The 288,358-nt window shown below is 47.0% G+C and overlaps 2 protein-coding genes and 1 long non-coding RNA gene across 7 annotated transcripts; 1 reads left to right on the top strand and 2 right to left on the bottom strand.

Moving 5' to 3' along the window:
* Positions 1-101,854: 101,854 nt before the first annotated feature.
* On the bottom strand, positions 101,855-133,481 carry atf3 (activating transcription factor 3). 3 transcript variants are annotated; one of them, XM_038811101.1, is made up of 5 exons: positions 133,293-133,481; positions 130,036-130,205; positions 109,935-110,173; positions 109,639-109,746; positions 101,855-102,668 (listed from the first exon to the last, which is right to left on the bottom strand). In XM_038811101.1, the coding sequence occupies exons 2-5, from the start codon at positions 130,121-130,123 to the stop codon at positions 102,471-102,473; spliced, it is 633 nt and encodes a 210-aa protein (XP_038667029.1). In that variant the 5' UTR covers positions 130,124-130,205; positions 133,293-133,481; the 3' UTR covers positions 101,855-102,470. The 3 variants fall into 3 exon arrangements, with proteins under 3 accessions (XP_038667029.1, XP_038667048.1, XP_038667038.1); XM_038811120.1 differs by lacking the exon at positions 109,639-109,746; XM_038811110.1 differs by lacking the exon at positions 130,036-130,205.
* A 1,343-nt stretch (positions 133,482-134,824) lies between these two features.
* LOC119973293 lies at positions 134,825-279,000 on the top strand. The gene is made up of 4 exons (XR_005462271.1): positions 134,825-134,897; positions 259,280-259,348; positions 259,614-259,684; positions 278,664-279,000. It is a non-coding gene; the product is annotated as an uncharacterized LOC119973293 (long non-coding RNA).
* Positions 258,041-280,661, bottom strand: nenf (neudesin neurotrophic factor). 3 transcript variants are annotated; one of them, XM_038811079.1, is made up of 4 exons: positions 280,481-280,661; positions 273,142-273,202; positions 265,221-265,324; positions 258,041-258,512 (listed from the first exon to the last, which is right to left on the bottom strand). In XM_038811079.1, exons 1-4 carry the CDS (start codon positions 280,538-280,540, stop codon positions 258,336-258,338), a joined length of 402 nt encoding a protein of 133 aa, XP_038667007.1. In that variant the 5' UTR covers positions 280,541-280,661; the 3' UTR covers positions 258,041-258,335. The 3 variants fall into 3 exon arrangements, with proteins under 3 accessions (XP_038667007.1, XP_038666991.1, XP_038666998.1); XM_038811063.1 differs by having other exon boundaries at positions 280,286-280,512; XM_038811070.1 differs by lacking the exons at positions 273,142-273,202; positions 280,481-280,661 and adding an exon at positions 280,286-280,475.
* Between the last annotated feature and the right edge of the window lie 7,697 nt (positions 280,662-288,358).

Genomic DNA, 288,358 nt, shown 5'->3' with positions numbered 1-288,358 from the left:
CTAAGGTGTTGGTGCAGCTCCGAGAAGGAATTCTTCCCATGATCATCCAGGGCAATCATAACTGGATTCATAAAGGGCTGAAATTCAATGTCAGGAGATTCTTAAATGTCATTCAGGCCTTTCAAAAGGGGTGTTAGATGGGTTTGTGATCTCCTTGGATGCAAAAAGCTTTTGATCGGGTGGAATGGAATTATTTATTTTAGAGGCTGCAGAAGTTCAGGTTGGGAGGGGCGTTTTTCAAGTGGATACTAGTGCTTTATAAAAGCCCACTGGCGGCAGTTCTTACCAGCGATTATGGGTCTGATCCTTTTTGCCTCCAGCAAGGGACTAGGCAGGGCTGTCCATTATCCCTGTTCACAATAGCAATTGAACCCCAATTGGAGGCACTTAGACAGGATCCCTCAGATTTTGGGATGCACGGTGGAAGGAAGCAACATAAGATTATTGACGTGTTTGACGTGTTGCTATTTGTGTTGATGCTGTACATTTCTGTCCTCACTATAATTGACGTGGTGGTTAGATTTAGCCTTTTCTCAGGCTATAAGTTAATCTTACCAAGTCTGAGGCTATGCCATTGGGAAGACTTAGCGGGAGACCTCCCCCCTTTGCCAATTTCCAATTTAGGTGGTCCCCCTCAGGGTTTACTTATTTGGGTGTTGTGGCTACCCTTCCTTTAGACATTTGTATGGGGCAAACCTCCCCACTTTACTCGTGTCTATTAAGTGGGATCTGCACCATTAGTCCCCCTTGTCAGTATAGTGTTTGGGCAGGATCGCGCTGATTAAGATGAGTGTGTTGCCTAGGTTATTGCATCCTTTATAGATACTGCTAATCTTATTGGCTGCTAAAGGCCTATTAGAAATCAATGGGATGCTCAGTTTGTTTCTCTGGAACAAAAAGAATCCTCACTTGTAATTGGCCAAACTACATTTACCTCAAAGGCGGGGGGGGGGGGGGGGGGGGGGGGGGGGTTGTTAAGGGTGCCGAGTATTAAAGTATATCAGTTAGCTGCTCATCTCGGATTCATACGGGAATGGGTCAGAGAGGGCCCCTCCATTTGGCTCGACATTGAAGCAGGCCAGTCTGTATACTCCTTACAGGCCCTATTGTTTTACAGGGATTTCAAGTCTGGGCCTGTCAAGTGCGCTAATCCTATAATTATCAATCCTCGAAGAGCATGGAGGATGGTCCGTAGGCTGGAAGGGAGATCAATATTAGTTCCCACTTTCTTCCCCCATTCAGGGTAACCTGGATTTCCCAGCCAGTCTTATGGACCATGGCTTTGGTATCTGGAGGGGTAGAGGTATTTGTAGGTCAGGTGACATGTTTAGACTTCCTTGTCATGTTTTGAGCAGCTATGTCAACAATTTGATATCCCAAGATACTCCTTTTTCAAATATCTGCAACTCAATGAATTTACCCTTAACAAAGTAACTATGCATCTCAATGCTTCTGTCTCCCCTGTGGAAAGAATCCTCATATCCACAGAACCTAGCAATTGATCAGCAAATTTTATGACACTTTGGGTGCGATTCTCCAGAACCGCGACTAAGTGCCCTCGCCAGCGATAAACCAAAGTGATTCCCGCTGGCGCTAGGAGCGACCCCCACGTGCTATGTCCCTTAAAAAATATTTTCAGCTGAATCGGCTTTTCCATGCCATTCCATGGCACACTGGGGTCTGTGCTGCAACTGAGAGGGGCAGGACCTAATCTCTCTGACATGTTCCGCACCTCTGAGATTGGAGTGCCCTTCACCTGAGGAAGGAGCTGCGCTCCGAAAGCTCGTGTTTGAATCAAACCTGTTGGACTTTAACCTGGTGTTGTAAGACTTCTTACTTTAAAAAGGGTGCTTTGATCTCAAAAGGTTGCTGCAGCCCCCCTCTGTCGGATCGCCGGCAGGGCACCCCCTCCACCCTAAACACTGGCAAGGTCGCCCCCCCTTCAGAAGCCTCCTTCAGTGCTCCTCCAGGCCCCACCTTCAGAAATCTCCACAGTACTCCTATTCAGGCCACCACCCCCCTTCCCTCAGTAGCTTCAGTCAGCCTCCAACCCCATTCCAGTATCCCTCTTCCGCTCCCACGTACCTCCCTTTCAGGCCTCATCTCGACAGTGCCAACCTGGCACCTTGCAGTCTGAGGAGTGCCAAAGTTGTAAGTAGCCTCCCAACAATTGCCGCCAAAGTACCGAGGGGGGTCCTATATGGGACGTTTGGCTACTCCCCCCATCAGCAGTCTTTAAACCCTTTAAACAGTCAGTCAGTATGTAAAAATTAACATTTCCTCATAATAAGGTGAAAGTGATCCCATCTGTGCCCTAAACCCTTTACAAAGTCTGTCAATCTGCCAAGTTTAAAGGTGTTTGAGATAAAGGTAAAAGTAATCCCTTTGAAGTGGTGAAAACCTTTGAAGTGGTTTCCAGATATTCAGTTTCATTGTCCTTTAAAGTATAGAGATTGGTGTGTATGCCTAGGAGGCTGAAAACTTTGATCTGCATTATTTACATTCAATTTCATGCCCCATTGCTGGCTAAAACATTCTGATTGACACGTTGAAGAAGTTTCAAAGGGGATATTCAGATTGTTAATGTATACAGATCTACAGCAATCTATTAACTTAGGGTAAGCAGGTGTTTTCCTAACCACAATTATTTTTTATGAGTCTCCCTCTTTGTTCCCATCTGCTTCCTTGAAAGTTCAGGGGTCCTATTTCAAAATTAAACCATACTGGTCTGGTGTACTTAAAACACTTGAGGAGATATTCGGTACAACCTTAGAATTTGATTCTTTGTTCCTAACTCTGGGGATCCCAGATAGGCGAATCATTGACACTAATACAAAAGTCTGCATAATATCCTCATTTTTGGGGCATGGAAGAACATCCTTTGCTCCTGGATTAGCGATAACTATCCTTCAATTCAGAATGTGCATAAAATTATCATGGAATGTATCCCAATGGAGTTCCTAACTTGCACACTCCGTTCAAAATCGGACGCATTCCAAAAAGTGTGGGACCACTATGTTAACTGACCAGGTCCTGCAATGTCTGACCTGCTCCTACAAGGTTTTCCATAGATTATGTAGCACTATCTTGAACTTGCTACGCATGAAGGTGTGCACCATATTATTCTGGTTTCATGGCTTTATCCTCTTCTCCCCGATCCTCTAGCTTACCCATTCATTGTTTTTCTGTGTATAAAAGGGGGTACTGGGTTTAATGATGAACCTTAACCAACTGGGGTGTTCTCCTGTCTTTTTCTATATTCACATATGGAGAAGCATTTATGCCGTACTGTACCAGGTTTAAGGGTTTGGTGCGTTTCGTGTAAAAATGGGAAAATCCAATCAAAATATATTTTTTAAAAAGCAGGAAATATTTTGCCATATCTGGCCGGGCATCGATCACACCACAGCTCAAGGACTGCATACAGTGTTTGGTCTCTTTATTTAAGGAGGTATATATTTGCATTGGAGGCAGTTCGGAGAAGGCCCAATAGGTTGATTCATGGGATGAAAGGGTTGTCTTATGAAGAAAGGCTTGACAGAATAGAGGTTGTGGGGAATCTAGAACTAGGGGACAAAGTTCCAAAGTAAGTGTCTCCCACCTAAGAAAGAGATTAGGAGGAACCTCTTGCCTCAGAGGGCAGTTAACCTTTGGAATGACTACCCCAGTGAACCATGGAGGCTGGGTCATGGAATATATTCAAGTGTGAGTTCGATTTTTGATCAACAAAGGAGTCAAGTGTTCTGCGGGCAGGAAAACTGAATTAAGTCCTCAGTCAGATCTACCATGACCATATTGAATTGTGGCATAGGCTCAAGGGGCCGAATGGCCTACTCCTGCTCCTATTTTATAAAAATCCAACAGGTTTATTTGGAATCACAAGCTTTCGGAGCGTAGCTCCTTCATTACTCACCTGATGAAGGAGTTATGCTCCAAAAGCTCGTGAATCCAAACAAACCTGTTGGACTTTAACCTGGTGTTGTAAGACTTCTTACTGGGCCCACCCTAGTCCAACACCGGCATTTCCACATCATATTTTTTTTTAGGTTTCATAATTTTTAACATATTTTGAATATTTCTCTGGCTTTTTAAATTATTAAGTTTATTTGACTTTTTAAATTTTACATTGGGACCTCCGGTGGTGGTATGTAGAGGGGAAGTCGCAATGCTGGTGGCTCCTGCTTGAGGCCTACTTTTAGGAGTTTTAAAGTCTGGTCCTGGGGGCAATTTGCTAATGATTGAATGAAGGAATATACAAGGAAGGCAAAGAATATCAAAAAGATTAAGAAACACAGCTGTGAAGAAGGGAGGGAGTAAGTGTTCACCATCGAGCGAGAGGGCCAGCCAGGGAGCTAGCAAGATGGCGAAGGCTGGGCTGCTGGGTGGGGCCGCACTGTTCACAGCTGAAAGGGTGGCTGAGGTGATGTCTTTGGAGCTGTAGAAACAGTTTGCGAAGCACATGGAGGTGTTGAGAAAGGAGATGGCGGTGGCTTTGAAGACTTTGGTGGAGGAGGCAGTCACCCTGGTGAGAGTAGCTGTGGCGAAGATATCAGCTGAGGTGAGGGAGCAGAGCGAAAGGATAAAGAGAGTGGAAGAGGCTATGTCGCAGCACAACAATCAGCTCGCCTCAATGGGGGATGAACTACAGGGTGGTCGTGGCCAATAAGGGGCTTTAAGCAAAGCTGGAGGACCTGGAGAACCACTCGAAGAGGCAAACATTTGAGGATTGTGGGCTTGCCCAAAGGGGTAGAGGGTTCGAGGCCAACAGAGTACTTCACCAAGATGGTGGTGTAATTGATGGGGGAAGGCGAGGAGTCCTCCTGGTATGAACTGAATCAAGCCCATCGGTCGCTGAGGCCGAAGCCAAAGTTGAATGAGCTGCCAAGGGCAGTGATCATCTGCTTTAACAATTACCACATGAAGGAGAAGGTGTTGAACTGGGCGAAGCAGAAGTGGAAGGTGCAGTGGGCTGGTGCTGGAGTTCGCATATACCAGGACTTGACGGTGGAGCTGGCAAAGAGGCGATCGGCTTTCGGCCGAGTTAAGACGGCATTATACAACAATGGGGTGCGATTTGGTGTGGTGTGCCCATCGAATCTGAGGGTGACCTACAACGCCAGATTTCTACTTCGAGACGGTGGAGGTGGCGGAGGCGTTTGTGAGGGCAGAAGGCCTGGGACAGAAGTGAAGACTGGAACTGAAAAGGGGTTGTGGACTGCGCATGGGGAGTTGGGAGAGTGTGTGAATGTGTTATTGTTTGACCTACATTGTTCTATTTACTTCATACTGTTATAGAGTTTAAGTTTCTTTTTTTTTTGATTGTCATTCTTTGTTGCGACGGTTTTATATTATTTTATTGAGATGTTTGGATTTGATTGTTTTACTGGGACTGGGCGGTGTCGTGTTGGTACACTGGTCTACACTGGCTGCCACTGGATGCAGCTTAGATCAAAATGATACTACAGACCTTGAAGTTAGTGCAATCAGGTTTATTGAACTAATAGCACAGTTAGCACAGTTCTCTGTGAGTTCAACTCTCTGCTAACTTAAGTGTAGTTACTCTGTCTGACTGAACCAGACTAGCTCTTAGCCACATGGTGGGGGTGTGAGATTGTAACAACACCCTTGACTGATTCTCTAGATGTTCATCAGTGGAAAGAGGCAGAGTGTGAGTGCCTCGTGTCTTTTATAGTCAGATCCCACCCCTGAGTGTTCTGCCTGCTTATTGGTCATGTCCTGTTCTCTGTGTCCATTAGCTGCTTGTCTGTGCCTACCTGTATATCATTATGTGTGTGGCTGCATATCATGACAGCTCCCCTTTTTTTATGTTTAGATGACATATGTGAGTGTATTTAGAAGAATAGGCCAATATTAACATATATACATGCAGTGGATGTGAACATGTGTACATGTGAAAACAGCTGTCTAATGCGAGAACACAGAACATAGCAAACAGAACAAATGCTCATAAGTCCAGTCTCTGTGGCTTGCATCTGATCCTGGTCGACCGCCGGAGAGGTGGTGGTGGGGACGACAGCGCATTGATGGGCGGGACTGAAGCCTGACTGGTGGCCTCATGAGTCAAGGTATCAGGAGGTGGCAAAACAACAGAAGGAAACGGAGAAGAATGTGGTTGCGGCCAGGCAACTTTGCGCAGTGCCCGTCTGTTTCGTCGCACAACAGAACCATCAGCCAGACGCACAACATACGAGCGGGGGTCAGCCTGTCGAACAACAACAGCTGGAGCTGACCAACCTCCATCAGGGATCTTGATCCGAACAGTGTCTGACGAGGATAACACAGGCAAATCGGTGGCATGAGCATCATAGCTCTCTTTTTGCTGGTTTCGGAGTTGCTGCACCTTCTGCAGCACCGGGAGGTGATCCAGGTTGGGCACGTGTATGGCTGGAAGTGTCGTTCGCAGGTCCGTGTTCATCAGGAGTTGAGCCGGCGACATGCCAGTGGACAGTGGGGTCGCCCTGTACGCAAGCAGCGCAAGGTAGATGTCAGACGCAGAATCCGCAGCCTTGCAGATGAGCTGCTTCACTATGTGCACCCCGTTCTCAACTTTTCTGTTTGACTGCGGATAGTGTGGGCTGGAAGTGATATGTTTAAACTGATACCATGGGCAAACAGAGACCATTCATGGCTGCTGAAGCACGGGCCATTGTCACTCATGACAGTGAGTGGGATACCATGCCTGGAGAAAGTCTCCTTACAGGCCTTGATGACGGTCCGACATGTGAGGTCTGAGAGCTTCACTACTTCAGGGTAATTGGAAAAATAATCAATGATTAACACGTAAACACGCCCATTTACATGAAAGAGATCGATGCCAACCTTGGACCACGGAGAGGTTTCTATTTCCTGCTGCTGAAGTGTCTCCTTACTCTGCGCTGGCTGGAAGCGTTGACAAGTCGCGCAGTTAAGGATCATGTTCACGATGTCTTGGCTGATCCCTGGCCAGTAGACAGCCTGCCTGGCTTTGCATCTGCACTTTTCCGCACCCAGGTGGCCCTCATGGATTTGACTGAGCAACAAGCTCTGGAGACTGTGTGGAATTACAATCCGGTCCAGTTTGAGGAGGATACCATCAATCACCGTCAGGTCGTCCTTTACATTGAAAAATTGAGGGCACTGCCCTTTTTGCCAGCCATTGGTTCGGTGTTACATAACACGCTGCAAGAGGGGGTCTTTAGCTGTCTCCTCACGGATACGAATCACCTTCTCATCAGATGCCGGAAGGATGCTAGCACACAGCTGCACCTGTGACGCAACCTGTGACTCAACATGCCGGATGACCTTCAGTGATTCACGAGGCACGGTGATGGAGCGGCACAGTGTATCGGCAATGATGAGCTCCTTGCCAGGCGTGTAGACCAGGTCAAAGTCGTACCTTCAGACTTTGAGGAGGATGCACTGCAACCGAGGCGTCATGTCATTCAGGTCCTTGTGGATAATGTGGACCAGGGGCCTGTGATCCGTCTCGACTGAATGTCGGCAGGCCGTGGACATAGTTGTGAAACTTGAGAATGCCAGTCAGGAGGCCGAGGCATTCCTTCTCTATTTGTGCATACGTTTGTTTGGTGGGCGTCATTGCCCTTGATGCGTAGGCAACCGGTGCCCGGGATGAAGTGTCATCGCGTTGCAGCAGGACCACACCGATACCATCCTGGTTCGCAACTGTTGAGATTTTCATTTCCCTGTCAGGGTCGAAAAATGCCAATACTGGTGCAGTGGCGGGCTTGGCTTTCAGCTCCAACTTTCTGGCTTTACTGGCTTTTCTGCCTGATGGGCCGCCTTCCACTCAAAGGCAGTGGACTTCTTCACTAGGTTTCGTAGGTCCGTGGTGTGTGAGGCCATGTTTGGGGTGAACTTGCCCTGAAAACTGACCATGCCCAGGAAGCATATAGAAATATATATATATAGTGAGATCCCACCCCTGAGTGTCCTGCCTGCTTATTGGTCATGTCCTGTTCTCTGTGTCCATTAGCTGCTTGTCTGTGCTTGCCTGCATATCATTATGTGTGTGTCTGCAGATCATGACAGGCAGGAGAGGAGGGAGGGAAAGCCTTGTTTGGCGGCCCCCGTGCTAACTAACTTAAGTTGGGTAGTGAATGGAGGTGAGGTGGGGGGAAGGGCTGTGGCCATTGGAGCCTGGCGAGCAGGTTATGTTGGGCCTGAGGTGTGGAAGTGGGGGGGGGGGGATCGATACTGGGTGAGGGTTTGTCAAGAGAAAATGCAGGGGGAGATCCTGGGAGAGGGTTCGTGTTAACAATGGATAGGGGCGGGACAGGCTCATGGGGCAGGGCCCGGTATTACGATGGTGATGGATAAGAAGAGGGGGGGGGGGGGGGGGTGAGAGACTCCCGGTTAGGATAGGTATGTGGAACGAGAGGGGGTTGGGTGGCCCAGTCAAGAGATCAAGGGTGCTGGCACATCTGAAAGGTTTGAAGGCCGATGTGGCAATGCTGCAGGAGACTCTCTTGAGGGTGAAGGACCAGGTGAGGCTTAGGAAGGGTTGGGTCAGCCAGGTGTTTCATTAGGGCTCGAAGGGTAGCGATCCTGGTTAGCAAAAGAGTACGGTTCCAGATGGAGAAAGTGGTTGCAGACCAGGGAGGCAGGTATGTGATAGTGACAGGGGCATTGGAGGTGAGGCTGGTGGCAGTGGTAAGCGTGTATGGTCCCAACTGGGATGATGTCGGATTTGTGAAGAAAGTGTGTGGGGCCATCTCCGACTTGGATTCACACAAATTGATGGTGGAGACTGGAACTTGGTACAGGAGCCGAGATTGCACAGATCACGGCCGCACTCGTTGTCCAGTCAGGGGGCCAAGGCGTTAGCTGGGCTAAAGGGAGGGGTGGACCCTTGGCGGTTTCTGCACCCGGGGTAGCAGGAGTACTCTTTTTTATCCTCGGTCCACAAGGTTTTTTCACGAATTGACTTTTTTGTGGTGGGTAAGGCGCTGTTGGCTGGGGTTAAGGGGTCAGAATACTCGGCAATTGCGATTTCGGTTCATGCGCCGCATTGGGTGGATATAGTGTTGGAGTGCGAGGCAGTGCAGAGGCCAGGGTGGAGATTAGATGTGGGGCTGTTGAGGGACCAAGGGTTCTGTGATAAGACTGGGAAAGTAATCGAGGAATATGTGGGGTTCAATTGTACGGGAAAGGTTTCGCAGGCGGTGGTTTGCGAAGCTCTAAAGGCAGTGGTGAGGGGTGAGGTGATCTCGTTTAAGGCTAGGGTGGACAAAGAGGAGAAGTTGGAGCGTCAGAGGGTAATAGATGAGATGTTGGAGATAGATAGGAGTTATGCAGAAGACGGGGATCCAGCGAAGTTGGAAAAAAAGAAGGAACTACAGCTGACTATCTACCAGAAAGGCGGTGCGCCAATTGAGGCGAGCAAGGGGTGTAGTTTACGAGCATGGAGAGAAGGTGGGGCATCTGTTAGCGGGTCAGTTTCGGAGGGAGGCGACGGCAAGGGAAATTGTTCAGGTGCGGGACAGGGCAGGGAAGTTGGTGGTGGCTCCGGATCAGATTAATAGGGTGTTTGGGGAATTTTCCAAGAGATTGTATAGGTCAGAGCCACCGGGGAGGATCGGGAGATCAGGAATTCCTGGCTGGTTTGGAATACACGAGGTTGGAGGAGGGAGATAGGGACATATTGGATGAGGCAGAGCAGGAGTTTGACATTGTATTTGTTATTGTTGATGGTTGGTGGGTTCAAATTTGGATGTAAATATGAAAAAGGAGAATAAAAATGTTTTTAAAAAAAACATTTTTTACACTGAACTTTGTCTGCTTTTTCTTGGGGCCCTCTGAATCACTGTGCTGATAAGTAATTCAATCCACAGGCGTTGATGATGTGCACTTAGTGGGCCCTTATCTTAAAACTTAGAGCGTAACAATATGGGCAGGCACCAACAGTGAGTTCCACACTAGGACTTCGGTGATGTTTCAGCATCCGGGCCCAATGTCAGACCGTGCCTGATAATACTTACTTGTCATCAATTAGTGGAAAGGGTGGATTACAGACCTTCATAATACTCATTGAATACTGGAGAGTGGGATGTCCATTCTCTGAGGCTGCAGGCTGTGACCCAGAACAATATATGTGCAATTTTCAGTCTGGCCAGGTTGTTGAATTTAAATTCTAGCTAATCTCTGACAACAATGTCAAAAGTTATAGGTGGCAAAAAAAATTTTTAATCAGCAAATCTCCCACCTTTTGGCATTGAGGCGTTGTGCATTTATTATGTATTCCCATGCGTAGATGTTTGCTCGATCGGAGCAAGGGGAGGGGCGTTCCCCATCCTCCTCACGTCTGCATGGGATTCCTCCGGGTTCTCTGGTTTCCTCTCACAGTCCAAAGATGTGCAGGTTAGGTGGGATTGTGAGTTTACAGGGGTAGGGAGGAGGAATGGACCTAGGTAAGATGCTCTTTCGGAGGGTTGGTGTTGAGGCGATATTTCAAGAGGACCATAATACACTAACCTTGTCTAGGCAATTTTATCCCCTGAATCTTTGCGATAAGATGAAAATGATGTTCCTTTACCTTTACTGGAGATGTCAATCAGTCTCCGGGTGCTTTTAGAAGTACCTTGTCTGGAAACAAAGAGGGGTTACATTGCACCTTTAGAGAAACACCCTGCAGCCATTTCTGTCAATGGCGAACTGTACATTCCCAGCCGTCTTTGGGGTTTGTGTCAATTTTAAAATATAGAACTCAAGTCTTTTTAAAGACCAACACTTTGTGCATGTAATTTTCTTGTCGGATGGCCTGATTTATATTACAAGAACACTTGTAGCTAAAGCTATAAACGATTTATTAACATTAATTGCGACCATGCACAAACAACCTCTCGCTTCCAGCTCTTCAGGCAGTCTGAGGTCACCTGACACTAACATTCACGTATTTACTAATAAGACTCCTGGTGGTCAGTTGGTGAATTACAGCACAACCATGATATCACGATAGTGCACAATTTCATGGTTTTTTTTCTCCAGCATCATAACACCTGGCACACATCCTCATGATTCACCGATTATGGTTCCACAAAAGTTGGAATTGATCGAGTGGAAGACCTTCCTGTTTATGAAGGTGAATGGCTGCCCAGCAGGAGCCTGCTACGTGTGTGCAGTCAATGACTCCCAGCACCCTGGGACAACCTGCAATCACTGCAAATCCTCAGACTCCATCCAGTTGACTTTGGACATCGTGCATGAATGAGGTGAAATTCCCAATCCTTCAAACCATTGTATCTGTGAACACCGGATATAATGATGTGCAGCAGTCTGTGTCATCTCAGCAAGGACATCACAGGCTGCCTGGAATGAGTCTGTTGCAAAATGGTTCAGCTTGACAATTACCTTCAATGAGACATATATAAGGTGGCCCCCCAATGCAATCTCCCCTGCAAGCATCTCACAAAGTGATGTTCCCGTCGCTCTTGAAACTCAGGCCGGGATTCTCCGACCCCCCCCCCCCCCCCCGCCAGGTCGGAGAATCCCTGGGGGGAGGCGCAAATCCCACCCCGCCGCCCTGGCGCTGGCTGCTCTATTCTACGGCGCTGTTTTTCGGATGGTGGCGGGATTCCCACCACGCCGGTCGGGTGCCGTTGACAACGGCCTCCCCCCCCGCCGATTCTCCAGGCCCCGATGGGCCGAGCAGCCGTCTATTTTTGGCCAGTAACACCGGCGTGAATTACCCACCTCACGCACAGCGGGACCTGGCAGGTGAGTATGCGGGGGCAGTCCTTGGGGGGGGGGGGCGTGGAGGGATCCGACCCCGGGGGGGGGGCCCCCACGGTAGCCTGGTCCGTGATCAGGGCCCACCGATTTGCGGGTGGGCTTGTTCCGTGGGGGCACTTCTTTCTTCCGCGCCGGGCCCCTGTAGGTCTCTGCCATATTGCCCGGGGGCCGGCACGGAGAAGAGAACCCCCCGCACATGCGTGGAAATACGCCGACCGTTCCGCGCATGCGCGAACTCACGCCGGCCCTTCAGCGCCGGCTGGAGAGACGCCAACCCCTCCGGCGTCCACCTAGCCCCCTATAAAGGTGAGAATTCCTCACTTTGGGGGTCCGTTGACGCCGGAGTCGTTGGCGCCGGTTTTCCAGCCGGCATGGGGACTTAGTCCCCAGAAGGGAGAATCCCGGCCTTGAATCTTCCCCTGCATTGAGTCTCGGTCAGTTGCAGGTTGCTAAATCTCTGCCTGTGTACTCTAGGGTCAGCATAAGCTCGTCTGTGCCTCTGCTGAGGGTCTCTGAGATCCTCCTGACCCTCAGGGTCTGGTGCTGCCCTATCCCTTGCCTGAAAATTCACGGCATCCTGAGCCGCCCTGTGCTCCCTTCTTCCTCTCGCCCGTCTCCTCCTCCTTCTAACCCTTCTCTCCTCCTCACTGGAGTGTCTCTATCTGTCTCAGAAGCTTTTCACCCCTGGGAAATAGGCAGGGAGCAAAGCAATCTAAACAGCCCTCCGAATCAGAGGAAAGTTGTCCTGATGAAACAATCTCCAGTTGTCTGCTCAGTCACATGAGCACTCCCTGCAGTCACTGAAGTGTGAATTGCAAAGATGAGACTCTGGTCTCAGCTGCAGTTTTAAATCCCGCCAAAAAGCTTGGCCAGTAATAAGATGGATCCCCAGCCTGTCAGGATTTTCACCCTGAAGGTGTATTATTGCCTTCTGAATGTATTATAGCTGAAAGTTAGGTGATTAATGACCTTAATTGCCTTCTCAATTTCAAGCTAAATAACATGGATGGGTTTCCAACTTTCTGACCTGTCTGCGTCCCATATTATTGTAAATGGCGCCTAATGTCATCAACCACATATTACACTTCATAAACTGACCAACACTCCTGATTTGGAGCATATTTTCAGCCCTTAGTTAATTGTTCCTTTTCAGTTCAATAAAGCATTGGCTTTATTATTTGAGAAGAATTGTTGTTATTGTAGAACCGCAGATTTAAATACAGGGGAATTGTAACTGCCAGGCAGAGATGAGCTCGGCTGTGAGCATAGGGATTAAATCCCTGGAGAGTGATCCCATCCACTACTGGGTTTGGCCCGGACGGGGGTGCAGGCAAGTGAGGAACTCCCAAGCAGCCATCAAGAGAGTCATTTGAATCTGCAAATCGGTAAGTAACTTTGAAGTTAGTCCTGAATCTTTACCAGCCAGCACACGGATTCCCCGAGATCTCTGCATCTGCACCTGAGTTAAAAAGACACAGCAACCCTTGCCCCCAACCTCCTCCTCTTCCCCCCCCCCCCCCCCCATCCCCCACTCTGGCCTGCCTAAATGGGTTCCCGATCCACTGCTGCACACCCCACCCTCCTGCCCTGCCAGTCCATGGTCCTTACCCACGTTCAATTTAGAACATGAGAAAAAAAAGAGGACTTTGGGTGGGAACTTTCCTGAGGAAGATGTGGTATTTGGTTTCAACCAACTGAAAGTTTTGTTTGATTAAGAAAGCTATTTTTTCCCTTTGTAAAGTACATTTTTTGCAGATTAAGCAAGCAGTACGGGAACTCGCAGGAACAAAAAATTCCCCAGCTTTAACGGCCCACAATGAGCTTCAGGGTGTAGAAAAGTAGACAACGCCAAAACTGAAGATATGATTGCAAGTTACTTTAGCTGTGAATGTAGTGGGGGGAAATGGAGCTGAGACCAGAGAAAACCAGTTCCATATGTCAAGAACAGGCTAAAATAATGGGTCTAGATGCTGGCTGGAAAACTAGACAAAATGTAATTTCAGCGTGAAAATTGATGCAATTCCCACTGACCCCGGCGGCATGGTGCAGACCACAATTTTCAGACACTTTTTTTTCTCCCCAGGTGATAAACGGCGTGCCTCAGGCTTGGAGCATCTGACTTGCCCACCCCAGAGCTCACCTGAACACTTTAACGAAGGGGGCGCTGCATTTAAACGGCTTCACAGCACTTGCTGTCATTCGAGCCAGGAGGGTAGCAGCCAGGAAACCACCTCCACGATTCACGGAGGCAGACCCTCACCCGTGCGCAGGATGCCGTGGAGGAGAGGAGGGCAATAATGCACCTTTGGGCTGCAGGGGGCCCTCCAACAAGGTGCAAATCCCACCTGGGAGACGGTCGCAGCACTTGTTAGTGCCAGCAGACTAACCAAGCGGATGTATGTGCAAAGCCGAGAAAAGATGAATGACCGAATCCATTCTGCCAGGATAAGTGCTCCCTGTCTCCTCTCTGCACTCCATCTCTTGCCACCCCTCAGATTGTTCACAAAGATTACAGAATAGCTTTAACTTAAACAAAGCTATGATTTCCTTTGCACTACTAAACTGGGATTTGACACTTCGTCCTTAAGAATACACAACTGATCAATAACATCTAACTACACTCATCTACTGTTAATCTCACTACTGGCATAAACTATAATCTAACCTTGCTCACACTATCTGCTCTTATGACCTTCACTAGTTATATCCTGCATACACTCCTCACCTAAGGTCTAGCATCACTGCCTTGTATAGTTGTATCTATAGCTCCCTCTAGTGGCTACTCTCAACATTACATTAACCCTTGCAATGTGATAGTTATGATAATATCCCATCCCCCTTTCTTTGTAAAAGAAAATTATTATAACATTGGTTGCAAAATTTTCTTTAACCCTGAGCTTACAGGTGTAATTCTGACTAATTCTGGCGGGCAGCATGGTAGCATAGTGATTAGCAGGGAGGAACAACCAGAGAAGGGAGGAAGCAGATGTGGTGGGGGTGGGAAGGAGGGAACACCCACTCCACAATGACGAGAAGGTGAAATCTACACAACACACCGAGGAGCACGGGTGCCCACATATTGCAATACTGCAATGCTGCCATAGAAAGGTTGTAACTGCCATGCCAGAGCTCAATTCTTCTTTCGCTTCCTTCTGGGGTGCAGTACTTGTTGGGTAACCATCACCTCAGGCTAGAAAGTGGAAGATCGGACTACATCTATACAATGTTGGGAGGGCGTCGTGGTGGTGCAGTGGTTAGCACTACTGCCTCACGGCGCCGAGGTCCCAGGTTCGAATCCCGTCCCTGGGTCACTGCATGTGTGGAGTTTGCACATTCTCCCCGTGTCTGTGTGGGTTTCACCCCACCCCCCCAACCCAAAGATGTGTAGGATAGGCGGATTGGCCACGCTAAATTGCCCCTTAATTGGAAAAAATTATTGGGTACACTAAATTTATTTTTAAAAATACGTCTATTCAGTACTACCCCAGTGGCTGCAAATGGTTGGCCAAAGGCTTCTGCCTTCCCATGGTGGAGACTACAGAAGGCCTTACCAGACAACATCGAGAAGCTCTGGGTATAAAATGTCCAGATTTGGACTGCACCACCTCGGCATACAGACAGATGAATTGGGGGCAGGAGTAGGCCACTCAGCCCCTCGAGCCTGCTCTGCTATTTAATAAAGTTGTGGCGGATGCGATTTCTCCACATTCCCACCTACCCTCTAGAACCTGTCATTCCCCTGCTTACCAAGAACCTATCTCCCTCTGCCTTAAAAATATTCAAAGATTCAGTTTCCACTGCCCCTTGAGGAAGAGAGTTCCATAGATTCACGGCCCTCAGAGAGAAATGTCTCCTCATTTCTGTCATATTTAAAGAGTGATCACTGTATCAGGCGAGGGAGATACTGGGAAAGCGGGTCCAGAAATATGACCCCAATGTAGCAGGCAATTTAGGGGTTAAACAGACTGAGGGGGAAAAAAACCTGTTAGCACTGAGTCAGAGGGATATGCCCACACCTGGCTGAGTTACGTTTTCCCAATCAGACTTGAACTCGTTAGTGGGAATTTACAGGATGTCCCAGATCTATTGCCCTTGGGGACATTCCTGTCTGACCAGCTATTAGCCCACTACAGAGGCTGATGGTCTCTTTGTCTGTCACTGGAATAGCATGGCTCTGTTCTTTTGTATAAACAGTAGTGGGCAATCAAGCAGCCAAGAAAACACTGATGGGTTCAAGCTTGGAAGCCCCAGCAGAGAACCTTTGTTTGAACAGCTGGGTGGAGTTTAGAGAGAGAGAGAGAAAGAATGTTGTTCTCAACAGGTCAGGGTAAGGCTTTAGAAATTGACCGAGAAGGTCAAGAAAGTCCATGAAAGTAAAGGGCGGCACAGTGGTTAGCACTGCTGCCCCACAGCACAAGGGACACAGGTTCAATTCTGGACTTGGGTGACTGTGTGAAGTTTGTACGTTCTCCTCATGTCTGTGTGGGTTTCCTCCAGGTGCTCCGGTTTCCTCCCACAGTCCAAAGATGTGTAGGTTAGGTGTCCAAGGATGTGTAAATTTGGTGGGGTTATGGGATATGGTGAGGGAGTGGATCTAGCTTGTGCGCTCTTTCAGAGGGCTGGTGCAGACTCAATGGGACGAATGGCCTCCTTCTGCACTGGAGGGATGCTATGAAAGTGCCACCAAGGCTGGCTTTGGAAAAAGGGTTCAGAAAGCATGTCCCTACCAGACGAAAAATTGCTTTGTAAATGCAAGTATTGCCTTTGTCTGCCTGTGAAAGTGATATGAGAGCTGCATGGTCTGTTACAGTGTTGTTTAATGTAAACTAGTGTGTTAAAGTTAAAAAACTGTTATTGTCAGCATTGAAATTTAACATTTTAAATATTGTTTTCTTTTCTTTTAATGTGTGTTTATAAAATAACCAAACCCTACTTCTTATATTATCACTCCTGGAATGAATTGATCTTACCGCTCCATCTTAAAACATAAAAAGTTATGTCTCTGGTCCAGCCTCTTAGTCACTGTAGAGAGCTGGCCAAGTTCATAATAGCTGGTTTTAAAATTTCCCACAAGAGGAAATATCTTTTCCATATCTACCCTGGTTGGAAATGGGTGGCAACTGCTTGCTCTGGCTGGTGGAGAAGCAATCAGGGCAGCGGTGGGAGCACGGATGTTGTCATCCTGAGGAAGGACAGTGGGTTCTTGCTCCATGGAGACACTGACACTCCCTCAGAGTGACGCCATGTCAATTCTAGTAATCTGTTGGCTGGTCAGATTGCTGGATTGCTGCAAGAGACTGAAAGCCCCTTTGAGTGCCGTTGGCAGTGTTCTGGGCCTATGTGGTAATACACTATAATTTCATGAGCTCAAGCCTGAGCTTCCACTGCAGCATGAAGATTTGGATGGTTCCTGTCCGTGCTGCATCTGAATCTGAGGCAGCCATTGGGTGTTGCATCATGGTTGGATTTGCAAGTGCTGCCGTCGAGTTGGCCACTGCTTCCACGCTGGGGAAGATGGCTCCAACCTTCACACAAAGCTCTGTGCTGAGTTAGAGCCAGACTCTTTAATATTCTTTGACAGTGAAAACAGTCTCTGGCAAGCCTGTCAATGCCCCAAGTATTTTTGTGCCCATCAGTATTTTTCTATTCGCTGCTCCACTGAGGTCCTCATCTGAATCCTCTGCAATAGAACTCATCTACCATCCTGCAATCCGGGAAGCCGGCACCCATATAGTCTTCCATCCTGGGCTGGCTGGAGCCCGGAGACTCACCCACATGCAGTTTCTGTCTCTAATATCCTCTAAGTTACTTGTAGTGCCAGCATCTGAGCTGGTGGCTGCAGGTTGAGATCATAAGGCAGTGCCCCTTCCAAACTGGTTGCTTCTTCATCTAGGCCTCCAGCCTCTTGCATCACTGCCTGGCCAGGCAGCAGTTCTTGGTAATCTGAAGGAATAAAAAGCACAAGAGCAAGGTTGGGTTGAGGGAAGTTGGAAAGCAAGAGGTATGTAGTTACCACCATCTGCAGATTGTAAATCATTGATGGATAGGGATGAAGTCAAATGTAAGAAGTTGGATTTGGCAGGAATGGTTTCAGCTCCACTAATGGTCACTGCCTCAGTGACAGCCACTCCAATGATAACCAGCATTGTTTCCTCCATCAGATGACTGCCCCATGCCAACTTGCTGCTGCTGCTGAATATGGGCCAATATATCCTGCAAGAGGAAAGGAAGTGCGGCAGTGAGCGGACAATGTGTTCTGATGATGTGGCTTCCACAGTTGAATAGACTGCAGTACGCACAAACTGGAGATGTGACTGTATTTTTCAGCAGGTCTAAGTGCGTGAGCGTGAGGTGTCTATGAATGGGAGGTATGAACTGATTTTGAGAGATATTTGCTGGACGAATGAAGGGGCTGTGGTGCATGGAAAATGGCATTTGAAGATACGTCACTGGCCTTGACCACTCCAGTAAAGTCATGAAACTGTTTTTGGCACTGCATTTATATCCTTAGGTTGAGACATCCGGCAATGGTTACCTGCTCCAAGTGCCTTTTTAGTATCTGCCTGTAGGACCTCCGAGTCTCCTGTGAGAAGAGGACCACATCTCCTGCACCAAAGGCAGGTAGGTTCTTCCTCAACTCAACCTTTATTCAAATCAGCCCCAATGGCACCCAGAATATACCACTTCTGGCTGATATTATTGTGGAGTGATAAGCTCAGAAGGAGCTCATGCAGGCTAGCTTGAACTGGCGTTTTCTTTGTGTGATCTTAGATCCCCCGCTGTGTACTTCCATTCATTGTCACATTCAATGCTGGGCTGTAAGCTACAATCAATACAAAGGGCAGGCTGCAGGATGTTGTGTGCTGGCTGCATCACTTTTACCAGCTGTCAATTGTCATGTGCTGGTGGATTTACAAGTTGATACTCAAGCTGTTTGGCCACATTATGAATGCGCTTTCCTTGACCATTAAGTTATGAGATGGGACTCGAAACCAGAGCTTTTGGCTTAGGGGCAGGGACACTAGGCACTGAGCCACAAGACCTCCGTTCAACTACCCTTTACCAGAGCAAACCAATTAAGATCTTCCCTGCTCCCTGACCAATTAGGGAGGTGGGTGGGTTGACATGGCCATTTTGCCAGAGGAAGGGTTTCTGTTAAAAAGGGACCGCTGCATATTTCAGAAAAGCTCTCAAGAGCACTTGGAGTTTTGAGACTGCAGCACCCATAGGAATGGAGAGGAAACCTGGGAAGGGTGGTCTCACCCCTCATGTCTGTCACTCCTTTATGGAGTCCAGCTAAGGGAGCTGAAGGACTGCACTGAAGTGAGTTCTAGCAGAGATGCATAGAGTTGGCTGAGGGAGTCAGCCACCATTCTGTTCCCTCCAACCTGTAGACTACACCAAAAGAATCCAGGATCTCAGAACAGCATGAGAGCTGAGAGACACGGCATTATCAGGTGCCTAGCCCCACTCTAATGTTCTTCTGCAGAGCACTCTTCCACACTTTGAGGATCTACTCATTACAAAGCTCCTGAGATGGAGATGTGAGGTACTTGCAGAGAGAGTAATAACCCTCATCCGACTACCCTCCCACATCCATGCCTCACAGTCCTCCACAAATGGTGTTCTTCCCTCCTCTGCACACAAGCTGTAATGAGTAGTCACATCTTGTTTCCTTGCAGAAGAGAGCAGATGCATTGGCGAGTGGCAGAGATGCGGGGTGGTGGGAGGCAGGGAGGTGGCACATCCAGCCTCAGACACCTTGATGCCTACTGGCTTTGTGTGTCTAATGGTGCAATCTTGTATGAGGATGCAGATGTCAACAGTGACATCTCTCTCACAAACCCAGTAAAATAGTATATCAATTACCTTGCCAAAGCAATGCTGGTTTACTGGTAGGAACATGAGGCTAGAAATGATTGGTGATGATACACATTTTAAAAAAATAGTGGACATGCTAATGCCATAAAAATCATAGCCTTTGGAATTCATTCTCAGAATAGGTTGTTTTTGTTCTGCTTTTATGACTTGGCTGTTGAAGAATTGCAAAATTATTCGAGTCATTGCGTGCCAATTATGATATCTCACAATGTGAGAATGGTTATTAATACTTTGTTAAATAAAAATGGACATTCTGATTGGCTGGACAAAAGTCATTAATTTTTGATGGTTGTCTTCAAATTAAAGAACCAACTTCAAGAAATCTTAAAGCAGCTGACATTTGAGGAAGAAGAAAATGTAACGTTCTGAAAATAACCTCAATGGGAACACTTTCTTCTGTATGTAACACGTAAAAATATTGTAAACCTTCATTTTTTTAAAAATGTACAGAGCTTTCCAAAAATATTTTAGCTATAAATACAATTTTTTTTTAAATGTTTCTGATGTAACCAACACACTGTCAAGTCCAAGGAAATGGAAGGACTATAGTTAATTGAAACATTTTTCACCTAATTTGCACTCTTTTAAGAAATTCATTCTCAGATTGTATCTGCTGACAATGCCAGTATTTCTTGCCCATGTCTAGTTGCCCTGGGTCAGTGGTAGAACAATTTGACACAATTGAGTGACTTGCCAGACCAAAGGATGAGTAAGAGTCAACCACATTGGTGCGGGTCTGGTGTCAAATTTAGGCCGGAGCAGTAGGTTTCTTAAAAAGAGACTTTCATTTATTTAGCAGTTTCACAACCAAAGCAGCATGACAGCCAATGAAATACAGTCGCTGTTGTAATGTAGGAAATATAGCACAAATAGGCATGCAGTAAACCCCCAAAACAGCAACGTGGTAATGTTTAGTTTTATTTGCTATTTTTATTGAGGGATAAATATTGGCCCAGATACCCAGCGTAACTCCTCTGTCCTTGTTATAATAGGCATTAATTAACCTGTTTGGAATGATTTTACAATGAGTGATGACTATGTGTTTGGGAAAAGCCTGCATTTTATTTTTGTGCAGTGTCCCCTTTAAAGCCAAAGTGAACCGAAGAGTATTCTTTTTTTTAATAAATTGAGAGTACCCAATTTTTTTTTCAATTAAGGGATCCACCTAACTTGTGCATCTTTTGGATTGTTGGGGTGAAACCCACTCAGCCACAGGGAGAATGTGCAAACTCCACACAGACAGTGACCTGGGGCTGGGATCGAACCTGGAACCTCAGTTCCATAGGCAGGAGTGCTAGCCATTGAGCCACTGTGCTGCTCGATCCAGAGAGTATTTAAAAAAAGAGTTAACTGGGTCTTGATTATGACATCATTCGGTTCCAAGACATGCCCATGTGATTTGAGGTTGCCATAGGCATGAAAACCTAAGAAGCAGGAAAGCTTTTTTTTTAAACAATGTCCAATTGAGGGGCAATTTAGCATTGCCAATTCACCTACCCTGCAACATCTTTCAGTTGTGGGTGTGAGACCCATGCAGATGCAGGGAGACTGTGCTATCTCCGCACGGACAGTGACCAGGGGCCGGGATCGAACCAGGTCCTCAGTGCCATGAGGCAGTTGTGCTAACTGATGTGTTGGGTACTCTGGATCTGTGGAGACTGCATTTACCTTAGCAGTAACATAGACAGGCTGCCAACACTTGTAATAGTACAACTCTATTTTATTTAACTAAGAGCTGTTGAACATACTTGCACTGTGGGTCGACACTATGTTAGATTGATTGAAGACCTATGCCTAACCTGACCAGCCTATACTGCTAGCACATGGTGGATGTTTGTGCTACTGACTGCGAGCTCTGTCTCTCTCAGAGGCTGCATCCCGAATGAGCGGGAATGCTGGTGTCCTCTGGTTTATAGTGACCAATCCCTAACTGGTGATTGGCTGCTGTGTTGTGTGTGTTGATTGGTCTTGCAGTGTGTCAGTCAGTGTGTGTCTCTGCACCATCATATACTGATGTGTATATTATGACATCCCCCCTTTTTAAAAAGAAATGTGTTTGTGGCAATAAATAGTGTATGATGTGAATGTTCCTAACTACGTGTGGCATATGTAAGTATATTTACAAGATTATGTACAGAAACTCTAAGATATTTACATTGCAAGGTGTCTAGTGCAGATGGACAATATGTAACAGAAAAACAACTAGAACAACAGTATGCACAAACCAGTGAGTTAATCAAACAGGGCAACAAAATAATCAGTTCATGACCTCAGAGAGTCCATGAATTCAGGCAGTTCATAAATATAGTCTCTGAGGTGGGCGACGAATTCGGGTTGACCGCCTCAAGGGTGGGTCAGGGGCCGCCTGTTCTGGAATGGGCGGGACTGTGTCAGACTCAGAGGGTGGCAGAGTGAAAGGGAGATCGGCAAAGTCCGTAACGGGTTCGTCGTGATGGCGTGGCAGGACATGATGATCTCGTGCCGAGCGAGGAAGGAGTCGTAGTGCCCGCCTATTTCGGCGCAGAAGAGAGCCGTCTGGTAGACGAACCAAAAATGACCTGGGGGTCACTTGTCTGAGCACCACAGCGGTGGCGGACCAGCCACCATATGAAAGTTGGACACGGACGTCATCATTGGCAGCCAGATCAGGGAGATCCGTGGCACGGGCGTCATTGGTCGATTTGTGTTGGGCGCAAGACAGCTGCATTCGGCATCGGACCAGAACGTTGTCCAAGTCCGGGACATGAATGGCCGGCACTGTCGTCGCAGCGTGCAATTCATCAATAATTGATCCGGTGACAGGCCGGTGGACAATGGAGCGGATCTGTAAGCAAGCAGGGCGAGGTAAAAATCGGATCCTGCATCGGCCGCCTTGCACAAGAGTCATTTTACGATGTGCACCCCCTTCTCAGCTTTGCCATTGGATTGGGGGTAATGGGGACTGGCCGTGACATGTGTGAAGTTGTATCGTTTGGCAAAATTGAACCACTCCTGACTGGCAAAACACGGCCATTGTTGGACATGACCGTGAGCGGGATGCCACGGCGAGCGAAGGTTTCCTTACACGCACGGATGACTGCAGTTGAGGTGAGGTTGTGCAGCCTAACTACTTCCGGGTAGTTTGAGAAATAGTCCACTATGAGGACGTAGTCCCGGCCAAGCACATGGAACAGGTCAATGCCCACTTTGGTCCAGGGGGACGTGACCAACTCATGGGGTTGCAAGGTCTCCCTTGGCTGAGCAGGTTGGAATCGCTGGCATGTTGGGTAGCTGAGAACGGCGTTAGCTATGTCCTCGTTGATTCCAGGCCAGTACACTGCTTCACGGGCCCGTCGGCGGCATTTCTCCACTCCCAGGTGGCCCTCATGGAGCTGCTCGAGGACGAGGTTACGCATGCTGTGCGGGATGACGATCCTGACCAACTTGAGTAGAATCCTATCTACCACTGCCAGGTCAGCTTTAACATTATAGTAAGAAGTCTTACAACACCAGGTTAAAGTCCAACAGGTTTGTTTCAAACACGAGCTTTCGGAGCACGGCTCCTTCTTCAGGTGACATTTCACCTGAAGAAGGAGCCGTGCTCCGAAAGCTCGTGTTTGAAACAAACCTGTTGGACTTTAACCTGGTGTTGTAAGACTTCTTACTGTGCTCACCCCAGTCCAACGCCGGCATCTCCACATCATGGTTAACATTATAGAATTGAGGGCATTGGCCCTTGAGCCACCCGTCTGTCAGGTGGCGCATGACACACTGGAGCAGGGGATCGCTGGCCGTCTCACGACGAATTTGGATGAGTCATTCATCCGTGGCGGGCAGATTGGATGCGGCGAATGCCACATGAGCATCAATCTGGCACACGAAGCCCACTGGGTCGCAGGGTGTGGTGACAGATCAGGAGAGTGTATCAGCGACGATGAGCTCCTTGCCCGGGGTGTAGACGAGTTCGAAGTCGTACCGCCTGAGTTTAAGGAGAATGCGCTGCAGGCGCGGCGTCATGTTGTTAAGGTCTTTTTGAATGATATTGACCAGTGACCTGTGGTCTGTCTCGACTGTGAACTTTGGGAGTCCATAGACATAGTCATGAAATTTGACGACCGCGGTAAGAAGGCCCAGGCACTCTTTTTCAATTTTTGCATAGCGCTGTTTGGTGGGTGTCATTGCACGTGACACGTATGCGACAGGAGCCCATGAGGAGGCTTCGTCATGTTGAAGGAGCACTGCCCCAATGCCGGACTGACTGGCATCCGTGGAAATCTTTGTTTCTTTGGCTGGATCAAAAAATGCCAACACCGGGGCCTTGGTCAACTTCGTCCTGAGTTCCCGCCATCCTTGTTCGTAGGCAGGGAGCCATTGGAACTCTGTCATCTTCTTGACCAGGTTCCTGAGGGCCGTGATGCGGGAGGCAAGGTTAGGGATGAACTTCCCCAGGAAATAGACCATGCCCAGGAAGCGGAGGATCGCCTTCTTGTCCTCCGGTGTCTTCATGGCTTTAATGGCAGATACCTTGTCAGCATCCGGCTGCACACTCAACTGGGAGATGTGGACTCCGAGGAATTTAATTTCTGTTTGACCAAAGGAGCATTTGGCCCTGTTACTGCGGAGGCCATGCTCATGGATTCGTCGGAAGATGCGTTGGAGGCGATCAATATGCTCCTGCGGGGTGGTCGTCCACATATATGCGAACCCCTTCGATACTGTCCATCATCTGTTCCATAATTCTGTGGAACACTTCCGATGCAGAGATGGTGCCAAACGGCAACCGTTTGTAACAATACCAGCCAAATGGGGTGTTAAAGGTGCAGATCTTCCGACTGGAAGCATCAAGTTGGATCTGCCAGAACCCCTTGGATGCGTCTAGCTTGGTGAAAAATTTGGTGTGAGCCATCTCGCAGGTGAGTTCTTCACGCTTTGGAATGGGATAGTGTTCTCTCATAATATTGTGGTTGAGGTCCTTGGGATCAATACATATCCATAATTCGCCAGATGGTTTTTTCACGTATACCATTGAGCTGACCCAGTCAGTCGGTTCTGTAACTTTTGAAATGACGCCCTGGTCCTGGAGGTCCTGCTGAATGAGAGACAGTGCCTGGGCACCTTTGCTTGTCAAGGGATGTGGTGATCACATCTGCCACATTCTCTGGGAGGGGTTGAAACCGCAGGGACTGGGTGGCCATCAATTGCCAGTAGCTCTCAAAGTGACGACTGCTCGCAACTTCACATGTGGCTTGTACCACGGCTCCACTGAGGACTTCCATAGGATTTCTAAAGCATCTGCTCACAAATGCATTTGGTTATTGCCGCCCTATTTGACAAGGTGCACAATTACGTTCAGTTGGGCAGCACGGTGGCCTAGTGGTTAGCACAACCGCCTCACGGCGCTGAGGTCCCAGGTTCGATCCCGGCTCTGGGTCACTGTCCGTGTGGAGTTTGCACATTCTCCCTGTGTCCGCGTGGGTTTCGCCCCCACAACCCAAAAATGTGCAGAGTAGGTGGATTGGCCATGCTAAATTGCCCCTTAATAGAAAAAAATAATTGGGTAATCTAAATTTATAAAAAAAAAAAATTACGTTCAGTTGTCCTGAGGTGCAGCCAGCCAGGCTGCCTAAGCAGTGGGATTTGCAGCAATCAATGAATTCCCACAGGTGCAGGGTGTCAGCAACTGCACACATGTGACATTACGAGCTCCCTGGAGCCTCTTCAATTAACCAAGAGGAAAACATTCCATTCTCTCAACATCCAGCTGGTCTATAACCACTAGAAGCAGAATTTGCAGGTTTGTGCAAAATACCCTGGGAACTCCCCCGACTCTTACATTTTGAATCACTCGCTGGCCCCACAGATCTTCGAGGGCTCTCAGTGCATCCATGGCTGCTCCTTGGTGACAGTGACTATTGACAAACGATGTGGTTGATGACACCTATTCACCAGTCTCTAAGTATTCAGAGGAGAGGTACAAAACTACTCATTCTGCAGCATGCTCATTGATTGAGCAGACTATTGGCATCTTGAAGATGTGATTTTGATGCCAGGACTGGACTGTCCAATACTCTCCTCAGGGGGTCTCCAACATCCTCCTGATTCTACACAACCTGGCAATCCAAAGTCGGGTATGGCTTGGCAGAATGAAAGGAGGAGCTGCAGGTCTTCTCCAATGATGAGGATGTTGAAAGGAATGGGGATGCTGAAGCTCCAGAGAAAGAGGCTATAGCACAGACCAGACAAGGTAGGCATACTTACAGCCACCTGATCCCAGGAAAATAATGACAACAAGCTTATTTAAGCCTCTTTCACTTGTGCCCTCCATGCTGGGTCTACCTTAACACAGTTGTTGCTATCCTCATCATTTTGATGAAGCACATTAAATCTTTTAATGAATAATTATTCTCTCATGTCAGAATGTCCTCATCCCTGGAAGGTAAGGTAGCCTCTGGAACATGTGGCCTTTCTGTTATGGGACAATAACTGCAACATGGTGTTTTCTGAGCAGAGTTGAGTTGGATTCTGGTGAATCTGTGGAACTCTTTGCCGCAGAAGGCTGTGGAGGCCAAATCACTGAGTGTCTTTAAGACAGAAATAGATAGGTTCTTGATTGATAAGGGTATCCGGGGTTATGGGGAGAAAGCAGGAGAATGGGGATGAGAACAATATCAGCCATGATTGAATGGCGGAGCAGACTTGATCGGCCGTGTGGCCTAATTCTGCTTCTATGTCTTATGGTCTTATGGCCCAACCTCTTCAAGCATCTACCAACATTCCACTGCCTACAACCGCCTTCAAGAGGTGGGAGCAGCACTGAAATCCTCAGTAAACTCAGGGCAGTATGCCTGCAGTCTCATAAGACGCTTCAAGGAAAACAGTCATCACTCAATGGTTCTTGCTGGATATCTGAGGTTCAATCTGAAGCCACACTGTGGCATCTCCTCACAGGCAATCAGTCGCCCGAGACAAGCGTTCAGACCTCACCATCATACTGAGTCCACAGCATGGCATTTATCTTAAGGGTGCAGTCATCTGTAACTCTCAGTAATGAATACGAGCCTACACTTCAGATCACCTTTCAGTGGACTGTGAAAGGTTCAGCAGCAGTGCAGTCTGATCACTGTCAAATACTCATGACTGTGGTTCCATCTGGAATCTCCGAAGTTCCCAAGTTCCCTTGCAGCCCAGCCTTGACATCTGTGGGCCTGCAAATGCTGACACTCTATCTAGACATTAAGTACTCTAATCTTTGATCATAAAGAGAACACGTCAGATGTACTGGAGCTTTGCTCTGAACCCATTTGAATTCTCCACAATCTGACATATCCAGACAGAAAGCAGGCACATTGATGCCATAAGCAATCTCCTGATCCGTAGTCAGGCACGTTATCCATTGCGCCACTGGCCCACCTGATGCCATAGTAATAAGCATAACCATGTCAGCTGACCATCTGAGAGCTGATACAGTGTTAATGTCAAGAACACTTGTGTTACGATACCTGGGCCAGCCCCACCTAACCCGGAGTGGCAACATAAATGAATTAGCCAATATTTTTCAGAAAAATTCCCAAAGTCTTTGGCCTTTGGCTGCCCAATAATTAGTCACCAGGTTTGTAAGTTTAAACACAATTGCTGTTTATTTACAAGAACTATAATATAAGGGCAGCTCAGCGGTGCAGTGGTTAGCACTGCTGCCTCATGGCGCTGAGGATCCGGGTTCAATCCCGGCCCTGGGTCACTGTCTATGTGGAGTTTGCACATTCTCCCCGTGTCTGCCCGGGTCTCACCCCCACAACCCAAAAAGATGTGCAGGATAGATGAATTGGCCATGCTAAATTGCCCCTTAATTAGAAAGAAAAGAATTGGGTACTCTAAATTAATTTTTTTGGAAAGAACTATAATATAAATATGCGACAAATAGAACTGGTTAATAATTGTCTAACTCCAATTTCTCTCTTGAACATGCACCCCACCTTCTGCTCACACACACACGAGACAAACAAACATAGAGGGAAGAAAGAGGTAAAAAAAGACATAAGTTAAAGGAAAAAAAGTATTTGTTTCAGATGGTGATTTTAATACCGCATTCCTCTTCAAATTTTGCTTTCAGTTTGAGGTTTGGCTGTCGATTCATTCAGGTCTCTATAGTTTCAGAAGTCCAGCACTCACAGCCATTCTAGAGAGGGAGAGAGAGCAGGTTCTTGTCTTTATTTGCAGCCTGCAATTGTTCCCCTGTAGATTCATTCAATGCAAGCTCTCTGCAGCTTCAGGAATACAACACTCACAGTCTTTCTGGAGAGGGAGAGAAAACAGCTCCTTGTCTTTCTGTACCTAGGACTCAGCTGCTCCTTCAGGTCTCTGAGAACCATCCCGCTGGGATAGGATCCAATCACCACCTGTTACCAGGCAGAATACAGCATTTTGGCCAATCCATTGTCTCCCAGCCAATCAATCAAACCAAGGCAAAGCACATCTATCTCTCTGGTGCCGAAAATTCTGAAGCTCCTGTCCAAATTAGCAGCTGCTAGTCCTGTAACTTCTGAGTTCCTCATTCTCTCTGTTGCTTAACATGAAGATACATGTCCATTCATCACCCATGGATCAAAAATGGTAATTCAAAATGAAAGAAAGGGGAAATAAGGGAATAAACAGGAAGGAGCCTTACACTCGTGTATGAGGGTGTCCCTTTGAGAAAGGTTTTTTTATTTTATCACATGGCTTCAGTGATGTCATTGCGTGGGTGGAGCTGGGCTATGGCTCTGTGAGGTTTTTTACTTTCATGTTCAGATTTGATTGCTGTGGACCACAGACAGAGAAAATAAGTGTTTTGGCCTGCTCTCTCTACTTTCATTTGAAAGAATTATTCCAGGAAAAAAAAACATTGATTATAGCTACCTGCTTTGGTAACTTGCTTTCCGGAAGGATTTAAACCTGCTGGCAAGACAGGCCAGAATCTCAGGGAAAGCCAGTCTTATTCAAGTGAGAAAATAGAGTGTTGGGCCACGCCCTTGAAAGGGGGGTTTTTGGTTTACGGGATTTTATTTTTGAGTTGGAACACTTAAGGGGGAATTCATTACGTGTTATACATAGATTACTATAGCTGTGGGATGTCCTTATGTTTGTAAAATTCTTGCTGTGTGCCTATATAAATGTTAACTAAGTTCTTAGGATAAAGCTTGTTTGCTTAAAGTATTTGGGAAGACTGATGAATCACACCTGGAGGCACGACTCTTGTGCTCATCCTAGCCAAATTCAACATAACGTTTGTAGGTCAGGTGGACTTGATAATATACTTTGGAGTTTCTAAACCCTGGCCCCTAACACCACCCAGACCTGCTGGCCCAGAGCAGCATCATTCAAAACATAAACCTTCTGCCTCACATAGATTTAGCCATCCAGCAGGAATAGCAAGGCTCAACATGTGTCAGTGAGGCCCATAATTCTGAAGCATGAAGGTGGGAAGATGGGGATTAATATTGGGGTGATGCTGAGATGTACACATGGGCAGGAGATATCACTGCAGGCCAACAGGAGCGTATAAGAGTCCTCAGTTTTGGTGCATAGTAAACCACGCTCAAAGCTGACATGGAGGCCATGAAAGATGCACTGACTGTGAATGAGTGCTATGTATCTGTAGAGATCTACCATGCAGATCTAGTGAAGTCTCACAACCCTAAAACTCAGTAGAAATTTGAGTTCAACGTCTCGGATGCAAATAAGAATCTTTTATTGCCTCTACTTGATTACAATTGAGAGAAATTTAAATCTATTCTCAATAAAGCCCTGCCAGCAAAGGACTTAAAGAGAAGTAATTTATAAAACAATTTAACTTTCAAAATAACACAGAAATGGTTTCTTGCGTACGGCAAAACAGCTTGCATGAACTTCAAGAGTTAGAGTGGAAAAGTGAAAATATGAAAATAAAGATAGCGAGTAGCTAGATCAAAGTATAGAGTGATGCCAGAATAAAGATGGCAGTGCGGACCCTCATGTTTAAAGAAACTTTTATCAGTCTGAAGCCATCTGTCTACACCTCTATGTCGTCCTAATTGGTTTGGGTGAGAATCAAATACATTTGATTCGATGGTTAACTGTCAATCCTCAATGTGCAACAAAAGTTCTGAATGTTTCATGTTTGAATATTTGTGTATGCTATGAAATGCGATTTTGTGCTATTATCAAGACTGGTTTTTACTGGTTTTCTGCTGACTTTGCTTTATCCATATTCTGGACAATGGTGCCTTCATATTGCTTTGGTGCTTATTTCAACCTTGATCTTGATTACTGGTACAGCTCATTTCTTAATATGAAACTAACTTTAAAATCTGTTCATTAGAACAATAGTTCATTTCATTTTGTCAGCAAAATGTTGTTTTTATCTCCAATTAGTTTATGGATGTGTCAGGCTTTTGTGCTTCTGTTGAAGTTATACTGAAATCCTTATTTTAAAATAGGTATTAAAACTGGGCTTTAATATTTACATTAAAATTGCCTTTTACCTGTCAGAAAATAGTTGATTCCCTTCAGTATATTACCATTTAGTTCTCGAAGATCTATATTGAGCATTCTTCAGTGCAGAAGCATTAGGAGACTAAAGCAGCCTCCAGCTTCTAAAATCATGAGGCAACATTATATGACCCTCTGAAGGAGGTCTCAGAGATGCACTGCCCAACCGCCAAGTTCTGAGAGCAAGAAGATTCACTCATATCGTTACTGCACAGAGTTCAGTCAGGCACTATAAAGAGATGGTGTGAGACACATAGACTGAGGCACACAATGGGACATCTGCAAGGAAGGGGGGGGGGGGGGGGGGAGACAACCATTACACTTGATTAACCATGGAGCATATAATCAAATAGAAGAGGCATAAACTAGGTGAGAAGTTGTCAATAACAAATTCTATTTATATATGTTCAAATTACATTGAAAACACCTTAGCAATGCTAAGAAGTTAGCATTTCTTAATTTTTCTAACCCTACCACTATGCCTTGGTTCATCCCCAGCATCCACAGCAGAGGTGGATGCAGCCTGTTGACTGCCATGCCCTGTTGTCTGTTGACCTTGGCAGGCATCCTCTGGAGGGCCAAGACGTAGAGGGTGCCGGCCTCATAAGGACCTCCTGCAAGGGCAGCATGGTGGCGCAGTGAGTAGCACTGCTGCCTCGCGGCGCTGAGGTTCCACGTTCGATCCCGACTCTGGGTCACGGTCCGTGTGGAGTTTGCACATTCTCCCCGTGTTTGCATGGGTTTCGCCCCCACAACCCAAACGATGTGCAGGGTAGATGGATTGGCCACGCTAAATTGCCCCTTTATTGGAAAAAAAATGAATTGGGTACCCTAAATTTATTTTTTAAAAAGATAAGGACCTCTTGCTCAGGGGCAGGTGCATTCTCCTTGGCATGTGGGGCTGGAGATGATGGGATCACAGGCAGAGCGGATTGGGAGCATCTCGACACACTCTAAATCACCTGGATGGATGGTCCCAGGCGCCCAGCTGATGCTCCTCCTCCCAATGGGTGCCTGAGGACTCCTGCCTGACTCATTGAGGAGACGAGGCACCTGCAGTGAGGTTGAGGTGCCTCGTCCACCCTCTCGCTTGGCCACCGATTGATCCCAATATGCCTAGAGCGATGGATTGCAGATCTTGGCACAGATCAGGTGCAAATTCTTAGACCCAAGGTCACCATGACAGTCACCATCATACCAATGGTGATCTTGATGCACTGGCATGTCAGCACAATGAGGTTATACTAAGCACGGACAGACTTCTCCATCCTCCATTCTAAACCCTGCCTAATTTGCCCATTTTTGTCTTTGCAGCTCCAACACCTCTGTAAGGGCCAAGTCCACAGGTTCATTATCTGGCTCAGACTTAGCAGAATCCTAACCTCCAGCAGTCCTCTTGAGTGTCAGCGACTATGTCTGTCACTGCCTCAGCCTGCTCTGGACCCGAACCTGTGCTGTGCTCAACAGCTGGTGGCCCTGAGCCTGACCTAGAACTTGGTCCCACCAGGATGTGTGTCTCTGCGCTGGTGAAGGATGAGGCTATATGCTGTGAGGGCTCCACATCGAGTGGGACATCAGGATCCTCATTTGAGGTAGGCTGAGGCTGATGAGCTGTGCTGGTGGTGACACTCTTCCTCTTCCTTCTGCTGCCTATTAAAGAGAGAAGAGGTCATGAGTCGTTGGCTTCAAAATTACCAACATAACAGAGCATTTGCAGTTTCCAAGGAGCTGGTAATGGGTCCTCACAGTTGCAGTCACCGTCCTCACTGGCCAGTTCTTCAAATGCTGTGAGTTCCTGAGCTCAGGTATGCCCCCCGCCCGGTCTGGGGTCTCCTCCTGTTGTTGTGGGCAAACGTATCCTGCACAAAGAGTTAAGGCCAGATTGTGAGCAGGGTGGATGCTACAGCAGATGATAAGCTTGGCTGCCTTCTGTGCTTGCTGAGTGGACCTCTGTAAAGGCTGATGATGCGAGTTATACAGGATGTGGCAGGGAATGAAGATGTTACAGTGTGTGTGAGAGAATCATTGATGATGTCCCCTTGTGCTGGTAGTGTGTGAAATCCCTGTGCACTGTAACCCTGCAAATTTCTGATGGGCTAGTGAGAGTATGACTTGAGAGGGCTTACCCCAGCAAATCGGATGAGATTTTTATCCTCTTCCTGCACTGGATGTCGGTTCTCCTCTGGAGCACATTAGCTCGGTCTGCACTGGCGACCTGCTCCCAAGCCATGCTGGTGAGTTTGATGGACTTCCAGCTCCCATCACGGTGGGGAGAAGGGGATAACTATATCCTGCCTGGAGGAGTGCCCGCAGTGTGGTATCGCTTAACTTCGGAGTAATGTGCTTGATTGTCTTAGGGATCATTCTATTGGTCAACATGACCAGTCCTGAGTTGCAAAGACTGCTGTGTCTGCGGGTGCGGTATAAACATGGAGCCGGGAAATAAGGACCGAAGGGATAATGGTGAGGCGGACGAAAGCCAGCCGTTCCACCACAAGATATGATGTGCTTCACATTTATGCATACACAATGAGATGGAAAGCAGACAACCTGGGGCGGAATTCATCACAGCGGCCGGTAGATTCCACACTGACTTCCCCACCCACCGTTTCTCTTGGTCTCCAGAGTGGAAAATTCTGTACATTTAATTTTTTCTTGAAGGAAGTGTTATGCTTCTTGAAAGAATGCTCGAAGTCGTCTTTAGGTTAAGGATGATTTATTGTGTCCCACAATAAATTACAGATTACACTTGATAAAAGGCTGCTCTTCAATGTTCTGCAACTAGGCCCCAAACAGACTAGCACCCTCCAGCTTCTTGCACCTCTTGCCACTCCAACCCCTCCGGTTCCAAGTGGCGGAGGCGGGCCTTCGGCGTTCCTTTTATGGGTGTCCCCGCGCTGCCCCCTGGTGACTCAGGCGAGGATCACCACATCCCCCTTCTTCACTTTTTTTTTTTTTTTTTTTTTTTTTTTCGTAGTTGCAGAGCTGTAGTAAAACACAAAGGTAAAGAGTTAGGTTTATATATGTATATACACAGAACAGGGCAGGGCGATGCATTTGTCAGTCCATGTTCACAGGTTCAGACGGTCAGGTGCACGTCTGATCCGTGTAGACCTCCTGAGTGGGCTTGGAGATCCAGGGTCGTTTGTGTCCGTGCGGACATCTGCTGCTGGGGTGTCAGGAAGATGTATGACCGTGTCCTGTGGATCCAGTGTGTCCTGCAGATCGAGTGTCGGAAGGACCCGTGGACGAGGTGTGACCTTCAGAAGGTCTCGCCGATTTCGTCGAACCATTGTTCCATCATCCGACTGCACGACGTAGGACCGTGGCGATGTTAGGCGGAGGACCACCGCCATTTTGGACCAACCCCCAGCTGGGTTTCGCAGCCTCACTGTGTCGCCGATGGCCAACGGTGGCAGTACCTTGGCCTGCTTGTCATAGTGCTGCTTTTGCGCTTGGCGCTGTTGACGCATTTGATCCAGGACAGGCGAGTGATCAGGATTGGTGAAGTGTAGCGCTGGTAAAGTTGTCCGCACATCCCTGTTGAAAAGCATCTGAGCTGGTGATAGTCCCGAGCTCAAAGGTGACGAACGGTACGATAGGAGGGCCAAGTGTACGTCAGATTTGGAGTCCGCAGCCTTGCTGATGAGTTGCTTGACTATGTGGACACCTTTCTCCACCCTGCCATTCGATTGCGGAAAGTGGGGACTCGACGTTATGTGCTGGAAATTGTAAATCTTGGCGAAGTCCGTCCACTCCCAGCTGGCAAAACAAGGACCATTGTCGGACATGACCGTCCGTGGGATGCCATGCCTGGAGAAAGTTTCTTTGCAGGCCTTGATGACGGCTGCTGCTGTGAGATCCGGGAGTTGCAGGACTTCCGGGAAGTTGGAGAAGTAGTCAATGATCAGGACATAGTTGCGGCCCATGGAGTGGAACAAATCAATGCCCACTTTGTCCCATGGTGACGTGGCCATCTCATGCTGCTGCAGTGGCTCCTTGCATTGTGCCGGTCGATGTCTTTGGCACGTGTCACAGGAGAGCACCATGTTGGTGATGTCCTCGTTAATCCCTGGCCAGTAAACAGATTGGCGCGCTCTCCTTTTGCATTTTTCGGCACCAAGGTGCCCTTCGTGAATCCTGTGGAGGATGTCCGCCCGGAGAGCCATTGGAATGACGATCCTGTCGTTCCGCAGTATAATGCCATCGACCACGGATAGTTCAGTCTTGACATTCTGGAACTGTGGGCACCGCCCCTTTGGCCAGCCATGCTGCAGGTTGTGTAGGACTTGAAGGAGGGTGGCGTCCTCCTGTGTCGCCTGACGAATTTGCTGCAGCTTCTCATCCGTTGCCGGGAGCGTCTCCTTGCACCACTGTGCATGAGCTTCCACATCATTGATGGACGCCAGTGGCGGGTTGTCAGCGTCCATGGCTCGTGATAACGTGTCAGCTATCACAAGGTCCTTGCCAGGGGTGTAGACCAGCGTGAAGTCGTACCTGCGCAACTTCATCATCATGCGCTGTAGGCGCGGCGTCATATCATTGAGGTCCTTGTCAATGATATTGACCAGCGGCCTATGATCCGTTTCCACGATGAAAGTGGGGAGACCGTACACATAGTGGTGGAATTTGGTCACTCCTGTTATTAGCCCTAGGCACTCCTTTTCTATCTGTGCATACCTGCACTCTGTGGCGGTCATCGCCCGTGAAGCGTAAGCCACTGGAACCCAGTCCAACTGGTCATCCTGTTGCAGTAGCACAGCACCAATCCCATGTTGACTGGCGTCAGTGGAGATCTTGGTAGGTTTCACCGGGTCAAAAAATGCAAGCGTTGGAGCTGCCATCAGCTGGTATCTTAGATCATCCCATTCAGCCTGGTGAGCCTGGGTCCAGGCAAACTCCGTGTCCTTCCGTGTCACGTTCCTCAACGCCTTTGTCCGTGCTGCCAGGTTGGGTATGAATTTACCAAGGAAGTTGACGAATCCCAGGAACCTTAGAACCGCTTTCTTGTCCTGTGGTCGCTGCATGCTCTGAATTGCAGCGATCTTCTCAGCGTCCGGCTTCACCCCGTGCTCTGAGATTGTGTCGCCCAGGAATGTCAGAGAGGACTGTGCGAAAGTGCACTTGGCCCGGTTGAGCTTGAGTCCAAAGTGGTGTATCCTCTGGAAGACTTGCTTCACCCTCGCAATATGGTCTTTCTCCGTCGCCGACCATATGATGATGTCATCCACATAGACACGTACGCCTTCGATGCCTTCTACCATCTGCTCCATGATTCTGTGGAAGATTTCGGATGCAGATATAATGCCGAAGGGCATCCGATTATAGCAGTACCTTCCAAACGGCGTGTTGAAGGTGCATAGCAGGCGGCTGGACTCATCGAGCTGCATTTGCCAGAAACCCTGTGAGGCATCAAGCTTGGTGAAGATGCGAGCGTTTGCCATTTCGCTCGTGATTTCCTCGCGCTTGGGGATCGGGTAGTGTTCCCTGCGAATGTTCTTATTCAGGTCTTTGGGATCTAGACAGATCCGAAGTTCACCAGACGGCTTCTTGACGCACACCAGCGAGCTGACCCAGTCGGTCGGCTGTGTGACTCTTGAGATGACGCCTTGAGTCTGGAGACGCTGAAGTTCGGCTTTTAGCTTGTCCCGCAATGGAGCCGGGACCCTCCGTGGGGCATGAACAACCGGTATGGCTGTCTCTTTGAGCAAGATTCTGTACGTGTAGGGCAGTGTACCCATGCCCGAGAAAACGTCGGGGTAGTCGGTGAGTAGCAGCTGTATGTCCTCGTAAATGCGTGATGATGCAGCCGTGTGCATGAAAATCCGCTGAATGAGCTGCAAATCCTTGCAGGCTTGAGCGCCGAGCAGCGAGGACCTGTTGTCTTCCACAATCTCAAAGCGTAGGCCTGTTACGACAGTTTTGTTGGCAACTTGTAGGTGGCAGGATCCCTTGGAGATGATCGGGTTGCCGTTGTAGTCAGTGAGCTTGCATGCTGCAGGTAACACCTCGTGCGTCCCTGGGACCGATGCGAGATCTTTGCTCGTTAGCAAGTTTGCTGAGGCTCCCGTGTCCAGTTTGAACGTGATGGGGAAGTCCTGTACGTGCACCGTGGCAGTCCATTCACTTGCAGAGTTGATGGCATGCACGTGTCGAGGTTGTGTCGTCAGCTCCTGTGGTCCCGCTGTGGCATTAATAATGCCAATGCTGTACGTGTGCTCCCAGGAGTTGAATTCTTCATGGTCGGAAAAATTGTCGCCGGGAGCCTGAGTGTTCGTGACATCAACCGTGCGGACTTTCAGGTTGCCATGCCGTTGAGTGGACGAGTGAAATTTAGCTGTGGATTGACATTGGGAGGCAAAGTGATTCATTTTTGAACACTTTCTGCACCTTTTTCCTTGGGCAGGACATTGCCCTTTTAAGTGGGAGGAGCCGCAGTAATGACACGTCATGACGTCATGCGTATGCTGCGTTCGCGCATGCGCATTGCGGTTTTCAGACCAGGGCCGGTATTGCGAGTAGTGCGCATGCGCGGACCGATCACTTCCGGGATCGCGTCTTTCAGGACGGTGCGCATGCGCAGACGGGCCAGAGAACGGAAGAGACGGCCTGGAAAACGGAAGAGACGACCTGTGAGGGGAATTCACCATCTTTATATCGTCCTCGTGGTGGATGTTTTGTAAGGAATGTTTTTCAAATAGCTCCTGTACCTGCTGCATTTTCTGCTCCTGTAACAAGCATTTTTCTATGGTAGTTTTTAGTGTTAAATCGTTTTGCAGTAATAGTGAGTCTCTTAGTTTTTTGTCAGCAAGACCATAGATTAGCTGATCTCTGATGAGTGAGTTTGTTAAATCACCAAAGTTGCAGCCTTGTGCCAGCAAGCGTAACTCTGTGACCAAGTGGGTGATAGTCTCCCCTTGTTTTTGGAGTCTGTGACGGAGGGTGAATCTTTCAATGATTTCATTGGATTGAGACTTATAGTGTTCATCCAATTTTGCCATTATCACTTGAAACTTAGTTTTGTCTTCAGTATCCGCATATGTGAACGAGTTATATGTGTCTACCAGTTGCTGGCCACACGATGTGATTAAAAGTGCAATTTTCTTTCCATCGGTGGCTGTATGTAAGTCCTGAGCTAACAAGTACATTTCAAATTGTTGTTTGAACATTTTCCAATTATAATTTAAATTACCTGTAGCTCTCATTGGCGCTGGAAGTACCGTGTGTTCCATTGTTGCAGAAAGTCGTCTGAAGTTGAGAGGCTGCAAAGTCTGGTGGCCTGCCTGTTGCTGGTGCTTCTTCTTTGTCTGCTGTCTTTGTCTTTCTTTGTCTTGCTGGTATCGCTGGTTCCCTCTGTTCAGAGAATCCACTCCTGTACCATGTTATGCTTCTTGAAAGAATGCTCGAAGTCGTCTTTAGGTTAAGGATGATTTATTGTGTCCCACAATAAATTACAGATTACACTTGATAAAAGGCTGCTCTTCAATGTTCTGCAACTAGGCCCCAAACAGACTAGCACCCTCCAGCTTCTTGCACCTCTTGCCACTCCAACCCCTCCGGTTCCAAGTGGCGGAGGCGGGCCTTCGGCGTTCCTTTTATGGGTGTCCCCGCGCTGCCCCCTGGTGACTCAGGCGAGGATCACCACAGGAAGAAACTAAGATTAGGAGTCTGTGAAGATTTCATTCAAGAGGAGGTTACTGAATAATTCGATGGAGGTACTTAAATTCCTAAAGGGATAAGGCAGAGGCAAACAAGTTAGCAAGAAAAAGCAATAGACCTGTGGATTGGGAACAGTTTAAAATTCAGCAGAGGTAGACCAAGGGATTGATTAAGAAGAGGAAAATACAATTTGAAAGTAAACTAGCGGGGAAGATAAAAACTGACTGTAAAAGTTTCTATAGGTACGGAAAGAAAATAAATTGAACGTCAGAAACAGGGGAATTCATAACAGGGAACAAAGAAATGGCTGAGGAACTAAATTCGTACTTTGTTTCTGTCTTCACAAAAGAAGATATGAATAATGTACCGGAAGATCTGAGAAACACAAGTTTCAGTGAGGAGCTGAAGGAAATTAGTATTATAGTAAAGAAATGGTTTTGGGGGAAATTAATGGGATTGAAGGTGGACAAATCTCCAGGGCCTGATAATCTTCATCCCAGAGTACTTAGGGAAGTGGTGCTAGAAATATTTTCTAGCATTTTCCAAAATTCCTTTGGCTCTGGAATGGTTCCTTCAAATTGAAGGGTAGCGAATGTAATTCCGCTAGTCGAAAAGGGAGGTAGAGAGAAAACAGGGAACCAGTGAGCCTAACGTCAGTACTCGGGAATTTGCTGGAGTCAATTATCAAGGATTTCATAGCACAGCATTTGGAAAGCAGTGTTGTAATCAGAAAAAGTCAGCATGGATTTACAAAAGGAAAATTATGCTTGACAAATCTACTGGAATTCTTTGAAGATGTAACTAGTAGAGTTGACCAGGGAGAACCATTGGATGTGATTTTATTTAGACTTTCAGATGACATTCGACAAGGTCTCACATAGCAGATTAATATGTAAAGTTAAAGTGCATGGGATTGCTGGTAGTGTCTTCAGATGGATAGAAAGCAGGTTAGCAGAGAGGAAGCAAAAAGTTGGAATAAATGGGTCTTTTTCTGATTGGGAGGCAGTAACTAGTGGGGTACCACAGGGACCCCAACTGTTCACATTATATATTGATGATTTAGACAAGGGAACTAAATGTATTACCTCCAAATTTGCAGATGATACAAAGTTGGGTGGGAGGGTGAGCTGTGAGGAGGATTCAGAGATGCTTCAGTGGGATTTGGACAGGCCGAGTGAGTGGACATATGCATGGCAGATGCAGTATAATGTGGATGAATGTGAGGTTATCTGCTTCCGTAGCAAAAACAGGAAGGCAGATTATTATTTGAATGGGTGTAAATTGAGAGAGGTGAATACTCAATGAGACCTTGGTGTCCTCGTGCTTTAGTCGCTGAAGGTAAGTGCACAGGTGCAGCAGTCCGTAAAGAAGGCAAATGGTACGTTGGCCTGCATAGCGAGACGATTTGACTATAGGAATAAAAATGTTTTACTGCAATTGTATAAGGCGTTGGGGAGACCACACCTGGAGTATTGTGTGCAGTTTTGGTATCCTTATCTGAGGAAGGATGTTCTTGCTATGGAGGAAATGCAGCAAAGTTTTACCAGACTGATTCCTGGGATGGCAGGACTGTCATATGAAGAGAGACTGAATCGGTTAGGATTATATTCATTGGAGTTTAGAAGAGCGAGAGGGGATCTCATAGAAACTTACAAAATTCTAACAGGATTAGACAGGGTAGATTCAGAAAGAATGTTCCCGTTGGTGGGGGGAGTCCAGAACTAGGGGTTACAGTTTGAGTATGAGGACTGTGGTGACGAGAAATTTCTTCACCCAAAGAGTGGTGAATCTGTGGAATTCGGTACTACAGAAAGTAGTTGAAGCCAAAATGTTGTGAACTTATAAGAAAAATTTAGATATAGCTCTTGCGACTAAAGTAATCAAAGGATTTGGAGGGAAAGCGGGATCAGGGTATTCAATTTGATGATCAGCCATGAGCATAATGAAAGGCAGAGCAGGCTTGAAGGGCTGAATGGCCTCCTTCTGCATCTAATTTCTATGAGTAGACAGGAAAAAAACTGGTTCTTCAGTTTCACTTCTGTGGTTTCATACATCTCTAATTCTAATTGAATTATTCAACACTGTGGGTGCAAATGTGTGGTGGAAAGTGTGGGAAAGATTCGGTATTCAAAGAGTTAAAGAAGGTGTTTCAACATCAGAGTTATTCATTATCAGAGTAAGAGCAGGCAGTCCTGAGGATCCATTGGTTCCTTTTTTGTTTTCTATTGTAGCATGCAGCTTCCAGTATTTGAGAGGCGTTGGGGTTTGCTTTGTGACTTAGACTTTTTTACATCAAGGGTATTTTTTTGTTCGTGAGTACTGATAAAATGCTGTGTACAGAATATATTTACCATCATTATTTCCATCTCTGTCCAAAAAATCATGATGAACAGAACTCAAAAAAGAATTCTTAATTCACAACATTGCCTTTGCAAAGCCAATAGCTCTATTGATTTTAGTAAAACATCGTAAATGGATCCAAAGTAATTTGATCACAATTAGTCGACCCAGAGAGCAATTCTTGCCCTCTCTCTATGACCAGGGAGTGTGGGGTGAGTTTCTCTGTTGTAAGCTGCACCACTTCTAAAGCAATCGTAAAAGATTTTCATGTGTTGGTGGTCTGGAAACGCATTTACAGGAGACTTTCTTGGATCAGCTCAGTTTTGTTGGAGTAATGTTTGATCCCATAAAGGATGTGTGTATTCTGCTAAATATATGAAAATCAGTGAGTAGCCTTTCAGAAGATAGCTCTGGCTGAACAGCAACCAATGGACAGGAAGTAAGAAAGGAGCTGTACTAGACTTGCTGGGGTGTCTCTCAACTCACTTCACTGAATGTCTCAGTCAGCTTTTTTGGATGCTTTTGTACGAATATGTATCAAAGGTGTAGCTGGCCAAACAAAGCAGAGAGACACAGGCACGGGAGAAAACTTGAATCATTTTACAGACTCAGACCGATTAAACCCTCCTCAAGGAAACTGGCATCAGGAGACATAGACTGCTGCAATCTTAAAACACACAAGGCTATGAAACTTATGGCGAGGTTGGGGCCATACCATCGACACCAGGTAGGGAAGAACACTCACACTGTTCCCTAAACTGTGAAGAACTGTGCAAACATAAGCTTCCACCCTTTCTCTTATCTCCTTAATTCCAAAGTTACAATGCACGCTCATTTTTGCTTTGTGGATGGGAAACAGGAACAATTTCCAGCTATGGACTTATCGCAGCCAAAGTAGCCTAATGGAGGGAATGCGGTGGGAAAACCGGACACTCGGGATGATTTGAGTATTGTGGGGCCTGACTATCTCCATTCCTAATCCCAGAGCCCAGAAAATCCTTGATTCTGAGGGATGTCATTCTGTCCTACTTCCAGTGGGGGACGTGGGGGTGGGGGACGCGGGGGTGGGGGCATGTGAATTGGAATAGAGGAAGTAAATCGGCCAAGTTACCACCCGACTCTGGACTGAGCGCAACATACTGAACCATGGATCGGATTGGATTGGATTTGTTTATTGTCACGTGTACCGAGGCACAGTGAAAAGTATTTTTCTGCAAGCAGCTCAACAGATCAATAAGTACACAGGAAGAAAAGGGAATGAAAGAAAATACATAATAGGGCCATGCGGAGCAGATCCCGTGTCTATTCATCCCAGTGATCTTGCCCTTTATCTGAATTTGTGATATATTCACATTAAAATAGATGAACTAGTGACACAGTTGGAGATAAATGGTTTACATCTAATTACCATTACAGACTCGGGGATCTGGATTTTCATCATGAACGTGGCAATAAGAGATCAGGAGTTTTCCTCACGTTGTGATTGTGCCTCTGTCCCAGCAGTGCTGGCAAGTGGGATTTTCACCTCCTGGAGCACGGAATGGCCTGGAGATACAAGGCTCGAGGTAGAGAGTGGGGTGGGCTGATACCAAAAGTCCAGGTTTAAAGATCCACCTCTCTTCCCACAGTCATGGTCCACTTTGTTCCCCTGTAATTAAGTAAAGTCGCAGTCCCAGATGACAAGGTGGCAGATGGAATATAATGTGGACAAGTGTGAGAACAGAAAAGCAGAATATTTTTTAAAAGGCATGAAACTTGTAAACGTTGATGTTCAGAGAGAGTTAGGTATAATTGTACAAGGAACACGGAAAGTTAGTATGCAGGTACAGCAAATAATCTGGAAGGCAAATGTTATGTTAAACTTTATTACAAGGGGCACTGGAGTACATGAATAAGGAAATTTTACTCAAATTATACAGGATTTTTGTGAGACTACACCTGGATTACTGTGTGTAGTTTTGGTCTCCGTATTTAAGGAAGGATACATTAGTGATACAATAAAGGTTCGTTAGATTAGGGATTCTGCTGAAAAGTCATCCAGAATTGAAATGTTGGCCTGGATTTTCGCAATTCATGGTGATCACATTGAAACTGATGCCAGGACCTCAGATCGGGAAGTCCCTGTGTTGTTCCTCGTGTCTTAATAAAGCTCGTAGTCTCAAATGTGGAGAAGATGCTTTATTGTGAATTTGTTCTCTCTTCAGAGCTTAACTTATGGCTACCTCAAATGCTGCCTGCCTGTCCTGTGTCCTGCTACGAGTTCTGCCTTCCGTGAAGTGTGTCGTCACTTCCTGTCCCTGTGTATATATAGCTCTCCCGTGCTCCCTCTAGTGCTTGCTTAGTTGTATTGCATCTACTCAGATCTACGATCACCACATCCCCCCTTTTTTCTTTACATATTTTCTGTACATCGTTAAAGAAAATTGTACAAAACAGTTACTTATGATATGTGTATCTATACAAGTGATGGTGCTATTGCATATTTTACAAAGCCTATTTATATTTATGAGTCATAGAACATAGAACGATACAGCGCAGTACAGGCCCTTCGGCCCTCGATGTTGCACCGACATGGAAAAAAAAAAAACTAAAGGCCATCTAACTACACTATGCCCTTATCATCCATATGCTTATCCAATAAATTTTTAAATGCCCTCAATGTTGGCGAGTTCACTACTGTTGCAGGTAGGGCATTCCACGGCCTCACCACTCTTTGCGTAAAAAACCCACCTCTGACCTCTGTCCTATATCTATTACCCCTCAATTTAAGGCTATGTCCCCTCGTGCTAGCCACCTCCATCCGCGGGAGAAGGCTCTCGCTGTCCACCCTATCTAACCCTCTGATCATTTTGTATGCCTCTATTAAGTCACCTCTTAACCTTCTTCGCTCTAACGAAAACAACCTCAAGTCCATCAGCCTTTCCTCATAAGATTTTCCCTCCATACCAGGCAACATCCTGGTAAATCTCCTCTGCACCCGTTCCAAAGCTTCCACGTCCTTCCTATAATGAGGCGACCAGAACTGTACGCAATACTCCAAATGCGGCCGTACCAGAGTTTGGTACAGCTGCATCATGACCTCATGGCTCCGGAACTCAATCCCTCTACCAATAAAGGCCAACACACCATAGGCCTTCTTCACAACCCTATCAACCTGGGTGGCAACTTTCAGGGATCTATGTACATGGACACCGAGATCCCTCTGCTCATCCACACTACCAAGAATTTTACCATTAGCCAATATTCCGCATTCCTGTTATTCTTTCCAAAGTGAATCACCTCACACTTCTCCACATTAAACTCCATTTGCCACCTCTCAGCCCAGCTCTGCAGCTTATCTATGTCCCTCTGTAACCTGCAACATCCTTCCGCACTGTCTACAACTCCACCGACTTTAGTGTCGTCTGCAAATTTACTCACCCATCCTTCTGCGCCCTCCTCTAGGTCATTTATAAAAATGACAAACAGCAACGGCCCCAGAACAGATCCTTGTGGTACGCCACTCGTAACTGAACTCCATTCTGAACATTTCCCATCAACTACCACTCTCTGTCTTCTTTCAACTAGCCAATTTCTGATCCACATCTCTAAATCACCCTCAATCCCCAGCCTCCGTATTTTCTGCAATAGCCGACCGTGGGGAACCTTATCAAACGCTTTACTGAAATCCATATACACCACATCAACTGCTCTACCCTCGTCTACCTGTTCAGTCACCTTCTCAAAGAACTCGATAAGGTTTGTGAGGCATGACCTACCCTTCACAAAACCATGCTGACTATCCCTAATCATATTATTCCTATCTAGATGATTATAAATCGTATCTTTTATAATCCTCTCCAAGACTTTACCCACCACAGACGTTAGGCTCACTGGCCTATAGTTACCGGGGTTATCTCTACTCCCCTTCTTGAACAAAGGGACCACATTTGCTATCCTCCAGTCCTCTGGCACTATTCCTGTAGCCAATGATGACCTAAAAATCAAAGCCAAAGGCTCAGCAATCTCTTCCCTGGCTTCCCAGAGAATCCTAGGATAAATCCCATCCGGCCCCGGGGACTTATCTATTTTCACCTTGTCCAGAATTGCCAACACTTCTTCCCTACGCACCTCAATGCCATCTATTCTAATAGCCTGGGTCTCAGCATTCTCCTCCACAATATTATCTTTTTCTTGAGTGAATACTGACGAAAAGTATTCATTTAATATCTCGCTTATCTCCTCAGCCTCCACACACAACTTCCCACCACTGTCCTTGACTGGCCCTACTCTTACCCTAGTCATTCTTTTATTCCTGACATACCTATAGAAAGCTTTTGGGTTTTCCTTGATCCTACCTGCCAAAGACTTCTCATGTCCCCTCCTTGCTCGTCTCAGCTCTCTCTTTAGATCCTTCCTCGCTTCCTTGTAACTATCAAGCGCCCCAACTGAAACTTCACGCCTCATCTTCACATAGGCCTCCTTCTTCCTCTTAACAAGAGATTCCACTTCTTTGGTAAACCACGGTTCCCTCGCTCGACCCCTTCCTCCCTGCCTGACTGGTATGTACTTATCAAGAACATGCAATAGCTGTTCCTTGAACAAGCTCCACATATCCAGTGTGCCCAACCCTTGCAGCCTACTTCTCCAACCAACACATCCTAAGTCATGTCTAATGGCATCATAATTGCCCTTCCCCCAGCTATAACTCTTGCTCTGCGGGGTATACTTATCCCTTTCCATCACTAACGTAAAGGTCACCGAATTGTGGTCACTGTCTCCAAAGTGTTCACCTACCTCCAGATCTAACACCTGGCCTGGTTCATTACCCAAAACCAAATCCAAAGTGGCCTCACCTCTTGTTGGCCTGTCAACATATTGTGTCAGAAAACCCTCCTGCACACATTGTACAAAGAACGACCCATCCAATGTACTCGAACTATATCTTTTCCAGTCAATATTAGGAAAGTTAAAGTCTCCCATAACAACTACCCTGTTACTTTCGCTCTTTTCCAGAATCATCTTCGCCATCCTTTCCTCTACATCTCTAGAACTATTAGGTGGCCTATAGAAAACTCCCAACAGGGTGACCTCTCCTTTCCTGTTTCTAACCTCAGCCCATACTACCTCGGAAGAAGAGTCCCCATCTTGCATCCTTTCTACCACCGTAATACTGTCCTTGACTAGCAGCGCCACACCTCCCCCTCTTTTGCCCCCTTCTCTGACCTTACTAAAGCACCTAAACCCCGGAACCTGCAACAACCATTCCTGTCCCTGCTCTATCCATGTCTCTGAAATGGCCACAACATCGAAGTCCCAGGTACCAACCCATGCTGCCAGTTCCCCTACCTTATTTCGTATACTCCTGGCATTGAAATAGACACACTTCAAACCACAGACCTGAACACTGCCGCCCTCCTGCGAAGTCAAAACTGTGCTCCTGACCTCTCTACTCTCAATCTCTCGCACCCCAAAACTACAATCCAGGTTCCCATGCCCCTGCTGAATTAGTTTAAACCCCCCCAAAGAGTACTAACAAATCTCCCCCCCAGGATATTGGTGCCCCTCAGGTTCAGATGTAGACCATCCTGTCTATAGAGGTCCCACCTTCCCCAGAAAGAGCCCCAGTTATCCAGAAATCTGAATCCCTCCCGCCTGCACCATCCCTGTAGCCACGTGTTTAATTGCTCTCTCTCCCTATTCCTCATCTCACTATCACGTGGCACGGGCAACAACCCAGAGATAACAACTCTGTTTGTTCTCGCTCTGAGCTTCCATCCTAGCTCCCTAAAGGCCTGCCTGACATCCTTGTCCCCTTTCCTACCTATGTCGTTAGTGCCAATGTGGACTACGACTTGGGGCTGCTCCCCCTCCCCCTTAAGGACCCGGAAAACACGATCCGAGACATCACGTACCCTTGCACCTGGGAGGCAACATACCAAACGTGAGTCTCTCTCGCTCCCACAAAATCTCCTATCTGTGCCCCTGACTATTGAGTCCCCAATTACTAATGTTCTACTCCTTTCCCCCCTTCCCTTCTGAGCAACAGGGACAGACTCCGTGCCAGAGGCCCGTACCACATGGCTTACCCCTGGTAAGTCGTCCCCCCCACAAGTATCCAAAACGGTATACTTGTTACTCAGGGGAACGACCGCAGGGGGTCCCTGCACTGACTGCTTCTTCCCAGTCCCTCTTACAGTTACCCATCTATCTCCAGTCTTTGGTGTAACTACTTCCCTGAAGCTCCTATCTATGACCCCCTCTGCCTCCCGAATGATCCGAAGTTCATCCAGCTCAAGCTCCAGGTCCCTAACACGGTTTTTGAGGAGCTGGAGTTGGGTGCACTTCCCACAGATGAAATCAGCAGGGACACTGACGGCGTCCCTCACCTCAAACATTCTGCAGGAGGAGCATTGTACTGCCTTCCCTGACATCCCCTCTAGATTAAAAAAAAAACAAGAAAAAGAAAAAGAAAGGAAGAGCTTACCTGATAATACCTCAAACCCTGATCCCACTGAAAGGTAAGCAAATTTAAAGGCACTCACTCACCTTCACAACAGGCCCCTGCTCCCGCTTCCCAACCACCGTGGGGTGGGGGGGTTGGTTAGAGGAGGAGGTAGGGTGGGAAACACTCACAAAGTGTTTCGGGTTTAACTGTCACTTGCCAACAGCCCCTCCACAAACCACCTTCAACTTAGGCTGACCGCACTGCACGTATGCAAATTTCCCCAGAACAGCTGATCAGTAGCTCTGCTCTGCTGCCCTCTGCTGGTTGCTTGCCTTTACTCAAACTCCTTGGGTCTTCTTCGCAGGTTCACCTTCAACTTAGGCTGACCGCACTGCACGTATGCAAATTTCCCCAGAACAGCTGATCAGTAGCTCTGCTCTGCTGCCCTCTGCTGGTTGCTTGCCTTTACTCAAACTCCTTGGGTCTTCTTCGCAGGTTCACCTTCAACTTAGGCTGACCGCACTGCACGTATGCAAATTTCCCCAGAACAGCTGATCAGTAGCTCTGCTCTGCTGCCCTCTGCTGGTTCAACTCAACTCCACTCAATAAAAACATTTATGAGTCCAAACTTGATGAATTTGTTCAGAGTTTTTTCTTTTGTTGTTGTTAACGTGGTGATATTGATATTGCAGCTCCTTTGTGAATGTTATTGGTGTTCCTTGTTATTTTAAGTAACCAATACGTCATCCCGAGGTGTTTGCATGGTCGAACCACTGATGTTGACTGACATGGACTTTTGTCTGTGCTTGTGGTATCGATTTATTATGTCATCTGCCTTGAAAGCTGGTGTGCTTGCTTGTTCTGGAGCAGATGTCAGTTTGTGCGATTCGTTGTCATCCCATGGCATGTTTGTAGTCTTGTCATTGTTTTGCAGTGTGCTGTGGCATTGTCCTTCATGTGCAGAGTTGTACCATTTTGTACAAGTCGTTGTTTCATTGCTGTTGTTTCTGTCGTTCCTGTCTTTGTTGTTTTCGTTGCCGTTCTTGTTGCTGTTTTTGTCGTTTCTGTCTTTGTTGTTGTCGCTATCTTTGTTATGCTTCTTGTTGGTTTTGTTGTTCTTCTTGTAGTTTTTGTTGTTGTGCTTGTAGTTTTTGTTGGTGCTGTTGTTGTTCGTGTTTCTGCAGTGCTTCCTGCGGATTTTTGTTCTTGTCGCGCTTCATGTTGCTTTTGTTCTTGCTGTTGTTGTTCTCGTTTCTGCTGTGCTTCTTTTGGCTTTTGTTTTTCTTGTTATGCTCAATGAGTGTCCCGTGTGGATAATTTGAGTCTTTGCTTTCTTGGTGCTCCTCTTCTGGAGTCAAATTCTTCACGATTTCATTTGACGCGGTCTCTCTGGACTCTTGGTGCTCCTCTTCCGGAGTCAAATTCTTCACGATTTCATTTGACGTGGTCTCTCTGGACTCTTGGCGCTCCTCTTCCGGAGTCAAAATCTGCATGGTTTCTGTTGACGTTGTCTCACTGGACTCTTGGTGCTCCTCTTCTGGAGTCAAAATCTGCATGGTTTCTATTGGCATGGTCTCTCTGGACTCTTGGTGCTCCTCCTCTGTAGTCAAAATCTGCATGGTTTCTATTGGCGTTGCCTCTCTGGACTCTTGGGTGGCCCGACTCTGTGCTTCTGTACAGACAAGCTGAGAACTGTCAGTCTCGCTGTGATCCTGTATGTCGAGTGTGATCACCTTGTCACTGTTTTTGCATGCAGTGGGTAGATGTACATTGTCTTCTTCTTGTTCATGTGAGCTTGGTAGACTTTCATCGTCTGCTTGCGGTTGCTCAGATACATAGGGTTGACCTTCATGGTCTTGTTCATGCATGGTGTTTGCCAGGGAGTGTTTGCTTGCTTCCCTTTCGGAGTCTTTCATCACTGTGGAGCCTGTCATCGCTCTCTCTGTGGAGTCTTTCTGTGCTCTCTGTGTGGCGTCGTCTTTGTCTTGGGTATTGCCGTCATCCAATGTATCGACGATCTGCCATGGCACCATGGTGTTGGATTCATCTACCACGAGTAGATTCGTATTGAGCTTTGCGACCGTGTCACTGATGCTGTGATCAGCATATCCGAATAACTCAGCCATGTCTGAGTAGTATTCTTCGAAAACCAAATCATCTTGGTTGGATTCATCTACCACGAGTAGATTCGTGTTGAGCTTTGCGACCGTGTCACTGATGCTGTGATCAGCATATCCGAATAACTCAGCCATGTCTGAGTAGTATTCTTCGAAAAACAAATCATCTTTTGTTGTTTCGGAATTCTTTTTGTTCTCTTCACTTTGGGTGGTGCAGACTGCTTTTTCCAGGGTGTTGTGAGAGTTATTTTCAACTGTTGGTTTAAGTTCAGGCGTTTTTCTGTGTTCTGAGGCAAGAAAATTTGGTTTTACAGCTTTAAGTATTTTGTTTTCAATTTTCGGGCATTTCCCTTTTAAGTAGGCGTGGTCCAGATGTTCAGACGTCATGACGCTCGTGACGTCATGCGTAGGAATCAATTGCGCATGCGCAATTCGGCCTTCCTTTACTGTGCGGTTTTGTGTCCAAGCCGCGCATGCGCATAACGATCCGCGACCAAAACATTTTGAAACTGCGCATGCGCATAACGATCAGCAACACAAACTTTTTTATACTGCGCATGCGCAGAATGCAAAACTGGTGATTGTAACTGCGCACGCGCGGCTTCCGTTTCCTGCGCATGCGCAGACGCAGATTTTAGTTCTTTGTGCCCCAGAGACTGTAAAATGTGGTCGGACGCCATTTTATCGCGGATTTCAGCGTTTTTTTCTTTCTGAAAGTTGTAAGTTACCTTTTCTTTTCGATCTGGACTGGATTTCAGCGTTTTGACTTTGTGAAAAATTCATTTTATTTCTTCTTTTTGATCTGTACTTTTCACTAGCGATTTCTTTTTTTGATAGTGATTGTCTGAGTTTTGCATCACTCTGTCTCTGTGCAGTTTGGCCTCTGAGCATACCGTGCTGTTCAAATTCCTTACAGTACTCTTCAAATTTGTTTAGTATTGTTTGTAAGCTGTTGCTGTCTTCACCTTTTGAGTATTTAAATCCATTATAAACTTTCCTAGCTTCATGTCCTGCGATGAGCATTGCTATTTTAATTTCGTCTGAGGCTGCTGCTGCATCATTAGCTATGATATATAAATCGAACAATTGTTTAAACATTTTCCAGACATTTCTTACATTGCCAGTCGTGTCCAGCTGAGGTGGGTATCCAAGCCACATCCTCGAATCAGCGATTTCTTCCCAAGTCGAATGTCCAGTAGGAGATTTCCATGCCATTTTGTTCTTTCTGTATCTGCAGCTGAGTTGTCCTGTAGTAAGCGTCTGAAGCCACTCGTGGTACCATGTGTTGTTCTTCATGTCTTAATAAAGCTCGTAGTCTCAAATGCGGAGAAGATGCTTTATTGTGAATTCGTTCTCTGTTCAGAGCTTAACTTACGGCTACCTCAAATGCTGCCTGCCTGCCTGTCCTGTGTCCTGCTTCGAGTTCTGCCTTCCGTGAAGTGTGTCATCACTTCCTGTCCCTGTGTATATATAGCTCTCCCGTGCTCCCTCTAGTGCTTGCTCAGTTGTATTGCATCTACTCAGATCTACGATCACCACAGTCCCAACCCCATTTCCTACAGATCATGGGATGGGTTCTCCGATCCTGCGGCTATGTCTGTAGGATCCATCTGGTCTTACGACCGAAATGTCAGCGCCGACCTCGCACCGATCCTCCGCCCTCTGGGGGGCTAGCAGCCATGCTGCTTAACCGGCTTTACCTGCGGATACGGCCACAGAAGGGGTGGGTCTGTGGCCGCACATGCACCCTGTGGTGGCCATGCTGTACAACATGGCGCTGACTGCGCGTAATCCGTCCTGCCAAAAATTGCCCCCTGTAACCCTCCACCTGGCCCACCATCCCTGCCAAAGCCCCCCCTGCCAGCAGAACAGCTTCCCCCCCACCCCCCCAACCCCGCAAACTGTGACGGCGGTGGACACAGTCTGCAGCCGCCACACAAGGTCTCAGAAAGTTGTGAGGACAGGCGCCTCACGTCGTCAGGGCCTCGGCTCATTGGGGGCGGAGCATCGGGGAGGGCCTCAGGTGATGTCAGGGGTGGGGCATCAGAAAATTGCCGCCGCCCCCAATTCCAGCGTAAAAACGCATTTTGCGGCCGATCGCCGAACACGATTTCGCCGTCACCGATCGGAGAATCCAGCCCCCTGTTTTTGCAGGGATGGAAAGAGGGTGGGATGTGGTTCACACATAGGGGAAACATGAACCCAGCAGGGCCACTTGACCTCAGTGTTGAGTTCAAACAGGCCCCATTTTTGATGAAGCATGGCCCATTTCCCACAATGTGTGACTCACCATTTTGAAAAGTAGATGTGAATTTGTGTAAAAATGGGGATATGTCTGTGGACGAGTCCGTCCCCTTCCAGGTGGAGAGCGACACATCAGAGGTCGCCCTCGCCGCCACCCTTAACCAGACAGGCAGGCCAGTAGAATTTTTTTCACGTACCCTCAACGCCTCCGAAATTCGACACTCCTCGGTCGAAAAAGAAGCCTAAGACATCGTGGAAGTTGTGCGGCACTGGAGGCGCTACCTTGCTGGTAGGAGGTTTACCCTCGTCACCGACCAAGGATCGGTAGCCTTCATGTTTGATAATACGCAGCGGGGCAAGATCAAGAATGATAAGATCTTGAGGTGGAGGATCAAACTCTCCACCTATAATTACGATATAGTATATCGTCCTGGGAAGCTCAACGAGCCCCCAGATGCCCTGTCCCATGGCACGTGCACCAGCGCGCAAGATAACCGACTCCGGGCTATCCACGATGACCTCTGCCACCCGGGGGTCACCCGGCTTCTCCACTACACCAAGGCCCACAACCTGCCCTACTCCACCGAGGAGGTCAGAGCCATGACCAGGGACTGCCATATCTGTGTGGACCGACTTCTATCGACCGGGTAAGACCCACCTGGTAAAGGCATCCCGGCCCTTTGAGCGCCTCAGTATTGACTTCAAAGGGCTCCTCCCCTCTACCAACGGCAACACGTATTTTCCTCAATGTCGTTGACGAGTTCTCCCGCTTCCCCTTTGCAATCCCCTGCCCCGACATGACCATGTCCACCGTCATTAAAGCCCTGTATAGTGTCTTCACACTGTTCGGTTTCAGAACGTACGTCCACAGTGACCGGGGCTTGTCGTTCATGAGCGACGAACTGCGTCAGTACCTACTCAGTAAGGGCATCGCCTCGAGCAGGACTACCAGTTATAACCCCCGGGAAAACGGGAAGGTGGAGAGCGAGAACTCGGTGGTCTGGAAGGCCATCCTCCTGGCCCTACAGTCTCGGAATCTCCCAGTTTCCCACTGGCAGGAGGTCCTCCCCGACGCGCTCCACTCTATTAGGTCCCTCCTTTGCACGGCCACAAACGAGACCCCTCATGACCGCCTGTTTGATTTCCCCAGGAAATCCACCTCCGGGGTCTCGCTTCCGTCCTGGCTGAAGACACCGGGGCCCGTCCTACTCCGCCAACACGTCAGGAGCCATAAGTCCGACCCCCTGGAGGAGAGGGTCCAGCTCCTTCACACCAACCCCCAGTACGCATACACCCCGACGGCCGACAGGATACGGTTTCCCTCCGGGACCCGGCACCCGCAGGTTCCACTACCACCGCCACCCCAAATTACCCCGCCCAACCTACACTGACCAGCGCCCCCGCCCCTTCATGGCACCCGCACCCCCTCCTGACTGCCACCCTCCTTCACCGACCCACAGGAACAAAGCTCCAGAAGGGACGTTCCCGGAGTTCATGTCTGTCCCCGCACCGGCGGCTTCACCACCCACGCCCGCACGAATGAATACGACACCCGGGCCAGCTGCGATACCAGAGCTTCGGCGATCACAGCGCACGATATGGGCGCCAGACAGACTGAACCTGTGAACCCTTCACCCCCGCCGGACTTCAATTTTTTAACAGGGGATGAATGTGGTGAATGTATTGTATTAACCATTCACCATGTGTGTCCCTGCATCACGCTGTTGCCCATGTGGGCTCCACCTATGCACCATTGTACGATAGTACATGGAATGTATCAGGTTGGTGCCCTTGTGGGCTCCGTCCCTGGCTCCGCCCCTTGAGGGGAGGTATAAAGAGCAGCAGCCCTGTAGGCCGCTCTCAGTAGCAGAGCAGTCACTGGCAGGCACTGTTCTAGTCGATTAAAGCCACAGTTTACATCTACTCTCTGTTTCACGTGAATTGATGGTCGCATCGCAAGGTTATTTGCAGACTTAATGTATGAACCAACGGGAATTGTACCACTTTAGGGAGCTGTGTTGAACAGGCTATTTTGGGGTTGCTTTACCATTTTAGTAAGCTATCTTGAACAGACCAATTTGAGGTTACACAAGAAAGTTGTCTTTCTTCCTTATATAAATATATATATATCTCCACTTCTTTGGCGATCCCTCGCTAACGGGTATAATTGTCCACCTAAGAAACTCTGTGCATGAGTCATAGATTTTGTGGATCCTTGCATGGTTGATGAGGCCAATCCTAGAGCCTCATCTCTGACCATACACTTGGCTGGTGTTTATGGGAGGTGGGATTGGACCTTGAATTCAAGATCACTGATATCCTTTCTCGGGCTTCTGAAAGTGTTCGTCTTTTCCTTCTTCTTTCCTTTCTTTTTAATAAAGCTATCTTTCTTTCCATTTTCTTTTAATCATTAGCAATTGTTAAAGAATTATTGAATAAAGATTATTGTTTTCACATCATTTGCTGTGGAGTCACTTGTTCCTGTTGACCCAGAAATAGCTGTGAACCAAAGAGAGACTGCAAGGGTTTCTCACGCCTTCACAACCTGCTGATTTCATCTATAATGTTCCTTTTCTCATTTCCATTATCTCTGAAGTTGAAAGCGTGGAGGATGCAGCAAGCCACAGAGATCCTAGATACCCTGCCAGAGTGTTCTGGAGCTTACCTCTGCATCCATAAAAAACACTTGTCAATGGTTTGACCGCAATTCTCTAGCACAATGAGTGTCATTCTACTGGTGCTACTGGGGAATTTTCCAGGTTTTGATTTGGAGGGACATAAGCAACTATTGTAGAGGTCATTCTTTGCCACATAGCAACTTTCCAGAACTCTCCATTGGATCTATGAAGAGCATTAGCATTCTTGACTTTCGTAAAATGAAGGAATGGCAACAAGGTGACACAGTGGTTAGCACTGCTGCCTTACAACACCGGGAACCCGGATTTAATTCCAGTCTTGGGTGACTGTGTGGAGTTCATACGTTCTCCCCCGTCTGTGTGGGTTTCCTCCGGGTGCTCCAGTTTCCTCCCATAGTCCAAAGATCTGCAGGTTAGGTGGACTGGCCATGCTAAATTACCCCTTAGTGTCCAATAGATGTACAGGTTAGGCAGGAGAGGGGGCTAGATGGGGTGCTCTTTTGGTGGGTCGGTGCAGATTCGATGGGCCAATGACCTCCTTCTGCACAGCAGGGATTCTATTATATGGAATTGTAAGAGCTCCTTGGCTCGTTGACATTTATATTCAATGGGATGTGCTTGACATCACAAATGCACACTAAATGATCAATATCCTTTCTCATCAACATTGTATTTGATTTCTCCCAAAACTGAACGAATGCAAAAGGGCGTTTTGTGGATAGGAATGTTGGCCAGGCTCAATAATGTAAGATTCCCACTCCTCTTTCAATGGCCAAAATCTTTTGTCCTTGTTTGTGACCAGGAATTTCCCAGGCTGACTCTGAAAATGAATGGGGTTTTGGTTGGAATGCTAAATTCTCCATTCTCGCTCACAACGGGTCCCGCCATGGACCAAACCGGAGAATCCCGTCCAATGTTTCATCCATTCTCAACCTGTAGAACTTCCACTTTCCTGGCAGGTCCAATGCATCATAACAGTGAGTACACTTCAGAAAATACTTCCTTGCTTATACGGTGCTTTAGGCCAACCTGAGGCCAGAAAAGAACAAAGAACAATGCAGCACAGGAACAGGCCCTTCGGTCCTCCAAGCCTGTACTGGTCACGATACCACCCTTGGCCAAAACCAGCACTTCCCAGTGCCATGTCCCTCTATACCTATCCTATCCATGTCAAAGGTGCTAGAAAATACAACAAGAAAGTGATTTCTTTTTCTTTTCTCGTCGTCATACCAATGTTACATTTTGCAGGGCTGGGCCAGAGGGTGCGGCGGGAAATAAAAGTGTTTTATGTTGCAATTTGATTACATTTGGATTTTCATACTGTGACAGGATTTTGACAGCACTGTGGAACACCAATATTAGGAGGAAGAGGAGAAAATAACTAAAACCTCTCAAACGCAAGAAAGAATTAGCACAAGTCCTCTACACGTTTCCCTTAATTAGCCTTGCAACCATAGAAAACAGTGGAAAATCTAGCCAATGTACATCCAGCAGGGCTTTTTTAATAGCGATGGTAAGGTTCATTGTACATTCCTATTATTTTCCTGAATGAGATCAGCTGTTAATAATAATAATCTTTATTAGTGTCACAGGTAGGCTTGCATTAACACTGCAATGAAGTTACTGTGAAAATCCCCTTGTCGCCACAATAAGGTGCCTGTTCGGGTGCACCGGGGGAGAATTCACAATCTCCAATTAACTTAACAAGCACATCTTTTGGGACTTGTGGGAGGAAACCGGAGCACCTAGAGGAAACCCACACAGACAGGGGGAGAACGTGCAGACTCCACACAGGCAGTGACCCAAAGTGGGAATCGAATCTGGGTCCCCGGCGCTGTGAAGCAACAGTTGCTTCAGATTGCTGTGAAGCAATCCAGCTGTGAAGCTGGATTAATGTTTGAATTGGATATCATGTATGATTCAACTAACTAATTCGATAAGTTCGAGCGATCAAGAGGAACCATTCTCAAGATGTTCTCAGCAAGTTTATATTTTAGTATTTCTTTTTCAGAGAAATGCTAAACAAGTTCCATGAGAGTTCTCTGTAATTGAGCCAACGTACGGTAAATTAGATCTTGAGCAATGCATTTCCAATGTTAACTTTACCAAACAGCTGACCAAGAATAAGGGGAACAGCAACAAGGTTGTGGCCTCGTGTAAGCACGTCTTGTTTTATTGAGCATGTCATGTTTGAACACTGAAACTTTACCTTCTACGTACTTCAGAAAATGAAGGAAATCTGATCAGAATCTGAACTCTGGATCTGAAAGATGAATTTGTGACTTTTAGTATTTTGAAGTATTTCCATTTATCTAGCAATTCTGTATTCTAAAATATTCCCTTTGTGGATACAGACAAGGAACTTCCAAGCTCACCTAATCCGTACAATTATTAGTTAGTGTTCTTGGAAATTGCAAAAATGGCCTCTGAAAGTTCAAGGGAAAACTTGTGCAAACAACATTTTTTATTGAGACTACTTACCATAACTTTGCAGCCGCCAATTTTGAAAAAGCCTTGGAGAAGATATTTCATAAGGCAGGTAAGAAATTCAAAGAAATTTTTGAAATGATAATTATTCAGGAGGATAAGCTATACAAAATAATGGAATTTCAGGCATGTTAAAATTAGATCATTTGAAAGACGAATGAGGCGTATAATTTAAATGGAATGAATTAATGGTATTATTCTTGAGCTGACTGAGTCTACTCTTTATTAGAAATTAGAAATTTATCTTTGAATGGCAGCTCAATTTATTACATTAATTGTTACAGTGCCTGCATAACAATCATGACTTAAAAATAAAATCCATTGGTTGTAAAGAATATTGAAATATTTGGAGGGCAGGACAAAGTTATTTAAAGCAATTTTCAATCCTTTTAGATTTAGTATATCCAAATCTTCTCCAGGCAAGGCTATATTCCTAGTTCAATTTTGTTAAAGTCTGCTTTGTTTGATCACTTTGGTGACCATGAATGGTCTTTCAATACACAGAGCGACTGATTAGAAAACTTCCAAACTAGCTACATTGTGGATTCTACAAATCTCCTCTGGATTTTCAAAATCAGGGTCAGTAACCCAATACCCAGATGAATTGCGTGTCCTAACCCCACACCTGAGCTGCTTCGCTCTTGGGGCACTATTTTTAAATGTAATATTTATACGGCCTAATCGGCGTAGAGGCAAACCGAGCGCCCAATTGGTGACAATGTGCACCTCTGAGAGGAGGGAGCTGCCTGCTTAGCCTGCGGCAACAGCAGACAATGCCCATGATGGAGGTTGCTGCAACCTTGCTAATTAGAGCAGGTCTATCATGCGATGGCCGGGAGCTTGTGCATGGGAGAAAATGGCCATGCAGGGCAAGGTTAGGAGCAGTGTTCGTGTTCGCACTAGTTGCCTCCTCACATTTGAATAAATATAAATTATAAATAAACTTACTTAGGTGCCACAGAGGATGAAAGTGCACAATACTGGTCAGACTTGCCCCCCAAAAATGAGAATTGCCAAATGGACAACAAGGTCCTGAAGAAACTTAAGGGGATGTTAATTGGTGGTGGCAGCATTCCCCACTATATTCCCTCCGCCATTCCTTTGAAAATTCAAAACAATCCCAGAGGCATAGGGATCCTGATACAACCTCAAGGCTGCCATTTAGAATTCCCACCTGCACTGGGCCCCAACCCCATGGTTCTTTGCAAATCCAGTTATTGTATTAAGACCTCCTGTCTCCTGAGCTAATTTTATAATGTAATATTTATATGGATGGCACGGTGGCACAATGGTTAGCACTGCTGCCTCACAGCGCCAGGGACCAGGTTCAATTCCAACCTGGAGTAACTGTCTGTCTGGAATTTGCACATTCTCCCCATGTCTCCGTGGGTTTCCTCCGGGTGTTCCGGTTTCCTCCCGCAGTCCAAAGGTTAGCTGGATTGGCCATTCTAAATTTGTCCATTAATGCCCAACAGTTAGTTGTGGGTTACAGAGATAGGGCGGGGGAGTGGACCCAGGTATGGTGCTCTTTCAGAGGGTCAGTGGAGCCTCGATGGGCCGAATTGCATCCTTCTGCAGGCCCACTAGGAAGTCTCTGATTCGATGATTCCAACATTGGCGGTCTTTGGGTGCAGTGGTAGCATCCCTACCTCTGGGCAAAAAGCTCTAGGTTCATGTCATGTACCAGGACTTGTTGTCAACAGGAACATTTATGATACAGTTCAATGGGCTGAAATTCAGCCTTGGAATCTTCCCGACTATTACCCAAAAGGGAAAAGTGTGTGAAAAAAGAATAACACCCGGGTTCGATCCCAGCCCTGGGTCACAGTCCGTGTGGAGTTTGTACATTCTCCTCGTGTCTGCGTGGGTCTCACCCCCACAACCCAAAGATGTGTAGGAAGTTGGATTAGCCATGCTAAATTGCCCCATAATCAGAAATTTAAAAAAAGAATGACGGGCAGGATTCTCCATTCGCTGATGCCGAAAGCGGGAAACGCGATTGGGCAGAGAATAGGTCCCATCAGCAAATTGCAAGTCTCCGTCACCTCGATGAGGATATATATGCATTTCAATAGCGGGCCTCACCCGGTATTCTCCAGGGCCTGAGTGATTCTCCGCCTCCAATGGGCCGAATTCCCGACAGTGAGGTTCACTTGTGCTTCTAAAAATTGTGAAACCCACTCCGTGGCTGCTGAGGGAGAGAGAGGGGGTACGGAAAGTGTCCAACATCACCATAGTTTGCTGACAGTTGTGCCGCTGGCCGGGAGGCTTCTGCCAGTGCCGGGGAGAATATCGAGGTGGCCAGGAGGTGGGCTGTGGGGTCAGCGTGGACGGGCATGGAACACCATTCCCACAGCCAGAAAGACAGCCATGCAGCTCCATAGGTTGCTAACAGCCCACTGTGAACATAGTGCCACGGGTCGTATAGGTGTCCTCCCAGTCCACCTCCCTGGGTGTCCTCTGGCGCCTGCCGACCCATCAGCTATATGGGCCTGCTCCAGCACGACAGGTGCCGTCCTGTTGGCTGGGATGGTGTATGTGGGGATTGTAATGTTGTGGTGAATGTTATATATATGTTAATTCACACTATCTTTGTAAGCGCAGTAGCGCTATCCTACCACTAGGGGGAGTAGTGCTGGGAGCACTCAGGAACTTGTACTGGGCTCCACCCTTGGCTCTGCCCACGATTCCTCCCCCTAGTGCAGCTGTATAAATACCCGTGTCCAGAGTCAGCCTGGGTCACTACGAGTTCATCGACAGGTAACAGGCTGGCTCTAAAATAAGTCGATTAAAGCCTAGATTCACATCGGAAACACGTGTCTGGTGAATAAATGGTTCCATCAATTTAATTGACTTAAGAACAGTAAAGATCGATTATGGAATCGGCCCTCAAGCCTGGACGCCTGGAACTCAACCCGCAGGATGCAGAGGCTAAAGAAATCTTCTCCCACTGTATCCGGTGCTTCAAGGCCTACCTGGCCGAAGCGAGCACAGCCGAAACTATAGAGGATCAGAAGCTAAGTCTACTGCACGCGAGGGTGAGCCACAGAATTTCTACGCAACTAAACTCGGCCAGTTCATATACTGCGGCTCTAGCAGTTCTCGAAAAAATGTATGTAAGGCCCATTAATGAAGTTTACGCTCGCCATGTGTTCAGGACTCGCCGTCAGCGGCCTACGGAATCACTTGCCGAATTCCTGAGAGAACTTAATAATTTGTCCAATGACTGTGATTACCAAGCGGTTACCGCGGCTGAACACAGGGAATTGGCGGTACGCGATGTTTTTGTAGCGGGCCTCAGGTCTAACTATGTGCGCCAACGACTGCTGGAAAAGAGGGGCTGGGACTTAGAAACGACTGTGGAAGCTGCGACCACGATGGAGGTCTCCTTCCGCAGCCTTAACTCGTTCCCCGCAGACCCCACGACCCAATCATGGGCCCCCGACCAGCGACTCCCCCAGGCCTGTGCTACGCAGCCGCCCAGCCACCATGCTGCCCCAGCCAGCCACTATGCTGCTCCAGCCAGCCACTATGCTGCTCCAGCCTGCCATTTCTGCGGCCAGAACCAGCATCCGCGGCAGCACTGCCCGGCCCACAACGCGACCTGCAGCAGCTGCGGGCGAAAAGGGCATTACGCAAGAGTGTGCCTCGCAAAAAGGGCCCCAGCTTCCAACTCCCCAGCGACTCGCAGTAATCGCTGCCCTCACTCGCAGCCCCGCGGGGCCCGAAACGCTGCGGCCTATGCCCCGACTCCGCCCCCTCCAGCCACGTGCGATCCATGGGGGCGGCCATCTTGGAAAACCTCCACCACGGGGCCGGCCACGTGCGACTCATGGGGGCCGCCATCTTGGACACCATCTGCCTCGCTGCCCGACACGTGCGACTCATGCGGGCCGCCATCTTGGACGCCATCTTCCTCGCCACCCGCCACGTACGATCCACGGGCCCGATCGGCATCTCCACGCTCGGACAACTCAGCGGAGGAATTCGAATTAGACTATGAACTCAAAGGGCAGTCATCACGGAGCCACTCCAGCACAGCTGATCGAGCCGCCGACTACCCGCAACACAGCGAGGTCACCCTGGACCAATCACGACCAAAGAATCTACGAAACTCGATGGCAGAGGTCCATATCAACGGGTACAAAACGCCATGCCTCTTCGACTCCGGGAGCACTGGAAGCTTCATACATCCAGACCTGGTAAGACGCTGTTCGCTCCCCGTTTTCCCTGCGCAGCAAACTATCTCGCTCGCTTCAGGCTCACACTCGGTCCAGATCCAGGGGCGCACCGCCGCGACACTCACAATCCGAGGCGCTAGTTACTCGAAATTCAAACTCTACGTTTTGCCCGAACTCTGCGCGCCACTCTTATTAGGCCTAGACTTCCAATGCAACCTCAAGAGCCTCACCCTCAGCTTCGGGGGGCCCCTGCCCCTACTCACTATCTGCAACCACGCTACGCTGCGAATTCCCCCCCTCCTCTCTTTGCCAATCTCACTAAGGACTGTAAACCCGTAGCCACTCGTGGCAGGCGGTATAGCCTGCAGGATAGGGTATTTGTCAGAGCAGAGGTCCGAAGGCTACTCAGCGAGGGGGTTATAGAGGCCAGCAATAGGCCCTGGAGAGCTCAGGTGGTGGTCGTTAAGACCGGGGGAAAATTCCGTATGGTGGTCGACTACAGTCAGACTATAAATAGATTTACGCTCCTCGACGCGTATCCCCTCCGCAGGATTGCAGACATGGTAAACCAGATCGCCCAGTACCAGCTCTTTTCCACGGTGGATCTGAAGTCTGCATACCACCAGCTCCCAATCTGCCCGGAGGACCGCCACTACACGGCATTCGAGGCCGATGGCCGCCTCTTCCATTTCCTTCGGGTTCCTTTCGGCGTCACTAATGGGGTCTCGGTGTTCCAACGAGCAATGGACCGAATGGTGGACCAATACGGGCTGCGGGACATGTTTCCGTACTTGGACAATGTCACCATCTGCGGCTATGACCAGCAGGACCACGACGCCAACCTCCGGCATTTTCTCCAGACGGAACAGAAACTGAACCTCACGTACAACAAGGAGAAATGCGTTTTCCGCACATCCAGACTAGCCATCCTTGGCTATGTCGTGGAAAACGGAGTCCTGGGCCTCTACCCGGACCGTATGCGCCCCCTCCTAGAACTCCCACCCCCTCATTGTCCCAAGGCCCTCAAACGGTGCTTGGGATTTTTTTCCTACTACACCCAGTGGGTCCCTCAATATGCGGACAAAGCCCGCCCACTCTTTAGGACCACGCGATTTCCCCTGTCAGCCGAGGCACGCAGGCCTTCGACGGCATCAAGGAGGACATCGCCAAAGCGGCCATGCAGGCGGTGGATGAATCCACCCCATTTCAGGTAGAGAGCGACGCCTCAGAGGTAGCTCTTGCAGCCACGTTAAATCAGGCAGGGAGACCCGTTGCATTTTTCTCCCGTACCCTCTCCGCTTCAGAACTCCGACACTCTTCAGTCGAGAAAGAAGCACAAGCCATTGTGGAGGCTATCCGTCACTGGAGGCACTACCTCGCAGGTAGGAGGTTCACCCTTATCACCGACCAAAGATCTGTTGCCTTCATGTTCGACAACTCGCAAAGGGGCAAAATAAAAAACAATAAAATTCTGAGGTGGAGGATCGAACTCTCCACCCACAATTACGATATCAAATATCGACCCGGGAAGCTCAACGAGCCTCCGGATGCCCTATCCTGCGGGACATGCGCCAGCGCGCAGATCGACCGATTAAAAGTCATCCACAATGACCTCTGCCACCCGGGGGTCACCCGGCTCGCCCACTACATTAGGGCCCGAAACCTGCCTTTCTCCAACGAGGAGGTAAAAGTGGTCACCAGGGACTGCCCGATCTGTGCGGAGTGCAAACCGCACTTCTATAGACCAGACAGGGCCCACCTGGTCAAGGCTTCCAGGCCCTTTGAACGCCTCGCGATTGATTTCAAAGGGCCACTCCCCTCAACTAACAAGAACGTTTACTTCTTAAACGTCGTAGACGAGTTCTCCCATTTTCCATTCGCTATCCCATGCCCCGACATGACCTCCCACACAGTCATTAGGGCCCTGCATAGCATCTTCACCCTGTTTGGTTTCCACAGCTACGTACACAGCGACCGGGGTTCGTCCTTCATGAGCGACGAGCTGCGTCAGTACCTGCTGGAAAAGGGCATTGCCTCGAGCAGGACTACCAGCTACAACCCCAGGGGGAACGGGCAGGTGGAAAGGAAGAACGCGACGGTCTGGAAGACCGTCCTACTGACCCTCCGGTCTAGAAAGCTCCAAGTCTTCCAGTGGCAGGAAGTCCTCCCAGACACGCTCCACGCTATTAGGTCCCTTTTGTGTACGGCGACCAACCAGACCCCTCACGAGAGGCTCTTCATATTTTCCAGGGGCACTAGCACGGGGTTCTCACTTCCGGCATGGCTGAGGACGCCGGGCCCCGTACTCCTGAGGAAACACGTCAGGGCGCACAAAACCAACCCCTTGTTGAAAAGGTGCGCCTGCTCCACTCCAACCCCCAGTACGCATTCGTCGAGTTCCCTGACGGCCGTCAGGACACTGTATCCCTCCGGGATCTGGCACCCGCCGGATCCAGCGCCCCCTCTAACCCCACAGAAGGATCTCTCACCCTACACCCCATGCTGCCGCCCCCTTGCGCTCCCGAGCCCACGAGCTCGCTTCACCAGTTCCGCGCCCCCGCGCCGGCCAGCCCCCAGCGCCCCCAGTCCCCATTCGAACCAGGAGAGTATGAAGCTCGGATATAACCCTCCCTGGAGTCCCCCATCGTACCCCAGCACACTATACCCACCAGCCACCGCAAGAGGCTGCAACCCCAGTGCTCCACAGATCTCAGCGGACGATTCGACCGCCGGACAGACTGACTTTATAGACTAGACCACCACCCCCTCCGGACGATTTTTTTGAAGGGGGCGAATGTGGTGAATGTAATATATATGTTAATTCACACTATCTTTGTAAGCGCAGTAGCGCTATCCTACCACTAGGGGGTGTAGCGCTGGGAGCACTCAGGAACTTGTACTGGGCTCCACCCTTGGCTCTGCCCATGACTCCTCCCCCTAGTGCAGCTGTATAAATACCCGTGTCCAGAGTCAGCCTGGGTCACTACGAGTTCATCGACAGGTAATAGGCTGGCTCTGAAGTAAGTCGATTGAAGCCTAGATTCACATCGGAAACACGTGTCTGGTGAATTGATGGTTCCATCAAATGTGTATATGTGGCTGCAGCTTGTCAGCCTCCTGAGTGGCAATCAGGGATCCGGCAAATCCTGCACAGTTTTTCATTGGAATCGATTGTGTTCCACCTGGCGCCAGTGCTAGCCCCTTAACAGTCGCTGAATGTGTCCAGGTTTGGGGCCAGTTTTGTTGTCATGAAAGTCCACGAATTCTATTCCAGTGTCAACATTTAGGGCGTAATTCTCCTGAAAAAGTTCTAAGTGTGGTAGTGAGCGGGAATTGCCACGCGCTTCCGGCGCTCAGTTGAGTCGAGGCCAGCAACATAATTCAACGTTAATTGGTCCCTTAACGAGGCCTCACAGGCTTCCCATCGCAAGTAAAGGCTAGCCTGCTGATTCGCCGGGATCGCGCTCGCCAGCACTCCGAGGGCAGCATGGTAGCACAGTGGTTAGCACTGTTGCTTCACAGCGCCAGAATCCCAGGTTCAATTCTCAGCTTGGGTCAGTGTCTGTGCGGAGTCTGCACATTCTCCCCGTGTCTGCGTGGGTTTCCTCCGGGTGCTCCGGTTTGCTCCCACAAGTCCCGAAAGACGTGCTGTTAGGTAATTTGGACATTCTGAATTCTCTCTCCGTGTACCCGAACAGGCGCCGGAATATGGGGACTAGAGGCTTTTCACAGTAACTTAATTGCAATGTTAATGTAAGCCTACTTGTGACAATAAAGATTATTTAAAAGAAACAACGTCGAGCAACACTTAAGCTGCACTTGCTCAGCCAATCCCAGCCAGCTCGCAATAATAGCACCCAGGAGAACGGTCCCAAGATTCGGGGATGCTGTCTGGGGTGAGGTGGTGGCAGCTGCAGGTCAGCGGGTGTGATCAGGTGGACTGGCCTTCAGTGCCGAAAGAAAGTCAACGACCTTCAATGGGCAACATGGGTGAGAGGACAACAACGCCTCCCCCCCCCAGGGAACATCCACCTCCCAACTACCCATGTGACCCCAGCCCTTCCGCCACCCCTCCCCCTTCGAGGCCCCCCCCCACCACCACCACCACCACTATGAACCACATGTGTGGCTAACAATGCCCTATCTGTGTCTCCTTGGGAAACACTCTCCCATAACCGTCGGGAGAGGGCCCAAACTGGCGGAGGGGAGCCGGACCTAAGAATCCCAACCTCCTTCGAGTAGCGGACCCTGGAGGTGACTGTGTGGCCGAGGATAGGTCGGTCACCCACGTGGAGGCTGGTGGAAGCCGCAGAATCACCGGACTCCAGCCGGGGGACCTTTCAAACAGGAGTAGTGATTGCCTTACTGACTGACCCATCCCTCCCACTGACCACATGACCATTCTCCTGCAGGTCCATCCCGGGCAGCACCCAGTCCTGACAACACGGGGGAAAACTCCAAGGATGCAACTGTTATAGCCCCGGCACAGTTGTCATCCCCACCCTCCACCAGCGCAGATACATACTCCTCAGTGGGACATGTTAGTGGACAGGCTTCTGGGGCACAGTCTGGTGGACATCACACCGCTAATGATGCACATTAGGTGGAGGCAGGAACCCCCAGGCGAAACAGAAGTTAGAGGGCTGCTGGCTCCCAGGACCCAGCTTGGTCCCAGACTGATTCTGAGCCTGTGGAGACGTTAGGGTGTGGTCAGGACATTCAGAGAGTAATATCAGTGTCACTCCAGCAGATCCAGAACCAATTGGAGGAGTCCCAGAGGGTAGGGGTGCAGGAGATGGTGCCGGCAATGAGCGGCACGGAGACCAACGCTGCTAGGGTGGTAACCACAGTGCAGAACCTGGTGCACAATGTCAGCACCATTAGTGAAGGTGTCCACGCGGCACCATTAGTGAAGGTGTCCACATCAGGCAGTCGGTGACAGCATGGCTAAGGATCTCGAAGAATGTCCGACTTGCTAGGGGCAGCACCATTGGGAGTGGGGTATCGTACAACACATTAAACACCTTTTTGCACAACCGTTAAGATGCCTCTGTCACTTCCTTTTGCAAAGCGGGCTGACCTCCGGACCCTTTGCCCATCTCTCCAGGCACCCCCCCCCCCCCCCCCCCCCCCCCTCCCCGTGGCATTCACCCACTATCTGGCCGTGGACATGTCTCCAGAGCTGTGTCCCATCCCCTGGTGTTCAGATGTTGTGTGTGTAGCGGTGCCTCCTGCAGTGTTCAAGCACAGTGTCGAGGCATAGGGTGTGAGTGGGACGCAAGACAATGACTCCCACATGCAACATGGCCCACCCACCCACGGGAATCCTCCTTTCATCTGCCACGATTGCCAATTCTCTATTGGTAAAATCATTTAGCAGCCAGAGGCCTCAGCAGTCGGCGGGGGTCACGGGTGGTCATTGGGGCAGACCGACAGGGACAATGGTTGCCCCCGGAATGGGTAAACTATCCAGGGGTTGGCATGGTGGTACCGCAAGCAGTTGCCTCTCCAGTTGCCCCTCCTAGTGCTTCTCTCCCCCCCCCCCCACCCTCCCATCTCGGCCCACCTCTGCAGAGGGAACCCCCCCCCCCCCCCCCCCCCCCCCGAGCGCTGGGGTGGCAATCCCAGTGCCTCAGGGCTCTTTGCCTGTGAGCAATGATGGCTAGTCACCACCTCAGCTCCCACAGAAGCCCTTCCGCCAGGTTCATGTTTTTTAAAAGGAGTACTAGTCAGTGCTAACGTGAACACTTGCTGGGGAGGCTGCTGAAAGACAGGAGACTGTTGGATATGAGGTGGCTCTCGTTAATTGTGCGGAAATAGGGCTTAAGTGGTGATATTTGGTTTCTTGCCACACTACGGCGAGATCCCAATTTCGCTTAGGGGAGCGGGCTGGTTGCACCCCAAACTATTTGGTGCCTGGCGTGAATCTCATTTTTGGCCTCTCCCGCTATTCACCGGCCTTGGTTCGCTTGAGCGAGAGCGTAACCAGGCCGGTGAAACGCGCCTAGTCTCAGAGAATCCCAGCCAACATGATTCAGAGTTTGTTGAACAAATAGTGTTGTGTGAACAATACATGCTGTTGTTAATGTGCAAATCACAAAGCAAATTGTGACAAGAAAGCAATGCCCTGTAAATTGTGGATCACCACAATGGGGCTGGATTCTCCGGTCGCTGACCCCGAAATTGGGGACGGGATTCTCTGATCCTGAGGCTAAGTGTTGACGCCGTCGGAAACACGGCCCCAGGATCAGCAATTCTGGCCCCGACACAGAGCTAGCACGGTGCTCGAGTGGATAACGCCGCTCCAGCTGCTGATCCGGCCATGGAATGGACGCCGGTGGATGCGCGCATGCGCAGTGGATCCGGCGCGAACCCACGAATGCGCAGTCCCACCGGCGCGATTTCTGCACATGCGCGCTGTCGCCCTTGTCCGCGCCGGCCCCAACCCAACATGGCGCAGGAGGACAGGAGCCGGTGCAGAAGAAAGGAGGCCGGGAGACAGAGAGGCCGGCCTGCCGATCGGTGGGTCCCGATCGTGGGCCAGGCCACATTGGAGGCCCCCCCACGGGTTCGGACCTCCCCGTCCCTCCCAACAGGCCGCCCCCGAACCCTTCAACACTGAGGTCCCGCCAGCTCAGAGCATGTTTGAACGGCGCAGGCAGGACTCCGTTTTTCTTTACAGCCGCTCGGCCCATCTAAACTGGAGAATCGCGGGGGGGGGCCACATAGAGCGACCCCCGACTGGCGCCGTGCCACCCACGCTGGCCCCAATGGCGCCGATTCTCCGCTCTGCAGAGGATTGCGTCCCGGTGTCGGGGCGGCGTGGCGTGGGGCCGGAGAAGTCCACCCCAGGTTCATTAATTGGCTGGAGAGTCAAAGTTCCCAACCGAATCGGGGGTAGCTCCTCTTTATCAATGCTCCGCCCGATCCAAAGCGACGTACTTGTGTGTAAGCCGCGCGATGTAGCAACGTGCTTCACGACATTACCTGAGGCCCATCCCCGATGCACCGCCCCCAACCGGCCGAGTTCCCGACGTCGGACGTATGTGGTCTCATCGGGAACTCAGCGTGGCGGCTGCGGACTCAGCCCAGCGCCACCACGGTTGGGGCAGGGTCGATCCGCGGCAGGGGAGGACTTTATCAGGGGCTGTGGGCACTATGGGGGGTGGGCCGGGGTGCACTAGCCAGCCAATGGGGGGGCACCATTTCGCGGGCTGGTTCCACGAGCGCCCTGCCTCCGCCATGTAGCACGACAAGGCCACTGCAAGCCGTTGCATGCGCGGCCAAGGACCCAGCTTGAGCTGGGTGCTCTGCGCTGCCGGCATGCTATCCCCCAGCCAAACGAAGGATCGGTGGCAATTTTACGCCATTTTGTCTGGCGTAAAACGCCACCGTTCCCACGCCGGCGTGGGAACATAGCCTCAGAGTTGGAGAATCCAGCCCAAGGACTTTCAACGGTGGTTTCTATTGTTCTGCCATTAGCTTCACGAAAATGGCTCATGGCCTTCACTCCTCGCTGAGATTTTCAGCAAGTTGCTGCATTTACACATTAATTGTCCATTATATTCAACTAATATTGAGAATGTGGTTCGAATGTGATTCGAAATCTAGAGACGGTCCAGTTTAATTATTTTCTAAAAATATCTTACTTTTCCTTTCTGTCCATCTCTCTCTGTTGGTACAATGTTTCTTTCCTTCTCTTTATTTCTCTTTCTATACCCGATTTGGCATTCAATTCACATACTGTAATATAGCCTCCTTCTCAGCTTTTATTTTGTTTCTCTCTCAAACCTTAAATGCCATCTGTTAGGGTGATACATTTTTGTCCCATCACTCACGAATGTCCCTGATACCCTGTTGTGCCATTATCTGATCACACTTCCAGCAACGTAGGGGGCAAAACATTTTTGAGTTGTCGAGTGCAAGAGCTATGTCTAACTGGACATGTTGTAAGACGCAATGTTTGAGCAAATTCCAGGTCAATGATTTTCTCATATCCATTATTTTCTAGAAAGCTTACATTAGGTTCTTCGCCTTTGGTCTCAAGTTTTAACATTTTGTTGTGCTGATTCAATTTTGTAACTGCTTCTTATCAATGGGCAGAATTAGACATAGAACAGTACAGCACAGAACAGGCCCTTCGGCCCTCGATGTTGTGCCGAGCCATGATCACCCTACTCAAACCCACGTATCCACCCTATACCCGTAACCCAACAACCCCCCCTTAACCTTACTTTTTAGGACACTACGGGCAATTTAGCATGGCCAATCCACCTAACCCGCACATCTTTGGACTGTGGGAGGAAACCGGAGCACCCGGAGGAAACCCACGCACACACGGGGAGGACGTGCAGACTCCGCACAGACAGTGACCCAGCCGGGAATCGAACCTGGGACCCTGGAGCTGTGAAGCATTTATGCTAACCACCATGCTACCGTGCTGCCCCTATTCAGCTATTCAGAATTATTCAGCTATTTCACCTCTGGGCAGTTTGACAACAACAACAGCGTTTTCATTAACATTTTTATCCAAAAACACACCCAATTATTCAAATAAAACTGAAATATTCATCCTTGTCCATTAACTTTGTCTCTACCTGGCAGGTTCCTTTGCCTGCCCTAGTCTTCCTATGCAGTGCAACCCCATTGGCTGCAGCATAGCGGATGAAAGCCTAATTGCTTTAACAGAGGGAGTGTGGTGGTATGACTAGAGGTACTACAGTACCTAGCAATGCCGAGACACCATTGGTGGAGAAGGCTCGCTACTCATTGGCCCGATGGTATGTAACACTAGTCACCCATTGATTAGAATTGTAAGGTAGCTCCGCCCAGTAAGGCGGGGTATAAGAGCCTGTGTATCCCCCACAGCTTCCTTTCAGTACCTGAGCTGCTGGGGGAAACATTTTGTCTATTAAAGCCTTCAGTTCGGACTACAACCTCGTTTCTGTGGTCATTGATAGTGCATCAGGGAGACAGCAAATGGCCTTGGAGGATCAGCTCAAGCAGATCTCGGCCTTGAGGGTTCAGTTTTAGATTGCAACATCCCAGTGTGAGCAGCAGCAGTCAGAGCTGGCTAGCAGAGAGGCAGCAGCAAGGGCAATCATTGATGGAGAGGCAGCGCTGGTCGTATGAATCCTGTCATCCTCAGAGAGAACAGCAAATTAGCACTCCATGGAGAAACTGCCAGCCCCCTGAGGATTGTGACCTCTGCAATCCTTGTAATCTGCTAGAGGACAGATTTCTGGGCTGCTGCGAGAGCCTGCATGTCCTTTTGAGTGAAATCTGACAGCACAGTGGTAACAGTCTACGGCTGCATGAGAGCGAGTAAGGATCTGATAATATCTGTCTGAGCTTTCACCGCAGCTCTCAGACTTTGGATATTTCTGCCTTTACTGCAACGGAATCTGAGTCAGCGGCCACCAGATGCTGTATCTCAGCTGGGCGCATTCATGTTGCTATGAAGTTGGCTACCACGTCCCCACTAGAAAGAATGTGCTGCAAGCATTGTATGATATTCCTTGTCACATTGGAGAGAGACTCGCCATGCTCCTAGGCCTGGACTCCTGGAGTATCTAGGGGCTATCTGGCAGGCTTGTCAATACACTTAGCTTCTTAGTGTGCATGCTCATCAGCATTCTCCTGCATGCCCTCCCATTGAAGTCCTCATCTAACTCCTGGAAGCAGAACTCATCTTCGATGTCCATTGAGCTGACGCACAAGACTCCTTTCTCCCCCGGCCTGGCTGCAGCCTGCTTGTGTCCATTGACTCACCCGGTGCTTATCCTGACACTATACTAGCCTCTAAAGTACACTTAGTGCCAGTCTCTGAACTGGTGGCTTTGAGAAGCAGTGACCAGTAGGGCTTTAACTTGAAAGGGGCAATTCTTGGAGGCCTGAAAGCATAAAATCAGAAAGGGAGGGGTGCGGTGAGGGAAGAAGGTGGGCTGTAATGCAAGGAGGTCCGTGAGGTCCATTGTCACATCATCAGCAACTTGCACATCATGCCATATATGAATCTGAGATGGGAATTGAGGAGTTGCATAAGTCAGTAACATACCATCATCCTGAATGCTTTGTTGTAACCGGCCATAAGACAATAAGTTAAAGGAGCAGAATTAGGCCATTAGGAACATCAGGTTGTCTCTGCCATTCAATCATGGCTGATATGTTTTTCATCCTCTTCTCCTGCCTTCTCCCCGGCCGGGATTCTCCGGTATCCGGCGGGCGGGCCGTGCCGGCGCCAAAGACTGACGTGAACCACTCCGGCATGGGCCGCCTGGAAGGTGCAGATTCCTCCTCACCTTCGGGGGCTAGGCTGGCGCTGGAGTGATTGGCTCCGTGCCAACCGGCACCGAAGGCCCTCCACCGGCCGGCGGGAGTTGGCGCATGTGCAGGAGCACCAGCGTGTTCCCAGAACAGCTGGCATGATCCCTGCGTATGAGCAGGGGGTTTCTTCTCTGCGCCGGCCATGGCGGAGCTTTACAGAGGCCGGGGCAGAGGGAAAGAGTGCCCCCACGGCACAGGCCCTCCCGCAGATCGTGGGCCCCGATCGCGGGCCAGGCCACCGTGGTGAACACCCCCTGCCCAAGGACTCCGCAGGCCGTCCTCAGAGCCAGGTCCCGTCGGTACAGACCTTGTGTAATTCACGTCGGCGGGACTGGCCAAAAACGGGCGGCCGCTCAATCCATCGGGGACCGGAGAATCGTCGGGGTGGCTACTGCCAACGGCCCCCGACCGGCACGGTGCGATCCCCGCCAAAAAGCCGGCGCTGGGGAATTCGGCAGCCGACGTCAGAGCAGCGGTGCAGGATTCACACTGCCCCCTCCCCCCCCCCCCCCCCCCCGGCGATTCACCGACCCGGCGTGGGGGGCGGTCGGAGAATCCCGCCCCCTGTAACTGTTGATCCCCTTATTAATCAAGAATCTATCCATTTCTATCTTTTTAAAAATAAATTTAGAGTACCCAATTATTTTTTTCCAATTAAGGGACAATTTAGCGTAGCCAATCCACCTAGCCTGCACATCTTTGGGTTGTGGGGGTGAAACCCACACAAATACAGGGTGAATGTACAAACTCCACACGGACAGTGACCCAGAGCCGGGATTCGAAACTGGGACCTCGGTGCCGTGAGGCAGCAGGGCTAACCCACTGCGCCACCGTGCTGCCCTTTCCATTTCTATCTTAAACATACTCTGTGATTTGGCCTTCACAACTTTCTGCAACAATGAATTCCGCAGATTCATCATTCTCTGGCTGAAGAAATTCCTCCTCATCTCAGTTTTAAAGAAAAGTCCCTTCAGCCTGAGACTGTGCCTTCGAGTTCTAGTCTCTCCTACAAGTGGAAACATCTTCACCACGTCCATTCTATCTAGGCCTCTCAGTATTTTGTAAGTTTCAATGAGATCCCCCCCTCATCCTTCTAAAGTCTATCGAGTACAGGGCCAGAGTCCTCAACTGCTCCTCCTATGACAAGCTCTTCATTCCAGGGACCATTCTTCTGAACCTCCTCTGGAGCCTTTCCAAGGCCAGCACATCCTTCCTTAAATCCAGGGCCAAAAACTAATCACAATATTCCAAATGTGGTCTGACCAGAGCCTTGGACAGCATCAGCAGTACATCCCTGCTCTTGTATTCTAGCCCTCTCAACATGAATGCTAACATTGCATTTTCCTTCCTAACTGCCGACTGAACCTGCACGTTAACCTTAAGAGAACCCTGAACTAGGCCTCCTATGTCCCTTTGGGCTTGAGATTTCTGAAGGCTTTCCCAATTTAGAAAATAGTGTATGCCTCTATCCTTCCTACCAAAGTGTACAATCAAACACTTTTCCACACTGTATTGCATCTGCCACTTCCGTGCCCACTCTCCTAACCTGTCTAAGTCCTTCTGCAGCCTCTCCATTGTCTCAACACTACCTGTTCCTCTACATTTCTTTGCATCATCTATAAACTTAGCAACAATGTCAGTTCCTTCTTCCTGATTGTTCATGTATATCATGGATAGTTGTGGTCACTGAATCCTGCAGAATACCACTAGTCACCGGCTGTCATCCTAATTATGGCAGCTGGTGACTTGTGGTACAAGACCCCATTATCTCCACTCTCTGCCTTCTGCCAATCAGCCAATCCTCTATCCATGTCAATACATCATCCCTAACACCATGGACTCTTATCTAATTTAGCAGCCTCCTGTACTGCACCTTGTCAAAGGCCTTCTGGAAATCTAAATACATCACATCCATTGCCTCTCCTTTGTCTAACTTCCTTGTTCCCTCCTCAAAGAATTCTAATTAATTTGTCAGACACAACCTCCCCTTGATGAAGCCATGTTGACTCAGATCTATTTGATCATGCACTTCCAAACACTCCACAGTCTCATCCTTGGTAATGGACTCTAAAATATTACCAATGACTGAAGTCAGGCTAACTAGTCTATAATTTCCCATCTTCTGCCTCCCTCCCTTCTTAAACATGGGTGTTACATTAGCCATTTTCCAATCCTCTGGGACGCACCCTGACTCTGGTGATTGCTGAAAGGATCACCACCAATGCCTCCACAATCTACTCAGCTATCTCCTTCAGACCCTGGGGTGTAGTCCATCTGGTCCAGGTGATTTATCCACCTTCAGACTTTTCAGCTTCCCCGCCACCTTCTCTTTAGTGATGGCCACTACACTCACCTCTGCCCTCTGACTCTCTTGATTTTCTGGTGTCCCACTGACATGAAGACTGATGCAAAGTACATATTCAGTTCTTCGGCCATCTCCTCACATATTCAGTTCCTCGGCCATCTCCTCACATATTCAGTTCTTCGGCCATCTCTTCACATATTCAGTTTGTCGGCCATCTCCTCACAGCACCATCTCCTCTGTTGGATGCAATGGATAAAAGGGCCTTTTACTCAGTTTGGCTCTACTGCCTTTATTGTGGGCAAACTCATCCTGCAAGAGAAAGCAGAATACCAGTGAATTTGTTGCACAGTGTTTGGGTGATGTGGCTAGTATCAGTGTCAGGGTGAGTTGGAGTATCTGGAAGGATGTGAGACATGAATATAGATGCTTGGCGTGCTGTTGGGTGAGTGATAGCGTTGTAGCTTACTGCCGAGTGTGACAGATTGATGGTGCGATGGTTAGGAGATGAATGAAAAAATGAATGAACATCGCTTATTGTCACAAGTAGGCTTCAAATGAAGTTACTGTGAAAAGCCCCTAGTTGCCACATTCCGGCGCCTGTTCGGGGAGGCTGATACGGGAATTGAACTGTGCTGCTGGCCTGCCTTGGTCTGCTTTCAAAGCCAGCGATTTAGCCCTGTTCTAAACCAGCCCCTTTTGAAGATGTCTTTTGAAGACGTATTTCACCGACCATGACCATCACGTGAGGCCATCAAACTTTTTCCGCCACTGCCAAGACCTTGCAGCCAGACTCCAGGGGAGGGATTTTCCAGCCCCTCCCGCTTGCAGAATGTTCCGGTCCCACCAGAGTCAACCCCTGCCGCGGATTCCCTGGCACCGAGCATTGTCATCGGTGAAACCAGAAGATCCCGACGGCAGCCAATGGCAAGCCGCCTTCACCGCGGGAAACGCATTGCTAGCCTGACCTATGACCTCGGTGCCCCTCCACATAACCCCAAGTCAAGAGTGCAATGAAAGAAAAGCCATCAGACGCACAGAAACCCTCATTTAAATGAAAGCCTGAGTACCTTGCAAAATGTTCGGCTTCCTGCCAGCAGGACCTCTGGTATCACAAGCTGGTCCTAATATACAGCAAGCCAACGGTGATCTACTGTGTCACAGTCATCACCCAACCTGCATCCATTTTGCAGCTTTTTCCTCCTCCCGGCCCGTCATTGCTATTTAAAAGCTGAGCAAAATGTCCGAAGTACACGTGAAACTCTTCTCTTCACCAACACCGGCGGCACGGTCTCAAAATCTTCCAATCTCCTAAAGGGACACGCCCACTTTAAATTATTTTAAGCATGCATCACAGTTCCATTACGCTAAATCCAACAGGACATTTGGCATCCTGGAAAAGCGATTTTTCACTTCACTTGACTGCATCAGGTATCATGAACAAAATCAGAGCAAAGCCAGATCAATGTTTTTTGTTCGTGTTGTTACCGATCTTGTGTTTCAGGTAGTCCTGAGGCAGGACATTGAGAGTCCGACACTAGTTTCAGGAAACTGTCCACAGCCCTTGATGGATATTTTAATCTTCAAGCTGAAGAATGTGTGGAGTTAAAACCCCAGCAAACAAAGAATAGGCAAAGGATAAACTCGAACAAACCACGTGAGGGTGCCAAAGAGACAGGCCGTTGACCAGAACACCAGCCAAGTTATCTTCATGGGGATCTTGAAGACCCAGGTGAATTCATTCTCAATGGCCTGGGCATGTTTCCTGACCTGTATCCACAGCTGGAAGTGGACAACTAGGAAAGATCCCTGTGCCAGGCAGACCAATTTTAAAGCACAGATACAAGGCAAAAATGTTTGCCTCAAGGCTGAGCTGGAAAATCTCATGGTGAAGTAAAGCCAGGTACGGTAGCAGACAGGAAAGGAGATAACTGCACTCGCTGCCTTGAAAGATTCTTTGACAAACTGATACGTGATCCCTTGAAAAACACAATGAGTTGGCAAACACCTTGAAGGCTAACCCAGAGAAAGCTGCATTGGAGTTTTCATCAATGACAAACATACTCACTGATACATAGCTCGAGGGGGCGAGAGCAGAACAAGAATATAAACATTTGAAAGAGCAGCTGCTTGTCCATAGAGAGGAGATTCAAACACAGTCCTTCAGCAACATGACAAAATACAGAACACCTTGCGCAACAAAATGGCAGAACAAGCTCAATGATAAGTTAAAAGAAAACTCAAGACAAAGTACTTGAACACTGCCATGAGAGGGAAAACCTGTTGAAGGACCTTTACACGCTAGAAGAATCGCTCATGCCCGAGTTTGTGCCTTCGGAACATTAAGGAGTGCGGTCAAATGGTTTTACATTACTCCAAAGACAGAAAAGAGAAAGCTCTCACCTGTGCTGGCAACGCTCAAGGACTTTTAGGATCTTGAGGATGAGGAACTTCCATGTTGTCTTCACTGATTCATAAATACTGGTTATTCATAGCTTGTAGGTTATGGACAATGGAGGACCCTAGTGTTAGAATTCAGATCTTTGAGTTTTTAATTAGAAGCGCTTTATACCATGAAACTCTAAAATCTTATACAACGGTCCACCACCAGGGTCACTAGCCCTTAGATCTTACCACTCTCCTTACCGGATGACAAATAAGACGTGGTAGACCTCCAGACTACCTTGAATTTTTGGAAACATCTTAAATCTGAACCTGCAATTTAAAAATTTTGGCCTTGCATCAGAAATCTTCCCGATCAATTTGGACTTATCAAAGGCTCAGATCAATCACAAAATTTGGGACTCTGGAGAAAAGAGATTCCTCAGATACTTGATTACTTCAGGTCTGGATAACAAGTTAACATGCTGCTTTATTCGGTAGCCAACGATATAATAGCTAGACATGGGATTGATAAGTCATCTGCAAAATTTGGTCATTTTTAAAATCATTTGATGCTCATTTTAACCTCAGACATTACAAAATCCTTGAAAGGGCTAAATTTAATAAACATGCCCAGCAGCCAGGAAAAGCTGTCAACTCCTTCATTTATAAGCTGTTGTGAACGACTAAAGTCTGTGAATATAATTACCTTAAATCTGAGCTAATCATAGATCGAATAGTTGTAGGAGTGGTGAACAACTCCTACAGCACGGTAGCATTTGGGCAGCACGGTAGCATTGTGGGCAGCACGGTAGCATTGTGGTTAGCACAATTGCTTCACAGCTCCAGGGTCCCAGGTTCGATTCCCGGCTTGGGTCACTGTCTGTGCGGAGTCTGCACGTTCTCCCCACATGTGCGTGGGTTTCCTCCGGGTGCTCTGGTTTCCTCCCACAGTCCAAAGATGTGCAGGTTAAGTGGATTGGCCATGCTAAATTGCCCTTAGTGTCCAAAATTGCCTTAGTGTTGGGTGGGGTTGCTAGGTTATGGGGATAGGGTGGGGTTGTGGGCTTGGTTAGGGTGCTCTTTCCAAGCGCCGGTGCAGACTCGATGGGCCGAATGGCCTCCTTCTGCACTGTAAATTCTATGAAACACACTCTCAGGCATGCTAGAAATGAAGGATGATCTAACCCTTGAGAAAGCCATCCAGAATGTTAGGCAATCTGAAATTCAGTTGCAACAACGATCAATATTAAGGGGTGAAAGCAAGCTGTGGCACAAAGTAACCCCATTGTCCAGTTAGTGAAACAGTGCAAAAATAGGGATACTCCAGGGCAAGGAAAGCAATACCTTAACTGACCAGTAGAGACACAATGCCATGCTGTTGTGCAAACACAGGCCACAGGCGTGATCAATGTCTGGCAATTTCAGACCAATGTTTTCAATGTAACTGAACAGAATACTTCAGAAATCTGTGCAAAGGTAAAACATCAAAATGCACAGAAGATCCCAAGAGGATTCATGAGGTCAAGACTGCCCACCAGACTTCCGGTTGCGGCTATGACCAGCTAAGTCGCACGTTTGGCTGCTCCTGCTACAAAGGTGTTTTCGGGCCGATTGGAGGGCCCCAACGGCGCTGTAAGGACAAATCCCGGTGGGGGAAGGCTCCCTGAAGAGAACCAGACCAACTTTATGGTCGGTACCCGGAGTGGGGTGGTAAAGAAAGCAACAGCAGCTCCCAAAAAAAAGCGGGGGAAGAAGACCAAAATGGCGGCCGGTGGCGCACCCGAGGAATGGAGGAAATGGGCGGAGGAGCAGCAGGCCGCTCTCCTGCGCTTCTTTACGGAGCTGAAAATGGAGCTCTTGGAGTCAATGAATGCGACGACCACCAGGCTGATGGGAGCCCAGGCGACCCAAGAGGCGTCGATTCGGGAGCTGCAACAGGAGATGACTGTGAGGGAGGAGGAGGCCACGGTCCTCGTGGGAAAGGTAGAGGTGCACGAGGCACTCCACCTGAAATGGCAGAGCCGTTTTGAGGAGCTGGATACCCGAATGAGGCGGAAGAATCTGAGGATCTTGGGCCTGGCAGAAGGCCTGGAGGGGTCAGACCTCCCGGGATATGTAGCAGAAATGCTGAGCTCCCTGATGGGGGCAGGGGCCGTCCCTTCGCCCCTGGAGCTGGAAGAGGCCTACAGGGTCATGGCTAGGAGGCCAAGAGCAAATGAGCCCCCGAGGGCGGTGCTGGTGCGGTTCCAGCGACTCAGCGACCGTGAGAGAGTGCTGGAGTGGGCCAAGAGGGAAAGGAGCAGCAAGTGGGAGAATTCGACGGTGAGGGTCTACCAGGACTGGAGTGCGGAGGTGGCAAAGCGGCGGGCCCGGTACAACCGGACGAAGGCGGTGCTACATGCAAAACGGATCAGGTTCGGAATGCTGCAGCCAGCGCGCTTGTGGGTCACCTACAGGAACCAACACCACTATTTTGAGTCCCCAGAGGAGGCGTGGGCCTTTGTACAGGAAGAGAAACTGGACTCGAATTAGACCCAGGGGATACTTGGCGGCCGTAGCCGCTCGGGTACTTTCAGCTGAATTCTTTGTTTGGATTTTGAACTCTTGCTGTGGTTTTTCTTCTGATGTTTTTTCCCCCTTTGCCAACTTCCCTTAGTTATTGTTATTGTGGTTATTCATGGTTATTTATGGTTATTTATGCTGTTTGGTAGAGGGCGACTGTTAAGTACATTGTTATTTGTTGTCTATCTGTTATTTATAATGTTAAGTTGGGGAGGTGGGACGGGGGGGGAGAGCAGATCGGGGATATGGGCCCCTAGGGGGGTTCTTTTACAGGCATGGACGGGGACGGGGGTGGAACTGAAGATGGCGGGGTGGGGTGTGGCAGGGCGAAAGCGCGGGCTTTCCTCTGTTTTCCCGCGCGCGGGGCAGAGGAGGGGGGAGGGGAGGAGTGCGGGGCGTGGCTAGCAATGGCGACCTTTCCCGCGCTGGAGCGGGGCCAGGGAGGAGTGGCAAGGGGGGGGAGGCCCCCCCCCCGAGCCGGGGGGAGTCGGAGTGTGGCAGGAGCAGCCGGGTCAGCGTGAACCAGCTGACTTACGGGAGTACGATGGAGGGTACATCGCGGCTAGGAGGGGTCCTAGCCTGGGGGGGGGGGGAGGGGGGTTAGGGAGGGACACCGGGTTGCTGCTGAAAAGACCAGAAACGGGAAGTGGAGGACTGGAGAGGTGGGGGGAGGGGGACATCGCCATGGGGAGCGGGTCAGAAGGGGAGGGTCGACCCGGGGCGAGCAGGGAACAGGACATGGCTAATCGGCAGGGGAAGGGGGCGGGTCGTCCCGCGACCCGGCTGATCACTTGGAACGTGAGGGGGTTGAATGGGCCGGTCAAGAGATCAAGGGTATTCTCACACCTGAAGGGACTGAAGGCTGATGTAGCAATGTTACAGGAGACCCATTTGAAGGTAGTGGACCAGGTTCGCCTGAGAAGGGGGTGGGTGGGACAGGTGTTCCACTCTGGATTGGACGCAAAGAACCGGGGGGGTGGCAATTCTGGTGGGAAAGAGGGTGTCGTTCGTGGCGGAGGAGGTGGTGGCGGATAAGGAGGGTAGGTATGTGATGGTGAAGGGTAAGCTGCAGGGGGAGAAAGTGGTGATGGTCAACGTATATGCCCCGAACTGGGATGACGCGGGTTTTATGAGGCGCCTATTGGGCCTCATTCCGGGACTGGAGGCAGGGGGCTTGATCATGGGGGGGGACTTTAACACAGTGCTGGACCCCGGGCTAGACAGATCGAGCTCAAGGACCAATAGGAGGCCGGCAGCGGCAGAAGTGCTGAGGGGGTACATGGAGCAGATGGGAGGAGTAGACCCATGGAGGTTTGGTAGGCCGAGGGCGAGGGAGTATTCCTTTTTCTCCCACGTCCATAGAGTGTACTCCAGAATCGATTTCTTCGTGTTGAGCAGGGGGCTGATCCCGAGGGTACGGGAAGCTGAGTACTCGGCCATTGCGATCTCTGATCATGCACCGCATTGGGTGGATGTGGAATTGGGGGAGGCGCGGGACCAGCGCCCGCTGTGGCGGCTGGATGTGGGGCTGTTAGCGGACGACGAGGTGTGTAAAAGGGTCCGGAAGAGCATTGAGAGCTATCTGGACTTGAATGACACGGGTGAGGTGCAGGTGGGGATGGTCTGGGAGGCCCTGAAGGCAGTGATCAGGGGAGAGCTGATCTCCATAAGGGCGCACAGAGAAAGAAAGGAGAGGCAGGAGAGGGAGAGGCTGGTGGGGGAGCTATTGGAAGTGGATAGGAGATATGCGGAGGCACCAGAGGAGGGGCTGCTGGGAGAACGGCGCAGCCTGCAGGTCAAGTTCGACCTGCTGACCACCAGGAAGGCAGAGACGCAGTGGAGAAGGGCACAGGGCGCGGTCTATGAGTATGGGGAAAAGGCGAGCAGGATGCTGGCACACCAGCTTCGCAAACGAGATGCGGCTAGGGAGATTGGGGGAGTGAAGGAGAGGGGCGGGAAGGTAGTGCAGAAGGGGCAAGAAGTGAACGGGGTCTTCAGGGATTTTTACAAGGAGTTGTATCGGTCTGAGCCGCCGACGAGGAGAGGGGGAATGGAGGACTTCCTAAACAAATTGAGGTTCCCAAGGGTCCAGGAGGGGCTGGTAGAAGGGCTGGGGGCGCCAATAGGGCTAGAGGAGCTAGTCAAGGGAATAGGTCAGATGCAAGCGGGGAAGGCGCCGGGGCCAGATGGGTTCCCGGTGGAATTCTATAAGAAAAATGTGGACTTGGTGGGACCGGTACTGGTACGAGCCTTTAATGAGGCGCGAGAGGGGGGGGTTCTGCCCCCGACAATGTCGCAGGCTCTGATCTCCCTGATATTGAAGCGGGATAAAGACCCCGTGCAGTGCGGGTCCTACAGGCCTATCTCGCTTCTGAACGTGGATGCCAAGTTGCTGGCAAAGATCCTGGCAGCTAGAATAGAGGATTGTGTGCCAGGGGTAATCCATGAGGACCAGACGGGGTTCGTGAAGGGGCGGCAGCTCAACACGAACGTGCGGAGATTGCTGAATGTAATTATGATGCCGGCAGTGGAGGGGGAGGCTGAGATAGTGGTAGCGCTGGACGCGGAGAAGGCATTCGATAGGGTGGAGTGGGAGTACCTGTGGGAGACGTTGGAACGGTTTGGGTTTGGGGAAGGGTTTATTAAGTGGGTGAAGTTGCTCTACTCGGCCCCGACGGCGAGTGTAGTGACAAACGGGAGGAGGTCGGAGTATTTCGGGCTCCACCGAGGGACCAGGCAGGGATGTCCCCTATCCCCCCTACTTTTCGCACTGGCGATTGAACCGTTGGCGATGGCACTGAGGGGTTCAGGGGGGTGGAGAGGACTGACTAGGGGAGGGGAGGAACATCGAGTATCGCTGTATGCGGATGATCTACTGCTGTACGTGGCAGACCCAGAAGGGGGAATGCCGGAGATAATGGAACTATTAGCAGAGTTTGGGGACTTTTCGGGGTACAAACTAAATTTGGGCAAAAGCGAGGTTTTTGTGATACACCCGGGGGACCAGGGAGAGGGTATTGGGAGACTCCCCTTCAAGCGAGCAGGAAAGAGCTTTAGGTACTTAGGGGTGCAGGTGGCAAGGAACTGGGGGACCCTCCACAAGTTGAACTTTCCAGGCTGGTGGAACAGATGGAGGAGGAATTTAAGAGGTGGGACATGGTACCGTTGTCGCTGGCGGGGAGGGTGCAGTCAATCAAAATGACGGTCCTCCCAAGGTTCTTGTTTTTATTTCAGTGCTTGCCCATCTTCCTCCCTAGGGCCTTCTTCAAAAAGGTGACGAGTAGCATCATGAGCTACGTGTGGGCGCATGGCACCCCAAGGGTGAGGAGAGTCTTTTGGAGCGGAGTAGGGACAGTGGAGGGCTGGCACTGCCCAATCTCTCGGGGTACTACTGGGCGGCAAATGTGTCAATGGTGCGCAAGTGGATGATGGAAGGGGAGGGGGCAGCTTGGAAACGAATGGAGAGGGCGTCCTGTGGCAACACAAGCCTGGGGGCCCTAGTAACGGCACCATGGCCGCTCCCCCCCACGAGGTACACCACGAGCCCGGTGGTGGCGGCCACCCTCAAGATATGGGGGCAGTGGAGGCGACATAGGGGGGAAATGGGAGGTCTGTTGGCGGCGCCAATAAGAGGGAACCATAGATTCATCCCGGGGAACATCGACGGGGGATTTCAGAGCTGGTACAGGGTGGGCATACGGCAGCTGAAGGACCTGTTTATAGAGGGGAGGTTTGCGAGCCTGGGAGGGCTGGAGGAGAAGTTTCAGCTCCCCCCGGGAAACATGTTCAGATATTTACAAGTGAAGGCATTTGCTAGGCGGCAGGTGGAGGGGTTTCCCCTGCTCCCCAGTAAGGGGGCGAGTGATAGGGTGCTCTCGGGGGTCTGGGTCGGAGGGGGGAAGATATCAGACATCTACAAGATAATGCAGGAGGCGGAAGCAGCATCAGGGGAGGAGCTGAAAGCCAAGTGGGAAGGGGAGCTGGGAGAGCAGATAGAAGACGGGACGTGGGCGGATGCACTGGAGAAGGTCAACTCTTCCTCCTCGTGTGCGAGACTGAGCCTCATTCAATTTAAGGTGCTGCATAGAGCTCACATGACGGGGACAAGGATGAGCCGGTTCTTTGGGGGTGAGGACAGGTGTGTCAGATGTCTGGGAAGCCCAGCGAACCATGTGCATATGTTCTGGGCATGTCCGGTGCTGGAAGGGTTCTGGAAGGGGGTGGCAAGGACGGTGTCGAAGGTGGTGGGGTCCAGGGTCAAACCAGGATGGGGGCTTGCGATCTTTGGGGTCGGGGTAGAACCGGGGGTACAGGAGGCTAGGGAGGCCGGAATACTGGCCTTTGCGTCCCTAGTGGCGCGACGAAGGATATTAATTCAATGGAAGGACGCGAGGCCTCCAAGCGTTGAAACTTGGATTAACGATATGGCTAGCTATATTCAGCTAGAAAGGATCAAATTTGCCCTGAGAGGGTCGGTACAGGGATTCACCAGGCGGTGGTGGCAACCTTTCCTTGACTTTTTAGATCAGAGATAGACGTTCGGGGGTCGTGGCAGCAGCAACCCGGGGGAGGGAGGGGGGGGAGGGGGGGAGGGAGGGAGGGGGGGGGGGAGGGGGGGGGAGGGAGGGGGGGGGGGGGAGGGGGGGGGGAGGCGAGGGGGGGGCAGCAAGGATCGTGGGGGACATGCACGACTGTAACGCGGGCAAGTCTGCTCGCTGCTCATGTCTGAAACTGTAGGCTGCCTTGTTTGTTAAGGTTGCCTGGGGGGGGGGGGGGAGAGGACTGGTGCGCGCGAGAGGGCGGGCGAGGGAGGGACATTTGCCTAGAGGGATTGTGTTGTAAATAATTTAAAAATTAGTAGGGGTAAATGTCTGTATGGAAAAACTCTTTCAATAAAAATTATTTAAAAAAAAAAAGACTGCCCACCAATAGGACATGCAACCATGGGTGAGGTCCAAGATCCTGGATTTTCATACTGGAATGCAGACGTTTCAGTTAATGGCCATTTCACAAACTTTAAATTGGACATGGGAGTCAGTGTTACAGTCCTAACAGACAAAGAGCCGTGACTGAGAGACCTCTGCCTACGAACAACAGGCACACTAACTTTATGGGCCTGGTGGAGTGTGGCTTCTCGTCATGGCCATGATTCTGGAGCCACTAAGATATGGTGGCAAACAAATCTTTTTTTCAAATAAATTTAGAGTACCCAATTCATTTTTTTTCTCTAATTAAGGGGCAATTTAGCGTGTTCAATCCACCTACCTTGCACATCTTTGGGTTGCGGGGGCAAAACCCACACAAACACGGGGAGAATGTGCAAACTCCACACGGACAGTGACCCAGAGCCGGGATCGAACCTGGTAACTTGGCGCCGTGAGATTGCAGTGCTACCGCTGCGCCACCGTGCTGCCCTGTGGCAAACAAATCTTTGAGCTGATGTACATCATTCGTAACCAGTCTTTTGCTCTCTTGCGCAGAGGTGCCAGTGTAGTTCTCAATCACCTCAAAGGTGCAGAAGATGTCAAGATAACCACTGTTGTAAATTGTACAGAACTGCAAGTTGCTGGAGCTCCAACACGAAAGGTTCACTTCACAGGACTCCGGCTCTTAATTGCCTTCTCTCTTTGCAAAGCAGGTTTGTCCACTTTAGTTACAGGTGCCAGAAACCCCTCATTGGTCAGATCAGCCAACCACTCAGATGGTTATCACAACACCTCGAGTAGATAACAGTCGAGAAAGGAACCAGCAACAAGAAGATCCTCAACCTTCGGCTCTGACGCCAGTTGGAGAGATAAACCCTGAGACCAGAGAGCAGACGCTGCAATCCCCAGACAGCATGGCAGGGGCACAAATGAAGCTGGAACTGAGTAGGAGCCATTCATTGACAACAGCACACCATACAGCCAAACACAAAGTTGAGCTCACTACCAAATCACATCCTCGCAACTGGAAGTGATATCTTCCATCCCAGCGTACGCTACAGTGAGCTTCAGAAAAGAAGAAGAGAAAAAACATGATTAAAACAAGTCCAGAGTTCATCAGCCCCGTAAAGTGGGGAATGAACTAATGACCACCCAACACTTCAATTGGGTAATCAACAAAGAGTGAGTCAATACTAAAGAACGGAAAGAAAAGGGTGAAAAGACATTAAAATGCCAAAATAACCTCCAAATCGGCAAGGTTTACCTGCAGGGACAAAGCTAACCATTCCTCCGACAGTAATGAGAATGAGATATAGAAGGGTTATAACAGCTCCAGACCGTCTGGAGCTATGAACTCAGAAACTTGAGGGGAGATGGGTAGTAAGTAAGAATGATATAATACACAGGATAAACTGAGATGTCTCCTAACTATGTTGGATAAAGACTTGGTGAAGGTGTAGTATAAGGGTCTGACACAGAAAGGGCTACTGGGAACAGTACAGCCTACTCAGTGATGTAAGAGAACACATCACCGGCCCTAGGTGCCAGTGTTATGTTGGACAGAGCCGTGTGTAGAAGCCAGCATGAGACAGCTCCTAGCTTGGACCTTGACTGTACCTATGTATATAGTTTCTCGGAATTAATAAATACTGTTGAACTTCCTAGTACTACAAATACCTAAAAATAGACCTACTGAACTATTCCTAACACCTGCCTTTTACTTATTAAACATTCCAAGCCTCTGAATGATACATTTATTTCCATTCTCTCAAATGAAGCCATGGGTGGAACCTTCAAGTAACAACAAAGCTTTTGGTTGTTGGACCAGAAGTGCGTGGCACTTCTGCTGGTCATACACAATCACAAGAGCAGCCAGCCATTTAGGTATTCATGCGGGAAGAGACAGAAAATCATGTGGTGGGGCAGACAGGAAATAGATGCTTCTATCATTATCTCACCGGGTTTAAGGTCGGGGGGGCAAACTTAAAGGGCACCAGGACAGACATTTATTCCCTGCAAGCCAAGAGCATTATGCTTACTCTCTGAGGGAACATTTTGGGAACTGCAAAGGAAGCCACCCCCTCTTCATCTGCTATCTGGATCCCTGGAGCTGTTGCTACCCCATACAAAAATGGCAAATGTCCAAACATGGATAAGAATGGCACATCATTCAGTAATGGTTTCCTGCAGGTGGTCCTCTTTCCAAAGGATAGCAAAAAGTGGCCCCTGAGCACTTTTGACCAATGATATGACCCATACATAGCGTCAGCCACACTCTGGTTTCCACCCACTCCTCTGTGGTCAACTCCATCCTCGAGGTTCAGTGCAGGGAACTCATCTTGTTGACACAGTCATATCTGTGGACACTCACACAGTAACCCTGCACTGTTCCTTAGTCACCTTTGATCTTCTGTTCGTCACCCTCGACCATCACCCTTATCCAAGCCTTGATCTTCAACTTATCCCCATCACCCTTGACCAGTTATCATTGATCCTTGAGCTATCCCCAACACAGTGGAACTGCCCTCCATTTGCTTCAAATCACTGTCGATCATCCTTGACCCTTCCCCTTTCACCGCTGACCTTCCCTCTGTTCCACTGACTCTTATGATTTCAACATTGACTATCCCTGTATAATCCAGCTTCTTTTCTCTGTCTCCTAATGATAATAATCTTTATTAATGTCACAAGTAGGCTTACATTAACACAGCAATGAAGTTACTATGGTGCTATTTGGGTACTGAGGGAGAATTCGGAATGTCCAATTCACCTAACAAGCACATCCTTTGGGACTTGTGGGAGGAAACCAGAGCACATGGAGGAAACCCACAAAGACACGGGGAGAATGTGCAGACTCTGCACAGACAGTGACCCAAGCCGGGAATTGAACCTTTTCCTTGGCGCTGTGAAAGAACAATGCTAACCACTGTGCTACTGTGCCGCCCCTAGAGGATATCATAGGGCTGTCAACCCTCTCTCTCCCTCCCTCCCTTAGATAGCCAGGCCTTGTACCCCTTCATTACCATCACCAATTTCAATCATCAGTGCCCTGTTACAGTACCTGAACAAAGCTCTACATTGAGGAAAGGCAGCTCCTACTCACTCCAATTCTGTCAGAAAGTCTACCTCACTGCCTGCACGTCACATTTAAGCAGTCGTGAGTCTGAACTAGGAAGGTGTTTCTCGTCTGCTGATAACTTAACTGGAAAGGTACATTTAATTCTGGACAGGTTGCCTTTTAAATGAGCATGAAAATATATTAAAAAGAGACTCCCGACACTTGCTGTCAGGACATTTGGTGTGCCACCAATCCACCTCCAACTTTCATCCCACCAACAAGAAGCTGACCTTTGACTTCCAGCACAATTAGGTGGCCCCCATCCACCTTGATTCCCTTTCCTGGGATCTTCATAAAGTTCCGCCCATATTAATCTCTGATATTCCCATCCTATCATATTCCCTAGTGCCATGACAAATCCCAGTTCTGGCATCTCATATTGAAAAGTTCCTATCATAGTCCATCTTATTATAGATTTGTCTTCTTGCCTTTCCCCCATGTTAGTCGATTCATGCATCTCGCTCCAGGCATCGATTTCAATGCTACTGAGAATTTACAACACAGAAACAAACTGTAATAGGATCACCCAACCTGCAATTAGCTAAATTGGTTAAGGTGGTAGCCATTAAAAGGACCATTTAAGTCAGTTCCGTCATGACCTCTAGCTTTACCCGTGGACTTGACTCACAGAAGAATACAGATTGTCACCCATAATATGAGCACAAAGTAAAAGGAGAACATTAATATTCTAAATACAAGTTATTGTTGGGTACCCAGGAGACATTTCTAATGTTCTGTGTTGACAAAATGGTTAAACATTGCCTGACACTCTGCACAGTGCCCTGAATGCTCAGATCTCGTTATATGCAATTTCTTCCATTTTAAAAACAGTACTGAAACCACAGTCGGATTTGTGGTATTAGTAACATGGCTTTTGGTGAGTTAAAAATAAAACTTTAAGAAGGCAACTGAAACAGAAGATTGATAAAGACTGCTGTCAGCTCTGTAAAACAAAATCACTGCTTTCTCCATTTTCCCTTCAGTCCCACACAGTTTTCAGCAATCATTGTCTTTTATGTGGGATAGAGATGGTGAACAGCCTGAATGTAGTGAAAACGACTAAATGTCTGAATGAATAAATTTATATTTGCATTCAATGTGCTTTGGGGAATTCTTTTAATTCATTTCACTTTTTTCTCTCTCTGACCTGCACATTGGATTAATCTGCTTTGATTAAATCTGCTTTCTCAGAATTTATCCTCAGCATTGAGCCACTGTGACTGCCTTAAGTGTCAAGTAACCTTTTAGCAGGAATAAACTGTGCATGAATATCCTGTCTGAATTCTTATCGTTTGGATAGAATTTATTTCTTGAGGATTTTTCCTTTTTGCAATTTACATTCAGTGTGTTATTGAAATAATAATAATCTTTATTAGTGTCACAAGTAGGCTTACTGTGAAAGCCTAAGTTACTGTGAAAACCCCCTAGTCGCCACATTCTGCCGCCTGTTCGGGTACACAGAGGGAGAATTCAGATTGTCCAATTCACCTAACAGCACATCTTTCAGGACTTGTGAGAGGAAACCGGAGCACCCGGAGGAAACCCATGTAGACACGGGGAGAACGTGCAGACTCCGCACAGCTAGTGACCCCAAGCCAGGAATCGAACCTGGGACCCTGGTGCTGTGAAACAACAGTGCTACCGTGCCGCCCAATGTTAAGTCAATGCTATGAAATGTTAGCCTATCATTAAAATTGCATTGGATGCTTTCTGTCTAACTGGGCTGCCCTGCCTACCTGCAATCCAATAAACATTTCCACTTCTGCCAGTACTAAGGTACAAGCTAGTACAGAATGATATTAGCCTATTTTTTAGTATTTACACTAATTTCTTAGAGCAGCATTGAAACTGAACCGGGCACTTTAAGATAATACATGCATGATGTCATCAGATGTGATGCATCGACCGTTTCCACAGGTAACTGTGCAGAGTAGATTTTCAGCCTGCATCAAACACATCCCCTTCATAAAGCTCCTTAGTTTGTTGAATCTCCCTGGCTTCCTAGCCTCAACTTATAATCCTGCAAAGTCTTTGGCCTCTCTCCATCCTTTGCTTTTGCTTTGCTTAATTTTCTGAGCATGATTAAGTTTGCAAGCTACATTGACACACAATCAGCTGCCAATATGAAACTCTCTTTACAAATAAATGAAAGAACCTGGGTGATATTTTTGAAATCTTTGAACATATCTTCAGGGGATGTGGATAAGTTCCTCATATTAAAGTACATGAATAGAATTAAGGTATATGATTAGTTATTAAAATTCAAACAGCAACCCGTGTTTGCGTGGGTTTCGCCTCCACAACCCAAAAATGTGCAAGGTAGGTGGATTGAACACGCTAAATTGCCCCTTAATTGGAAAAATGAATTGGGTACTCTAAATTTAAAAAAAAAATTCAGGCAGCAACAGTAATAATTTTCATTGCTGCTGTTTGGTAACCAGAGTAACTCATGTCTTATTTTCCAGCCTACATCACCACTTCTGGAATTTTCCAAGGATCTGGCCTTTCCGTACTGCTGTTTTCCTCTCTATATGGCTTCATCGCAACTTTATCCACAGATAAACCTCAGCTTAAACATGTTTGCCGATGATTTGGAGATGCTGGCGCTGGACTGGGGTGGGCACAGTAAAAAGTCTCACAACACCAGGTTAAAGTCCAACCTGATGAAGGAGCAGCGCTCTGAAACTTATGATTTCAAAGAAACCTATTGGTCTTCAACCTGGTGTTGTGAGACTTCTTACCATGTTTGCCAATGATAACTATTACAACCCCCACAAAGACCATAGGGGATTGTCAATTGATCTCCCCATTTGGTTTGTGGAGCATGAGCTCCCACGTTCAGTTGGCAAAGGCCCACCCAATAGGGGCTCACTAGCGGGTGCTTAAATACTATGACATAGACCCGGACTGGGAGTACCTTATGGACCCGGGCTAGGACAAGAGCATTGTACACCATGGCTGCGGCTTTATTTCTGCTGAGAATTAAACCTTTGTTTTGCCTAGCTTGGCCTCCGCTGGAGTTATTACAATAACGTTATCATAGAATTTACAGTGCAGAAGGAGGCCATTCGGCCCATCGAGTCTGCACCGGCTCCTGGAAAGAGCACCCTACCCAAGGTTAACACCTCCACCCTATCCCCATAACCCAGTAACCCCACCCAACACTAAGGGCAATTTTGGACACTAAGGGCAATTTATCATGTCCAATCCACCTAACCTGCACATCTTTGGACTGTGGGAGGAAACCGGAGCACCCTGAGGAAACCCACGCACACACGGGGAGGATGTGCAGACTCCGCACAGACAGTGACCCAGGCCAGAATCGAACCTGGGACCCTGGAGCTGTTAAGCGATTGTGCTATCCACAATGCTACCGTCTCTGCTTCCAACACTTCTCTCAACCCATCATAATCATAAATACTTTGCAATTTCTGCATTTTGATTGCCTGACAGTAAGTGGCTATATACACGATCCTGTTCCATTTGCCTGCCAATATGGATTGACATTCCTGGCTGTCATTCTTCCTATAAGCCAGATAATGTTCTAACATTGGGCAGGATTTTCTGTCCTCATCCACAAGGAATGTCCAATCCCACCGAAGGTCAATGGATCTTTGGCTGGGCTGGTGAATATCCCACAGTGGGTCCTGCAACAATGAGGCCAGAAAATCCAGGCCAATGACTTGCTGAAATGGCTGCTTTTGTTTCAGCTATACATTCAGGGCAGGTTTCTCCAGTCTCCGACGCCGAAATCCCGTTCGGTGATCGACCGGAGAATTCCTGTTGGTGCCGAAATCGGGGACGGCACCACGTTTGAGATGCTCTGCCCCCTCCAAAACGGTGTACTCTGCATGCCGTATGGTCGGCCTCATGACGTCACCTGAGGCCCTCCCCCGATGCTCTGTCCGCGCTGCAGCGAGTTCCAGACGGCGTGGGTCACTCATGCTATTTTTAGGGGGGAACCTGCTGTGGCGGCTGCGGACTGAGTCCAGCGTCGCCACAGTCGGTGGCGGGGGGGGGGGGGGGGGGGGGGGTCGTGGGGAGAGCTGATCCGCGGGCTTTGGCAAGGGCAGGGGGCACTGGTGGGGGGGGGGGAACCGGGGATAGCGAGCCTGGTCAAAGGGGGACACTATTTGGCAGGCCGGGTCCGCGCACAGCCACGCCATGTTGCACAGTGTGGCCGCTGCAGGCCACCGCCGTGCACATGCGCAAACCGGACCCGGCAATTCTCCTGCCATATCCACAGCTAGAGCCGGCAGCTCTCCGCTGCGTGCCTGTTAGCCCCCACCAGGCGGAGGATCAGTGGAGGTTTCGCGCCATTTCTTCGGGTGTAAAACACCACTGTTCCCATGCCAGGGTCAGCATTTAGTCTCAAAATCAGAGAATCCAGCCCTCAATGCCTTATGTCATGTTCAATGTTTAAGCATTATATTTACATTTGTTAGCCTTTCAAGAGCATGAATGCCAAATATGTAAATAGATAGACCAACAACCTTGCTTTCCACAATATCAATAAATCCAGATCATTGGCAACCCCACACAAGCCCCGCAATGATGATAACATGTGGTGATAGTGGAAAACACAACAGAAATAGCAACATGTAAAGAGCCTAGTGACTAGAAAGAGCAGAAAGTGAAATGACTGTGGGACAGGAACAGCACCGGCAAATGAAAAGCAGAACCTGAAGAAAGGTTAGAGAAAAGTAATGCCATGGAGAAAATCCAACCTTTATAGAGTGCTTCGGCCACATGGGAGGACCGGATGAGGTTATTGGGTTACGGGGATAGGATGGAGTTGTGGGCTTGGGTAGGGTGCTCTTTCCAAGGGCCGGTGCAGACTGGAAGGGCCAAATGGCCTCCTTCTGCACTGTAAATTTTATGATAAATTTCATGATTGGAATGATTCCCGTGGATATTTGTTAATTAGAAAACAGACTATAGATGTCAAATTTGTATCGTTGTTTGATTTGAATATCCTGTCTATAATGATAACAATAAAATTAACTTATGGAGCAATATGTGTCTTGAGTTAGTAAATCTCCAATCTTAAATCTGAGGATTGGTGGTGAGTCAATGACATCTAACTTTCCAGGAAAAATAAAATACAAGGCATTAACAGCCTTAATGTCTTCCAGGTGGAGCATAAACCTCAATAGTTGTCGATATCTTCTGGAGCTCATGCATGCATTTTGAGTATCTGCCTTCCTCATTGTTGTAATGTAAGCTACAAAAATGATTTGTACCATTTCAGGCAAGATAGGCATATAGCACCATCTAGTGAATGCATTTTCTCAACTCATTCTCTCAGAACCATCCATTTATTCTATTTATAAGAGATTGTGAGTTTCTCAGAGAACAGCATTGTAAATCTTAGTTAGATCTGCTTGAAAAATAGGGAAAAATAAACATTAATCTTTTTTTTTAAATAATTTTTATTGGAAATTTTTACAGAAAATATAAAATATAACAAACAATGAAATGTAACAAAATAACCCATAACAACTGTAACACCTCCCAGACCGTATCAACGCATGTATCATATCCCCCCCACCCCCCCAACCCCAACAAGAGAACTTAAAAATAAATTAAAATTGAATAAACAAACATAGTCCTCGTCCCCCCCCTTTTCCCTCCCTCTTCCCCCCCCCCCTTCCCCCCGGGTTGCTGCTGCTACTGTCCCAGTACCCTATCGTTGAGCCAGAAAGTCGAGGAAAGGTTGCCACCGCCTAAAGAACCCTTGTACCGATCCTCTCAGGGCGAATTTGACCTTCTCTAGCTTAATAAAACCCGCTATGTCATTGATCCAGGTCTCCACGCTCGGGGGCCTCGCATCCTTCCATTGTAGCAAAATCCTGCGCCGGGCTACTAGGGACGCAAAGGCCAGAACACCGGCCTCTTTCGCCTCCTGCACTCCCGGCTCCACCCCAACCCCAAAAATCGCGAGTCCCGATCCTGGCTTGACCCTGGATCCCACCACCCTTGACAGCGTCCTCGCCACCCCCTTCCAGAACTCCTCCAGTGCCGGGCATGCCCAGAACATATGGGCATGGTTCGCTGGACTCCCCGAGCACCTGACACACCTGTCTTCCCCTCCAAAGAACCTACTCATCCTCGTCCCAGTCATGTGGGCCTGGTGCAGCACCTTGAATTGGATGAGGCTAAGCCGCGCGCACGAGGAGGAAGAATTAACCCTCTCCAGGGCATCAGCCCATGTCCCGTCTTCGATCTGTTCCCCCAGTTCCCCCTCCCACTTAGTTTTCAGCTCCTCTACTGCGCCTCCTCCACCTCCTGCATAACCTTGTAGATGTCAGATATCTTCCCCTTTCCGACCCAGACCCCCGAAAGCACCCTGTCACTCACCCCCCTCGCGGGAAGCGAAGGGAATCCCTCCACCTGCCGCCTGGCAAACACCTTTACCTGCAGATACCTGAACATGTTTCCCGGGGGAAGCCCAAATTTCTCCTCCAACTCCCCCAGGCTCGCAAACCTCCCATCAATAAACAGGTCCCTCAACTGTCTGATGCCTGCTCTGTGCCAACCCTGGAATCCCCCATCAATGTTCCCCGGGACGAACCTATGGTTCCCCCTTAATGGAGCCTCCATCGAGCCCCCCACTTCTCCCCTATGTCGCCTCCACTGCCCCCAAATCTTGAGGGTAGCCGCCACCACCGGACGCGTGGTATACCTCGTAAGAGGGAGCAGCCACGGCGCCGTTACCAGGGCCCCCAGGCTTGTATCTCCACAGGACGCCCTCTCCATCCGTTTCCATGCTGCCCCCTCCTCCTCCATCACCCACTTGCGCACCATCGACACATTGGCCGCCCAGTAGTACCCCGAGAGATTGGGTAACGCCAGCCCCCCCCCCCCCCCCCCCCCCCCCCATCTCTACCCCGCTCCAAGAAGACCCTCTTCACCCTCGGGGTCCCATGCGCCCAAACAAAGCCCATGATGCTGCTGGTCACCCTTCTAAAAAAGGCCCTAGGGATAAAGATGGGCAAACACTGGAAGAGGAACAAGAACCTCGGGAGAACCGTCATTTTGACGGACTGCACTCTACCCGCCAACGATAGCGGCACCATGTCCCACCTTTTAAATTCCTCCTCCATCTGCTCCACCAGCCTGGTAAAATTAAGCTTATGGAGAGTCCCCCAACTCCTGGCCACCTGCACCCCCAGGTACCTAAAACTCTTCACTGCCCTCTTAAACGGGAGCCTCCCAATTCCCTCCTCCTGATCTCCCGGGTGTACTACAAATACCTCGCTCTTGCCTAAATTTAACTTATAGCCCAAGAAGCCCCCAGATTCCGGCAACAGCTCCATCACCCCCGGCATTCCCTCTTCTGGGTCCGTCACATACAACAGCAGGTTGTCCGCATACAGCGATACCCGATGTTCCTCCCCACCCCACACCAGACCCCTCCATCTCCCTGACTCCCTCAACGCCATAGCCAGAGGTTCAATCGCCAGTGCAAAGAGCAAGGGGGACAGGGGGGCACCCCTGCCTGGTCCCACGGTAGAGCTTAAAGTACTCCGATCTCCTTCCATTTGTAACTAAGCTCGCCATCGGAGCCGCGTAGAGCAGCCTCACCCATTTGATGAATCCCCCCCCCAAATCCGAACAGCCCCAGCACCTCCCACAGGTACCCCCACTCAACTCTATCAAACGCTTTCTCTGCGTCCAGCGCCACCACTATCTCCGCCTCCCCCTCCACTGCCGGCATCATGATAACATTTAGCAGTCTCCGCACATTCGTGTTGAGCTGCCGTCCCTTGACAAATCATATCTGATCTTCGTGTATCACCCCTGGCACACAATCCTCTATCCTGGTGGCCAGGATCTTCGCCAGCAACTTGGCGTCAACATTGAGGAGCGAGATAGGCCTGTATGATCCACACTGCAAGGGGTCCTTATCCCGCTTTAGGATCAGAGAGATCAGTGCCCGCGACGGCAAAGCCCCCCCCCCCCCCCCCCCCCCCATGCCTCATTGAAGGCTCGCACCAACAGGGGGCCCACCAGATCCGCATACTTTTTATAAAATTCCACCGGGAACCCGTCCGGCCCCAGGGCCTTACCTGACTGCATTTGTCCAATCCCCCTGACTAGCTCCTCCAACTCTATCAGCACTCCCAGCCCCTCTACCAGCTCCTCTTGAACCCTTGGGAAACATAGCCTGTTCATGAAGCTCTCCATCCCCCCTCTCCCCATCGGAGGTTCCGACCGGTACAGTTCCTCGTAGAAGTCCCTAAAGACCCCATTTACTTCTGTCCCCTTCTGCACTACATTCCCACCCCCATCCGTCACTCCACCAATTTCCCTAGCAGCATCTCGCCTACGGAGCTGATGCACCAACATCCTGCCCGCCTTCTCCCCATACTCATATACCGCGCCCTGCGCCCTCCTCCACTGTGTCTCCGCCTTTCTGGTAGTCAACAAGTTAAATTTGGCCTGCAAACTACGCCGTTCCCCCAGCGACCCCTCCTCCAGTGCCTCCGCGTATCTCCTGTCCACATCCAGGAGCTCCCCCACCAGTCTCTCCCTCTCCTTCCTCTCCCTCCTTTCCTTATGGGCCCGGATGGAGATCAGCTCCCCCTGGATCACTGCTTTCAGAGCCTCCCAGACCATCCCCACCCGGACCTCCCCCGTGTCATTGGTATCCAGATATCCCTCAATACTTCCCCGGACCCTCCTACACACCTCCTCATCAGCCAGCATCCCCACATCCAGGCGCCAGAGCGGGCGCTGGTCCCACGCCTCCCCCATCTCCAGATCGACCCAGTGCGGAGCATGGTCTGAAATTGCTATGGCCGAATACTCGGCATCCTGCACCCTCGGGATCAATCCCCTGCTCAGAACGAAAAAATCTATTTGTGAATAAACCCTATGGACATGAGAGAAAAAGGAATACCCCGCGCTCTCGGCCTCCCAAACCTCCAGGGATTCACCCCTCCCATCTGGTCCATAAACCCCCTCAGCACTTTGGCTGCCGCCGGCCTCCTACCTGTCCTTGAACTGGACCGGTCTAGTGGGGGATCCAGCACTGTGTTAAAATCTCCCCCCATGATCAGGCCCCCCGCCTCCAGGTCCGGGATGCGGCCCAACAAGCGCCTCATGAAGCCAGCATCATCCCAATTTGGGGCATATACATTAACCAGCACCACCTTCTCTCCCTGCAGCCTACCCTTCACCATAATATATCTGCCCTCCTTGTCCGACACCACCTCAGCCGCCTCGAACGCCACCCTCTTCCCCACCAGAATCGCCACCCCCCGGTTCTTCGCGTCCAATCCTGAGTGAATAACCTGCCCCACCTACCCCTTCCTCAGACGAACCTGGTCCACCACCTTCAAGTGGGTCTCCTGGAGCATAGCCACGTCCGCCTTCAACCCCTTCAGATGAGAAAATACCCTAGTTCTCTTAACCGGCCCATTCAGCCCTCTCACGTTCCAGGTAATCAGCCGGATCAGAGGGCAACCCGCCCCCCTCCCCCGCCGGCTAGCCATAGCTTATCGACTGCTCGCCCTAGGCCAGCTCGCCCCGCCTGACCCGTTCCCCATGGCGATAACGCCTCTCCTCTACCCCCCCCCGGCCCACACCAGCTCCTTCCTGACCATTCCAGCAGCAACCCGGTATCCCCCCCCCCCCCCCCAAGGCTAGGACCCCTCCTAGCCGCGACGCACCCTCCATGGTACTTCCGTGCGTCAGCTGACTTCTGCTGACCCGGCAGCTCCCGCCAAAACCCATCCCCTCCCGGCATGGGGTCATCCCCCCTCTTGCCACACCTCCTTGGCACCGCTTCAGCGGGGGAAAGAAAACCAGTAGAGGCCACGCCCCCACCACCAGCTCCGCCCCCCCTGCCCTGCAGCGCGGGAAACCAGAGGAAAGCCCGCGCTTTCACACTGCCACACCCCACCCTTCTGACGCAGCTCCCCAAAATCCAGTTTCACCCCAACCCTCAGCCCCGTACAGAAGAGAACATATAAAATACAAACCCCCAAGATTCCCACATACCCCACACCCATACCCAACAGACAGACCCACCCGGAAACAGAGCAAAAAGAAAACCAGCATAAAAAACACACACGTCAAAGTTAAAGAACAGCAACAGCGAAAACAGCAACGGCCATAGTGTGTCCCCAGGCCCTAGTTCGAGTCCAGTTTCTCCGCCTGTACAAAGGCCCACGCCTCCTCCGGGGACTTGAAGTAGTGGTGCCGGTCCTTATATGTCACCCACAGACGCGCAGGCTGCAGCATTCCAAATCTGACCTGCTTGGCATGAAGCACCGCCTTCGTCCGGTTGAACCCGGCCCACCGCTTAGCCACCTCCGCACTCCAGTCCTAGTAGATTCTCACTACCGGATTCTTCCACTTGCTGCTCCTCTCTTTCTTGGCCCAGCGCAGCACACACTCCCGGTCACTGAATCGATGGAACCGCACCAGCACCGCCCGCGGGGGCTCATTTGCCTTAGGCCTACTGGCCAGCACTCTGTGAGCTCCCTCAAGCTCCAGGGACAAATGGAAGGACCCCGCCCCCATCAACGAGCTCAACGTCGTGGTCACATACGCCGGGAGATCCGACCCCTCCAGCCCCTCCGCCAGGCCCAGGATCCTCAAATTATTTCGCCTCGTGCGAACGTCCAGCTCCTCGAAGCGGTCTTGCCACTTTTTGTGAAGTGCCTCGTGCATCTCCACCTTCCCCACGAGGACCACGGCCTCCTCCTCCCTCTCAGCGGCCTGCTGCTGCAACTCCCGAATGGACACCTTCTGGGCCGCCTGGGTCCCAAGCAGTTTGTTGGTAGTTGCATTCAGGGAGTCCAGCAACTCAGCCTTCAGCTCCGCAAAACAGCGCAGAAGAGAGGCCTGCTACTCCTGCGCCCACTTCCACCAGTCCTCGGGTGTTCCGCCGGCCGCCATTTTGTCCTTTTTCCCCCGCTTTTCTTGGGGAGCTGCTGCAGCTTTTTCCTTTGCCCCACTCCGGGTGAGCACCATAAATTATAGGGAAATCTCCTCTCGACACCTTCCCCCACCGGAATTCGTCGAGACAGCGCCATTTGGGGCCCTCAAATCGGCCCAAAAGTCCTTAAGTAGCGGGAGCTGCCGAACGTGCGGCTTAGCTCCGCATAGCCACAACCAGAAGTCTAAACAAATAAACATTAATCTTGACTGCTAAAAAGAAAAGAAAGAAGACTGTTACGTGCAAACTGAACTTTTTCCAAATAGTTTTTTTTATCAGTAATGCAATGTTGACAAGTATTAAAATATCAATTACTTTTGAATCTCACAATATTTATTGCACAGTACCTGTTAACCTTAAAATGGTACATTTTTCCACTTTATATAATAAGTTTGTCATCATTTTGTATGTTTAATTGATCAAAATGACAGTTGCAGGTATTTTGATAATGGTGTAATTTTGCCAATCAGAGAGATAAGACAAATGGCCAATCACAGCTCAGCTGAAATAATGACCTTTTAACATTTTTCCAGCTGGTGTGCTATTTATTAGGTGTAAACGTTTAAAAGGTCAATTAACCAGCTGTGGGGTCAGCAGTATTTGTAAAAATGACTGAGCAACAAGTTTGAAAAGGAAATTGTACCTACAAAACTGTGCCTGTGTATATCCACTTTTTGAGTGACACCCAGCTCCCGTGGGGAGGTGGAAGGGGAGGGTTAACCTATAATTTTCATCACATCCGAGTTGCAGGCAGTACTGGTCACATACATGGTCACAAAGGCCACCCGATATTGGTGCTTCCATCTCATGATATAGGCGTGGTATTATCATAGCTATCAGCATTGGGGCCTTTCACAGTAACTTCATTTGAAGCCTACTTGTGACAATAAGCGATTTTCATTTTCATCATTTCATCGCAAGAGTTAATGTTGTGCCGAGAGTAGCCACTAGAGGGAGCTACAGATACAATTCCCGTACCAGCCTCCCCGGACAGGCGCCGAAATGTGGCGACTAGGGGCTTTTCACAGTAACTTAATTGAAGCCTACTCGTGACAATAAGCGATTTTCATTTCATTTCACTATACAAGGCAGTGATGCTAGACCTTGGGGGAGGAGTGTATGCAGGAGATAGCTAGTGAAGGTCATAAGAGCAGTTAGTGAGTAAGGTTAGATTATAGGTTATACCAGTAGTGTTATTAGCAGTTGATGAGTGTAGTTCGATGTTATTGATCAATTGTGTATTCTGACGGACTAAGTGTTGAATCCTAGTTTAGTAGTGTAAATAAAATCACAATTTTGTTTAAGTTAAAGCTATTTTGTGGTCTTTGTGAATACTAAGCCAACCATCCTGAAATAAGCAACACAAAGAGCACCAAAATAGGTAATGGTTTATAATCATCACTTATGCCTTGTTGCACAGTGAGTAGTATCTGCCTCTAGGCCAGAAGCTCTGGGCCCAAGTTCTACTTTCGGACTTAATGGCCACGGAAGGTGCATTTATAATGTGACCAAACAATCAACGGGCAATCCCTTCCTTTATTAAAATAAATTTAAAATACCCAATTCTTTTTTCCAATTAAGGGACAATTAAGCATGGTGAATCCACCTTCCCTGAACATCTTTGGGTTGAGGGGGTGAGACCCACGCAGACAAAGAGAGAATGTCCAAACTGCGCACGGACAGTGACCGGAATCGAACCTGGGTCCTCGCCGCCGTGACTGCAATCCCTTCCAATATTCCAATGGCAGTCGGAATGATCTGGAGATATTCCTGGTCAGCCATGTTGCTGTGGAGTGATGTCCCTCAACCTCTGGCTTCAGGCTAACAACCTGTTCCAGGGAAAATTTGAACTGTAGAAGCAGATGTAAGCATGTGCTACATGTGGCTTCAGGAGTGGGAAGAGCATCAAGAGATATAAGCAGCGCTATTGATGCTGCTTATTGATTGCCTGCCTGCTTGAGGATGGGGAGGTTGGAAAAGGGTGGTGACAATTAAGAGAGCCTGCACCTCTTAAAGGGTAAGGGCACCGTTGCTGGAAAGTTCAAAAACGGCTGGGTGAGATTCAGAAGCAAGGGCCCTCAGATTCCTGGATGCAGCATTGGAGACCCTTGTCCGAGGTGGCTGCTGGGAAGAGCCAGAATGCCCAATCTTATGCCAAGATTCTGCAATCTGCCAAAGGGACAGAAAAGCTGAAGATCACACACGTGTACTGAATGGAAGCTTACCAACCTGGCACCTCCCAAACTGTAGCTATTGAAGATCTATGTCGTAAGAGCAGTACAATAATTAAATAAACAAACACACAAGACAGGCACTAGAGTTTTGTATAAAAGCGATTGATAGTTTATGTTAAATATTATCAATTCTCAAATGAAGAATGGGGACTTTTGTTAGTGTAATACAATTTTGGGGGGAATTGGAGTTGGTCTTAGTATCCTTAATTATCTAAAGATAATACTAGGGGCTGGTTTAGCTCACTGGGCTAAATCGCAGGCTTTTAAAGCAGGCCAGCAGCACGGTTCGATTCCTGTACCAGCCTCCCCGGACAGGCGCTGGAATGTGGCGACTAGGGGCTTTTCACAGTAATTTCATTGAAGCCTACTCTTGACAATAAGCGATTTTCATTTCATTTCATTAAGAGCCCTGATGTTGGGCTGTACATGGGCATTCAAATAGTGGTTGTAAAGAGTGTGGATATACGGATGGTGGGACTGTCACTGCATTGGGAATGATTCAACATAGTGTTCTATTAGTTGTCTGAGATTTCAGACAACTGGTGGGTAAAGCTATTCTTCCTGTTCCATTTCCTCTTATACTGCATGCAGTGCATCTTGTGGGGTGATGGTTTTCAATGTCAACCAGTTCGACGTTTGTGCCTGACATTAGTTATGTGCCACATTTTGCCACGTAACCGACTGGAGTAGAAGACTGATGCACAATGAAGGCACCAGATCTGCTGCCAAGAAATTGGGCACAAATGTGCATTATCTGCTATTTGTTGTTGCAAATTTCCTGGACACGGAAGCAGAGATTTTACTTCCTGTTCACATGGATGCTAGCGTCTACATGTAAAACACCTGCAAACTTGGGGAAAATGCAATCAGTATAAAGCCTGCTGCTCCCCTGTTTCACATAGCCCATAGGGAGGAGATATGGTCCAGTCTCTTGGAATAGACTGTTTCAGTGGACAACTAAGCAGGAGATATTGCTGATCTCCCCTGTTTCAGTCTGAAAGGAGCCGGCGACTTAGCATTTAAAGGGCCAAAGCCACCTTGTCAGCCCCAAGCAGTGCTGCCCATACTCTTGTTTGGGGTTTCAACTAGGGCTGCAGCAAGCAACAACTCGGTCACAGCCTCCCAGGCAACTCACACATTACACCCCCATCAGATTAAGATAAGAAAACTGTTGTCTAACAATAAGCATTGTGTGGGGCCTCCTGCACAGCCTCTTCCTCAAGCTGCTGCTGCTGTTCACGGGAGGTATTTTGCTGCTACTGCTGCTGCTCCTTCTCCAGCTCCTGAGGCAGACCAAACGAAGCACCTATGAGGCAAATGATATAGTTACAAGGAAGACAACCATTCTTCTACTTCCGAAAGGTTGCTCCAAGAACTCAGGAGTCAGTCGCCTTGCTGCCTAACAGGATATGGCAACAATTTACCTGAATGAAAGTCACTGTTCTTTCGAATAGCATTCCTGCAGCTCCTTCCATACGGTTAATGTCATAACTTGCTGGGCAAGATGAGGAGATGTCGAAACAAGCTCTGCAGCATACCAATTTTACAAAAGCGTCGTACAATCAGCATAAAGCAACTTATTTACTTATTACAATGAGCATGTTGTGTTTTACCATCAGGTTCCTTGAAAGGCTGCAGGGCATCTAACACAATAAGGCAGGTGACAGACCTCCAGCGATTGGGTGTGTTCCATAAAACATAGGAGCAGAATTAGGCCACTCGGCCCACCGAGTCTGCTACACCATTGGATCATGGCTGATATTTCTCATCCCCATTCTCCTGCCTATTCCCCATAACCCCTGATCCCCTTCTTAATCAAGAACCTATCTATCTCTGTCTTAAAGACACTCAGTGATTTGGCCTCCACGGCCTTCTGCGGCAAAGAGTTCCACAGCTTCGCCATCCTCTGGCTGAAGAAATTCCTCCTCATCTCTGTTTTAAAGGATCGCCCCTTTAGTCTGAGGCTGTGCCCTCGGGTTCTAGTTTCTCCTACTAGTGGAAACATCCTCTCCACGTCCACTCTATCCAGGCCTCTCAGTAATCTGTAATAAGATCCCCCTCCTCATCCTTCTAACCTCCAACTGGTACAGACCCAGAGTCCTCAACCGTTCCTCATACGACAAGCTCTTCATTCCAGGGATCATTCTTGTGAACCTCCTCTGGACCCTTTCCAAGGCCCGCACATCCTTCCTTAGTTACGGGGCCCAAAACTGCTCACAGTACTCCAAATGGGGTCTGACTAGTCAGGGGTTGGAGCTGAAGACCGTAAAGGGAAACATTACTAACCAAGTGTGATGTCGATAATTAAACAGATACGAGGCTGGTATGGAAGTGTGTCCACCCCCCTTCCCCATTCCCCCGCCATGCACCTCCACATCCCACTTCCTGAGTAACAAATGATTACGTTCAATCAAATGTGACATTTTTTTCATGTGAGCAACCATTTTGACCGTCTTGCTAAGTTAATATACTTGTAGTCACTGGTTCATTGGCACTAGAACTGGCAGTCAACCTTCACAATGATCTGACACCATTCAGCTACCCCCTATGAAAATTTGCAGGGGCTTGTAGCCCATCCTCCCATTTCCCATTTTTTAGAAATATTTCTTATTACATTTTTAATGTTTCTCCCATGTCTGTTACTCGGAACGTGGAAAATTGAATGCAGAATGACTGAAGTGAGTGGTTGAAAAAACTGTACACAATTTGACAAAGGATCTATATAGAGTTGTACCAGATTATCAACAACTTTACAACTCAAAAGGATTTTGTAATCATAATTACAGCTATTATTCTGTCAAAATATGACTGAAATTAAGAAATATCAGCTATAAAATTGGCCAAACTAAATGATATGACAATATTTTTATTATTAAATGTATCAAATGCACACTTCGACTATCACAGTGTAGAAAAAAGTTATATTAGAGCACTTCATTAAATTCTCTTTAGTGCTTGTACACACATGCTGAGATTTTGTGATAACATTGCTTTTCCTTCCTAAACTAATGTAACACGCTTGCAATGACAGTCGGCGTAAACGCTACAGACCTGAATAAAAGCTACAAGGTATAAGTGTCACACAGTCTCAAAGTAACAATACCATTAACACGCCTGGCATGCCGGTACATCCACTGGGCATGAACAGCAATTAAAGACAATAAAAGGCATGACGCCTGCGTCAATAGTAAAAAATAATTGTGCAGCCTAATGTTAAGGCAGAGAGCAAGTGTTTTTGCTTTTTCCCCTGTTTGCATGCAATTTAATGCAGCACTTGTCCAGGTTCAACAGTTAATAGTGAAATAGAAGGTATCCATTATGCTGAAAGTGCAAACTCTTCTGACTAATGAACAGTTTTTTTTTTCCCCTCACAAGTTAGTACCATACTAACATAGAGCTATTTCTGTTCTTGGTGCCTCCTGGGAGACAGGCTGTGGCTCCATGATTCATTCCCTTTATGATTTAGTTCTGCAGTGTTCCTTCCTTAATCTGTTGGATAAAAAGATTCTTCTCCTCCTCTGGAGTCGTCCCATTCTGAGCCCGGACTATACATGTAGGCCTGTGTAAGTTCAGCATGTATATCAGCTGCTGTTTCTCATTTTTCAATTCTTCTATTTGTGCTTTCAGCTCCGCGTTCAGAGATTCCAGTTTTTCTGACTCCTAGGGGTAAAGGTATTACATTAAGCAGTTTGTCAATTCCTCTGCTGCAGTCAGTTATGTTTCTTAAAAAAAAACAACTGTACGTTTTGAGTGCAACAAACACAGACCAAAGTAATGCAAAACATATTCCTGACTTTTTATGCTCGTCTCCATTAAACTATTAATTTATATATAACATTACCATTTTACAGAAACCATCATGCTGCTAACACAAAGTTTTGCTATGAGAAAACTTTGATTTTCAGGACTTTAATGTTAATCTCCATTTCAATCATTTTAACTTTCCAGGTAATGTGCCCCCAAAGACCCCCTGAACCATCTAAATACCGAATTGCCATTAAATGGTTCTAATATTGTGTCATTTCAGGGATATGTTGTGCTCATTTGTGCTTAGTTTCTTGATGGATCTGTACGACGTGCGTAGGAACGTTGTTCCCATCGACCACACTGATGGTTCAAACAATTCCACTGATGCCAAAATACGCAGGAGCATGTCACAGCGTACTCTTTCATTGGTGTATTTTGTCAACTTAGAGTACCTACTTATGAATATTGTTAGACATTTCCACAATTCTGACTTTATTTTCTCATTGGTCATGTTAAATATCCAATCCAGCACCACCAGGATTCATCCAACAAGAAGTCAAAGGATCCCGCATCAGGAAGGTGTGTGTGTGGCAGTGGGGGGGGGGGGGCTGAGAGCCATCTCCCCCTTCCAGCGACAATCCTAGGTGTTTGATGGGCTGATGCGCGATCAATGAACACAGAAACGAAGGAGTAGTCCGAATCGAAGGCTTTAATCTATAAGAAGTGTGCCCAGCAGCAGGAGTAAAGAAATGACCTGGCTGCTGGGAAACACGGGTTCTTATACTCCACCTCGTAGGCGGAGCTACCTTCCTATCGACCAATGAGAAGACAACACTTGGGCCAATGGGCAGCGAGCCTTCTCCACCAATAGCAGCTCACACTCCCAGGTACCGTAATACACCTAGTCATACTACCACATGGGCATCATACTGGCAGCAGCCAGGCAGCACGGTGGCACAGTAGTTAGCATTGCTGCCTATGGCGCTGAGGACCCGGGTTCGATCCCAGCCCTGGGTCACTGTCCGTGTGGAGTTTGCACGTTCTCCCTGTGTCTGCATGGGTTTCACCCCCACAAACCAAAGATGTGCAGGATAGGTGGATTGGCCATGCTAAATTGACCCTTAATTGGAAAAAATTATTGGGTACTCTAAATGTATTTATTTTTTTAATACTGGCAGCAGCGACTGTCTCATCGGTGGCGCTCAAAAGCCGGCAGCTCCCAGCAGGGGTGACGTCTGCACAAGAGGTCTCTGATCCTGTGGTGGGGGAAGGTTCACTGCTGCCCAGTTAAGTGTTTGTGTGGCACAAGATATAACAGAGAGGAGGCAATGCAGGGCTCTTGCTGACTCTCAAGCTGGTAACCAACACCACTTCATCCCCATAGGATTTCAGCTAATATGTGAACAAGAAGGAATGATGAACTAAGTAAGAGTAAAGAGTTAAAAAAAGAGAGCATTCCTCAAATATTGGGCGGGATTCTCTGACCCCCCCGCCGGGTGGGAGAATCGCCCGGGGCCGGCATTAATCCTGCCCCCGCCGTGTCCCGAATTCTCCGCCACCCGGGAATCGGCAGGGGCGGGAATCGCGGCGCGCCGTTCGGCGCGCCCCCCTGCGTTTCTCCGGCCCACGATGGCCGAAGTCCCTCCGCTGACAAGCCTTTCCCGCTGACGTAGATTAAACCACCTCTGGTGCCGGTGGGATTGGCGGCGTGGGGGGGGCTCCGGGGACCTGGGGGGGTGCGCGGGGCGATCTGACCCCGGGGGGTGCAACCACGGTGGCCTGGCCCGCAATCGGGGCCCACCGATCAGCGGGCGGGCCTGTGCCGTGGGGGCACTCTTTTTCTTCCCTCCCCTGTGCATGCGCCGGGATGACGTCAGCAGCAGCTGACACCAGCGCATGTGCGGACCCGCCGGCCGGCGAAGGCCTTTCGGCCCCGGCTGGCGTGGCGCCAAAGGCCGTTCGCGCCAGCCGGCGGAGCGGGAACCACTCCGGCACGGGCCTAGCCCCTAAAGGTGCGGAGAATTCCGCACATTTGGGGAGGCATGACGCCGGAGTGGTTCACGGCCATTGGCCCTCAATGGTAGACAGGCAGGACCACGAGGATTTGTTGAAGACTTTTAGAATATTGGTTAAAAAGACAAAAATAAGGAATGAAAAGAGATTCTATGGGTACATTCAGAATAAATAGTGTCAGGGAAGCAAGATTGAGATAGCCACTTCATAAGAGATGTTAATCAGATAATCTGAAAAGTAAATAGTCAAAATTATTTCTAGTATTTATGGAAGGAATCAACGGGCACGATTTAACTAAGGTCCCATCGCGCTGAGAAACACATGGCTATATAACGCGACTTGCATTTGATGAGAGGCCTCAACAGGGAACGTGCGGTTGAGGCCACACATAACCTCATTTTGTACACTGAAGAGCTCTCCTCGTCAGACCTCCTCAGTGTAGCAGGAAATCAGGACTCCATTTTTAAATGGTGTCCTGATCTCCAAGGCACCTGAAGCTACACCCAACCACCGCTCAGCCCCAACACACTGAGAGGGTCCCCAGCCCCACTGCACTTCCCCCAACACCACACAGGGTGCCCCACTCCAATCGCACGCATGCAGAAAATGCTAACTTGGCACCACCAGCGTGGCACCTTGGCAGTGCCATCCTGGCAGTGCCACCCAGGCATCATGGCAGTGCCAGGCTGGCATGCAGAAAATGCTAACTTGGCACCACCAGCGTGGCACCTTGGCAGTGCCATCCTGGCAGTGCCACCCAGGCATCATGGCAGTGCCAGGCTGGCATGCAGGTACCACTGCCAAGGTGCAAGGCTGGCAAGGCCAGGGTGCCCAGGTGGCACCAGCCATGCCAGGGTACATCCCTGCCCAAAGGGCATGCACCTGCGGGCCTCCGATCCCACAGGAAACCTCCATGTGTACCATTCCATCTGTCCCCGTTTGTGGATACCAATTTATTTTTTCAAAAAATATACTTTATTCATAAATTCTCTAATAAACATTACAGAGCATTCCTAATTGTCTTGACTGTACATTTACATCAAGATTACACATTCCTTTGACTTTATTCCATTCAATTGGGGTGACATTACACACATATCCCTCTTTGCGTTACAATTCTTTCTTAAATATTTACATTGTCATGTTTCTTTTATACATTGGAGTGTTGATGACCTAACCCGAGGGGTTTTACACTGTTACCCACCCCTCGGTGTACATTTGTTGGAAGATCTTACACAGTGGTCTTTCCCCATTGCGCCTTGGCGGCAGCTGCCCCAAGTTTGAGTGCGTCCCTCAGAATTTATAGAATTTACAGTGCAGAAGGAGGCCATTTGGCCCATCGAGTCTGCACCGGCTCTTGGAAAGAGCACCCTACCCAAGGTCCACACCTCCACCCTATCCCCATAACCCAGTAACCCCACCTAACATTTAGGGCAATTTTGGACACTAAGGGCAATTTAGCATGGCCAATCCACCTAACCTGCACATCTTTGGACTGTGGGAAGAAACCGGAGCGCCCAGAGGAAACCCACACACACACGGGGAGAATGTGCAGACTCCGCACAGACAGTGACCCAAGCCGGGAATCGAACCTGGGACCCTGGAGCTGTGAAGCAATTGTGCTAACCACAATGCTACAGTGCTGCCCTGGAAGGGACTGGAAGACCCAAGAGTATTTTGCAGAGAGTTTCTCTTGGTTGGTGGATGGGGATTAAGTATCCTTCCTTCCGGAATTGGTTAGGGCAGTGCAGCAGAAGCCATGGCCGAATGAACCACCACGGGCGGTGATCGTCCGCTTTCACAGTTTTAAGAGGAAGGAGTGGGACAATAAGAATCAGCACCTAGATTGGGCTGGGCATACGGTATGTATTTATCAGGATATTGGCACTGAGCTGGTGAAGCAGCAGGTGGCCTTTAATAAAGCAGAGGCGGTGCTGTACCAGAAGTGTGTGCAGTTCGGTGTGATTCATCCAGCGAGACTGAGAGTCACGGTGGACTCGAAGATTGACTACTTTGACACGTCAAAGTAAGCAGAGGCCGGGCAGCACGGTGGCCTAGTGGTTAGCACTACCGCCTCACGGCGCTGAGGTCCCAGGTTCGATCCCGGCTCTGGGTCACTGTCCGTGTGGAGTTTGCACATTCTCCTCGTGTCTGCGTGGGTTTCGCCCCCACAACCCAAAAATGTGCAGAGTAGGTGGATTGGCCACGCTAAATTGCCCCTTAATTGGAAAAAATAATTGGGTAATCTAAATTTATTTTTAAAAATTCAAAAAAAAAGTAAGCAGAGGCCTTCATCAAGCATAAAGGAGTGGGACTGAACTGTAGAGGGCTGGTGGAATTGTGTGTGTGAAAGTCAGGTTAGGTGGGTTTTAAATATTGCAACATATTGTGTTACGCCTTTGATCTTCTTCTTCTTGGAGGTTGGTAGGTCAGCAGGGGGGTTGTGTTGTTGGCCTTTTGTGTCGGTTTTGATTGGGGCCTTGCAGGGGGGACACCTTGCTAGCACTAAGGGGTAGGCTAGTGAGCAGGAGTGGCGTGGGTGGTGTTGGGCTAGTTTGTTGAGGCTATAATATTTGTTTAGGAGGGGGAGAGGATTAGTTGAGATGGCAGGCAGTCTGCCAGCTTGGGGTGGGGAGGAGAGGAGGTGTGGTGGGGGGAGGTGTTGTTTCACCATTTGGTTAGGTACCTCAAGGTACGGAGCTTTGTTAGGAGGATGTTCTTGCAGTTCCCGATGGTACGGTCAGCATCCTTATTGGAGAGGATTCTCTCCTTTCAGATCGGAGGAAGGCAGTACGCCCGGTATGTGTGAACGGATTGTAGGGAAAGAGTTGAGTACCGGGGAGGGTGTAAAGGCTAAATGGGTGGAGGACTTGCGGCCAATACTGGATGAGGTATGGAATAAGGCATTGTGGAGGGTGAAAGCCACGTTGTTGTGTGAAAGACTAAGCCTGATCCAGATAAAGGTAGTATTTCAAGCTCACCTCACTAAGGCTTGGATGTTTTTTTTTCAGGGGGTGGAGATGAAATGAAAAAATGAAATGAAAATCGCTTATGGTCACAAGTAGGCTTCAAATGAAGTTACTGTGAAAAGCCCCTAGTCGCCACATTCCGGCGCCTGTTCGGGGAGGCTGATACGTGAATTGAACCGTGCTGCTGGCCAGCCTTGGTCTGCTTTCAAAGCCAGCTCTTTAGCCCTGTGCTAAACCAGCCCCGATCAGGTGTAAGCCCTGTTCAAGAGGACCCACGCACTACACACACATATTCTAGTCCTGTTCCCAGCTGGTGCGCTTTTGGAGGTCCTTCTGAGCACCAGGTCAATGATCCTAAATATTGAGCTGAAGCCCTGTCCTTTTGGTAGCTATATTTGGAGTTTCGGGTGTGACGGAACTGTGGACGGGTGTGGGGCAGATGCTCTTGCTGTCGCCTCATTGGTGGCATGGAGGCAGATCGTGCTGGCCTGGAGGCTTGCACTGCAGCCAAGTGCTTTGGCATGGCTGGGGACTTAATGGGGTTTCCATACCTCAACAAGGTCAAATACACAGTGAGGGGGGGGGGTCAATTGAAGTGTTCTACTGGAGATGGTAGCCGTTTATGTTATTTTTCAGAGAGTTGGTCACTGTTAGCTCTTAGAGGAGGATAAGGTGGGAGGGGGGGAGTATATAGAACATACAATGTATAAGGAGGCCGTTCGACCCATTGAGTCTGCACCGACCCACTTAAGCCCTCACTTCCACCCTGTCCCCTTAACCCGATAACCCCTTTAACCTTTTTTGGTCATTAAAGGCAATTTATCATGGCCAATCCACCTAACCTGCACGTCTTTGGGATGTGGGAGGAAACCGGAGCACCCGGAGGAAACCCATGCAGACACGGGGAGAACGTGCAGACTCCACACAGACAGTGACCCAGCGGGGAGTCGAACCTGGGACCCTGGCGCTGTGAAGCCACATTTGCTACCGTGCTGCCCTTAGGAGGTGGGTCTTGTTTCTTAGATTGAAGGGATATTGGTGGAGCTTTTGGTGTTTCAGTTTGGTTAAGGGTTATTGTTTGTACTTCTTGTAATTTTGTATAAAATGCTAAAACTTTAATTTAAAAATTATTTAAAAAGACATTGTCCATGTAAATGAACTTATTTAATTTAGCAGAAACAGACACAATGTGTGTACATGTTCTTTCTGTCTGCAAAGAACAGGGCCCTGTATATTAATATATGCAGCTTCCAGTATAGCAAATGCATGACACAACAAGCCCGACTGACATTCTTTGGTAAATAATCCGCAGTGTGCAAAGAATTACGCCAATAGACAGTTTAAGAGTTTACTTTTGAGTGACTAAGATAAAGTGCGTCCTCAGACAGGGTCTCAATTGAATATTTAGACTCTACATCAATACCTGTAATTTCTAAAATGGTCTTTCGCCTTTTTAATTTCTGTTTCAGTTTCATTTTCCTCAAAGGATCACCCACAAGTAACTAAGTATTTAATTTTTACATATTCCTTCCGTTCTACCTCAGTCAGTTGTAACCTGTGACAACAGTGCGAAGTTCAATGCCAAATAGTCTGCATACTGTGGCTGATGCTGAAAGACTGAGAGCGTGGGAACAAGGTCAATCTACTGTGAGGAATAACGCTTCTCCAACCTAAGGATCAGTTTTCAGGCTTCACCCACCCTTACAGACACGACAAACAATGAAACTAGCTGACCAAACATTACTATTGTTTTGGAAACTTAAAAGTGCAAAGAGCTGGAAACAATTTTGACTGTCAGTGGCCATGTAGGTAATACAAGACCATTTCTGCAAACTCAGAGCAATGCAGCTTCCATAAGCGTCCATCCCTCAGGCCAAAGAGATTGTGACACATGAACTTACTTTCTGTAATATGTCTGTCCTTTCCTTCTTCTTATTTCGACATTTAGCCGCTGCTATTTTATTTCTTTCCCTCCTTCGTCTTCTCCTCTCATCTTCCTGTGGTGTCACCTGTAAGAATGACTATCTAAACTCACTTTCTTAGAATTGTAAGATGGCAGCAGTGCCTCAAAATCTAAAATAAGATTATCATTAGTTTTAGGTCACAATTTAATTTGTACTGTTGTAATGTTCTGGGTTCCGTGTTCACGTTAAGGTATAATTTTAGTATTCCCAGGATATACATATGTGTAACTCACCTTTTTTTCTATTGATTCGTTTGAACTCTCAGTTCCTATTAAATATTCCATGGTTGAGATGCCATTTGATATCCGTTTGCTTTGAATGGCAAATCGCAGCTCTTCTTTGACCAAAGGGGTAATGTTTGTAAATTCATCAAATACCAAAGACATTGAGGGTGATATACATGGAACGACTGCTGCTGTACTGACATCTGATGCAGATGCTTGTCCTATGTGTTGGAGCATCATGGTATTGGCTGTTGAGAACAATGAACATTAAATTATTTCAGGTAATTGTAATAAAATTATGGTTTCAGATAACTGTTTCTCACTTCTCTTCTTAGATTATGGTGCCATCCCCCCCCCCCCCCCCCCCCCCCCCCCCCATGGCAATACGTTCACCAGCCGCCTGTCAATTTGTATCTGGGGACATAATATTCATCCCATATATTTCTGGTAGGAACCTCATTCACCCAAGAGCATGTTGGGGAAATCAATGACTTGCCATCCATTAAAATGAACTCAGTTGGGTCGTCTCCAGACTTGTACATTCATTGAGTGAGGCTGCCCACCATAGTCATGAATTGTCCCTATAAACATTTAATCCATATTCATATTAATTTGGATATACAAAAATTAAATCCATATTCCTAATAATTTAAATATATATTTTAAAATGTTGAAAAAAACATATTTTAGTGTTTGGATGTATTTATCTGCCAATCAGGCAATAATGTTAAAAGAAAATCAGCCCTGGGCTGCTTTTTAAAAATAATATTCTTAGCTTCTATAACTCAGTAAAACAGCCATGATCAAGGGTGAGCCTAAACTGCGAAGGTTACATGTAAGTAAGTCAGAAATAATTAGCCATTGTCGACAAGGGCCATAGGCATCTCCCTCCATTAGAGAGAGGCAATTGGTTATATATAGTTTGATGGGCAGCGCTCCACAACATGGATGAGGAGGCAGGTCACCATATATGATTGTGTAACCTTGCTGCACCTCATTCACTGCAATAGCCGAAATCAGCTAACACAATACCAACAGAGAACCAACCTTGGTATCTACGATACAATAATCTCAGACAGCAGGCTGACACTGAAACTAGTCCAAAAATGGGAAAAAGGGTATGAAATGATTTTCATATTGTCAACTGGCCCTATACTGTTGTCTTTCCCACTCACTTTGGGCCCTTTTCAAAAGCTTTTGCGCATCTTGACTGAATTCAAACTCAGCTTCTGGCGATGAAACAATGGCAGTGTTCTAATCCTTGCATCGAGCAGTTCTTCCATAGAGTCTGCTCTGATAGTGAAACATGTGCAACACTCTGCATTGTAAAGCCCTGCGTAAACATTGACAGTTGGCTACCCTTTATTCGCTAGTGAGAGAGCGTCCTTCTCCTTCAGGTGCTGGAACTGAAGAATTAATCTGGAATTGGCACTATGTAAAACTACCCAGAATCAATTGAAGGCTAATTTGAAGAATGTATATATCCAAGCAGCAGGGAGATGTCAATGAACAGATACAACGTCACACCACAATGCTTTTACAAAGATCTAATATAGCTATGAGATTAGAAGACAGCTGTGCCTTTGCTGCTCAGCATAAACGTTTGCTCAATGTAGCCCTGTCATCACCTCCATGATCAATTATTTATTACTATTACATAAGCAACTAGGAATGCTTTAGGTCAGATCTCAGGGTTCCATTCTGTACATAGCACTTCCGCCTCCATTCCTAACAGTTGCCACCATTAGGAACATGTTTTTTAGAAGTTACGGTAATATGGTGAAAGATATATATGGGTTTGAATACGCTATATTTAAGTCTCAGCTATCCCCATATCTGAAGCTCTTGACTAAAGAATTGGGGAAATTAAGCAAATGTCATCCTTCGCATGCCCTTGTGTGTTTGCTTGCTACTTAAAACAAAATAGCAGTTCACTCAGTTACATACTACATACATTCATAAATACGGAACTGTACAACCAAAAATGTTACCACAATAATTTGCCGGGACTTCAGAAAAAGGAGAGCTGGAGCAAATTCCCTGGAAGGAGTGTATTTTGTTTTAATCGTTCAGGGGATATTCACACCATTGGCAATTTATTGCCCATCCCTAATTGCCCTCAAGAAGGTGGCGGTGATCTTCCTTCTTGAACCACTGGAGTCCATAGGGTATAGGCACACCAACTCATTCCCTTCACAAATACATCTCTTTCTTGCTCCCTTCTGAGAAACCATCCTCCTCTCAAACGAAAGCTTTTGCACAATCACCATTTCTCTCTTGCTTCACTTTATATTCCCTATCCTTTTTCCCTATTCAATAGCACCTCAGCCTGTGTGCATCTTGTCCCTTCATCTCAGCATGTACATATCAGTACAAACTCCACATACCTACTTTCTTCTTTTCACTAACGCTCACTTTCCTTTCTGTGTGATAATAATCATGAGTGGAGGACCAGCCAACCTCATGAAATGAAATGAAAATCGCTTATTGTCACGAGTAGGCTTCAATGAAGTTACTGTGACAAGCCCCTAGTCGCCACATTCCGGCGCCTGTTCGGGGAGGCTGGTACGGGAATCGAACCGTGCTGCTGGCCTGCTTGGTCTGCTTTAAAAGCCAGCGATTTAGCCCAGTGAGCTAAACCAGCCCCTTGATTGAGAGTGAGTTAGAGTTGCAAACCATTAACTTTTCTTGGCCTTCCCAAGCTGTGGCATTTTGAGGTTGGGGTCTTCAGTGGGTCCTTAGGAGTAGTATGGTAGCACAGTGGTTAGCACTGTTGCTTCATAGCACCACAGTCCCAGGTTTGATTCCTGGCTTCGGTCACTGTCTGTGCGGAGTCTGCACGTTCTCCCCATGTCTGCGTGGGTTTCCTCCGGGTGCTCCAGTTTCCTCCCACAAAGCCCGAAAGACGTGCGGTTAGGTAATTTGCACATTCTGAATTCTCCCTCTGTGTACCCGAACAGGTGCCAGAATGTGGCGACTAGGGGCTTTTCACAGTAGCTTCATTGTTGTGTTAATGTAAGCCTACTTGTGAAAATAAAGATTATTATTATTATTATTATTATTGACATCGGCCTCTTGCTATCTGAGTTCCCACTCTTGCCCCTGACTGGGTAGTGGTTCCTCCAGGCTGCTGTCAGGAGTCAAATCCTGAATATAAAATGATTTACTTTCGATGATCAGGGAGTTAAAATCCCTCCCAGCTTCAGTTTATGGGTTTCTCACCCATCCTGGCCCCAATTCCAGTCAGAGTTAAAAAATCAAGGCTGTAGAAGTGGAATTATTTTTTAAATTATGACTTAAATAATGTCTTGTTTTCAGAGATACATAACTCTTGACACAGCTTCCTTGGAGGTTCACCTAATCAGCCGTCACATCAGAAGTTCGACAAAATCTCCAATTTTTTGTTTGTGGAGTTTCTGCCAATGTGCTACACACAACCAGCTAATCTGGAGAACTCCAAAGAGATTCTCAGATTTGTATATAATGTCCGCCTGGGTTTAGGAGCAGTACACTCAGAATCAAAGGTTGTGCGTCTGGCTAGCCCCGCTTGAGAGTCTTGAGCACATAATCCAGGCTGACATTCGAGTGCAGTGCTGCAAGAGTGCTGAGCTGTTAGAGGTGCCGTCTTTCAGCTGAGGGTTAAGTCAACAGATCCCAATGACATAAAGGAAACTTGATTTGAATGTATTCATCAGGGACCTGCCCATTTCTGCCAGATGCACACTGCACGGTAGCATGGTGGTTAGCATAAATGCTTCACAGCTCCAGGGTCCCAGGTTCGATTCCCGGCTGGGTCACTGTCTGTGCGGAGTCTGCACGTCCTCCCCGTGTGTGCGTGGGTTTCCTCCGGGTGCTCCGGTTTCCTCCCACAGTCCAAAGATGTGCGGGTTAGGTAGATTGGCCATGCTAAATTGCCCGTAGTGTCCTAAAAAGTAAGGTTAAGGGAGGAGGGGGGGGGGGGGTTGTTGGGTTACGGGTATAGGGTGGATACGTGGGTTTGAGTAGGGTGATCATTGCTCGGCACAACATCGAGGGCCGAAGGGCCTGTTCTGTGCTGTACTGTTCTATGTTCTATGTTCTATGACCTCAGTCTGCAGTATTAATAAATTCACAATCAGTTAGCTCCTGACAATCAGTTAGCTCCTAAGTTGATTTCTGCAATTTTAACTGGAAGGAAATAAATCATGGCCTCAAAATGTTAATTTTGCACGAGCATGGTATTTGTTGTCAGGACCACAGAACAGAACAAAGGTCAGATCAGCATCACATTTTACGCTGGTGCATTTGCACCTTCTGACACTGGCACCAGCAGCAGGGATGCAGAGACTCGCAGAATTGAGAGACCATGGGGAGAGTGTGCTTCCAGCACAAAGTTCTGTCTGCAATGCATTCACTTACATGGTTTTTAATTGAGCTGTCAACACTAACATTGCTGAACGCCCCCACCCCTGATAATGCTCACTCCCTCCTCACCCTGACGTTGTTCAGCCCTTCCACCCAGACCACATTCGACCCCTCCCCACCCCTGATAACATTCATCCCCTCCCCCACCCCTGACCATGCTCAACCCCTCCTCCACCTCTGATAATGTTCACCCCCACCTGCAGACATTCACCCCCTCCCCACCCACCCGTGGCAATATTCACCTCCTCCCCCCCACCCCTGACCACGCTCACCCCCCCACCCCTGACCACGTTCACCCCTCACCCCTGATAATGTTCACCCCCTCCCCCCACCTCTGACCACGTTCACCCCCCACCCCTCACCCCAGACAATGTTCCCCTCCCCCACCCCTTACCACATTCAACCCCTCACCCTACCCCTGATAATGTTCACCCCCACCTGCCCACCCCTGACAATGTTCTTCCCCACGCCAGACCATGTTCAACCCCTTCCCCCACCCCTGACAATGCTCACCCCCTCCCCCCGCCCCTCCCCCTCCTGACAGCGCTCACCCCCTCCCTCAGGGATGAGTACTTCCAGGGAGGGGAGAGAACATTACTATCTGTTCTGGAGTGCTTTGAGGCTCCAGTTGATTTACTTAGAGTTTCGCTGGCTTTTTACCTGCTCTAAAAAAAAGTAAATAAATCGGTGTAAAACCCAGAGTGTGTCTGGTGCAAACAGCCCTGTGTGGTTCTGGCCAGCTAATCCCACTGTCGCTGGATTCACAGAGCAGTCGCGACGGGGTAAAGCCAGCATTGGGAAATGTAAAGTTCCCGCGTAAGTCCGGCAGATGTGCCCACCTCGGGACTTCCTTGCGGTCCAGAGGCGCAACAGAGACATAAATCGAGTTGGAGACCTCTCCCCATATTGGAAAATTTGGGCAAACCTTTTTAAAATAAATCCTTGTATTGACTTTTACATTTGTACACTATACAGGAGAGGATTGAAACGGTTCTTTACAATTTACATCATTTTAAACGTTTTATTCCAAACGCCCACTTCTCTTTAAGAGGTGAAGTATCATCCTGTAAAGCCGCAGGCAGGGGACAGGTCTATAGATAGATCCGTGCATTATATAAGAGATTGCTAACGTGACACGTCACTGACTGTAACAGTTTATCCAACCCGGAAAGCAAAGAGAAAACAAAGAAAACACTGCAATCCTTCACACTGTGCCCAGATATTAATCAGCTGTGGTACAAATGTCTCAATACACATCGGGGAAGACCTAATTATACCACAACAATTGATCTTCAAACAATCTAGATACATTTACTGGAAGAATCAATTTGCAAACACAGCTATTAGGTTTACCCGCAAGCATTCACAAAGCAATAAATCAACAGCTGCAGGTGTTGCAACGCTCTGCAAAATCCAACAACAGGAAGGTGACAATCTTTAGTCTGCAAGTGTGAGTGACAGTTAATTACGATGTCGGCCAGTAAATTGGTGTGAAATCAACAGCTATTCATTTATATGACTGCCGCCTCATATTGCACTTGGCATTCAGAAACAAGATGGATAGAAATGAGCCCAACCAGCAGTCTATATCACCCCACTGAATAAAATACAACAACTCAACATGTTTTTCAACAGAAGGCCTTGTTGCAAATTGTAACACTCCCGAAAGCTGAATTATTAAATAATCTGGAGCTAATACCATATTGTTTAATCTGATCACAGTAGGAAGTCTTACAACACCAGGTTAAAGTCCAACAGGTTTGTTTCAAACACGAGCTTTCGGAGCACTGCTCCTTCCTCAGGTGAATGGAGAGGTATGTTCCAGAAACATTTATATAGACAAAGTCAGATATGCCAGACAATGCTTGGAATGCGAGCATTTGCGGGTAATCAAATCATTACAGATCCAGAGATAGGGGGTGATCCCAGGTTAAAGAGGTGTGAATTGTCTCAAGCCGGGACAGTTGGTAGGATTTTGCAAGCCCAGGCCAGATGGTGGGGGGTGGATGTAATGCGACATGAATCCAAGATCCCGGTTGAGGCCGCACTCATGCGTGCGGAACTTAGTTATAAGTTTTTGTTCGGCAATTTTGCGTTGTCACGTGTCCTGAAGACCGCCTTGGAGAACGCTTACCCGGAGATCAGAGGCTGAATGCCCTTGACTGCTGAAGTGTTCCCCGACTGGAAGGGAACATTCCTGCCTGGTGATTGTCGCACGATGCCCATTCATTCGTTGTCGCAGTGTCTGCATGGTCTCGCCAATGTACCACGCTTCAGGACATCCTTTCCTGCAGCGTATGAGGTAGACTACATTGGTCGAGTCACACGAGAATGTGCCGCGTACCTGATGGGTGGTGTTTCCACGTGCAATGGTGGTATCCATGTCGATGATCAGGCATGTCTTGCAGAGATTGCCCTGGCAGGGTTGTGTGGTGTCGTGGTCGCTGTTCTGAAGGCTAGGTAATTTGCTTCAAACAATGGTTTGTTTGAGGTTGCGCGGTTGTTTGAAGGCAAGTAGTGGGGGTGTGGGGATGACCTTGGCAAGATGTTCATCTTCATTGATGATGTGTTGAAGACTGCGAAGAAGATGTCGTAGTTTCTCCGCCCGTTTTTCCTGGTGGCTCCATTTAATCTGATGGCATAGGCTGATGCCTGTGATCAGACTTTAGCACGCAAATGTGAAACCTGTCTGATGGACAGAGCTTCTGGCCATTCCAAATGGTGGACACTACCTTCATACAGAATCACAGTAAAAACAGTGAACTGTCAAATCTGCAGACTTTCCACTCATTATTTATTTTAAGAATTTGTGTCAACTGCACTGCTGTGGCTATTGGCAAACTACAGACTTAAACATAGCTGTTACGGGCAGCACGGTGGCACAGTGGTTAGCATTGCTGCCTACGGCGCTGAGGACCCGGGTTCGAATCCCGGCCCTGGGTCACTGTCCGTGTGGAGTTTGCACATTCGCCCCGTGTCTGCATGGGTTTCGCCCCCACAACCCAAAGATGTGCAGGTTAGGTGAGTTGGCCACGCTAAATTGCCCCTTAATTGGAAAAAATTATTGGGTACTCTAAATTTATATTTAAAAAAACATAGCTGTTACTGTGGTGTCTACCACAAATCATGTGCATTAGCAATGCATCTGATGGAAACATTACACTAGTCCCCATTGAAAGTCCCACAGGAATTACACCTGGACCAAGAGAACTGTTCCAGTCACATTCACAGAGGCAACAAAGCTGTCTTGCCATCATTGGCGACATACAAGTTCTCAATTGTTGTCAATTTTGATGGTAAAATAATGGCTACTAAAAACAACAGCTGCATAAAGCTAAACTAGATTTATTTTAACACGCAGAAGAAGAAAGAGCAAAGGGACAAATCACAGGCTCCAAATTCGAACATAATCACATCCAGGTGAAATAGACAGCAGGCAAGACACAGCAGGCAGTCCAAGCAAGCAACGGTTAAATGGAACCACCTTGTTTGTTCGGGGCTTCCTATTGAAATGTACAGACCTTTGCAGGGTGAATTACATGCCACTGTGAAATTCCTCCCTGGAACTGGGATCATTGGCATGGGTAGTAGATTGGGTATTAAAGGGGGGTACTTATGATAATTATGGTCAAGAGCCATATGGAGATGTTGCCATTGAACTGGGGTGGGCACAGTAAAAAGTCGTTCAACACCAGGCTAAAGTCCAACAGGTTTATTTGGAATCACTAGCTTTTGGAGTGTAGCTCCTTCATCAGGTGAATGATGATTTATGTGGGGATGAATGATACAATGGAAAAAGGTCCAAGCTTATGAAACACAGGCATAGAAAGAAGATGCATAACTTTATTCTGGTCATGGTTTCAGATCCATACTGGCCATGTAGGGCACTATCAAATGGAATAATTATGAAATTCAGAACCTTATTACAAAGCAGGACAAAGAATAAGAAGATTCTGTCATTGGGAAAGAAGTCAATTTGTTGGAAGACTGAAACTTTTCAGCAAGGATGGGATTGATCTGGGCAAGCTAACTGGAACTTTTAACTGCTAATCATAGAATTTACAGTGCAGAAGGAGGCAGTTCGGCCCATCAAGTCTGCACCGGCCTTTGGAAAGGGCACCCCACCCACGCCCACACTTCCAACCTATTCCCGTAGCCCAGTCTAACCATTTTGGATACTAAGGGCAATTTAGCATGGCCAATCCACCTAACCTGCAAATCTTTGGACTGTGGGAGGAAACCGGAGCCCCCAGAGGAAACCCACGCAGATGAGGGGAGAACGTGCAGACTCTGCACAGACAGTGATCCAAGCCGGGAATCGAACCTGGGACCCTGGGGCTGTGAAGCAACTGTGCTAACCACTGTGCTACCATGCCACTCGTATGCCAAGGAAACACTCAGCAAGTCTTTAAGATCATCAGACTGGGCATTGGTGTAATATAGAAGAGCAGTGTGATTCTAAACAAAGACAGCATAATATAAAATAATGTAGGTGTTAGCTCATCTGTCCTGTGGACCCACCAGGAAAGAATGGAATTAAGGGACATCATCACACCAGCTCATAAGGATACTTTATTAAATAACTCTATACACGTTTTAAAGAAATAAATTGCCAGAAGATAGCATATTGAAAAAAGAGCTGACAACCCTCACCAAATTTGGCTGGGCCCACATTTCACATATCTCAATGCATGCTGTTTAGAAAGAAATATAGGTAAAAGTTGAATGGTCGTCGTTGTTATGAATGGAATAAATAATGGAACACGATGATATTCCAAGTGGAAAGAATACTGTGGACGCGTTCAAGTGGCTATTTTAAATGTTAAAAGTAGAAAGTAGCCGGGAAGCCTTCAGCTGAAATGTCCGTTTAGCGCACGTTCCAGCCAAGACTTGGTAAAGGAGTTGAAGTCAGCACTGGGAACAGCCAACCTGAGCTTCAGCAAGCAGCTGATTATCACAAGAAATACCCTCCAAGCACTGATTAAAGGTCATTGTGTAATGACTAGTGATTCAGCTAACAACATTCTCTCTTGGCGTCAACAAGACACTGATGTTAATTTCAAGCGCGGTTTCAATGGATACTCGCTATCTCATGGTCATTACTATTGGAGCTGTGAGGAGGACCCTCTGAAACACACCAGGAGATTATTTTGGGTCGCTTCGGATATGTAACATTTCTCACCAAAGCAAGTCTGACGGCGGGACTAGGAGGTTGCTGGATCAACCGGCTAACGAGTCCTCGCCTCTGGCCAACCTTGCCACCTTGGAGGTGTGTTGAAAGTGGCTAGATTCCCCTCCCAGCAGTGGCCAGAGTCCATTTCCGGGTGTGAGTGGTCAGATTGGGGAAGCTGCTGGCCCACTGAGAATAAACCAGGAGCCTGGAGGTCCTGGAGGTCCCCCCCCCCCCCCCCGGTGGCTCACTGGGTGTCCCTTTCCGCCGATACTGCCCCCCCCCCCCCCCCCCCCACACACACACACACACTTACTGCAGCCGCTGGACATTCTGTGGAGAGTCTCCCATCCAAAACGATGGCATGGCAGCTGTGACCACAAATATTTTTTTTTCTGGAACTCGGAATGGATCAATTTCCGTAAAGTTTTAAGTAGAACTTCCCATCCCCTGCCCCCACATTTTTGTGTGTTTGCCCTTACCATGCTGCTAGTAAAACTGGTCCTCCCCCCCCCCCTCCCCTTTTGCAGGAAAATACATGTTTTAAACCATCTTAAAACAGTTTTCACAGTCAACTGGCATGATTCATTCTTTTTCCTGCTGCAGACATTGGCATTGTATTGAGCTGGGCTACATGAGTCAGACTGTTCATTCTTTGAACATTATTAACCTTTTCTTTGCTGTCACGAGTTGGCTGGAGACATTAAGTTTTAGAACGCTGATTAGAGTATACTGAATCATTTTTCCGGCCTCCCTATTAGAAAACGGACGTAGAAACACTGGAGAAAGTGCAAAAAAGACATTTACATCGGTGACACCAGAACGGAGAGGACACAGCTATTAGGAAAGACTGAATTGGCCGGCCTCATGTCTCTTCACTGCTGGGTCTCTAAAATTCTGATAGGATTCGGGAGGGAAGACATCGAGCAGATGTTTCCGCTCATGGGTGGGGCCGGGTTGGGGTTGCTAAGATACTGCAGTGCCTAATGAATCCAGAAGGAATTCAGGAGGAACATTTTACACAGGAAGTGGTGTGATTGAAACCACGGTAGCACAGTAGTTAGCACTGCTGCCTCACTGTGCCAGAGACCCCGGTTCAATTCCAGCCTTGGGTCACTGTCTGTGTGGAGTTTGCACTTTCTCCCCAAAGATATGCTAAATTGCCCCTTCGTGTCCAAAATGGTTATGGGGATAGGGTTGGATGTGGGTCTAGGTAGGGTACTCTTTCCAAGGGTTGGTGGCAGACTTCATGGGCTGAATGGCTTCCTTCTGTACTGTAGGACAATGTTTTTCAAACTTTTTTCCCGGGGACCCATTTTTACCAACCGGCCAACCTTCAGGACCAACCCGGCCGACCTTCGCGACCCCCGCCGGCCGACCTTCGCGACCCACCATTTTCTCCTACCTTGTTTGTTGCTGACAAAAATGGAAGAAATGGTTTTGGGTCCCTTTGGCCCCGATGGTCCCTTTATCCTCTTTGGTCCACTTGTAAAAATAAGGCTGCGACCATATTAAAATAATGCGGCCACACTGCGCATGTGTGCCTGATTATCGGTGCACATGCGCATAGTTTAATGTGCGCATGATCGGGCATGCATGTGCAGTGCGGCCAAATTTTAAAAATATGTTTGCGGCTATTTTGAAGGCCGCTTGCAGCTGGCATAGTTAAAAGCCGGCTGCTGCGACTGTTGCACATGGATTTGCACAATCGGAAGCGCCGCGACGGAGGTTCCGTGACCCTCCCAACACCCGCAGGTCACGACCCCGAGTTTGACAATGCCTGCTGTAGAGATTTTATTACCACATTGGGTAGTTAGCGATTAGCATTGATGCATTTAAAGGGAGATTAGATAAGTGCATGAGGAAAATAAGGAACAGAAAAATATATTGATAGCCTGTTTCTGTGCGGGAAATTCTATTTAGCCTTTCCTCGATACTACAACACATTGCTGGGCATTAACATCAATTCATTATGTGGCCAGGGATTTAAAATCCCCGCGCTGCTCATTTACTGGTTCGTAAGCAAACAAGCTGCATTACTAAACAGAGTTATATTATGTTATCAGGTATTGATATTACTGGAGTTTAGACCAACTTAATTCAAACATAAGCTGCAGAATTCTCCATCAGCGGGATCCTCTGCTCCGTCGGCAGCGCAACCACACTCCCGGGTTTCCCGATGGCGTGGGGTGGCCACATGGGAAATCCCATTGGCTAGCTACCGGAACGAGGGATCCCGCTGCCAGCGAGAACGCGCAGTGCAGGAAAATGCGGCTCGTGGATCGGAGAATCTCACCCATGATCTTGAGAGGTGTCGACAGGTTGGAAGTGGAGGGGATATTTCCTCTTGTGGGACAATCTAGAACCAGGGGTCAGGGTTCAAAAATAAAGGGTCACCTAGGGGCTGTTTTAGCTCAGGGCTAAATCGCTGGCTTTGAAAGCAGACCAAGGCAGGCCAGCAGCACGGTTCAATTCCCGTACCAGCCTTCCCGAATAGGCACCGGAATGTGATGACTAGGGACTTTTCACAGTAACTTCATTGAAGCCTACTTGAAGCGATTTTCATTTAAAGGGGCGGCAGGGTAGCATGGTGGTTAGCATAAATGCTTCACAGCTCCAGGGTCCCAGGTTCAATTCACGGCTGGGTCACTGTCTGTATGGAGTCTGCACGTCCTCCCCCTGTGTGCGTGGGTTTCCTCCGGGTGCTCCGGTTTCCTCCCACAGTCCAAAGATGTGCGGGTTAGGTGGATTGGCCATGCTAAATTGCCCGTAGTGTCCTAATAAAAGTAAGGTTAAGGGGGGGGGGTTGTTGGGTTACGGGTATAGGGTGGATACGTGGGTTTGAGTAGGGTGATCATGGCTCGGCACAACATTGAGGGCCGAAGGGCCTGTTCTGTGCTGTACTGTTCTATGTTCTATGTTCTATATTGGTTTACTGAACAGTGAAGGCCCCACTAACTGACGATTTTGGCATTGTTGGATTCAAAGCTATTCCCCCCGAAGTGCTGTTCAGCCACAGATTAATCTTTGTTTCAGCTACTTCTTGAAACAAAACATTCATGTTCCAGCAACTATCTGATAAAAGTAATTTTTCATAACATCTCTCCTTGCATTCGGTGACTATTTCAAAGTAAAGGCCCCTTCTCAGTAACTCACCAACTAGGTGATCTAGTCCTTCACTATTTATCTATTGAAGCCATCCATAAAAATGAAAATCTCTATTGAACCTCTCGTTCTCTTCTCCGCTCCAGTGGGAATATTCCAAATAATTCCACCCTTTCCACATAACTATGGTCTCTAATATCTGGGGTCATCCTGATGAAGTTACCTTTTTTTAAAATTTAAAGTACCCAATTAATTTTTTACAATTAAGGGGCAATTTAGCGTGGCCAATCCACCTAACCTGCACATCTTGTGGTTGTGGGGGCAAAACCCACCCAAACACAGGGAGAATGTGCAAACTCCACATGGACAGTGACCTAGAACCGGGATCGAACCTGGGACCTCGGCGCCGTGAAGCTGCAGGGCTCACCCACTGCGCCACTGTGCTGCCCTGAAGTTATCTTTTTAATGCCCTCACCACCATAATGTTCCCAAAACTATGTACAATGCTATAACTACAGCCTAAATATTGCCCTGTACAAATGTATTATTTCTTTGCTCCTCCAGGCCCCTTCTCAAGCCTCAATCTCAATACTAACTAATTGGCATTCTTGAAAGGGGGGTGGGGGGAGAATAGTGGGAATGCCGCATTAAGATGACTACCCTGCGCATTCCTGCCCCTGGGCAACTATCCCAGCACTGGGCTGGGAATGGCTGTCCATTCCGAGGAGGGAGGGACCACTGATTAACAATGTCAGGGCCCCAATTTTGGGCTATTTTGTGGCTTCACCACTATTTTGTCACTGGCAGAACGGCCCCATGGTCAACAGACACTTTGCAGCAGCTTGGGCAGGGGGACACTAGCTCCACACCCTAATTAAGTGGCTGGGGTAGGAAAGGTCAAACCCAACAACCCAAACTATTCCTCCACTCCGAGGCGCTTACTTACTTTGGCTTGCATGATTTTTCAAGTGGCAGCCACACCTCTGTGGACAGACGTCTCCATGTTCAGGTGTCCTTGCAATGTCTTGGCTGCCTCAGCAAAGCCCACTTCTCCCAGTGGGATTGCTTAGGTTCCAGAGCTGTCAACCACCACTTAGGAGGCCACCTCCAGCTAGCATCCTGCCAGCAAGTGTAATTTGTCCCAAAGCCATAGGAACGTTCAGCCCTTTATTACAAAATTCTATGCTGTTTGAAACCTCTCGTGCCAACCATATTCAAACAACATGTTTCTTCGTGTGCAAAACCAAGAGACAGAACATGTTAGTTTGAGGTAAAAAGACACTCTAAAATGCTGAATTATTTTCCTCCCTCGGACTGAATGATCACCTGCGCAATTTTTGAATTTCATTTCCAACTGCAGTATTTGTAGATTCAATTTTTATTGTAATGCCATAGGTTTATTGCACTGTCACAAATATTCCAGATAGCTACAATAATTTCATTACTTCTCTCTTTTATTACACACACAAACACACCACCAATGGACTCAGAGGGTAGATCGGAACAAAGGCGAGTTCCAAATGCTGCTCAGTCAGCTGCCAGGAGAAACTTTGGCAATAAGGATGATGTGGCTGTGACAATTTTGACCTCACCACAAGTGAAGAATGAACTTCAATTTGTGAGACATGTTTTGTCATGTGTACAACAGGGTTATTCAAATCCCAAAAGTGAACACAAAGCGCTGAAACTAGTTAATTTAAATTACTGTCACAAAGTTCATTTTTGACCTTCAAACTCAGTGTTACTAATTAACAATGACTCAGCAAATTGTATTTTTCCTCTCCCACTATTTCTCATAAAAAGATAATGACTACAGTTTGTGGAATTTCCTCTATTGAACACATCAGCCATTTAACACATTGGTAATAGCAGAGGCACTGATGCCCATCCCCTTCAAGACCATATTTAACTGAGAGGAAATCTATCCTGAGACCTACTTTCTTAAGAGTCTCATGTCAAAGTTAACCACATTAGAACAACCAGCTTTGTATTTTCTTGTAAACTAATAGTCAAGATCTTAATGGATATTCAAAATAGAATGAATGCCTCACTGATAATGCCATTCAGTGATTATTATGGGTATATGGCTTTTCCCTATTCTGGTGATCTAAAAAACAGGATGCATTGTGTTTTGCATTAATTGTATTCACCCTCTCTCTCTCTCTTCAGGCACCATGCTGTGCGAGGGTGTTGGTAATAATGGACCTTCATGTTAATCTTGCTTTGGAGACATGGATCGTCTTTCATAAAATTATAGAATCCCTACAGTGCCGAAGGAGACTATTCTCTGTCCAGTCCCACTCCTCCGCCTAATCTCCATAACCTAAGCTGGAGGATGACGGACAATTTAGCATGGCCAATCCACCTAATCTGCACCACTTTGGACTGTGGGAGGGAACCGGAGCACCAAGAGGAAACCTACACAGACACAGGAAGAACGTGAAAACGGAATTGAACCTGGAACCCTGTCGCTGTGAGGCAGCAGTGTTAACCATTGTGCCACCGTGCTAATGTTTGTGGTACATTCATATAGTTTGAGAGGCTCTTTCTCTCCCTCAGCCTCTTTACCCATTGATCTTGCCCATCAGCGTCAGATCTTCTAAATCATGATTTCTTATTACATGCCCAAGAAATTCCAACTGTTTCTTCCTGATCTTGGTCCACAGAATTCTTCTGGTCTCAGATATTACCAGCACTTCTTCATTAGTTGTGGGGCTTTGTCAAGGTATCGTCATCATTTGCCTCATGAACCACAACTCTGCAACTTCAATTTTTTCCTGCATTGCTTCACTGCTCGCCCAACACTCACTTCCATATATCAACGTTGATGCGATGTAACATCCCAGGGTTCCCGGCTTTGTTTTCATGACTAATTTTGTGTTGATCATAATCTTCTGAATTTTTTGAAATGCATCTTTGGCCGTTCCAATCCTTCATCTTACATGGTCGCAAATTCCATCTGATATTAACAGAATTGCTAAGTAACAAAATCTGCCTACCCATGTGACCGTTTCATTTATTGCCGTGATTTTACATTCTGGAATGAGTTTCTTTTTGGACACTGCTAGATATTTTGTTTTCTTACATCTTATGCTCAGCCCTTTCTTCTCCCTTTAACTCGCTACCCTAACCAAAATCTCTTCAAAGTCAGCAATAAGAACTATGTAATTGGGGTAAATTATTTTATTAAAGGTCTAACCTCCAACTAATAATCCAGAAAAGTCTTCAATCTCTCTGTGAATAATAATGATAATAGGCTCTTGATTCCTCTAATGTGATTCAATTATTCTGTAATACTGTAACAATGTTACTGCAGCTTCTCAATTCTGACCGCTCATAGTCCAGCCAATATGGTCATTCAAATACACAACCACAATTAAAGGGCTTCCGTGTTGTTAAAGTACTTTGCTAATTTACTTTTCTATTATGGTATCATGTGTAATTATTTCATATTTAAGAATGGAATTTACATTACTAATGTACAGGGTTGAATTTTAAGCTCTGCTTGGGCTGGTAATGGGTGAGGGCGGGTGGGTGCTAAAAAATAGCACACCCAGCCTGCATCCCCTGGTTCCCCAGATCCCACACTGGGCTGCTTTCTGGAGGTGGGATCAGGTTTTGTGGGGGGAGTCGGCTCCTGGTTCCTGAATTTGGCTGGAGCCAGTGTTGCTGGCCAGAGATGGCCCACTGACAGCAACCCAAGGGGGAAAGTGTTTCAGGCAGGCCCAGAGGCCTTCCTTGCCTGCTTGGATGCAGCAGCTGCCGCAGGCCATCTTTGTACAGGAGTATCCACCACATGCAACCCCCCCACCCCCCCCCCCCTCCCCCCACCCTGTCACCCACCAACCCCACGCTAGTAGCCTGGCAACATTTTTAATTTGAGCTTTGAAAAAATTGTAGAGTGCTTGCCTCCATTATTTACCTGCCAGTGTTGATTCTAATGCACGCCTTAGAGTGGGGTTTAGAAGCTTGCAGGGAAGATTTTGCTCACAGTGTCAGCCATGGGCACTAGTATGACTCATCTCCAAATCAAAAGGTATGGATTTAACCACTCCAGAGATTTGAGGACATAAGTTTAGACTGATGTGCCATTGCAGTACTGAGGGAGTAATGCACTGTTGGAGTGAAACTTTAAAATCAGTTCCCTGTTTGTCCTTTCCTGTGGATATAAAAACCCCTTGGCACTGTTTTCAAAAATTACACAGGATTTCTCCCTGGTTTTCTGCCAATATTTATTCCTTAATCAATCGTGCAAAACTAAATATCTGATCATTAAAGCACTGCTATTTGTGAAAGCTTGATGTGCGTCCATTGGCTGCCATGTTTCTTACATCACAACAGTGACTGCACTTGATTCATTTTAAAGCACTTTGCAATGTCCTGAAGTCATGAAAAGCATTATATAAATGCAAGTCTTTAGAGCGCACTTGACCAAAACCCGAATGGGCAGGTTCTTCCCGGAGGTGGAGGACAAATGTGAACGGTGCCAGAGGGGCCCGGCCAACCACACCCACATGTTTGGCTTGCCCCAAGCTTGCTGGGTTCTGGACAGCCTTCTCCGAGGCAATGTCCAAGGTTGTGGGGGTGAGGGTGAAGCCATGCCCAATAATGGCAATCTTCGGGTTATCGGAGCAGCCAGAGCTACACATGGGGAAGGGGGCCAACCCCCACTGCTTTCGCTTCCCTAATCGCACGCCGGAGAATCCTGCTCGGCTGGCGATCGGCAGCAACACCCAAAGCTGCAGACTGACTCGCTGACCTCTCGGAATTTCTCCACCTGGAGAAGATTAAGTACGCCATCCGAGGGTCAGAGGAAGGCTTCCTGGATACTTGGGGGCAGTTTGTCGGCCTGTTCCAAAACCTGTTCGAGGCCAACAACAAGGAGTAAGCTAGGGGAAAAAAATGATGAAGAACCAAAGGACTGCGCAACCCCGGGGGGGGGGGGGGGGGGGGGGGGTACACAGTCAAAAACTGCTGTCTCAAGGTACTGTAAATTGAGTTGAGTGGGAAAGTTAAAAAATTATTAAACTACTGTTATTGTGTTCAGTTTTTAACTATCTACAGACTAGAAAATCATGTTGAACTGAGTACAAGTTCAGTTTTGCCTTGTGCAGTTATTCAACTTAATATTACACTATCACTATTGCTATCCTGAAAGACGCGCTGTAAGGTAATTTGGATATTCAGAATTCTCCCTCTGTGTACCCGAGCAGGCGCCGGAATGTGGTGACTAGGAGCTTTTCACAGTAACCTCATTGCAGTGTTAATGTAAGCCTACTTGTGACCATAATAAAGATGATTAGATTATTACTATTGTCATGGGGAAAAAACAATCATCGAGTCTCTACTTAGAAATCTTGGTTAGAGAATATGGAGCATCACCAAAAGAAGTGGAAAGTGGTCTCTCAACACTATGGAATATTTTTCTGGCGCTAATCAAAAACAAAAATGTTCCTGAGCATTCTAACCCATTCACCAAAGTGCAACCTCCATTTCCGTTCCCACTGAGATCCCATCTGAGTGGGAACGGTGATACAGTGGTTAGCACAGCTGCCTCACGGCACCAGGAACTCTGGTTCAATTCTGGCCTTGGATGACTGTGTGGTGTTTGTACATTCTCCTTGTGCTTGTGTGGGTTTTCTCAGCCTGCTCCAGTTTCCTCCCACAGTCCAAAGATTTGCAGGTTAAGTGGATTGGCCATGCTAAATTGTCCCTTAATGTATAAAGAAGCCCAGGTTAGGCGGGGTTGTGAAAGGGTTTTTCAAACTGCGGGTCATGAGTTTTGTGAGGATTGCAGAGCGATTGGACATGGAATTCCCAATTGCGGGAGAAACGCCCAACAACCGCGACCGGCTTTTAAATTGAGAATGCCAGCCACAATCAGCTTTTAAATGGAACGATGCAGTCTTCTGGTCAGAAGTGGCATCAGAGAGCAGGTCACCCGCCAGCACATACACTGATGCCACACGCCCTGTAAGTCCGTGCTATTGATGTGAAATCACAACACAGTGATTCCTCCATTCTCCAGCTACAAGCAAGCAACGGAACAGGACTGTGAAGAGCTGAAGGCGGGTCATTTTGTTATAAGGAAGAGATGGCCAGAGACACAAACATGCCAAGATTTCACAACTGAACCTGCTGGAGAGAGCTACACAGGAGAGTCCGGGGCAGGATAAAGCAATACCTGTGTTAGCTCTGCACTGAGCTCCAGAGTCTCTGGTGAACAGCCAACAAAGAAAAATTGTGCCAATGCAAACCAGGACGCAAAGCCCATTTATGTCATATGCAAGGAAGTACTGGCAAATGAGAGTTTAAAACCCTCAAAACTTCAAAGGCATGGCGAGTTTGAGGACAAACCTCTTGATTTTTTTTCAAAGGATGCAGCAATAATTGATATCATTAGCTGAAGTCCTTAGCCGAAATGTAACATTGAATGACAAAACAAGTGAGATCGTGAGGATCAAGCAGGCTCACCTGTCACATTAAAGGTAAGCAAAAATAGTGGGGCACAAAGATTGGCCAACATGGGTTGCGAAGGTCAGCCGGTGTGGGTCGCAAAGGTCGGCCAGTTGGTAAAAATGGGTCCCAGGAAAAAAAGTTTGAAAAACACAGGATTATGGAGTTATGGGCATAGGATGGGATGTGGGCCTAGGTAGGGTGCTCTTTCAGAGGGTCGGTGCAGACTCCTTCTGCACTGTAGAAATTATATGATTCTATAGTCTTCAAAACACTTAATTATTTGAAACATTCATATCTGAACTCAAACTGTTTAGGGGTAAGCATGTTGGTAGCCTTGTGTCTTTAAGTCAGAAGGTTATAGGCTCAAGTTCCACTCCAGGACTTGAGCACACAATTCCAACTGACTCTTGAGTGCAATATTGACGGAGTGCTGCACTGTCAGGAGTGCTATCTTTTAGTTGAGGCCCTAAACAAAGATCCTGTCTACCCTTTCAGGTGGATGTAAAAGATACTAGGACACTAATTTGAAGAAGAGTAGGGGAGTTACCCTGGGGTTCTGTCAATATTTATCCCTCAATCCAATCCATCAAAAAGGAGCAGATTATCTATGCATTATCACAGTGGTGTTTGTGGGAATGTTTGTCTTGAGATTGGCACCATTTCCCACAATAGTGACTACACTCCAAAAGTACTTGGCCGTACAGCACTATGGGACATCCCAGGGTTGTGAAAGTCGTTTGGTGTCTCACTAAGAGATCTGGAGACTTGCATGGTTGAACATAAATCATTTATTAACAACTCGATATTATAAAAATCTCCAAGGTACTGCCATGCATGGGCACTGTCTCCACACTGGTTCATTCCAGACTCTTGTAGTTCACATCGTCTACCATCATGTGACCCTCTACATCATATCATGGGCGGTACTTCACCACACTCTCATTAACCCTTGTTCTGCCCCAACATGCTTACCCCACAAAAGGTGCCTTATGAATGGAAGTCTCTTTTTTCTTTCTGCAGTAAGTGCCTTTCCCGTATAGTTGCACCACGGCTTTAACATGGAAACCTGTGGACTATCTGTTAAATTATCCAACACATAAGGTGATATTCCTGGGAGTTTCCAATGTCAATAACTAGGATCACTAAATGTATGAAAGAAAACTGAATCAGTCCAGAAGTAACATTACTCCTACATGTTGGAAATTTACAGATATTCAAGTTAGAATTCAGTATCCATCAGTTAATCAGTCACCAGCTCCATCTATGTGAACAGATGCAGTTACGTGAACTAGACAAATTGATAGACAAACATTCTTATTCTTCATTCCATGGCAGCTTTTGTGTTCTACGTTTACACAGAATTCCACGTCCTTCCATGTACAGAATGAAAACCAGACAGCCCAGTAATGGCAATGCATTATATCAATACAAAGCAATTTTGATTCTCATTTGGCCTTACAGTTGAACTAAGGCAGATGGAAGAAAGAATTTCTAGGAGATATTTTCATACTGTCCCAGCTTTGTAACCTGTCTGGAAAAAGAAATTCCATGTAGGATGTAGAATATGTCCACTTCCACATGTATCACTACATTAGCGTCTGAAAGCTATTGCAACTTTATTTCAGATGGCTTTAGAGGTATAGACTATTTTCTAAATGGGGAAAGGCTTCAGAAATCTGAATAACAAAGGGACTTAAGAGTCCTGGTTCAGGATTCTCTTAAGGTTAACATGCGGGTTCAGTCGGCGGTTAGGAAGGCAAATGCAAAGGCTGTGCCTTCGGGTTCTAGTCTCCTACTAGTGGAAACATCCTCTCCAAGTCCACTCTATCCAGGCCTTTCAGTATCCTGTAAGTTTCAATAAGATCCTCCCTCATCCTTCTAAACTCCATTGAGTACAGATCCAGAGAACTCAACCACTCCTCATGTGACAAGCTCTTCATTCCCGGGATCATTCTTCTGGTGGCGCAGTGGATAGAATTGCTGCCTCACGGCGCCGTGGTCCAGGGTTCGATCCCGCCTCTGGGTCACTGTCCGTGTGGAGTTTGCACATTCTCCCCGTGTTTGCATGGTTTTCGCCCCACAACCCAAAGATGGGCAGGGTAGATGGATTGGCCATGCTAAATTGCCCCTTAATTGGAAAAAAACGAATTGGGTACTCTAAAATTTATTTTTTTTAAAAGGAAGGCAAATGCAATGTTAGCATTCATGTTGAGAGGGCTAGAATACAAGAGCAGGGACGTACTGCTGAGGCTGTATAAGGCTCTGGTCAGACCACATTTGGAATATTGTGAGCAGTTTTGGGCCCTGTATGTAAGGAAGGATTTGCTGGCCTTGGAGGGAGTTCAGAGGAGGTTCAGAAGAATGATCCCAGGAATGAAGAGCTTGTCACATGAGGAGTGGTTGAGTTCTCTGGATCTGTACTCAATGGAGTTTAGAAGGATGAGTGAGGATCTTATTGAAACTTACAGGATACTGAAAGGCCTGGATAGTGTGGACGTGGAGAGGATATTTCCACTAGTAGGAGACTAGAACCCAAAGGCACAGCCTCAGAGTGAAGGAACGATCCTTTAAAACTGAGATGAGGAGGAATTTCTTCAGCCAGAGGGTGGTGAATCTATGGAATTCTTTGCCGCAGAAGCCTGTGGCAGCCAAGTTACTGAGTGTCTTTAAGACAGAGATAGATATGTTCTTGATTAATAAGGGGATGAGGGGTTATGGGGAGAAGCCAGGAGAAAGGGGATGAGAAACATATCCGCCATGATTGAATGGCGGAGCAGACTCGATAGGTCGAATGGCCTAATTCTGCTCCTGTATCTTATGGCTTCAGTTTAGCAAAAATGAGTATTTATGTCAAATGGTGAAGACTTTACGACATGGGTTCAAAAGGATGTGGGGGAAGGGTTGAGTAGTGGGAGTTGAGGATCTTTTAAGGAGACCATCCTGTTGATATTGCCTCTCCTCTCTGTGACGCTGCTGCTTCTCAATGGTTAAACTTTGCAGAATCCATTTCAAAGCTGGAAGGGGGGCGGTAGCAAGTTTTCCTTGCTACTATCCCACTTTGGCGATTGTGATCACAACGGCAAAGCGGAAACTGCAGTATAACTCTTTTGATAGCTTAATGGGACTGGCCCTGATAAGCACAGAGCTAGCGTAAGAACGTTACAGTGAAAAAAAATGAAACATCACCATCAATTGGGACACACACTTGCACATACAAAAAAAGTGTTCTTTAACCCCGATGTCAGATTGGATATCCTCATTACTTCCATCGTAAGGGAAGTCTTGTCTGCAATGGTAACGTCCCTACCGCTGGAACAGAAGTTCCGGGTTCGAGTCCAACGCTAGGACTCGTTGGCCACGGAAGTCGCGCGTTGTTGAACGCGGTTCAACAGGCTGATAATGGACTCGGAAATCCTTCCCCCATTACTCCCCAAAGAGGTTTAAAAAAATAAACATAGTGTATGGGTGTGAAGATACGGCAACAGCTGCTTCCATCCTGTGTACAGACACAGGCACTGCAGCCAATAGGCTTTGAAACTAAACTGCTGCAGGACAGCGATTGGGAAACTTCAGCTCTCTTTACAGGAAACCTCCTCCGTGTCATCTGACCCACTGACGTCGCTGCTCTGACTAAGCAGATCTGGGGCTGCTGCTTACTGTGCGCTGGGGAGGGGTCTCCCTCAGCTCTCCCACCCACACACTAAATAACAACTCAACTACTACCTCCTGCTTCAAAAGAAAGAGGACGACTTGTTATTATCCGTGTTGTCTGAGTTTGAAAAAAGCCCGCTGTAAACCTGGCGCCCGGTGAACTGTGACAGCGAAAGCCGACTCTGATCGGTTTAACTCAATCCAACAACAACAAGATTGAGAGCAGACCTTGAAAATGACAGAAATGTTTTACAAGGACCCCACCCCCTCCCCCCTGATTCACAAACAACCGCCTGAAGTTGTGGTGACAGATCCCACACAGTCAAAGCCCCCGGCTGTGGGGGCAGACCGAATGAATGGGACCCTTGTCCCTGTCACAAAGTGCCAGGGTGGGAGGGGGATCTTCCCAGACCCCAATTAGGCAGCAAAACGGCGAGAGGAAAGCCGGGACCCATGGCCCTTCGATCGCACTGTAACAATCCCTGTTCTCCCCCACCACCAACTCTCCCGCCTCAGCTCAACTCCGGGGCAGAACAGAAAGAGGAGTCTGTCTTGAGTGTTGAATGATTCGGACCTACCTGGTGCCGGCGCTCCCAGTCCTGCTGCTCAGTGTGTGTGTGGAGGGGGGAACTAGGGGGTAAAGAGGGGGCTCCTCGGCTGGCGAAAGAAGCGGCGCTTCCTGTGCTCGGCAGCCCAGCCTGTCCGGTTTTGGGGAAACTTGCGGAACACCGCTCGGAGTTGCATCACTGCCTTTTATACAGTGAGTGTGAGCCTCTGGTATTTACAACTGACGTCATTCTATTTATAGAGGGAGGGTGGGGGGGGGGGAGCTTACTGTGTGATGATGCAACCAGCCCCAATCCAAAAAGGACCGAGCTGCCCGCACCATAAGAGGATCCACCTCAGATTGATTCAAACTCCGGGGATGGCATCGTAATGAAGAAATGTCCCCCCGAACAGCCCAGTGACCGAAGATAGCAGGCATCCTGGCGAGGAGGGAGCCTGCACACTGGCCTGCTCAAAATAGACAAGGCGGTTCTTTTTTTCTCTCTCTCTCTTTCGGGACAATATTGTTTTCGAAAATATGTATCGTATTTTATGAACCGCACATAATAATAGATTGGCCCGTGCTGACTGCGCGCCTTTTCTTTTTATTATCGATACAGATTTTTTTTGTTTATCATAGTTACCAAAAGGTCTCACACGTTGTGTGTGTGGGTGTGTTTTGTTTCCCTGAAGTTAGACTAAACCAAGACTGAGAAACAAGGAATTCCAGGCCAGCTCACTTTTTTTTTCATTCCTGGAATAGAAAACTAGCAAAATTGAGAGAAACCGAATCAAAAGTCTACCCAAAGTTTAAATTACCTTTATGGTTTAGGGGGCCACATATATCTATCTCACTGTGATGTCTATTCTTGAGAAGTCACGACCTGTTGCTGAAAGTGTGGGACCACCCTTTATAAACCTCACAAACCTACTAGCTCTCCCACACACAACTGGAGCAAAACTTCAGGACCGTTACACTATCATTGCAACAAGCCCTTGAAGTACACTACAGCCTCCAATCAGATGGCTCCGATTCTCGGTGCCACTGAAAAAAACGCGGCATTAATCAAACCACCAATTTAGTCCTCTCGTCGTTTCAGTTTTTATTTCAAATACCTGAAACAGTTCTTACTCAAGTCTAATAGCTGACGATGTAATTCAGTATTCAGTTCAACAGCACCGTCAACACGGAACTGACTGCTTCTAGATCTTTCTTGTGGGCTCTCGGTAAAACGAGACTTCGTCAATCATGTAATATTCTAAGGATGATCACTGAGGTTTTGACCTTTCCGCTGGTTTGAACCTCCCGAGCCGCTTATTCATACACTTAAAACATACGAAAGCGTTTTAAAACCGCACACTGACTGTATATTTGTGGCATCTGGTGATCAGTAAGGCATTATATGCTCATTGAATTGACCTTTTTTGATGACTACGAATAAAGGAATTTGTTTCCACAGTGTGTGTCCCCTCAATCACTGCCCTTTTTGTCGGTGCGTTTATTCAACTGATAGGTCTGAGCTCCACAATAAATACACCAGAGCCTGGGGTTGGGATAAACGGGCTCTCAGCTCTTCTACCTTGACCAAGCTACGCGCAAGGAGAAGATATTTGACAATCTGGATTCTCTGACACAGGTAGGTGATGCCTCATGATGTAAACAGCTCACTTTGAAGTTCCCCATCTGGACTCTGAGGAAATTACCCGGACATAACGAAACTGATCATTGACGTCTTGGACCTGCGTAAGGGATGCTTATTTTTTTGTTTAAAAAGGGAACAGAAACTGGAAACTTTCATCTTTCTGGTCTAGTGCACATTATCACCTAAACTTACGGTCCAATGTCTAATCGAACATTCCGAGCTTCAGTGACTCCTTTCTTGATATCTATTTTGTCTGGTATTGACTATTTGTATGTTTTCAGAGGCATGGTCAAAATACTTCACTGGCTGTTGTTCATTTTTTCTCTCCTGTGAATTTGACTTTAAACTGCATGGGTTATAAATAGAGGTTTTATTTTAGATCACGTTGAAGGTTCTGGAACCGTCCACATGCTGAGCGGGTGTTTCCCGCTCGTAAAATGTTATTTTCCCTTTCCAGCCCGTTGAAGATAACGCCCGAAATAATTATTTGAGTGCATGTGATTTTGGATTACAACTTGAAAGTTGGGCTTTTACTTGCGCTCGGATTGTTGAATGGCAGGTTTTTGGTTGATGGGTAAACCTTTGAACAATTCAACGGGCAGAAGAGAAGTTCCAAATGCTGTAGAACAGATTGGATTGGAGTGTCTTGGTGTATAGTACATCATGTATATGTTAAATCACTGTCCTATGCTTCCTAACCATCTTGGTGTATAGTACATCATATATATGTTAAATCACTGTCCTATGCTTCCTAACCACAGAGATCTTTTGACACATGCATTGGATGAACTTTGTCACAACTTTAATTGTAATAGCAAAGGAAACACACACGATTAGAGCAATTTTCTGAGGAATAGAAATTGGAGGATTTCATAACACAAGTCACTCCCCCCCCCCTCCCCCTCCCGCACCCCGACCCTTCAAAAGCTTCAAAGTCCAGTGAATTGAGCGCTCTACTTTCGATTCAAACTGCTGCCCATGAACCGCCCTATTCCTAGCCCCCCTCTCACAGTCTTTGTGTTCCCTCCAAAATGATTTGATTTTCAGCACTATTTTCAAACCGTACCACAATCCGGATGAGAAATTTCCCCCAAGTATGGATCGCAACCACCTATTCCTCTGACTCTGATTTGAACCTGTCCCCTATCTTCCGCAGTCCGCCACCAAAACGTGAGGTATCAGCCATAGCATTTGTGATCTTCTGGAAGATTCGTTGCAAATCTACCTTGTTTCTCCCCTCTGCGTTCACAGATGCCTTTAAAACCTTGCTTTTTGACTGAACATTTCTCAATGCTCCCAATCCAAGCAGCCCTAAGAAGTTCCGCGATGGGACTAGCATTATATAAATATATTGTTATAGTCTTTATGTTGTTTGTCATTATGACAGAATTTCACAAGGACTCCAAAAACGAAATCCACGCCATCTGTTGGAAAGCCCGTTCCGCCATTTAAAGTGACAGAAACGATGTCCTATATCATTGGGTATCATATACATAATTCAAACTTCAATGGGTTATCAATTAAATGTTTGTGTCTAATGAACCCACCCTGGTTGGCTCCATTTAATTCCTCTGTGGGATTCCCTGTGCTCACGTTGTCAGAACTTTATTGGGCCAAGGTTTATATTATTGTGTCGAGATTAATCATTTGAATAAAAGTTCACTACGGGACATTGTTACTTAGAGTGAAAAAATGATTACTTATAGTGAACCATTCGTGTAATAATAATGTAGAATATGTTTTACGCTATTGTTATTTTTTGGAGCTAATGTGTGTTGAAACAAATTACATTTTATAGCTAAAACCTTTAGAATTTGGGTGTTTTACCAATAAGCGAAACGGTATAATGCATTTACTTTGATTTGACCATGTGCCCAAAGTCCAAGATTGGTTTCACTCTTTCAAAAATACTGTGTAATTGGTGTGCTCAAAGGGAACCTGTGGATGATCTTACCTAAATACAGCTGCTTACCAGTTTCACTATAGAAAAACAAATTTACCAAACATTGTCTGAATGTATGCACCATATGAAATTGGGTCGTTTTATACCATGGGAAATAACCAGCTAAATGATTCACTCTAGACAGTGTTGAGTTCTAGGGTAATGCTTAGCAGTTCTCTGTTGGATGTTTACCTGCAATGAGAGTAAGGTGATGCTTTTGTATTTTAAACAGTCCAACCTCTCTCTCTTGTTTTTTTCTTGATAGAGGGAGACAGTCACCACACCTCCAAGATTCTGAGGCATGGTCCCTTTCTCCCAGTGTGCTCAGAACAGATCTGTAAGCCTCTGAAGGATTACATCCCTTCCCTGTTTATAGACTCCAGCTGGAATCCTATTTGTTCATGGGGGGGGCTGTGCGTGATTTTAATTGTGCTGTAGTGGTTGTGATCTCCTCATGGGTTGGTGGTTTAGTCAGCTTCACTGCCCTGTAGGAGACCTTTGCAATGCATGTCTCCTACACCATCCACCAGTCATCAAGTAGGCGATCAAAATGTTCTGCCCATTAGTGCAAGATGGCTATTATACCTCAAGACAACATTATGCCATCTGAAGATTTTTGTGGTAAGAAACAATATAAAACAAAGGGCTGAATTCTCATGGGAGTTCAGGAACAGAAGGACTTGGGGAAGTATGTGCCCAAGTCATTGAAGGTGTCAGAATAGGCTGAGAGGGACGTTAATAAAACATACAACAGCCTGAGTTTTATATAAAGGGATATAGAGTGCAAAAATAAGGAAGTTATTATAAACCTATATAAAATGATGGTTTAGCCTCAACTGGAGCATTGAGTCCAGTTCTGAGCATTATATTTTTGGAAAGATGTGAAGCCATTAGAGAGGGTGTAGAGAATAGAGGGACCTCAGTCCGCAGGCTAGATCTTCTGAGTCCTCATCTCAGAAAATGACCTTGCCAATGTGTAAATTGTGTGGTATGTATCACAAAATCAAGGACATGTTTCCCCCAGCTTTCCAATAAATGTAGATGATGGGTGATGTATTTTTCAAGGGGAATGTATTCAGAAATTCTCCCCTTCCACTGAAGTAATGGCATACATGTTTGAGTGTTATATCTTTACTTTATCCACCATCTAACCATATAACCTTCCTGATCAAAATTTCCTCAGAGCAAATTTTCCAATGGTATACACAATTATGCAGATATAGCTGTCTGTGGGGGTTGGAACAGATGACCAAGTGACTTTGTGTTTTCAATTGGGATCATGAAGCCTACCATCACCCTAACATTATTAGAGCTTCCAAATCAAAACTATTCTTGATTTACATTGAACCATTTCAGTAAGCAAAAACCTTTCAACCTCAACCTTTCAACCTTAGTCTTAATCTCAGGTCACAAAGATTAATTAGCCAGGCACCCAAGAGAAAACCTTGAATCGCAGCATTTTATTTTCACTCACCTGAATTGGAATACCCAGGGTTTTCCATATTTTGTATTTAACTTTGCATCATTCCTATTGTATTTGAGCTACTGACATATGGGAGATTTTTTTAAAAACAATTTCAATAGCAAAATTTCCACTGGGAATTTTTGAAAAATAAACTTCCATGATAATTCACTGAGGGATGGACTTTCTAACACTATGTATTTATTTTACAGCATGTATAAAGAGATCAGGTTATCAATATAATTAACTGTGAATAGATTTGGCACAAAAATACTTGTTCCTCCCAGTGTTACTTTGTGAACAGAGATCTATATCAATCATATCATGTAGATTACTTATATCACCAAGATTGCTGAAATGGCAATCACCTAGTTTCAAGTTTGTAAATGAATAACTATGTTTTGATTCGTGTGGAGTTTGCACAGTCTCCCCATATCGGCGTGGGTCTCACCCCCGCAACAGAAAATATGTGCAGGGTCGGTGGATTGGCCACGCTAAATTACCCCTTAATTGGAAAACAATAATTGGGTATTCTAAATTTATTTTAAAATGCCAAAAAAAGCTATGTTTTGATTAATTTTAGATAATAATAGTTTGTTGCTGTTTTATGAGGCAATAGGATTGTCACATTTCAAGGTTTCTCGATCATGTTTTGCACAGTAAATATTTCTAAATATGCTTTAGGTTGTTTTAAAAGTTTCCTACTTCTCATCTGCATGTTGTCCCTCAACAGCACAATCTGAAGGCATAGCGTTAGTTTTCACAAACATGCCAGCTCTACTAAACCACCACCTCTCCCGACTCCTTCACTGTTGCTAAATTATCAAACTGCTTCTTTGACATTCAGAAGGACTTGGGGAAGTATGTGCCCAAGTCATTGAAGGTGTCAGAATAGGCTGAGAGGGACGTTAATAAAACATACAATAGCCTGAGTTTTATATGAAGGGATATAGAGTGCAAAAATAAGGAAGTTATTATAAACCTATATAAAATGATGGTTTAGCCTCAACTGGAGCATTGAGTCCAGTTCTGAGCATTATATTTTTGGAAAGATGTGCTGGATGAACAGAAATTCCCTCCAATGAAATATTGGGTAGACTGAGGCCATTGTTTTAAGTCCCCCTGGTCCAAACTCCATTCTCTAGCTACTGATTCCACCCCTCTCCCTGGCAACAGTTTAAGATTAAAGCAGGCCATTCTCAGCCTTGCCATCACATTTGATCCGAAGATGAATTTTTGCCCTCGTATTTGTGGCATCACAAAGTCTGCTTATTTCCACCTATGTAACATCACCTGATTTCATCCCATCTCAGATCATCCGCTGGTGAAACGTTCACTCGTGTCTTCATTACCTCTAGACTCAACGATTCCAAAGCACTCCTGGACGGCTTCCCACATTCTATTCTCCGTAAACTTGAGGTCACCCAAAACTCTGCTGCCGCTGGGCGAGATTCTCTGGCCTCCCCTCGATGTGTTTCTCGGTCGTGGGAAAGAGCCCACCATTGACCAGCGCCAGATCTTCTGGTCACACCACTGTCAATGGGATTTCCCATTGAATCCACCCCAAACCGATGCCAGGAGCATGCCTTCAGTGGGAACAGAAGATCTCAACGGTCCTCTGTCTCAATTCACAGGATCTCTCATTTCTTTACCACCCCTGCGCTCACTGACTTAAGTTGGGTCCCGGTCAAGCAACATTCTGATTTTAAATTCTCATCCTTGTTTTCAAATCCCTTCATGGCCTCCCCCTCCCCATCTCTGTAATCTCCCCCAGCCCATAGCCCGCAAAGATATCTGCGCTCCTTTAATTTTAGCTCCAATTTTAACGGTTCAACCATTGGTGGCCATGCCGTCAGCTGTCAGCACCCCAAGCTTTAATTCCATCCCTACACCTTTCTGCTTACCTACCTTGCTTTCCTCCTTTAAGACTCTAAAACCCTACTCTTGGACATCTCCCTATTAGACTCAGTGTGAATTACCTTGGGACATCTCATTACTTTAAAGATGCTATATAAATATATGCTGTTGTTGATTATTGTTGTTGGTTCATTTATCAGGATTGACCCATGAGATATAAATTAGAAAGGTGAAAGGTAGTGAATAAACAAATCAGAAATCGTTTCACCCATTGTCTAAATCCTAAGGAAATTGTTAGCTTACATGGGCAATTGAGACTGATATTTTGGCAAAGAAAAACTTTTGCAATAAAATGTTTAAACAGGTAACAATGAATAAAATGCTGCAAAAGGTAGATGACTGCAGGGAGAGGACATTCTACATTTAGAGTGCAGAGGTGATATTTGTTTAAATGAATCAAGACCAGAAACTGAGGTGGTGTGGTGGAGCACGCTTATTATTTTCATGTGACCACTTGGAGATAAGTTGTTTGATTTAAGTGAATTTGATCATTTGCCTTATTGGACTAAAACAGATAAATGATTTGAACCAAATTGCAACTGACCCAATGTTTCACCAGTCCACTTTCAGAGGAACTGAAAAAATATCTGGTCTAGTTCAGGAGGAGGTCTTATTTTTACACCCCTAGGTTTCTCTCTTGTACAAGTCATTATCTGGGAAGGTGAGCTATCTCACATAAGAGTAAAATACTCAGCTTATTTTTGTGTGACTGACAGAACTGAACCCAAGTAGAGCCTAATTTTTAACAAAACGATTTACACCAGAATTTCAGTTTCTGAAACCAGTATTCCATTTATAGCACCTAGATTTGGGCGTTTGTTGTTTCGTTTAGTACATAGAATAATCTGACCTATTAAATAGGCCTGGTTAGCCTTACACCTGGCCAGTATTAATCAGGTGATGTCTCCAACTTTATTATATAGTGATACACGGGGAACCAGAATCTCATCTTCAAGTTGTTTTCGCACAGGCTTCCACATTTCAGAGAGACAAACAGGTACAGCTGGAGACAGTTACAAATTGGGGAAATAAGCCCTCCAACTTGGATGTTTGTTGACACCACAGAAAGACATGGGGGAGAATTAGTATTGAGGTACCAACAAACAAATCAGAGCTTTCGCACAATGCAGTGCATATTATTGAAACCTTGGTTCAGCAATCAATCGTTAATTTCTCGGTAGAACTTCTGGGTACAAGAGAGTTCCAGACAGCACCATTGTGTGCGAGTTCCTCAGGCAGGAAATGCGTGTGCGTACCATGCTGTTTCACTTCTGGCATTCAGCAAAGACTCATTAAAATACCTTTTTTTAGTAATTGCAGCTGAAGAGTATTTCTACAGACACAATGTTTGATCCTCAATCATAAGATATCCAATAGGGAACAACAAATCATAACAGAATCAATAATCAATAAGTTATAACATGTCTAAGAAAATGTTCATTATATAATTCACAAAACAATTTCAATAGCAAGCAAGGAAAAAGAAAGTTGCCTTAATACCCTGTGACATTCACAACTAGAAAACACTCCAAAACCAAAGTTCTTGTGCAATTACAAAATATAAATTAAAACAACTGTAAGACTCGCTCCTCCAAAGCGTCTGTATTGTTATCACAAGGGCAAAATACTATGCATGCTGGAAGTCTGCAATAAGAACAGATACTGCTGGAAATACCCAGTAGGTCAGGCAATTGCTGTGGAGAGACTAACACTGGGCGATATCTTCCTCGTCTTGCTGGGTGAGTTTCAAGACAGGACTAGGAGGAAGAACAGAAACATTAGCATTGGGTTATCGACTAATGCGTTCCAGGCCCCAGGGGATCCTCCTGGAGGTGGGTCATCACTGGCAGAGGCTATCCATTTGGCAGCAGTGGGTAGCCAATCTGCATAATTAACTGCCCATTTGTGGTTTGACTGGGGACAGCAGCGGTCAACTGCCACCCAACTGAGGCTCAAGCCCAGCAGATGCCTGGAGGCACCTGTGAAGCCTCCTGTTCTTAAATTCCCACCACAGATGCAGCTGTCAGAGGGCCGCAGCTGTTGCTGCCAACCATGCCATGGAGGGGTGGCCTGGTAGCTGTGGACATCATTTATTTTAGGAGAGTGCCTTGCAGATGCCATCCTGCAGTGGCAGTGCCCTCCTCTGCCATTGGAGTTGCTATCCTTCCAAGGTTGCATGCTGTCTGATTGGACCACAGCATCAGGAACCTACCCGCTTTCCTCAGTTGGACACCGGATCCAAAGGCAGCCTCTTAATGTACCACCTCCAAGAAGATGTCCTAGGTGGACACCTGTACAGCCAGTGTGGGGTTGGCACCAGAAATGGTTCAGACTCACATTCATAACCTAAGACCAGAAGATTCTGCCCAATTCTTCAGGTAGTTGATCTTTCATCAGAACCGTATTTTAACGTTGCCATTGATCAGAAATGTAATTGGACCAGCCATAGAAATATTGTAGCTACAAAAGCAAATCAGAGGCTGGGAATTATGCAGCAAGTAACTCATCTCCTGACCCCTTCAAAGTCTTTCCGTGGTCTACAAGGCAAATTTAGGCGTGAGATGGAATGCTTTTACTTGCCTGGATGAGCACTACTCTAACAAGTGTCCAACTGAGAATACTTATCTCCAAATGGTCACATGAAAATAATGAAAGTGCTCCACCACACCACATCAGTTTCTGGTCTTGACACCACCCAGGACATGCAGTCCACTTGATCAGCACCTCATCCACCATCTTAAATATTCACTTCCTCTACCTCAGGTGCACAGTGGCAGCAGTGTGTACCGTTTGTCTACAAGATGCAGCAACGCACCTTCCAAACCTAGAAAAAACAAGGACAGCAGATGCATGGAAACACCACCACCAGCAAGTTCCTCTTCCAACTTGAAACTATGGGCGCAATCTTCTGGCCACGCTGCGTCGGAAAAGCATTGCGCTGCTGTGCAGCTTGGCCGGTGAAAGCCTGAGACCCAGCTCTCAGGATCCACCTGGTTCACAACGCCTCACGAGATTCAATGCAATCTCACGAGGCGTTGCAAGGACGGGATCACCTCTTGGCAAATTTGCATATTAGAGCGAGGCAGTAAGCCTTACTCTAATGTGCATATTCCCAAGGTACCTGAGGCATTGGGATTCAATCCCTTCGCCTCGGAGACCTAGGGTGAGCGCCGTTCAACACTGGTCCCCACAAATGGGGACCAGATGGGATGACACTCGTGGGGGTCTCCAAGGGGGCCAGCTGCATGCCTTTTGGGAAGGGTGGTGCCCAAGTGGCACTACCAAGGTGCCAAGCTGGCATTTTATGTGCACTGGCAATTGGGCCAAGGCTTTTAAAAATAAATTTTAGAGTACCCAATTCATTTTTTTTTTCAATTAAAGGGCAATTTAGCGTGGCCAATCTACCTACCCTGCATATTTTTGGGTTCTGGGGGCGAAACCCACGCAAACACGGAGAGAATGTGCAAAATCCACACAGACAGTGACCCAGAGCTGGGATTCAAACCTGGGACCTCGGCACCTTGAGGCCGCAGTACTAACCCACTGTGCCACCATGCTGCCCACGATTGGGCCAGGGTTGCCCACTGTGGGTGTTGGGCTGGGCGGGGGAGGGCGGGGATTGTTTCAGGGGCCGCATTAAAAATGGTGTCCCGATCTCTTCTCCCTACAACGAGAGCTCCCTGTTGTAAAAAATGGGACTATCTGCGGTATCGGCCGTGCATTCCTCATTCTGTCCCTTATTCAACACGAGTAGCGTTGAAAAGCCACATGTTTCTTGGCACTGCAGGTGCCAAGGGAGCTGTTCCCTTTTGGGAAGATCGCACCCTACAGCATCATTCCTCCATTATTACTGGGTCAAAATCCTGGAATTCCCTCCCTAATAGCACTGTGGATGTACCCACACCACATGTAGCACTTTAAGAAGGCAGCTCATTGCCACCTTCCCAGGGCTAATTAGGGATGGGTAACAAACGCTGGTCTTGCTAGCGAGTCTGAGATCCCATGAAAAATAAAAAAAAGTTGTGCACCTGCAATTTGTAATAATGCAGAGAAAACCTATCAATGCTATGTATATAGGAAGTCCATGTTATGGTAAATGTAAGAAATTGTCATATTTTATATTTTCTGCAGTAGTGTTATTAAAACCTGGGTTAAGATGCATACAGACAGTATGATTGCTAAAGCAGTAATTTCGGCGTAATAAAAGTGAGGTAATCATTGATTTAAAGGTGAAGTATTCTGCTGAAAGATTTTGAGAACCATTAACTTGTTTACCGATAGCTAGCTAATGGAATATTAGGTTTGAAAGACCCCTAGGGTGTCGATAATTTATGCAGGGAATTGTGTTTGGTCCTGGCTAAACAAGTCAAGGAACACCTTGTAAAAAGAGACAAAAGAATGCCTTATGCTTTGGGTAGCAATGATGTAGCTATAAGCTGGTTTAGCACAGTGGAATAGACAGCTGGTTTGTGATGCAGAACAAGGCCAGGTACGCGGGTTCAATTCCATACCAGTTTACCCGAACAGGCGCCGGAATGTGGCGACTAGGAGCTTTTCACAGTAACTTCACACTTGTGACAATAAAAGATTATTATTTTAATGGGAGGAACCAGATTTGTCTGAAGAGTCAGTAGGTCCTAGAACCCTAATCTGAACAGAGGTATTTCACTTTGGTCCTGAAAGGTTTTCTCTCCATTGATACTGCACAGAGCAAAGTAAGTAAAATCCAAGTTGTTAACTTAGTGCTTGAGTGTTTTTTTTGTGTATATATTGGTTTGCTTAATTGGAATATAGTGGCAGGTTTAGGAAGTGAGTTAAGGTTTCTTCTTTTACTTAAGAACTGTTGTAACTGTAAAGCTATATCTTTGTTGCTAATGTGGTTAATTCTGTAATTAAATTTAAGTTTGTTTTAGCATATAAGATACCTATCGGTCAGTGTTATCATTCCTGTGGTGCAGTAACATTTCCTCAAAGTTTTCCAATTCGATAATAGTTGGGTTCTACTTCACTAGCAAATGAAGCTTGGCTGGAGAACGAGTGTGGTGGGGGAGGGGCTGCGGTTGGTGGAGCCTGGTCAAACAGTTTCGATGGACCTGGGAGGTGTGAACTGTGGGAGGAGGGGATCAATACTGGGTGAGGTGTTTTCAAGAGGAAGTGGAGGGGGGATTCTGGGAGGGGAGAAGGTTTCGATGGTAACAAAAGGATAGGGCGGGCCTGGCCAGATAGGCAGGGCCTGGGGTAATGGTAATAGCAGATAGGAGGGGCAAGGGGCGAGAGACCCCTGGTCAGGATAGTTACGTGGAACATGACAGGGTTAGGGGGACTGGTGAAGAGATCAGGTGTTTTCACACACTTGAAGAGTTTAAAAGCTGATGTGGCGATGCCACAGGAGATCCATTTGAGGGTGAAGGATCAGGTGAGGCTTAGGAAGTGTTGGGTGAGTCAGGTGTTTCACTCGGGTTTGATAGTATGGCTCAGGGGTGGCAATATTGGTGAGCAAGAGGGCGAGCTTTCAGATGGAGAAGGTGGTGGCTGATCATGGGAACAAGTATGTGATAGTGACTGGTGCATTAGAGGGGAGGTTGGTGGTGCTAGCAAGTGTATATGACCCCAATTGGGACGATGCAGGGTTTGTGAAGAGAGCGTTGAGAGCCATTTGGGATCTGGACACCCATGAGCTGGTAATAGGGGACATTGAAACATGCTGTGGAGCTGTTTATGAATATGGGGAGAAGGTTGACAGATCAGCTCCAGAGGGAAGTCGCGGCGAGGGAGGTAGTTCAGGTGCTGGATAAGATAAGGGAGTTGGGGGTGGCTCCAGAACAGATTAATAAGGTGTTCAAGGAGCTCAATAAGAACCTGTATAGGTTGGAGCCATCAGAAAAGGAGTGGGAGATGAGGGAGTTTCTGGGTGGGTTGGAGTGTCCGAGGTTGGGGGAAGCAGAGAGGGCAGGGTTGGAGGAGGAGGTGGGGGAGAAGGATGTGAAGGAGGCGATTGGGAGGATGCAAGTCGGGAAGGCAGCGGAGCCCAATGGGTTTCCAGTCGAATTTTATAAAAGATTTAAGGATAGGCTGGCACCGTTGATGATGGGAATGTTTGACGATGCAATAGTTAGGGATGACTTGCCGCAAACATTGGGGCAGACTTTCAACCCGCTGTTGTTAAAGAAAGTTAAAGATCTGGTGGAGTGTGGGTCATATAAACAGGGGCTGTTTAGCACACTGGGCTAAATCGCTGGCTTTGAAATCAGACCAAGGCAGGCTAGCAGCACAGTTCGATTCCTGTAACAGCCTCCCCGAACAGGCGGCAGAATGTGGCGACTAGGGGCTTTTCACAGTAACTTCATTGAAGCCTACTCGTGACAATAAGCGATTTTCATTTCATATAGGCCCATATCTCTGCTGAATGTAGATGTCAAGATATTGGCAAAGGTGTTGGCATTCGGGGTTTGCAAATCATAGAAAAAATCATAGAATTTACTGTGCAGAAGGAGGCCATTCAGTCCATCGAGTCTGCACCAGCTCTTGGAAAGAGCACCTTACCCAAGGGCAACACCTCCACCCTATCCCCATAACCCAGTAACCCCACCCAACACAAAGGGCAATTTTGGACACTAAGGGCAATTTATCATGGCCAATCCACCTAACCCGCACATCTTTGGACTGTGGGAGGAAACCGGAGCACCCGGAGGAAACCCACGCACACACGGGGAGGATGTGCAAACTTCGCACAGACAGTGAACCCAAGCTGGAATCGAACCTGGGACCCTGGAGCTGTGAAGCAATTGTGCTATCCACAATGCTACCGTGCTGGGAAGACAGTTGTCGCCGAATGTGAGGAGGTTGTTGAATGTGGTGCTTTCTCCAGCAGAGGGGAGGGAGACGGAGGTGATGGATGCAGAGAAGGCATTCGATCAGGTGGGGTTGAATTATTTAATGCCGATATTGGAGAAATTTGGGATTGGGCTGAAATTTGTGGCATCGGTGCAGCTGTTATATAAGGAGCTGATGGTGAGTATGCACACAAACAGTATGAACTCAGGATATTTTTCATTGCACCAGGGTACGAGGCAGGGACGTCCCATGTCCCCTCTTCTGTTTGCATTGGCTATAGAGCCCTTGGCTATTGCGTTGAGGGGTTTTGGAAGGGGATAGTGAGGAGGGGGTCGGTGGAACATAGGGTATCCTTATATGCAGATGGTTTGTTGCTGTATATTTCAGAACCAGTCACTTTGGTGGGAGTGTAACGGCATTGCTCCAGGGATTTGGGACATTGTCAGGGTGCAAACTGAATTTGGGGAAAGGTGAGTATGTTGTGGTCTCCCCTCGGGAGCGGGAGCAGCAAGGGGGGATGCCATTTTGCCTGGTGGTTTCTCATATTAGGTACTTGTGGGTACAGGTGGCCTGGGTTTGGGATGGGCTTCGGAAGTTTAACTTCACTAGCTTGGTGGGGACGGTGAAGGCTGATTTGCTGAGGTGGGACATTGTCCTTCAGTTGTTGGTGGGCCGGGTGCAGGTAGTAAAGATGAATGTCCTGCCCAGCTTCTTGTTCTTGTTTCAGTGCCTGCCGGTCTTTTTGTCCAAACTGGAGGGTGGAGAGGAGAAGGTTCGGGGTTGGAGCAGGGAGGGGGGTGATTTGTGGGTGAGGATGGAGATGGGCTCTTTCAGTGGGTCGGGTGCAGGCGCTGGCACCGTCACCACTCCCAATGGCCTCAAGGAAGTATATGGTGAATCCGGTGGTGGTGGCCATGCTGAAGATGTAGAGGCAGTTTAGACAGCATTTTAGGTTGGGAGCTGGGTCGGGGGGATGCTGATTAGGGGGAATCATGGATTCGAGCCAGGGAGGATGGATGCAAGGTTGAGGATGGGAAGAGAGGGGGATTAAGGATATGAAGGATTTGTTTCTGGGAGGGCGATTTGCGAGTTTGAAGTTGCTGGGCGAAACGTTTGGGCTGGAGCGGGGCGAAGGCTTTAGGTATCTGCAGGTGCTGGACTTTGTGAGGAAGGTCTTCCCGACTTTCCCGATAGCACCGGCCTCTTCATTGCTGGAGGCAGTGCTGTCAGTGGGGGTTTAGAGAGGGGGGTTGTCTCAGCGATTTACAGGAGGATCTTAGAAGAAAACGGTGTGTCCATGGATGGGTTAAGGCAATATGGGAGGAAGAATTGGGAGTGGTTCGGGAAGAGAGTCTGTGATGCGAAGTGGTGCAGAGGGTAAATGCCTCGACATAGTACGCGAGGCTGGGGCTAATACAGCTGAAGGTAGTGTACAGGGCGCACCTCACAAAGTCTAGGATGAGTTGGCTGTTCGAAGGGGTGGAGGATGTCTGTGAGCGATGCGGGAGGGGCCCTGCGATCCATGTACATAAGTTTTGATCCTGCCCGCAGCTGGAAAGATTTGGGAGGATGGTGTTGAACACCATTTTGAAGGTTTTACATGTGGATGTGGAGCCCGGTCCTCTGGAAGCCATATTCAGGGTATCGGAACTGCAGGCAGGTGCGGGGACAGATGTTTTAGCCTTCGCCTCGCTGATTGCTCGTAGGTTAGTCTTGTTGGAGTGGAGGTCAGCTTATCTGCCCTGTGCCTTGGTGTGGCAGGGGAATCTGCTGGGGTTTCTGACCTTGGAAAAAGTAATAATAATCTTTATTAGTGTCACAAGTAGGCTCACATTAACACTGCAATGAAGTTACCGTGAAAAGCCCCTAGTCGCCACACTCCAGCGCCTGTTCAGGTACACAGAGGGAGAATTCAGAAGGTTCAATTCACCTGACAGCACGTCTTTCGGGACTTGTTTCGGAAACCTATGCAGACACGAGGAGAACCTGCAGACTCCGCACAGACAGTGACCCAAACTGGGAATCGCACATGGGATCCTAGCACTATGAATTTGCACTGAGGGGAGCGAGTGATGGGTCCTACAATTGTTGGGGTTTGTTCATCATGCATTTTCGGGAGTTGGTTACCGTTGACTGTTGTGTGTGTGTGGCGGGGGGGGGGGGGTTCAGGTGGACTGGGGGGTTTTGTGGGGTTGTTTTGTATTGTAAAACTGTTGAAAATCTGTTGAATTAAAATACTTTTTTAAAAAAGATAATTATTGGGTTCTCGTTCAGGATCCTAACAAACTTTGTAGCTTGTCCGGGATTTTAGAAGTGTAATTCCTTGTTTGGCTTTAAAGACAGTGAGCATGAGGAGCTGTAGCTTTCCAGTGCCGATACTCGGTCAGTTTAACAAGGAATGACGTGTGAAATGAATCTTCCACAGGCTGAGTTTCCTGGGCGTTGAAGAAATAACCTTGTGCATTTACAAAAAGTGCTTAAAACAAAACTTTTGGAATTGGTGTGCAAGTTGGAGTTAAATTTACCTACAGGGATGAGGCAGGTAGATGCAATTGAAGCGATAGCTCAGCATTTAAATTTGGATTAAAATCCAGTCGCAAATTAAGCAATTACAACATGATAAAGAAATGAGACAGCTGGAATTAGAAGAGAAAGACAAGGAGAGGCAATGGCAGAAGCAAAGGAAAAAGAGAGGCCAGAGAGGGAAAGAGAGAAATAAAAAGAGCAGTAATGGCAAAAGAAAGAGTAAAGAGAGAGAATTTGAACTTCAGAAAATAGAGAGAGTTGGAAAGGCATAGAGCCTATCAACTTAAAACATTGCAGTTAAAGGCAGAAGTTAAGGAAAATCCAGAGAGCGAGTCATCCTTCCTAGTCCAAATCCTAGTGGGGATATGTTTAAATATATTCAAGAACGACCAAGGTTTGAGGAGAAAGATGTGGAAGCATTATTTTAAATCTCATTTGAGAAAGTAGCTAAACAATTGAATTGGCCAAAAGCCATGTAGGTATCAGAACATAAAATTGCTACAGTGCAGAAGGAGGCCATTCTGTCCAACGGGTCTGCACCAGGCCTCGGAAAGAGCACCCTACCTAGGCCCACTCCCCCGCCCTGTCCCCATAACTCCACCTAAGCTGCACATCTTTGAACACTAAGGGGGTATTTAACATGGCCAATCCACCTAACCTGCACATCTTTGGACACGAGGGGACAATTTAGCATGGCCAATCCACCTAACCTGCATATCTTTGGACACGAGGGGACAATTTAGCATGGCCAATCCACCTAACCTGCATATCTTTGGACACGAGGGGACAATTTAGCATGGCCAATCCACCTAACCTGCACATCTTTGGACTGTGGAAGGAAACCGAAGCACCCGGAGGAAACCCACACAGACTCGGGGAGGAAGTGCAAACTCCACACAGACAGCCACCCTAGGCCGGAATTGAACCTGGGTCCCTGGCGCTGTGAGACAGCCACGCTAACCATTGTGCCACCATGCCGTCCCTATTGTTTGTTACAATCAAAAACGTGACTAAAAATGAGTTGGCGACAGTCCAAGTCATTCATAGGCCATACTACTGGGCATGATCACATCACCCCATGGAATGAGAAAACGGAAGCTATTGGGGTGTTCTCAATACCATCAATGGGAAGAGATGTTGTGAGATTTCTGGGCATGAGTGGTTTCTAGAGAAAATCTGTGCCAAATTTTAGCAGTGTGGTTACACCACTGACTGAACTTTTGAAAAAGAACAGGAAATTTCATTGGATAGAATATCAGGATGCCTTTGAAAATATGAAAACTGTGTTGACCAGAGCACCAGTTGTGGTGCCACACAATTATGACGAGCAATTTAAGATGGCCATTGCTGCCTGTAATCTGGGCATTGGTGCTTTATCACTACAACAAGATGAGAAAGGTATAAAAAGAGCTGTTGGTTATTTTGAAAACTAAACGTTTGTCAAAAGAAGTATTTGACCATCGAAAAGGAAATGTTGAGTTTGGTTTTGGCGTTGCAATATTTTGACATTTATGTTACTAACAATTCAACAGAGACAATTGTTTATTCAGACCATAATCCGCTAAAGTTTCTGGAAAATTTAAAGATCATAATGAAAGACTGTTTCGATGGAGTTTCTTTCTATAACCATTTAACTTAAAAATTATACATGCAGCAGGAAGAGAAAACATAATTGCAGGTGCTTTATCATGACTTTGGGATGAGAAGAATGGACCGTTTAAGGTTGGGAAAGAAAGACTGAAATGGACAATACTGATGTTTAAATTTGCATGTAGTGGCACAGTGGTTAGCATTGCTGCCTACGGCGCTGAGGACCCGGGTTCGAATCCCGGCCCTGGGTCACTGTTCATGTGGAGTTTTCACATTCTCCCCGTGTCTGCGTGGGTTTCGCCCCCACAACCCAAAAGATGTGCAGGTTAGGTGAATTGGCCACGCTAAATTACCCCTTAATTGGAAAAAATAATTGGGTACTTTAAATTTATAAAAAAATAAAATTTTAAAAATTTGCATGTGTGAACATAATGAAATATGTACTTTAGTATGTTAGGAGTGTTTAGTAATGAGTGGTATTTAAAATTGAAAAGGTTTTGGAAAATGAAGCCATATCTCATATTGCTATTTTTTAAGGGGGGAGGTGTGATGAATGAAATGAATTGTCATATTTTATATATTTTTGCAGTAATGTTATTGAAACCTGGGTTAAGTTGCATATAATATGACTGCTAGAGTGGTAACTAAGGTGTCATAGAAGAGAGGTAATCATTGATTTGAAGGTGAACTGTTCTACTAATAGATCTTGAGAACAATTTACTTGTTTACAGATAACTAGCTAATGGAATATTGTTTAGGTTTGCCTGTCCTTGTGCTCATAAGCAGTGGTTGCAGCATAGCTAGTGTTAAGATGGTGACTTTCAATAGTAAGACAGCAGACAACCTTGCAAGATGCCCTCAAGAAGCTCAGAGCTCTTTGGGCTAACCATAAGATTGTTGGTGGAGTGACAGTTGTGGGATGATGAATGGTGTCAAACTCAGAGAGGAGAGCTACTTCTCCTTAAGAGGTGCAGGATGACGTTATGCAGAGTAGGTTTCAGTGGTCCTAAACTCGCTCAAACTTGTGCCCCCTCATCGCCATTCAGAAGCACCTTTAGTGTTGGGCTCCAATCGACAATAATTGAAATAGCAGGTAGCACAAAGTTTGTGTGCTGCATGCATCAGAAGAAATAGACTTAGGTTAATCATCTTGCCTGAATTCAGGTCTATCCAAATTTGACCTCTAGATGATCCATATTGCAGCATTGCCATACCTCACCCAAATAAAAAACCTTGCGTAAATTTAGCAATGGTGAATGGAAAAAAAATGGACAGGATGTAAAACAAGCTGATTATTAAAGCTCAGGAGATCCGAGATGGTGATTCAAACTGAAGTTTAGTTATAACCAAACGGAAGGCCGCAAGGTGGTGTATAGCACATAGGACCTAACTGGGACTACCGAACATGCTGGCCCCAACGCACGCCGGCTTTTAAGGGTTGATTCTATGAGCCCCAGCTGATGAGCCTCCACCTATCAGCAGGGAAGTTCGACAGCGGGATTCCCCCTTCTGGGGACTAAGTCCCCACGCCGGCGGGAGAACCGGTGCCAACCACTCCGGCGTCAACAGCCCTCGAAAGTGCAGAATTCTCCGCACTTCCGGGGGCTAGGTGGACGGCGGAGGTGTTGGCGCTGCTCCAGCCGGTGCCGATGGGACTGCGCGAGTTCGCGTATGCGCCAAAGGGCCGGTGTGATCCCACACATTCACTTCTCCGCACCAGCCATGGCGGAGCCCTACAGGTGCCGGCGTGGAAGGAAGGACTGCCCCCATGGCACAGGCCCGCCGGCAGATCGGTGGGCCCCGATTGCGGGCCAGGCCACCGTGGGGGTCCTCCCCAGGGCCGGATCCCCCGCGCATCTCCCGCGGACCGCCCCAGCCGACCTACCTGCCAGGTCCTGCCGTGTGGGGCCATGCGTAACCCATGCCGGCAGGACTGGCCAAAAACAGACGGCCGTTCAGCCCATCGGGGCCCGGAGAATTGCCGGGTGGAGGGTCGCTGCCAACGGCCCCCGACCGGCGTGGCGTGAACCCTGCCCCCGCCTGAAAAACAGTGCCGGAGAATATAGCAGCCAGCGTCGGGGCGGGATTCACGCCTCCCCCTGGGGATTCTCCGACCCAGCAGGGGGGTTGGAGAATCCTGCCCCATATTCCACAAGCGCATGGGCGGATCAATCTGTTCATCCCCTTGGATCTCGAGGGTTATTACACTGACAATTTGCTGAAGCTAACTTTTTGCTACTATCAAAGACAAATGTTGCCCCCTTAACTGTTTTATTCAATATGTTACATCAGAAATAAGTTACAGAGGCACTTTATCCATCTCCTTTTTCTCATAATTTGATTCCCTCCATTTCTTCATTCCCGAAGATGTTGATTCCGAACAGGTTACAGTTCCATGCTGGTTGCTGTCTCATACTTCTCTCAAATGGGCATTCTTGTGTGAGTGCAGAAAATGGGTTTTGGTAATCTATTCAACTGAGAGGGCATATCACAATTGAAGAAGATGCTAACTCAATCCACATCCATGCACAGAGATTTTTTAGTCATTGATTGTGAGCGGAAATGGAAACACTGTCTGACCTTCTCTTCATTAAGCTAAAATTACTGAGTCCAAGTGGTGATATTCAGCTAACTCGGGGCAATTGAAAGGTGAAACCTAGTTTGTAGAGCTACTCACTGCCTTTACCAGTTGAACTGCTGGTGAGCTTGAACTTCATGTCCATTGTTAGAATATATTAAAACGTCACATGAACAGATACCAACCACGGACATTCCTCCAGCTCCTCCTGATTGGCTGCCAAAATGTCAGCAGTTACCCAAATAAGCCACACAAATCAGGGTTTCTACTAATTCAGATTTATAGATCATTGAATGCCTGGTGAAATTGGGTCTAGCACTTTGGGTCTGTGCCTTTTGTCCAGGGATATTGCGTAAGATCCCAATTTACATTCTTTAACAGCCTCTCGCCTGTTTGGGGCAGGATAACTCTGTGCCCCTTTAAGGGCCTGCCTGAAAATTGAATCAGTTGGGAAAAACGGTATCAAGGATTGCCAACAGATAGTTCTCCGATGGTCACCCATTTTGCAGGCAAAACGAAAGTGGCCGGAGGTCAAAATTTGAAATTTCTCAAACCCACCTCCTCCCCAGAGAGGGGTGGGAGGCTGCTTGTCCATGAAGACTTTTGTGGTCGCGATCAATTATGTCCTCCACTAGGCTCTACAATACATTCAAACAGGCATTTTGGGGAGAGTGGTCAACAGTGGGAAATTCTGCTGAGTTTTCTCTTCATTAGTCTCGGTCATTGAATACCCCACCACTGAAAGGCTGAAATAACCCAATAACCCACTTGGGACTGAACCTGAGGCTTAAATTACCCATACAGTTTAGTAACACACATAACCTACTTATTGGAAGCTTTAAATACATTAATTGTTACATACGTTTTGCATTTACTGGTTATTACTGCTAGTTATGAGGAGGTGGAATTATGTCACTAAGTTACAAATGATAAAGTGAACATATGAAGCTGAACAAACACTGGAATACGATGCTTGGAATAAGAATTTTAAAAGAATGTTTTTTTTCACTAAATTAGTCAACAGGAAGCATTTCCAACCAACCCATAGCTTTCCTTTGAGTTAACAGACGCAGCACACTTTGGAAAATGTGTCATGGAGACCACATTCATCTGATTTTAAAAAACAAATCAAGCCTTTCTGATGAATCAGTTGTTGGGGGGGGGGGGGGGGGGGGTTGATTGGTGGGGTGTTGTGAATTTTACAACCATGGCTTATGGACTGAGCTGTGTGAAGAGTCCAGTATGATGACTGAAGGATGAAGTGAACAGTTCAAAACTTTGATGCTGGTTGTGTACTCACCACATCAATTCTCTTGGCCACCAGAACTTTAAGCCGCAAGAAACTTATGCAAACTCGACTCGCACATGAAAAATATTTTGAGCTAACTGCAAAAATACTTTTAAACTGATACTTCTTAGCCACCATTTTCATGGTGCCTTTCATCAGGACTTTTTAAATGCAACACAATAAAAGGTCTCCATTGTATGATAGATTTAATGATAGAAGATCTGATGATGACGGAAAAAGATTAAGAAGAAGTTATTTGAACAGTGGATTATTAACATTGTTATTAGGAAAGGGAAAGTGACCCTGCTTTGGGAGCAAGATTCTCAGTTCTCAGTTCAGGGACACCGGTTCGATTCCAACCTCGGGTGACCGTCAGTGTGGAGTTCACATTTTCTCCCCGTGTCTGCGTCTGTTTCCTCCGGGTGCTCCGGTTTCCTTCCACAGTCCAAAGATGTGCAGGTTAGATGGATTGGCCATGATAAAGTGCCCCTAAGTGTCCAAATGTTAGGTGGGGTTACGGGAATAGGGCTGAGATTGGATCTGTGTTGGGTGGTCCTTGAAATGGTCGGTGCAGACTCGATGGGCTGAATGGCCTCCTTCTGCAATGTAGGGATTCTACGATTCTATGAAGTCCACACGATCCTGCAAAAGAGTGTTCCACCCTGGTCTACTCCCACCCTGCCATATTGCCATAACCCCAAAAGCTAACCTGCATATTCCTGAACACAAATTAAGGGTCCCTTCTCCTGTGGATACCTTTTCTGAGTCTGAATGTATTTATGTTTCAAAAGAAGCCAATTTAACCAGGTTTTCTGGAGTTAAAGAAAGAGTGATTGTATTAGTTAATAAAACACGAGAAGACATTAGAAGACATTAATATAATGGAACACACAGATTAGAAGTGAGAAATTAGTCCAAAAATAAACGTATAAAAAAGATATACAAATCAGTTTTTGACTTGTCCCCGAGGAATCGATGGTGAAATGTTGCAGCCGTTAAGTTGTGTGATTCTGGTAGCGCTGACTTTGGCAGTTGAGATTTGGTTTGGCGATTCCTGATTCTGCCGGTTAGCTGAAAGGCATTATTCTCTTTCCTTTTGACTGTGGCTTTGCTGGCTTGATTTGTTTCCACCAATCAGAGAGAGAACGAGACATTACCTGCAAGCAACATGGGTAACTAGTTCATTCTCTTCAGCTGTGACCTCCAGAGCACCCACTAACACAATGGAACTAGAACACCAGACTATCACACAAACATCACTGTTGTAGTTGGTTTTTACCCCCTTTCCTTGTGTATTCCTGAAAGGGGAAAATCACAAATACTGTATATCTGGGATAAAACTCGCAGGATGGTAGTAGTTTCTGTTCAGACGGTAATCAGGTCCTGTTATCACCACAAGAGATTACAGTTCAGTTTCTGCATTGCCTCTTCCTTTGAAATGGCACTGTCAAAAAAAGGTGCAATATTTTATTGTCTCTCTCAGGACTGAATACAATCCACGCTGGAATTCCAGCAAATGGTTACTTTGCAGTGTCAGCCACTTTTGACTTGTATGTCTGTGTTTTTAAAAAAAAACAGATCTTATTTAAAATATATTATTTAAATGTCGGTACGTAATTCAGGGCTATGATCCATTGTCATGACACAGACAAGGTCATCTACCTCAACACAAGGTCTGAAACTGCAATCTTCCCATTCCATGCATCTCAGTAACTCACTGGATAAACTCATTAACCGAAGGGGAAGCCATTGTTTTTTTTATTAACGTGGTTACCTATTCCCTGTTGTAGGAAAAGGAAGATTTAAATAACTAGAGGTGGTATTTTAAGCCCCCTCTGGCAGGTTTGAAGGCAGGGGTGGGGGACACGTGTAAAATGCAGGACAAGGCCGGCCCACCACCTACCCACCCACCTCAATCCATTTTACAGGGGAGGGGATAGTGGAGATGGTAGGCATTAGGTAACCTTGAATGCCTCATCCTGCCCCCACCATCACTATTTCACTTGCAGCAGAGGCTGGCCCACACCAGATGGATAGACCCACAGCTTTTGCTGGGCAATCTGAAGTTGGGCAAGAGAGGGTAACCTTCCCTCGGAGGTCCCTTGTGCCCATCAGAGGCAACTACCCCACAGGATCAGATCTCTATTTAATTCTCCTCCTCCAGCTTCTCAAACCCAGACCTTTCACTCCATTCATCCCTGTCATAATATACATCTATGTATATAATGGAGTGCAGACAGGCAATGATTGACACACGGGATGACCAGTAAATACACAGAACACAGCAGCCAGTCACCAGATAGGACACAACCACTGTAAAGCCAGAGGGCACCAGCTTTCCCGCTCTTGTCGGGATCCAGCCTCTGAGATAGTCAGAGCTCGCGAACGTTAGTCAAGGCACACACCATGTGGTAGTCAGCAAGTCTGGTCAGGCTAGCCTCAGGTCTCCAGTCAAGTCAGCTTAGTGTCAACCCACAGTCGGATATGTAAATAGTTAGCTGTTTAATAAAAGCGTGTTGCATTTCATCGAGTGTTGGAAGTCTGTCTCTTGCTACACTGCATCAAGCGCAGTCCATCCAGACCCAGCCTACACAACACATCAATCCCCATTCACTGGGGTCTGCCAGCCAGGCCCTGTCAATACTCTGGACTTATCTGAAGACTGGCCTCCGTTACCTCCTCTTTTTGGGGGACTGACTGTAGTCCCAGCAGTGACCACCACCTGAACCTGGAGCTACTGAGACTATAGAGTTACTGGCAGCTCTCAAAGACGGGACTTCCTTCCCAGGTGGAGTGAGAGTCTTACCTTTAGTTCATTAACACAACACTGGGTGTTGAATGGCTGCAAGGCAGCTGCTATCAGCAGGTATACGTTCCATTATTGACCCTTTGGGTAGGATGGGAAACCCCCACTATCTGAAGAATCCTGCCCTATGTTACAATTAAATGATTCTCAGATTTATATAGAGTGTTCTTTCACATTAGTCAGAACTGAGTAATTTATCAAAAGTTGCCAGTCAATATTTGTACAATGATTCAGAATAAATAATACTTTATGAGTCATAGCTAATGTCAACACAGGTCATAAATAATATGATACCAAAAAGAAAACAGTACAAATAAAGAACAAGAAACCAGGCCTTTTCAAAACATGTCAGACACAAATCACAGAATTAGATAGAGTTTACAGCCTGGAAACAGACCATTTAGCTCACCAGGTCTATCCAATGTTTATGTTCCCACAGTAGCCTCCTTCCACCTTACTTCGACATTCAACATTATCCTCTATTCCTTTCTTTCTCGTGCACTTAATGAACTTCCTCTTAGATGCATTTATGCTATTCACTTCAACTGCTCCATGTGGCAGCAATTTACACATTCTAACCACTCTTTGGGTAAATGTGGTTTCTCCTGAGTTGTTTCTTTCTTAGGTGACTATTTTATAAGTGCTACTCCTCATTTTAGATTCCCCACAAAGGCATTTTTTTCTACACTGACGCTATTAAACTCCTTCGTCATTTTAAAGACAGATCACCCCTTGGCCCCAGTCTGCTCAATCTTCCTTGATAGTTACAACCTCTCAGGTCTGGTATCAGTGTTGTAAATCTTTATTGCACCTTTTACAGTGCCTGTATATTTTCTTTATAGTTCGGGAAACCAGAACTATGCATAGTACTTTCAACTGTGAGTTGACCAAGTTTAACATAGCAGCTGTTCAATTTTTTTCTCAAGAATTAACCTCCAACTCTTTGATTGCATTTTCTATTGTCTTGTTAACCTGTGTTCCTGTTTTTCTGGTTTGTGTATTAGCACTCCAAGGCTTCTTTGATCCTCTGCTCCATCCCTGGGGATCCGGGGGGGGGGGGGGGGGGGGGGGGGGGCATTCGGAGCACCACCAAAAGCAGTGCAACACAAATATATGTTGATTTGTTGGGGCCACAAGTACCACAAGTTGCTACGCCCCTGACCCAGGTGACCCTGACCCAAATTTCCAAGTGTGGAAGCGAGCGGATCTTTCCGGCGCTCGGGCAGCGAGGTCGGCAATGCTATTCAATGTTAATTGATTCACTTAATGAGGCTTCTTTACGCAAATGAAGGCTCACCAGCTGATGAGCTGATGTGCCAGCACTGCGCTCGCCAGCCCCCCCCCCCCCCCCCCACGCTAACATGGTCGAGCAGCACTTGCTCAGCCAACCTCAGCCAGCTCACAACAATGGTACCGAGGAGACCGGCCCCAAGATTCTGTGATGCGGACCTGGGGAGGTTCCTGGATGCAGTGGAGACCAGAAGAGATGCCCTGTTCCCCCGAGGGTCCTGGAGGGTGAGCCACAGAGAGGCCAGTGCTGCCTGGAACGAGGTGGCAGCGGCAAGCTCTGGGAGTGTAACCAGGAGGACTGGCCTCCAGTGACAAAAAAAAGGTCTATGACCTACACCGGGCAGCATGTGAGTAGACATCAATGCCCCCCTCTTCCCCCCTGCTGAGACTTTTCCACCCTCCCTCAACTCTCCCTTCAATACACCCAACCCTTCCTTCACCCCCCCCAACTATTGTGAATCACTCATGTAGCTAATTATGCCCTCTCGGTGTCTCTTCAGGAAAAACTGACTCGCCGGGAAGAGGGCCCAGATATAAGAATTCTCACCTCCTTCGAGGATTGGGCCCTGGAGGTGACTGGGGTGGTCTGGGACAGGCAGTCACCCAGGCGGAAGTTGGTGGCAGCTGCAGAGGTGAGGCACCATCGGGCCCCACCCAGAGGATCCGTCAAAAGTGGCCCGTCCGTTTTGAAGGCTGATTGGCACCTAGCCTTCTCCCGGCCGGAGGGGAGTTGGGAGGAAGACACGATTGAGGTGTCGCAACTGTCATCCCCGCCCTCCACCAACGCAGATACACGCACCTCAGTGGCAAATGTCAGTGGTCAGGCTTCTGGGGCACAATTTGGTAAGAATCACACAGCTGCTGATGTACATCAGGTGGAGGCAGGAACCCCCAGGCAAGACAGCAGTGAGAGGTCGACTGGATCCCAGGACACAGATGGATCCCAGCCTGATGCTGGACCTCTGGTACAGGTTTACTCGGAGCTGATGGAGATGTTAAAGTGTGGTCAGGACATTCAGAGGGAGATGTCAGCGACACTCCAGCAGATCCATAGCCAATTGGAGGAGTCCCAGAGGCTACGGGTGCTGGAGATGTCGCTGACAATGCGTGGCACTGAGACCAACACTGATAGGACGGCGACCGCAGTGGAGAGCTTGGTGCACGACGTCGACACCATTAGTGAAGGTGTCCAAGGCATCGCGCAGTCGGTGGTGGCCATGGTTGAGGGTCACGGCAGAATGTCTGCCTCGCTAGGGGATGTCACCAGAACCAGGTTAACATTGATGAGGTTTTGCAGGACATGTCCCACTCTCAGGTGGGAATGGCTGAGGCACTGGGGAGCTTGTCCCAGTCACAGGTGGCATTGCCGGGGCACTGCAGAGCATCACCGAGCGCATTGACATTGAGGAGCCTCCAGGGCTGGAAGAACCAGATGATCAGGGGCAGCCAGGGCTCAAACTAGCTGCCCTTCCTTCCCAATGTGAATCCCAGGACCCTATGGGCACCGATTGGGAGGAGGCTGGGTGCCAACCTGGACCTGTCGCATGGATTGGCGAAGGTGGCCACAAGCTCCCCCGAGTTCCACCCCTCTGATGAGGTTGCATCTCACAGCCAGCACAAGGAACAGGGCGGCATGGCTATGTATGTGCTGCCGGCAAGTACACCTTGGCCCTCCGGCCCCAGAGAATGCCCACCACGGGCTTCGAAAGCCATGGGATGAGGTAAGCAGCTGGTTGCCTCCACCCAGACACAGTGGTAGAGCTAGGAAGGCCAAGCACATCGTGGATCACTGAGGGCACCGGGGTAGGGAAGGGGGGGGGGGGGGGAAGTGACACCATTTGGAGAGTGGGGAATTGTATTACACGTTAAATACCTTTGTGCACAACCAGCATGATGTCTTGGTCATATTCATCCGCAATGCGGGCCACCCCCCGAACCCTTGGCCAATCTCTTCAGGCATGCCCCCATTCCCCCCTGGGCACCACTTGCAGGTGATGGGTGCGAGCGGGCACTAGTAGACAGACAGGTGTCAAAAGGCATCCGAGAAGGTTCCGCACAAAAGGCTGCTGATTAAGGTAAAGGTGCATGGTGTTATGGATAATGTATTAGCATGGATAGAGGATTGTCAGCTGACAGAAAGCAAAGAGTGGGGATAAATGGGTGTTTTTCTGGTTGGCGATCAGTGGCTGGTGGTGTGCCTCAGGCATCAGTGTTAGGTCCGCAATTATTCACAATTTACACAGATGATCTGGAGTTGGGGACCAAGTGTAATGTGTTAAAATTCGCAGATGACACTAAAATAAATGGTAGAGCCAAGTGTGGATATAGATAGTTTACGTGAATGGGCAAGGGTTTGGCAGATGGAGTTCAATGTTGATAAATGTGAGGTCATCCATTTTGGGAGGAATAATAGCAAAATTGACTATTATTTAAATGGTACAAAGAAGATGTGGAAGGATGCTCCCCATGTCTCTGACATTTTGCTGCAGGTCCTACGCGGGATCTGAGGGACTGAAGTGAAGTGATCTTTCTCATAGAGGGAAGAAGAGGCCAGGCTTAATATCAGTAGGAAGAGGTTCTGGGGATGGGAGGAGAAAGGGGTAAAACACATGAAGGATCTGTTTCTGGAGGGGCGATTTGAAAGTTTGGTGGAGCTGGGGGTGAAATATGGGCCCCAGCATGAGGAGGGCTTCAGGTATGTGCATGTGAGGAATTTTGCAAGAAAGGTCATCTTGAACTTCCCGGTGGTACCGTCCTCCTCGTTGTTGGAGGAGGTGCTGTCGGTGGGGGAGCTGGGGAGTTGGGTCGTTTCAGTGATCTACTGTATGATTATGGAGGGGGATAAGGAGTCCATGGATGGGATTACGGCCAAGTGGGAGGAAGAGTTGGGGATGGGGCTGGAAGAGTCAATGCCTCAAACTCATGTGCAAGGCCGGAATTGATTCAGTTAAAAGTGGTGTACTGAGCGCACTTAACGAAGGCAAGGATGAGCCGGCTGTTTGAGCGGGTGGAGGGTAGTTGTGAGCGGTGTGGGAGAGGCTCGGCCAATCATGCCCATTTGTTCTGGGCCTGCCTGAAGTTGGAGAAATATTGGGGGTCGTTTATCAGCACCATGTCAGAGGTTCTGCATGTGGAATTGGAGCCGGGTCCCCTAGAGGCCATATTCAGGGTGTCAGACCTGCCGGATCTGCAGACGGGAGCGGGGACAGACATTGTAGCCTTCGCCTCATTGATTGTTCAAAGGGGGGGTTCTGTTGGGGTGAAGGTCAGTTTCTCCTCCCAATGCCTCGGCATGGCTGGGGGATCTCATGGAGTTCCTGTATTTGAAGAAAATGAAATTTTCTCAGAGGGAAGCAGATGAGGGGTTCCACCAGAGATGGGGCTTGTTTGTTTTACATTTTGGAGACCTAGCTGCCGTCAAGGGTAGGGAGTGGAAGTGGGGTGGGTGGCATTGGGAGGGAGTTTGTCTATTGTTGTAAAAATGTAAAAATGTTCAAAATTTGAATAAAAATAGCTTTCAAAAAATAAATCAGCAGGTGTGTGGTTCCTTGAACCTGGGTACCGGACCCAAGAGATTAAATCACCTCAGGAAAGGAAAGTGGTATTCCACTTCCTGACTTCACCAACTGTTGGGTTTTGATCATTATTCACAATTAGTTTGTAGTTTTGTTGTTGCATTAGTCAAATAATCAAAGTATGTCAACCCAATATGGTTTTATGCTGAATTCTGGGATACTAGCTCATCACATGACTGGCCTTAGCACGGTAGCATTGTGGATAGCACAATTGCTTCACAGCTCCAGAGTCCCATGTTCGATTCTGGCTTGGGTCACTGTCTGTGCGGAGTCTGCACATCCTCCCCGTGTGTGCGTGGGTTTCCTCCGGGCGCTCCGATTTCCTCCCACAGTCCAAAGATGTGAAAGGTTAGGTGGATTGGCCTTGATAAATTGTCCTTAGTGTCCAAAATTGCCCTTAGTGTTAGGTGGGGTTACTGGGTTATGGGGGATAGGGTGGAGGTGTTGACCTTGTGTAGGGTGCTCTTTCCAAGAGCCGGTGCAGACTCGATGGGCCGAATGGCCTCCTTCTGCACTGTAAATTCTATGATAATTCTATGGTCACGCTCAAACTTCGACAAGTGAGTAAAAACATGTGGCCCTTCAGCCAGTGATGCAAAAAGTCAAGGTTGAACAATTACTGATGTGGATCCATCTACCTCCCTCGCAATTAGAATTATCAGCTCCATAGGGTGGATAGTCAGAGACGACAGTGACGTTTAAGGGGCATCCTGACAAATACATGAATAGGATGGGAATAGAGGGATACGGACTCCGGAAGTGTAGAAGATAGATGCTGAGACGGGCAGCCTGGTCGGCACAGGCTTGGAGGGCTGAAGGGACTGTTACTGTGCTGTACTTTTCTTTGTTCTTTGTTCTACATTCAAAACCAAGTGTTTAAAACATTCAACCTTGTGCATTAAATTGCTGCATTTTAACTTGTGATGTTTAAAAGAAGTCACTTTATTTCACAGTAAGTAACCATCTTTGATTTTGTCAGTTCAAAATTAATTTCTGGAATTAGCTCTTGCCACTCTATAGTTCTTTAAAATTTTAATATCTGTTAATTGAATGTGTTGTTATATTAAGTGCACTAATCAATTTGCAGCATTAATATGTACTTTGTATAGACTTTGTGTAATTTCTGTAACTTTGTAAGCTTAGTTGACTTATACCAATCGCTGACAGATTCAACAAAAACAGACCACGGCAAATCAATTCTCTCAGCAAAACCATGTTGATAAGCGTCTGTTTTTGAAGTTCTACACAACAGACTATACGTATAGATCAATTCGACATCCATCCAAGAAATCCATGTTTCCAGACATCACATGCTGTCTTATCTCAAATAAAAGCAGACATCAAAACCATTCTCGTTTATACTCTATATATACACTACATAACCCACTTTGTAAACTTCTTTATGAACTTTTTAAACAATATTTTTATTGAATAATTTAAATTCTTAACAATATAACCATATAAAAATGTTACGAGTTACTCTACAAAAAAAAAATCACAACCAACAGTATAGTTCACATCCAACAAACCCAACCCCCAACCGTAAACTAACCCCCCACCCAACAACTGACGGTGACTAACTCTTTAAAAAAGGAAATGAATGGTGCCATTTCAGGTAGAACCCCTCAACGACTCACTGATGGTGAATTTGACCCTACAATAATAATAGTCTTTATTGTCACAGGTAGGCTTACATTAACACTGCAATGAAGTTACTGTGAAAAGCCCCTAGTCGCCACATTCCAGTGTCTGTTCGGGTACACAGAGGGAGAATTCAGAACGTCCAAATTACTTAACAGTGCGTCTTTCGGGACTTGTGGGAGGAAACCGGAGCACCCGGAGGAAACCCACGCAGACACGGGGAGAACATGCAGACTCCGCACAGACAGTGACCCAAGCCGGGAATCTAACCTGGGACCCTGGCGCTGTGAAGCAACAGTGCTAACCACTGTGCTGCCGTGAACTTCTCCAAATGCAGGAATTTTATAAGGTCACTGGGTGAAGTAGGGGACCTCCACTCAAGCAGAACCTGCCTCCGGGCTATTAACAAGGCAAGAGAGAACATTCGCCTTCACCCCAGTCTGCAGCACCAGCGAGTCCAATACCCCAAAAATGGCCCCCAGCCAGTTGTTTGATGTTAAGAATTACTGACATGATGTTAAAGAAGGAGACCCAAGAGCTTAGCAACTTAGGACACGACCAGAACATATGAGTGTGGTGAGCCGGCTCCCGGGAACATCACTCACACTTGTCCCCCACCAGACTCGGCTAAAGAAAGAATCTTCCTCAATAGGGGAGATGGTGGTGACACGAAAAATGGGGTAAAGGTCTTTCGCACAATGTTAGCAATCTGGAAGTATTGACACAAGTTCACCCCAGAAAGGTGAAACTTTACCAACCGCTCCTCAAAGGTGGAAAACCGCCCCTCCAGGAACTGGCCCCCAAACCTTCCCCTCCCACGACCTAAATGTCAAGCCTAAACTTGACAGCTCAAAAAGGTGGTTCCCACAAATAGGGGCCAACAACTACATGGACCCAAGCTGAAAATGTTGTCTAAATTGCTTCCGTTTTCTCAGGGTGGACACCAGCACTGGGTTTGAAGAAAACCTTGCAGGGGAGAACGGAGGCGGGGCAGTTACCAAGGCAACCAGGCTAGAGCCCCTGCAAGAACACGCCCCCATCTGTGCCCATATGGAACTCAGATCGCGAACCCACTCCAGCACTTTCTTAATGTCGGCCGCCCAGGAATTAAATAACAAATTGGGTCATGCTAAACTCCACAACTGGCTATCTCTCTGGAGAAATGTCCTCCAGATCCTTGGGACCTTGCCCTCCTAAATAAAGGAAGACACCAACTTGTTATCCCAAACAAAAAAGGGCTTAGGGAGAAAAATGAGGAGGCATTGAAAAATAAATAAAATCCTTGGGAGGCCAATGAGAGGGGGAGGTTATCCCACTATTGCAAGTCAGATTTAATGCCACTCACCAGACTAGCATAGTTCAGTTTATGAAGTGAGGCCCAATCATGGACCACCCAGATGACGGAAAGCTAGATCTGGCATGACAAAAAGGTAACACTTACAGATTGGCTCCCCTCTCCGGGGAATAGATCTGAAAGTATTCGCCTTTATCCAGATTCAGCTTATACCCAGAGCTTCATTATCTCATCCATCGTGGAAATTGGGTCCGTGATATAAAGGAGCTGGTCATTTGCATATAAAGACACCCTGTGTTCCCTCTCTCCCCACCTTATCCCTTTCCACTTACCGGAAGATCTCAATGCTAAAGCAAACAAAAGCAGAGATAGTGGACACCCCTGTCTTGTTCCCGTTCAACAAACCTCCCAAAGACCTCGAATAGATATCCCCACTCCAACCTATCAAATGTTTTCTCAGCGTCCATGTACAAAATCACTTCTGGTTTGGACACAGGAGAGGGGGAAAAGAACAATATTCAACAACCGTAGTATATTGGCTGACAATTGGCGACCCTGAACAAAGCATGTCTGGTCCCCTGTAATCACCGCTGGGAGACAGGATTCTAATCGCTTCGCCAACATTTTGGCTAGCAGTTTGGCGTCTGCGTTCAAGAGCGATATGGGTCGATATGACTGCATTCCGTGGGGTCTTTGTCCTTCTTCAGGATGAGAGAAATAGAAGCCTGTGCCAGTGAATTGGCCAATGAAGTCCCTGAACAAAGAGCCATTGAACATGGGCATTATTTTTTTTTTTTTTTAATTTAGAATACCCAATTAATTTTTTCCAATTAAGGGGCAATTTACCGTGGCCAATCCACCTACCCTGCACATCTTTGGGTTGTGGGGGCTAAACCCATGCAAAGATAGGGAGAATATGCAAATTCCACTCGACAGTGACCCGGTGCCGGGATTGAACCTGGGACCTCAGTGCCGTGAGGCAGCAGTTCTAACCACTGCACCACCCTGAACATGTCCATTATTAATGAAGTCAGCTGACCCGCAAACTTCTTGCATTGATTCAATACCTTTCAGTATCACCTCATGACTTAAAGGGGCCTCCAGCACCTCCCTCCTCTCTCTCTCCACGAATGGAAAGTTCAATCCATCTAAAAATTTAACCATGTCTGAACTCCCCTCCGTGGGCGCTGACCTGTAAAAATTTTTATAGAATATCTCGAAAGCCCCGTTGATTTTGCCCAGGGCGGAAGTCAGACTGCCACTTAAATCCCTAACTTGTATGATTTCCCGGGAAGCCGCCTGCTGCCTAAGCTGATGGGCTAAAAGACGACTGGTCTCACCTTTTCATAAATACTCCCATCTAGTGCCACAGCTGGCCTACTGCCTTACCAGTTGGTAGTTCAAACTGTGTCTGCTCACCAGAAACTCAGGGATCAAACGAATACCAATCGACCACCTCAAGGATGGAATCCACCAGCCTCTGCCGCTTCACCCTCGCAGTCCTGTCCATATGCGCCTTATAGGAAATTATCTCCCCTCTAATAACTGCCTTAGGGGATTCCCATTGTGTGGGGGGTGAATCAGACTCGTTCTTATTAAATCTGACATACTCCTCAATGGCAGAAGTCAGATGCCCGCAAAATGTTTTATCTGCTAATATCGCTGCATTCAACCTCCACGGTGGTTGCTGAGAGGGGCCTGAATCCAGAACCAAGTCCATAAAGTGTGACTCATGGTCTAGAATTAGAACAGCTGAGTACTCCGCTTTCCTCACCCAGGGGAGAAGGGACCTACCCACCAGAAAAAAGTAAATCCTAGAATAAACTTGATGAACATGGGGGGGGGGGGGGGAATTCCTTAACTCTTGGATGTAAAAAATGCCACGGGTCCACCCCCTCACTCCCCCATTTGCTCCATAAAGGTTTTTTTTTACCCAATTATTATTTTCGAACTAAGGGGCAATTTAGCGTGGCCAATCCCTGAACATCTTTGTGGGTTGTGGGACAGACACGGGGAGGATGTGCAAACTCCACACGGACAGTGGCCTGGGGCCGGAAGTAAACCCATGTCCTCGACACCTTGAGGCAGCAGTGCTAACCACGCACGCTACCATCCTGCCCTTGCTCCACAAAGGTTAACAACGCCTTTGCTACTCACGATGGAGCCAACGATTTAGGCCCCTGTCGATCCACCTTCGGATCTAGTTCACAGTTTTAGTCCCCTCCAAAAATTAGTTGATGCGGGTTCAAGTCAGGAATGAGGCCAGCAACCTCCTAACAAACCCTCTAGTATCCCAATTTGGTGCAGAGACATTGACCAGAACCACCAATGTGCCCGCCAAAGGCACGCTGACCATTGCATATCTGCCATTGGTGTCTGCCATGATATTGGTAGCTGAGTAAAGAACCTGTTTACTGATCAAAATCACTGCCCCTCGGCCCTGCCGTTGAAGCCCAAAAGAAATACCTTATTCGCCCACCCCTTCTGCAATCTGTTCTGGTCCCTTGCCCACAAATGAGTTTCCTGTAGATACACCACATTGGCACTCAAACTTTTCAGGTGAGAAAGTACCCTTGACCTTTTCACTGGACCACCCAATCCCCTTACATTCCAGGTGACCAGCCGAATTGGGGGCCTCCCACCCCCCCTTATCCCAGAGTCAGCCATTTCCACTGAAAGGGATTGTCAGGCAACTATTCAAGGAGTACAGGCACAATGCTCACCTAAGGTGGCCACCATCTCACCAGCAAGCCAAAACAAAGAAAAATCTGTGGTCACCATCAGCAAACTAACCCCCAAAAAAATACCCCTCCCAAATGTTCATACCAGTAACATGAAAATGAACAATACTCTCTCCCACCTCCCCCCAACAAAACAAAAACACTAAGCTCCTTATCCCAAACTAAACTGGTATTAAAAAACTGCAGCTTCCTTGTTCCCAGTAACTAGCTGACTTTACTGCTAGCAGGACAGCCCCCACCCAGGTAAAAATGAAAGAAAATAAACTGCTGCCCATCCTGAGCACACAAAGTAAAGCAAATCCTCTTCAAAAATCTTATTCTCATCAAGAGCTATATATTTCCCATAACAACCATAATACATATATCAACATGCCTCATGACATTCAATCCCCCCACCAACATCCAACAAGTAAAACATTCATCCCACCCAAGAACAAAGAAATACCAACACATATGGTTTAACTCACTCGGCTAAATCGCTGGCTTTTAAAGCAGACCAAGCAGGCCAGCAGCACGGTTCGATTCCCGTACCAGCCTCCCCGGACAGGCGCCGGAATGTGGCGACTAGGGGCTTTTCACAGTAACTTCATTGAAGCCTACTTGTGACAATAAAGCGATTTTCATTTCCTATACAAGCCACCCCAATACCCTCTTCCATCCTCAACAATTAAAAACCTCACAATTAACTCAAACTGAGCCCACATGCTTTTAACAAAGGCCTCCTCCGGTGCATCAAAATAATAGCCATTCGACTCATAAGTTACTTGACGCCTCGCCGGGTACATCACCCAAACCAAACTCTACTCTTATAAAGGGCAGCTTTGGCCTTCTTGAAAGTCGCCTGCTTACTTGCCAGTTCAACTCCAACATCCTGGTAGATCCTGATGATGTGATCTTCATATTTGCAGTCCCGATGCTCTTTGGGCCACTTCAAGGCCCGTTCCTTCTTTTGAAAAGTGTGGATCGTACAATGACTACCTGTGGTGGTTCATTTGGCCGGGGCTTCTAACGGAGTGTCCAATAGGCCCTGTCCAGCTCTGGAGGGGATGTGAATACATCCTCCCCATCATCTTCCCAAACATCTGCAAAAAATACACAGTGGGAGTCAAGCCTTCTACCACCTCCTGCAACCCCACAATTCTGAGGTTCTGTCTCCTTGTGCGGGTTTCGAGATCATCAACATTAGCCCTCAGCATCTTATGCTCGCCGGCCACCAGAGCAATCTCAGCCTCCAGTGAGGTAATTTGCTTGCCATGCTTCATCAAAATTGTCTCCACGCCCTGGCCTTTCTAGGCAGCTCCTTAATGTGGGCACCTTATATTATCCTGTAGATGGGATTTTTTGAAAAAAATAATCCCACAAGCCGGGTGAAAAAGGATGAAAATCAAGAACTCCCCTGTCGGGGGCTACCTTGTGCGTGACCTCTACATGCCGCCACTGGAAGTCTTTCTTAATTTTAAGGATTAGAAACAAGCTTATCATTCTATCCTTTGTTTTAAAAGTAAAGTAACTCATTCCAAGCAACCATAGAGAGAAAGACATCACGCAAAATGACCTCTAAAAAGTCACTAATAAGGATCTGATTTAATGAGGATCTTGCACCAATTAAGCAAGTCTGAAACAATGGGTATTAATCATGTGGACATGACAGCATATTCCCTATCCTCAACAAATGGCCAAGGAAGACATCATAAAACATTATTTTATCTTAGCAAGAAGTCATAGAAATAACAAAAACAAATTTAATGGGAGGGATGAACCCACAAGTAATTGAAACCTTCGAGGACCAGTCAGGGAACAATGGGAAATGACATCAATAGATGACCATCACCCTCGAGAAACTAATCAGAAACTGATTGTGCACCACCTAGACCAATCACAGATTGATCATGCAATCCCTTCAGCCTATTAAGAACTAGCCTCACCTTATTTAGGCCAATCAAAATGCAATAACATCCGTGATCCCAGTCTATCATACAAACCTGCCTCCCATCCATTGACTCTGTCTACACCTCCCGCTGCCTGGGGAAAGCGGGCAGCATAATCAAAGACCCCTCCCACCCAGCTAACTCACTCTTCCAACTTCTTCCATCGGGCAGGAGATACAAAAGTCTGATAACACGCACGAAAAGATTCAAAAACAGCTTCTTCCCTGCTGTTACCAGACTCCTCTTATGGACTCACCTGATTAATGCTACACTCCTGTATGCTTCACTCGATGCCGGTGTCTATGTATTTACTTTGTGGACCTTGTGTTGCCCTGGTATGTATTTTCTTTTTATTTTCTTTTATTTTCATGTACTAAATGATCTGTTTGAGCTGCTCGCCGAAAATTGCTTTTCACTGTACCTTGGTCCACGTGACAACAAATAAATCCAAAATCCAGACTGATCATGCTGTGAGTTGCATCTTGAAATGAGTTAATGAGCAAGTTACACAACAAGTTCCTTCTGTCCACAGACATTACGGGGAAGAGAACAGAGACCTGCGCCCACGACTGAACCAGAAAACAAGAGTTGTAGCACGTTAGTCAAGTCCCGCCCTGACTTTGAGAAGTATTAATCTACAACAGTTAAATATTTCCTGAGTTACTCCACCAAACTATCTCCTGTTGCCTATATGGTTAAAGAATCAAATGAACACAATTAGGATTTAAGTTCAATAACACCTAGATCTTACACAGCCTTCTCATCATCAGCACTCTACTAACCAATGCAACTTGTGGCTCTACTCATTCCTCTCCAGGCACCTCTTCATCTGAACATCCAATACTCGCGTGTGCTTTCATCTTACTGACATCCCACACTACTGCCTCACAGTTACCCTTCAATATTGGCATTACTTCCTTGCTCCTAATCGATCCATTTTTAATCTAACACTCTCCTTCGCCTCCTTGCAGAAGGGAATGCAGTGCTCCAGAGAAAGGAAGCGCTCTTAGGGACAGGCATCTTGTTGTCCACTGGCATGTATGCCCACCAATCCCACAGTGAAGGCAGCCTTGTTGCTGGAGGTTGCATATGTCAGCAACAGCCTGCTGTGAATGCCTGAGTCTCAGGAGACACTGATGCTCAAACAATTGGAGGAAGCTAATCTTCTACCTGTAGACAGTGTTGGGGCCAGCTCCTTCAGCTGGATCTCTGTCCATTTTCTCTGTCCCTTGAGCGCTTTGAGTATGACTGAAGAGAAGGCAGCTTTTGCTACTGTTGGTATTACTCCGCATGGTGCTATTGCTGTTCCTCTTCTTCCACATCAGGGCTCCAAGGTAAAGCTGCATAAACTACACCCATGCTGCTGTGAAAAGTGACAGTAGAGAAAGACAGGTGAAGGTGAGTAATGTCCAAAATAGATGCAACAAATTCCAGAAAGTTGGAAACCATCTTTGAAGTTAACATGCAGGTGCAGCAAGCAATTTGGAAAGCTAATATGTTAGCTTTTATCAAAAGAGGTTTTGAGTATTTAAGTTGCTTCAATTGCATGGAACTTTGGTTAGACTCACCTGGACTACTGTGTACAGTTTTGGTCCCCTTACCTTAGGAAGACCATTATTGCCATTGAGGCAGTGCACCAAAAGTTCACCAGACTTGTTCCCGGTGGCGGGAATGCCTTATGAAGAGAGATTGGACAAACTAGGTCTGTATTCTCTAGCGTTTCAAAGAATGAGAGGTGATCTCATTGAAACTTACAAATACTCAAAGGAATAGACAGGGTAAATGTGTCTTCTTTCTGTCCTAATGCCACATTTGTGCCTTTACCCAAACCCATCTCTCCCTTGGCAGTTAAAAATTCTAACCAATGTTACGGGCTAATGACCAAAAGCAGAAATATGCTAATAATCCACTTTACAGTGTAGGATACAGACTAATTGCTAACAAGAATTGAGAGCAACTAATTCTGCACAACCCTAAGATCAAACGTGAATTTTTTTCTGATTTATTTTATCTCATTGCTATGTTGGCTGAAGCTTTTACTAAGTGAGATAACAAGATATCTTAAAGATGCCGATTTAAATATTAAAAATTAACCTTTAGGGTTGAAAAACGGGGTAGGATTCTTCTGCCCCCATTGGTGACAGGCGCCACGGTGGGCTGGAGTTGAAAATAGTGGGAGAAGGTCAAGAATAGGTTTTATGTCGTCGTGAAACCAGTTTGCACTCGTCAATGGCAGGCGGCATTTCCCACCGTGGTACATCGGGAGAGTCATTTTAATACATTTCCATCTCACTATATGACCTGCCCAATGGAATCATCCCCTACCCTGCCACGCTGGATCATCCAAGCATTTTGGTGTGCAATGAGAACGACGTGTTTCACAACAGTGTACAAGCAACATGCAACTGGTGACCTGCACCTGTTTCGTCTGTGTTAGTTCATTGACCTTACATTGCGCAGCGCTCACAGGAATCAGTGCCAGCCTTCGCACTCTCAGGGGGGTCACACAGGCAAGCCTCTACCTACCAAACCAGCGGTAAGATAGGGATGGCTGCAGGGTTAGGCCGGTACCGGGAAAGTGGGGTGCCTGGCCTTAGCCAGGGGAAGAGTCTGCAGAGCTGTATTGAGGGATATGAGTGGCGCAGGTTGCACTCAGACATATGACTTGGGGTCGGATGCGGGGGGAGTGCATATCATACTAACCATTAAACAACAAGAAAACGTCACTGTTCCATATTGCTACTAACACAAAGATATATCAGCTTGTTTTCACACAAAAAACAACATTGTACCACCCCTCACAAGTTCCTCACCAGAAATTGACGTTAAGCCAGAGAATGTGTTATCATGTCCAGACCTTTGTCGTGGAATTCTACCCATCAATGTGTTACTGAATTCAGTGTTCCAGGACCCAGGTATCTTAAGGAAAAATGTCCTTCTTTCCAACTACAGAAAAGGAAAGAAACTGCAACAGCAGCCTCCAGGCATTTGCAGCCACCAGCAGGAGCAAGCAGCAAACACAACCTGCAGGTGTGAAATACTCTCACAACTAACAAGGCCAATTCCTTATTAGTAATAAGCTTCAGCTGTGAAGCCAGAGGTTGGTCACAGTCAAAGGGAGTTCACGTGACCATCACCATATAACCAAGAACAGGGCTCTGTCCTGGAAGTGTTTGGTAGGTCAGACAGGCAGCAGCTGTAGTTGCCCCTGACCTGGAATGCTTCAGCACCCCCAAACCAAGCCCAACCCCCTGAGGGGTCCCCCACCGAGCACTGGGACAGCAGCCCCGGTGTCCTTGAGCTGCTGCCTGAAAAGCTGATGAGCTACTCATCTCCTCTGTTCCCCTCAGCAGCCATTGTGCCAGCTTCCCATTTTAAAAAAGGAATACTAAACAAAGCCGGCGTGATTTCTCGCTGGGGAGCTGGCTAATTCCCTGGAGGCCGTCACATTTGACTTCAGTCTTGCTAATGAGATGGATACTGGTGTTAATTGGGGTCAAGAATATGCTTTCCATACCTGGGCAAGATCCGGAACTCGCCATCGGGAGTGGACCTGTTAGATAGCAAACTGATTCACGCCCAGCTCAAAGCCCGATTTTGGCCTTTCCCGCTATTTAACAAATGTGCCCAGATCTGCACTGGGCACAATGCGGGGGTTAAATTGTGCCCAGTATGAAGTATCCACACATTTTATAGCCAGGTTGGTCATTTGGAATGTAGGATTTCCCCACGTCCAAGGCGGCTGTGTCAGTTTGTCAGGAAGTGTGTTCGGGCTACTTTACTTTAATAATAATCTTTATCTTTATCTTTATTAGTTTCCCAAGTAGGCTTACATTAACATTGCAATTAAGTTACTGTGAAAATCCCCTAGTCACCACATTCCGGCACCTGTTCAGGTACACAGAGGGAGAATTCAGAATGTCCAGTTCACCGAACAGCACGGGCGAGATTCTCCGCAAATGCGGAGAGTCGTAAAGGCTGCCGTGAAACTGGCCGTGTTTCACAGCAGCCTTCACGCCCGTCCCCGGGACACGATTCTTCCCCCCCCCCCAATCGGGGCTAGGAGCGGGACCTCGGGAATCACGGCGTCGCAGCCTTAACGACCGTCGTTAAGGCCGCGCGGCAAGATGATGCGCGGCCGGCTCCAACCCGCGCATGCGCGGTTCCGCATTTCTCCACCGCCGCCCGACAAGATGTGGTGGCTTGATCTTGTCGGGCGGTGGAGGGGAAATAGTGCGTCCCTTTTGGACGCAGGCCCAACAATCGGTGGGCACCGATCGCGGGCCTGTCCCCTCCCGAGCACAACGGCATCCAGCGCCCGTTTTTACGATGGCAGCAAGCAGGTGTGTTTGCTGCCGTGACAAAACGGGCGTAAAGGCCTGGCCGCTCGGCCCATTGGCCGCGGAGAATCGCCGCTCGCCGTAAAAAAAAGCGATTTGTGACATGGGTTGGGCGAGGGGGGGGGGAGAATAGCGGGAGGGCGTGAGAAATGTCGGGAGGCCCTCCCCCTATTCTCCCAACCGGCGTGGGCAGCAGAGAATCGCGCCCCACATCTTTTGGGTCATGTGGGAGGAAACCAGAGCACCCGGAGGAAACGCACGCAAACATGGGGAGAATGCGCAGATTCCACACAGTTACCCAAGCCGGGAATCACACCTGGGACCCTGGCACTGTGAAGCAGAAGTGCTAACCACTGTGCTACCGTGCCCACCTTTACAAAACAAATGTAAGCAAATCAGGAAGTACTTTGCTGAACTTGAGATATTTCCAATGAGTGGGGAGATTATCTCATCTCTTCTGAAAGTTGTGAGTCAGTAACAGTCTGATAACAACACTGGTTTGTTACTTCACTTAAGAGACCTCCTTCCAGCTTTCTTCACCCTGTCACTGCGAAATCTAAATCCAGTTTTAAACACAAGGGTTGCAGCGAACATTCCTAATTCGCAATCGAACTGAATTATCCTTTCTCAGTGTCAGTATGATCCTATAGTTCTATTCAACCAAAACTCGGGGATGTATCCAGAAAATGGACATGTTTGTAGTGGCCTGATGGATAATAGTTATCTGCAAGTCATCTGAATGCGTGGTTTCAGGGTTTGAGTCCGTATCACATGGAAATGCACACAATGAGTCAGCAGCTTCTGATACGCTCTGTACGCCAACAGTTAATATCACTGCAGCTTCACACACAGTAACAGAGAGGAACGGAGCGTTCTCCCCAGCTCTCTGAATTCCAACAGTATTCATTTTCACATTTCATCAAGAAGTGGTTTCTCAATCCAATCGATGTCGCTTTCTCATGCTGACTTAGCACAAAGCTGTGGACAATAACGTGTATGAGCTTAAATCTGATTTTTATAAAAAAATTAATGATTATTGTTTCATTTGAACTTCTTTCATTTTGACTTTCCTGCCTATTTGGAATGTTGGGTGTGTTGCGTTTGCAATAGTCCGGCGTCGAATTCCAGTCATCACTGCCCCGCATCTCAGTTTAGTTTTTTGTTTTTGTGAACCGTACGTGAATGTTTTACCTGTTACTTTCCCTTCAATCTCTGACGACATCAGTTCCCGGCCCTGCCTCGGGATCAATACAATTTTTATTATCTTTCAACGAATCCTAATGCGTTCACTGGAATAAATGACATCAGCTTTGATCGGCTTTCACATTAAACACGGGCTAGGTGCAGTATGAGTAATCCGCCTTACGAGAAACCGCTCGGCAGATTGGAAAGAACATGGTTGCCCGCTCTCCGCTGCAGGGCGCTGACTAGGTTCTTGTCGGTTTCATTGCTTGTAAACATCCGATAATTAATGCATTTGGCCAGTTGATTAACATCATAAATCAGGCTATTTGATGACTCGAATAACAATTCCTTCAAACTAGCGAGCTCATTCTGTTCCAGGAACCAAAGATGACGCAAGGAACAATTGCAGGAGTTTATTATCACTTTCAGATCTTAAATCATCCCAGTCGTTGTTGTTCATTTATTAGCAATCGGTGCAGATAAATATACAGTAATTGAAAATATGATCGTGTTGAGCTACCTCATGTCACCGCCTGGATAGTTACAAACAAGGTCATCCCCAAGGTGCTTAAGTGTTTGTAATTTCGCACTAGTAAAAATATCCTAATGCATGTATGTTTCTAATATTTGCCATTGTTTCCTAAGCTGTGTTTATGTAGTCACTTAAGAATTTACAGGATAAAACAAGCACTTATATATTGGTGTTAACATAGAGAAACATGGCGAGGCAGTTCAGACAAAAATGCAGAGAATGGAAGGGATGTCTCAAAGTATAGTCAGAGAAAATGGATTTTTAGAGGGGTAATAAAGTAGGAGGCGAACAGGCAGATAGATAGAAGGAAGGAATGAATTCCAGGGTTTTGGAAAAGTGGTGTGAGATGATGCATTAGGTGCACTTAGGTGGCTGTGTTTGACGATGCAGGCACAATATGTGCCGAAGGACCTTTACTGTGCTGCAGACCTCGATGACTCTGACGGTCACCGTAAGAAAGATAGGAAGGAGGGGCATAGAGTTCCTGCTGAAGGAGTTTACAGAGAGAGTTTAAATATAAGAATCAGAATTTGACATTGGAAATATTTGGGGACCAGGAGCTGCTGTCCATGTGTAAGTTACATTCGTGCCACACAAATGCCAGGCATTGATCATTTCCTATAAGAGAGGATCTCACCATCGCCCCTTTATTCAACGGCATTACCATCACTGAATCCCCCTCCATCAACATCCTGCAGGTTGCGACTAGGACTCCTATGGCAAGTAACTCACCTCCTGCCCCCCCCCCCCCAAAGCCTGTCCACCATCTACAAGGCACAAGTCAGGAGTCTAATGGAATGCTCTCCACTTGCCTGGATGAGTGCAGCTGCAACAATACTCAAGAAGCTTGACACTATCCAGGACAAAGCAGCCTGCTTGATTGCTCCTCCTTCCAGAAACATTCAAACCCTCTCCCACTGATGAACAGTGGCAGCTGTGTGTACCATCTACTCGATGCACTGCAGTAACTCACCAAAGCAGTTTGGACAGCACCTTCCAAACCCACAACAACTATCATCTAGAAGGACAAGAGCAGCAGATACCTGGGAACCCCACCACCTGGTGGTTCCCCTCCAAGTCACTCACCACCCTGACTTGGAAATATATCGCTGCTCCTTCATTGTCGCTGGATATGGGCGGCACAGTAGCACAGCGCCAGGGTCCCAGGTTTGATTCCCGGCATAGGTCACTGTATGTGCGGAGTCTGCACGTTCTCTTCGTGTCTGCGTCGGTTTCCTCCGGGTGCTCCGGTTTCCTCCCACAAGTCCTGAAAGACATGCTGTTAGGTAATTTGCGCATTCTGAATTCTCCCTCAGTGTACCCGAACAGGCGCCGGAGTGTGGCGTCTAGGGGATTTTCACAGTAACTTCATTGCACTGTTAATGTAAGCCTACTTGTAACAATAATAAAGGTTATTATTATCCTGGAACTCCCTCCCTAACAGCACAGTGGGTGTACCTACATCTCGGAGACTGCTGCGGTTCAAGAAGGCAGCTCATCACCATCGTCTGAAGGGCATCTAGGGATGGGTAATAAATGCTGGCCTAACCAGCGACACCCACAACCTGTAAATTAATAATTTGAAAAGAGGCACTAGTGATGGCTCAGAAGAACTTGGCACAGTTTAGGATGTGTGCAGAAAAATATAATGACTGGGCTCAATTTATCTTCTTGGATAGAAATGGAGGACAGGAAGCTGAACAAGAGCGCACTGAAATAATCAAGTCCAGGGATGACTAAAGATATGGATAGCAGCAGATGGGCTAAGGCAGGAGTTGTGATGCACAATGTTCATAGAACCCATACAGTGCAGAAAGAGGACATTCGGCCCATCAAGTCTTCACCGCTGCCCCTCTGAAAGAGCGCCTGTCCTATCCCTGTAATCCTTTAACCCCACCTAACCTGTACATTTTTGGACTGTGGGAGGAAACCGGAGCACCCGGATGAAACCCACGCAGACACTGGGAGAAAGTGCAAACTCCACACAGTCAGCCAAGGCTGGAATTGAACCCTGGTTCCTGCGGTTGTGATGCAGCAGTGCTAACCACTGGAAGGAGGAAGTCTTTGTGACTGAGTAGGTCTGCTTTGGAAGTTCGGTTTAAGGTTGGGTAGGATGCTAAACTTGCCAACAACCCAGTTCAACTTGAGAGAGTGACTTTTGTTCTCTCATTCAATTAGAGTATTGGATGCCGGAACAACACCAAGATCCTTTCAATACACATTTCTGCTTTTACTTTGAGGATTTATCCCCGCAACCTGTCCCACTAACTCTTGTGGATTATTCCTGGTGCCATGTGCTGGCGAGTACAGAAATAGGAGAATAGGGCAGTTGAATGTGGGCTCAAGAGTTAGTGTAAGATTGAGGGTTTTAGATTCTTGGATCACTGGGACTATTTCTGGGGAAGGTGAGACATGTACAAGTGGGACAGTCAGCACCTGAACCAGAAGGAGATCAACATCCTTGCGGGTGGATTGCTAGTGCTGTGGGAGGACTTTAAACCAGTTTGAAAGGGGAGAGGATACAGACTGTTAGCACAATAGGGACACAGCCTATTATAGTAAAAGAAACAAGACAGAGGAAGTTCAGCCATGTTGGAGTTCCAAGGGAGTAAGATGATGCTGAATGGCCTCTATTTGAATTGTAGGAGTATTATAAGTAAAACCAATGAGTTGAGGGTGTGGATTAACACATGGAATTGTGATATTGTTGCCATCACAGGGACGTGGTTGAGGGAAGGGCAGGACTGGCAACTCAACATTCCAGAGTATAGGACCATCAGGCAATACAGGGGTGGTGTAAAAGAGTTGCATTATTAATTAAGGAGTCAGTTACTGCAGTAACAATAATAATCTTTATTAGTGTCACAAGTAGGCTTACGCTGCAATGAAGTTACTGTGGAAATCCCCCAGTCGCCACACTCCGGTGCCTGTTCGGGTACACTGAGGGAGAATTCAGACTGTCCAATTCACCTTACAGCGCATCTTTCAGGACTTGTGGGAGGAAACCGGAGCACCTGGAGGAAACCCACGCAGACACGGGGAGAGCGTGCAGACTCCGCACAGACAGTGACTCAAGCCGGGAATCAAACCTGGGGCCCTGGTGCTGTGCAGCAGGAATTCTACCCATTATGCCACTGTTCCAAGATATTGTGGAGGGACAATATCTTGGAACAGTCTTGAAATGAAGCTTTGTGCTATAAAAAGGGGGCAGTTGCTGGAAGGTTATTATTGGCCCCCAAAGAGTCAGCGAGCAATAGAGGAGCAGATATGTAGACAATTCCCTAACGTATGCAAAGTAATAATAATAGGGTAATTATATTAGGGGATTTCAACTTCCCCAACATTAATTGGGATAGTCATAGTACAAAGGGCTTGGAGGGGCGGATTTCTTGAAATATATTCAGAAGAGCTTTTGATGTTAATATGTAGAAGGTCCAACAAAGAATGGCTCAGTGCTGGATCTAATTCTGGTGAACAAAGCCGCACAGGTGTCTGATGTGGCAGTGGGCCCGGGGAGCATTTTGATGACAGTGACAACAAAGTACAGTACTATTTAACTTTGTTATAGAAAAGGGAAAAAATGGCCTGTAAAAAATGGTTTTGGATTGGGGGAAGGCAGATTTAATTAGAATAAGGCAGTATCTGCCCAAAGTTGAGTGGGAACATTTTCTTGTGGCAAAATCTACAGCAGAGCGGGGGGGGGGGGGCATTCAAAAAGGAAATGGGGAAGAGTACAAGCACAACATATTCCCTTTGGGGTGAAATGTAGGAGCAACAAGCCTAGAGAACCCTGGACGTCTAGGAATATTCAGGACTGGATAAAAAAGCAAAGGAAGGCTTTTAGCAGCTACAAAGGGGGAAAATCAGCGGATGCCTTAGTGAAGTATAGAAAGTGCAGCAATTTGGAGAACAAAGAGGTATGAAAAAGCATTGCGGATAGGATTTGGGAGAATCCAAAGATATTCTGTAAGTATATTACATCGAGACTCAGAGTCATACAGCGCAAAAAGGGCTGTATTGGCCTATTGAGTCTGCATCGACAATAACTACCCCAAATCATACGCTAATCCAACTTCCCAGCACTTGTGCCATATCCTTGAATGTGATGGTGTTTCAAGTGTTCATCGAAGTGTCTTTTTCTTTTTTTAAATTATTACATTTTTCCAATTAAGTGGCAATTTAGCGTGGCCAATTCACCTACCTTGCCCATCTTTGGGATTGGGGGTGAGACCCACGCAGACACTGAGAGAATGTGCAAGATCCACACGGCAAGTGACCTGGGGCTGGGATCGGACCCGGGTCCTCAATGGCGTGATGCAGCAGTGCTAATCATTGCACCACTGTGCTGTCCATCTGAGTGCTTCTTAAAGGTTTAAAGGTTACAGGGAAAGAGTAGGGTCCATTAAGGACCAAGGGGCAATCTGTGCGCGGAGCCTGAAGACATTGCTAGGGTGTTAAATGAGTACATCACATCTTTTCTTCATCCGGGAGAAGGAGGATGTAGGAACAGAATTCAGGGAGAGGGTCTGTGAGGTTCTTGAACAGTTTGACACAGTGAGTGAGGAGGTATTGGAGGTTTTGGCGGGCTTAAAAATGAACAAATCTCCCAGGTCGGGATGAGTTGCATCCCAGGTTGTTGTGGCAGGCCAAGGGGAAATTACAGGGCAGCACGGTAGCATAGTGGTTAGCACAATTGCTTCACAGCTCTGGGGTCCCAGGTTTGATTCCCGGCTTGGGTCACTGTCTGTGCGGAGTCTGCACGTTCTCCCCGTGTGCGCGTGGGTTTCCTCCGGGTGCTCCGGTTTCCTCCCACAGTCCAAAGATCTGCAGGTTAGTTGGATTGGCCATGCTAAATTGCCCATGGTGTCCAAAATTGTCCTTAGTGTTGGGCGGGGTTACTGGGTTATGGGGATAGGGTGGAAGTGTGGGCTTGGGTAGGGTGCTCTTTCTAAGAGCTGGTGCAGATACGATGGGCCGAATGGCCTCTTTCTGCACTGTAAATTCTATTATTAAATACAGGGGGTCTAACTCAAATGTTTACTTCCTCTCTGGCCACAGGGGAGGTGCCAGAGGATTTGAACACAGCTAATGGGGTTCCACTTTTCAAGAAGGGTAGCGGAAATAAAGCAGGGAAAATTGCAGACCGATGAATCTCACATCAGTGGTAGGGAAACTATTGGAGAAAACTCTGAGGAAGAAAATTAATCTCCACTTGAAGAGTCGTGGTTTTATCAGGGATAGTTAACTAGTTAACATGGCTTTTACATTGGGAGGTCATGGCTAATGAATTTTATTGAATTTTGAGAGGAGGTGATCAGGTGTGTAGATGAGGGTAGTGCATATGATGTAGTTTATATGGATTGGTAGGGTGGCATGGTGGTGCAGTGGTTAGCACTGCTGCCTACGGCACCGAGGACCCGGGTTTGTTCCCGGCCCCTGGTCTCTGCCTGTGTGGAGTTTGCACATTCTCCCCGAGTCTGTGGGGGTTTCACCCCCACAAATTTGCCGTTAGTGTCCAAAAAATGTTAAGTGGGGGTTACTGGGTTATGGGGATAGGGTAGATACGTGGGCTTCAGTCGGGTGCTCTTTGTAAGGGCCGGTGCAGACTCGATGGGCTGAATGGCCTTTTTCTGCATGTAAATTTTATGATTCTATGATTCTATGAATTGGATCCAAAACTGGCTTAATGATAGTAGACAGAGGGTGGTAGAAGGTTGTTTGTGTGACTGGAAGTCGGTGTCCAGTGATATACCACAGGGATCAGTGCTAGTTCCCTTATTGTATGTGATATACATAAACATTATAGATGCAAATTTAGGGGGATGATAAATAATTTTGAGGATGACACGAAGATTGGCAGGGTGGTTAATAGTGAGAAAGAGGTCTTGGGTTGCAGGAAAACATAGATGGGTTGGTCAGATAGGCAGGTGAGTGGCAGATGGAATTTAACCCTGAAAAGTGTGAGGTGATACACTTTGGAAAGAGTAACAAGACAAGGGAATTCACTCAATGCATGGCAAGACAATAGGAAGCTCAAAAGAACAGAGGGATCTTGGGGTGCTGGTCCACAGACCACTGAAGGTGGCTGGATAGGTTAATAGGGTAGTTAAGAAGGCAGAGGGTACACTTGGGTTCATTGAACAGGCAGGTTATGTTGGAGCTGTACAGAACTTTGGTTAGGCCACAGCTGGAGTACTGTGTGCAGTTCTGGTCGTCTCACTATAGGTAGGCAGTGATTGCGCTATAGAGTGTTCAGAGTGGCTGATCCATCTCGGTTTCCTCCGGGGGTCCCCAGCATCACAGATGTCAGTCTTCAGCCGATATCATTTTCACTCCACGTGATATCAAGAAACGGCTGAAGGCACTGGATATTGCAAAGGCTATGGGATCTGACAATATCCCGGCAATAATACTGAAGACTAGTGCTCCAGAACTTGCCGCACCCCTAGCCAAGATGTTCCAGGACAGCTACAACACTGGCATCTACCTGGCAATGTGGAAAATTGTGTAGGTGTGTCCTGTACACATGGATCAGGACAAATGTAACCCAGCCAATTACCTCCCTATCAGTCTACTCCATCATCAGCAAAATGATGGAAGGAGTCATCAACCTGCTGTCAAGCGGAACTTACTCAGCAATAACCTGCTCACGGACGCTCAGTGTGGGTTCCGCCAGGGTCACTCAGTTCCTGACCTCATTACAGCCTTGGTTCAAACCTGGACAAAAGAGCTGAATGCCAGAGGTGAGGTAAGAGTGACTGCCCTTGATATCAAGACAGCAATTGACTTGAGTATGGCATCAAGGAGCCCTAGCTAAACTGGAGTCAATGGGAATCAGGGGGAAAACTCTCTGCTGGTTGGAGTCATACCTGGCACAGAGGAAGATGTTTGTGGTAGTTGGAGGTCAATCATCTCAGCTCCAGGACATTACTGCAGGAATTGCTCAGGGTCCTATCCTAGGCCCAACCATCTTCAGTTGCTTCATCAAATACCTCCATTCCATAATGTCAGAAGTGGGGATGTTTGCGGATGACTGCACAATGTTCAGCACCATTCACAATTCCTCAGATAATGGAGCAGTCCCTGTCCAAATGCAGCATGATCAAAACCTGGACAATATCCAGGCTTGGGATGACAAGTGGCAAGTTGTATTTGCGGCACAAGTGTCAGGCAATGACCATCTCCTACAAGAGAGGATCTAACCACCGCTCCTTGACATTCAATGGCATTGCCATCGCTGAATCCCCCATAACCAACATCCAGAAACTGAATTGGACTAGCCATATTAATAATGTGGCTACCAGGACAGGTCAAGGCTAGGAATCCTATGGCGAGTAACTCACCACCTGATGCTGCAAAGCCATTCCACCATCTACAAGGCACAAGTCAGGAGTGTAATGGAATACTCTCCACTTGCCTGGATGAGTGCAGCTCCAACAACACTCAAGAAGCTCGACACCATCCAGGGCTGGTTTCACACAGGGTAAATCGCTGACTTTTAAAGCAGACCAAGGCAGGCCAGCAGCACGGGTTCAATTCCCATACCAGCCTCCCCGAACAGGCACCGTGACAATAAGCGATTTTCATTTAATTTTTTATTTCCCAAAGCAGCCCGCTTGATTGCTCCAAACCCTCCACCACCAACGAACAGTGGCAGCCGTGTGTACCATCTGCAAGAAGCACTGCAGTAACTCACCAAGGCTCTTTAGATAGCACGTTCCAAACCCATGACCACTACCATCTAGAACAGGGGTGGGCAAACTACGGCCCGCGGGCCGCATGCGGTCCGCCAAAGGTCTTTATGCGGCCCACCAAGATCAAGTCATTTTAAAAAAAAATGTTTTTAAAATTTTTTTTTAAATTTTTTTTTATAAGGTTAATGTGGGGGGCTGTTGGGTACTGGTATAGGGTGGATACGTTGACTTGAGTAGGGTGATCATTGCTTGGCACAACATCGAGGGCCGAAGGGCCTGTTCTGTGCTGTACTGTTCTATGTTCGATATGAGGCGCCCAGAATCATAACCGGGTGAAACGCCATTTTTGAAAAGTAGAGATAAAGAGGGCTAAAGGCAGGATGCCACCGGGGGAAGCGCTGAGGTATATGCCGCACGCTAATTGGTTGCAACCGGGACTATTGATACTATGCGGCCCTTTAAAATTGTGAATTTCTGAATGTGGCCCTTGCACGGAAAAGTTTGCCCACCCCTGATCTAGAAGGACAAGAGGAGCAGATACCTGGGAACCCCACCAGCTGGAGGTTCCTCTCCAAGTCCTCATCACCCTGATTTGGAAATATATTGCTGCTCCTTCACTGTCGCTGGGCAACATCCTGGAATCCCCTCCCTAACAGCACTGTGGGTGTACCTACACCTCAAGGACTGCAACGGTTCAAGAAAGCAACTCACTACCACCTTCTGAAGGGCAATTAAAGATAGGCAATAAATGCCTAACCTGCGATGCCCACATCCCGTAAATTAATTTTTAAAAACTCACAGACTTTAAAAGGTATGTGGATAGCGCTTGAAATGTCATAACATTCAAGACTATGGGCCAACTGCTGGAAAGTGGAATTATTGTAGATTTAGTGTAATTTTGTTGATTCGGACTTTATGGGGCGAAGGGTTTCTTCTGTACTGTCTGACTCTGTACTCTTAGGACTCTCTACTGATTTGTTTTTGCAGTATTGCCATACTGCCAACAAGTATACAGCTTTACCCAGGAATGAATGTGCTGTGCCCAGAGAGTATGCAACTTCAGTACTGAACATCGTCTGTTCTGGCTGTAGCAGTCCTTTCTGCAGCTTGCACAGATAAATAGTATTAGCCTGAGGTTGACTGACTTGCTTTGCAACCGATGGGAAGGAAAACCCTCATGTGGATTACACCGCTATATAATATACGATTCTTACCATCACTGGTGGGAATCGGTGCTTTGACAACAAGAACAATATTCATTCTAAAGTGAATTAAAAGGAACGGTGATCTGTTTTGTTCTGCAACATCCTCAGAATCTCCTGTTTGCCGTGTCCTGACATAATCTGTAATATCCACTGTGAGTGCTAGAGTAAATTTCAGAGACAGAATCACATGCCATCAAGAGGCTAAACTCTTTTTCAGCTTTTGTAACAACACTGCAGCAGCAACCACATCAAACCAATAAATAGGATGAAAAGACTAACAACGTTTTTATCCCTGGTTTTGCTTTGAGTTTGGATGTTGCTAAGTCTCTTGATGTCATTGGTATTTCTATGGCATCACAAGTGTCTTTTCACAGCTCACTGGCTTCTTTGGAAAGGTTACACAATGTAAGTGAAAGGTTAAGGTTTATTTAGGACATATAAACAAAGCAGTGTCATGTGCGCTTGGTGATTTTGGTCAGAGAGATGAGCTGAGTGATAGCAATGCAGAGTTCTCACTCTGTCTGCTGAAAATATGACTTTGTGTTTTTCTATAATATAGTCAGTGTTTATAATAATCTTTGTTTGACATTTTCATCCATTCCCTTTTAATTCCCCCAAGGTATTCCAGCAAGATGGTCAAAGGGCCTGCTCGTATACCTTTGCCAGTCGACTCTTCGAACATAGAACATACAGTGCAGAAGGAGGCCATTCGGCCCATCGAGTCTGCACCAACCCACTTAAGCCCTCACTTCCACCCTATCCCCGTAACCCAATAACCCCTCCGAACCGTTTTGCTCACTAAGAGCAATTTAGCATGGCCATTCCACCTAACTTGCACGTCTTTGGACTGTGGGAGGAAACCGGAGCACCCAGAGGAAACCCACGCAGACACGGGGAGAACGTGCAGACTCCACACACACAGTGACCCAGTGGGGAATCAAACCTAGGACCCTGGCGCTGTGAAGCCACAGTGCTATCCACTTGTGCTACCATGCTGCCCATTGACTCTTGTCAACCATTAATATTTGCAATAGACTTGTCTTTGTGGCTTAACTCACCTGCTTATTTCCCATTCCTTAAGACCAGGAATCCTGTCCTCTGTTCATTCCATTCTCTTGAGGACAGAGCCAAGACCAGAATCCCTGCCTTGTTCCATAGCACAGAACAGTACACTGAGTCACCATGCTTTCCACAGAATTAATTCCTTACATTACAAACTTTTATGTGGAACTGAGTGAAGCTCGTATTGTATGGACCTGCTTTTAATTCGGATCCCAGGAGACTGGCAACTTTGTGAATCAGCGATTGGTTTACATGACTTAATCCAGCTCCCTTAAATCAGGGCACCCATGGGAAATCCACTGGATTTAGTAATGTTAGTTCTAGGAACTGTCTCAACAAGAACACCAACAACTTGGCTTTAACAACATGATATCAAAACTTTCCGAGGAACTTTACAGGGACACTTTCAAACAGAATTTGATATCAGGCCACATAGGGAGGCAGATTAGGATAGATGACCAAAAGCTTGATTAAAGAGGTAGGTTTAATTGGAAGGTGGAAAGAGGGTCAGAGAGGAGGAAAGATTTGGGGAAAGTTCCAGAGATTGAGCCTTGGCAGGTGAAGGCAGGGTAACCACTGCTGATTAAAATTGTGTGCTCAAGAGACCAGAATTGGAGGATTGTAGGCTGGGGGAGGTTAAAGAGATTGGCGAGGCCATGGAGGAATTGAAAAACAAAGATAAAAACAGAGAATCAAATTCCCCATTCTGAATTGCAAAGATCAGTATAATAACATTGAGTAATTTCAAATGATTTAATAGATTTATCATGAAGCTATGGGAAATTGTCAGCAAATAGTCACAGTTCAGTATGGAATGGAATCAATTAGTGAGCAAAAACCTCTTACGCAGTGTGTTGACTGATAGGAAATTAGGTCTAATATGACATGGTGGAATAAGTTCTGAAGGCATAAGATTTGTGATCTAGATTGTACTTTTTGGGGATGATACTTCATTTGGTGCATTTTTGAGCAGTTAGAATTCTACAATGAACAAAGCCATTTCATTTCTAAAATCCCGAATAGGATGCAATATATTTTCATATTGTAAACCACTCTCTATTTGCACTTGAGATGTTATTACCTTATTTTGTTTTAAGATTTCTGTCTTTCATTGCCAATAAATATTCTACCCAGGAGGGAACAGTTGCGGAAGCCCCTGCCAGCAATGGGAATCATGGTGGGCAGGGCCACTAAATTTGCCGTGAATGAAAAAGTCAGTTTCCTGCCAGCTGAAAATTAGTTTGGAAATTTGTTCTCCCTTTTCTGACTTCCAAGGTAGGGTTAAAGGTGGGTCGAGATTCCCACTGAGCTATGTTGGGAACCATATTTGCAATTTGTGAATACTCATTAAAAGGCCAACTTGCTCGAATCACCCATGCCTTTTCAAATTAAGTATCCTCCCAGTGAATAATTAAAACGGTTTGTTTTGGGACTGTATACAAGTGGCATGCATCGGCTGGGCCCACGTCATCCACGAGTTGGAGGGCAGTAGACATTGCTTTCTTCTTCCTTTAACACTGTAACTGTTAAATATTGGGTGCCTGTAGCACAAGCTGCATCAAGGCTGGGCATGGAAGGCATGACCATCAGGGAGTGGTGAGACAGAGGCAGGATTGGGGAGGGACAGGGCAGTGGGTGTGGGAATGGGCCTCAGCCGGGATCTGGGGTTCATATAACATTACGTGTAACCCCCACCATACTGCCCCGGTTTGCAGAATCCGATTAATTGTCCTGGCTTGAGACAATTCACACCTCGGTTACCTGTGATTATCCCTCATTCCACTCACACTGTTTGTTCCTGTAAAGACTTGTTTACTTGGAAAGACTCACATTCCAACCATTCTTCACATTCCCATCTGTAATTATCTCACAATTGTGTCTTTGCCTATATATGCTGTGTTTGTGAACGTGCCTCCACCTGATAAAGGAGCAGCGTTCAGAAGCTTGTGATTTCAAATAAACCTGTTGGACTTTAACCTGGTGCTGCGAGACTTCTTACTGTGCCCACCCCAGTCCAACACCAGCATCTCCACATCATCACATCCAGGGTGTAATCAGCCTGCAAGTGGTGGCCGGGGGCTGCCAAGTACGGACTGAGGGCAGGTCCAGGGATTGGGAATGGATTCCTGGCTTGAAGCTGGAGGGAGACCATTCAAAGGGAAGTACCGTTGATTGTTCAATTGTGTCAATTGATAGACACAAGGAGGAGTGAAGAATGCAGGCTGCAGGTCAAGTGTACCTCAGAAGACATGCCTCATTATGCCTGTTCATCAGCCAGTGAGCATCTGAGGAGAGAAGCAATGCAGCACATTCCACCATAAGGTCTATAATAGAGCAAACTACTGACCTCCTTAAGTATGTTTTTCTGATATTTGGACCAGTCAGGCAGGGCTCTCCAATACTCACTACAGAGAGTGTCCCATATCATTATTGTTTGCTGCACCCTGCCCAACCTTGCCATACCTGAGGGGAACATTGAGGAGTGAGACATCTCCTCAGATGAGGAGGATGTTGAAGGGGATGACTCTGAAGAGGCCGAGGATTCAGACGAGCCACGTGAGATGCCATTACATGGGCACGACACGCAGACATGCTCATGATGACCTCATCATTACTAGATTCCAGGAGGAATAAGGTGAAGACTATTTTTCACAATTGAAGATCTCTTCAGCCTTCGAAGCAGGGGATGGTACAACATCTTCATTCTCAACTTGAACATTTCAGAAAGGCTCATAAATATCACAATGATCACAAAAGTAGCATTAGTCACCTTCTACCCTAACAATGGGTCATCCTTGGAAGTCATAGTAGTCTTGGCAATACATGGCCACTGTGATCTGTGCATGCCCTTAAGAACTCCACATGGTACAGTTCTTTCAAACTTGGCATTACCAAATCACTTACCCTAGCAAGCAGAGAAGATCATTCATCCTTTTGCGGCACTGCTGGAAGGTCTTTGTCATCGGGCTAACCTCCCCGGTGACCTCCTTCTAGGCCCAGGTGGTCAGAAATGAGGACCTCCTGCCTTTCCTGGATGGCCTGGAGGGGAATTCACAGATCGGTTTTGCTGAAGGATGGTGCCGAAGGTTTGGTTCTCGGGGCCATTAATTCCCTGTGTAACACAAAACCTGGCTTGTGGAGGCAATTTAAAGATGGTGCCAGTACCTTCAACCCCATGACATAATGGAAGGCCGGGGGAATACTTGCTCGACCTGCCACAAGATTTGACCAGCTCCTCACAGATACATAATGAATGAGCTGAAAAGTGGATGATCATGCATGTTCAGCCATTCCTCTGCCCATCGTGAATCATGATGACTTCCCCGCTCGCCACCAGACTTAGTCTCGAGAACGGACAATTCCAGCCCAAATGTTTCATTAAATGTTTTTCTTATATTGTTTAAAAGTCCATGCTTGCAAATCAAATGGCTGGATTCTCTATTATTGAGACTGTCCCCACGCCTGCATCAAAACAGTGGAGTTTTACTCCCAAAATTCCTGCAAAAAAATGAAACGAATTCCAAGCCCTGCAGGGGTCCAGCAGGGACCCGGAGCGAATCTCGCAGCTTTCGCTGGAGATACGGCCCCCACACGTCCAGTTCAGAGGCCGCGCATGCACATGGCGGCGGCCCCCATCGGCGACCTCAAGCGGCCGCGCCGTGCTCCATGGCAGACTCGGAACGCAGAGCCAGACCCAAGAAAGAGACCCCCTGATTGGCCGTGCGCCCGACCCTCAAACGACGGACAATAATGCCTCGGCCGCCGAAAAGGCCCCCCCCGGTCTCTGATCCGCCCGCCCCTGACCAGGGCGGCCGTGGAAGGAGTCCGCAACCACCACGCGAGCATCCTGACAGGCAACAACTGATTAGTTCCACGCCGTCGTGAACTCGGCTGGTCAGGAGCAGAGGATTGCTGAGTGGGCCTCTGGCAATGCCCCCCCCCCCCCCCCCCGGTGGCGTGGTGTACTCCATGGTGATGCTGATTTTCGGTGCCTGGAGAATTGCCGTTCTGGCACCAGGCCCGATTATGCCATCAAACTGGATTCTCCGCCCCGACGCCTGCTGCAATTTCGGCATCGGGCTGCGGAAAATCCAGCCCAAAATATCTACTATTGGATGTGATTCTGTGATTGGACAGTGCTTGTTGAACAATCCTGAATGCACTTATATCTACTCCAACAACCAATTTAAGATAATCAGTTGATCTCATAGTGTGGCTCATTTACACTACTGGAAGCAGCATAAATTCCCATGTAGGGCTCCACTCTTTGAAAACAAAAGGAGTAAGTTCAAGCCTTTTTTGAGTTGCCTGGGGAGACAATATTTCCCCATTAATTTTTCTATAGTAACGCCTTGGCAAATCAGAGTTGACTTGCCAACGAATCAACGTCCTTTCTCCTGTGGTATAAATTGTTGTGTATTGTTTGGAATTTGGCATTCTTGCATTTGACCTGATAAGTGCAAGATGAAAAGCTTCAGCAACATCTCTTTTCAGCAATATCTATATCTAGTGACAATTACCTTAGCGTCTCCATGTTAAGTATTGTGATGAACGTCTTTCCTCGTGTTACTCTTACAAAATTGCAGAATCTGGCATGATAGATACATCATCTGAGTCTCAGTGTGGCTTCAGAGCTGGCACAACAGTTGGCATGATTTTCTCACTTCCCTTATTGGGCATCCTCTGGCAGGACAGAGTGCTGAACGTGGCAGTACAGCAATGTGTACGAATGCCGAGCACATTTTTCCTCTTGAGTCAGCGACAACTCTGACTCGTTCATGTGAGTCAAATGGATAGGAGCCGCATTCTCAAGATGGTCAGCTTGCAATTGGCAGGAGCGAACAATTTGCCCACACCTGTGATACAAGGAAGTCTGTAGGTGAGATGTCAAGTTGACTGGGATCAGAGTGGATGCATGTGAAGGTCCTGGCCGCTGACCGGAGGGCCTGGAGACAAGCAGTCAGAAAGGGTGTGGCAAAAGCCAAGGACAAAAAAAAAATGACCAGATGGTGGAAAAGAAGGGGAAAAAACACTACTAACTTCAGAGCAACTACTTTAAAGCAAATCGAGCACAGCAAAGTGCACCCAACCACCAAAATATTGGCAATCACCCATGCCCCCCACCCACACAGGATTCCCACCACCCCAACCTGAACAACACCACCACTGACCTCACAACCCCTCCCCGACCCGAATGACTGATTGATGACCAGCCTCCCCCACTACCGTGTCCGATCCCCCACCACCCATTCAGTTACCGTTGAAACTTACCTTCTCCCTTTCAAGGATCCCTTTAGACTCACCTGCTTTACAGCAGCTAGTGCTGTAAAAAGGGGGCGTGCCCTGCCTCGCTCCGCTCCTTTTACACCCCACCCCTGGAGCAGCGAATGTGCTTTGTTGCTTCAGTCTCATTCAGCCTGAGCCAGGAAGGACAGGGGAGAGAGACAGGCCCTTTCCATTTTAAGCTAGAGTGGCAATCTGCCGCTGATTGCCTCTCCGAGGAAGTTACGGACAAATGCATGCTAAATTTTAGCTGGAGATTTCCTACCTGTTTGCTGAAACTTTAGTCAAAGCTGCAGAACCTCCCGGAAAAAGCAGCCCAAAGGTTTCTGCCATTTCCTTGGGATTTCGGTGGATTTTCCACCAAAGTTGCAAAATACAAGAGGGTGAATCACTGCAGAAATTTACACTCAATTTCTTTCACTTGTACTTCACTCCTTTGATAGTGCAGCACCGCATTTTATTCGGATTTTTACTACAGCTGATCATTGGGCTCACACAGAGTTGTAAATTTAATAGTCATGATCCCTAGATCTCGTTCCTGCTTACATGCTGTTCCACTGTTATATGTTTCATATATTCCCTCTTGTTGATTCCTTGCTCCCATTCTAATTATTTTATCGCTATCAACATTGAGGGTGTGATTCTCCGGCCTTGTTATGCTCTCGCTCAAGCATAACGAGGCTGTGAATTCGTGGAAAGGCCAAAAATGAGAACCGCGCCAGGTGCCAAACAGTTTTTGATGCAATTGGTCCGCTGCCATAGGTAAAACCAGGATCTCTCAATAGCGTGGCAAGAAACCAATTATCACCACTTAAGCACTGTTACCATACAATTAACGGGAGTCACCTCTTATCCTACGGCCTCTGGTGACTCATCAGCCTCCCCAGCCAGTGGTCATACTAACGCTGATTAGTACTCCTTTTGAAAAATGTGAACCTGATGGAAGGGCTTCTGTGGGGAGCCAAGGAAGTGAGTAGCCATCTTTGCTCACAGGCAAGAGTCCGGGGGCACTGGGGTGGGAAGCCCAGTGCTCAATGGGTTGGGGTACCCTCGGCTGGGGAAACCCTGGCTAGGAGTAGGGAATCCTCTGAAGGGGTGCGCCACCATGGAAGGGCAGGGGGGAGGAGTTGTGGGGGGCAACCGCGTTAAGCACCACCATGCCAACCCCTGGATCATGTGTATCCATTCAGGGGGCAACCCTTGGCCCTGCCCATCTGCCCCACTGACCACCCATAACCCCCATCGACAGCCGAGGCCTCTCTGTGTGCAGCTGAAAGCTATTGCTTATAGGGAATTGGCAATCGTGGTTAAGTGAGCACTTCGCACAACCCAAGTGGATTCCCGTGGGTGGGCGGGCCATGTAGCATGCGGGAGTCATTGCCTAGCATCCCAATCAGACCGTGATGCCTGTACACTGTGCTTGGACACTGCTGGAGGCAATCCCACACATGCAGCAGCCAATGTTTAAACACTAAGGGGATGGGACACAGCTCCAGGGACATGTCCACGGCCGGAGGGTAGGTGAGTGCCACAGGGAGGGGACCAGCGCCTGGTCCAGGTGACAATATGAGCGTGTGTCTGGGCAAAGAGCAATTCAATCCACTCCCCGAAACCGACCTCCATTCCATCCCAAGAGGCTCTGTTATATTTAAATTCTGTGCAGATGTCTAATAAAGATGGTAATCCCTTACTAAGAGTACCTTTTCAATCTACCTACCCCACATGAACAACAGAGGTTCAAGAAGGCAGCTCACCACCACCACCTTGAGGGTAATTAGGGGTGGACAACAAATGCTAGCCCTGCCAGTGGCACCCACAACTCATGAAAGAATAAGTGAAGAACAGCTTGTGAGGTGGCTTGAGACATACACTGGAGGCTTCCAGTAGTTAACAAAGGGTTTGTTGGTGAAAGGCAAAGGCAGTTAAGTAACAGGCATCGAACACAATATAACAGGTCTTAACACTTCAGCTCCGGGGTCCACACTGCCCTGGGTACTGCTCCAAGGGCCCCGCACAAATTCCCTATTGGACGAGGTTCACACGCTCCGAAGCAATTGGCCCCGAGCTGGTCATGTGGTCCATCGAGTCTGCTTCCTTAAAGGGGCCAGCTGCCATATTCCTCTCCCCGTAAGCTCCTTATTGCAACTACCTCAGAACACTATATACAGAAGTTAGAAACGTTATAAGAGACAACAGGGTACAGAGAGTCCATCTGGAAACCTCCAGGTTCCCCCAGAACTCCACAGGCTTGGCACACTTCTGGGTAATTGAATTGTCAACAGTCAATGTCACCTCAGGAGGCACCACCTCAACGACAGACAAACTGGCCCCGATGAGTGCAGACGGTTGAATAGATTCAGGTGCCTCTGGCTTGCCTTGACTAGACAGAGTTGGTAAATTTGCGGATGACACAAAGGTTGGTGGAATTGTGGATAGCGATGAGGACTGTCATGAGGATACAGCAGGCTTTAGACCATTTGGAGACTTGGGCGGAGAGATGGCAGATGGAGTTTAATCCGGACAAATGTGAGGTAATGCATTTTGGAAGGTCTAATACAGGTAGGGAATATACAGTGAATGGTAGAACTCTCAAGAGTAATGACAGAGAGATCTAGGTGTACAGGTCCACAGGTCACTGAAAGGGGCAACACAGGTGGAGAAGGTAGTCAAGAAGGCATATGGCATGCTTGCCTTCATTGGCCGGCGCATTGAGTATAAAAATTGGCAAGTCATGTTGCAGCCGTATAGAACCTTAGTTAGGCCACACTTGGAGTGTAGTGTTCAATTCTGGTCGCCACACTACTAGAAGGACGTGGAGGCTTTAGAGAGGGTGCAGAAGAGATTTACCAGGATACTGCCTGGCATGGAGGGCATTAGCTATGAGGAGAGGTTGAATAAACTGGGTTTGTTCTCACTGGAACGACGGAGGTTGAGAGTCGACCTGATAGAGGTCTACAAAATTATGAGGGGCATAGACAGAGTGGATAGTCAGAGGCTTTTCCCCATGGTAGAGGGGTGAATTACTAGGGGGCATAAGTTTAAGGTGCGAGGGGCAAGGTTGAGAGGAGATGTACGAGGCAAGGTTTTTACACAGAGGGTAGTGGGTGCCTGGAACTCGCTGCCAGAGGAGGTGGCGGAAGCAGGGATGATAGACATTTAAGGGGCATCTTGACAAATACATGAATAGGATGGGAATAGAGGGATACAGACCCCGGAAGTGTAGAAAATTTTAGTTTAGATCGGCAGCATGGTCGGCGCAGGCTTGGAGGGCCAAAGCGCCTGTTCCTGTGCTGTACTTTTCTTTGCTCTTTGTAGTTGCAGAATGTTCACAATACAACAACAAAAAAATGGCCAACCACTGGGAAAGCGGTTATCAGATTGCTTTCTCATTGCATTCTTGAAGGTCTGAAAGGTTCTCTGAGACAATCCATTTAGACGTTGGGTGGCACCGTGCCATCCTTGTGTGTCGTATGCCATTTGCTTCTGAAAGGGCCCTTGAGGCAAAGTCACTCAGAACCATCTGCCATTTTGTGGGAAAGAAACTGCCCCATACCATATATCAGCACAATCCAGTTTCCTGGGTCATAAAGCACCAAGAGGTTTGAGGACTGCAAGATTGCTTTACAACTCAAAAGGCTTCCTCATGGGACTCCAGACATTGTCACTGCTGATGCTTCTTTGGTAGCTGGTGTAATGGTGCCAATGTTGTGGCTAAATTTGAAATGAACCTTCCTTCATAATTGACCATACCGAGGAACAATTTGAGCTCAATTACATTTTTGGGCATAGGGACTTCGCGCACAGCATGATTTTTTCTTCCAGGGGATGACCCTGTCACATCAATGCAAAATCTTAGGTACGTCACTTCTGCAGCAGGAAAGTACACTTTTTGTGTTTGAGGTGGACCCCAGTGTCCCGAAACACCTTTACACCTTTAATACTTCCTGAAGGCTAGACATGTGTTCTTTATAGATAGTGCCGGTGATTAACACGTCATCAAGGTAAACCATCACCTTGGAAATTCCCCAGAGGAGATTTTCCATTGTATGCTGGAAAATAGCACAGAATGAAGCGATGCCGAACAGTAATCATGTATACTGAAAGAGGCCTTTATAGGTATTTATTGTGGCAATCGTTTGAGACTCTCCGTCTAATTCTAGTGGCAGGCAGGCATGATTCAGGTCCAATTTTGAATAGGTAAGGCTCCCCACCAGCTTATCATAGAGATCCTTGATCAGGGATTCGACCTGGGAAGTTTGACTTCTGGTTAGTTTATTGTTCCCATAAATTCATATCGAACAATCTGGTATGAAAACAGAGATTATTGGCACCTCCCACTCGAAAAACTAAACTGGCTTGATTTTACCCAGCTCTTCCAACCTCTTGAGCTCAGCTTCAACCATCCGATGCAATGTATATATCACTGGCCTAGCTCTTAAGAACCTGGGTGTCAAATCGGGAGTGACATGGATTTTGGCTTTGACAACTTGAATCCAGCCTAGCTCCTTGTGGAAAATGTCTTCATACCTCCTTAGAATATCTTGGAGGACGCCATTGGATATTTTGAAAATTTCCAGCCAATTGAGCCTAATCTCTTCCCATCAGACTGGGTCTATGCCCTTCCATGACAACCACGGGCAGATTGGCTTCCTACCCTTTGTATGCCACTGGTGCATTGTTGGTTCCGAAGATCTTCAAAGTCTCCCCGATGTACGGGGAAAGCTTGGCTATAGTACTATTCAAACTTAACGGCTGAGTTCCAGCACAAAGATATTGGAAAGTCTGCTCTCCCACTATGGTCACGAAGCCCCGGTGTCGACCTCCATTTTTAGGGGTTTGCCGTTTACCATTAAGATCATTTCAATTGAGGCCGTCTTGTTCAATTGGACGACATTCAATCGATATACTGCATGCCTTTTTTCAGAGAACATCTCCACTCTGGTCCCAAGGACTGTATCTGGTTCTCTGCTGTGCCTGTGGATCCTACCTCGCACCTCACGGCCATACTTGGTCAACTTCCCTTCAGCGATGCTTTGGAGCTCAGTGGCATTTTTTCTGGTGCATTGAATTACCTGAGCTGTTTCGATTGCCTTTTCCAAAGTTATAGTGATCTTCATCTGGATATTAAGGTCAGGGTCAAAGCAGCGTACTTGAGATCCATTCAAGCGTGAACAGAAATGAAATTAAACAATCAAGATATCTGGCTGTCTGGAAGTTGCCAAACAGAGCCTAGTAAAAGTTTTTTCTCTTTGAAGTGCATATTAGCCATGCAGATCAAATGATCTGATGGAGTTTAAAACATGATGATATGGTTTTTGCTTTCTATGAAGTTACAGCTCCTGCTTTCTCTGCCTTAGGCAGTAGTTGTAGGGAATGGGTGAATTTTAAAGCAATGATATTTTTTCACTGTTTTTGTCTGGACTGCTCTTTAGCTTCCAGACTGGGGTGACAGATGGAGGGGTCTCTGATGTGGGGGACTGTGCTGGGGGTGTGGTGGGAATGTTTGGTGGGGGGGGGTCCCTGCTGGGGGTCACTGCTGGGGGGTATGATGGGGATGTCTGGTTGGGGGGGGGCTGGGCAGGATTCAGATTGTGGGGGCCCTCCAATGGACTTGCAGGACACCTACCTTAAATACTTACCCCCATGGCCCACCGATGGACTTGAGGGAAACCTACCTTAAATACTTACCCCCATGGCCCACTGTGTCAGGGCCACACTGGGAAACACTTGTACCAATCCACACCTGTGTGAATCCCGGCCCAGAGAGCCGAAGAATCACAGAGACATGGAGAATCCGGTGCCTAGCCCATTAATAGGGTGCAAAAGGAGTCAATTTGATCTATTTGTATCCTCCTGCTGGCATGGGGCCTCCAATGCCTCCACCAGCAGGGCGCCAATCCCACTTTTTCCCAGATGCTGGATTCTCCGCCGCATCGGGAACTCCTTTACCAGCAGCGGATAATTCAGCCCACCGTCTATGTTGACAGGTGAAGAATGGACATATGAGTGAAACACAAAAGCAGTTTGTGCCTATGGATCTGAATCTCCGCATGAGTTACCATAGGCAGCACAGTGGGTAGCACTGGTGCTTCACAGCTCCAGGGTCCCAGGTTCAATTCCTGGCTTGGGTCACTGTCTGGGCGGAATCTGCATGTTCTCCCTGTGTCTGCGTGGGTTTCCTCCGGGTGCTCCGGTTTCCTCCCACAGGTCCCGTAAGACATGTTGTTAGGTGAATTGGACATTCTGAATTCTCCCTTCGTGTACCCGAACAGGCGCCGGTGTGTGACGACTAGGGGCTTTTCACAGTAACTTAATTACAGTGTTAATGTAAGCCTACTTGTGACAATAAAGATTATTACCAGTAGTAGTTAGTCGCTTGCTTCTCCTGGACGGATCTCGCTGCCGTCTCGCGCTCACCTCCACTTCTGCCGTTCCTCCCATCTTTTGTCTTTATTCTCCTCATTTCCTGCTCCTGGAGATGCCATGTTTGTTATTCGAGTATTGCCCACTGTAATTGTTTCTCCGGCACCCAAATGTATATTTACCTCCCCAGTCTCCACCCCCCCCCCCTCTCCCCCCCACCAACAGTCGCCCACTTATGTGTTGTAAATAATTTTGCCAGGTGTACAGAGTTGCTGCTGTTGTGCTGATGCACAATAACCTACCAGTTATTCTATTTTATTTTTTATTGTATTATTTTTTATTATTTACTATTTTCTTTTCTTTGGTATGTTTGGGTGTGCCCTTCTCTTCTATATATGTGTATATATATATGTCTCTTATCCTGTGTACATAACGGTAAATATACTTTGTTCAAAGACCCAATAAAAAACATTTATTAAAAAAAGCAGCAGTAGTTAGCATCCTCCTGCTGGCATGGGGCCTCCAATGCCTCCACCATCAGGGCGCCAATCCCACTTTTTCCCAGACGCTGGATTCTCCGCCACATAATGCCCAGAAACTGGGCGAAAAAGACAATAAAACAATATCACTGGACTATACTAAAAGTCAGTTGAGGAGGAAATATCCATGTGTGACAAAGGACACTCCATTCCTTTATTTCCAAGAAAGCATGTGTAACAAAATTAAAATCAGCAAAATGGCTTAATATCCAACTGAACCTTTTTTGACACAGATAAAAGTCAGCCTGGGAATTGGGTTTTTGAAATATAGGTTGTCATATTTTTGGTAGATTGACAAAATAAATCAGAGTGAGGCACTGTGCAGGAAAACTGTCAAGGCAGCCTTTTGTTATTAAATAAAATGCTTTCACTTTGGCCATACATGAAACTAACATCCATTGAGTCAGGGTTTACCTGACAACGACTAAAATGTTTGACCATAGTGATGGTAATTTGTTGAATATGCTCATTCTTTCCCAGTTAACAGTCCAAAGACTGTTTTTAATCAGTAAATCAAAAGATTTGTTTGGGTCTGCACTGGCCTTGATATAAATTGTAATATTGACAATGAGTTGAATGTGTTTATACATTATGATTGTCTGCGATTTTATATATAGAATGATTCCCAACAGACAGAAAGGTATTTTCCTGCCAATAATCCCATTTGATAAAACATAATAATAATAATCTTTATTAGTGTCACGGTAGGCTTACATTAACACTGCAATGAAGTTACTGTGAAAATCCCCTAGTCGCCACATTCCGGCGCCTGTTCGGGTACACTGAGGGAGAATTCAGAATATCCAATTCACCTAACAAGCACGTCTTTCGGGATTTGTGGGAGGAAACCGGAGCGCCCGGAGGAAACCCACGCAGACACGGGGAGAATGTGCAGACTCCGCACAGACAGTGACCCAAGCTGGGAATCAAACCTGGGTACTTGCCGCTGTGAAGCAACAGTGCTAATCACTGTGCTACCGTGCCGCCCTTATATATTCTTGGGATGCGGGTCTTGCTGGCAAGGCTGCCATTTATTACCCATACCTATAAACGAGTAGTGATGGGCCATTTTCTCTAATTGTTCATCTGTAATGCAACTGAACATGTTGATAGGCCATGCCAAAGGATAATTAGGAATTAATCATATTCGTACAGTATTGGAGTCACATCTGTGGGCAAGATTGGGTAAGGACAGCAAGTTTTCTTTTCTAATATGAATCAGTCAGCTTTTTTACCACAAGCCAGCTCTTTATTTCAAATTTAATTTAAAAAAACACTAACTCTTGTCAATGCAAGATGGTCGCCAACAGCAATGCTGTACATGCGCACTTGTTAGCCCATATGCAGAAATCTACCCTCAGTATGTGTGAGTGGCATAGTACATGGAATGGTAAATTTTGCCATGCTTTGAAACCAGCATGAGTAAATCAGACAGCTTTCAAGTCACAATAGTTTGTCCCATTTATTCTGCATTTATTTTTAATAGATCTTCACTTCAACCTGCCTCGATCTATAAGGCTATGATTTCCAGCAAAGTTTTTGGTGGACTGCCACCAGATATTTAATTTAGTATGGTTCTGAACTAGGGATGTTTTCTTTTATTGCTGCCATAAGAGAAATTCCCAGCAGCAGTTTTTACTTTTTTTTTGAGTCAGTTCATTTCCCTTGAATTATTGGTTACTTATTGGAAATATATTTTTCACATGATTTCAAGTTAAATGACAATAATTTAACTTCTGGGGTAATGGGGGTAATGAGTTTTCATATATATTTTGCATTGTCTGTACATTGTTTTACGAGCACCAGTAACTCTAATATATCCAATTGAAGGGTCAGTGATGACCACACATCACCATAAAGGTGGCGGTCATGTATACAACTGCGTATGCGAGGCACCGGCAGCAAACACAGGCTTTTCAAAATTTTCAGTTGCCATGGTAGGATTTGAACTCGCATTTTCAGGAATAACTGTTCAAGCTGGTATTCACAGATCCATTTAAAAAATAAAACACCAGTCCATGCATTCTATTGTATTTCATTGTGTGAAGTGTTTTGATGTGATAATGTACTACATAAATGCAAGCCTTATTGTTAGTAAGTGCACTTTCTTTACTTTCTCATTTCGCCCAGACCCACAACTTCCTTCAGTACTATCTCAATGTTAATAGCTGAGATTGCTGTATCTACCTTCATTACCTAGGGAGAAAGTGTAGGGGAACATTGCCATGCAAGTCATACACCATCCTGACTTGGAAATATGTAACATTCCTTCATGGTCGCTGGATCAAGATCCGAGCATTCCTCACCAAACAACACCGTGAGAGCACCATGACCACATGGATTACAGCAGTTCAGGCAGGCACCTAATCTTCTCAAGGGGACTTAAGGATGTGCAATAAATGCTACCCTTACAATCAATGGCCATATCTCTTGAACAAATAAAAAAAGTAGCACTCTACAATACTGTTTCATTTAAATTCAGTCATTAGTAGAAAGGAAATCTATGCAGTGCCTCTTATGAGAGTTTGTTTTCCCCCCATAGCATATTAAGGCAGTAAATCTTGTCTAATTTGGTTCAATTAGTTAAAATGTTTATGGTTACATCAGCAGTGATTTCTTGTAATTGAAAATAACAGATTGTTTATCGATTATGCATTTCTTGTTGCATTCATAGAAACACACATACTTAAAACTTTCAAAGAAAAGGAAGTGTTTTGTTCAGTTTATGATAGGAAGTCAATTTTGGTTCACATTTGCATAATGTGCTTATGTATATATTTATGTGTAACATTATCAATTGAATTATGTGAATGTTACTTTTTTAAATGCCAATATAAGAAGTTGGTATGAAAAATAATCGATCCTTAGACAATTTCATTCTGTATATATCTTTTTTGTATTTTTAGTACTTGGCAAACTTTTCTGCTTCAAATCACATTTTAATTGTGAATAAATATGGCGGTGTTCCAGTTTATAAAATTTGTGGGTTTAATATTCACCATTCTAAAGCAATTTTTGTAGCAATAGTTCAAAACTATTTTTTATCCAGTAAAGAGATTATTGTAAGTGGAGTAATTATTACTCCTTGACCTACAAATTAAGAGCTTCTCAGTCACAAAGGCCAAAGTTTACTTATGGGAACCACTGTTCAAGTTATAATAGAACAAAACTTGTAAAAGCCCAAAATTGCAATATATTAATTTCATCATGGAATTTTAAAAAATAAAAATATTTTTATTCTCCATTTTAACATTCTCTTCAGAATTTACACCCCACCAACACACAGTAAACGGTAATGAATACAATGTCAATCCCCTTATCAACAACAATGATACCATCCTCCCACCATCCCCCAAACAACGGCCCACGTAACAATATAAGCATCAAATAAAACAAACCCTCCCAAGGTGGAAAAGAAAATGAAAAAAGATAAAGGAATCAGGAATTGCCTGAGATATACAGTCCACCCCCTAATATTCAATGCCATCCAATCCCCGAAAGAGTACCGTGAATGGCACCCATGAATTGTAGACACCCCCCCCCCCCCCCCCCCACCCACCCTCCCAGACTCCTCCCCTCTAATTCCTCTTGTAAACTCCTCCCTCCCAATCTTAGTTCCTTCACCCAACTTTTCACCCCGGCTAGACTCACCGAAACCTGTTCTACCAGGCTCCGATGGCCGAAGCTCCTCCCCCCACTTCACTCCCTTGCACTGGCTTAAACCAGCCAGCATGGAGGCCCCCGCCTGGGTCTCCTTCCCTCTTGCCCGGTCCAAGGAAACCAAGAAATCCCCTTTAGCACACAACCCCAACATACACCCCCAAGCCCCAAAGAACCATTATTGCAAATGAAAGTCCCATCTCTTCCCTTCTCCAAATATATATAGCATCAACTCATTTAGTACATACACCAACATGCACTGAAAAAATAAAGTTACATGAGGCTACATCAGTACGCAACCATTTCTCAATTCTGCCACAGTCCTTCTGCCTTCGCAAACTCCTCCGCTGCTTCCGCCGTCCCAAAATAAAAGTCCTTGGATTCGTAGCTCACCCTCAACTTAGCTGGGTATACTATGCCGCACTGCACCTTACTGATGTACAGTGCCTTTTTAACCCGGCTGAAGGCAGCCCGCCTCCTCGCCAGCTCCACCGTAAAGTCCTGGTATATGCATATACCAGCTCCAGCCCACTGCACGACCCGCTTCTGCTCTGCCCAGCTCAGGACTTTCTCCTTCACGCTATACCTACAGAAACACACAGTTACTACTCTTGGCGGCTCACTTGCCTTTGGTATAGGCCTCCACGACCGATGAGCCCGATCCAGCTCACATCGGGAGGGATCGTCCCCCTCCTCCAATAGCTTCGCCAACATCGTGGCAAAATACTCCTTCGGCCTCGGGCCTTCCACCCCTTCGGGCAGACCCATAATCCCCAGATTCTGTCACCTGGATCTGTTTTCCAGGTTTTCCATTTGGACTCGCAGACCCTTGTTGGTCTCTATCACCTTCCGCAACTCCTTCCCCATCAAGGTGAGTTGATCACTGTGTTGCAATAATGTCTCTTCCACTTCCTCCAGTATCTCACCTTGCTCCCGCACCTCCGTCGCTGTGCTTGATACCGCCGCCCTCATCGGGGCAATCGCTTCCATCTCCTTCTTCATCACTTCCAAGTGTTTTGTGAACTGTTTTTCAAGTTCCACAGCCATCACCTTGGTCATTTCTTCTGCTGTGAGCGATGCGGCTTCCCCTAGTGCTCCAGCCTCCGCTTTCCTTACAGTTCCTGCGCTGACTTTTTAACCCCCTTTTTCACGGCCGTTTTTCTCCCAAACTTGGACATTTCTCCTCCCTGTGCCTTCTTACAGTCTTTTCGGCCTCTGTTGCCCCCGGGAACGGGCGTTAAAACTCTGAAATTCCTATTCCCAAGCAGGAGCCCTCCAGTGTGCGGCTGCCTCCCACCCGCCATCACCGGAAGTCCATCATGGAATATTTATAACAGGAATTATTGAAACTGGTCATACGTAAGCACTAAATTAACCAAGAATCAAAATAAAGTAGCTTAGCCCTTCATATTAGTAGCTTTTTAAATAAAGAATATATATTTATCTATTAAAAACCTTGCACCTGGCAACCATGTCTTGGTCCACATCTGTGTTGCAATTTTGAGTTACATTTTTAATGCAAATATTAAACATTGGAGCTTCTTAATTAAACGTATTTTTAATGGAAATCACATGTCAATATTTACAATGGCAAAAAAACCATCTCAGCACATCTACATGTTGCTATCTTCGTGAATTGATGAACCAATCAAATAATTCAAAATTATTTCTGAACAAAATGGAATCTATTGTTTTCACGAACTGAAATTTCTTGTGCTTGTTGGAGAGGAATAAAGTATAGAAAACTTCACATGTCCAAAATAAGAATTTACCAAAAATATGATCAGGTTTACCAAATAAATTGTCTTTTATTTCGCCTCGCACCTTCCTTAATACTTTCCCTTGAATGCCTCAGCCTCTTCCAAAATCTTGGGCTTGAATTTAACATTTTGCACAGAACACTGACTCTGAGTTACAAAAACAAATCATGTATTGTGAGCTTGGGTGTTGGGTATTTTTTTCTATTTTCTATTTTTTATCAAAATTATTTAAATGGAAATAGTCAATTCATGAATCTGTAAAAAAAAAGCTAGTTTGTTTAAAAGTGACCGTTCAAGATTGTCACAAAAAAATCAATCTGGTTTGTTAATTTCCTTTGGGAAGGAAATCTGCCCAGACTAGCCCATATGTGACTGGACTCTATTTCCATATCAATGAATTGCCTCTGAAGTGGTTGAGCGCACCATGCAGTTGTATCAATCCAGTAGTCCAACTAAGGATGTACAATAAATGCCATCTTTGCCTGCAATGTTCACAGCTCAAGCGTTTGAAAACAACTTCCCAATATCAGTTCCACCAAAGGCCAAGAGCATTTTCCATGTTACCAAAACTTAGCCCCGTTGGTTTGTCCTACAAGAGCAGAGGACTCCCAGTGCGGCTAAAGCCTAGCCAAGGGGAGGTGGTGGCATAGTGGTTTTTTCACTGGACTAGTAATTCAGAGACCAAAGACAAGATCTGGGAACCTGGATTCGGATCTCACCACAGTAGATGATGAAATATCCATTCAATAAAAATCTGGAATTCAAAGTCTAATGATGACCATTGTCATAAAAACTCATCTAGTACACTAATGGCCTTTAGGGAAGGAAATCTGCCATCCTTACTTGGTCTGGCCTACATGTGACTCCAGGTCCACAGCAATGTGGCTGACTCTTAAATTCCCCCTCTGAAATGGCATCGCAAGTCACTCAAGGGCAATTAGGTCTGGGCAATAAATGCTGGCATAGCCAGCAACACCCATATCCCATGAATTAATATAAAAAACTACCTTGTACTTTTAAATACCAGGGGATAGAACTTCTGCATTTGTTCCCCATTTTGTTCAAAAACTTCAACACAAATCCCAGAGAAATATCACAAATGTCTGTTTCTTCAGGATTTCTGCAAACCTTTTGTCAAAGATCAGATGAGTCCCCATAAATATATTAATTCAAACTAATACACCTTGCATACCATCTTGTATATTCTGAGCTTTAAAACCAGTAAAGAATAAGTTAAGTATGTTGGTAAAGACGTTTTTGTGAAACAAAAGCACTCCACTGAAGAATTTTAGACAATAATAGGCAAAGCCATGAAAATTGACCCCAAAGCATTAGTGAGAATTATACAATACTATTTAATAAAAATGAAATTTGACTTATTTCTTTGCTATAAATAAGTGGCCGTGACATTATTCTCTCCATGGCAAAAACCCTATTATTATTAAACAGCTCTGACTCACTGAACAACATCATGGAGGATATTTATATATGTATAAATTACTGTTGTACTTGCATTAGACATGGTGGAATCTTTTTTCTTGTTTATAAGTTAAAAGAAAACAATAATCAGGGGCACCTTCACAATGCTATTACTTCAACTGAAGTTCTATCTAATCCAATTGAACTGCATTTTGTTTATTTTTATTCCTATAATTAGTGGGAGCACAAATATGTACATACTATTTTTGTAATATGGGTAACTGAATACAGTACTGAGATCCATACATGGCATTCTTCGTGTGTACCATCAGTATGTTTTCTGATTGGTTAGTGGTGATATTAATAGGGACAAGTAGCAAGAAACTGTATCTAGGTAACCACAAACACAAATACATCCGAATGTGAGCTGCGTCACATATGCCCAGATGCACATGTTGGGAAGAACACTCCAAGTTCTAAACAATGTAGAGTGAATGAACAGAACATCCCTTAAATTTCCACTGCACAGAACAACACGGTTCAATATTTTTTGTTATGTATTTAAGTAGTGCATCTCTGCTGGTGGAACGTGAAAAGATCTGTAGTGATGTCAACAGAGTGTTTGCGCGGCCTTTTATTCTCTCTTCCATCTTATACTTATATGTCACAACATCTCCAGGATAAACCTTGCATCGTGTTTTTAAGAAAACCGATGTGTGTGGCACATCCATACTTTTTCTCATTGCGGCGCTTTGAAAATATAACAAAACTGGTCTTTTCCAATAAGTATGGATCAGACCGGTTAACCTTTAATCACAGGTGATGACATCAGAGACCCGATTCTAGTAGTCGATGGTACAATTAGGGTTGACCTTGTAGTGGCTGATTAACCTTCTGGTGGTTGATTAACGTAGCGGTAATATGAAGGTAGGATATTCACAACTAGTTCTCACCATCAGCAATAATTCCATATTTTACATATTGAAAATACTTCCCTATAGTGTTTTGGGCACCATAATAATAGAGCAGAGCATGAGCTAGGAAAGTTTCCAATAAAGACTGATTATGTTTGGGAGTCTTGGCTGCGTTGCTCCTACAGTTGGAGAGACAATGCTAAATGAAAAAGGGAAAAGCAAGAAACATAAATTTTAACTTCTGCAATTTGATCTAAGGTTTGCATTTTTTGGAAACATTCCTTCCATTAGTTCTTTAAACATATTTAAAGCTCCCTTTTCCTAATGACATGCCAACATCCATTTGGAGCATGACACAGTGAAAAGGCAACTTCATCTATGTATGTAAGATAACAAGGTTTTAACAATACAGTAAGGGCAGTGTGGTGCTAGGAGATACATCTATTTATTTTGCATGGTTAGTAAAGGTGTAAAATTGCATCTAATGTGATAGTTTTGCTAACGTATTCTTAATATCACTCTGGGTGCGATTTAATGGAAAAGATTCTCAGTGTGGTAGTGAACTGGAAAAGCCACGAGCTTCCCAAAGCTCGGCCCAGCGAGGCCGTCACCGCTATGAAATGTTGATTGGTCCACTTAATGAGGACCCACGGACAGGATTCACACCGCAAATCGTGGTTTGTCGGCTGATTCGCCCGGGACCCCGCTCGCCAGCCCCCACTAACAAGTGACAGCACGTAAACCGCTCCTCCATAGCCAACCCCACTCCGCTCGCAGCCATGCCACCACGGAGACCAGCGCAACGCTTTAGTGCCGATGACCTGGGCCGAGTGTGGAGGCCAGACCGGATGCCTTGTTCCTCGAGGGTCCAGGAGGGTCAGCCACAGGGCAGCCACTGCTGCCTGGGTGGAAGTGGCAGTGGCCATCAGCTCGGGGAGTGTCAACACCGGAGTTCGCACCGGACCCCCAACCCCCTCCCACGCACTGTTCCATCCCAATACTTCCCCCTCATACTCGCGTCCCCCCCATAGGGCCCATCCCTCCAAACCCCCTCCCACAGCCCCCCCCCCCCCAAGTAACCATGTGTGTAGCTAACGATGCGCCCTCTGTGCCCCGCAAGAGAAGTTGGCCCACAACCGATGGGAGAGGGTCCAGATGGGCAGCGGAGGTCTGCTGGATTCCAGGGCCCAGCTGGGTCCCAGTCAGATGCTGAGTCTCTGGACCAGGTTTACCCAGAGTTGATGCAGACGATAGGGTGTGCCCGTGATGTCAACGACCCTTCGGCAGGTGCATAGCTGACTGAAGGAGTACCAGAGGCTAAGGGTGCAGGAGATGGCGCCAGCAATTCATGGCACCGAGGCCAACATTGCTAGGATGGTGACCGCAGTGGAAAGCCTGGTGCACAACGCCAGCAGCATAAGTGGAGGTGTCTAAGGCATTGTTCAATCAGTGACTGCCATGGCTGGGCACCTCGGCAAACTGTTGGACTCATTGGAGGACATGACCCAATACAAGGCAGACCTTGATGAAGTTCTGCGGGACATGTCCCAGTCTCTGATGGGAAAAGCCGAGGCGCTGCAGTGCTTGTCCCAGTCGCAAGTGGGCATTGCTGAGGCGCTACAGAGCATGGCCCAGTCACTGAGGAGCATCGCTGAGCGCATCAACGGCATGCTGCAAACATTCAACTGCCAGGGCTGGCAAAGCCAGATGACGCAGGGTGCCCCTCCGTCCCAAGGTGAACCGCAGGACTCTATGGGCATTGACCAGGAGGAGGGGGCTCTGGATGCCAACCTCAGCCCATCCCACAGTTTGGCCTCCAGCTCCCCCGAGTTTCAGCTCTCTGACAATGCGACGTTACGCAGTCAACGCCAGGTACAGTGCAGCATGGTGGGGCATGTGCCTCTGGCAAGTGCTCCAGGGCCCTGTGGCCACAGAGCCGCCAGAGTGCAACCACCAGGGCCATTGAAGGCCATGGGATGTGGTAAGCAGCTGGCTGTCTCCACCTCTGATGTGCATCCTGGGGAAGTACCGAGACACAGCGGTAGAGCAAGGAAGGAATGTTGAGGATCACTGAGAGGGCACGGGAGGGAGGGAAAAAGGGGGTAGGTAGGTGGTAAGGGGGCGAGTATGCATTGGGGGGGGAGGTGTGGGGGAGAGTGTGGTAGAGATGGAGAATGGGGTGGCACCATTGGGCGAGTGGTGCAGTGGTGGACACTCTGTGAAGCCCATTAAAATATTTGCACCTCGACCACTATGACGCCTTTGGCACTTTCTTGCGCTATGCAAGCCGAGCACCAATCCCATGCTCCATCTCCCCGGACATGGGGGTCCTGGACTCTTGCCATTCCCCCCCACCTCCCCTAGTGAGAACACCGAAGACAGGGAGGGGTCAGACTATGGAATAGATTGAGGAGCACTAGTGCTCAGCTCTCAGTGAGTTATCATCACCCCCCTGCCCTTGACAGTGACCTGACACAGTCCCATCACTCTGGTGTGAAGTTACACAGACCCCAGGAGGGTGGGTATGGCAGGGGGGGGAAGGGGAGGATGGTGAAGGGGTGGGAGGAGGTTAGGGTGTTGGGGCGAGGGGGAATGATGGACGAGCCATGTCCTTTGTGAAGCAGATGATGGCTTGCTGGACCTTCACCGTTGCGGCCTTGGCCTCTGGGTGGTCCAACAGGTACTCTCCAGGCTCAGCCTCCAGCCCCTCCTGGTCTGGCCCCTCCTCGTCTGCATACTCGTCCTCATCCTTATCCTCGTCCTCCTCCACGGTGGCCAGGTATACCTCACCCTCCACTTCCAGCATGTCACTCTGATGCTGTGCCAGGTTGTGGAGGGCACAGCAGACCCACTTGGAGGTGCAGTGGCGTGCACCATCAGAGTGGAACCGCATTTTGAGCAGTCCGATGCACCGCTCAATGACAGACCGGGTGGCCTCGTAGGTCTCGTTGTATTGGGTCTCCGCTTTGGTCACTGGTGTCATTAACCAGGCCCTCAGCGGGTGCCTCTTATCCACCCAGAGCCAGCCGGCCTTCCTGTGGTGATCCTTGAAAAGGCTGGGGATGTCCGACTGCCCCAGGATGTTGTGTACACTCGCTGGGAAGCGGGCACACACGGGCATTATCCTCATCTGGTGGTCGCACACGGGTTCGATGTTCAGGGAATGGAACTGCTTCACGTTGATGTCGGGCACTCCCAGGCAGCCTAGTGAGCTCAGGGCAACATGCGAGTCATTTATTACCCCCTGGACCTGGGGCATCCCGTTGATGGCGGAGAATCCTGCTGCCCGGGCACCTTGTTGGGTCTTGTCAATGTCAAAGTTTATATAGTAAGAAGTCTTACAACACCAGGTTAAAATACAACAGGTTTGTTTCGAATCATTAGCTTTCGGAGTGCAGCTCCTTCCTCAGGTGAATGAAGAGGTGGGTTCCAGAAACATACACATAGACAATGTCAATGATGCAAGACGTTACTTTGAATGCAAGTCTTTTCAGGTAATTAAGTCTTTACAGGTTCTGACGGTGAGACTGAACATAGAACATACAGTGCAGAAGGAGGCCATTTGGCCAATCGAGTCTGCACTGAACCACCCAAACCCTCACTTCCAGCCTATCTCTGCAACCCAATAACCCTCCTAACCTTTTTGGACACAAAGGGCAATTTATCATGGCCAATCCACCTAACCTGCACATCTTTAGACTGTGGGAGGAAACTGGAGCACCCGGAGGAAACCCATGCAGACACGGGGAGAACGTGCAGACTCCGCACAGACAGTGACCCAGCGGGGAATCGAACCTGGGACCCTGGCGCTGTGAAGTCACAGTGCTATCCACTTGTGCTACCATGCTGACTGGAGAGAGGGGCAATCACAGGTTAAAGAGACACAAATTGTCTCAAGCCAGGACAGTTGGTAGGATTAGGTGCAAATAGGCCTAATAATAGATTAGGGGCCTCACGGTAGCATGGTGGTTAGCATCAATGCTTCACAGCTCCAGGGTCCCAGGTTCGATTCCCGGCTGGGTCACTGTCTGTGTGGAGTCTGCACGTCCTCCCCGTGTGTGCGTGGGTTTCCTCCGGGTGCTCCGGTTTTCTCCCACAGTCCAAAGATGTGCGGGTTAGGTGGATTGGCCATGCTAAATTGCCCGTAGTGTAAGGTTAATGGGGGGATTGTTGGGTTACAGGTATGTGGGTTTAAGTAGGGTGATCATTGCTCGGCACAACATTGAGGGCTGAAGGGCCTGTTCTGTGCTGTACTGTTCTATCTATCTATTTTGCAAGCCCAGGCCAGATGTGGGGGATGCATGTAATGCAACATGAATCCAAGGTCTCGATTGAGGCTGTACTCATGTGTGCGGGACTTGGCTCAAAGTTTCTGTTCGGCGATTCTGCGTTGTCACACGTCCTGAAGGCCGCCTTGGAGAACGCGTACCCAAAGATCATGGGCTGAATGCCCTTGACTGCTGAAGTGTTCCCTGACTGGAAGGGAACATTCCTGCCTGGCGATTGTCACGTGATGCCTGTTCATCCGTTGTTGCAGCGTCTGCATGGTCTCGCCAATGTACCACGCCTCAGGACATCCTTTCCTGCAGTGTATGAGGTAGACAACGTTGGCCGAGTCGCACGACTATGTACCGCGTACCTGGTGGGTGGTGTTCTCATGTGTCATGGTGGTACCCGTGTCAATGATCTGGCATGTCTTGCAGAGATTGCCATGGCAGGGTTGTGTGGTGTCGTGGTCGCTGTTCTGAAGGCTGGGTAGTTTGCTGCAAACAATGATTTGTTTGAGGTTGTGCGGTTGTTTGAAGGCAAGTAGTGGGGGTATGGGGATGGCCTTGGCAAGATGTTCATCTTCATCGATGACATGTTGAAGGCTGTGAAGAAGATATTGTAGTTTCACCACACCAGAGAAGTACTGGACCACGTACTCCCCGCGTTGGAGATCTCTACTGCCTCTCAAAAATACACAAGGCCAACACACCAGGTGTCCTCGTGATCAGACAATAGGACCCTGTGTGAGAACCTCTCTGGCTACATCGAAGGCATCTTGAAACCTATTGATTTATTAACATTAACGGTCAGTCAAATATGTACAAAACAAATGATGAATAACAGTATTAACTTGACAAGCAACCTCTCTCTTCCAGCTCCCTAATCAGTCTGAGGTCACCTGACTCTAACATTCACTTATATACTAATGAGACTCTTCATGGTCAGTCCGTGAATTGCAACACAGCCATGACATCACTACAACCTAGAGCAGCAAAACTTGTGGGAGCAGCAAACAAACTGAATGAACCATTCATGAAGAAATTTAAGAAAACAAACAGGTTTTAGCAGTGGGAATTAAAGGTCTCGGGCGGGAATCTCTGTCGGCTGATGCCAGAATCGGGAAATGTGATTGGACAGAGAATCGGATTTGATGACAAAATCGTGGCGGGTGCCGGTTTCACGCCAGGTTGCAATTCTCCGGTCCCTCGACAGCAGCATCAATGCGTTCAAGAACATATGTACAGTAAACGCTATTGGCATATCATTAGCAGGCCTGACCCGGTATTCTCCAGAGCCTCCACGACTCTCCGCCTCCACTGGGGCGAATTCCTGATGGTGAGGTTCACTTGTGCTTTTATAAATCATGAAACAGGCACCGTGGCTGCAGAGGGGGAGAGATGGGGTACGTAAAGTGTCCAACATCGTCATAGCGTTCTGACAGTCATGCCACTAGCCAGAGCAATTTTGTCAAGGCTAGGGGTTGTCAAGGCCGGGGTGGAGGGTGGGGGGGGGGGGGGGAGGGTGGTTCCCCTCCAGGTTCCTTCTGGCCCCAGCCAACCCATCAGCAGATGGGCGCGCTCCAGTGCAACCAGTGCCGTCTTGTTGGCTGGGATGAGTGTGTGTGGGAATTATAATGTGTGTGTACGGTCGCAGCTTGTCAGCCTCTCGAGTGTCAATCACGGATCCAGCAAATCCAGCACCGTTTCCCATTGGAATCGATTGTGTTCCACGTGGCGCCAGTGCTAGCCCCTCAATTGTCGCTGAATCGGTCCAGGTGCAGCGCCAGGTTTGCTGTCGTGGAAGTGCACGAATTCGGCCTCAGCATCAACACTTAGCCTCAGGAATGGAGAACCCAACCGCTAAAATCTACTGATATTTATCCACATATACTGACGTACATATAGATTGCCATGTATTTACATTGCAGTCTTTCCCAAAATTTCACGTTATTATCTTCCCCATTCTGTTTATGCAACAGCTTTACAAAGTTACACACCTACAGGAGCTTTTCAAAACTGCATACCAGTAAATAACATCAAAGAACGTAAGTCACTCTAGCCCACTCCATCACCTTTTTTTTTGTTTGTTTATTTTAATAAATTTAGAGTACCCAATTCATTTTTTTTCCAATTAAGGAGCAATGTAGCGTGTTCAATCCACCTAGCCTGCACATTTTTGGGTTGTGTGGGCGAAACCCACCCAAACACGGGGAGAATGTGCAAACTCCACACAGACAGTGACCCAGAGCCGGGATCGAACCTGGGACCTCGGTGCCGTGAGGCAACAAGGCTAACCCTCTGCGCCACCGTGCTGCCCACTAGCCCACTCCATCATAATTATTGTGTAAACTGCACGTAAAATTATCTAGTAACTGTTGCAGAAACTCCAAATATTACACCATGTGAACTGTATTACACATTATAATGTGTATTCCTTCATGTCCTGTGTAAAGTGTCAAACAATGAGAATGCGCAATCAGTATCATAATCCTCTTTTATCATGTAAAATAAATCTGTAATTATAAGTGCACAATTTTTAATCATGCTAATGCACAATATTCATTTTTGAACGTTGCTTGTTGGGAAGGTTGGGTGGGGCACAAGGTTGATGGTTTGCCAAGGGCGCTTAATGCTCTTTAAATGAAAATCGCTTATTGTCACGAGTAGGCTTCAATGAAGTTACTGTGAAAAGCCCCTAGTCGCCACATTCCGGCGCCTGTCCGGGGAGGCTGGTACGGGAATTGAACCCGCGCTGCTGGCCTGCCTTGGCCTGCTTTAAAAGCCAGCGATTTAGCCCTGTGCTAAACCTAAACCTAGACCTGCCGCTTCTCATACTGGGCTTGTTGCATACCTTCAAACAAAATCCTCTGAATGTATTTTAGGAATTTTGTGCCCTCTATATTCTTTACATGTACTTTATCCCAGTTAATCCCCGGTAGCATGGTGGTTAGCATCAATGCTTCACAGCTCCAGGGTCCCAGGTTCGATTCCCGGCTGGGTTACTGTCTGTGTGGAGTCTGCACGTCCTCCCTGTGTGTGCGTGGGTTTCCTCCGGGTGCTCCGGTTTCCTCCCACAGTCCAAAGATGTGCGGGTTAGGTGGATTGGCCATGATAAATTGCCCGTAGTGTAAGGTTAATGGGGGGATTGTTGGGTTACGGGTATATGGGTTACGTGGGTTTAAGTAGGGTGATCATTGCTCGGCACAACATCGAGGGCCGAAGGGCCTGTTCTGTGCTGTACTGTTCTATGTTCTATGTTAATATTAGGGTAACTGAAATCCCCTACTGTGACTGCCCCATTGTTTGCTTGTCTATCTTTCTCTGACTGTTTGAGAACTGCAGTTTACTCCCAGCAGTGTGATCACTTTTTTTTTTGTTCCTAGATGGTCCTTCCAGCATCTCATGCCCCCTCAGAGCCCCTGTTGATTCCCAGTACCGTGAACGTATCAAAAGATTTGCAAGGATCCAAAACAGTTCTTGGAAATAGAAACTACCATTTTAAAACATGTTTCCACTGCATATGGGATGAATTACACTAATTACTACCAGGTCCTCGAGTGGAATTTTTCCCTCAGTTACTATAATGGCTGGAATATTTCAGCATAAATATTTAAAACTGTTCTGAACATTATGCAGATGTTGCCAGGCATTTGACCGAATCATCTTTCATGGGGCAAAGATTCCCATTATGCAGCTGGGAGCTATAACAAAAAGTAAAAATACTCCCGGTACACAACTATCCAGAGGTTAAGATGAAAGCGATCGACTAGCATGCAATCAAATGTTTCTGAATATGTAATATAGTATGCAAGTGATATTTAGCAAAGAAAGTGACAAAATAACACAAGTGTCAAATCTCAGTCTGCTGCCAGCATGCGGTAAAGCTAAATGGTGTGAGATTCCGAGTGAATGCCTGCTTATGTTTACGTGAATAAAAGGAAAGTGGCTGCATTCAGCTCTCCAAATTTAACAATTATTTGTCTTGGGAACAAAGTGCTGGGCATATGTCTTAACATGCAAGTGTAGGACCCTTTTATGGGTGACTTAATTGCAATCTGGGTGGATGAGCGTTTAGCAGTTCAAATGAAATCTGCCAGCTATGCGAGCGCTTCCCATATAACGGTTCAGCGACAGGTTCCTGTAACTCTGCAAGTTTCTGTTTTAAGTTTTAAGTTGCACCTTGAGGCACATGACCCGAACAGCTATTGTTCAAATATATCTGCTCAAATTAAATACCTATTTGTGCCAAGGAATAGCAATGAAACGTTTGAATGTGATTGCTAACCTTATATGGAAAGCTTTGGGTCAATGAGAAGCGATTATCAATGAGGCGTAACTAGTAATGCGATGCTTCTCGTAAAATTAAAAGTCAAAGCAGATTAGCGGGATCCCCCATAGATTAGTGACAAGGCTACATTTGGAACTGTGTGTGCAACTTTAGGACCCTACATTCAGAATGCTATTAATATGTTGAAAGGATTTGGAGGAACCAGGATGATTCCAGGATTTAACTTAAGGTTTGAAATCATTTGATAGACCATCTCCCATGTCTGCGTGGGTCTCATCTCCACAACCCTGAAAAGTGCAGAGTAGGTGGATTGGCCACGCTAAATTGCCCCTTAATTGGACAAAAATAATTAGGAACTATAAATATAGAGGTTAGAGGGACACTGCCCTCTGGCACAGGTTGGCATGGCCAGATTGGCACTGCCAGATTGGTACTGCCAGGCTGTCACTGCCAGATCTTCCTAGCAATGCCAAGCTGGCAGCGCCAATCTGTGCCAGGGGAGTGACAGGGCAGGACCGGAGTGGGAGCCTAGTGGGACAGTGCATATTTATGTGGTGGGTTGGGGGGAGAATGAGGGAGGAGAGGATCTGTTGTCAACGACTGTTGGGGGGGGGGAATCTGCCAGCTATGACCATCCAGGTGTAGCTATCTGGGATGGCCACTTACAACTAGGGACAGAGATTCAGGCAGGCTCAGAGCCTGAAATGTATATTTGCAAGCAAGGAATACAGACGGTATCAAAACTCAGACCAATTAGCATTTTGATGGGCCGATTAGCATTTGATGGCCCATCTCCACCAAGACAAAGGACTGGTACTTGAGTGACCGGTACAGTCCCAGACATTTTGGTGCCACTCCCTGTTCTTGGGAAGCATAAACAAGGTCAGTGACCGCTTGGAACACGCGCCCATTTATTGATTAGAAACCGAACATAGTGATCGGGGATCACCCAATTAGTGGGGTCCAAACTGAAGGACCGCCCAAGAGAGCGCAAAAACCCCCAAGCATAAGAGAGTCCGCCATGCGTTCATCCTCTCTTGGACCTGGCGCCCCGGCTACATCTGTTTCCAAGTGCAGCACCACCAGAAGCAAGTCCAAGTTCACCGCTCGCTACCAGATGGATGGGCCTAGCTGAGCAGCAGTTACTTCTCCAGACTCGATAGATCCAGAATTGGACAGCGGCCACTGTTCCTCTGACCTAAGCCGGGTACCTGAAGTTAAGTACAGGTCGTCTTAGTCGATAGGTGTAGTTAACTAGTAGTGTTTATGTTGCATGATTAATTATATGTAAATAAAGTACCCTTGACCTTGAACTAACTAACTGGTGTTTGACTCTTTGATCAATAGCCGGTTGAACCTTGTGGTGGTATCATTTGATACCTGGCGACTCTGAGCATTAGAATATAGATACCAAAAGAAAGAAGGGCAAACCCACCGATTGCCGTAGTTAGAGCAGAGCCACAGAAAAGGCAACAGTTATTGGCGGCATCTGACGGGACTCGACCCAGAAATGACCATGTCACTCTGAGAGAACCCACAAAAGTGTTTGAATTAGAATCCCAATTGGCAAAGTAAAAGAAACCACAAGCGAAACCAGTATCGATCAAACCTCCAAAATTCGGAAGTGCGTAATTTGCATGCGTACTAACAAATGGATATAAGGTAACCTCGATAGATTTTGTTGCGTGAAACTTTCGGGAGTTGCGTAAACCGGAAAATAGTTTGAGCCGTACCCGTGTTTGCACCACCGCTTTAGTCTCCCTTGTTCCAAATTCCTGGTACAGACAGAGATAATCATAGGGATGGCAATGAAGGCAATGGAACGTCTTATGCATCCACAAGAGCCCGAGATCGCAGCGACCAACAGAGCAGAACAGTGTCCCATATGGGAAGAAGAGATTAGGAAATACCTAAAGGGAAAAGGATGGTTGGAATTTTGCGCAAATGAGGAAACAGGTCCTGGCAGCATTGGACAGACTTGGTGGAACAGCCTTACCGAGATCCACAAGAAAAGTTTAAGTAAGGTACTTAAGCCGATGGCAATCTTTTCCTGCTTGGCACAATTGCCAGGAGGTCGTGAGTACGCTCCTTAGACAGCTTGAGGAGAAGGAGAGAAGTAGAGAGGGAGACATTAGTGAAAGTGAGAGATTAATGTGCAGCTCTGGGAGAAGCTAGCGGCGAAGGACAAGGAGATGGATGATGTCAAGAGGGCACATCAATCTTGTCTCGCCCACCTAAGCAGCTTCCTGATTCAATATGTTAAGGCCTACCAGGACACGCAACATGCAGTACTGGGAAGAGAAGAAACAGAGAACCAGGTAGAACAATTGAGGAGACAATGCGATGATCTGAAGGCGGCCCTCCAAGCACTCCACAGATCCACCATGGAACAGAGGCAGAGTTCGGTGGACCATGCCAAGTGTAGGCAGCAAATTGCAAGATTGCAATCACTGCTATCGATCCAGAATCGGTTCAGGGATACCTTTGGCCCACAGCTAGATCAGGGGGATGGCCCCGATTGGCAGGAACTCAGTGAAACGGCCCAACGGTACATGAGTGAGACCGAGAATCAGAATAGAGCCCCCCAGGCCCCGAAAAGAAAAGCACCCACACCACCGACTGCACAGGCAGTACCCAACCCACTGAACCCCATCACTACGCAGCACAGGGTCACCACGGAAGACCAACCCGATTTTGTGTATACAACCCCATTAACCATCACCCAGTTAAGAGATGCCGCGATAAGATTGAGACTTCCCATCCCACATCAGACCCACACCATTTTTTCGAACTAATGAAGCAACAGACCCTCATGTACGGTTTAGACGAGCAGGAAGAGGTAAAGCTCATAATGATGTGCCTAGACCTGGCAGTTAGTTCAGCCCTTCCCGACCCACAAAATGTAGGAGGAGGTAACCTCCAAGAGATGAAAACAGCCATTTTAGATGCCATTGGCTACAATAGTGGAGATCAGTAGAAGGACTCAACCGGTGCCGACAGAAAAAGGGAGAGCACCCAACAGCGTTTGTTGGACGCCTCTGGATCCACTTCACCGCTGTATTTGGTGAGTTAGCCCGCACCCATTTATCAGCAGACGATACGGCCAAATGGACCCATACCCTAGTTTCCCATGCCACAGAGGCAGGACAGAAGGCATGTGCCAGTTATGACCCCTCAGACACTGCACGCAGTGAAGTGTGGGTTATGAAACACTTATCGAGAGCTTGGGAGCAGTCTATACAGAGAAAGACAGAGCAGGAGAGTGTAGACGCCACAGTGAATCCAGTAAGGGCACATCAAGACCCCACATGGGTAAATCAAGGTAGAAGTAATGCGCAGCACCCTAAAGCACAAAAATGTTATAACTGCGGACATAAAGGACATTACACGTGGGAATGTCAAGCCCCCCCGAAGCAGCAATGGAATCAGCACACCAACGCCCCCCCCCCCCCCCCAGAAACAATGCCAGACCCATCCACAGTGTTCGCGCTCGAGCAGATAATTTGGTCACGAACGGCACCGATTGACGGTGTTTGGGCTCCCCAACCTGGGTCTGCAATACCCTTTGGGATAAGTCCGGAAGACCGGTAGTTATGGGCACAGTACAGGGACACCCAGTAGAATTCCTTTGGGACACAGTAGGGTCCCAAACCACGTTAAACTCCTCCACCATGTACCAGAGAGATGGCCCACTACGGACACCATTACCCTTAGTGGCTTCACAGGTCGCCTCCAGCAGGGACATATCACAGCCCCTGTGGATGTACAGATTGGCAATATTCAAACAAAACACTCGGTCGATTTAGTAGAATTGGCCCAGATAGCAGAACACATCCTGGGCATAGATTTCATGAGTGCACACAACCTTTCTTTCGACCCATTTAATAGATGTATATGGAAAATGGCTAGAGCAGCACGTCCCCCCGCCACGCTCACAGTAGGAGACTCTGCCCACAGGACTAGCTCAGTAGGAGAGTACTGGTTTGATCCACAAACCATTACCACAGACAAAACGGTTAGAAAAGTTTTGAAAGGACCTAAAGCATTGTTTGCCCAGCACAAGCACGACTGCAGAAAAATCCCAGGAGTGGTTAGCATTACAGGTTCTGATCCTAAGCCCCAGAAACAGTACGGCTTCCCCCAGCACGCCGAGGGACAGATAGCCAAGATAATCCAAAGTTTATTAAACCCAGGAGTGATTCGACCCGTAGCATCGATGAACAATGCCGCGATTTGGCCAGTGAGGAAACCAGATGGTTCATGGCGACTGACCATCGATTAGAGGAAATTGAACAAAGTGACTCCCCTAACAGCCCACACCGTTGCCACGAGTCACTAGACCACATTACAACAGGGATTCCAGTCAAAATGTTTCACAGTACTGGACATTAGCAATGGCTTTTGGTCCATACCCACTGGACAAAGCATCCAGTATAAATTTGCATTCACTGTCAAGGGACAGCAGTAAACGTGGACGTGCCTTCCACAAGGCTTCCACAACTCCACCTCCATTTTCCACAGACAATTGGCGAACGACTTATCTACATTTTCCCGCCCTGAATGCCTTGTTCAGTATGTGGACGACTTGCTCCAACAGACGGACACCAAGGAAGAGCGCATTTTGTTTCTATCAGAATTATTAGGACTACTCAGAACAATTGGATGCAAACTTAACTCCAAGAAAGCCCAAATCCTCCAGGAAAAAGTCACATATTTAGGTATGGTCATCCCGCATGGGAAGTGTGAAATAGGACATAAACGCATAGACTCGATTGTAAAATTGCCCTTACCAAAAAACGTTACAGCACTCCCGTTATTTTTAGGACTGGTTGGATATTGTAGAAACAACAGAGACGGTTTTGCCACAAAAGCAGCCCCACTTTCTGAGCTCCTAAAGAAACAGGCCCCATGGAAATGGTTTCCACAGCACACGGATGCCATGGATGCATTGAAACGCACCCTGAGCACAGCCCCCCGCTTTACAAGCCCCAGATCCACACACCCCATACGCGATAGAGGTAGCAACCACCGACCGAACCCTTTCGGCCGTTCTCCTGCAGGAAAGGCACAATCGTTTAGGACCCGTAGCCTATGCCTCACGAGTTTTAGAGCAGGGATTTTCAACCTGCGAAAGGTACCTACTAGCAGTTTTCTGGGCGGTTCAGTACTTCTCGTACATAACCGGACTCAACCCCATAACCATTTTGACCGAGCACACCCCGACACAGCTTTTATTGGACGGCAGACTAAAGGACAGCACAGTAAGCCAAATTCGAGCAGCGCGATGGACCCTACGCCTACAAGGACACAACATTACCGTTAAACGGACAAAAACGCGCACGTTTCTGGCCGACAATTTGCACTAGGCAGGAACTCCACATGAGTGCGAGATCATAGCCCCCAAAGCACCACACGGGCCCCTTTGTTCCTAAGTCGGTACCGAAAAAGACAGGCACCCGACCACAGACGACCCAGCTCACAAAGCGTTGAGAATTTATGTAGATAGCTCCTCCACAGTCCTTGATGGAAAAAGGATCACAGGATGTGGTATTTATGTAGAGGACGCACAGGGACGCGCTTTGGAAGAGATCGCTTTAAAGTTGCCTGGATACTTAGGTTCGCAGGCAGCCGAGTTAGCAGCCATCACTTACATTGTCCAGCACCCCGGTTCGTTCCCGACCCCAGCAGACATATATTCAGACAATTTGTACGTCTGCAACAGCATGACAGAATTCCTATCCCTGTGGGAATCTAGAGGATTTATTTCCACCGATGGAAAACCTCTACCCCCAGCGCCATTACTCAAACACATCCTCCGGACAGCAAAAGGCAGAAAATATGGGATTTTTGTTTTCTTTTTTCATAAATTTAGAGTACCCAATTATTTTTTCCAATTAAGGAGCAAAATAGCGTGGCCAATCCACATATCCTGCACATCTTTTGGGTTGCGAAACCCACTCAGACACAGGGAGAATGTGCAAACTGCACACGGACAGCGACCCAGAGTTGTGATCAAACCCGGGACCTCGGCGCTGTGTGGCAGCAATGCTAACCACTGCGCCACCGTGCTGCCCTCTCACATGCCTGTATTTAGGTTTTTGTATTAACTTTTATTTAAGTTTCCTGGGACTTTTTTCAGTGCTCCTTTTAAAGTAAATAACTACATAACTTGAGCACCTATGCATTTTGATTTTGTGAGCCTGGATAGGGGATAGCCAACTAGCAGCCATCTCATTAAACCTCCAATTCTTAGGTGCGAATCCCATTCTAGATTTACTCATTCAATGATCTTTATGCTGCCTCCATGCCACAAGTTCATCTCAAACTATGGCTGACCTGCAGGAATTGGCTTCTTAAAAGTCAGTAGTGTGTTGGTGAAATGCTCGAACTCTTTGTTTATTTTATATATTTTATCTGCATTTCATTTGTTCACTGGGTTTTTAAATTATTGTTTGAACCTCTTTTTTTTTTAGCATTGCAAGACCTTTATTTACCATTCCTGGCTTGCAGCTGACTTGCTTCCAATTGCTTTTTCAATGTCAGTAAGCAAAGAGGGTAGGATGGCCAACACAGCTAAATATGAAGGAGGAAGAGATGTTTTTCAAGAAAGTAAGAGTGACTTGGTATTTATAATAGTGAGTGTCACAATCTCAGGACTTCCCAAAGCACATTACAGTCATTGAAGTGCTTTCCCAAGTGTAGTCACGATTGTAATGTACAAAATGCAGCTGCCACTTTTTACACAGCAAGATCCCACAAACAACAATGAAACAAACCACCAAAGAATCGTTTTTTGTGGGGGGATGTTGATTGAGGGATAAATATTGGCTATGGGACCAGCTTTCCTTCAAATAGTACCAATGGATCTTTTGCATTCACCTGAGGGGGCTGGTAGGGGCCTTTGTTTAAGGTCCCATAAAGACAGCACCTCCAACATCGCAGTACTGCCTCAATACTGTATTGAAGGGTTAGCCTAGATTATGTGCTCAAGTCTTTGAAATAGGACTTGAAACTACAACCGTCTGACTCAGAGGAAAGCGTTTGAGCTGTGGGTTATGCAAAGGACTGAAGGACCAGAAAGATTGCATCAGTACGCACACTTACTCCAATCCTAACCATATTAGTCCAGCCATTTCTTCCTGGGCATTTCAGTGGAAGCCGCCTTTGACATTCCTGCTTCAGATGGGAAGTAACGACATGGCTGAGCCGTGGTCAGTGTAGTGATATCATGGTTGTGTTCTAATTCACCGACTGACCACTAGGAGTCTCACTAGTATATAAGTGAATGTTAAAGTCAGGTGATCTCAGACTGGCTGGAGGAAGTTGAAGAGAGAGGTTGCTTCGTATGATTTTACTGTTTTTCATCTGTTGTCTTGTATATAGTTTACCCACAGTTAAAGTTAAAAAATCAGTTATAACTTTAACCACAAGTGTTCTTGTAATAAATTAGGCCATCCCACGAGAAGGACAGCTTTTCTCACAGCTGCTGATATTTCTGCAGCAATAAATTATTTCACCATGGCATAGAGCTGAGTGGCTGTTCGTAGGTGATAATAAAGTGTCTCCTCACTGTTGCATCTGGCTGCCTGACCTTCAAGGTGCAAACGAGGGAAATTTAAATTAATACAGACACCCCATACCTCAATGTCAGGTGACTTTATTGCAATGCTGGGAAAATATTGTCCTGTTACAACACTGACAAACTTGTACTTATATAATACCATTAACATAATAAAATATCCCGAGGTGCTGATAGCACCCTCTTCTTGTTACATTCTACTCTCAGCAAATGGGTAATGCTGGTATCATCTCACTAGTTTTTACAAAACAAGTTGCCCATGTTATCATTTAAAGAAAAAGCATTTGGCCCCTCAATCTTTCAGTGACCTATGTTCACTTGAGACATGGATTAATCTTCCAAAGGAAGTAAATAATCTCAATAAAATTTCCAAAAGATAAAATATGACATTTGTCCTCAACCCTGCCTTCCCACAAGGTTTCTGGGAAATGAGAGACTATCTTTCGAACCAGTAAGAGTTCATTTGTCATTGAGAAAGTTAAGATGGAGAATATGGCCGCTTACCTGTCTTTCCTGTTGCTGTCTCACCACACGTGCTTCTGGCACCCAATTTCCATTATGCTTCAGTCTCCCTCACTCATCTCTTTCCTTTGCCCTCTGTCTATTCCTACTTCTTTCCTTTTGGGTCCAAGATGGGTTGCTGCTGTAGTGTGGCACGGTGCTGGGCAAAGCAGTTAGCAACAGCTTCTGCCAACGACTTACAGTGGAGGTTGTCTCCGAAATATGACCCTCAGCAGTTCCGTTTTCCATGTTCCACCCCCATCACTTATGCTTCCCTGATCCCCTTAATCTTATTTTGCCTTTCACGTTCCACTTCCCTCCCAATCTCTCATCACTCCCATCATCTACTTTACTAAATTACATCACCACCCCTCCTACTTTGCCTTTTAACTGTCAACTTGAGAATCGCTCGCTGAAAAAAGAGACATGTCAAAACTTTTCATCTTGGACTCATCAGGGCACTTTGCAAGAATGCCAGTATAAAGGGAAATCAAACAATTTATGCTGTATGAGAAGAGAATGCTGCACTCTGATAGAGGCGTGGCCATTGAAAATATTTTAAAAAAAAATAAATTTAGAGTACCCAATAATTTTTTCCAATTAAGGGGCAATTTAGCGTGGCCAATTCACCTAACCTGCACATCTTTGGGTTGTGGGGGCGAACCCCACGCAGACACGGGGAGAGCCATTGAAAATGTTGATGGTGACTGACAGATAACTGCGAAACACTGTTTGAAATTTAAACCAGGGAGCTTGACGCTAATTGGTCAAGATATTGCCCTGGGGAATGAATCAGCTTTTCCGTGGAAACAGGCGTAATGTGTGTACATGTTCCTTCTGTCGGCAAAGAACAGGGCCCACCACTGTTAGTCCAACTGACATTCTTAAATTTCTTGTCAGCATGATTCTTAGTCTACTAAGATTATTTAACAAATGTTTTCCAATCACATCTAATGTTGGACTCCGTGGATGGAATCTTACCAGAAAATGGCAAAGTGTCAGTTCCAGGGAGAAAAATGCAGTGAATCCCCGTTGATTCCGTCAGCGGAAATTCTCAAAGAATTCTGAGCCTCTAGGCAATCAAAATGAGTGGGCATAGTTAACAGCATCACTCTGGCAAGGCAGGGACTCTTACAGCCAGGAACCGGCTTCAAACAGTGCCATCTTTAAAGAGCGCCCCACCCTGACAGTCATCTCAGGCAAATCCCCCCGACCGCCCCTTGTTGCCTTTTCTGTGGCTCTGCTCTAACTATGGCAATCAGTGGGTTTGCCCTTCTTTCTTTTGGTATCTATATTCTAATGCTCAGAGTTGCCAGGTACCAAATGATACCACCACAAGGTTCAACCGGCTATTGATCAAAGAGTCAAACACCAGTTAGTTAGTTCAAGGTCAAGAATACTTTATTTACACACAATTAATCATGCAACATGAACACTACTAGTTAACTACGTCTATCGACTGAGACAACCTGTACTTAACTTCAGGCACCCGACTTAGGTCAGAGGAACAGTGGCTGCTGTCCGATTCTGGATCTATCAAGTCTGGATAAGTAACTGCTGCTCAGCTAGGCCCATCCATCTGGTAGCGAGCATTGAACTTGGACTTGCTTCTGGTGGTGCTGCACTTGGAAACGGATGTAGCCGGGGCGCCAGGCCCAAGAGAGGACAAATGCATGGCGGACTCTCTTCTTATACTTGGGGGTTTTTGCGCTCTTTTGGGTGGTCCTTCAGTTTGGACCCCACTAATTGGGTGATCCCCGATCACTATGTTCGGTTTCTAACCAATAAATGGGTGGGTGCCTGGATGGCTGGGCATGTCCCAAGCGGTCACTGACCCTGTTTATGCTTCCCTAGAACAGGGAGTGGCGCCGAAATGTCTGGGACTGTACTGGTCACTCAAGTACCAGTCCTTTGTCTTGGTGGAGATGGGCCTTCAAATGCTAATCAGCCCATCAAAATGCTAATTGGTCGGAGTTTCGATACCGTCTGGACTCCTTGCTTGCAAATATACATTTCAGGCTCTGAGCCTGCCTGAATCGTGCTTTGTCCATTTTACCTGGTAGGCTTTGTGAGTTTCTTTATCCCTAGTTGTAAGTGGCCATCGCAGATGGCTACACTCCGTCCTCTTGATCCTCAACGCAAAGCGTGAAGGATCCCATTATAGGTCTTCTCCTGTTCTCTGACATGCTGGGTACCCTGCATTAAGGACAGATTCTACCTATCTCTGTCCTATGGGTCAAAACATTTACCTAAATTTCCCTAATGCAACACATGTCTAAAAATTCCTAAGGGGGCATTTAACATTCAAACCTATATTCCATTCTGCTTATACAAAAAAACGGGGAACCTCTGTCTCTAACTAGACTACACTGATGCTGCTATTTAACAAAGAGCTTATCTTACAATACAAAAAATATAACCGATAGCAGCATCACATTCCGACTTATCAAATGTCTATGTACAAAGAAGTAACTTTATTAAAGAAACAACAACCGCAGAATTTATTAGGGATGAAGGGTTCAGAAAGAGTGTGGGGTTTGCTGGAGTCCGAGGAAAGGGGCTGTAAATGTGTACACTGGAGGGCTGGAGGCTCTCCTTCTCCATTTCCGCAGTCTGATTGTCTGGAAGACACTGCACAATATGGCTATCACCAATAAGGCTTCTACTGTGTATGACAGGGAGTACCATTTAACAAGATTCTCACACTATGTGGGGGTATCAGTGGCTGTGTCTATGTATGGTATAGTGTCTGGGCTAGGGGTGTTGTGTTGGGTAGTCGTGTTCGGGCCCTGTGTGGTGAAGGAGGTAGAGATGGGTAACGCGCGCGACTGTACTGTTGCAGCGACAATCATGATGTAGATCATCAGGTTCGTCTTCATTTTGTTCGTGCTTTTCTCCGTCTTTAAATATCTTCATATCTTCCTTGGGGTACAAGCATAATATCTGTTATTATCTTGTTGCTTAACATCTCGTTTGTCTGTCTGTTTCTCCTTATTGTCAATTTCCCTTTAGAATCGTCACCATGTGTGACTCCCTCATTTTTTCTTCTTTTTTAAACAACCATTTGGGAGACAAGACATCTGAAAAAAGTTCTGTGTCACAGTGCGAGCACTCTCGCAGCCTGTGTTTGATGGGCTGAGTGGCGGACAATTTCTCTGTCCTCTGCAAATTTGTTTTTCCAACCAAGTGATTCTGACATGTAAATAGTAGGTGGGGGATAGCAACCGAAGGGTCGCCGGAAAGGGGCAAAGGTTGTGGCAAAGTGCATTCTTTAAACCACAGGAAAGAAAAAGAACAGCAAAAGAGTTTTGAAAACAATTCTCCGAATGGGGTGCGTATGATCAGGGCAAGAATGGGTGGAATCCCCGGGTAGGGTGGTGATCAGTGCCGTTACTCCACTATCCGAGCTTGGCTGACCAAATGTATAGGGGATCCTCAGGCAGGGGGGGTCCAGTGCCGTTACTCCACCGCCTGAGTGACCTTCCAAGAGCGGTAAGAATTTGGCGATATATGGGCTCCAACAAACTTGTTTCTTTAACTGCCATCTGGCGTCAGAAGCGTGGTTATTACTGTATCAAGTAATTATCTGTGAGGCTGACATACAAAATTGTACAAGAGAGAACGTGCAACATTTATAAACAAAGTAAAGAAGAAAAGCGGGCAGGTTCCATCAGAGTATAGGACGCCGTAAATCTCAATCGGTTCCTGACTCTCATCATCTGGACACCTCAAGGTTCCAGTCCAAAAAGTGTCTCAAAGGGGTTACCAGGTGGGAGTCAGACTCAGAGTCATCACCATCTCCCGGGTGCCAAACTTGTGACTGGAGTTTTCGTGCTAATGCGGCATGTGCCGATGTGTGGGCCATTTCGTCATTCCGTGTCAGACGACAGGAATTATCGCGGTGCCAGTGTTTCATGTTCCGCAGGGCTGTCGGGGCAAGGGGGGTGTCGCTATCGTCGGGTGGTGGGTCAGGTTCCGGTGAGGGCAAATAAATCGTCTCTAAGGGGCTCAACATATCATGGCCGGTGTCTCTGGGGCTGTAGTGACTGGGGCCTGGTCTGTGTGTCCATTGTTCAGGTCTCTCGGGGGCGACAGTTGCGCTGTCGCTGTCACTGTCACTAGCAGCCGAATCAAGCGTTAGGGTGAAATTTCAGTCTGGGGGCGGGGTCAAGGCCGTGCCTGTGGACGTGCTGACTTGGCTGGGGGAGGGCTGGATTGGGTTGTAGGTGGGCGGGTCTTCGTTGTCTGCCATTGCCAATGAGAGGTGGTGCGAGTGACTGCACTGCGTTCCATAAACCTGAAGCTGATTTACGTGGAACCATCCTGATTTTCCATTCGGATATGCGATTTTATAAACTGACGGGCTAACTTTGTCTGAGATTGAATAGGGTCCTGCAAATTTAGGGGAGAGGAATGAGCTGGGGTTGTAGAGGGAGATCATAACTTGCTGTCCGACTGTATACTCTGTCGGGTGTACTATCTTATCAAAGCAGGCCTTACTCTGCTTTTGTTTAGCGCCTAGTCAAACAGCTGCAGTGAGCTGTGCTGCTTTAATATTTTCTAACATGTGCTGGACTGCTTTCTCATGGGTCAGGGTGGTGACTGCGGGACTGGCCAAATCAAGTCCAAATAAATACTCGGTACCCTTCATGGGTCGTCCGGTCATGAGGGTATGGGGGTATATCCTTTCAAACTCGACACCGTGTTTCTAATAAGCATCAGTGCGAATGGGAGTACAGTGTCCCATGTTGTGTGGTGCTGCTGAACCATTTTTCTAAGTGTGGCCTTCAGTGTCTGATTCATGCGTTCCACAATGTCGCTGGACTTCGGGTGATAGGCAATGTGGAACTTTTGCTTTATCCCAAAAATTGTCATGACATTTCTTATGACCCTGCCTGTAAAGTGCGAACCTTGGTCCGACTCAATACTACGGGGGAGTCCCCACCTGGTGAAAGTTTGCTCGGTCCGGATCTTTGCCGTGGCCTTGGCTGTATTTGTTCTCGAGGGGAAAGCTTTGACCCATTTTGTAAATGTATTGATTACAACCAACACATATTTGTATCCATTTCTGTAGGGGAGGAGGGGACCAATATAATCTAACTGTAAGTTTGTCCACGGGCCATTTACAGGACGGGTGTGTCGTAGCTGGGCTTTTTCCGCATATCTGTCGTGTATTTTTTCGCTTATCGTTGTTCTGTGCACAAATCAAGCAATTTTCTACGTAATGGGATACGTCGGTTTTCAACTCAGGCCAGCAGCAGAGAGGTCTGAGGTGGGCAAGGGTGGATTCTATCCCTTGGTGTCCATGTCCGTCATGGAATTTTCAAATGATCTCATTCCTGTCCTGGTGGGGATTACATAAATGCCATCTTTTAAAATGATTCCATCACGGATCGTTAAAGAATTTTTAAACTTTTCGTAGGGAGCTGGGAAGTTTCCTTTCAAAATTTCCTTCAAAGTCTTGTCTTCCTTCTGTGCCTGGGCTAAGTCTTGAATGTTGGTCTGTGAGACCTGAACTGCGTGTACTGGGGCACTCGTGGGGGGGTTGCCAAAAGTGGCCGTGAGCCTGCCTTCGCTAGGGCGTCAGCTTTCACGTTACCGAGTGGGGAGGAACGATGGTGACTTCTTCCTTTAACAAATTGGGGGAGGAGGATGGGGGAGAGAGGGGGGAGGATGGGGGAGGGAGGGGGGAGGATAGGGGGAGGATGGGGGGAGGATAGGGGAATGGGGGGAGGATAGGGGAAGGAGGGGGAGGGTAGGGGAGGAGGGGGAGGAGGGTGGGAGGATAGGAGCAGGAGGGGGGATAGGGGCAGAGGGGGGGAGGATATGGGAGGAAGGGGGAGGATAGGGGAGGATATTAAAGGAGGGGGATGGTGGGAGGAGGATGATAAATTAATTCGATTGGATTTCAGTCACCTGCACACATCATCACAGCAAGTAAACAATGGAGCTATCACTGCATTCTCCTATAAGATTTTGTACAAACTCTCTCATTATTCAGTTCTTGGTAAGGTCAAGTAACTCTAACTGAGGTTTACCAAGGTCAGGGAAGATTCATTGCTGGAACATTTGTAACTAACCTGTATTACATATTGCTTCTCATACACAGGAACGACATTGGCGAATTCATGGAATTAAAACAGGAGCACAAAATTTACAATATAGCCCATTCTTTTTATATAACTACTGATTAATTAATGATTCTTCAATTGTAGCTTAATTGAGTCTCACCACTTATTTAATCATTTATTTCTGATTGGTGACTAATTAATACAACAATTCTTGAAGATTTAAGCAACTGCAAGTTGCAGGGTACAAAATGGCTTTTTCGGCCCAATGTTGGTTTCAAATTGACTTCCTTGACCTTGTCAGCTTACTACAGTTAATTCAAAATGAAAATAGCATAATGATCAAGCTACACTAAAACTCACTACCCAGACCCATTTACAACACCACGTATAAACAAATAAAACTGCAGTGATTTTCTCCGCCACATCCAATGACCTTTCTTTATTTCCCCATTTCTCTTTGGGAATAGGGTAGTAGCACTTTCAAAGTCTGAGTGCAGAACTTACTCTCCACTCTTTCTGCACCATTTCACTCATTGACTTTTTGGTTGAGGCTTTCAGATAGGTGCATTTCATTCATATTCCCACTTTAAAAGTCCACATCTGCTTGTAGCTGTCAATTAAACTGTGAAATAACAGGTACCCTACTGTGAGAATGGATGGTTGTGATATCAGTCATACAGCCCAAATCTAGTAATGGAAGCCCTCAGGCTTCTGTCAACAGATTGAGGCATGTTTTCAAAGATTTAAGGAGCAGTACTTTTAAATTCCTCGACAGCTTTGACAGTTAATTCGGTTATGCACATTTTACATACATTCATGCCTACCTTTAACAATTCTAGTGGCTACCTTACTTCTCCCAAATGGCGCCTGATATATTCCAAAAGATTACCTAGGACCACATCCAACGGGTTCCTTAGCCCTCCAAATGGGTACCCTGACTTTCCAAAGGAATGCCCAAAGTTCAGACCAGTTCTTACCAGGTCTGCTCTGAACACTTTGGGTTTCACAGTCCTGGGATACAAGAATCCAACTTAAGTGAAGGGAGCTGCTAATATAAATGGGCAGTTGCCTCTGTGAAATGTGCATGCACAAATCAGGAACTGCCACCACTCCCACCCTCATGAAAATGGGAAATATTGTGTTCAGGGGTGGGTCTTCCAAATTTCCTGCATTTCCGCCAAATTCGCATGGTGCAGTGGCGCTCCATCATGGTGTAAATCCGGACCCAAGTCTTCTGCCAGACAGGAGGCTTATTTTATAATGCAAATCAGGGTTTTGTGATGCCAAAGGGACTCTGGTACAGTTTTAAGCAGCAATGACTGAGTGTGCACTGGGGGCTGAATTTTATTGTGCCTGCAGCAATGGAATAGGAGGCAGGGGGGGCTGAAAAATTGGGAGGTAGAATATTTGGTGTCTTCCCACCTTCCCCCCTACTTGGCATTTTGCTAAGAGCGGGGAACTTCAAGGATGACTCTCCCATCCAGAGGTCAATTGAACCACTTCACTGGCCAATTAAGGGGCCCCTTCCCACTGCTGCTATCATTTTACCAGTGATATGTGGACCCTCAGCCATGTGAGGAGACCCTGGCAGCCTCTCTGTGGAGTCAGGGTCCCTCCCAATTGGGCACCCTGTGACCCACATTTTCCAACCTATGGAGTAAATGTACCCCACCAGACTAGTAGAGACTCGGTGAGGGGCAAATAAATAGAGACAAGCTACTTTACCACTCAGAACCCGAACCTTGGTCAAGGTATCTCCTTTGCAAGACCCAGATCTGCAAGATTGTCCCGCAAGGCCCCATAAGGAGGCCTTCCCCTTATTTCCCTTTTTGTCCCATGAATCGCATATGCCCTGAAAACTGCCCTTTCCACCACTTACCTAGTAAGCAACAGGTATGGACCCCTGAATCTTCCTCTGCCCATCCATTCTCAACTGGAAATAGACAAACAGAGATTAAATGAGCAGCTAAAGTGCCAAGGCGATCTGCTGTTTCCAGTGAACAGAGCATGAACATGTCAGCGCTGGGAGCCACTGGAATCCTGCACCTAGCAAAAACCCACCTCCATTGTTTTAAAACAATTGAATAACCAAAACATACACCGGTTTGTGATGGGTTAATTTTGAAGCAAGAAGGAAACTAATCCTCGAGATCGGCTATCATGTAACCCTTCCAAATATTGTGTTCCGTTTCTTCTTCTCTATCATGTGATTTCTATTTCGTTTCATCTCAAGATGGCAATCTAGAATGAAGAGACCTTTCACCCCCTTTTGAGAAAGAAATGTTGACCAGAGTCTGTTTTCCAGACTATTCCTGGGCGTGCGCACTCTGCCCAATAGTGGCTGAGTCTGACAGTCTGCAGAGGGCTGCTGCTGCTTTCAATTTCCATTACTCAAATTCTGCCTCTCTGTCTTTAACTGCGGTGCAAGTTTGGCCCAATATTCCAAGATAAAAATGACAAATCATGATGCTGTGAGCAAACAAAATAACAAGAAGATGGTAATCTGTGATTAATGCTCCCGAGTGATCTCAGATGGTCTGAAGCAATCATGTGCTGGGGATTTCCCAGCTTTACTAGGCCTGACCAGCAACACCACAATCCACAAGCGAGCTCATTCGTCATGATAGTAGTTGCAGCTTTCTTGCAAAAACATGAGATTACTTGGCTGATATTCTCTCAATACAGGAAAGAAACAAGACGCAGACACATGAAAACACAATGTCCCCCCCACTCGTATTAATCTCAAATCAGCTTCACAAAACATCCTAATCCTATGAATATTGTGGTACAATGACTGTTCTGAACATTTTTTTAACTACAGTTAACATTCTGACTGTTCCTGTTAATTTGAATGATAACAAAACACAAATATACAATTTTTTAAAGTGCAGGCAGTGAGGATGAAGTTTTGTTTTCTTTTTGCTTCATTTGGTAATGATGTTCCTCTCACTTGTTTTTCCAATTCCCTTGCTGGGGAGGGTGAGGGGGGACTATAAGGCAGGAAGCCCATCCTGGATTTGAGTATTAGGGATCTCAAAGAGCATTCCAGGCTGGTGATTTCCCCCAGCCCCTCAGGGGAATGACTCATCTCTATTTGGCAGCACTCTTTGAAGCCAGGACCTTGTGGTGTATGGGCCTGTATCCCGCCAGCTTTCAAATCAAAATATTCGAAGTGTCCCGCAGTAAAGTAATATAAAAAAATAAAAAATTTTGTTTACTTACCCCAGCATCGTATTGCCTGACACCTCCCATATGTAAGCTGTCGCTGAATACATCTTATACAAGCCAACTTCAGGCAATCATTTAAATGTCTGTTTTGCTTTAAAAACGTCAACAAAACTCATAAATCCTCCAGGAAAAAACTATCTTCTCATGAAAATAACCTTTAATACTCACTTATAACGACATTTATTTTGTGCATACAAGTTTCAACTTAACTCAATTACTAGCCCTTTCACCTCTCATTCAAAACATTATAGGCTCAATTCCTGCTCTGGAATTTGAATGCATAGCCTAAAACCATTCATGAGATTGCTGCAGTGTCAAGAGTTACAATCCTCGGGTTGAGATTCTAAGCCAAGGACCGATCTTCCTCTTCAGGTCATCGCGAAGGATTTACTGCCCCTATCTAAAGAAGAAAAAGAGTTCTTCCAGTAACCTAAACATAAAACAGCATCAGAAAAATAATTCAGATATTTTGTTGTCCTTTGTGAGATTTCACTTTATGTATAAGGTGCTGTATAAATTTTCTTTCATATCTCGCACTTCTATTTTCTTTCATATCTCGCACTTCTAGACATTTAAAAAAAATCTTCTTTTACTGGGGTGATTCTCAGAGTCATACAATTTCCTTAAAAATATTAATTTCCATTATCCGCCTTCATGTCCCCAGGATTTACAATTTTTTATGAGAAACTAGAGAAAATCACTGTCTGAACTTGGAACTATTTTCTTCATTGCTTCCTGTCCAATTTTTGGGTCTAGTCCATCAGCTCTAAAGCTTTTTCCATCTCTGGCATCCACATTAATTATAGCTTCTGTGAACATTTCAAGCCACTGAAAATGGCCTGAACTTTACCAAATAAGTCTCAGCTTCCGCAATGTTTACTTGATGCTTTTGAATTTGAGAATTGACAAAATGTGACAATGTTGCATTCCGAAATATAATTAGCAACACCCATGCAACACCCTCTGAATAATACTATTTGTTGATTGGGCTTAACAAGGTTTGGAGACTCCGATCAGCACATTATAAAACCTATTTGCAAAAGTGCCAAACTGCCTTTACCATTTCACAGTAATCATTCAATTATAGACGTAAAATATTTTGAACTTGAATTAAAATTTCAATTTTGAGCTTCTGATCAGAAAGTTTTGAATAAGGCACATTAGCACCATTTAAGAGGCATCTGGGTGGGTACACGAATAAGGTGGAAATAGAGGGATATGGACCTAGTAAAGGCAGAAGCTTTTGTTTTAGCTAGGGCATCATGATCGACACAGGCTTAGAGAGTGAAAGGGCCTGTTCCTGTGCTGCACTTTTTCTTTGTTCTTTGATAATTAGATCCTGCCTGATGAGTAAAAGCAACCTTTCTCTCATGTTTAGCCATGTCTTCTTCAGTTTTTGCTACCATTCTTCTTCAACAAAAAAGACCAATACTTTCTTCATCTCATAAAGTCATATAACTAAGTACTTGCATTAAACAACCAAACAAATGGACCAACTTGCCACTGCTCTCTAAGCATATTAGGATTTTATAGCACTAGTAGACCTAAGTACTCTATATTTTATAATGAAATGTATTAGGCTGTTAAGGAACTTATTTCTTTAATACTGTATGGAACAACATTCCTAGTTCCTAATGTAAAAGCCCAGTCAAATTTAGGGGTTCAAACTTACAATGATGAGAAATGGACTGCAGTTTACACTGGCACACACTGGCAGAGGGCTCGAGCAGTTCCCTGGAAGTAGATGGACATTACACCACCTACCAAACACAATTCCTTTTTCCCTGTTAAATTCTGCACAAGTCTAGCCCATTCTCTTTCACAAATTTCTAAAACTCTGCCTGTAACTTCCTGGGACCAACTTGTACGAATGGAGTACAGCAGCCTTACTTCCTTGCAATTACATGAATGCTCTGCTGATAGAACCATGTATTTTAGTGGTGCTGCCTCACAGTGCCAGGGTCCCAGGTTAAATTTCGGCCTTGGGTGACTGTGTGGAGTTTGCACGTTTCCCCGTTTCTACATGGGTTTCCTCTGGTTGCTCCGGTTTCCTCCCACAGTCCAAAGATGTGCAGGTTAGGTGGATTGGCCATGCTAAATTGCCCCTTAGTATCTAATGGTTAATTGGGGTTGCAGGGTTACAGAGATAGGGTGGGGGAGTGGATCTGTGGGAATCCTCTTTCAGAGGGTCAGTGCAGACTTGATGGACCGAATGGCTTCCTTCTGCACTCTAGGGATTCTATGATTCTAAGAACTTCCATAACTTTAGGGAGTTTGGTAGAGTAATTCAAAAACAGTGTCCATTTCAAGTTAAGGTTGTTAGGATACCAGACTAGACCCCAACATTTATTAGGATACCAGACGAGAACCCCAAACAATTATTTTATTTGTAAAACTGTGAAGAGCAGATACTACACCCCGCGAGTGATGACTATTATGTTCAAACAAATTTTGATTTAAACACAGAATTAACCACATTAACATCAAAGAAATGGCTTTCCAATTATCAGTTAAGCAGTTTTTAAATGAAAGGAAAAAATTTAAACTCACTATCAACACCTGCCACTAATTCCAATTAAGCAAACCATTACAGTTCAAATACCACTTATAAATAAAGTTAACAAAACAGGTTACTTGCTTAGCAGTGTAGAGACCTTTGGAGAGGGATCATTTCAGGAGTAGATCCAGTACACTTCTGTCTTGTCAGACTCAAATCTTACAGCAAACTGCTGTTCAACTTAAACTCTTTTAACAGCCTGAAAAACTACAGCGAGACCTGGCTCCTCCCATTAACCGCATCATTTATATCCCATTAAGTTCCATGACCTGCTTAGATAGCACTAAATACAATTTCTCATCAATAATCTACACTATAGAAACCATCCAAAATATAGTCCTTTATGTGTAACTAAGTGGTTGGACAGAACGATTACCTCACCTTTTTAAAAATAGCATTACTGCCTCAAATATAAAATATATATAACAATTTCTACATTCATCACATGGCCTCACCTGGAATAACACAATGTTTGCAAAAAGGCGATCCGAGGAAATGGCAGGTGATTATGAGCTAATTCATCAGATGGATTAACAAGGGACCCCACTTTGGGACCTTCCAGAGAAACTGGAATGAGAGGAAGATCAATGATGAAAAGAGGTAAGGCTCTGCTGAGAAAGGGAAAATGCAAAAACCCAGGCCCTTCTCAGGTTAGTAGATGTGAAGATTTGGTGAGCAAGTTTAGTTCAAGAGGAGCAACAAGCAGGATATTTCCCCCACATTCTCTGAGAGGATCAATCAGGTGATGGAGAGTTATTGAGATTCTTTAGCTTCCCAATTCATAGCCCCCACTACCTCCTTTCAAAAGTCCACATGCTGGACTGTTCCTGTAGACCATCATTTCAGCCTCTTCTTGTCTCACTGACCTTACTCCTTCTGATCTTAACTCTGTTCTTTCTCCCCTTGTCCAGTCTATTTCCATCGACAACCATGACTTTTCTAACACCCTATGTCGTTTCAACAATTTCCCATTTCATGGTCCTAATTGCCTCCTTTTCATTATTGACATTCAATTGCTCTATGCGTCCGTCCCCACACATGGACAGTTTGATGGCTCGCCACGTTCCTTGAACAGAGGTCCAACCAGATCCCATCGACCACCAACCCCCTCCGTCTGGCGGAACTTGTTCTGTCATTGAACAATTTCTCCTTTAACTTGTCTCACCCACCAAGTAAAAGATATGCCTATGGATACCTGTATGGGTCCTAGTTTATGACCATCTTGTTGTGGAATATGTAGAACATTCCTAGTTTGAGTCTGACTCAAGTCTTCACCCCCAACTCTTTTAATTTGATGACTGTATCAGTGCCACTTGCTGCTCTCAGCCCTGTTATGGGCTAGGGTTTAGAAAACGCCAAAGTATATTATGGAGTTCGTCTGACCTACAACTGTTTATTAATTTTGGTTACGAGGAGCACAAGGGCCTACATTTCAGGTGTTATTCAACAGAGGCCTTAAGCACTTTTAATCTAAAACAAAGTTTATTCTACGAATTCAGCTAACATTTCTATAAACACACACAGTGAGCATTTTATCAACTACAAACATAAATACCCCACACAGCTACAGTACTCTATATATATAAAACCCTTAATAACTTCCCTTTCAACTGTTTCAGTTTGATAACAACATCCACTAAACCAGGAAAACCCTTTTACCAAAAATGTAGGTTTGAATTCTTTCCAGAAAACAGTTATCACTTTTAAATTATCAAGTGGTTTGGACACCTTTAACATGCAGAGAGAGAGAGAGACTAAATAAACCTTCTTTGGCTGAATCCAGTTTTCAACAGTGTAAACCGAAATTAAAACCCAAAGCGACAGCCAGCCCCCAGCTCAAAACAAAAGTAAAAACCAGAGCCACAGCCCAGCTCCACCCACACAATGACATCACTGCAGCCATTTGAGAAGACAAAACATTTCTTAAAGGGACACTCCCATGACAGCCCGAACGGCAGAGCTTTATCAACTTTGCTTCCAATTTGCACCCTACTCTCACATTCATCTGGTTCATTTCTGACACGTTCCTTCACTTCCTCGACCTTGATGTCTTAATTTCAGGGGACAGGCTGACTCCTAATACACTAACTGGGGGAGGAGGCTCCACAAATATCCCCATCCTCAATGATGGGTGAGTCCAGCACATAGTGCAAAAGATAAGGCTGAAACATTTGCAGTCTCCTACTGCCAGAAGTGCTGAGTGAATGATTCATCTCAACTTTTTCCTGAGGTCTCCACCATCACAGATGTTGGTCTTCAGCCAGTTTAATTCATTCCATGTGATAATGCATAAATGCTGAAGGCACTGGATACTGAAAAGGCTATCGGCCTTGAAAATATTCCAGCAATAGCACTGAAGTTGTGTGCTCCAGAACATGCCGCATCCAAACTGGTCCAGTGCAGCTACAATACTGGCATCTATCCAAAAATGTGGAAAATTACCCAGGTATGTCCTGCATATAAAAAACAGGACAGGCCCACCCCAGCCAATTACCACATCAGTTGTCTACTCTTAGTCATCAGTGAAGTGATGGAACGGATCAACAGTGCCATAAAGTGGCACTTGCTTCAGAGGTCAATCATCTCAGTTCCAAGACATCAATGCAGGGGTTCGTGAGGGTAGTGTCCCAGGCCCAACCACCTAGGCTTCATCAATGACCTTCCTTCCTTCATAAGGTCAGCAGTGGGATATTGACTGATGATTGCACAATGTTCAGCACCATTCACACCTCCTCAGATACTGAAGCAGGCCATGTGCAAATGCAACAAGACCTGGAGAATATCCAGGCTTGGGTTGACAAGTGGGAAGTAACATTTGCGCCACACAAGTGCTCGGCAATGACCCTCTCCAAGAAGAGAGGATCTAACTATTGCCCCTTGATATTCAATGGCATTACTATTGATGAATCCCCCAACATCCTGGGGGTTACCATTGATCAGAATCTAAACTGGACTAGCCACATCAATACTGTGGTTGGGATTTCAGGTGGTGACCCTGAGCTAAGAGGTTGCATGAAAGGTGGCTCTCTCTTGGGCATTTCCCACTAGACCTTTTCAACGCATCAAATGTACGCCCAAAATACGAAAAAGCTCCCTAGCTTCACTTCCACTTCATACCCAACTGACTGAGATGCCATTGACCCATCAGCAGAGCTGCAAGAACAGCAGAAGTAAAGAAAGGAAGATTCCAATCCTAACCCCAGAACAAGGGGACAGGTGAGGTTATCAGACGGCAGCATGGCAGATCCAGCAGGGTCAGCAACACCAGCACCAGCTCACTCATTAATGGAGGGCTAATGGAATTTCCCTCTGTGAAGCTCCAGTATCACAGAGACTTGATAAAAGAGAATCTTTTGGTGGCCATGGGATCAGCAGTAGAGGCCACGCTAGCCTCTAAAAGGGGCAATGGACAGAGTGGAGCGGAGACTGGAAGCCTAGGAGGAGACGGTGAGAGACCTGGAGAAATCGGCCATAAACCAGGACTAGCGGATCACCTCGTTTGAAGATGAGGTAGCAAGGTTGGTGATGGGGAAAGGTGCTTAAGGGGAAAGTCGATGACCAGGAGAACTTGACTCGCCAACAGAACCTGCGGATTTTCGGGCTACCAGAGGGCACAGAGGGCAGGAACCCGACGGAATATGTTTTCAAAATGCTTGGGAAACTGGTCGAGGAGGAGGTCTCTGCCAAGCCCCCACAGGTGGACTGGGACCACAGCACACCCCACCAAAAGCCCAAGTCAGGGGAACTACCATGGTAAGGATCAGGTGGAGATTAATGGGGCCAAATCCACACTATTTAAATGTAAAGTGCAATTTGGCCTATCTAATTCCTAAACACTGACACCAAAGTCCGGCCGAAAGCTCTGACGAGGTGACTGGCATTACTTGCCAGAAGTAATCACTGAAGATCAGATGGGCTTTGTCAAAGGCAGACAGCTAACAACAAACATCAGACGCCTGCCGAACGTGATTATGTCCCCACCTGGGGAGGAGACACTGGAACAGTTTGGGGGCAAATCTCCAAAATGGAGCCCAAGTGTTTGTGCCGTCGTGCACGCCGTCGCGTTTCATGATGGCGCGAAACAGGCAAGGTGATAACCGATTCTGTCCCCCATAGGGGGCCAACACGGCACTGGAGCGGTTTATGCCGCTCCAGTCTCCCTTCCCGGCGCCAAATGGGCGCCGCTACAACCCGCACATACACAGTTGGGCCGCGCAAACCTGCGCACGCGCGGGGGTCTTCTTAAGCGCGCCGGCCTCGACTCAACATGGCGACGGTGTTCAGGGGCCGGCCGCGCAACAAAATAGGCCTGGGGGGGGGGGGGGGGAGAGTCCGGCCCGCCGACCGGTGGGCCCCGACCGCGGGCCAGACCACATCGGAGGCTCCCCCGGTGAATGATCGCTTTTCCCCGCCCCACAGGCCGCCCCTCGGCCCTTCGCGCAGAGTTCCCGCCAGCAGCGACCAGGGGTGAACAGTGCCGGCGGGACTCTGTTGTATCCGTGTGCCCGCTTGGCCCATCCGGGCCGGAGAATCAGCGGCCCCGCCAATTCCAGCAGCCCGCGGCGCCGTCAAACGCATCGGCACAATTGCCGTTTATTCTCTGCACCTCAGAGAACCGCACGCCGGTGTCGGGGCATCGTGACGTGGTTGCAGCGATTCTCCGGCCCGGCGCAGGGCTCGGAGAATCGCCCCCTTTGGGTTTGAGCCAGGATTCACTTCCTGTGTGAAACTACTGTACAGTGCTCCCATGGCAACCTTCCGGAAAACACAACCAGTTCAGAATATTTCCGGCTGCACAGAGGCACGAGGCAGGGATATCCGTTGACACCACTGCTGGTTGCCTTGGCAATCAAGCCACTGGCTATCGCTCTAAGATCAGCGAAGGAGTTGAGAGGCATCTAGAGGGAAGACAAAGTCTTACTCTGTGCGCATGACGTGCTCCTCTATGTCTCAAACCCCCTAGCCAGCATGGGCAACATAATGGAACTCCTGAGGGAGTTCTTGGGTTACAAACTTAACCTGAACAAGAGCAAAATCTTCCCCGTCAACCCCAAGGGGGAGAACCAGAGTTGGGGATGTTGCCAATCAAACTGCCCCAAACCAAGTTCTGACACTTGGGGATCCAGATAGCCCACGACTGGACACTGATCTCTAAGTGGAACCTGTTGAGCTTAGTGAAGGAGGTAAAGACGGACCTGCGCAGGTGGGACTCGCTCCCTCTCTCTCTGGGGGGAAGAGTACAGACACTAAAAATGAACGTGCTGCCTATTCAGATCCACCCCCCCCCCCCCCCCCCCCCCCACGGATCTTTATCCCCAAATCTACACCAAAGTAGATAAATTAATCATGGTGATTATATGGGCTGGGAAAAATGCCTGGATCGCAAAAGCATCTTACAAAGAAGGATAAGTATGGAGGCTTGTCTCTGCCGATCCTCCTGTTCTACCACAGGCAGTAAATGCAGAAAGGGTGCATTTCTGTAGAAAGGGTGCAGGGCTGGCTGGGAGAGCCGGAAGCGGAATGGATGCAGATGGAGGAAATCTCCTGTATTGGGACTTTCCTCCGAGCACTGGCCATAGCCCCACTAAATACTCGAGGAGCCAAGAGGTAGTGGCCACACTAAAGACCTGGTACCAGCTCTGGCACCATTTCAAACTTAATGGCATTTCTGCTGCGGCCCCCATCTGCAAAATCCACATATTCATCCCGGCAGAAACAGATACCACCTTCAAAACACGGAGACCGGACGAAGGGGTACTGATAATATGGGGACTGTACATAGACAGTAGAGTAGCGACCCTGGGAAACTAACACAGAAGCTCCAGCTCCCGAAAAGGAACGAGCTCCGATACCTACAACTGTGGGACGTGCTTCACAGGGAGACCGCAACGTTCCCCCAACTACCCGGACACACCCTACTGGACAGACGATAAATGCGCCAACATATACGAACGAATGTTAGAAGAGGAAATATTGCCTCGCTGGCCAAAGCACGGTAAAGATTCGAGGAAGACCTAATAATAATCTTTATTATTGCCACAAGTAGACTTACATTAACATTGCAATGAAGTTACTGTGAAAATCCCCTAGTCACCACACTCCGACCCATGTTTGGGTACACAGAGGGAGAATTCAGAATGTCCAATTCACCTAACAAACACGTCTTTCGGGTCTTGTGGGAGAACCCGGAGGAAACACACACAGACACTGGGAGAACGTGCAGACTCGGCACAGACAGGCACCCAAGCGGGAATCGAACCTGGAACCCTGGTGCTGTGAAGAAACGGTGCTAACCACTGGGTTACCGCACCTCCCTAACTAGCGTAGAGATAGGAGAGGACTCTGGATCAAAGCACTGCATAAGGTGAACTCCATCTCCTCATGTGCAGGGCTGAGCCTAACACAGCTAAAGTTGGTGCACGCATAAGCCAGTTCTTCCCGGAGGTGGAAGATATATGCGAATGGTGCCAGAGAAGTCCAGCCAACCACACCCACATGATTTGGTCTTGCCCCAAGCTTGTCAGGCACTGGACCACTTTTTTCGAGGCCATGACCAGGGTTGTAAGGGTGGAACCATGCCCTTTAGTGATGGTCTTTGGGGTGTTAGAACAGCCAGAACTCTTTATGGGGAGAGGGCAGGCGCCCTAGCCTTTGCCTTCCAGATTGCCTGCCGGAGAATCCTGCTCAGGTGGAGATCAGCAGCGCCACCCAAGGCCGCGGACTGGCTGTCTGACCTAGTGGAATTCCTGAAATTGGAGAAAATAAAATTCGCCATCAGGGGATCGAAGGGAGCCTTGCACAATTCATGGAGGCAATTCACCAGCCACTTCGGGGACCTGTTCGGCACCAGCAACTGCGGGTAGAGGGAGGCAGGAGTGGAGGAGGGGGCGGAGAAGAGGGGGAAGAGGGAAGGGGGGGCGTGAAAGAGGGCAGGGGGGAGAGGGGCAGGGAAGTGGGGGAATATGGAAGGGGGGATGAGAAAGAGGGTGGGGGCGAGAAGAGACAGCACCCAAAACATAGGGGTAATTATACACTACACCCCCACAGGGAGAAACAGAGTGGTGTCTTCTTGAATTTTTATGACAGTGGTGTAGCTTTCTTGTTTTTTATGGTAGGTTTGTTGCAAGTGTGTATTTGGATTATACTGTCAATATGCTTTTCTCTTTGCTTTGCTTTTTTTTCCTCTTCTCTGTTATAAATATAAATGAAAATCTTCAATACGAACATTAAAAAAGAATACTGTGGCTACAAGAACAGGTCAGAGGCTAGGAATTCTGTGACAAGTAACTCACCTCCTGATTCACCAGAGCCTGTACACCAAAGCCCCAACAACACTCAAGAAACTTGACACCATCCAGGACAAAGCAGCCTAATTGATTGGCACCCATTCCACAAGCATTCACTCCCTCCACCACCAATGCAATGTGTACCATCTACAAGATTCACTGCAAGAACTTACTAAGGTTCCTCAGGCAGCACCTTCCACGCCCCCACCACTACCACCTAGAAGGGCAAGGGCAACAGACACATGGAACACTGCCACCTGGGAATTCTCCTCCAAGCCAGAAATGTATCGCCATTACTTCACTGGTGCTGGCTCAAACTCCTGGAAATCCCTCCCTAACAGTACTGTGGGTGTTCCTACACCACATGGACTTTACCCATACAAGATGGCAGCTCACCACCACTGCCTCAAGGACAATTAGGGGTGGGCAATAAAATGGATGCCCACATCCCATGAATGAATTTTTAAAAATTCAACAGCATTACCATTGGTGAATCCCCCACTGTCAACATAATCGTGTTAGTGTGGATTGACTTGGCATGTTTGTAACTTGGAAGTGCATTCATACAGCAGCATTACTTTGTGCCCTGCAAAATTGTGGAAATGCCTGTGCATTGAGAAAGCTAAAGAACAGTTGCCAAAATGCTGTGCAGTCTCCCCTGTGATATGCACCGAGCTCAAAGTGACAGACTGTTGACACATACTGTACTGTGCTATTTAAAAGTGGACAAAGTGTGAGTGCTCATACTTTGGCAACCTTTCAAGAACCAGCAGATTTCTCTAATCTATTTCTACAATTAGATTACTGGAGCGTACAGCACGACAGTCACCTTTCCTGCAGTTTCTTGTCTGAAGTTTACCGCTCTGCTCCAAACTCTTCTGTGAAGTTTTTCCAAAGCTGCAACTTCAATTAATGCAGTTGTTTTGAATTATCATTGGAGGAGACACTTCTCTCCAACTTTCATAAGGAAGTTATATTTATTGAGAGGAAAGGCTGCAATGTAAATTTTATAACGCGTGGGGAGTTGGACCGAGGGCTTGGGCCTGAACAGGAGCACACGGGAAACTGAGAAGTAAGTGTTGCTTGTCTATCAGTTGCTTTTATCTCTGCCAATTTGTGTTATTCTTACTTCTAGGCTTGATGTCCAATCAATGGCAGCAGACATAGTGTGGTCCCACATGATATAGAATCATACAATTTACAGTGCAGAAGGAGGCCATTCGAGCCATCGAGTCTGCACAGGCCCTTGGAAAGATCACCCTTAAGCCCATCCCATAACTCAGTAACTTCATCTAACCTTTTTGGACACTAAGGGCAATTTAGCATGGTCAATCCACCTAACCTGCACAACTTTGGACTGTGGGAGGAAACTGTGTAGCCATCTCAGATGGCCAGCTGCAAAGGACCATGGGAATTATGGCCAACCCAGAACTCAGACAGATTCAGAGCTTGTATGTGTATTTGCAACCCAGATAGCTAGACGCGATCGAAACCCCTGCTCGTTTGCATTCTAATGGCCCATTTCCCCAGAACAAAAGAACTGTACTCAGGTAACTGATACAGATACAGACTAATCGGCACCACTCCCTTTACTCAGTGAGCCCCAACAGCCAAGGTCAATGTCCGCTAAGGACACCCCCAGCCAACAAGGCACCCGCCCCTTTTATTGGCCAAAACTGAAGGCAGTGATCGAAGCCTGTCGAATTATATGGTCCAAGTTAAGGACCGCCCCAAAGAGCGCAAAATCCCAGAGGGATAAGAAGAGACACAGCCATGTGCTCGGTCTGGCTTGGATCCGGCCTATGCCAACCCAAGTGCAGTATAATGACCAGACAGATAAGTTCAAGACCAACGATCGCTACCAGACGGATGAGCCCAGCAGAAACAGAGCCACTTCTTCCACCCAGCCACGCAAGATCCGGACAAAGGTCTTGTCCATCTGCATAGAGCCAGTTGCCCTGAAGTTAAGGTTATTGTAGTTGTTAGGTGTAGTTTAACTTGTCGTGTTTTGTGTTGCATGTCGAAGTAATCCTTGTGTGTAAATAAACCATCTTTGAACTTGAACTGACTAACTGGTTGTGTGGTCCTTTGATCGATATCCGGTAAAGCCTTGTGGTGGTATCATTTGATACCTGGCGACTCTAAAAAGCATCATTATTAATTGGCAACATTATTGGCGACTCTGGAGGTGATTGACAACAACCGGAGCACCTGGAAAAAACCCACACAGACAAGGGGAGAAAGTGCAGACTCCGCACAGACAGTGACCCAAGCCGGGAATCGAACCTGGGACTCTGGAGCTGTGAATCAACAGTGCTAACCACAGTGCTACCATGCCGTCCCAAACACCATAATCCCAACTCCAACATTAAAAGGGACAATCCGAAGCTGAAATTTGGAGGGTTAAGGAAGTTCGGATTCGAGAAGAGGAAGAATGGAGGGCACATGTGCAAAGGGTACATCAGATTTCAATAACAGCTCCCCGGAGGTACTGTGAAATGAACAGTTCTCTATTGATGGCGGGAAAAAGCCTGCAATGGAGGCCAAGAAAATTTGATTGGAGGCAGCTCAGGAGGTTGACAGCTGGAGTGTGGAAGCATGCTCCTGAATTCAGTGCAGAAAACACTTTAATGACCGTGACCGGTCAGGACACCTTAGTGCTATTTTCATCTACTCCTGCTCCACATCAACCCATCCCCACACTCTGCCTCCTCAAGTACATTGTAGTACACCAGTCCTCACAGTCACTTACACTTCACTTAATACAGACCATCCTTCTCTTTGTATAGACTTTGTCACATCCTCCATCAATCCATCCTCTACGCTTGCTCACTGCCATCCTTAAGCAATGTCATGCTTCACCTTCATCATCTCCCTTGTAATCAAATAGGCTTGGAACCTATTTATTACTCTAATATTTTGTAATGGCTAAAACTGCACAAAGTGTTTATTCTTTATGTATTCATATGCGTAGTTAGTCCATGGACTTTTACGAACTGCTCGCAACAGCCGGACCAACAGGAATGGAACGTAAGAAGGCTCCTCTGAGAGAAGTCCTAAGATAAGGGAGTTGAGCAAGAACGGATGTAAGAAGCATCGTGTAATGGTGTAAGTTTTACATGAATTGTACCTGGTTTGTAATGTTAAGTGCATGATTAGCCACAAGGTACGAGATAATTGGGGAGAGGGAGGGGTTATTTTGATAAGATTAGGATAAAGAAGATGATCTTGATCAGGTTTGCCACACAGAGAAGATAGCCTCCAAGGACAGCATCTTAGGAGTGCAAAAACTGCAAGATTCAATGAGAAAGTGAAGACTCATTCCAGTCAACCTGTCCTGCTTCAAAGATTGAATTGGGAAGGAAAGCCCGTCTAAATCTGATCATTGCTGCCTGGTTGGTTTAGCCTCATACTTTTATACTTAAGAAATCTTCTGACTTATTACAATTTGATGGTGTTCCTGTTGACTCTTTGTTAAGTCCGACCAAAGCAAAAATCCTACGCCCCAACAAATTCACTCCTTCCATCGGTTGAAGACACACTTTTCTTTCATTCCTTATAAGAATTAAGAAATAGGAGTAGGAGTAGACCATGGTCCCTCATGTCTGTTCCATTGGCCATCAGCCTCAACTCCACTTTTCGACCTGCATCCCATATCCCTTGATTCCCTGAGAGACCACAAATCTGTCTATCCCAGCCTTAAATGTATTCAACAATGGAACATCCATGACCTCTGGGATGGAGAATGCCAAAGGTTCTCAACCCTTTGGGTGAAGAATTTTCACCTCATCTCAGTCCTAAATGATTGTCCCCTTATCCTGAGATAGTACTCAGTGTCGGAGATTCCCCAGCCAGAGGAAACAATCTCTCAGCATCTATCCTATCAAGCACCTCAAGAATCTTATATGTTCCAATGAGTTCACTCCTCATCCTTCTAAACTACAGAAAATATAGACCCAATTTACTCAGCCTCTCATCATTGGACAACCCTCTCATCCCAGGTACCAATTTAGTGAACCTTCACTGCATTGCCTCCCATGCAAATATATCCTTCATTAAATATGGAGACTAAACTGCACACACTACTCCAAGCACAATCTCATCAAAGCCTGAATAATTGTGACAAGACTTCCTTATTCTTGTATACTATTCCCCTGGCAATAAAGGCCAACATGCTATTTGCTCACTTTACCCACACGCTAACCTGCGTTTATGCCCACATCCAACTGAGGACCAACATTTAGAAATTTCACGCCTGTTAAAAAATAGCCAGCTTTTCTACTCCTCCTACCAAAGTGAAAAAATCTCACATTTCCCCACATTATGCACCATCTGCTAGCTTGTTGCCCACTCGTTTAACCTGTCCAAATCATTTTGAAGCCATCTTGGGACCTCCTCACTGCTCATAGTCCATCCTAACTGTATACTGTCACCAAATATAGATACAATAAAATCAGTCCCGTCAAGGTGGATTTTCCACTCCCGTTTCCATTGGGTGGGATTCGTGAGAGGAGAGGAAAATCCCATGGGAGGCCCAAATCACGTTTCATGCAGATCTAAAGGCATGATGTAGGATGGCATGGTGGCACAGTGGTTAGCACTGCTGCCTCATGGCGCCGCAATCCCATGTTTGATCCTGGCCCCGGGACACTGTCTGTGTGGATTTGCACATTCTCCTCATGTCCGTGTGGGTCTCACCCCCATAACCCATAGATGTGAAGGGCAGATAGATTGGCCACGCTAATTTGCCCCTTAATTTGAAAAAAAACAATTGGGTACTGTAAATTTATTTTTTAAAAAGGCATGATGTAATTGATGCCGTACCCCCACCAGTGACGTAATTGGCATCCTGACATTCAACGTCGGGAAGCCCATTTCAATAAATTTACTTCTAATTATCAGGCCTCCATGCCCATAATCCATTACGACAGGTACTCAAGGCATGCACATGGCGAGCAGAACCCAGCAGAGGAGCTGAGGTGAGTGCATCACTCAGGAATAGGAGAGGATCATGGATGGGCACTACCCCAGCACTGCCCAGTACTGTCCCGGCACTGCCTGGGCACTGTCTCTGAGGGGCAGTGCAAGGAGCCAGTACGTGGGGGGAGGGGGGTTTGCTGCCGGGGGAGGAGGTGCATGGTGTGGGTTCGAAATGGGGATGAGTTCTGCATGTGGGGGTTGTTCAGGGGGGGGCATGTTCGGGGGAGATGCAGTTCTCGGGGAGAGGGTTTCTTCAGTTTTGACATTTCTGCATTAGAGTGTTGTTTAAAAACAGCGTCCCAATCTTTAAAGAACAAAATTACTGATTGAGCCCAGTCCACCAGTGTTACGTCATGGGACCAAATGATAACAGCTGCCGGTGGGGCCAACGGCTTCAATGCCGTATTTTCCGCCCGCTGTGCCACTCTGCCAAAAAATTTAAAAATTCCACCCTTTGTATAAGTCATTAACATAGATAGCTCAATGTCTCAGTCATTGCCTCATTCCCCACAATAGTTTTCCTGTCTCCCCTTCTAATGGACCAGCATTTACTTCAGTAACTCTTCTCCTTTTTATACATTTGACCTTCAGCGGCAGCACAAGACATCGGAAGTTGTTAATGGTGAATCTTCAAAGGAGCCGAGTACTTTTGAAATTACGCCCTTTACAGCACTCATGCAGACCATGTACCAGCTCAGATATTCTTCATTCTTGGATGCTTTGTGGGAGTGGCCTTCTAACTTGTTTGATGATGAATATGAAAACATGAATTGATGTTTGGAACTAATGGGGGGCGGTAAAGGTCGTTTGCTGCAGGACTACTTTGTGTTAGGAGCATTGGGGCCAACTGGACCATTCAATTTTTGATGACATGGATGAACTGCTAAATTTAAAATGACCCTTGCATTAATAAAGGCATAAATCATAGAACCATTGGAAGGTTACAGAACAGAAGGAGGCTATTCAGTCTATCATGACTGCTGTGTGATGAATGTAAGAAATGGTCATATTTTATTTTTTTTGCAGTAATGTTATTAAAATCTGGGTTAAGATGCATACAGACAGTATGTTTGCAAAATCTGTGAGTAAGAGGTCGTAAAAGTAAGGAATTAATTGATTTTGCCGGTAAAGTGTTCTGCGAATGGAATATTGTTTACTTTTAAAGGACAACCAGGGTGCAGATCATTTATGAGGCATATTAGGGGCAATTCTCCAAAATGGAGACAAAGTGTTTGCGCCGTCGTGAACGCTGTCTCGTTTCACAACGTCGTGAAACGGGCACGGAGACGACCAATTCAGTCCCCCACAGCGGGCCAGAACAGCGCTGGAGCAGTTCACGATGCTCCAGCCTCCCTTCCCGACGCCAAATGGGCGCCATGCCAACCCGCACATGCGCAGTTGGACCGCGCCAACCTGTGCATGCGCGGGGGACTTTTTTAGCGCGCCGGCCCCGACTCAACATGGCGTCGGTGTTCAGGGGCTGGCCGCGCAGGAATGTAGGCCCGGGGGGGGGAAGAGGCCGGCCCACCAATTGGTGGGCTACGATCTTAGGCCAGACCCCATCGGAGGCCCCCCCAGTGACAGACCCTCCTCCAGCTACACAGTCCGCCCCCCGACCCTTCGTGCCAAGTTCCCACCGGCAACGACCGGGGTGAACAGCACCGCCGGGACTCTGTTGTATCCACGCTGCCGTTCAGCCCATCTGGGCCGGAGGATCGGCGGCCCAGCCCAGTGAGGGGCTCGGAGAATCGCTCCCATTGTGTTTGGTCCTGGCTAAACAGATCATGGAACATCTTGTGGGACAAGACAGTAGAATACCTTATGCTTTGGGTACAGATGATGCAATTAAAAGGAGGGGCCAGGTCTGTCTGAAAAGTTAGTTATAGAACATAGAACATAGAACAGTACAGCACAGAACAGGCCCTTCGGCCCTCAATGTTGTGCCGAGCCATGATCACCCTACTCAAACCCACGTATCCACCCTATACCTGTAACCCAACAACCTCCCCCTTAACCCTACTTTTATTAGGACACTACGGGCAATTTAGCATGGCCAATCCACCTAACCCGCACATCTTTGGACTGTGGGAGGAAACCGGAGCACCCGGAGGAAACCCACGCACACAGGGGGAGGACGTGCAGACTCCACACAGACAGTGACCCAGCCGGGAATCGAACCTGGGACCCTGGAGCTGTGAAGCATTTATGCTAACCACCATGCTACCCTGCTGCCCCCCATGCTACCCTGCTGCCCCCCATGCTACCCTGCTGCCCCCCATGCTACCCTGCTGCCCCTTCCTCTGATTTTAGTCTTAACAGAAATGTTTCAGTTTTGGTCTTGACGGGTTCGCCAAAGATTCTGCACAAAGTAAAGCAAGTAGAAAACTGATTGGTAAATTTATTCATGAGTGGTATTTGAACTATATTGGTTTGCTTAATTGGAATACACAGGCAGGTTTAGGAAGTAAGTTAATGTTTGTCCTTTCATATAATAACTGTTGTAACTGTTAACTGTAATGGTATGCTGTTAATGTGGTTAATTCTGTGTTTAAATTAAAGTTTGTTTTAACGTAAAAGATACCTCTAGGTCAGTGTTATCACTCCTGTGGGGCAGTAACATTTCCGTATAATTTTACAAATTGCAAATAGTTGGGTTCTCATCCTGGGTCCTAACAGCTGGCCCTCTGAAAGAGCAATTCACCTTGTGCCACTTCCCTGTATTCCTGCAAATCTTTCCTTTTCAGTGAATAAGCAAATCCCCCTTTGAAAGCTTCAGTTGACCCTGCCTCCACCACTCTCTCAGGTAGTGCATTCCAGATCCTAACTACTCGCTGCGTGATAATGTTTTACCTCATGCCGCCATTGCTTATATTTTTGCCAATTATCTTAAATCCCTGCCTTCTGGGCCTTGATCCTTTCACCAATGTGAACCAATTTTTCCTGATCTACTCTGCCTGGATCCCTCATGATTTTGAATGAACATTTCTGCATCTCCTGCCCCATCTGCTGAGTGTTCACAGCATTTTCAAGGGTACCCACAACTTTTGACCATGTGATTTGCACATTCCTCAGCCCTATTATCAAATCACCTCTCAATCTTCTCTTCTCCAAGGACAACGGTCCCACTTCTCCAAACTTTCTACAAAACGGAATCCTTGAAACCCATCCTCATGAATCTTTACCATACACTTTCTAATGCCTTCACATCCTTTTTCCTAAGGTCCACAAATGGATGCCATGCTCCAGTTGAGGTTGAATTGATGTGTTATACAGATGTAATGTAACTTCCTTGCTTTTGTACTCTATGTTACCTATTACTAAAGCCTCGACTACTATATGCTTTTATTAATAGCTCTCTCAACCTATTCTACCACCTTCAATGATTTATGCACAGACACCCAGGTCCTTCTGCTCCTGCACCTCCTTTAGAATGGTACCTGATATAAGGTACTGTGGCGCCCCGGCTGCGGTAGTATATAACTATGGTGTAAATCATGTGAGAATAGTGATATAATCGAGCTGTGGCTATCTTTGTGAAGATCCTTATCCACAATTGTAATTATTGTTGTCCTTGGCTGGTGAAATAAAATAATTTGGGCAGAATTGAATTCCCTGTCCCCAGTGATTTTGGTGATTTGGGTGGTGATTTGGCTGATTTCAGTCAGGCGAGATGATGGCAGCTGGGAAACCTGCCGCATTTCCACCTCTGATGCACTATCAATTACCACAAAGACGAGAGTAGTGGAATAATCAAGGCTTTATTGAGCAAAGATGTTGTGTCTCCTGTAGCTGGAACCAGAATGGCTGCAGCACTGGTAAGCACACACATTTATACGCCACCTACTGGGCGGAGCCAGCAGACAGGACTTTACCATGTACCTGTATTATACATGCCTTACCGTAATACATGTAATACTGCTAGTGGTGACTACCACAACCTCCAGCCTGATTAAGGCTGTGGTGTGAAGGCCCCTGGCTGCTTGTAGGGATCATGACATAAGCAAACCAGTGTGGGGTTGCTTTAGGGCTCTCTGAGGGGGTGCCTCATTAAAAGGCACTCAATGCCTGTTTGTGAGACCTGGCATCAGGAAGGCAGGCATCTGTTGAGAGCCACATCCCTGCCCTTGCTACCACCCCCCATGATCCCCTCCCTGCCACCCCCATCACAGTATCACTCCCCCATGACTTAGGATCCAGCGATGATCCTAGGCCTCAGTTGAGTGTCATACTGGCAGCAGTCACTTTCTCCCCAGTGGTGTTGCTGGTTTAATAGAGCTTGGCAAGTGGGGCTTCTTTCCCTGGGGTCCTTGATCCTGGGGAAGACCCGCTACTGTCCAGTTAAGTGCCTGAGTGGCACATAATATGGCAGGCTTTTCCTAAAAAAGATGACACAGGGCTCTCCAGTCAGCGGGTGAGACTGCCATCACCTCCATTAAGTTCTGCTCTTTGTCCTCAACTGAGTGAGTTAGTTACCTCTTTGGAGTTTTATTTTTTTTTCTCCAAGTGGAGGAAGTGATAAAATTTCTGTAAGTCAGAATGGAGGGGACAAAGTCAAACATAGAACATTAAGACAGAAACAGGAATGGAAAACAAGAAGTGTGAATTCTCAATGTCCCCTGGATCTTAAGTGATGCTTCGAAAGTAAGAAGCTAGCAAGGATTCTATGATAATTCTATGACAATTCTATGCTAAGTGAGTATCAGTCCTTCTGCACATGCTCACTTGCTTAGGAGAATCTAAAGACAACCCGGTGAGCCTCAAGCCATTTTGGAATTGCCCATGTGCTCTTGAATGGTTGCACCCCTTACATGTGCCTCGGCTCCGGTAAGTCAACTAGGGAGGAAACTGGAAGCGGTGCCTACTGAAGCACGTTGTCTTGCTGAGCCAGAGGCCTGAAATATGTGGAAACTGAAACTTCCTTGCTGCCCGCCTGCCTTGCCTAGAGCATGTGGAGCCTGAGACCTGAATGCATAGAAACTAGGAGCAGTAGACCGTTCAGCCATTCGAGCCTGCTCCGCCATTCAATATGATTATGACTGATCCGTGATCTCAATGCCACATTGTCGCTTTCTCCCCATATCCCTGGATGCCATCAAAATCTAAAATTATGTTTCTATTTTCTTGAATACATTCAGTGACTTGGCCTCTACAGCCTTCTGTGGTAGAGAATTCCACAGGTTCACTACCCTTTGATGAAAGAGGTTCTTCCTCACCTCACTCCTGAATGGTCTACCCTGTATCCTGAGACTGTGGGCGCAATTCTCGGGAAAAATTTCCGAGTGCTGCAGCAAGTGGGAATTGCCGCGAGTTTCCCGCTGCTTGGCCTGGCGAGGTTGGCAACGCTACTCAACGTTAATTGGTCCACATAACGAAGCCTCACGGGCGTCCCGCCCTGAATGCCAGCTCGCCAGTTGATTTGTTAGGACCACACTCACCGGCCCCCCATTAACAACGTCGAACAGCACTCAGGCTGCACTTGCTCAGCCAACCCGAGCCAGCTCGCAACAGTGGCGCTGAGGAGACCGGCTCCAAGATTTGGGGATGCTGACCTGAGGAGGCTCCTGGACGTGTTGGAGGCCAGGATGGATGCCCTGTTCCCCCCAACGGTCAGCCACAAGACAACCAGTGCTGCCTGAGACGAGGTAGCCAGCCGGCTGTCTCTACCTCTGATGTGCATCCTGGGGCCACAACTAGACATAGTGGTAGAGGTAGGAGGGCAAAGCACATTGAGGATCACTGAGGGCACTGGGGAAGTGGGGATGCACCATCGGAAGAGTGGGGGGGGGGGGGGGGGGGGGGGGGAAATATTGATAAATGAACACCCCTATGCACAACCAGTAAGAAGCTGCTGTCATTTTCCTCCACAATGCCGCTTGCAGGTGATGGGTGTGAGCAAGCACTCAGCAGACAGGCAGGGGTCAGATAATGGCACAGAGTGAGGAGCACCAGCACCCAGCTCTCTGCAAGTTATCGTCACCTCCCTGACCTCAACAGTGACCTGGTCAGTGCTGACACAGTCCCAGCCTGGAGTGATGTGGCACATACCCTGGGAGGGTGGGAAATGGGGGTGGCGGGTGTGTCCGAATGCAACGATGGACCAGACCTCATCCTAGGTGAATTGGGCCAGTACGAGCTGGTCCTCTTTCTCCACATGTTCCTCCTCCTCCTGTTCCTCCTCCTCCACATGTTCCTCCTCCACATGGTCCTCCTCCTCCTCCACCTGTTCCTCCTCCTTTGCCACATGCTCCTCCTCCTCCGTTACATGGTCCTCCTCTTCTGCTCTGCCACCACATGTTCCTCGTCACCAGCCTCCAGCTCGTCGCCCTTCTGCTGTGCCAGGTTGTGGAGGACACAGCAGACGGGCGGTATTCGAGGCATTGGAACTGCATCTTGAGGAGTACAATGCGCCACTCAATGACAGCCCAGTTGGCTGCATGGGCCTCATTGTAGCGGGTCTCCAATTCTGTCTCTGGCCTCCATACTGGTGTCATCAGCCAGGTCCTCAGTGGTTATCCCTTATGCCCTAAAAGCCAGCCATCCATCCTTGGGTGCTCCTCGAAGAGAGCAGGGATGACCAACTGCCCCAGGATGTAGCTGTCGTGCACACTCCCCGGAAAGCAGACACAGACGTGCATTATCTGCAACTGGTGGTCGCACATGAGCTGTATGTTGAGGGATTGAGGGCAGCACGATGGCACATTGATGGTGGTTAGCATTGCTGCCTCAAGGCGCTGAGGTCCCAGGTTCGGTCCCGGCTCTGGGTCATTGTCCCTGTGGAGTTTGCACATTCTCCCTGTGTTTGCGTGGGTTTCATCCCCACAACCCAAAGATGTGCAGGATAGATGGATTGGCCACACTAAATTGTCCCTTAATTGGAAAAAATAAATTGGGTACTCTAATTTTTGTTTTAAATATTGAGGGATTGGAACCCCTTTTGGTTAACAAAGGGCAGCCCTAGCTGGCCCGGTGAGCGCAGGGCAACATGAATGGCATCTATGACTCCCAGGACCTGGGGCATCCCAGTGATGGTAGAGAAACCTGCTGCTTGGGCATCCTGTTGGACCTCCATGTCGAAAGAGATATAATCTTCCACCCAGGCATACAGGGCATTCGTGGCCTGTCGGATACACCTGTGGTCTGTGAGATACCACACAGGTTCCCACTCGAGCTCTGGAATGATCCTGTGGCATAAACCTTCAGGGTTGCAGTGATGTAGATAGCCACCTCCTCCTCCTCATGGTGCCAAGTCCACAAGCATACTGCACAGGTGTCACACCATCTCCTTGTTGAGGTGGAGCCTCCTGCGGCACGCGTTGTCCAGCATTTGTTCGAATGACCAGCAGCACCTGTACACCCTGGGCTGTCGCGGGATTCCCCCTCTGGGCCTCTCCGTGACCTGAAGGGCTGGTGCCGATTAGTACTCCTTTTTAAAAACATGAACCTGATAGAAGGGCTTCTGTGGGGAGCCAAGAAGATGAATAGCAATCTCTGCTCACAGGCAAAACCCGGGAGCGCTGGGCCACCATGGGAGGGTGGGGGGTGGCAACTGGGGGGCAACCGCTCGCTGCACCTCCATGCCAATCCCTGGATCGTGTGTACCCATTCCAGAGGCAACTCTTGCCCCTGCTCATCGGCCCCCGGACCACCCATAAGCCCTACCGACTGCCAAGGCTTCTAGCTATGCAGCTGAAGGCTGTTAACAATAGGGAATTGGCAATCGTGGTTAAGTGAGCACTTCACCCAACCCAAGTGTATTCCTGTGGGTGGGCAGGCCATGTAGCATGTGGGAGTCATTGTCTGGCATCCCAAACAGACCGTATGCCTGGACAGTGTACCGGAACACTGCGGAACCCAGGAATTCTCCGGACCGACTTACCTTAACTGTGCTGAGATCCATTTGTTGTATAATATTGTAAATAACCTCATTGTTGTTGTAATGTGTTAATCAGAGACTTAAAGGGGAAGAGATGTGGTAGAGTGTCCCTTTACAGGGGCGAGTACTCGGGAGAGTAATGTGACCCATAGGGCCAATCGGGCCTGAATGCGCAAATCCTGGGGCAGAGCTCGGGTTTACTGTTAGTTGGGAGTTTGGAGTCATGGAGTACGGTAGTCTTTATCTCACTTTCTGTAACTAGTGATTTATCTTAATAAACCATTTATCTGTTCATCTACTTGGTAGTCGCTCGTCTTTCAACATACTAGAGTGGATACTGTTGCAGTTGATGAACATTCCTGGTTGGTCTCGGAGTGCTCAAATTGCCAGATATGTGCAGTTAATAGCAACCTGCAGCTATGGGAAGCCAGCTAGAGCCAAACCGAGCACCTGCTCATTCTGATGGACGCTCTCAGTGGCAAAGTTGACATAATTGCCCGTCATGACAAACAACCCAGTTACATTTATTTTACATTTGTGTGTGGCTAGTTGGAAATCCTGCAAAGGTCTGCGACCAGGAGCCCTGAAAAATCCGGAGGCAAAAAGGCTGTGGGCAGTGGGCACGTAACTCTTTCTTCGGTTATCATCTCCAGTAAGTATGATTGTCCAGCCAAGAAACTCCATGTTACTGGTCATGGGTTCAGTGGGTTCTTGCATAGGTGATGAGCCCGATCCTAGAGCCGCACCTTCGACCGCACACTTGGCAGGTGTTAAGGAGGTGGATCAGTCCTTGGACTCTAGATCGTTGGTATTCCTTTCTTAGTCTCCGCCTACCCTTACCATCGGGTGTCCTTGAAGAATTGTGTCCCTTCAATCAGGCGGTTTCTCCACGTAGGTCTTTTCTGAGCAAGGGCCTCCCAGCCACGGGCATAAACATCCTTTTGATGAGACATTATGGACGAGATACGGCTGGTAGAGAAGGTGTTCTGGCATTACTGCAAAGAGCTCTCCTGGTGTCCTGATCAACATACCATCAAAAACATTTACCATTTGTCCATTCCAATGGTGTTTATGGGGGTCCTGCCGTGTGCAATTTACTCCCACATTTGCCACCCTGTCAAAACAATTCCAAAAGCAACAGTTGTAAAGTTCTTTGGGACCTCAAGAAATATATTAAGATGCTGCATAAAAGGAATGATCTTTCTTCTCTCAAGTTTATTCGTAACATGGGCCTAAAACATTATTGATTCTCAGTGCCTCTCTGTGATTTGAATGTATGATTCATAAAATGCCCAAATATCACGTAAACAATACCTCCAGAGCACTCCATTAACCTTCCAGCGACACAGTCCTGCTCCCAATGGCCACTCAATATTAAGCATGATGGGGCTCTTCAAGTTCAAGAGCCAGCCTTTCGTATTTTCTCTTATTTTTAGGAGGCATTCTTCAACAGTCAAACCCACCATAATTGGAACATTAAAACATTGGCATTCGACAGGCAGCCACCAGCCCTTCACAGTCTGTCCTGACATTCCATCCCCTGAACCATCATGAATGAGCTACGCTCACATTATGATTCAATCTCAACTTATTTGGGTGCAGGCACTTCCTGACAGAGTGCCTGCGCATGTGCATATTGTATGCAGATGTGCACAGAGCTTTTTTGCTGTAAAAGTGACACGAAAACTAGATGTCTCGAATTGGAATGTTTAGATACTATAAAAATCTGGAAATTCAAACAAATGCAGTTGCTTCTTCCACTCATAACTGGCACAAGTAACAACTAGCAGCAGAAACTGTGTTTGACGCACAATGCTCCCTCCAGCATCCATTCAGTTATGGTCACAAAGATTAACATCAAAGAACATAAAATATGCTGATCAAAATATAAATACACAACTTTAGTCGTCAGTCAATATGGAATTTTCTTCCGAACTTCATGAACTTTTAGATGCTGCCCTCGAGAGGTTTATTTATGCAAATTTCCAAAGGGGGAATAATATTGATAAGACCACCAAGAATAAGTTGCCACATTGGCATTGGTTGGTCTCATATCACAAATGGGCAAGGTGGGATTTAGAAATGAGCCAGGTGAGCTAAATGTTTCTCTTTGCGTCGTGCTCCTGCTCTCAAATTCCACAATTCTTTGATCCATTCCTTGCAACCGTCTTTATCCACCCACCCTTTCTTGTGAAAATGGATGACAATTTGCTCTCGAATATCACCATCAGCTTCAACTTTTGTGCCATCTGCCGTACAACAAGTAATTGGCGTGAACAGTGTCTTTGCGTGGCCAGTCACCTTGACAAGGGAGGGTTTCTCATTCGTATCTTGTAATGGTCTTGTTTTCGGACACGTTGCGTCCTTCAGTGTTTCATCTATATTTTCAACGCATGAAGTCCGCTGACAAACCAATGCAATTTGACGATTTTATCATCGAATCCAGGTGGCAAATGCTGTGAAATGTTTGTTTTCTAACAGAACTAAATTGCACCTTTTCATGAATCTGGAGAACCACTTGGTGCTCGCCTTGAAATCTGGAATACCATATTTCTTCACTTCACTGAGGGCCTGGTCAGATGCCGATGCTCATGAAACCATTCTGACCCTATTTTCCTCCTGTTTAAAATCGAGCTGCACGTATGTTATTTCTTCTTCTTCAAAGGCAGCTTCACAGATTGTGTGGAGCGCATTTGTCTCGTCAATTGACAGGACGATTGTTGCTAGAATTGGCAGAGGGAAAGCCTTTAATTTAATGAGCCTTATTAATTACCAGGAGGTAAGTTACAATCACAACGCAGTTTTGATCTCCGAAAAAGCAGGGTCGACTTTTTCATGAGGTATATGAAAAATTACATTATTTTGTCCAAAAGTCATGGGTTTGACTCTTAGGAGATCAGCTTTTTGCATGAATATACACGGTATTTGCAACTGTCAGTCATCGCCAAGACTAACCCATCAACTATTCCTTGTTTATGGAGTGGGGAGTATGGGACTGTACTCCAGCAACAGTAAATCCTGGAGTGGTTGGGGTATGCAAAAAGAAATGTAAAGAAAAAGGAAGGTTCGGGCGTCTGATTATTCATCACAAAATGATTATTTTTGTCCACATAGACGATCATTCATCAAAAAACCCACTAAACTTCATCATCTATTTTATTAAACATAACATGAACAAAATTTTGACATTAAGTATAGTGTGAAAATTTGATATTAATTTCCTTGCTAGTTTGCAATCTCCAAATATATACTCACTCTAAAACTTTCAATATCAAAGTTGAAAAATCACTGTACCTAAAATGAAGGTGAACCATTCTTTAAAAACTCACTTAATGTTCGTAGGAAATCTGTTTATTCCCTTGCAATACAAAAACATTGTGAAATTGTTTTTCAATACAAAAACATGAAATAAGACATTTATATACAAAGTAGGTCAAAACTCATCTTTAATGCTAAAGTGGGGCTGATCTTCAGGTTTAAAAGCTTTGTTGGGGCTGCCGTCGTTATTAAGAATCCGACGTGCTGTGTAGCCAACAATAGGATACTTGGTCTTGTACAAATCATTGAATACTTCATCAAGAGACTGCAGTTCATCTTCGGTGAGCCCAGTCTGTAAAGCAATGGAAAAGGGAAGGAAACATAGATCAAAAAAGCTGTATTATATGGTCTATATAGAGGGAACCCTGGAACTCCCTCCCTAGTAGCACTCCAGGTGTACCTACACCACACGGAGTATAGTGGTTCAAGTACGGAGCTCACCGCCACATTCTCAAGAGCAGTTAGGGATGGGCAATAAATGCTGGTTTAGCCGGTGATGCCCACATCCCACAACAAATAAAAACCATATAAATAATAAAGTTTCTAAGATATGAGGGCAGGCAATCCCATTCCAGATTTGCTGTAACTGAAAGATAATCATTACAAGTCAGAAATGCTAGATCGCACTCCATCATAAAGGCTGAAATTAAGGCTATGGGCAGGATTTAACGACCAACCCGCAGCGTGTTTTTCAGCAGTGGAGGCGGCCTGCCAGCGGGATTTTCTGATCCCGCCATTGTCAACGGGATTTCCCATTGAATGCATCCCTCGTCGCCGGGAAACAAGAGGTATTGCCGGGAAACCAGAGGACTGGAATATCCCGCTGGCGTGAACAACCGGTAAATTCTGCCCTACATCTTTTCATTTGGTATTCGTTATATCCTAAATCGCGGGAATAAAATATCTACAGAGGGAACACAGTTGACAGGTCTTAGTGGAAACTCGTGTGTTAGAGATTGTGGAGTGACTGGCTGATGAAATAGCACTGACATTTAAGAATTACTGTTAGAAATAACTTCTTTTGCACCATTTTCTTCATTTTTCTTTTCTTCCACACAGGATTTCAGCACGCAACCCAGGCTGCACTGAGAGCATGCTGCTTTGTCGGGTGTACCATCTGAATGAAAGGTACAGTGAAGTCCTGATTGCTTGCTCTGGCAGGCATAAAATATCCCGGGGTAATGTTTTATGGAAGATATCCTGGTCAACAACCCTTTTTCAGCCACGATCACCAAAAAAAAACAGTAGTTATTCAACTCCTTTACTTTTGGGACCAGAATGTGAACAAGCTATTTTGTTTGCTCATGTATTATGGAACTTTACACAAGCAGCTCATTCATTGCAAAAGACTTTGGGGCATTCTAAGAATACCATTTTTATGCCATTGCTTCAGGAGATCAAATTGACGGGGAAACAAAAGGAGGAGGAAGAGAAAAACACCTGGTCTCAAAGTAGTGAGAACAGGTAAGGATTCTATTCTATTTCTTCATAAGAAAGGGGAATACTGGATGGGGAAAGTTTGAGAAGGAAATTGAGGTAAATGAAGTTTGAGCTATGTACCTGGAAGCAGCTCGTATCACCACTTCCAGGTCATAGGTTACAGTATCATGCATGCATTAGGTGAATACATTCACCACAAACGGGTTAAAGTATAAAATACAGTGGACTCTGATCAAAATATTTCGCTGAATAAGCTTCCATAAGTCATATTTTTGGGATAATTATATGTTAAAGTAACACTGAATTATTAAGAGTTGAATATAGCTTGAATGAGTATTCAATAGCGTATTTTATACATTAAAATATTTATTTGATTTCACATTGATATGCATGCAAACTTGTGAGACACCTGGGTGGCCGTGTCCTCTTTGTTAAAAATGCTACGCCCCAACATTTAAATGGAGATTTGATTACAGAAATGTTGCTGTTCTGTTGGGAGTTTGCTACAAGGTGTGAAGTGGGATCTACAGCAGGTCAGTGGTCCTCAAACTGGGTTGGGGGTGGGTGGGCTCTATAGAGCACCCCACAGGAGCTTTGCAATACTGGACTAGGCTTACAGGTGGGAGACTGCCCAGTAAGTGAAGGCTGGATGTTGCATGAAAAGGCTTCAGCAACAATATTAAAAGGCATGAAGACAGGTTTGAAGCAAGTTTAACCATGTTATTGTAAAAGACGTCGCTTGAGTTTTTTTGAGATAAAGATCTTACAGCACCATCTAGGGGCTTGATAGACAGCAGCAAGTCGGGATTGTACATCTTTTTAAAAAATATATTTTATTCCGAACAATACAAAAGTTTCCACAATCATGAAAACACATGTAACCATATTACAGACAGTTTATCATTTTATATCTTTATAAATTAACAAATTTTACCTCCTTATTAACTGCTGGCGACAAACAGATCCCCGAAAACAGAGAAAGCGGCCTCCACCTAGAGTGGAATCCCTCCTCTGACCGCCTACGGGCAAATTTAAATGTTATCCATTTGCAGAAACTTTGCCATATCCACCGCCCACGCCAAGGCCCTTGGAGGCAACGCTGACCTCCATCTAAGTAGTATCCATCGGCAGGCAATCAGAGAGGTGAAGGACTCAACATCCGACCCCCTTCCCCTCCAGCACTTCTGGCAACTCTGATACTCCATAAATTGTCACCGGGCACGGCTCCAATCTCACCCCCACGATCATCAACAGAGTCTCATACACCGATGCCCAGAACTCAACCAGTTTGGAGCAGGACCAAAACGGATGCACTTTATTTGCCAGCCCCCGTAAGCATCTCTCGCACCTATTCTCCACATCCGGAAGAACCCACTTATAAGCACTCTAGTCATACGAGCCCTGTGAACCACTTTAAATTAAATCAGGCTCATCCTGGCACAGGAGGAGGTCGAGTTCATCTGATACAGTATTTCACTCCACGCCCCTACCCCCAGTGCCACACCCAGGTCCTCCTCCCACTTCCCTAAATTTGGCAGCGCTAGCCCCCCTAAACAACGTCCTCTCGGCAGGAAGGACCCCACTGCAGGAAGGCTCTTCAGGTTCTAGTGTCTTGGCTGCCCACACAGATGCTGAAATTAACTTATTCACCCTCATGAAGAATGCTTTGGAGAGCCTGAAGCAAGAACAAGTACCTCGGAAGAATGTTCATTTTTAAAGGACTGTGCTCTACCAGCCAAGCAAAGCGGGCATTCCACCTCTTCTGGTTCCCTCTCCACCAGGCTGGCCAAATTCAATTTGTGCATCGTGCCCCACTCATCTGAACACCAAGATACCTGGTGTTTTGACCAGCTTGAATGGCAATGTTTCCAAGCCTGTGCCCTTAACCAGGCACTTCACCGGGAAGACCTCTCTTGGCCACGTTATGCTTGTACCCAGAGAAGGATCCAAACTTTAACAACCCCATTGTCCTCCCCATACACGAGAGCTTGTTCGACATAACGGGACACCCTATACTCTCTAGCCTTGCTTTCAATGCCACTCCATTCCTTTAACAACCTAAATGTGATAGCCAGGGGTTCAACAGCTAACCATGACAATGGGCCTCCCTGTCTCATGCCCCTATGCAGCCGGAAGTATCCTGAGCTCCTTACATTCGCTGTAGGAGGTCTATATAACAATCCCACCCAGGACATAAACGTTGGCCCAAACCCAAACCTTCCCAGGACTCCACTCCATAGTCAACAGAAACAATTACTTCTGGCACCTTCCCTCCCAACGTGGTCATGACCACATTCAAGAGCCACCTAATGTTACTCAACAACTGGTGTCCCTTCACAAAGCCAGTCTGATTCTCAGAGACAACCTTCAGAACACACCCCTCCAGACACCTCACCAAGACCTTTGCTAGCACCTTCACATCAGCGTTCAACAAGGAGATTGGCCATCAAGACCCAAATTTCACCAGGTCCTTATCCTTCATTGCAATCATGGAGATGAACGCCTTCAGCAGCGTGCCCAGTAATTCCCCCTCCCCCCCCCCCCGCCCCCAATTAATGCCTGCAGCAGCGTGTCCAGCAATTCCCCCCACAATAACTAATCATTATATATCCCCAGTAGATGTGGTGCCAGTGAATCTGCAAATGGCTTATAAAATTCCACCGGAAAGCCGCCGGCCCCGTCGCCTTTCTCGATTGGATAGACCCAATGCACTCCATTATCGCCTGCAGTCATAATGGCTCCTCCAACCCCTGTCCCATCCCCCTCTTTACCAGTGGGAAGTCCAGCCCACCTGGCAGCACGATAGCATGGTGGTTAGCATAAATGCTTCACAGCTCCAGGATCCCAGGTTCGATTCCCGGCTGGGTCACTGTCTGTGTGGAGTCTGCACGTCCTCCCCCTGTGTGCGTGGGTTTCCTCCGGGTGCTCCGGTTTCCTCCCACAGTCCAAAGATGTGCGGGTTAGGTGGATTGGCCATGCTAAATTGCCCGTAGTGTCCTAATAAAAGTAAGGTTAAGGGGGGGGGTTGTTGGGTTACGGATATAGGGTGGATACGTGGGTTTGAGTAGGGTGATCATGGCTCGGCACAACATTGAGTGCTGTACTGTTCTATGTTCTATCTAAAAATTGTTCCATCTCAGAGTCTTCTGCCAGGGGCTCGGACCTGTACAGTCCCCAATAAAATGTCTCAAATGGTCCATGGGTCCTCCCCCCCCCCCCCCCCCCCCCCCCCCCATCCCATCCTCATGGGTTGATTTTCCTGGTCATCCACTCTGGCCTGCAACACTTTGTGCGCTTCCACCAGCATGGTTATCTCTGCTTCCAGAGACACGATCCGGTCGCTGTGGTCTGAGACCCCCCTTTTTCAGCTCCCAAATCATCACGCCCTGCAACGCTTCTACACCCTCTCCAAAGCACCGCGAAGAGGAGCCACTGCTCCCTCAATCATGCTGGACAGGCCCTCCTACATCTCCTACCGATGCTTCTTTTTTAAAATGTTTTTACATTTTATATATTGTACATTCAGTAAGGATAGATGCGTCGGTTACAATATAGACACAAGCCATCTTCCTCTGATCTGTGCTTTGTGGAATCCATCCTCCAACTATCGGATAGAAAACGCAGCTGAGCGGCGTGTGATTAGAGAAGCAAAGGCAAGGGCGTCAGCCCCCTTCCCCATGAATAGTTCTGGCTGCTCCGATACCCCGAAGACTGCCACTCTTGGGCACGGCTCCACGCTTGCCCCTGCAACCTTGGACATTGCCTCGAAGAAGGCTGTCCAAAATGCCTGGGGCATGCCCAGAACATGTGGGCTTGGTTGGTCGGGCCTCCCTGGCAGCATTCTCATTTATCCTCCACCTCTGGGAAGAACCTGTTCATTCGGGTTTCTGTCTTCAGGTGTGCTCTGTGCACCACTTTCAGCTGCACGAGGCTTAGCCTTGCACAGGAGGAGGTGGAGTTGGCCCTGCTCAATGCTTCACTACAGAGTCCCCACCCTATTTCCATCCCTTGCTCTTCCTCCCATTGTTCCCATGTCTCGCCCAGTGGGGAGCATGTCCTTTCTAATAGTCATCCTTACAGATCCCCATAGTTTCCTTCCCCAGATTGCAACTCCTCTGGCATTGTGATTCTCAGATTTCGGGTAAAGCTGTCGTCTCCTTGCAGAAACATTTTTGACCTGTAGATGTCGGAGTTTGTTTCCGTTTGGTAGTTCCAGTCTCTCTGTCAGTTCCTATAGGGTCACTCAAGTGTAAAAGTCTCTAACCATCAGTGTCCCCCGTCCTGTCTACACCTCTTAAAAAGGTGGTGTCTAGCATGGCTGGTGCAAACCTTTGGCTGCCGCAGATGAGTGCCATGGTGGACATTTCAGTCAGACTGAAGTGTTACCTCATCAGGTTCCAAGTTCTCCGGGTAGCTCCCACCGCTGGGCTGGTTGAGTGTTGTTGGCGGGGATGGGAGCGCTGCTGTGGCGAGGGTCCAGAGGGTCATTCCTATACAAGAGGTCTCCTCCATCCTCACCCATTTGGTGTCTGGCACCTTTACCCATCCCCCCCCACTTTGTCTGCCAGACTTGTCTGGTTCCATTGTCGATTCGTGTCCAGACGTAGGCAATCTGGATCCCCAGGTAGCAGTATTTGTTTTGGGCTAGTTTAAATGGAGTCCCTCCCCCAGCTCTGCCTCTCCTCCTCTCAGGTTCACAGGGAATACTTTGGTTTTGCCCAGGTCGAGTTTGTAGCCCGAGAAGGCTCCAAACTCTCCTCGGAGCTTCTTGATTTCATTCATGCTGCTTTGTGGGTTCGAGATGGAGAGGAGCAGGTCATTCACATAGAGCAAGACTCTCTCCTTTTGTAAAACACTGATGTGACGTGACCTCAACTGGAGCAATGTCCACATTGCACTTTAGGAAGAAAGGATATGAAGTCTTTAAAGAGGGTGAAGAAAAGATTCACGGAATGGTTCCAGGCAGGAGGGACTTTAGTTACATTAATAGATTCCTCAGAAGAAAGAAGGTTGAGAGGAGATTTGATTGGGATGTTCAAAAATATGAGGAGTTTAGGGTAGATAGTGAGAAACCTGTTTCCATTGGTCAGGGATCAAAGGAAACGGATATAAAAGAGATTGTCAAAAGTAGTGAGGAAAATGCATTTTTACATAGCAAGTGGTTAGGATCTAGAATGCGCTGCCTGAGAAGATGTTGGAAGCAGTTTCAATCGTAACTTTCAAAAGCGAATAGGATAAACACCAAAGAGAAAAAACATTGTAATGCTATGGGGAAAAGGGCAGTGGGACTAGGTAGTGTTCTTGCAGAGAGAGGCAACAGCTCTTCCGATTACACACACGTTTAATGTGGGTATTTCCACTAATTAGACGATGCAGTTATAAAAAGTGACACGGTGGCCTCAATCATATCATAATTTAAATCGATAACGATTCTTCCAAAGAATTATATGTATGGTAAATTCCAAATGATCCTTGCTACACATCCGAGTAGAATCCATCCTATTGTAATAAAAGTCAGAATGAGCACAAGTGAATGTCTGATTCAGGGAGGAAAGCTTACAGTGTCATACGTCAGGTCTTCAGATTCCAAGGACATCTTCGCTACAGCTCGAGTGGAGTCCTTTCCCACAAGTGCGTTGTATGGGGCACCTTTGCCATAAAATTCTAGATTAAAAAAACATAAACTTTAACTTACAATGTTATCTTTCTCTTCACTTCTTCATGAAGGCCCGTCTTTACCCTCAGGGTGTGGTGATCCTCAGGTTAAATCACCACCAACCAGCTCACCCCCTCGAGGGTAAAGCAACCTATGGTCATCTAGGACTATGTTGACTTTACCTTTCTTCATCAGCTGTGGAGGCAACACACTTAAAAGCTACTCCCACTCCTTTCAAATGCAGCACTCTCCCCTTCCCCTCCGAAGTAACTATTCACAGGGAGTCTGGGCAGATGGGAGGTTGTTACATGTATAATCATTTGGATATAGAGACAAGAGGATGGTGGATTTATTTGCTAAATTCTGTGGACAGAAAGAACCTCTTGAGGTGCTAGTGAGTTGATGGTAAAATGGGCAAAAATATGGCAGGCTGACGTTGAGATCCATAAAGGCAAGGTGGTGTATTCTGATGAAGAAAAAAAAGTGTTTTTTTTTTAAATGAGGGAAAACTAGGTGAGCTGAAGGAGCAAAGATTTCAAAGATCAGATGCAGAAGGCATTAAAATCAGTTTTCAAGTGGTTAAATCTGTTAAAAAACCTAAATAGTGTAGCAAATAATGGGCTGAATTCTCCACTACGCATGCCGGCAGCAAGAATTGCGATTGGGCAGAGTAGCGCACAATGCAAAAATCTCGATTTGCGGCAGGTGCCCATTCCACCTCCATGTGCCGCTCCCTTGCTGGAAGCATTATCGAAGCTTGCACCCCGCGCTAGTGGGTCCACGCAAATGTAGTCATTTGCATGGATTTAAATATTAGTGGGTTAAACACTTCTGCAATGCTCCACCCACGTGATGCTCCACCCACTGCAATGCTCAGCCCCTCTTCTTTAATTTTTCCAATTAAGGGACAATTTAGCATGACCAATCCAACCGCACTGCAAATCTTTAGGTGGTGGGGGGGTGAGACCCACACAGACACGGGTAGAATGTGCAGACTCCACATTGACAGTGACCGGGGGCAGAGATTGAACCTAGCTCCTTGGCGCTGTGAGGCACTGCGCCACCGTGCTGCTTCGCCCCTCTTAGGCAGACGTCTCACAGGCACGATTTGGTGCAAGTACGTACAAGCAGGGCCTGGGTACCATGGCTGTTAAGGGGAAGCAGGAGGCTAAGAAAAACTCAAATATTGTCGGGCTTGCAGTGTGGTTGCCTGGGCCAGGTCAGTAGCTGGAAATAAATTGGTGCTAGGTCTATGGACTCGGGGTGTCTCTTCGGGATTGGATTGGCCGGCTCAGACCACTATTGCTGCACTGTGTGTATTAAACGCACCCCTCTGGTGCTACTTACAGGTTGCTGGCTGCTCACACTGCTGACTATCCTGTGAAATGTTAAGAGAGCCTCTGGTGATGTGGCAGCCCACCAAGGGTGGCCCTCTGGAAACCCTCATACCTCAGCAGCATCAGCAAGGGGATGGGCATGGCCAAGCTCAATCAGTGGCCCACCAGCTGTTGGCATTCCTCAGAAGCACAACACCCCCCCTCCAAGGCAGTATGGTGGTGTAGCGATTAGCACTGCTGCCTCTTGGCACCGAGGAACTGGGTTCGATCCCAGCCTCGCGTCACTGCCCGTGTGGAGTTTGCACGTTCTCCTGTGTCAGTGTGGGTCTCACCCCCACAACCCAAAAATGTGCAGGGTAGGTGGATTGGCCACACTCAATTGTCCCTCAATTTCCCCTCGAGGGAGAGAGCTGATTGGCGGTGATTTACTAAGCAACAGGGGATTAGCAGAGCTCACCCCAAAGGGCACCCATACCATAACCTCTTGAACCGTCCCTGGAATACTGCCCCTCTCAGAGCAGAGGCCTCACCTGTGGCCCCCATCCCTTAGGATCACAAGTGTTTCCTCCTGATGAGTGGCAGCAGTGACTGCCTCTGCCATCCCCGCCCAGGCATTGTTCAGGAGGGCGGGCTCGAGTGTGCAGCCTACTCTGGGGAAGAGGGTGTCCCTATTCTCCTCATGGCATCAAGCAGTGGGTCCACCTCGGACTCCTGAAATCAGGGTGCAGGTCTCTTAAGCCATCCTTACGGCTGCAGCGAGTGTCCAGTAAGTGGAGCGCTTAAAAACAGCTCCAGCTGTCAGGCTCTTCAGCACTAATTTTGGTCCAGGGGTTATCACCCGCTGGGCCGGGAATTGCTTCCAATTCTCGCCGGCAGAGTGCCAGCTCTTTTGCAAGTCCTGAATTGTGGAACAAATAGCGCCCCCAATGGAAACGCGAATCTCACGCTATTCTGTCACTGAAGGGCTCGATTTAATGGCCATGCTGCATCTGAAAAGCAGCTCACCGCAGCACAGCATGGCCGATAAAAGCTGGAAGACCCGGCACCCGGAATCTACACAGCTTTGCAACACCTCACGAGATCTAATGCTATCTTGCAAGACATTGTGAAACAAATCCCGCCCATTGTGGGCACAATCACATTTTAGCATATCTACATATTAAAACGAGACAGCTAGTCTCACTTTTAATGTGCAGATTCTTGAGGCATCCGAGGAGTGGGATCAATCTACCTCGCCTCGGAGATCTCGGGCGAGCGTCGTTCTGTACTGGTCTCCACAAATGGGCACCATAGAACATTACAGCGCAGTACAGGCCCTTCAGCCCTCCATGTTGCGCCGACCTGTAAAACCACTCTAAAGCCCATCTACACTATTCCCTTATCGTCCATATGCCTATCCAATGACCATTTGAATGCGTTTAGTGTTAGCGAGTCCACTACTGTTGCAGGCAGGGCATTCCACGCCCTTACTACTCTCTGAGTAAAGAACCTACCTCTGACACCTGTTCTATATCTATCTCCCCTCAATTTAAAGCTATGTCCCCTCGTGCTGGACATCACCATCTGAGGAAAAAGGCTCTCAATGTCCACCCTATCTAATCCTCTGATCATCTTGTATGCCTCAATTAAGTCATCTCTTAATTTTCTTCCCTCTAACGAAAACAGCCTCAAGTCCTTCCGCCTTTCCTCGTAAGATCTTCCCTCCATACCAGGCAACATCCTTGTAAATCTCCTCTGTACCCTTTCCAATGCTTCCACATCCTTCCTATAATGCGGCGACCAGAACTGCAAGCAATACTCCAAATGCGGCCGCACCAGAGTTTTGTACAACTGCAACATGACCTCATGGCTCCGAAACTCAATTCCTCTACCAATAAAAGCTAACACACCGTACGCCTTCTTAACAACCCCATCAACCTGGGTGGCAACGTTCAGGGATCTATGGACATGGACACCGAGATCTCACTGCTCGTCCACACTACCAAGAATCTTACCATTAGCCCAGTACTCTGTCTTCCTGCTATTCCTTCCAAAATGAATCACCTCACACTTTTCTGCATTAAACTCCATTTGCCACCTGTCAGCCCAGCTCTGCAGCTTATCTATGTCCCTCTGTAACTTGTAACACCTTCTGCACTGTCCACAACTCCACCGACTTTAGTGTCATCTGCAAATTTACTCACCCACCCTTCTACACCCTCCTCCAGGTCATTTATAAAAATGACAAACAGCAGTGGCCCCAAAACAGATCCTTGTGGTACACCACTAGTAACTGGACACCAGTCTGAACATTTTCCATCAACCACCACCCTTTGTCTTCTATCAGCTAGCCAATTTCTGATCCAAACTGCTAAATCACCCTGAATCCCATGCCTCTGTATTTTCTGCAATAGCCTATCATGGGGAACCTTATCAAACGCTTTACTGAAGTCCATATACACCACATCAACTGCTTTACCCTCATCCACCTGTTTGGTCACCTTCTCGAACAACTCAATAAGGTTTGTGAGGCACGACCTACCCTTCACAAAACCATGTTGACTATCTCTAATCAAATTATTCCTTTCCAGATGATTATACATCCTATCTCTTATAAACCTTTCCAAGACTTTTCCCACAACAGAAGTAAGGCTCACTGGTCTATAGTTACCGGGGTTATCTCTACTCCCCTTCTTGAACAAGGGGACAACATTTGCTACCCTCCAGTCTTCTGGCACCATTCCTGTAGCCAAAGATGACTTAAAGATCAAAGCCAAAGGCTCAGCAATCTCCTCCCTAGCTTCCCAGAGAATCCTAGGATAAATCCCATCCGGCCTAGGGGACTTATCTATTTTCACTCTTTCCAAAATTGCTAACACCTCCTCCTTATGAACCTCAAGCCCTTCTAGTCTAGTTGCCTGTATCTCAGTATTCTCCTCGACAACATTGTCTTTTTCCTGTGTGAATACAGATGTAAAATACTCATTTAGCACCTCTCCTATCTCTCGGACTCCACGCACAACTTCCCACTACTGTCCTTAACTGGCCCTACTCTTACCCTAGTCATTCTTTTATTCCTGACATATCTATAGAAAGCTTTAGGATTATCCTTGATCCTACCTGCCAAATACTTCTCATGTCCCCTCCTGGCTCTTCTTAGCTCTCTCTTTAGAGCCTTCCTAGATAACTTGTAACTCTCAAGCGCCCTAACTGAACCATCATGTCTCATCTTTACATAAGCCTCCTTCTTCCTCTTGACAAGTGTTTCAACTGCTTTAGTAAACCATGGTTCCCTCGCTCGACCACTTCCTCCCTGCCTAACAGGTACATACTTATCAAGGACACGCAGTAGCTGTTCCTTGAACATGCTCCACATTTCCATTGTGCCAAACAGAACGGCACTCGTGGGGATCCCCCAGCAGATCGGAGGCCCCAAGGTGCATGTCCTTTGGCCAGGGTGGTACCCTGGCACTGATGCCACCTGGGCGCCAGCTTGGCACTGCCAAGGTAGCATGCCAGTTGGCAGAGACACTGCCAGGGTGCCTGGCTGGCATTTTATGAATGATGCGATCGGACCTGGAATGCCCTGCACAAGTGTTGGGGGGGGGGGGGGGTCAAGTAACTTCCCTAGTGCGTTGGGGCTTGTGGTGGCTGGAGGGTCACTTCGGGGATTGGGGCAGGCATTTTTTAAAATGGCATCCCGATCTCTCGCTACACTGAGTTCTGGTGACGGAGCTCCTCAGTGTATAAAACGGGGCTATGTGCGGCCTTGGCCTCATGTTCCTCATTGAGGCCCCTTATCAAATGTTAGTGGCATTTTATAGTCTTGTGTCCCGCCACTATGAATGCTGGGAAACACGCTCGCTATGGGACTTTGTTCCCATTTCGTTAAATCATGCCCCAACGGCATTGCCACGCCCGAAAAGCAGCTCACTGCGGCGCAGCGTGGCCACTGAAAGCTGGGAGACTCCGCTTCCGGGATGTACCCGGCTCTCAACTCCTCACGCGATTCAATGCAAACTTGAGACGTTGCAATGTGAATCCCATCCACAATGGGTGGGATCACTGTTTAGCAAATCTGCTCTAATGTGCAGATTCCTGAGGTACCCGAGGCTTTGGGACAAGCTTTACAGAGCTCGGGTGAGTGTTGTTCAGCACTGGTCGCCACAAACGGGGACCAGACGGAATGGCACTCGTGGGGGTCTCCCAAGGGACCGGAGCCCACCGCTGCATGTCCTTTGGACAGGGTGGTGCCCTGGCACTATTAGTGCCACCTGGGTTGCCAGCCTGGCACTGTCAGTTACATCCTAATTATAAATCGGTTGGAAAATGGAAACAGTCGCGATTAGCTTGCAACATAAGTCTGGCAACCAGCTATTCCTTTCAGTATGTAAATCTTTGCAGCTTATTCAATGCATTGCCTTTTAACGCGTGGAGGACAGATCGCATGCACTTCCAACTACGACAAGCAAATCAGACCGGCAGAGGGGTCAGCCGGAGCATAACCGACATGAAACTGTCTTCATGTTGAACTTTTCCATCCGAAAGTCTGGCTATGGGCCTATTAATAATTAAAGGAGGCAGTGAAACTGAAATGATGTGGGGTGGGGAAGGAATTTAGATCGGTTTTTACAACAATCAACACCTTTCAGGTCACCTTTTAGACTTTTAATTCCAGATTAATTTTTATTGAATTTAAATTTCACCATCTGCCATGGCAGGATTCAAACCCGTGTCCCCAGAGCATGACCCTGGGTCTCTGGATTACTGTACAGCGATAATACCACTACGCCACTGCATGCCCAGTAAGGTAATAACTCCATTGACCCGATTCTCAAATAAATATACCATTGACGTATGCACAAGACGACTTGCCATAAAAAAAAAGACTTGAAATATTGTGGCAACATAATGCAGGCCATCCAGCTTGCATCATTATAGTGGATAAAAATAGAAGTGGTTCATCCACAGGTCATCTAGTGTGCTCTGTCCAGTAAAAAAAAACAGACAAACACCGTAATGGTAGTTTGCAAGAATAGACGGGTCAAGGGTGAGTTTTTGAGCAATGTGTGATGATAGCAGTAGGTGAAAAATATTCAAGATATTCAAATATATTGTCAGCTAGGGTAGGGACCAGGAAGGGAAAGTGATTAGTGGGAATAGAATTGAGGGAGCAAGAGGTGGGATTCATGGATCCGATGATGAGCTGAAACAGAGCATGTGGGGAGACAGGAGAGCAAGTGGAGAAAGATGCAGATGATTCAAGCAGAGGCAAGAATGGGATCCGGAGGGAAGGTTTGGCATTGTGGAAAAGGGAAAGGAGCAAGGGCCAACCGAGTTCCTGTGCTGTATTGTTCTTTGGGGTTTTGGCGAAGGTTGGCATCATGACCGGTACAGGCTTGGAGGGCCAAAGGGCCTGTTCCAGTGCTGTATTGTTCTTTGAATGGATGGTCTCAATTTTAATGACAAAGAATTCCATGAGGCCCCTCACAATGATTGGAGTCAAGGGTGAAGAAGGACAGGAGCTCATGGAGACAGTTAATAGAGGAGCAAAGAAGCTGGGAGTAACCATGGGTGGCACGGTAGCACAGTGGTGAGCACTGTTGCTTCACAGCACTGGGGTCCCAGGTTCAATTCCGGCTTGGGTCACTCTCTGTGCAGAGTCTACATGTTCTCCCCGTGTCTGCGTGGGTTTCCTCCGGGTGCTCCGGTTTCCTCCCACAAATCCCAGAAAACGTGCTGTTAGATAATTTGAACATTCTGGATTCTCCCTCTGTGTACCCAAACAGGTGCCGGAATATGGGGCTATTCACAGTAACTTCATTGCAGTGTAAGCCTACTTGTGACAATAAAAGATTATTATTATTCCAGGAGGGAGCAGTGATGACAGACCAGGGCAAGGCCCAGAGGGCCTCGATGTAGCAGAGACAGATCTAACAATAAATGGCTCAAACCAGTTGTGAGCCAATAGCATTTCAGTCAGGAAGTGCTGTCATGGCCATAGCAGGAGGAATGGCCAGGGTGGGAGTAGATAAATGTTTTATTGGGCACCGAGATGCCAAAAGCAGAGGCGTGGTAGCAATTGATCAGATTTATATTTGTGGAAGAGATGCAACTTTAGGTCCCCAATAATTCTGTTTCCTGGGGGCTAACTATGGTAATTATTTTTCTCTGATGTAATAAGACAAAGAAGCAAAAGCTTCCTGGTTTAGTTGCTGTAGGAAGAAAAACTTAGATAGATTTCCCAAAATGTTATGTGAAGAGCTGCATTGCGAACAAGCTTTCAGGGATCTCCAGGAAAACATAACAATTTTGCAATCACTGGGAAATTTGGAGCTGGCATATGAAAGTTAACAATACGTCTTAGATAATTTTAGTCAGTGTTGTTTATTAAACCCATTACCATCTGAGGTTTACCCTCAGGCTTCAGTTGCAGATTTAACAACACACAACCTTTAATATCAGTACAGAAGGAAGAAAGGAGGTCACCATCTGGAAATAATCTTTACCTTTTCCCAGCGTGACATCAAACACAACTCCCTTAATTGCCATGTAGATGGGTTGACCTTCCTAAGAACACAAAAGAACGAATTAATGGCAGATTAGAGATTTATCAAATAGATTTTGGACTTTTTCTTTCTAAATTAATGAATAGCAATGCCAGTAATTATTGCCCCTCTCCAATGGCTCTTGAGAAGGTAATGACAAACTGCATTCTTGAACCTCTGCAGTCTATGTGGTGAAGGTCGGCCCACAATGCTATTAGGAAGGAAGTCCCAGGTTCTTGATTTAGTGAACGTGAATATAGTTCCAAGTTAAGATGGCATATTGCTTGGAGGGGAACTTGCAGTTGGTGGCGTTTCCAAATGCCTACTGTCTTTGTCCTTCTAGGTGGTAGAGGATATGGGTTTGGAAGAAGCCTGGAGCTGCTGCAGTGTATAGAAACATAGACAATAGGAGGAGTAGGCCCTTTAGCCCTTCATTATGATCATGGCTGATCAGTAAACTGTTCCCTCTCCCTCCCCCCATAACATGCTTTTTACCCTTTAGCCCCAAGAGCTATATTGAACTTCTTGAAAACCCAAAATGTTTTGGCCTCAACTGCTTTCTGTGGTAGAGAATTCCACAGGCTGACCACTCTCTGGGCGGTCTTCTCAGTCCTAAATGGTCTACCCAATATCCACAGACTGTGGCCCCTGGTTGTGGGCATCTTGCCATCGGGAACATCCTTCCTGCATCTACAGTCCTGTCAAATTTTATAAGTTTCAATGAGATCTTTCCTCATTCTTCTAAACTCCAGCATATACAATTCTAACCGATTCAATCTCTCCTTGTACGTCAGTCCCAGGAATCAGTCTGGTAAAAATTCAGCCCTTCATAGCAAGAACCTTCTTCCTCAGATAAGGAGACCAAAACTGTACTTGATATTCCAGGTGTGGATTCATCAAGGCCCTGCATAACTGCAGCAAGACATCCCTGCTCCTGTACTCGAATCCTCTCGCTAAGAAGGTGAATTTACCATTTGCCTTCTTCACCACCTGCTGCACCTGCATGCTTACTTGCAGCGGTGGTGTACAAGGACACCCAGGTCTCGTTGCACATTCCCCTCTCAATTTATAGCCATTCAAATAGCCTGCCTTCCTGTTTTTGCTACCAAAGTGGATAACCCCACATTTATCCACATTATACTGCATCTGCCCAAATCACACTGAAGCATTTCTGGATCCTCCACACAGTTCACCCTCTCACCCAGCTTTGTGTCATCTGTAAATATTCCATTAATATATTGGAAATGGCTGGGGTTCTAGCATTGATCCCTCTGGTTCCCCACAAGTTACTGCCTGCCACTAAAAAATACAGTTTATTTCTTCTCTTGGTTTCCATCCATCTCAATACATTACTTCCAAACCCAACCACTTCATTTTAAATGTTAATTTCTTATGTGCAACTTTGTCAAAAACAGTTTACCTTCTGTACCATCAGTGATATCACAGTGTGCCTTTGGCAGAGGGAGTAAGCATACAAGTTCATAAGATATAGCAGCAGAATTAGGCCATTCGGCTCCACCATTCTATCATGGCTAATAGGTTCCTCATCGGCTACCTACAATGTTACAAGCCAAGAGCTGGATTGCGAAATCAGCCAGAGCATCCCCTCCCTAGAACACATGACCTAGGAGCAAGAGTAGGTAATTTAGCCTCCCGATCCCAACACCCTCAATGTAATCATGGCTGATCCCATCCTAGCCTCAATTCCACCATCTTGCCCATTCTCCATAACCCTTCAGCCTATTACCAATTAAAAATCTGTCTAACTCCTCCTTAAATTTACTCACTGACCCTGCATCCACCGCACTTTAGGGTAGTAAATTCCACAGATTCACAACCCTTTGGATTATATAAGGCAGTGGCTGGGTTGTCAATCAAGTGAATTTGCATTGTCATGGATGGCACCAAGCTTCTTGAATGTTGTTGGAACAGTGTTCATCCAGGCACGTGGAGGGTAATCACCACACTCCCAACTTGCACCTTGTAAATGAAAGGCAGGCTTTGGGGAGTCAGGAATTAAACCAGCACCTGACCTGCTCTTGTAACCACTGTATACAAGTTTCTTGTTAATGCTGATCTCTAGGATGTAGATGATGGGGGAATTAAGTGATGGAAGCTCTGTTGAATCTGCTGGAGCAGAAATGATTAGCTTGCTATAACTGCAACCACTGTCCTTAGTATGTGTGTCTGGAGTATTGTGTACAGTTTTTGGTCTCCTTATCTGAGAAAGTATATACTTGCAATAGAGGAAGTGCAACTGAAGTTCACCAGACCTGGGAAGGCAAGATTGTCTGTTGAGGAGAGATTGAGGAAACTAGGTCTGTATTTTCTAGGGTTCTGAAGAAGGAGACAGGGCGTGAGAGAGTAGATGTGGATAGGTGGTTTCCTCTGGCTGGAAAGTCTAGGACCAGGGAACACTGTCAGAATAAGGGGCAGACCATTTAAGACAGATGAGGAGGAATTTCTTTACCCAGAAGGTGGTGAATCTTTGACGTTCCACAACTCTCGGAGGTAGAATGTTCCAATCAGTGAGCACAATTGTTTTTCAACTAAAGGGGCAATTTAGCGTGGCCAATTCACCTACCCTGCACATCTTTTGGTTGTGGGGTGAGACCCATGTACCTTGGTCCATGTGACAATAAACAAATCCAATCCAAATTGGCTACTTTTGCCATAAACTCACCCTATCTGCTGCTAGAATCCTTACCCATTCTGGTGATCTACACATTTCTGGCTGGGTTCCATCCTCCACCTAAACATCAACTCATACAAAGCTCTGGGCACATGTTTAATCATATGTGACCATCACCTCTTGCCTCACCTACTTTGGTTTCCTTTGTTCAATGTCTCATATTTGAAATTCTTAATCCACCCACGAACAAGACTTAGAGGGGAACATAAATTTGGCTCCACTATCTCACACTTGGCAATATGATTTTCTCCCGAAACACTCCCTTCCCTCCAAGCTGCCCCTTTGTTTTAGACCCTCTTTGATCAAACCGTGTCACACTAGTTATTAGCCCATGTTTTGGCTCTGCATCCATTTTCCTTACATATCTATGAAACACCTTGAATTTGTTTTAGGCTATAAGATATAGGTGCAGAATTAGGCCATTGGACCCAACGAGTCTGCTCGGTCATTCGATCATGGTTGATATGTTTCTCATCCCCCATCCTCCTGCCTTCTCCCCGTGACCCTTGATATTCAAGAACCTGCCTTCTCTCCATAACCCCTGATCCCCTTATTAAATCAAGAACCTATCTATCTCAAACACACTCAGTGACTTGGCCTCCAGAGCCTTCTGTGGTGGGCCCTAAACTGCTCACAATATTCTAAATGGGGTCTGACCACAGCCTTATACAGCCTCAACAGTACATCCCTGCTCTTGTATTCTAGCCCTCTCAACATGAATGCTAACATTCCATTTTCCTTCCTAGCTACCAACTGAACCTGCATGTTAACCCCAAGAGAATCCTGAACGTGGAAACTCAAGTCCCTTTGTGCTTCAGATTCCCAAAGCCTTTCGACATTTAGAAAATAGTGTATGCCTCTATTCTTCCTACCAAAGTGCATATCCTCCCACTTTTCCACATCCTAGCCTGTCCAAGTCCTTCTTCTACACTACCTGCCCCTCTACATGTTTTTTTTAAAAGCATTATTGTACAGAATCATTATACAGACACAAGTTGTTATTTATTTCAGATATATAGCTGGGAGAAAAGAATCCAGTTGCTGAGATTCAAAGTTAAAGCAATATTCCAACCAAATGTTTCTCTCTCAGTCTGAGCTTGGGGTAGTGGCCCAATGACATAGATGTTTTGTTATAATATGAAGAACTGGGGATAAATAGGTTACACCCAAACTAAAAATAATGTAATTAATATAATCACATTCATTATGCAATTAGTTCAATGGAAACAAAACATTGTCTAAAAGATTTAAACAATCAGGAGAGGGAAGTGGTGCTGTGACAATGTCATTGGACAAGTAACCCAGAGGCCCAGGCTAATGCTTTGAGGGGCATGGGTTCAAATCCCACCTTGGTACCTGGTGGAATTCAAATTCAATAAGAAATCTGGAATTAAAGACTGGCCTCCGTAACGGTGACCATGAAACCATTGTCAATTTTTGTAAAAGCCCATCTAGTTCACTAATATCCTTCAGGGCTTACCTGGTATGGCCTTCATATGACTCCAGGCCCACAGCAATGTGGTTGACTGTTAACTCTCCTTTGAAATGACCTGGCAAGCCACTCATTGCCCAAAATCTTATAAAGTCTCAAAGGAATTAAATGAGCCACCCGGCGCCAACCTAGGCACCGCAAATGGCAACAGCAAATTCAACCCACCAACCCTCCAAAAGCCTCTTTACTAACAACTGGGGTCTTTTGCTAAAATTGCGAATCAGAAATCGGCAAATCATAATTACAGACCATGCCCCAGACAACACCATCACCATCCCTGGGTACTGGCAGGACAGACCAAGAGGTGGTGGTTCAGTGGTATACTGTTTACCTGGGAGCCCTCAATTTGACTACAGGCCCAATGATCTCTCATTGCATCAACTAAAACATGGGTAAGGAAACCTCCTGATTGCCCTCCCACGGCTGACAAATCAGTACTCCTCCATGTTGAACACCAATTGGAAGAGTCTGGGTGGGGGAACTCCAATGCCCATTATCTAGAGTGGCTTGCAGCACAGCCACTGACCGAGCTGGCCAAATCCTAAAGCACACGGGGAAAACCTACTTGACTTTGTCCTCGCTAATTTACCTGTTACAGATGCGGCGATAGGATGGGGGGGGGGGGGGGGGGGGGGGGGGGCGCGGGCGTAGTGTGGTGCTCTTTCAGAGGGTTGGTGCAGACTCAGTGGACCAAATGACCTCCTCCTGCACTGTAGGAATTCTATCATTCTATGAGATGCATCTGTCCTCAGATAGTATTGGTAGGAGTGACCAACGCACAGTCCTTACACAGATGAAGTCCCAACTTCACATGGAGGATACAGTCGTGCTAGCCGGACATGGAGGGTATTGCTATTTTTTTTTAAACGTGCATGACCTCTCTGAAAAGAACAGTTAATCATCAAGATGGCTATCACAGGTCACCAGACATTTGCTAAAGTTCTGGATCTAAAAGTGGATTACATGAACATGTCTAGACAGCATCCTTGTGGAATATCACAACTGCCATGGTCAGGATTTACCTCAAAACAGCAAGGACAAATAAGGCTACAAATGAGTGTCTCCGGGGCTAGCAGGTAACAAAGGAGAACTCACAAAATTTACTATGCACAAGAGAAATGTTAAGGACTCCTATCTGTCTCTATTGTATGGTGATGGTCTCTCTTGACCATGGAGGTGGAAACGTCTTCATTAACAAGAGTAAACTATTGATAAGTTTTCCATCATGTATCAATGGTCAGTCATCACATGACCCAAACTCTTAATTTTTTTAAAGTCTTCTATTACTTGCTTCTCCAGCACAATACAGGAGTAACATCAGAAGGAACATCACTACTGAAATCTGGCTGTAGCATCTAGCTTTCTACAAAGCCACAAGGCTAATCAAGTTTTGAAGCCTCCTTGAAAGCCTGTTTCTGAAAGATCCAGAGTTTGCCTGAAAAGGAGGAACTGGTCCTCTGAAGACAAGTATTGCCATGGCTGTTTACTCAACTTGCTGTGTGTACATCACTCAGGAATAGAACTCAGCAATGGACACTTAAAAACATGGTGAACTGTAATTATTCTGTTTGGTTTAAACATTCATACTCCCATCTTTTACTATATCTTTCTTGTGTGTATGTAATGTGCATTATGTTTCCAGGAAGTGCAAGTATGAATAAATAATATTTCTTTTTTTGGAAAAAAATTATTTTTTATTACAAACTGTGGTATGATTAACATAGCTGCCTGCCATTGGTGCAGAACACCGGCTTACCATTGGCCCTGGTCGGTCATGTGCCTCTCCACCGATTGGTTGAGACCAGTCATGTGATGGCTCCCCAATTGGTCGAGAGGCTGAGTTAACCCCACCCCCAGGGCGGGGTATAAATACCCAGTACGCCCGGCGGTCGTCCATTTACTGTAGTCGACCGCAGGGCTAACATCTAGCTTATTAAAGCCTTACTTTTGTACAGCAACTCGTCTCGCGTTCAATTGATGGTTCATCACAAACATAACAGGTTACAGTAAACAAACATCAATAAATAATATTTCTAGTTCAAAATCTATGCAAGTCTGCAGCTCGTGACTTTGTACAAACTGACCACACACAAACTGGGGTTTGGAAGCACATCCCAACCTTACCCAAATTAAACGACGCTGATTACAGTCAGAAGGATTAGGGGGTTATCAGTCTCCCATCGGTAACAAGACAAAGTAGCCCACTTGATTGTCATTCCATTCACCACCAATTCACATGGGCAGCGGTGTGAACAATCTACACGATGTACTGCAGCGACACACCAAGACTCCTTTGGAAGCACCCAAGTTCATTCAAACCACACAACCTCTGCCACTTAGAAAGGCAGAGGCAATAGATGCATGGGAACTGCCCCTCCAAGCTAAACTACATCCTGACTATCTCGCCATTTCCTCAGTGTCATTGGGTCAAAATCCTGGTACTCGCAACTGAAGAGCACCATGGGTGCACGTAACCACATACAGTGGTTCAAGATAGTTCACCAACCACCTTCACAAGAACAATTAGGGATGGAGAAGTGCTGGCCTAGCCAATGATGCCCACATCTCATGAATAGATAAATTGGAAAAATGTCTGATTGCTCAGGTCACAGATGGATAGTATCGCCATAATCATATTTTCAAAAATGGTAAATTGGTGCCAGTTATATTTATTCACAATTCATCAACTTGAAAAAAACAATGATTACTGCGCTATCAACGAGATATGGTGCATAAAGATCAGGTTCCTTATTAATTAATAATGAGCGATTGAGAAATATTAGGGTGGGAATAGGCTAACTACAGGAAACATCACCAGCAAATGAATGGAATGACACAGCAATTTATCAGCTACTTCAGAACATATCCTTGAAAACTCTGAACAAATACCCAGCACAACGCGGCAAGTCACTTTCACAAACCTCTTCTCCGTTGTATTTGGCCAATTCGGTGTCTGTAAAGAGGCGGACAGCTGTCTGCAACGGAGGCGAATGTTTCAAGCTCACGTTTTCTGCAAGCAGCACGTTTAAACTGAGCACAGTGATCAAAACAACCCGGACACATCTCCCCGCTCCTGAAGCCGACATGTTCCCCCGGCAACAAGCCGCCCAACTCACCAGACCAGGAAATGGGTCCACAAACTGAGACCATTCCCGCTCCAGGACATCAGCTGTCATTCAATAAAAACAGCCAATAACAAGGCGATACCTAGTCCAATCAGCCAATATACAGTCTCCTTTCCAACAATCAGAACTCACACCTATCATTGCAACAACATTGCAGACAGCCAATAATAACCAGCCAACTGCTACAGTCAACCCATAATAACCAGCCGACTGCTACAGACAGCGAATAGTAAATACCCTGCAACTACAGACAGCCAATAGTAAATACCCTGCTACTACAGATAGCCCGTAGTAACCAGCCAGCCAATAGTAAACACCCTACTACTACAGACAGCCAATAGTAAATACCCTACTACTACAGACAGCCAATAGTAAATACCCTGCTACTACAGACAGCCAATAGTAAATACCCTACTACTACAGACAGCCAATAGTAAATACCCTACTACTACAGACAGCCAATAGTAAATACCCTACTACTACAGACAGCCAATAGTAAATACCCTACTACTACAGACAGCCAATAGTAAATACCCTGCTACTACAGATAGCCCGTAGTAACCAGCCAGCCAATAGTAAATACCCTACTACTACAGACAGCCAATAGTAAATACCCTGCTACTACAGATAGCCCGTAGTAACCAGCCAGCCAATAGTAAACACCCTACTACTACAGACAGCCAATAGTAAATACCCTACTACTACAGACAGCCAATAGTAAATACCCTGCTACTACAGACAGCCAATAGTAAATACCCTACTACTACAGACAGCCAATAGTAAATACCCTACTACTACAGACAGCCAATAGTAAATACCCTACTACTACAGACAGCCAATAGTAAATACCCTACTACTACAGACAGCCAATAGTAAATACCCTACTACTACAGACAGCCAATAGAAAATAACCTGCAACGACAGTCCATCGTAACCAGTCAATTGCTACAGACAGCCAATAGTAAACCCTGCAACTACAAACAGCCAGTAGTAAATACCCTATTACTACAGCCAATAGTAAATACCCTACTACTACAGACAGCCAATAGTAACCAGGCTGCTTTTACAGACACCCAATAATAAGCAGTCCCCTGATGCAGACAGCCAAGAGTAACCAGACGGCTGCTGTTACAGACATACAATAATAAATATGATCATCCGCTTTAGCTAGAGGTAACAAAATGGATATGTTCACAGAGACACCATGTACAAACATCAGGATGGGGGGGGGGGGGGGGGGGGGATGTGCCCAACATTGCTGTAATTACCACTTCTGTGTGTGGTTGTATCAAGCTGACCTCGGTACTCAAATTACATGACTATGTGCTGAGGTTCTACATGTCCTCAGTGTTGCAAACGATGAGTCTGGACACCTCCCCCTGTGGAACACTCCAAATAGGTGAACTGTGCCATGCCACCTCTATCACTCATGGAAAAGTTTATGTCCACCTTTGACCACAAGCCCCTCTATGTCTTAAAGATTCTGCAGGAAAAGGAGATGGTGGATCCTGCTGAATAGTTTCCTGAGCAGACTGTCAAAGCCATCTGGCAGAATGCCTCATCGCCAGAACGTTTGAATCAGGATGTAGCTTGGCTGGTGGTGAGAAAGGTCCTCCTCGTAAGAACCTTCCTTCAAGCCCAGAATCGCACGCCCTTCACACGTTGATGTGGCTGTTGTGGGGAAGAGATTATTGCCCATCTCGTTCTGGAATGTTTCTTTGCAAAGGCCTGGAGAGAAAAGCCAGTGTTTTTTGTCAAGGTTCATCCCAAGCAGTTCTGTGGTGCAGGAATCCATAGTCTGTTCCCAGGGATGCACAATGACATGAACATCAACAGCAGCTGGAGGATCATCAACTTGGTGGAAAGCGCTCTTTGGTCTTCCTGAAATCTGTTGGTCTTTGAACGCAAAGAGCTGCCCACCACCGAGTGTTGCAGACTGGCACATTCCAATGTGGGCAGCCCCCGCAAAGACTGCAATGGGGGAAATGTCACTTAGGCTCGAAGGCCTTTTTAGCCATATTACACAAAGTGGTTGGAAACCCCTCGGGCTGTATAACTCACATTGAATGTCTATAGCAGTGTTCTTCAAAGTCAGGGGCGCAACCCGCGGGTGGGTCGCGGGGGGTGTCAGGAGGGTCACGGAGCCGTTGTCCACAGCGCTCCCGATCGCGCAAATCCCCGCGCAGCAGCCGGCTTTTCATAACGCCGGCTGCAAGCGGCCGGGAACATGTACAAAAGAAATTCGGCAGCATTGCGCATGTGCGCACAATGATCGGTGCGCATGCGCAAATCGTGCACACATACGCAGTGTGCCCGCTATTTTTTTAAACGGTTGCAGCTTTTTTACAAGTTCTGTAGTGGTTTTTATTCATTTATTTTATTCATTTAATTTTTATTTTTTTTCTTTATTTTATTCACTTTATTCTTTTTACAAGTTTGGGGGGTTTTATTCATTTTTCTCTCATTTATTTTATTCATTTTATTTTTTTTACAAGGTCGGGGGGGGGGGGTTTTATTCATTTTTAAAATTTATTTTATTAATTTTTAAAAAAAAGTTCGGGGGGTTTTATTCATCTTTTACATTTATTTTACTCATTTTATTTTTTTTTACAAGTTTTGGGGGGGTTTATTTGATAAAAGTTTACTGGAAAAAAATGGAGAACTTTGGACAGATGGAGACTCCATACTTTCCAACACCGGAAGGCTTCACCTTCATCCAACAGGTTCCATTGGAGGAGCGTTTACGAGGGCCAAAGGGACCCAAAACCATTTCCTCCATTTTTTGTCAGCAGCAAACAAGGTAAGAGAAAATGGTGAGTCGCGCAGGACGGCCGGCGTGGGTCGCGAAGGTTGGCCAGCGTGGGTCGCGAAGGTCAGACGGCATGGGTCAAGAAGGTCGGCCGGCATGGGTCACGAAGGTCGGCCGGTTGATAAAAATGGATCCCCGGAAAAAATTTTGAAGAACACTGGTCTATAGTAAATATTACATTTATCACAATTGTATTGAAGCACCTCAGAATGCAACATGATCTATGCAGATAATTTGAATATCATTCCACTTATTGTGATGGCCATTTTGTACTGCTTTGCACAGCCAAAATTAAAAATCCCAATAAGAAGTCTTACAACACCAGGTTAAAGTCCAACATGTTTGTTTCGAATCACTAGCTTTCGGAGCACAGCTCCTTCCTCAGGTGAACCTGGTGTTGTAAGACTTCTTACTGTGCTCACTCCAGTCCAACACCGGCATCTCCACATCATAAAAATCCCAAGACAGCCAAAATTAAAAATCCCTGCTGCTACAAGACAGCCAATGATTACCAGGCTGTTACAGACAACCAATGATAACCAGGCTGCTAAAGACAGCCAATAATGACCAGGCTGTGACTGCAGTCAGCCAATTCCGAGCAGCCGGCTACTACAAATAGCCAATAATGACTGGCCTCTCTTGCAGACAGCCAATAGTAACTGGCCTGTCTCTGCAGAGAGCCAATAATAAACATCCTCCTAATACTAAAGCCAGCCAGAAAAGAATGTTCTGAATTCAGCCGGTCAGAAAGATACACCTGCATTTATAAATCACCTTTGACAACTACCAGACGTCCCAAAGCACACTGCCGCCAACAAAATACTTTTGAATTTGTTACAATTATGATGTTTATAAGATGGTTATGTTTTGGGATTTTAATTTAAAGTAAAATGAATAGGTCATGTAACCTGTTCTGAAGTTTGCCTGACAGCAAATCTAGGTGGTTTGATTGTTAGAGATTAAAGGAGTCCAAGATTGTTTTACTGAAGAAAGTTGCAAGGTGTTTACAATTGGAGACAGTAACAGCAGCCTGTGTACCAGCAGTAGGTAGACTTTGAATCTCCAAAGTTTCTAAAAGATTTTGAGAATATTAAGTTGTAAATACTTCTGCTTTAAACTGTCCATTTACTTCTGAGATGAAAAAAGAGTTAGGGTCTCAAGGATAGCTAATCAGCATTTCTACATGGATGCAAGGCCCATGTGATTACAATGTCATTGAGATGGGTTTTGGAGTGGCGGAAAGGTTTCTAAGCTATCCCTGAAATTCACAGACAAGTTTGTCCGCTAGGATCTACTTAGCTGCTAACTTGGCTTAATGTAGACACACATTAACATTTCCTTCACATGCAGATATGTTTGTTTATATGTAAATATTGTATTCTTGTCGAATGAATTGAGAAACCATGTGACTTAACTATTCATTTAGGTTTAAAGTTCAGATAGCTCCTGAAACATAGATTCCAATCATTGGAAAGAGAACTGTAAGTTTCAAATTAAATCTACAAGACTGCCACCTTTGGAAGGAATGTGCTTGTTGATAAGTGACCAGCGCAAGAATTCACAAATTGGAGTCTATATTACTCTCGAGAGATCTTACATTATTATAACAAAGAAACATTAAAGTGCAAACAAAACCATCAGTTCAACTTAAAGATCTAAAAAAGGCCTTCTGATCTAACTGAAGGAGTGGACTCTCACAGTAGTTACAATAAAGATAGCACATCTCCCCTCCAACCCCTAGAAAGGTGGGTGAGCTAGCAAGATGTCACAATGCCTTATAAACATTCATGTTCTGAAGGGTCCCAAGGCCGTAGCATGTCTCTGGGGTATTTTGACACTTAGGCCTTAGTATGTCTCTGGGGGTATTTTTGACACTAAAAAAGGTACTTAAACTGTTGGTGTTGTTTGCGTCAGCTGCAATTCAAAGGTTCACTAGTTTACATTTAAATCAGAATCTTACAACCTCCTCCTTATGAGGGCTGTAGTGATTGTCCCTTTAAGGGCAACAGATCAGAGAAAGGGTCACATGGCTGATGTACTGTCAATTACCATGAGACGAGAATGGTGAAACAATCGAGGCTTTATTGCACAAGATGTTGTGCCTCCTGCAGCTGGAAACAGAATGGAAGCAGCGCAGGAGAGCACACACTTTTATATGCCACCTGCTGGGCGGAGCCAGCAGGCAGGGATTTACCGTCGTACCTGTAATATACGGGCAGTGCTGTAATACACACAATATAACACTGGTGGTGTTTACCACAATGGCTTGGGTGGCCATTCAGGTATCAGAGTGCGGAATGACCCCATGATGAGAAAGGCTCATGGGCAGAGGCATCCTGGGTGCTAGCTACAGCCAAGAGGCTGCTGTACAATTCATGTTAATAAATCTTTTTTGTGCTCACTAATGAAGTCTGTGAAAGTGCATCTTTGCAAGGGTCTATACATAAGACAGACATCAAGTTTCTAACATTTTACTTGAAAATCTCTCACTGATGTGGTGCAGGGGCTGGAAGAGAAACCATTATTAGAAATGTACTGGTTACATTAAGCTTGGTAGACCTGGTACCACACAAGAGTACTCACACAGTGCTAGACAATGGAGGCGTTGTAATTCGCAGCTTCTCAAACACTGCAGAGGTTTTGAAGAGTGCAAGAAGTAATGATATGCTCAAGCACCATCCGGGACTTGATGGCTACAGAAGGTGCATTCAGACTTGGCAAAACAGGTTAACCATCAGCCCGATAATGCTTCCAATATGCATATGGCAGGCAGTAAGCCAGAACCTGCAGAAGGCAACAGCATAGCACTGCAGTACCTTGCCAATGATGTCCGTGATTGCCAACATCCTCTTAGGACATGGCACCTGAAGAGAGGAGAGTATGAAACAACAAGAACAGCACTGGCTGTCAGTTTAATATAGGAGAACAGGGAGGGGGCTTGAGTAGGAACTGAAGAAAGAGTGTTAGCACTATCCTACACAAAGATAGGCATTTCTGGAATCCATAGCAGCAGCGATGGCATGAAAAAGTTGAGTGAATATAAAAGAGAAACTATTCAAGACGAAAGCATACAGAGCCAGGAACAAGGTAGCGATACTGAATGGAGCTGTCATAATATACACACAGGTATATGATGGTGCACAGACAGGCAGTGATTGACACACAGGATGACCGGTAAACACACAGAACACAGCAGCCAATCACCAGACAGGACACGACCACTATCAAGCCAGAGGGCACCAGCTTTCCCGCTCTCTCGGGATCCAGCCTCTGAGACAGTCAGAGCTCGTGAGCAGCGACTAGAACATACACCATGTGGTAGTAAGATAGTCTGGTCAGGTTAGCCTCAGGTCTCCAGTCAAGTCAGCATAGTGTCAACCCACAGTTAAAGTATGTATGATCGTTAAGAGTTCAATAAAATCGAGTTGCATTTCTTCAAGTGTTGGAAGCCTGTCTCTCTCACTGCTACAGTAAACACAGTCCTCGCAGACCCAGCTTACCCAATACATCATGGTACCAGTGAGTCATGCTCAAGTTTGACAGACCTACCTTGAGATAATCTGCCTTTGACCAGCGATCAGCCATCTGGTAACATGGACAGCGTCCGCCCTCCTCCTGCAGCTCCGCATTGCCGGCAACCTCGGTGCTAACTGGAAGATTTTCAAGCAGAAGTTCCAGCTGTATCTTGAAGCCACCGACCTCAAAGCCGCATCGGATGCCAGGAAGATCGCTCTCTTCCTCTCTGCAACCAGGGACCACGCTATCCACATCTTTAACTCCCTCTCCTTTGCTGAAGGCGAGGACAAGACAAAGTTTAAAACAGTCCTGCTGAAGTTCGACAGCCACTGTGACATTGAAGTCAATGAGAGCTTTGAAAGCTATGTGTTCCAGCAGAGGCTTCAGGGTAAGGATGAACCTTTTCAGTCCTTTTTAACTCATCTCCGCATCCTCGCGCAGTCCTGCAACAACGGCTCCACTTACGATTCCATGATCCAGGACCAGATCGTTTTCGGGGTTCACTCCAATCCCCTTCGCTAGCTGCTCCTTAAAGTTAAGCAGCTCACCCTTACCATCGCCATCAAAACCTGCGTCCTCCACGAGCACGCTAACAACCGGCGGCAGAGACGGCACGGCAAGGCCCCCATGATGCGGAGCAGGTGCAGGCCATCAAACAGCTCCAGGGCCTGAGTCTGGATGAGGGCGGCCATTTTGTGCGCGTTTCCTGGGCTCCTGCACATGCGCGACACGACCAAGAGGACGGCGAGGGCGATGACCGAACTGCACAGGTGCGCACATCGTTCGACCGCACTGCACATGCGTGGTGGCGCACGGAGCATCCTGACGTCGGCGCCATGACGTGCAACAACTTTTTCCCGAATAGCTCACAAATGGCACACCACACGACGAATGGTGTGCCACCCTTACGGTCAACAAGGCTCGCATATGCTTCAGGCTGGACCCCGGCGCTTCAGCGAACCTCATTTCAAAGTCTGACCTTGGCACCATCCGCGTCAAGCCAAGCATTCTTCCACCGGCCTGCCAGCTCCTCGATTACAATGGCAATGCCATTGCTGCCAGTGGCTCATGCCAGCTTGCGGTATCCCATCGTTGAACAAAAGCGACGCTGCGTTTTGAAATTGTAGGAACCAACAGAGCTTCCCTGCTCGGTGCTCAGGCCTGCAAACTCCTGAATCTTGTGCAGCGGAATCTAACACATCATGGGCTGGGTGAGCTATTCGGGAAAAAGCTGGAATCCCAAAGGTATAGAGGTATAGAGAGCAAGCCTCTTTATTTGTGCTGAAGTGTGTGGGTCTGGAGAACAAATGACAAATGATGTTAGAAGAGCCAACGATTTTTACGTGTGGGAGTATAACTGTTCTTATGCAACAAAGGATGGCAAACCATAAGATGTTATAAATATCGCCTACTCCTACCTGAAAGGAATCAAACACATAAACATTTTAAAACCATAGTTGTCTTCATGCCTCCACCATGCTCTGAGACAACAGGTGGCCGATGTCAGTAAGGCCATCCTTAGTGAAGTAAAGATGTCTGACCCA

Source organism: Scyliorhinus canicula, chromosome 1 (assembly GCF_902713615.1).
Source record: "Scyliorhinus canicula chromosome 1, sScyCan1.1, whole genome shotgun sequence".
NCBI lineage: Eukaryota > Metazoa > Chordata > Chondrichthyes > Carcharhiniformes > Scyliorhinidae > Scyliorhinus > Scyliorhinus canicula.
This window is presented reverse-complemented; position numbering and strand designations above follow the sequence as displayed.

Excerpts from the sequence above, each read along its gene's own strand:
- atf3 (XM_038811101.1), bottom strand. The coding sequence starts at position 130,123 with ATGTTAAAGCCGTGGTGCAACTATACGGGAAAGGCACTTACTGCAGAA. Across the intron at positions 109,747-109,934 it reads ACGAATCAATAGAAAAAAAG|GTGACACCACAGGAAGATGA; the intron begins GTGAGTTACACA and ends TCATTCTTACAG. Across the intron at positions 102,669-109,638 it reads GGACAGACATATTACAGAAA|GAGTCAGAAAAACTGGAATC; the intron begins GTAAGTTCATGT and ends CTTTACCCCTAG.
- nenf (XM_038811063.1), bottom strand. The coding sequence starts at position 280,450 with ATGTCGGCTTCAGGAGCGGGGAGATGTGTCCGGGTTGTTTTGATCACT. Across the intron at positions 265,325-273,141 it reads TGATGTCACGCTGGGAAAAG|AATTTTATGGCAAAGGTGCC; the intron begins GTAAAGATTATT and ends TTTTTAATCTAG. Across the intron at positions 258,513-265,220 it reads AAGACCTGACGTATGACACT|ACTGGGCTCACCGAAGATGA; the intron begins GTAAGCTTTCCT and ends ATTGCTTTACAG.